Genomic DNA, 269,674 nt, shown 5'->3' with positions numbered 1-269,674 from the left:
TTTAAATGTAACTAGTATAATCAAGATTCTATTACCGCACTATACCGCAATAAAAAGAAATTACAAAAATGTGTGTGAAATGAAGAAGAACGCTTTTGTGCAAATGAAGGAGTTGGACATTTTAAAAGAGGCGGAGCAGAATAAGTGCTATAAAATTCTCAAGTTGAGCAAAAGTTTTTACAATACAAACAATATAATGATGGATGAATGGGAGTGCAATTTTGAAAAAATTTTCAACGAGAAAAAATTGAGTGAAAATGAATCTTTAAATCTGAAAGAGATGATAGTAGATTACAGAAATGATATAAATTTTTCACCTATTATGGAAGAAGAAGTTTTGTTAGCATTAAAGAAAATGAAAAACGGGAAATCCCCTGGACCTGACAAAGTGAAGAATGAAAATATTAAACTACTTGTTGAATCCTTACTCCCCGAAATAACGCAATTTTTCACCAAATGCTTGGAGCTAGGAACATGTCCAGAGGAATGGAGGCAGTCAAATCTAAAACTCTTGTATAAGGGAAAAGGGGACGCGGAAAATACAAATTCATATAGAGGAATATGTATTAGTTCGGCTTTTTACAATCTGTTAGATCGTGTACTGCATGCACGTATCTACTCATCTTTGATTCACGAGATTCCAGGCAATCAATATGGTTTTGTGAAAGGAAAATCCACTTTACAGGCAATTAAGTCCTTAGTTAATAACATTCAAGAGACAGTTTATAAGAAGAAATCACCCTTATATGCCTTATTTTTGGATGTAAGTAAAGCTTTTGACTCAATAGATAGGGCGTTTATTTTTAAGAAGTTAATAGAAAGCAAGAAGCTAACGTTCACGGAGTTAAATTATTTAGCTCACAACTTAGACTTAAATTTCTTGAGAATAGTAGATGGAGTAACAGTATCAAAACTTATTACACAATCAAATGGGGTAAGACAGGGGGGATGCACGTCCCCATTTCTGTTCAATTACTCTTTAGCTGATATAAATAATATTCTACGAGATTTGCCAAACGTGAAAGCCATTTATTATGCAGATGATATTGTTTTAACCTCAGAAAAATTAAGTGACTTGAAAATTGCTTTAGCCAGAATGAAAGAATTTTTGTTAAAACGCAGTTTGAAACTTAACTTGGAAAAGTGCAAATTCATGAAATTTAGAAATAAGGGTCTAGGAAAATATGCATTAAGTGACCGCCTAGATTTAGGTGGAATTGAAATAGAGAGAGTTGCTGAGTTTACATATTTAGGAGTTACTTTTCAACCATCAGGAATCTCTTTTGGAAAGCACATTGAAAAAAGAACAAGAGCTGCATTGCTGGCCACTTATAATATACGAGAACTAAAACAATTATCCATTGAAACAGCACACAAGCTATTTGATCTAAAAATTTCCCCAATTGCGTCCTACGGCATTGAAGAAATATGGCCTTTCCTAACAAAGACTGATTTTGAAAATCTTGAAAAAGTCAAAACAAGATATTTAAAAAGAGTTTTAGGACTGTCCAAGTATATTAGATCTAGATTTGTGTATGAATTAGTTGACACTGATCTCTTTGTATCGGACTTACAGGTAAAATATTCTCTAACTGAAACTGAAGCATTCCAGAAATTTTGTGTGTCTAAATATTTAAACAAACTTGAGATATGTGATGAGTTCTACGAGACAGAAACTATGAAGAATAAAAATTGGCAATGTGCAATGTTCAGTGATCGCCAAGTGTTTACGAGATTTGCCTGTCACGGGTACCACTATTTATTTTGTAAGAATAAAAATTTTCATTCTCAAGCGACAATAGATTGTGAATGCAAGCACTGCGGTAAGAAATGTTCACAATATCATATTCTTGAATGTAATGAACGAAAACTAAGCCTAAGAGAGGCTGCAAAAATCAAAATTAACTAATTTTGTACTTTGTAATAATTATCGAAACAAGCTTAATTGTAAAATTAATTTTAGGAAGACAAATTAGCTTTAGACACCCGTTGTACACCTAGTTGTGTTCAATAAATACTCTATCTATCTCTATTTCATCTTAATTTACAAATAAAACCAACAAAATCCAAAATATAAAAAGTGCCTTTTTACTTTGTTTAGTTAGTGAACCCTGCGACCGCCACTCCGATCCATGACGGGTTGGATAGGCATTAGGCAGTATAGGCACTGTTATTTTCGCCTCTCCCATCTCCCATTATGTGGAGCAATGCGGTTCCCCACTACTTTTAGTGTAACTCAAATTGCCTATGTTGCATTACACCTAATAATTTTAGTCAATCAATATATGTGCTCGGTCCATTAAATTATTAGGTCCACTCACGTACCCCTGCACTCACAGAATTTGTCTAACTCTGTGCCTAGTGCCTGCCAAGGATCTTTTAGAAAAGATCTTGGCCTGCATCATGGACCTAATAATTTAAATACTGGTAAATCAATGGCCTGCACTCAAGCGCGAAAGGCAAAAAGGGGGCGTTTCACTCGCAGACGACTCTTCACCCTGCCACTCCCCTTTTTTCGAACGCCGATTGCCGAACGGCGGCTGATTTTTCGACATTTGAATCGTGCCAAAAATTCTAAAATTAATTAATTTATCTGATTAAGTAGTAAAATCTGACTTAATTCTACAAAAAAAAAAAAACGACTCTATTGGGCCCTCCAAATGTCCAAATTCACTCCCCCTTTTCCTTTCCATTCACCCAAGACGGCCAAGACTCAGGACCGCAGCCGTATATCCTCCGTTCCCACGTCGTATTAAATCGGTCATCATCAGACAACCAGACCCTGAGGTAAGACTCTTTTCCCCAATAAAAGCCAATTAGACAATTTTCCGTACCCACCGAGCCATGTCGTTGCCCCCCAAGTGCTATACAATCGACAAGTCGAAAAATTAAATTCTGTACAAAAAGATTTGGAGTCCTCCACCATTGTGGAAGATTTCTGATAGCACAAATTCTCATTTTCTGAATTATTCCACAATCGATGTGTTTATTTCAATTTTCAATAACTGCTCAACTACCTGATTCCACATGAATTTTAAAAAATCCGACTAATTTTCCGCTCAAAATAGCAATGCCATTCAGGCCATTGTTTGGGCCAGTACTATGTTAATTTTTATTTAATTTGTAAATTCAGCCTCATTGCCCTCATTCACAAGTCAATAAAAAGAGTAATAATAATTCATATTCTGATTAAATCAATAACCGACAACAATTGAATAAAAAAACCGATAATTTATTTCAATTTGTAATAAAATACTTATTTTATTTATTTTTACAGCTCTCGTGTGTACATCGCAGCAGCAAGTGTTTCACTACACCGGACGCTACTAACATCATCATGCCTGGAGGTGCTAGAAGATATAGTCATATTTCATCTAAAATTGTTAGTATTCAAAATTTAACGCAACAGCACATTATCTCATACATAACTGCTTCAATTTTTAAATTTTCAGAATACAGGCCTGAAAAAACCGAAGGTCAACTTAAAGGTGGTAATCAGAGAAGACCCAGTGGCCACACCAGAGGGTCCAAAGACTACGGAGGCAAACGACATGAAGTTGGTTTCCGAGGTAAACATTCAACATGAAATTTTGTAAAGAAATTCATTTCAATTTTTTTTATGGTTCTGCTCTGTAGACGGAGATCGTTGATGCCCAGCCTAAGAATGAATTAGCAGTTCTCATCCAGCAGATTGAGCACAAGCTGAAAGCTCAACCAGGTGATCTGCCTCATCTGCCAGTGGCAACACAAGAGGGTCCACAGTCTCTGAAGGCAAACGACATGAAGTTGGTTTCCGAGGTAAACATTCAACATGAAATTTTGTAAAGAAATTCATTTCAATTTTTTTTATGGTTCTGCTCTGTAGACGGAGATCGTTGATGCCCAGCCTAAGAATGAATTAGCAGTTCTCATCCAGCAGATTGAGCACAAGCTGAAAGCTCAACCAGGTGATCTGCCTCATCTGCCAGTGGCAACACAAGAGGGTCCACAGTCTCTGAAGGCAAACGACATGAAGTTGGTTTCCGAGGTAAACATTCAACATTAAATTTTGTAAAGAAATTCATTTCAATTTTTTTTATGGTTCTGCTCTGTAGACGACGGAGATCGTTGATGCCCAGCCTAAAAATGGAGTGATTCTGATGAAGCAGATGACACAGATTAAACAGTTCTTACTTAGGACCATGCTTCATCAGCGATGGACTCGCCTGTTCATTTGGCCTATCTCGTCGTTCTTTGAGCACCTGCTGGCCCTGACAGACAAAAAACTTAACAACACAGCCATTAAAGAGGTCACAGCTACGGAGGAAGGTTCAGGTGTCGAAGAAAATACGGCAGCCCTGACGAAGATCAACCAGGATGGCCAGGAAAGTCGACAAGAAGAGAAAATTGTGAAAGGGACTGATTCGGTAAAAATAAAATAAAATTTTCCTTATTCATGGTATTATTCATGAGTTTGCTTTTTAGCGCATCTATTGCATATTCTGTGAATACAAGACCTCAAGCAAACACAATTTAATCAGGCACCACAGAAGCAATCACAAAGATAAGGCTGAGCCATTTGTCTGTGGCCTCTCCATGTATTGCCATCTATCGTTCAGAACTGAGTGAGTAACCAAAAATATTGTTTTTTGTGCATATGCCATATTGACAAACTTTTAATTTTCTAGAAAAGAACGATTTGAACACATGGAATCCACTGACCATGCTGACCTGACAGACGATTTCAAGGAATTCACCAAAACCAAATGTACAGACTGCAGAAGTAAGCCTTATCACAAATTTTACAGGGAGCATATCATGAATAACCATGCAATGTAATAGTTACCCACTCGCTTTCTGAACATGTTGGGACATTTTGTAAGGGTTTTTAGCGCTCTCCAGACTGATATTATGTTAAGGTTAATTTTTTTATTTCTGTGATGCACTGTGATGGAGAACGAAGTAATTTAAAATAGTTTATAATCTATCAGAGCTGTGCTAAAGAATTTATCAAATGTATGTCAAATCTATTTTAATATTTGGATAAAAAGAAATAAATAATAATAATTTTACTCAAAAATAAAAAGTTTTATTTTGTTACATTAAAAAAATTAAATTCCTTAATAATATAAACGCGGAAAATTATCAAAATTATGACACAGCTGAGAGGATAATCTTTATTAATATATATATAAAAGACAAGAACATAATTTTGTCTCCAGCTCAATCCAGACTGCGTTTTTACAAAACTTGAGGTACACCACAAATACCAGTGTTCAAATAAAAAGTTTTGACAATTAAATTAAAATGAATTATTATTTATTTCATTGCTAAGTCTCGCCACTGATAATGTTTATCCGGGCTTGGCAGGGCTGCATCGCCGATCTCGCGCCACTCGCGTGTTTGTCAACAACCAAAAACAAGTGAGAGTGCAAGTGCGAAACGCATTCCCATTTGGCTGCTGCTGGCTGGCTGGTTCTCGTCTGCCCTTGTCTCCGTGCAGAATTTGCTCTTGCTCGGCAAAGAAAATCAAGAATCGCCCGATTAATTTTCAATGAATCATCGCGCCAATGACTGAGTTGCAGGTGAGCAGCCGTCGGACGCCGCCTTAGCTCGGGACACGCGTGCGAATCTTCGCCGCAAGCGCCGAATTCGCGAACCGACCTGAAACCCTCGTCGAGTCGAACATTGCTTTTCCAGACCGCCATTTCATTTCACGTGACGGAACTTTGATCCGGTTCTTCCCCGAAACTGGGAATTTTCCCCCGAGATTCTCATCTTTTGCCAGTTAATTACGCAAAGTTGTCCGATTTGGCGTCACCGGCCTGTCCGGCAAATGTCCGTTTCTGTCATCAATCAGTCGCAAACTTTGACCCTACGTTCGTGTCTGCGTCTCGGTTTTTGTTGTTGTTTACTTTTTCCTTAAATACATCTGCGGATTTATAACTTTTATGAAACTAAATATTTTTGAGGCAAATTCGTGGCTTTTTATGAAGACAAAGAAATTTTGGTGTTCAGAATCCGTCCCGTCGGTTTTGTGATGGGCGAGAACAGAGAGGCGTTTGTTGTCGGTCGCGGCGTCCGGCACTGAGACTTTTGTCTTCTGCGCCTTCGCCAGCAGCTCCTGATCTATTTTTGTTGCCAATCTCAAGCGTACAGCGCCGTTCCGACGTCATTTTGTAAAAATTTCAGCTCAAATTATTTGTCACTGATGAAAAAGGCCAGAACAGACCACAGCTATGTGACGATTTTCCCACCTAATATGGATTGTTTTTTTCTAACTCGTGATTTTTTTTTTCCTTTTGGATTCCAGGAAGTGCAGCAGTTGGAATTGCTGTGTAAACAGCTTTACGAATCGGGCAACTCGGCTGTGCGCGCCGAAGCCGAGAAGGCACTGGTCAACTTCCAAAATGCGCCGGACACCCTGGCCAAGTGCCAGCTGCTCCTCGACAGGGGCGACTCAAGCTACGCTCAGCTGCTCGCGGCCACCACCCTCACCAAGCTAGTGTCTCGCTCGGCGCAGGGACTGTCCCTCCAGCAGCGAATTGACATTCGTAGGATGGCACCAATTTTGACGTCGCGCCCAATAATTGAGCTTTGATTTCAGGGAATTATGTGCTGAACTACTTGGCCACCAGGCCAAAGTTGGCCAACTTTGTGGTGCAGGCTTTGGTCACGTTGTTTGCCAGGATCACCAAGCTTGGCTGGTTCGACGTCGACAAGGACGAGAACGTCTTTCGCAATGTCATTGCGGACATAACCAAGTTTTTGCAGGTGAATTTAAAACAAGTTTGGAAACAATAAAAATAAAATTTGACTTTTTTAGTACACAAAAACAGAGTATGTAAATTTTAAAAAGGACAAAAAAAAGTTTCAGTCATTATTAACAATCATGGGAATGAATGAAGAGATCGAGCTTTTCCTTGTTGCAGAAATTGTTTTTTATTCAAAATTAAATTTAATATTTTAAAAACAATTTCTGCAACGAGAAAAAGCCCAATCTTTTCATTCCCATGATCATCTCATCAAGTGTCAATTTCTTCAAACAAATCCAAAATCATGTTTCTTATTATTAACGCATTGAATCGATTATTTTAAATTTCATTATTTTTTTCTGCAGGGCTCTGTTGAACACTGCATGGTAGGAGTTCAGTTGCTTTCGCAGCTGACATGCGAGATGAACCAAATATCGGAAGCCGACGCCAGCCGCTCGCTCACAAAGCATCGCAAAATCGCATCGTCTTTCAGGGATACTCAGTTGTTTGAGATTTTCAGACTCTCGTGCACTCTTCTGGGCCAGGCGCGCGAGAACTGCAAAAGCCTGAACTTCAGCGATGAAAGTCAAGTATGCAGCCGTTGCGTTCTTTTGAACTGGGCTAAAGTTTTTTTTCTTTCCAGCATGGACTGATGACGCAGCTTCTGAAGCTTGCCCACAACTGTTTGACATTTGACTTCATCGGCACTTCGACGGACGAGAGTTCAGATGATCTGTGCACAGTACAGATCCCGACCAGCTGGCGGCCGGCTTTCCTCGACTTCACCACCCTGAAGCTCTTCTTCGACCTCTACCATTCACTACCCACCTCGCTGTCCTCTCTAGTAATCCAAACATAAAATTATCTCCAAGTAGATAGAAATTAAATTTGATTAATTATTTCAGGCTTTGTCGTGCTTAGTTCAAATTGCGTCTGTCCGTCGGTCTCTCTTCAGCAACACTGAGCGTGCCAAGTTCCTCACCCATCTGGTCAACGGAGTCAAGCACATTCTGCAAAATCCGCAGGGCTTAAGCGACCCAGCCAATTACCATGAATTCTGTCGATTGCTCGCAAGGCTTAAATCAAACTATCAGTTGGGGGAGTTGGTCATGGTTGAAAACTACCCAGAATCCATCCAGCTGATTGCCAAATTCACTGTTGAGAGCTTGCAGGTAATTTTCAAATTTTCCGTGGTTCTTATTTTAATCAACAATAATTTGACTTTTAATCACAACCACGTCAAAATCAAGTATGGTAGTAAATTTATCCTTGACTTTGCAGATGTGGCAGTTTGCTCCTAACAGTGTGCATTACCTGCTTAGCCTGTGGCAGCGAATGGTTGCCTCTGTGCCATATGTGAAAGCGACTGAGCCGCACTTGCTTGAGACGTACACACCTGAGGTCACAACTGCTTACATCACCTCAAGACTCGAGTCGGTTGCGGTGGTTGTGAGGGAGGCTCTGGAGGACCCATTGGACGACCTTGGCATGGTGCGACAGCAACTTGAGCAGCTCTCAGTGATTGGCCGTTGTGAATACCAGAAGACTTGCTCCCTTTTAGTACAACTGTTTGACCAGTCTGCCCGTTCGTACCAAGAGTTGGCAGGAAACATGTCACAGACTATGAATATTACAATCCAAGAAGGTGAGACCATTTTCAATAAGAATATTTTCTTTAGAGAAGAAGGAAATATGAGATTATGTGTCATTTCTTTTTCAGGCCGACTTACTTGGTTAGTCTACATAATTGGTGCTGCTATAGGCGGTCGTGTGTCATTCAACAACAATGATGATCATGACGCCATGGACGGAGAGTTGGTGTGCAGAGTTTTGCAGCTAATGAACCTGACCGACTCGAGACTTGGCCAGTCAGGCTGCGAGAAATTGGAACTGGCCATGCTGAGCTTCTTCGAGCAGTTCCGCAAAATCTATGTTGGTGATCAGGTCCAGAAGAATTCCAAAGTGTACCGGAGGCTTTCTGAGGTGCTCGGTCTGAATGAGGAATCAATGGTGTTGAGTGTTTTTATTAGGAAAATGTAAGCAAAGAACTTGAGTCATCGAGAAAACAACTGAAATTATTCTTTTGTAGCATTACTAACCTGAAATATTGGGGAAGAAGCGAGCAGATTATTTCCAAAACTCTGCAGTTGTTGAATGATCTCTCTGTTGGCTACAGCTGTGTTCGAAAGCTTGTTAAACTCGAAGAAGTCCAATTCATACTCAATCACCACACAGTAATTATAATTTTCAATTCTTCTGATTGTGTGAATTAATCCACCTTTTTTTTTTTTAATTTCACCTAGAGTGAACATTTTCCATTTTTGGGAAATACTGCTGCCATCTGTGAAATGCGGTGCCGATCTATGTTCTACACGTCTCTTGGTAGACTACTTATGGTCGATCTAGGTGAAGACGAAGATAGGTTTGACAATTTCATGATGCCTCTGACAGGTATTTGGAAATAATAAGTGCAATAGAGACAGTTGAGTAGCAATTCATAAATTTCAGCATCATTCGAATCAATTGGACAGATGTTGGCAAATTCGAAGAGCAACATGTTTCCTGCCGAGGAAGCAAAAAAATCCCTCATTGGCCTAGCCAGGGACCTGAGAGGCTTGGCCTATGCATTTAACACTAAAACCTCCTACATGATGCTGTTTGACTGGATGTAAATATTAAGATTGTGGACAAAAATTTTATAGTAATGGTGTTGTTTTTCTTGATCAACTATTTAGCTACCCCACCTACACACCAATAATGCTGCATGCCATTGAGTTATGGTTCCATGACCCACAAGTGACGACACCTGTGCTGAAGCTTTTTGCCGAGCTTGTCCAAAATAGGTCCCAGCGCCTGCAGTTTGACGTGTCATCTCCAAATGGCATTCTTCTCTTCCGTGAGGCCAGCAAAATTATTTGCACATATGGTGAGCATTAACAGTAAAATTTTTATCTGCTTTATTTGACACTTAACCACTCTTAGGTGAAAGAATCTTGAGTGTGGATATTCCCAAAGACCAGATTTATCCAATGAAACTCAAGGGAATTGCAATATGCTTTGGAATGCTGAAGGCAGCTCTCTGTGGCAGTTATGTGAATTTTGGAGTGTTCCGATTGTACAATGACGAAGCCCTGGACAATGCTCTAAAGACCTTCGTAAACATGCTCCTCGCCATACCACAATCAGATTTACTTGTGAATTAATGTTTGAATTAAGTGGATGGGTTTTTTAATCTTTTTTTTATAGGACTATCCAAAAGTTTCTCAGACCTACTACGTGCTGCTAGAGTGTTTGGCGCAAGACCACATGAGCTTCCTTGCCACTCTGGAACCCAACGTATTCCTGTACATTCTCTCCTCGATATCCGAGGGATTGACTGCATTAGGTGGGAATCTCAACATGTTCACAGGTATCACAAACCTTCGAGCAGGCACTTCTAAAGACAAAGGAGATCAAATCAAACCCAAATCGGTCACTTCTTTAATTAACATTTGCCTGCAATCCTCGCATGGCTTTATTTTAATTAATTAGTTACATTTTCCCTGAAACATCCAATTCTTTATTATTTCCTAGTTTCCCATATTTATAATTTCTGTAATGTTTCAATGTTAGTTAAGTTTTATTGATGTGACAGACAAATTTGTATATGTTTTATTCCGTGTGTATTGCAAAATTTGTACCATGAAAACCAAAGTTTCCTATTAATTATTGACGTTACATGTTCAGCACTGCTATTAGATGCCAACCATACCTCTCTCGTGTTCTTTTTAAGCCCATCATTGCAGTAAGCACCTTCTGCAACCTGGACCCGGATGCATCGGACTTTTTATGTTTAGTGTTTTTTTCGTAATCCTGTCGTTGTGCTTTTTATTGCCTGCTCAGAGGTTTGTGATTATACCTTTGCCTCTCCATGACGAATTCTGAAAATTTGCAAAGTTGGCAAGGTCTAATCGTTATTTCAACTGCACACAAACATTTTTGCTTGCAGCTCCCAATTTTAATTTTCATTACAAACTGAAATTTTTTTCTTTTCAAATATTGCTTATGTGCATGCTTGAATCAAATTAAAATCATTATTTGTTTTGTTATTATTATTTCCCAGATCACTAAATATTAAAAAAAAAACAATCCGAAATATTCGAATAAGCAAAATTGTTATAAATAATCTGTGACCCAAAAATAAATGACCAATTCCAGACACCATGGTGTGCACCGGTTGTTGCACCACCTTGGACCACATAGTCTCCTTCCTTTTCAAGCAACTCACTCAAAAAGGTACGACTTCTGTACTTCAACTTGGGAGGAAAATAATTTGAATTGATCAACAGGCAAGAAGAGCAGGCGTGCCAGTATAAACAGCAGAGAAGGCGAAGTATTTCTTCAGGTGCTTGAGCAGCATCCAGAAATTCTCCAGCAGATCCTGTCTACTGTGTTGAACATAATCATGTTTGAAGACTGCAGGAATCAGTGGTCCATGTCCAGACCTCTGCTCGGCCTCATTCTATTGAACGAAGAGGTAAATTAATATTGAATAACCATCCGCGTATGATATCAATTAATTTTGTTTTCTTAGTACTTCAATCAGTTACGAGAGAATATCATCCGAGCGCAACTTCCTGATAAACAACCTGCAATGGCCCAATGGTTTGAGAATCTTATGGACGGCATTGAGAGGAATTTGTTGACCAAAAATAGAGACAGGTACTATTTTGTCATCTACCTAAAATTATTTTATCTTATGAATTGATCTGTTTGTAGATTTACTCAGAACTTGTCAATGTTCCGTCGAGACATAAACGACTCGCTCAAAGGTCCCAACATGGCGGCTGTTGCATCTGGGAGCGACATGATGACATCCTAGTCGGGAATGAGAGGACTGAGTGTTGTCACGTTGTGCGGGTAAATGTGTTAAGATTTGTGATCCTTGATTGGATAATTAATTGAAAGCGTTCAGAGTAATCCACATTAATCGTTGTTGTCAACCCCCACGCAAGCAAGTTTCATTGCAGCAGTCGTACCTCTAAATTTTTACCGTAAATTGAAAGCTCCATGCTTTTTTACCGGACAGAAAAAATATTAAAATAGAAAACTTTGATCATCTTCTACTCACACATTCAACGTATGTCCGTTCGATTTTTATCTTAATTTATTATTCGGAGGCACAAACAAACAAGTTTATCGACATCTAGTAGTGCGAATTGTCTTACAGAGCACCTCTGTGATGCTATATAATTACCTCAGAAGCAATATTTTGGGAGTCGAAAAGTACGGTTGTGCTGCCTGTCTTATTAGTTCTTGGTCAAAGACACATTCCTATTATTAAATATTATATTATCGGTCGTAAGCCACCTCTATTAAAATTACTTCAATCAGAACCTTTTGATTATATCATTAATGTACGAGAGTTGTGTCCTGATGTGAAATGGAGAATAAAAATGAAAATTTTTCATAAGCTTCAAATGTTGACTGTTCTTGCTAATTTAGAAATAATGAACAGCTTTTTTCAAGCTCATCGGCTTATTTGTGTCACTTTATCTTGTCAAAACAACTCTTCTACTTTGTTTTGCTCGCGTGGTCTTTAGACGATTCCTCGTTTTTTCACGCATTTTAAGTCCCAATTACCGACCGCGAGCGCTCTTACGTCACGCAAGGTCGAGAGATCTCCCAAGCTTGGGATCCTGTTTTGCAGTGTCGCTTTGGCCCTGGAGTTGCAAACACCAAGAAAGACGCCATGGGCCAACAAAATTTTTTGATTTTATCGTTGGCTTGTTTTTTGTTCAAGCTAATAATTGCAGCTCCGAATGGTGAGTTTTTTTTTTAATTACTCAACTACCCCTTTCTTTTATCAGCCGTCTTCCCATTATCTCTTGATCAGCTTCATCTTGACCTTTAAGGAAATGTTTTATTAATTTTCAATAAGCTCCAACTGGCTCCAACTATTCAAGCAATATATAATCAGATTTTATTTTTTAATATAATAACCCCCTGCGTGACCTTAAAAAACTTATCACTTGCACTGAAAATCCAGTCCAGTCTCTTATAATAAAATTTTCTATGGTGCATTCAGTAAATATTAAACTTCTCATATTATTTTAAATCTTTCCCGTTCAAGATTAGTGAATAACTATTAAAAGACTTAAAATTTGATTAAAAAATTGAATGATTGCAAAAACCCAGCAGCAAAGCATTAGGCAACATTTTGCTGTTAGCAACAGGTTTTTAAGATGCGGTCGAGCAGTCTTTTCAGGTTGTTGAACCTTTTTATGCTAAGGGCAAGGTCATTATTTTGCGGCTGCTTTTAGTCTAACCAACTTCTTTCTACGAAGTTTTTAGCAATCCAGCTCAGCTTCCAGCCAATTTTATTCCAGTTCCTTCAGAGGGAAGCAGCCTCACCAGATACACCAGTCAATTCCCTCAACTCAGGGAAAAAAGATATGCACCCGGCTCTGGATGTGAAAAGTGGGAAATTTAAATATAAAACATGTTCACTATATTTTGAATTACTTGCTTCTTTTCCCAGTGCAAGTGAATTCACTTGCTTTTCTGGGGAGTGCGTGCCATTGGCTTCAACGTGCGATGGTATTCAAGACTGCAGCGATTGGAGCGACGAGACTTACTCCCTTTGCAGAATTTCTCAGTAAGACAAACATTTCAAATTATTTGCTTCTCCAGTTGGTATAATAATTTTTTCTGTAAGGTGTCCAAATTATGCATTCCGATGCAGCTACGGCGGTTGCATAGAAAGGGAACGTGCTTGCGATGGGAACATGGACTGCTGGGACAATTCAGATGAACTTCTTCCAAGACGTCAGTGCGTTTCAACGCCTCAACCTCAGGACCTGGCATTTAAGCAGCAATGTGAAAGGTGAGGAAATAATTGAAAGAACATTTGTTCAAGTCTATTTAAGTTTTCAAATAATAAACCCTCGTTTTTACTTAATTTTTATTTAAACAAATGTTTTTATAATACAAGCTTGGCTGCAAAACTGTTTTTCTCGTCAGATAAATTTTGATTTATAATAATAAAATTAAGGCTTTTTTTAGTGATGGATATCATTTTGGATGTCTTGACACTACAAAAACTTGCATCGAGAAGGAAAGGATTTGCGACGGCACCCTTGATTGCCCTGACGGATCGGATGAAACTGTGACCCAGTGCAGAGGATTTAGGTAGAAATTTTTATCTCTTCTCATTTATGAAATACATTTTAAATTGTTGTTTGGGAATAGATGTCCTGCTGGATCATTTCGCTGTCAATACGGTGGTTGCATTAGCAAAGATCTGAGGTGTAATGGTAACCAAGACTGTGCCGATAATTCTGACGAGGATGACTTCATTTGCGGCTGCAGGGTGCCCAAATTTCCTGAAAAGGCTTATTACAATGTTCTTGGGTGTCCAGGAAACAAATTGGGGGAGTTAAATACCAACGATCCCAATATTTCTGATATTTGCAAGGTAAGAATTTGTTTTACAAAAATGGTTTAACCAAAGTAAATATTTAAAGGGTCGCCCAGGAGTGTCTCTGGCGCCACCTTACACTGGCATTCGCATGTTCTGTGAACAACCCTACGAGCTTCCTGCTGCCAGGACTAAAGGGAAGGATGCGTCTGCCGTGTCCTATTGCATCAATGGACATTGGAGGCCGATTCTGCCTCTTTGCCGAGCGCCACCCCCCAGGCCTCAAGTTGGCACCCCGAGACCGGGAGGCACCAGACCTGGGCCTGCCACCTCCAGACCTGTGCATTCTTCTGGAGGCCAGCCATTGGCGCCGCAGCCTATTGCCTCAACAGCTGCTCCAGGTACATAATTCATTTTCTTTTTAAATATCAAAGAAAGGAATTTTGGAGTGATAAATTAAGCCAGCCCCGTTTTTTCATCTCATGAACTTGCTGTGTTCATAATTTTTTTTCGGGGGCAATAATGAATTAATGATTTTTTTTTTAATCCTGTAGTTGCAGCTGGACCTAAGAAGTGCCCGGCTCTAATTTTGGAAACTGTAGAGCCCGAATGTATGTTGCAAGGTCGGAGAGTCACCTGCCTTGACCCTGTTGCCATTGGCACTGAGGCCAAGCTCAGTTGCAAAGCGTTCCATTCCGCAGAGCCCGATTTCACCAAAATCACGTGCAAAGAAAATGGCCAATGGAACAGGGAACCCTTCAAATGCAAACCTGGTTAGTATTTTAATATTTTTATTATTTTTTACTTCACATATTTTATTTTATGTTATAATTTTAATTTGAGTGAAAAATATGTGCTATTGCTATCAAAAAAAGTGAAAGTGTTGCTTTCGTCTTGGCAGTCGTAGCCACTCTGGTCGCTCAAGACCTTTTTCTAGTGTTCCCTGTGATAGAGAGTTGCAATTGTGCCCCACCCTGGGCAGAATATTGACCCAGATTTGTCGGTTTAAACAAATATCAAATTTTATAATATATTATCAGGGGGCGTAGCTCAGATGGTAGAGCGCTCGCTTAGCATGCGAGAGGTACCGGGATCGATACCCGGCGCCTCCAAGTTTTGCCTTTTTGCTACCTCTGAAGGTAGCAATTTTAATTTTCCTTTCCTCATCGTAAAAACTCCCTGCAAAGTATGATTTTGACTAGAATAAGAGAACAATTAAAGCGCTTAACCCAGCGTTGAACTCGCCAAAGCTCAGATTTTAATACCTAATTTCTGGTGAATTATTCAATATTTATTTTTTAATGCTTTAAAATTAAATAGAATTGCAAATTCTCTGATAGCGTTTGTAAAAACATTTTTGTGTCCCTTTCTCAAAGAGCCTATGTTATGGAAAAATAATACTTTTTAATTACCACTTTATTATTTATTATTATTATTGATATTAATTTCCTATTACTGCTCATGTCTGTTTTTTTTTATAAATCAAAAGTATCGGTTTGGAGTTTAGAATTTTTTTTGTAAATGTCACCCATACCTCAAAATTTCATTGGGCATCAAGCAAAACTATTGTTTAGAACTTTTCATCCACTATTTCTGATTAAAAAAGGTAATTTTGGAGGCGCCGGGTATCGATCCCGGTACCTCTCGCATGCTAAGCGAGCGCTCTACCATCTGAGCTACGCCCCCAGTTATTTCTGTATTAAATATGATTTGGATTTGTTTGCAAATATTGAGGTCAATTTGCCCTGAAAGAGGCACAACCAGTTATTTCCTTATGTGCCCATTGGGTGGGGCAATGACCACTCTCTCCGGCGAGCACCAGTTTCCCCCTCCTTTTCTCAAAGTTTAACAATGTTCGTTATTTTTACTGAATTATAAAAATCAAATTTCCCAGAATGTGGAGAGCGCGTGCCAAAGGGCCAACTCTTTGTTGTGCAGGGTCGGGAGGCTGAGGTTGGTCAGTTCCCTTGGCACGCCGGCGTCTACTTCATCAAGGACCTGAAATTGCCCGATCCGCCAAAGTTTTGGTGCGGAGGCTCTTTAATTAACCGGCACTTGGTCTTGTCTGGTAATTTCTAATTTAATTTCAACCTGAGATGTTCTAATCAAAATTTAAAAAAATATTCAGCCGCCCACTGCTTCTGGGACGAGGTGCAGGGAAAAGCGCGCTCCGCAGAAAACTTCAAAATCGGTCTTGGAAAATTCTTCCGCGATTGGGTGGTTAAAACAGACTACACGCAGCTGAGAGATGTAATTTAAATTTATAATTGAACATTTTATGTGCAGTAAAAAAATTATAAATTCAAGGTGCGGCGCATTGACGTACACCCAGATTACAGAGGCTTTTCTCGGTCCTACGTTGCTGATATTGCGATTGTCTGGATCAAAGACTATGCAGTTTTCACACCTTTTGTTCGGCCGGTCTGCGTTGACTGGCAAAACAGCTTTGAACGGGAGCAGCTTATTCAAGGAAATGTTGGACAGGTCAGTGTTTTTGTTGTGCATTTTTATGCTTAAGATGAAAATTACGACCAAAATTAAATATATCATATATCAAAAGGTTGCTGGCTGGGGCAAAGACGGGAATGGAAGTTTGACAAATACTCTGCAGTTCCTGGAGGTTCCGTTTGTTGAGTACTCTCAGTGCGAGAAAATAGTGCCTGCTGAGTTCAAACCACTTATCACAACAGACAAGATTTGCGCTGGCTTTACAAATGGTGAGAGAAAATATCATTTTTTCCATAATTATTCTGCACTTTGATCTTAAAATCTTTAAGGATTCTAAACATTTTAATTTTAAAAATGTACGATATTTTCAATCAATTTCATCTTACCAGAGATTTTATCATAAAATAATTTTTTTTTTTCATTATTATTATTATTATTTTTTTAATCTTGTTCTTAAACAAAAAGTTTTTTAAAGCTTAAAATATGAAATTTACTAATTTTATTAAATTTTATTTTCATTAAGGGTCAAGTGTATGCAATGGTGATAGTGGCGGTGGCCTCACCTTTGAAAAGAATGGCCGCTGGTTTGTGCGTGCCATTGTCAGCGTGGGACCTGTGAAGCAGGGAGCCGGCACCTGCAACCCCAACCAGGTAACTGCTTACACCAGACTGTCCGTCTACCGAGACTGGGTTGAGGATATGCGAGACAGCGAGGCTACGCCATCGTGATCATCTATATTGCTGCTAAAATGGTTTAATACTCGCTATGCATATTTTTTCTCTTTTTACTTTTTAATAAAATAAAAAATCATTATTAATTATAGAGCCATACAATAATTATTTATTATTATTTTTCAGTTGTAAAAAAAGCAAATTTATTTAAAAAAAATCACCTATAAAAAGTTTATTAACGAGATTAATTTTTAATGTCTAAATATTTTGATTCACTTGAATCTAGAATTCATTTTCTGAAGAAGTCTGAAAATGAGAAGTTATGCAATCCGCTTGTCGCTAGCACCCTGCACACCTCTCTCTCCCCTGCACAAAAAGATTCTCATGGCGTGCAGCTGCAAGACGGCGCAGTTTGTCGAAATATACGAAATGCTTCAGCAGTTTAATAACACAGGGGGCGTAGCTCAGATGGTAGAGCGCTCGCTTAGCATGCGAGAGGTACCGGGATCGATACCCGGCGCCTCCACAGTTTTATTAGATTTATAAATTTTAAATCATAAGATTTTCCTTATATGTTGATATATTGTCTGCACTAAGCTTAAACGATTAATTCGATTAATTATAATTTATTGAAGCTGCAGAAGTCATTTAAATTTTCTTTTCCCTTTTCATTTATGAGTTTATTTTTAAGAAAAGTTTATTTTCTTGACACAAAAAATAAGATTTACCTATCACAAAGAATTAGTGCAAAAATTAGAAAAAATGGGCCGAAAATTTGGACGAGGATTAAATTTTTTTAAATAATTGGTGGAACAGAACAGAAATTACTTTAGAAGCTCACGATCCTTGTCCTGCCATTCAAAAGATGAACTCAAGCTCGACTAATGAGATGAGAAATGTCAGGTGTGTTCGCGTTACCGCTTGGAATGCTTGTTGCCTGTTACTTTTATACCTGCTGCTCAAACATGCGCGCCTGGTGTTGGAGGAGTTGGAATTGGGAAAACCTCTGCGACAGGTGCACACTCACACCGGCACAAAAAACCCTTCCCTGCAATGCCTCAACATAAAAGCAGCGACTTTTGTGAGGGGACTGAATTTTCTGAATTAACTCGTCATTTTCATCATTTCTGCAAATTAGCATAGACTTTATTTCCTTCTCTATTTCTTAGACCTAAAATCTTCCTGTTCGATTGCATCGTTAACAATTTAACCGATTTTTCCGAGAATAATTTTTAACCGATCTCATCATTTGGCCGCGATCAAGGTTTTTAAATTAATAATCGTTTTGGCTGGCGAGGCCGAGTAAATAGAAATCAATTAAGTTTGTTCATTGTAATGTGACTGAAAATAAGGAAGAAGAATTCGCTGGATTTTTTGGGCTCGGATGGGAGGATGAACGGAAGAAAGATGAAATTATGACACGTGAAAGAATGCGTTACCTCCTGGTAAACGATGCGCTCCTCGTCCGACCGCGATGTTTGCGGAATAGCTCGCGAGCCTCAGATTCCCGCCGCGAGTTGCCAAGTCGCACGCACAACAATCTCTCAAATTCCTCTTTTTTATTTTTAAATGAAATAATAAATAATTTGCGACAAAATCATCTAAAATAAAGGGGAAAATATTTAATTTTATTTTCATCCCCGTTCCTGGTGTAATAAAAAATGTTCTCACTACAATTATTAAAAAAAAAGGTTATTTAATTAAAATTTCAATTTAAGAAGAAAATTCAGGTAAAATGAAATATAAATGTTGATGAGAAAATAATCAATTGGCACTATTGGCAGTTACTTCAAGATTTTAACGGATTTGATCATGTTTTGTGTTTTTCTTTTTAGGAAGTGTGAATCAATTAAAATCCTACATCCATTATTTTGCCAGCATCATCATGTTATGAAAATGGATGAAAACTAAAATTAATTAAATCATTATTTATTCTTCTCTGCTAACCCAAAAACTATTTAAAATTGGAAAAAAGAAGAATTGATTCGCAACTAGCAGGTGTCTGCTAAAACGCTACTATTCAATGTTAAAAAATCTGAAAATAAAATTCTCCCATTCATTATTGTAAGATTATAAATTTCAGAATTTAGGCTAAAAAGTAAATTTTATTTTATTTGCGGTTGAAGGCAGGTTGGTTGCCTACCATCCAGGCGCTGTTTCGCTCTCGCTCCGCTCCATTGTGCCTTGGGTGCTCATTCGATTGGCGCTCGATGCCCGCGTGGAGAGCGTGCGTGCCCTCGAGAAGTCGTCGAAAGTAGACTTTGCTGGTGCTCAAGTGCCAGGAGCGAATGGATCGAGAGGAGGTGCCGCGCGCCGTAATTACATGCACACACACAGATATGACGGAATGCCACGGCAGATCGAGTTGTGCGGGCGGCGTTATCGACCCAGCGGCGAGCGCGTGTGAAATCTGCCTTAAAACTAAATTAAAATATGGGCGGCAGATGACAGATGATGTTTTTCACTTTTTCATTGAAAAAAGTTGTTTTCAAACTTTGGACTGCGATCAAATTTTTATTGATATTATCACAATTATATTTATTATTTGTTGTGCAGCGGAAAGAGAGAAGAAAACGTAGAACAATCATGATTTGAAAATATATATAAATTCTATTATATAATTGGACAAAAAATATAGATGATGAAAAATGAAAATTTTTGTGGGCATGAAAAAAACAACTACCACACGTTCTTCGCGCTAAGCTTGTTTTAAAATCTTGTTCATGCGCATAACGCTTCAGAGGGGGAAACCAAACAAAACAGAAAACAGTTGAATATCGTGCTCGCTGCTTGTGAAAGCAATTCAATTCTCCCAAGGATCTTTTGATAAACAACTTTGTATTTTTTTAATTTGATTGTTTCGCTGCATCTGAATCCTTTTCCCGGATCACTTGATAAAATCTGTAAGGTGAGGAACAGATTCGGCACCGATTGAGCCAAAAGGAACCAGGGTAAGTGAGTTGAGAAATTCACAAACAACGCGTCGTTTTGCACTCGCCACATTTTTTGTGTTTAATAATCAGTGAATAACAATGTTTGTCTTGTATATATTTAGCAGATAATTAAATTTTAAATCATTTAACCTCGTTCGAGATAAAAAATTTGATTTTTAAGTTTTATTTATATACTTTAAATATATGAACTGAACATAAAAAATCATTCCATGTATGTAAATAAAAATTTCAGACGGTCAAGATGGGCACGTCGACAAGATCCGAGTCACCGTCCGAGAGGCAGCGCTCAGGCAAAGTGGAAAAATCTGCCAGCAGGAGGTCGGAGACGCATGGAGACAAGGACGAAGGACGTTCGGAGCGTCGCAGACGGCATTCTCGAAGTCCAGACCGCGCGCGGAAACACAGAATGTCAAGGTCTCCAAGACGCAGGTCAAGATCAAGGGACAGAAGGAACAGACGGAGAAGTCATTCAGAAGACAAGGAGAATCAAAAAGGTAAAATCATGTGTAGAATCATCTCTTTTATTATTATATATATGTATTTATTAGTTTTGCTCTTTACCAATTTGAAAATGATTTTTGCCTAAAATTTTTAACTTGACTCTAATTTGTCTTAGATAAGAAAACAGAGACACCTGTTGACCCCAAGGCAGCTGCAGAGGCGGCAAACAAAAAAGCTATGAAGGACCTGCTGACGTCCAGGACAGGTGGTGCTTACATCCCTCCTGCGAAGCTCCGGATGATGCAGGAGCAAATCACAGACAAGAGCAGCATTGCTTATCAGCGTCTGGCCTGGGAAGCACTCAAGAAGTCCATCACTGGTCTCGTCAACAAGGTCAATCTTGGCAACCTGGGGATAATTGTGCGAGAGCTTTTCAAGGAGAATGTTGTCCGAGGAAGGGGCTTGCTAACAAGGTGCATCATCCAGGCGCAAGTCTCGTCGCCAACTTTCACCCACATTTATGGTGCTCTTGTAGCTGTCATCAATAGCAAGGTTATTTTCTTGAAAATTAAAATCTTTAATGACTACAAATTGACTTTGCAACACAATTCTTAATTTCAATTTATGGGATATTTAAGATCTTTCAAGTTTTCAAATTAATATTTAAGATTATACTCTAATTTTAAAATTTTTTTGTACTTTCAGTTTCCCAAAATTGGAGAGCTTTTGCTGAAGCGACTTGTGATCCAATTTCGAAGGGGTTTTAGACGAAATGACAAAACCCTTTGCATCTCATCAGTAAAATTCATCGCCCATTTGGTCAACCAGTGTGTTGTAAGTAGACCTGTTAAAACTTTGTATATTTTTTTGTTGCAACATTTTTTCTTCATAGGCACATGAAATTTTGGCCCTGGAGATTTTGACGCTTCTAGTGGAAAATCCAACTGATGACTCTGTAGAAGTTGCCATCGCTTTTCTGAAGGAGTGTGGTGACAAACTCACTGAGGTTTCCTCCAAAGCACTGCACTCCATTTTCGAAATGCTTCGAAACATTCTGCACGAAGGAAAATTGGATAAAAGGGTCAATAATTTTAAAAAAGAAAAACCATCGAAGGAAAATAATTTCATTTCATTAAAAATAGGTGCAATACATGATTGAGGTCATGTTTCAAGTACGTAAAGACGGCTTCAAGGACAATAAAGCAGTAGAGGAAGGTTTAGATGTGGTCGAGGAGGAGGATCAGTTTACACATCTTATTACCCTCGATGAAGCGACTGATCCGCAGGATACTTTGAGTAAAATTTTAATTAGATTTTTTAATTTTAAATTTTTTTTTTTTTTTTAAATTTTAGATGTTTTCAAGTTTGACGCCGAGTACGAAGCCAATGAGGAAAAGTACGCCCAGCTGCGTAAAGAACTTCTTGACGAGTCTTCCGATGAAAGCGGAGCCAGTGGGGATGAAAGCGGTTCGGGAAGTGAGGATTCTGAAGGTAACTTTTCATCCTTGCATATACAATTTTATTTGAAATAAATTACATCATTTAAGGGGAGCAAACTCAAGAAGCACAGCAGACTATCATAGACAACACTGAGACTAATTTGGTTGCCCTTCGAAGGACCATCTATCTGACCATTACCTCCAGTCTTGATTTTGAGGAGTGTGCCCACAAGCTCATGAAGATGACGCTGAAACCTGGTCAGGAAAAAGAACTCTGTCACATGTTCCTCGACTGTTGTGCGCAACAAAGAACCTATGAAAAGTTTTATGGTCTTTTGGCGCAGGTCAGAAAATACTTTATTATGTTTACTAATTACATTTCTCACAAATAATTATTACTTCTTAGCGTTTCTGTCAAATCAACAAGATCTACATTGATCCCTTCCAGCAAATTTTCATGGACACTTACAGCACCGTTCATCGACTGGAGACAAAAATGTTACGAAACGTGGCCAAATTCTTTGCTCACCTTCTGTTTACGGATGCAATATCCTGGGAAGTGCTCAGTTGTGTTCGATTGACTGAAGAAGATACAAACAGCTCATCACGGATTTTCATCAAGATCCTCTTCCAAGAACTTTCGGAGTATATGGGCCTCAAGAAGTTAAACGAGCGCATCAAAGAACCGTGAGAGCCTGTTAATGATAGAAATTATTAATGCATATCAAAACATTTAAACTGTTTCAGACTTCTCCAACCTGCTTTTGAAGGACTTTTCCCGAGGGACGATCCACGAAATTCTCGATTTTCAATCAATTTCTTCACATCAATTGGTCTTGGTGGCCTAACGTAAGCCAAGTTTACATTTTATTTTGCTTTGAATAAACTTATAAATTATTCAGGGATGAACTTCGTGAGCATTTGAAAGCCATTCCGAAACCTGCGCCTGCACCGATAGAAGTAACATCGAGCAGTTCAAGCTCCAGCTCGTCAAGCAGCGATTCTTCAGATTCCTCTTCGTCAGGTAGTGTTTACTTGCAAATTGTGTTGTTTAGCATTTTTTGACATGATTAATTTTTTATGTTCTAGAAGATTCTGACTACACAGCTAGTCGGAAAAGTAAGGACAAGAAGAAAAAGTCTGAAAAGAGCCGCAAAGACAAAGATTTGACAGAAGATTCGAAGGGACGTCCTGAAGTGAGAGATGAAAAAAGAAGCAAAAAAGAAAGTAGAGGGCGCGAACGCAAAAACTCTGGTGAGGATGAGAGGAATGACAGGCGTCATTCTGGATTGAGAATGGACAGAGAGGATTTGAGGGTAAAGGACAGTCGTAGGAATGACGACAAAAGGAGGAGAGACAGAGACGACTTGAAGCAAAGGGAAAAGGACCAAGACCTCCCTAAGGACAAGAAGGAAAGGTCTCGAGATGAAATGTCCAAGCAGAAGCATCAGAAGAGCGTTGAGAGCAGTTCTGAGGAAGGTGAAATGAGAGATTTTCAACATAGCAAGCGCAGTCTGAAGAAGAGAAAAAGCAACTCAAAATCTAGTGATGAAGACCAAAAATCCCCAGATGTTAGAGGAAAGAAAAGGCGCGAAGAAAAGCCAAAAGAAAAGCAGCATCACAAGGAGACAAAAGAAGACAAGAAAAGGGGGAAAGAGAAGAGAAAACGAGAGAGTTTGAGTGAAGGGGAAGTCGAACAAAAGAGGCCAAGAGAGAACAGTGGAGATCAGCATAGACCTCATGCTCATGATCAACACAGAGAGGAGGAAAGAAACAAAAAGTCTGCTAGAGACAACAGCAAGTCCCGCAGAAATGAAGAGCATCTTAGCGAGGAACGTAGAAGCAGGAAAAACGTTGAGGAAGAAAGACCTAGGCCTGACACGGAACGTCGCAGGAGAGACGAGCCACAAGAAAGACAGCAAAGGTCTAGAGATGACAATGGGCGCAAACAAGACCGCCCGGATCCCAGGGAAAGTAGAAATGATCGAGACAACGACAGACGCAAACAGGACCACCAAGAATACAAGAGAAAAGAGAGAGTCGATGACAGACATCCGTATGGCCATCGTAGAGACTTGGAGGACCATTTGGATGACAAGGAACATGATAATAGACGGCCAAAGAGAGACGCTGCGCCTGTGGAAAAGCCTCGTCGTTATTATGGCGAGTCTCCCGAGCCAGAATTGAAAGGCAGGCGAGTTGCTGAAGAGTCCAAAAAGCGCAGGGACAATTCTTCCAGTGATGAGGAAGATGAAGATGAGCGCAGGCAGAAGCTCTTGAAAATGGTGGAGGAGTTGAAAAGGAAGGTGGACGAAAATAAAAGAAAGAACGCAGAGGACTCTTCGTCGTCGTCTTCATCTTCGTCATCATCTTCTTCGTCCTCGTCGTCCTCCTCGGACGAAGAAGAGAAGAAAAAGAAAAGCAAAAAGACTGCGCCCAAAAAGAAAAGCAAAAAGTCTTCATCCTCTTCTTCCTCCTCGAGCAGTGAGGACGAGAAGGTATCCAAGCCAAAGGAGAGAAAAGATGTTCCGAGAAAAGAAAGGGAGGAAAGGTTGGCTCAGCACCTGAAGGATGACAAAAATCGGCCCCGAGAAGGCAGGGACCGCCGAGATGATAGAGATGATCGTAGACGCCGTCGATAATTTTTAGGAATGAAAACTTAGCCTCTAACTTTTATGATTTTCTTGTGTACACTGAATAAAACTCGTCTCATAATGAAATTTTTGACAAATAATAATTTTTATAATTAAATCAACTTTTAATAATATATTAATATTCACTGAAACTTATAACCAGGATAATAATGATGTAAAACACTATGAACAAGTATCTCTCTTTATTCATTGCCACTTTTATGTGGAAGAAAAGCGGAGACGGGGAGGATAGAAAAAATATCAAGTTATGTTTCTGAAATTTTAATCCGAAATAAATGCGGAATGTTTTGATGAAATTGGAATAAAACCAAGTTTTTCCTGCTGCATCGCATTTCACCGCCGCACAGCAGGGGTCACATTTCGCGCTGCCCGCGATTGAGGTTTCCATCTTGGAGCTGCGAGAAAACAATCGGCGAGCGAAAAGCGCTGCTCCCCCCTCCCCCCACCCTATTATCAACCACCCGTCAGCCCAGCAGCAGCAGCAGTGCAACTCTGAAATTGCGGCCTTGGTATTTCGCCGATTGATGCGCATTTGGCTGCCTTCGTCGGGCCGAATCGTGGGACTGAAGACCGTCGGCTGCGGAGGGAATCAGAGCCTGTGGCCGGGCGGGACTTTTCGAGGCGTCGCTCGTCCGATTGTGTGATGTGTTGGCTGTCACGGTGAGGGGCGGTGCACTCACTCACTCTCTCGCAGCAAACTCTGCTTCACTTGTTCATCGAATTTGCGTAATCACACCCCGTCTAGGTGCGTATGTATGTATTTATTTATCCACCCGCACATAATAATTGATTGCGCCAGTGCTCTCGAGTTCATCGTCCCGCTTCCGTCCGAATCGCGTTGCCCTGACCGGACGCGCGCGGGCACCAATTAAAGCCCCACGGTCATAAGCCAGTGACTCATTACAATTTTTTTCCAATTCTTCAGCCAATTCTTCCCCTCGCCTTGTCCGTGATTGTTTACGTAACTCGGCAAGGTGCTCGAAACGCAGGTGTGCACTAATTGGATTGTGCGTTTCATAATATTATGTATCAAATTGATTTTTTTTTTAATTTTTACAGATTCGTTGGTTGTGCAGTGCACTCTGTAGATGTTTTCGAGTGATTACATTTACAACCATTTTCCTTCCAGGAAAAACTCACAAAAAGTTTTTTCCTCAAAACTTGTTAACAAACTCAAGAGGGTGAAAAGGGTTGCAGCATTATCATTAAAAAAGCTTGATTTAGAAAGTTTAAAAAATGCCTTGGCCAAATATTAGCTGACAAAGGCTTCCTTGCTGGTTTGTCTAAAAAAGTCTGACGTGCAATCCTCTTCTAATCTCCTCCATTTTATTTTTGTTGATCAAAATAGATGATATGTCTTGAATTTAAGAAAGAAAAAATCAATAAAATTTTCAAGAAAATCCTTCAGAGAAACATTGAAATGTTCTTACATGCATGTCTACAAACAGTGTTTAAAAAAACATTTAGTATGTAAATTAAAGGTATTGACGGTTTATATAAGTATTTTTTTACAAGGAAAAGTTAAGTGGCACTTTATATCAATACAACGTGAATAATTTAATTTTAAAAATATTTTACTAATGATTGCCAAAAAAGTGCTGAAATAATACTGATTTTAAAATACTTTGGAAGTTTGTTTAGAAAAATTTGATTTGTTATCCACAAACCTACACATCATGCATTAGAAACTGCAAGAAACTGCAAAAACAAAACAAATTTGTTAATTTCTTCGCCGCTTTTACTTTTTTATCTTTGGCCTTTTCTCATCGCTTCACCGGTCGTTGCTTGTCCGTCCGTCAAGTGAAACTCCTCTTTACTTTTATATTTATTTCCAGTAGTACTAAAAGTTAAGGCCAACATTCACTTACCTCCTCGCAGTTAGCTGCCTTTTTTTGTCACCAGTTTAAAAAATTTGGTGGAATTATTTCCACTTGGCTTGTACCGGTTCTTTGCTTTAGTCACGTGCGACAATTGTGATTTTAGTTTATTTTGCAGCTGACAATTTATTTATTTTTCGAGGGCACTGCAATGAGAATGACGACTCTTGCCGTCTTATCAGCAGAGAAGCGTCATTTTTTCGAGCATGACGGTTTCAACTAAATTTTCTGCTCGTCAGTTCAAGGCCAATTTTAATTATATAATATACATTTTATGCTTTCATTATTATCAATTATTATTGTGCAAAAAAGTGCAAAAGAAACATAATTTTATGATGGAAGAATTAGTATTATTTTCAAATTTGTTTCTTCAAAACAATATTTTTATCATTTCAACTTTGTAAATTATTTCAATTTTTCCAAAAACTAAACAACAATTTTGTGGGAAAAAATTGATAAAAAATCCACATTTCATTGATGTGTCACTTGCATCGTCTGTGCGCTTTTCGCACTAATTAACTCGCGGCAGATGGCGAACGACTCTCGAGCACTCGCGCGATTCGGATTTTGCATGACATGTTAGAACAACAAGGAGCGAATATTAATGTGCGCTGTGGTTGCAGGAAGTGATGGCTTCACGCAGCTCGGCGCAGAGGCCCAACGGAGCCACCCAGGGCAAAATCTGCCAGTTCAAATTGGTGCTGCTCGGCGAGTCGGCCGTTGGCAAGTCGAGTTTGGTGCTGCGGTTCGTCAAAGGACAGTTCCACGAATACCAAGAGAGTACAATAGGAGGTAAATTTTACAATCAACAACTCATGTCATTCCTCATTTTTAAATTTAAAAATTTTTGTCAGATTTTTTGCATTCCAATTTTAATGAAAAATTATGTTTTTACTGTTCCCTGTACGATTATTAGAAAAATCTATCAGTTTTATGGCGTTTTAATTTCGGCTTTTACTCTGTGGGTTTTTCTGAGTCTGGCAATAGACGATTAAAAAAAACATGAAGGGAAAAGCCTAATTTAAATGAAAGCACCATCGACCCTGGAATTTCTCTACAATTTTTTTATGCTTCATTTTGTTCTCACTTTTTGCCAGAAGAAATTTTGAAGTTGTTTTTAGAATTACGCCCATTCAAAATTAGCAAGTTTAAAAAACATGTTGAATTGTTCAAATTCTTTATTTTTCTTTAGTATTAATTTATTATTTTCCTTTTTTTATTGCTACCAACCCTGATAATATCCTTCATCGTAAGATCCTACAGAGATTAGTATCCCACTGGAGTGAGTTTCACAATCTTCAGCGTTGCACCAGAAAAGAACAATGTTGAGATATTGTGTTTTTCTGTTGTAATGCTTGTCATGTCGGACAAAGTGGAAATGGTGCATTGTTTATTTCCAAATTGGTTCTTCTTATCAGATTTGTATTTTAAATTTCTTATTTGTTGCTTTTTCCTTAAATTCACCTGATAATATTTTTTTAATCTAACCAAAAAGGAAATCCCTAACCTCCCCAAGCCCAGTCAAATCATTATGAAAGTCAACTTAAAAAATTATCTTATCAAACTAATCATACACACAAAATTTAAGATTGCCTACAGTATCAAAACCAATTAAAAGTTTCAACGACGATTTTGATGGTTTTTATAATAATATTAATAATCGAAATGTCAATAATTATTTACTTACCATTAAAATTATTAAATCATTATTGAGATACTTAACATGAAAGAAAATAATCATTAAGAATTTCTCAATGATTTTTTGTAGTAGAATTTCACAATCGAGGGTTGATTCATGATGATTTGAATTTACAGTCAGCTTTTCCCTGAATGGTTTTGTGAGTTGTTAATTTTTAAGTAAACCAATATCCTGCTCTACATTTTTTAGCTGCCGCCCGCAGCCGAATCATGTAGAGCAAGACATTGTTTTCCTTAAACAATTAACAACTCACAAAACCCATCGAGGAAAAGCCGATTTTAAATTCAAAACCATCATCATTCTCTGCTAGATTCATCAACTATTTTAAAATTATTTTTCCTATCATTGCCTAATAATGAATTGAAATGAATTTGTTTCAGCCGCTTTTTTAACGCAAACTGTATGCCTTGACGACACGACGGTCAAGTTTGAAATCTGGGACACGGCCGGCCAGGAAAGGTACCACAGCCTGGCGCCGATGTACTACCGTGGCGCGCAGGCGGCCATCGTTGTCTACGACATAACCAACCAGGACACCTTTGGCCGCGCCAAGAACTGGGTCAAGGAGCTGCAGAAGCAGGCGTCGCCCTCAATTGTGATCGCTCTAGCCGGAAACAAGGCTGACTTAGCCAGTAAGAGAATGGTGGACCTCGAGGAGGCGCAGGCGTACGCCGACGAGCACGGCCTCCTCTTCATGGAAACCTCGGCCAAGACGGCCATGAATGTCAACGATATCTTCTTAGCAATTGGTATTTATTTCACTTGATTGGAATTGTTTGTGATTCAAATACTTTCTTTCTACTGAAAACAGCCCAGAAACTTCCCAAGACCGACCAAGCAGCGAGTGGATCTGATGCAGCAAAAGGACGTAGGCTTGTTGAGGGTGCGGATTCTGCGCAAAGAGGGCCCAGCAGCTGTTGCAAATGATGTGGATCTCTGTCGTGGTCCAATCTTGCCTGCCTCCTCTCATGTAAGCTAAAGAAAGTGCATTTCGAGTTTTATATTTTATCAAAATACTTGCAAAATGTTTATTGATTCCTATATTTTTTCATTAAACAGTTGTATTATTGGAGTCGTAGCCGAGGAGGAGGAGAGGCACGCGTCACTGTCACAGTCATCTTCCAATCACTGTAGCACTTTTTCTCTCATCAACACTGCTTGAGGAAAAACTGGGCTCAACACTTGAAGGGCATTCGATTAGCCTTGCGTTAACATTCCTTCTGCTGACACTTGTTGTCTTGTTTGTTCAATTAATTTTGTCACGTTACATTTGGACCCAAAAAATTGCATTGAAGGGCAGCTGCTACATGTGTTAGACAAAATTCCTGCAGTTAGACCAGAGCCCAAATTCTCCTAGTCTTTTTTTTTAATTTTGTTCTAATTACTGATCATTCGTTAATGTTTTGTACTTGCTAAATTTTAAAAGAATTAAAAGAAAACATCATCTGGCTGCCGTCACTCCACCTCTCCTTTTCCCGTGCTCACTTTTCTAAGCTGTATAAAGGCAAGATTCTCTAGCACTGTAATCCCCCTGGATATCCATCATCATAATTATATTGTTTGTGTTATGGAAAAATATATTACTCTGAAAATTTTTGATTGTCAGTGTGCATCGTCTCGAATTCAACTGCTTGGACACTAATAACATTTCTTATTGTCACTTCAGTACATGGATATTATTTTGTACATTTAATGTTGAGGTTCAAATGTAAAGTTTTAAAAGAGATCACATTGAATAAATGATCGCAGGGATTTTCAGCAAAATCCTTGATTCTTAGCAAATATCTGAAGTGCAATACAGCTCCATATAAGCTTTGTAACATTCTCGGCTAGATACAAAACATTCTGGATAATTATTATACTGCTGCATTCACTCAAGCTTTTCCCTAATTTTGCAGGGAAACAGTAGCTGTATTGTTCCAAGGAAAAATGTTGGTCTTATTTATATTTTCAAAGGAAATCCTAGTTATTTTGAATTATGCCCAAAAATTATCAAGAGTTTAAAATGAAATATTAAATTTCTATTATGTTTTCATGCTTATTTATGTACTTTTAAGGTATTTTAAGCACACTGGCTATCAGCAGATTAAAAAATAAAAGAAGTATGTGAAATTGATTGATAATTGAATGCCTGTTTCTGTTGTACAGGAAAAAATAAAATTATACTTATAAAATTTTGCAGTTTGAGTTGAAAATTCCTTTTAAATTGAAATCAGCATTCTAGTGGAAAAATTGTTCAATAAATAAATAAAAAGGAAAAAGAAATAAATATGTTGCCGCCAAAAAGGGCAAAACTTTTGAAGGCGCGCCTCGCTGGAAACTTGGCAACACTGCATATCGCGGTGGAATTTTAATGACCTTGAAATCGACAAAGATTTTCCCAAATTATTTATTTCAATAATAACATGGGATCATGAAATGAAATCGAGTGTGTCTGAATAAAAATAACGCGTTGATCGAGGGGTCTGGGACGCAGGGTTGTCCAAGAACGATTGAAGACCGTCGTCGGTGGCAGGCTGGCAGCAGCAAGGTGCGCAGCCAGTCAGGGAAGAGGGGAGTGGCTGCCATCTTGGACAACTGCTGCTCTGTGTTTATGCCGTTTTACGCTTATTTTTCGGCCAGCACTCGCAGACAGAGCCCCAACCAATGTCTCAATGGACCCGTCGTCCATCATTACTCAAGTGTCGCGCGATGACGACCAGTCCAACACCATTCTAGCCGACGAAAAAGGTACGTGGACAGGTGTTTTGCTGCGAACCCGCCTAGCTGCATCAAAATTGTGCAAGCCACCTTCTGTGGGCTCGGTCGCGACCTTCTTCCCTTTGACAACCCATCCCTTGCGCCCTCCGACCACAATTGCCAGTTTCGGCCGGAAATTGCGTCGCGAGCCGATTGTTCGGGCCTAATTTGAACTCCACCCTCGGTCGATTGCATATTTTCCATATCGTTCGCTATGCAAGCAGCTTTTTATGTAAGTGGAAAGAAAATGTTAATTTCAATGATAAATTTTGCTCGGATGAGTAGAATTTGGAAAACAAAGACATTTTTTATCAGACGCGCGTGCTACTTGTGTAAAATTGAATTCTTGAACCGATCTGCAGCACTAGCGAATGTTTGTTTATGTGAGAGGGCAATGAGTGTGTCCGACACCGTCTCTCCTGTACGTACGAGCCATATAAAATCTTACGCGTACATATTTGCTTATTTTTATCTTTGTCACTTGACATTCTTCATTGTGGTGAGCAAATTACTTATGCAGGCTAATTTTTTGTCTTCTTCGTTTTCAGTTCAGCTTCCAGTGGTTGACGGGGACGGCTCAAGTCAAGGTAAATATAATTATTTTATTTTTGGAGCGATTTACTCGGTTAAAGAGCAGGACAGAGATCCGCAGATTTAATTATACTTCTGAGGTTTCAGCAAGCAGCTGCTGCAGTTTCAAAGTTTTTGTATTTTTTTATATAAATTAACTTAAATTTTCCTGATTTACGGTTTAAAGGAAAACAATTTTTTGTTTATTATTATTCTCTTAAAAAACGCACTTTTCTTTGTCACAGGTTCCAGTGTAAAACAGAGAAAAAAGCCTCGCCGAGGCCTCCTCCGGTCTCTCTTCTGCTGTGTCCGCAGACAAGATAGGAGCGATGCGTCTCCAAAGGGTTCCTCGCCCCAGGCAGGGGGCAACGGTGGTCTGGGCAACGCCGACGGCCGCTGCTCGCCATCGCTCTCGCCCAACTCCAACTCCGGGGGCCAGATGTACCTGCTGCCACCCGTCCGGCACCAGGACATGCACAGAAAGTGTATGGTCATTGACCTTGACGAAACGCTTGTCCATAGTTCTTTTAAGGTACAATTAAATTGTAAAATACTTTTTTTATATAATAGTTTTGTTATTGGAACAATTTTTTCTGCTTAAAAATCGATTGATAATTTTTTTTTTCAAAATAAATTATTCTTCTTTTTTCCTGATGGCGCAAAGAATTTGTCATTACATTAAATTACGGGTTTTTAAATCTAAAAATGACTCTGATCGTGCATGACTCAATTTTGCGGTGGAAATACAGGAAGGCCTAATATTAATCATTACTTCCCTTCCATGTGATATAATTTTTGACATTTTGCCATTTTCTCGTTGCAGCCTATAAGCAATGCTGACTTCATTGTTCCTGTGGAAATAGATGGGACAGTGCACCAAGTCTACGTGCTGAAGAGGCCTCACGTTGATGAATTCCTTCAGCGCATGGGAGAGCTCTACGAGTGTGTCTTATTCACCGCAAGCCTTGCAAAAGTAGCATTTCCAGAAAAATGATGAAACCGAATAATTTTGTAATTCTGCATTGCAGTATGCTGATCCGGTAGCCGATTTGCTGGACCGGTGGGGCGTCTTTAGGGCTAGACTCTTCCGAGAGTCCTGCGTGTTTCACCGAGGCAACTACGTCAAAGACCTCAACAAGCTTGGCAGGGACCTTCATTCTGTGATTATTGTGGATAATTCGCCAGCCTCTTATATATTCCACCCAGACAATGCTGTAAGTTTTTATTATAAATCAAAGCAAAAATTTTAAAATATATCTAAAATTTATCCAATTAAATACCAATCTAAATTTAAACTAACTCAAATACTCAACTTAAGATAAGACAACTGGAATAAAAATCATCACCTTCATTTAAGTTTTTAAATTATCCATTGGAAAAAGAAATGAGCCTGGTTTGATGGTTTCTATTTAATAAGAATTTTTACATTTTTTTGCAGGTACCTGTGGCATCATGGTTTGATGATATGACCGATTCAGAGCTTATGGACTTGATTCCATTCTTTGAAAAACTGAGCAAGGTCGATAGTGTGTACAATGTGCTGTGCAACTCAAACCACCCATACCACCACCCGGGCGGGTTGGCGGCGTCTTCACAGGCCTCCTCCACCACAGGCAGTTCCCCAACTACGAGCGCAGCGCCGCTGTGCGGCTCAGTGCTTGTGGCCTCGTCTTCAGTGCCCCAAGCTCAAGCGGCCGCCTCATAGCAGCTTCTACTCCACAGGGGCCCTTGCTGAGGAACCTCCCGGCAAGCAAGCGAGCCAAAACCTCCAGCAAAAGCTTTTATTTCCCCGTAGAAGCCCGTGGCTGAATTCAAGAGGTGCCGCCTCACATTTTACTAGCTGACGACAAAATACCCAATTGGCTCACATTTTTACCGAAAAACCATATATATTTTAAACAACACAATTGTGGATTTTATCCTATTTTAATCATTGACCTTGGTGACCGTCCCTCTCGTTTTGCGACTTGGACAATTAAAATTTACTCAAGCACAAAATTTAGATTGGCCGCGGCAGGCCCCTTGTTCCAGCTTGTGAGCTGCTCTTAAAGTAGTGGGGTTGAGACATCCAGGGTAACCTAATTTACTGTGACTGTTGAGTTGCATCAATATTTTTCTGGGAGTGTAACTCTGGGAAAAACACATTGATCTACATCCTCTGTTTTGAGGACGAGCATCACATTGATGATTATTCTCCCAACAGTTAAAAAAAATTCATGTAACAACCTATAAATTATGTATGTTATATTCGACTGTAGTGCCTGTCAACTGTTGAACATTACTCTGATCAAGCGTCTAGCTGGCCAAGGGCAATGTTTCTTACTTTGTTACATGCAATTAGTTTCCAAGTAGTTATTTACTGCTTTTTAAAGCAATCTGATTTTACATCAACAACGACGGCTGCTTTGTTAGCAACTAAATTTGTTCAAAAATCTCCGGTGGGCATTTTCTAAATTTATGTCACGTATTTGATTTTAACACTTTGATTTGTCTTGAAACATGAACCTTTTTGCAGTGCCAACTTTTTTGAATAATGCATTTTTTCCAATCATGAGCAGCACCACAATTATTGTTACTTATGTGTTAATGAATTGATTAACTGCCAGGCTCTGTAATGGTGTAGTTTGGCCGATCTGTGTTTGGAATGTTTCGAAGCTGATGTGAATTAGTAGGTTCATGTCTATTGAAATGTGCCTGAACGACTCTTGCGTAGTAACTAATTAAAGAGCAAACAACACCACCCAGTGTGGTTTACTTAGCTCTCATGTGCCAATTGTATTACGTTGTAGACAGAATTTGACGCAGTTCAATTCACCTGCCTTCCAAATCAGATCGCGGAGTGTCCATTGACGGGACGAAAATCATGACTTATTTCCCATATTATTGTTTGTTTTAGGTTTCCAAGCGTTTTGAACTGACATGAAAAAAAATTTTTGCCGCAGCAATTTTAACCAAAGCAGTCTTACCTCATTTTAAAATTGAGACCGGCATCAGGCTCAAAATTACAAAACTTCAGAACTGTTGTTGGGTTTGCCTCTATATAGAATTTAAGGAAGAATTGTCATTTTCCGCAGGCAGTAGTGAACTGAATTTAACATTTTGATATGTTTTAATCATACCCAGAAATTTTTAAAAATGATATGAAAATTGGCTCAATTGCTCTGCTTGTGCAATTTTTTTTTAGCAAACCCACGCAAAGTTTTGGCTTTAGCAAATTGATATTATTGAGTGACTGATGTGGGAAACTGACTTGTGTGTGAAAGTTAGTTTAGAATAACTCGTTGAACATTTCCTATATTCCTCTCATAATTCCCTAGTTGATAAAGCATACCTAAAGTCTATGGATATATTTAATGGATGATTAAAGAAGTAAAAATATAATCAATCGAATCAAGTACCATGAGGGGCCTTAAAGTAATTATACACAATATTATTAGTTTATATTTTTACGGAAGAAAAGAAGGCGCGGATACCATTTAACATTTTTGATAACCAGTTGAAATGCTTTAATACAAGTAAATGTGTATATTACTATTAAAAAATGACTTACATTTGAGCTACTTTTTGGTACTGCTGCGAATGCTTGGTTTTTTTACTTCTCCTTGTCGCCGCCCCCTATATTGTATTTTGCGTTTAGAAGAGTCGCTGTTCCTTGCAATTAGGATTTCGATCTGTGCCCTTTATTACAATTAACGTGTAGATTGATTATTTCAAATATACTTTATAACTATTATTAAACTGTACTTTGTGTTATTCATAATTTGTAAAATATTTATTTTAAGGCGCTCCGACGAGAGTATGGCATGTCAAAGTTGTTTAATATGTCCATGGTGATTACAATACTTTTATTTTGAATGGAGAAGTTTAAAAGGAAACGCGCGCGATTAATATTATGTTATTTTGCAGAAAGTTTCAAATCTAATATAATTATTTTTCATTGTACAACAATGTGAAATTGTTTTTATTTCCTTTTTTCTCTCTCTATCGCTTTTGTTTACTTAGCAAATGAATCAATGGTAAGCTAACTAATTATTTTGTCTAATTGCGTTTTTGTAGTCTGCAAGAATATAATTATTGCCATTTCTCCATTTTTGTTACAAATTGTTTGTTGGTCTATCTCTCATATTGTGCAGATTTTTGTACCAACTCTTGGCTGATGTAAAAAATTGTATTTACCGTAGACTATATATAACGTCCAATTAATTACCTATATATATCACTTCATAATTGTTTGTCATTTTTCAACTGTCATTATTATTATTCTTTCTAAATAGAGTCCTGATTTCTGAAATTATATATATGCTTTTTGTTTAGTTTGTCTATCGATCACGAGTACAAATTTAGCTTTTATGTAGTTTGTTTTGCCATCAGTAAGGTTTGATTTCTCTCTAAATCTTAAATTTCCTAAGATGATTTTTGACAAGACTATTAGGATAACTCAAAGAACATTTTTCAGCAACACAAACCAAAATGTGCCATTAAAATCAAATCAATTTGGCTCGAGTTAAAATCTTTTTACCAATTTCCTCCCATTAATAAAAATTTTCATTTTATTCTTAAAACATAATCAACTGCAATCAAATAATTAGACGCGCACACCTGACGTACGTAGTTAATGAGATTTTGTCACCGCAAGTTGATTACGACTGTTGTTGCAAAAGGGATTATGTTTTATTATATTCGGATAGCGCGGATCAGCTTTAAGCAAGTTGAACAATAATTAATTTGGAAAGAAACCTACTTAGACTATTTATTACTGTTGGACGGGTGCAGAGAAGCCCTCTCGGATGCACTGGAGATGTCAATTCATAATGAATTTTTATTTTTTAACTTGACACAGTAAAATAACCGTATATACCGCCAGTAGAGACGATGAGCATGGTCCAAGCATCAACGCATTTACGATTATAAAAAACTAAAAAAATCTTAAACCAATAATCATCATTAATGTCCTTTTAGCGAACAGAATTCCTTTATTGAAAGAAAAGCGTCTTTGTTTTCTACTGCTTGGTGGTTAAATGTGCATTGTAAAGGCCGAGTATGTTCTACGTGCTGTTATTCATGAATGGGTCAAATCAAACTACACGAAATGCTCACAAGAATCAGCCGTTTGGAGAGAAAAAATCATTCATATCTTACTGTATAATATGAGTTGATAAAAATAAAAATATTCCTATATAAAAGTCCTCTATTAGTTTTATTTTTACATAAATCCGGGAGAGAATCAATAAAACGCACCATTATAATTTACGAAAAATTGTAATAACACAAATGACAACTTAAAAAATTAATGACTTGGCAATGGAAAATTAAATAATCTTTCAGTCAGCTTTCTCATTGGCTTCGGACTGCTTTTCCTCTTCAACTGCTTTCTTCCTAAACTTGTCCTTGAGCTTCTCTAGAAATCCTTTATTGTCTTCAACATCTTTTAACAACAGCCTGGAACATATAAAAAGATAACAATAATATTCTACGTCAAATTCAAAAAATATTACCTTTTTGTGGTGATATTATGAAGGGGGCCAAATGCAAGAGCCACAACAGTGCACGCCAGGCAAATCACATTGTAGGGCATGCTGAAGTCTGGCGTCGGTAGTGAGACGAGAATTATTTCAGTTCGAATATGCACAGGGTAACCAGTTGAACGAGATGCGTTTATACTGCAAGATAAAACACAAAATTTAATTAAAAATTGATTTCAGTCTGAGATTTGTTTATTTCTTACCTCGACATCAAAGTGCTGCTGTCGTAAGGCACCCCAGTGTAATTCCGTGCCACTGGCAGTGCAGAAGTGATAACAGCTGCGCCAACATAAAATCCATGGTTTGCATCTGGGGGGTACTCTTGCCACTTGAGGAAAATGTAGTCAAACGAAATGCTCAAGGTGGTGGTGCTTCGGGCCGGAATCCTCAAAGCAACTTCCAACTGGTAAGGTCGCTCTCGTTCTCTGCCTGGAACGTAGTTAATGGAATAAGGGGTCAGTTGGCGACCATTGACCTCTGCACGCAAGGTGTGCAGGTAAACTGGCAGGAACCAAGGAATGTTTTCCATATAAATGATGTCCAGCGGCTGCCAGTGATTGTTCACAACTTTGGTGACGATGCCGCCGTTTTCTTGTCCGTATCCTGAAATTTCATTTCAAAATATGTAATAAAAATTTGTCAAAAGTTCGTATTATAAAATGAATAATTTCAATTTGACCTCACAAAAGTTTATACCTATGATGTATCTGTTAGCGTACAAAACTGGTGCAATGTTGACATGCTCTAGTTTTTCTCCGGAATATGCAGCAGCCACATTCATGAGTGAAAAAAAGTGCATTTGCTTGATATCATAAAGGGCTAACTTGCTGGTCGAGCCTCCACGAATGCTTGTGAGAATCTCTGATGGCTCGGGACGCAGTTGGAAGTCAAATATTGACTAAAATTCAAGTTTAAATTAAAATACCATTGAGAGTGAATGGGCCAAACATACCCTGTTTTGCGTGACATCAACAAAAACTCTGCTGCCAGTGGCGAGAGGACAAGGGCCGCTTAGACCTTGACCAAAGAGCTTTCTAAAGGACCAGTCTCTGCCCTGAGAACCAACTTGAAGCATGTCGTACACAAGAGATACCGTTTGCTTAAGTTCTACAGAAGTTGTTTCACAAGCAACGTCCTGCATTTTAAAATATATAAATCATTAAGTATTTTTTGGTGTTAGTTTCGGTTTTTCTTTAATTTTCATCTTACCCTACAAATAGGCCGAACATGGATTCCCAAAGAATGGTAGTTGGTGTTGTAAATATGGCCAGCATTCAATAGAGTTGCAAGTCCTCTCTATATATTTCAACCATTTAAAAAAGGAAAAATAAAATTTAAAAAATTTACTTTAGAGTCGCAAGGTAGCAGTTTCTTCCATGGTGTGAGATTTTCAGTGCAGACAACTTCTCTCGGCAGAGTAGAGTACCGAAGCAGTGACGAGTTTGAAGACAGGTTAGAAGAAACAGCTCCAGTTGGAGCAAAGCTTAGGTTAGGGCTCAAGGTATTCAGAGGCTCGACAAAATTTAGTGAAGCACAAAATAAGCCGGACAGAGCGCTGGTCAACATTTTCCAAGATTTGTTCACACTATAAAAAAAAAGATTTAGTCAGAAGTTAATCATGATTGATTTGATTAATTTATTACTCTTTAGTTCCCTCTTTGAACCAAGCCCAAATCTCTGTTCCAGCCGGGGCGTCCAGCACTGGGTAACCATACTTTTCATGTCTCCAGAGCCCTTGCGTCAAACTGAGATGCAGCTCTTGGACGTTGTACTGCCCCAAAACTTCACCCAAGACTCGGGGAAAGAGGTGACAATTTTGAACTGGAAAATGAGGAATGTAAGAAAAATTGTTTGCATGAATTTAGTCACACTTAAACATACAAGATTGGGCTTCAAATGGTACATTCCAAGTGGTTGTGAATTGAAAATAAGCGTAAACAAAATCGTTGTTCAGTGGTTTTATAAGAAGTTCTTCTTCAAATTTATCGTCCAAGTTAAACCCGCTTGCATTTCGTGCATATAGACTCAAAATCAGTGCAGAAATTAAGCCGAAATATCGGAAAAACCCTTGAAAAACCGGCGACTTCATCGGCAAGGCCTTTGTTTTTGCCGCCATTATTGTTTACAAAAGGTTGGAAGGATGGAAATGATGGAAATGGAAAGAGAAGCTGTTAAGCCAACATGATAAAGTTTATTACATAAAACAACTGTGCATCAAATTATAAGGAGGACACTCAAAGAACTATAATTTTAGTTTTTTTTAAGTTTAAATGAGTATTTTTATGTTACGTAATACGTAAACTTTGCAAAATGGATATGATTGAGTGAAATTAAATTTTCAGCTGTTGGTACTGATGCTGATTTGAAAACGACGAAAATGTAAACAGGCAACATGGCCCAAAGTAGCCGGTACGTTTGCGACTGGCAGAATTTCTTAAATTTTAAACTCTTTAATCTGCTTTCAGCTCAACTAGGGGTTTTTTCAAAATTTTGATCCTTTTTTCAGTTGAATTACAATTCACATGATTCTACAACACTCGGAAGCGGATTAGAGAGCGGAAAATTCGCGCCCATGCACTGTTGGCCTTCTGTTCAAAGGCTGTCCGATTTGAAACTTTGTTTTGATCATGATGGAATCTTACGAGTAAGTTTGAAGTCCAATAATTATTGCTTGTTGAGATTGCTTAATTTCAAACTAAATTTTTTAGGAACTGCAAAGAGTTGTGGGCTGATTTGTCGGCTACCGGAATTGTCCTAAAAGAAGAGCGTGTAAAGCATGCGCTTGAATCCCACAAAAATCAACTGTTGAATGGAGTTTTGTGTTTTAAAAAATCTAAGAGTGGTACCGGAAAAAAATCGTCAACCTCGAGCCTGGGAAAATCAAAAAATGTCAAAGCCCTTGTTGACCTTATCTCGGACACAATTGTAATTAATTCAAAAGTTTTGTTTATGAATTAGATACTTACTCTTTGTTTAAATATTTTCAGTGTGTAGATCAAGATGTTGCTCATAAAATGCTGGAGCAATATCTCATGTATCAATTTCGAGGTGAAGGTCGAACAATCGAACGCTACTTGACCGACACTGTGCTCAAAACAGGCCTCCTGGCTGACATATGGACGTGCATTCTGCGCGAAGGAGTCTATCTATTGCACTGTTTGAAACTTGTCCTCTCCCGACCTCAGAACCACCCTTACTACACAATTTTGGACGATTTTGTTAAAACTTTGGATGCGACTGTCGTTGTGGAGAAACTGATGGAGCAGATGGTGTCCCTGAAAGAAGAATCGACACCTTCCATCAGCAGCTTGGATGACGAATGGACAGCATCTGTTTTGGCTCGCAGGGTCATTTTGTGCCATGCATTTCTGTTTCTTGAGAGACCTGTGCCAGTGAAAACCGTTTTGGCCTTGATCAACTTGTTCAGGGTACTTAAAAAAAATCTGCTATATTCTGCAGAAGTTTTAAATTGTCATTTCAGGAGAGAAAATTCACAGAACAGATGTCCAGTGAGAGACACAAGAACCTTGTTTCAATTTTGAAATGCAGCCAAACAAGCCTCATAGTCCACCTTATTTTGCAGCTGCCAAAAATTGAAAATAGGTACATTTCTGAACATTTGTCGAAAATATAATCAACGTCTATCTTCATTCAGTGAGTTGGTCCGAGAGAAGAGTGCAATAAACCAACTAAAAGACCTAATCTTTGGAATGGACAGCAAGTCTGGAGGGCTCATGAAGTTAGCATACAATGCATCTTTCTATACTGGTGCCGAAGAAGAGGCTATGGCTCTCGTTATGTCTGCATTCGAGGAAAACCAGTTCGAAGCTATCCATACAATTCTCATGACTATCAACGATTCTGTATTTATCTTTCAAATTGCTTGTAAAAATTACTGAAGTTTTGTTTACACAGGGAGACACTGAGGTCATTTCAAAAACAACAAAGATCTTTTTCGAGCTTTTGGACATAATGGTAGAGCGATATTACGTCACCGGATTCAGCACTTTTCCTATGTTCTTCAGAGCATGTGGCCTAGTTTTGAGTCACCCAGACACTGCAGGTGCCTTTTGGGAACAGCAAGAATGCTCCTTGCGAGCGCTGCTCAAGCTTAGCCTTGACTATTTTCCTCACCTCTCTCCACCTATAATGCATCTCTTGAGAGCGTCTGCGAAAGCAGAAAAATTGGACCAAGTATTTTTAATTTTTTGGTTCATAACTGAATTTGTTGTAACAATCAATTTCGTATAGATGCTGCAGATAATATCAGAAATGGATATGTTTACCGAAGAGAAGAGCTTGATTAATCTGAGTGTCCAACTTGGTCAGGATAATGATATCAGTCTGATGGAGGACATGTCAGTGATGGATAAACTGTTGGTCATTCCTGCAGGGACGCAGGGAGTTGTTTCCCATCAGAATTCTTCACATCCTCTGGTTCACTGGAATATACGATTCAACTTTTGGGATGCCCTCTATAATCAGCTTGTCAAAATTAACTCTGAGGTTTGGCCTTGATTGTTTTATAAAGTTTTTGAAGATATAATCTAATTTCAGTTGAGACGAAGTCAAAACTGTGACTTGGAAAAAGCAGTTTTGATCCTCAAATGCATCCACACTGTTTTAAAAGAAGGTCACTTGGATGATAATAATATGACTAATGTCATCCACGAATCCTTCCTTCTCATAGAAATGTAATTATCATTTACTGATATTTTTCTTTACTTATTTAAATGATTTAACTAGTGCGTGTCATATGAGTGTGCCCCCTGCTGAAGTTTTGGCTGAAGGACTGCAGATTTTACGAGCTTTACTAAACACTCATCGTAGTAGAGTTTGCGAGATGGCCGCTCAAACAAGACTGGTGCCCTGCTGGTTAGGCCCTGGGCCACCATCTCTTCAAGGCCAAGTGGAATATGGCGTTTGGCAGCATCTTCTTCTTGGAATGCACATTGCACCTGCCATGAGTGCCTTACTTAGAGCCTACCTTCGGTTTTTGATTCAGCTCACAAAAGTAGAGAAAAATACAAGAGTAATGAAAATATCTCATCAACGTTCTTTCCACAGGAGGAAACAAAGGAATCTTCATGTGTGAGTGTCTTAGCTGCTGGGATGTTGGTAGTCAGCCAGAATATTTTCCCTGGACACTCGGAATGGTTGTATCCAAGACCGAGAGATGAAGAAACAATTGGAGTTCTGTGTTTGCAGTTCCTTCAGGCTCTTCTTAACAAGGGAGATGGGTGAGTTTATTTAATTAATAAGTTTTAAAAGGGATTTCTAACAAAATGTTATTAAAAAGCTGGGAGAAATTGATAGTTGAGTGTTTGCTTAAAACTAAGGCAAGCACAAGTCTGATGCAGCTCGCTGCCTCAGGCGAAGATCACATTGAGAACATTATGGTCAGAGAACCTTCGTTTCTGGCCTCAAGAACAACCAGGCTGCTTCTGAAGATCAGACTCAGTCTTTCACTACTCAACCAAGTCCTTCGAAGAAGACACATAGTTTTGGTGACTCTTTCAAAGTTTTTTTATAAAACCATGCATCATATATTCATCAACATTAGGGTGTTGGCAGCAGAGACTGCATCCTTCTTCAGCAGCTCAGCAGCAGCCACCAGGTCGAGACAGACAACTTCTACTTCCGCCTCAGCCTTTACCTTCAGTCTCGCTTACATCCTTACCTACCAACGCTGGCCGTAAAGGTTTTGCAGCAGGTGTTTGAAGTTCTGCCAGTTTCGCTCAGGTTCTACTTGAGAATGGAGGACAGGTTGATACGAAACACCCTTGAGATGCATTTGCTGGCGCATGATTCATATCCACCTCTACGGGCAGCGCTACTTGACCTGCTCACCAATTGTGTAAAGACACAAACGCAGTCGGCTCTTCTTGTCCTCATGTTCACACAGCAAAGTAAAGAGAAGGTCGGTATTTTTATATTTAAATAAAATGTGCACTGATCAATTGAAAGCCAAAAATTAAATCAAAGCCATTTCAGTTTCTTAATTTTTTTATGTTGATATCATAGATCTTTAAGTTGGCTCTAAATAGACTGCTACTTTTTAATTTTTAAAAAATCCTTATTCATCAGGAGGTGCAAGCACTCCCGGCTGAGGGAGCCAAATCTGACACCTTGGACTTCGTTTTGAGCACCTTGAATGAGGCAGCTGAGGATCCTGACTTGGTTCACTGCCCTGTCTATAAGGCGGCAGTTGATTTCTGCCAGGCTTGCTGGGGGGCGCCAGTTCTTTACATCCTTAAGAGTGTTGTCAATAGTAAGGATTTCTGGAAGATATTCACCACTCCTTTAATAAATCACGGAATGTAATTGAAACCTCTAATCTTTTTTTACTTTTTACTAAAGATTTCATTTGCAGAACCAATGACGAGCAAAATCTCCAGCTACTGAGAGTAATCTACATTGAATTAGTTCGTCCAAAGTTTCCTCCTGAAGAACTAGACAAAATTCTTAAGACTTTTGCACAGGACAGACTTCTCAAATGGAATAAAGTTAGTTTTGATTAATATTTTGAATCATATATCAATTTTTACATAATATGTGTTTTGTTTTTAGTTTGTCGTGGAGCAGTTGAAAGAAAACGTTGACAAAGAAACGCCCGACGTTGATGCATTGGCAAGAGTTTGGAGTAATTTTCTAGTTGCACTTCTGAAGAAACGAAGAACTTTGTTGGACGAACACTGCATCTCTGAATTAATTGATGAATATCTTGACTTGATGCAGCTGAGCATGGCAGAATCCGGCAAAAGTTCTCACACATCCCTCACTGCTCAAGTTCTACTGCACTTACTAACCACCTCATTGAGGTATAAATTAGTCTAGATAATTCAAGTTTCGATTGTTGATATTTTTTTCTTGCTTCAGCTGCAAAGATTTGGGTGAAAAATTTGTTGAAAAGGTAGTTAAAGTAGCAGAACTATCAAGCAGAAGATACTCGTACTTGACGACAGCGACCAGAACAACGCTCTTGTCAATCTTGGCTAAAAGTCTTTCTTCCGATGCATTCAACGCGCAGCAAGGTATTGCGACATTTTATTTTCATTTTTAATTTAACACATGTTAATTTACAGCAAACAGACTGGGTTTTGACTCCTACGTTGGTGAAATGCTCTGCAAGGAAAGTCTGGAAGGTCGACGATTGGGTCTTCACAAGGGCGGTGAAACCATGACCTACGTCCTGGCTCTTCGTCTACTACAACTTGCTGGCGACAAGCTTTTCAACTTTGGTTCAGAACTTATGTTCTCCTGCTTGACTAAAGATGCAATTGCAATGATAAAGGTAAAAATTCAAATCTATCTATTGAGGCTCATGCATATATTATTTTCACATGTTTAGGAAAAGAAAAGCCCTTTATGTCCGGAGATAATTTTGAAAATATTGGCTGCAGTCGCCTCAAATCCAGTCCTGGCGCCTCTGCTTGGCTTACAAAATTTAAAGCTGATTTGGATGGCTTTGCTTGACCTAAAGCTTGACATGGTAAGGATATTTTTCTGTTTTGAAATAATAATACAATAATTTGAGAACAATTTTATTAGGCTGGCAGCAAAGAAAGTAAAGCCTGGGACAAAGTTTATGAGCAAGGCGTGCACTTGGCCAGTGCTTTGGTAAAAACAAATCAGCAGCTCTTCCAAACAGAGTTGGCCACATTTTTAGTAGAGCACAGGGCGCATTTGATTTCAATGATGATTGCCTTGAGAGCCATGCAAGACAGGAAAACATTGTTGATTGCCTCCGAAACCATCTACTTGTTAGCTGCACTCTCGGGACAGCTTTGGCGAAACCAATCGGCTCTCCAAGACTACACAGTCGGTTTTCTTCGTTGCGACATTTTTCCGCGTTAAATTAAAGTTACATTTTGCCCATAGACTGGAGTAATTGCCTGCTTGGATCTCAGCATGATATTCATCTTGAGACCAAAACTGGTCCTGGACAAATTCGCAAATGCGCCTTCAGAACCACCAGAACCCTTCCAATACGTCAACGAAAAAAGCAATCTGTAATATAAAATTTGTTCCTTGATGGATAAATGATTAATTATTTTTCTAGACTCATGTCGTTGACTGATGGGTGCTTGCAATGTCTCCTTAGTGTTTGTCAGCCGTCTGGCCAGCTGTCTCGACGGACCCTCTTTTCCGACTGGAGGCAGAGTAGACTTGTCATCCTTGACAGCTTCTCCTTGCACCACTGTTACGACCACCAACTAAGCCCATCAATTGCGTTCGGCAATCTTCTGCTTTTTGCCTTCAACTGCCCACTTTTCATACATCACAGAGAAGTATGGTTTTGCAGTTACCGAAATGAGATTTAAGTGGAAAATTTTCATTTCATTTTTAGACTTATTCTCGGAGTATGTGGCTCAGCGAACCTGAGATTGCTCTAGCAGACGAAGCACTTACCCTACAAGCCTTGAAAAGGTGCATCGACCTGTTGCTCCAGCAGGCTCGAGTTCAAGTTTTGCTCAACCCGGACTGCGCAAACTTTCGGAACTCTTTCAAGACTGAGATGGTACAGTAAAATATTGCTATAAAAACTGACAAATGCTAATTAATTTTCTCACAGGATGCTCTTTTCGAAGCAATCAAAGTGAAGATTTTCCACAAGCACGAGGACAGACACATGCATCTTGAGCGGAAATTGAAAGAGGTAGAATTCTCACTCAGTTCGATGACCGACAAATCTACCTTACCAGAGAGAACCCTTCTCACACCAATCTCAACAGATTCGCCGCGTGTCGTGGCCAGATAATAACATAGCATAGAGATTGCTTGCCAAATTAAAATTCGATTTCAACTTTATTTTTATAATGTTTGAAGATTCAAGTGCTAAAATGTTTCAATGAAATAGGAATAAATTATTCAGAAAAATTAATGTTAAAATTTTATTATTGCTTCCTATACTCCTCTTTGATTTATTACAATGTGTTACTTGAAACGCAATAACATATATTTGGAAAACTTCAAATTAAAACCATAAACATAAATGGTAGAAATCAATAAAATTAATTTAAAATACAATTGAAATAATTCGCACAGACATAACAATAATGGAACTATTATAATCATTATTTAAAAAAAGACGATTTGTGATGTTGGTACCACTGATTACAGTAATTTGAGTTTTGTTATTATTTGTAGTGGACGAATTTCAGCATCTTGAACAGTTAATATTTTCCTTCACATTGAACTAAAATGCCGTTTATGAAAGGAATAGCTCCTATTAGGAGAACTGTTAATTACTTACAGTCGGGTAAATTAGTATTGAAGGATAGAGTTCAAGTTTTTTCGGTGCATTACAATCGACTCGGTGATCACCACAAAGGAGCAAGGTTTGATCTTATACATTTGCCGCATTTTGTGCTGTCTTTATTAAACATTTCCAACGTATCTTTTACAGGGAATTTGTTTTCTGGAATCTCCCTCAAGTGCAGTATAAAAATCCTCACGTTCAAGTCGTAACCTTCAAAAATATGACCCCGTCGCCTTTCATCCGATGTTATTTAGGCATGTATTTTAAAAATTGTGCTCAACAGTTTCCCATGATTGATAATTTCTTTTTTCTTTACCTCCTTTATGAGAGAGATTTAAAATTCAATATTCCTCAATTTTTACAGAAGACGGAGCGGACGTTGTAATAGATATTGATGGCAAAACCAAAGAAGAAATTCAGGACCACCTCCAGAGAGTTATTTGCAAATCGAGGTTGGACTTACAAAAGCAATTTTATTTCTGATCTTACAATGATTGAAACTATTCTATAGTGAACTTCTTGCTAAAGAAGCAATCGCCCAAGAGAAGAAGGACAACGAGGCTAACTTTGGGTACGGCTGTCAGCGACACTGCATCTGTGAAATGCCTGGTCAAGTTCCGTGTCCAGCCGTTTGTCCTCTGCCAAACCACATGCGGGGGAAATTCAAATATGCTGTTGAATAGGTAATTTTTGTGGTTGAAGACTGTGAGCTCATTTATTTAGAATGATAGAGAATAAACAAGCCATAAATATAAATTACGAATGTTGGTAAATCGCAAGCACCTCTTACATTTTTACTGAAGGAATTAATGGAGCGAATGCCAAAGTTTTCAAATATTTCTTAAAACGTTTTTATTTATCAATAAGATTAATTAAAATAAGCATAACTCAATCTCCCTGTCTGGCTGAATTCACACACTCACAGTTGGCACAATAGAAAAATAGCACAAAATTTTTGTTCACGTTCTCGGCGGCAGGTCCAGGCAAACGTCCAAAAAGTTCTCCAGCGTGTGGTACAAATGCGGTGACACGCCGTTCAAGCCATGTGCTTCGTCAGGATAGCTCTGCAGAAAAATTATTTCGATTTCTTTTTATTCTGACTACGTGGGACAAAAATACAATCTTACTTGTTGTTGGAACAAAATGTCCTTCAACTCCAGAGTCCTGGACAATATCATGGACTGCTGGTAGTGGACGTTGTCATCGGCTGTTCCGTGGATGAGCAAGTACCTGTTCTCGTTCCGGCCGAGATTGTCCACAATTCTGTTCAAATTGGCCAATTGATAGCCAAGCAAGTTGTCGTCTGTTGTTGGTAGTCTCATGTAACGCTCCGTGTAAATCGAATCTGTTAAAAAATTTGATATCATTAATTTTTTGCTTTTGAAAATGCAACATTTACCGTAATAAATCCAGTCGGTGACTGGGGCAACCGACATTCCGCATCTGAACACACCAGATGTGTCTTTGGCCAGGGCCATTCCTGTGCTGTAGCCACCGTAGCTCCAACCCCAAATTGCGGTTCGAGTTGAGTCGATGAATGGGAATTGGCTTTGCAAATACCTGATTTCAAAATTTCGTGATTGAGCGTTATGGATTTTTTTTTTTAAAAATCTTACTTGGTCACATTGATCTGGTCCTCGATCTCAACTGATCCGAGCCGTTTGTAACCGGAGAAAAGTATCTTGTTTCCTTTGAGTCCAGACCCGCGTCCATCGATTGCTGCATAAATTATGCTCCTGTTTGTCGTCAAGTAGGTGCCCCAGTCGCCAACGAATCGGTCCGAGACTTGCGATGAATCAGGCCCTCCATACCTGAACAGAGCGTTTAAACATGATTTATTTTTCCTAAAAAATGGCTCGCAAAAAACAAGCATTTTGAAAATTCGAATTTACATTTTACATCTGTTTTAAATTTAATTAAATATTTGTCAAAATTTTTTACATCCGGCTTTGATACAGTTTAATTCAATAAGGACACAAATATGTAGAAATGTTTTTAGCCGACTCGTTTTTTAAACAAGTTTTTCCCTTTTGGTCAGAAAAATATGAAGTAATTTAAACACACTTACACATTGACCAGCATGGGGTACTTGGTGTTGCCAGAAGTGTCCATGTCAGGGGGCAGCAGCATCTGGGCGTAGGCCTCCAAGCCTCCTGGGACGGGCACTCGGAGGCGCCTTTTCGTCGGCCCCGAGTGCTGGCCCATGAAGTCGGCCAGTTTCTTGTTGTCCTCCCACGTGGTCACCAGTTCCCCATTCTGTCAAAAGCGATTAGTTTCCAGCCTATTTTTTTTTTTTTACTATCTTTTTATTAAACCTTCTTGAAAATGAGGGTGCCGGGCACATCAGGGCCATTGCAGTTCAGGTTGTAGTACGACTTGTCCGAGCTGAACGAGGCGGACACGTAGGTGCAGGCCTGCCTGGTCTCGGTCACCTTGACCCCGCAGGAAACACACGTAGGAGGCTCTGGCAGGGCCAAGTTGTCGGTCACAGTATACAAACCCAGTTGGGCAGGGTCGGTGGGATTTGTTGCTTGGAAAAATCTGCAATTTAGTAATAAAAATAAAGAATCAAAAGCTTGAGTTAAAATATTTTTGACCATAAACTTTATATTAATTACAAAAATATGTGGAAAATTTGAGCTCAGTTGAAAAAATGGTTACTTAAAAAAAAATAATAGATTAAATTTTTTACACTTTATTGTTGGCTTCATCCCAGGCAACGATGCTTGTGACGACAAACTCTCCTTGCGTAAGGGCTATCGTGGCCTTGGTGCCCTTAATAGGGTCCCTCGTGACTAGGGTCAAGTGTCTGAAGTCTCCAGCTGTGCCTTGGTTGTGCGGGTGGATGACGAGGATGCGATTGCCGTCGCTCGAAACCGTCGGAGGAACAAACAAGTCGACCCAACCATCTGGCTGCGTGTGATCCATGATCTTTTAAAAAGATTTTTTTTTAATTTTTTAAATGCGGACACGTATTGAGATTTACAGTCAGGGGAGATCCGTTTGCAAATTCGTGTGCGGTGATCATGAATCTGTTTTGAATTCTATTCATCCACACGGCCACCAACTCGTTCACTTTGGACCAGGTAACAGTTGCAAGCACTGGCTCACTAATTAAATCAACATTAAATTTATTATAATTAAAAAAACATACTCAAATTTGATGTATATTTTTTTTTTAAAAATTAAAAATCAATTGCAAAAATATTTAAATTTAATTTTTTGCAGCATTTTATTTCATCAAGTTTTCAAAGTTTTAATTTTTAATATTAGCTCTAATTTATTTAAATTTTCTGCTTTCGAAAATTTTGCTATTTTACAAAATAAATAATTTTTTGGATTTTAAATTAAGTATTCGTAGCTCACCTTCCAACTTCTGGTGGAGGTGCCATGACCACTGGAGTTGTGTTTCCTTCCACTGTGAGGTCAACTGCGTTTAGGGACACGGTCGGATTGGGAGAGCCAGGCTGAAGTTTATTAATTATTATTTCATTTTTTTTTTATAATTAACTTAACAATATGAATAATAGATAAATTACCTTGGGATAATGGATGTTCACGTTGATGGAGTACTGAAATTCGAGGTTGTCCGGCTGTCCGAAGTATGGGAACGTCATCACCTTGACATTAGTGTCGTCAAAGGTCATGTACGCCAATTTGTTGCCATCTGGCGAGAACCACATTGCGTCGTTGCTGCCGAGCACTTCCTCTGTTTATTCATTAAATTTTAATAACATAATAAATTATCTGCATTTATACCTTCGTAAACCCAGTCAGGCACTCCGTTGTAAACTATGTTGGGCAATCCAGTGCTCGTCAGTTGAATCATTTCAGTGTTTGCTGCCGTTTTCATGTAGTAGATGTTGTTGGTCCTGACGAGGGCCAACGCATTTCCCACCGTCGACCATTTGACTAACTGAAGTCGTTTCGAGCCATCGGGGGCGATTAAATCGGTGGACACTCTGAAAGATTTTAGTGGTAAAATTGAAAATTTGAGCAAAAAGGCAACAGAAGGAAATTAATAATTACTTTGTGCTCAAGTTGATCACAGTGTAATTGGCGTAAAATGAGTGACGGAAAAGCTGAAATTTAGAGAAAAATTTTGTTTTAAGCGCTTTCAAGTTTATGAGAATATTAAATAAGAAATTTTAGCCAATTTAATTAAGTAAAATGAATACAGAAGTTTTAAATAATTTTAATGATTTTAAGTTTAAATTATTTAACAATAAAATTTATAAAAAAAGAATATAATAATTATTAATTTAAATTTTTGGCCCCTTTTACTGTTTAAAAATATTTCTAATTATCAAATTACATAAAAATTTCTTGATTGATAATAATAAAATGCACGTTATCAAACTCTAATAAAATTTACAAAAAAGAGCTTCTCAATATACCTTCTGGTAATCGTATGCGATCAAAAGGAACTGCTGGTCGGCAGACAACTGCTGCAGGAAACTGATACTGAGCTTCGGCTCATCTTGGGGTGTGAGAAGCGTCTCGGTTGTGTTCGTCAACAGGTCATGCAGCAGCAGTTCGCCCTCCGCGTTGCTGAACATGAGCCGCGTGTCTGCAGGCGAGGGAAGAAAAACACGTTAGGTGCAAAAAAGCAAAAAACGCAATCATCTCATCCTCAGCCGCGGGCGCGGAAGGAATAAAATTTGATCTTTTTTTTCTGCTCACCCGACACCCAGGTTGCGTTGAAGCGCACCGCCGAGAAGCGCCCGCTCAGATAATCATCGAGGGTGAATGCCGGCCGCGGGTCTTTGCTTTCCTCGGAGTTGCCGCCGCCGTCGATACCGCCGAGGGTCACAATGAGAACGACTACGATGATGATGACGCCGGCCGTCAACCCTCCGGTCAAAAGCAGCGCCTTCCGCGAACATCCCACCGGTCGCTTGTCGTCGAGCAAGTCCTGAAATTGACAAGGAAAAAAATCATGTCTAATTAAATCAGGGAAATAAAGAAAATTATTCAATAAAAATTTTGCGCAAAAATTTCCACAATTGGCAACACGCACAAGTTACAATAACTGCAGTTAAGTGTTTTATCGTAATTTATATAAAATCATTTTTCTTGTTAAGAAGTTGTGAGATTCTCACTATTTTATTTGGTCATGATAAATAAGTTAGATTCAATTATACGTAGGATTAAAAATTAAAATTGATTCCAATAATTATTTGACTAATTTATTAATGTTACTTTACAAAAGATTTATTATGCTGGTGATTATTTAATTGGAATAAAAGCAACCGTAAAACTCTGAAGGAGAATAATTTATATATTCCTTGCAGTTCAGAGCTTGCTCTATATTATTTTTTTTTTTTTTTATCTTAATGTTAGGTGGAAAATATCAAAAATTTATAATTATCTTTTGAAACTATCATTAAAGTAATCTTCAAAAACTGCGATCAATTAAGGGTCCACGGCGGAGGAAGGCTTAATCATTAGTCAAAGTGTGATTAAAGAATTGCAATATCTTTAATGATTGATCCTTTAATTTGCTTAAATTTTACTCTCTACCAGACAAGGGCCAATTTTGATAAAATACTGGTGCTTGCAGGTGAAAAAAGGTACGAGGCTAATCAGCTCTCACTCAGATAATTATATGCAAACAAACGTGCTGCGATAGATAAAACTCTCATTGTTCTGCCCGCCGAGAGCGAATATCACTCTCGCGGTGGGATTTTTATTTTAATTCCATATCAAATGTGACAAGCCCGATGAAAATTCTCTCGGCGCGCGATACGACGTGGGATTTTTGTAAATTAAAAACACGTGTACTCTGCACCTGACAACATGTTTTGAATATTTTTCTCGAGACGCGAGGAAAAATAATATTTTTGTTCACTCTCGTGCATTCCTCGCACGAAACGAGCGCGAGCAAAAATCCTGTCGGTGATTTTTCTCGGGGTTAAGGACTCTAATCCGAAGACCCCCAGGACATGAAATTTGATACGTGCAGCTCTCGTGTGCACCCAACACACACGAACAGCCAGCAGGATATTGGCTTCGTCGTCGCGCACAGGAATCATGCTTAATTACTTGTGCCAAAAGTGTGGGAATTTACGCCGATAACCTCTACGATGACGAAAAAGTGAACTCTGGCTATGGAAAGCTCTTTTTTATTTTAAATTACGAATTAATCACTTAATTATTTGAAAGTAATTTGTGTAAAAATGAAAACGAGCCTTCTTGAAATGGCAAAATGCAAGTTAAATTTTATTTTTAGAGTTAAATTGTCCAAAATCCAAAACACACATGAACAATTTGAAAATGAATTGCTATAAATTTTAAAGTGCGGGAAGGAGGATGGAGACGATTTTTAAATAATATCAAAAGAAAACACAACTTCAGAATTTTTATTCGACTGCTGACGTCAGAGCAGAGGTGTTAGAAAATTAAAACTCTTGATCTTGAAATTAGACCCTTGCACTTGTTATGATCAAATTGATAGAACTCCACGAGACTAAAAAATTTACCGTAGAGATTAACCAAGTGATTAATTTTTCAAGAAGATAAGGTGGTATGGTAAATTATTAAGCACATTTTGAAGGACTTTCCACAACACAAAAATAAATGTAATTATGCTTATAAAAATTTCAATCAATATATTTTTAACTATAATGCATTTTTTTAAATTAGTAATACTGAAAAAAATTAGAAGTAATTTTAGTTACTTAATCCCTTTCTTCAAAATAATTCTTTTTGTCCGAACCTCACATCAAGGGAAAATACATTCCAATTAATATGCTAAACATTTCAATGGAACAATCTTAGAATTATATAATATTTTTATTCTTGACAGAATAAACGAAATTAATTAATTGAGAATATTGAGATAAACATAGTAAAGAAGCAAAAGAATATTTGTATGCTTTAAAAAATAAAAAATAAATTATTTTAACAATAAAAATGCGTATAATTATATTATATAAAAAAAAATTATGCTAAGGAAAAATTTAAGTTTTTAGTTTAATGTATACTTTGAATAATAAAAAAAAAAATTATAATTATTAATACTATTAAATAAATCCAAAAAGCTAAAATTGTCTCTTGTTGTCTTTGCTTTACGATAACAACAAAAAGCATAAAATAAAAATTATTTTTAGCGCATACAGAAGCCTTCAGAAGCAGGAAAGTGTAAAAACCTCTTATTTTACTTGTTTATCAGTGTTGTATGAGTGTCGGTGCGCAGGATCTTTTACCTCGTGGCTGGCAGTGCCCATTTCCAGGCTGACCCTGGGCGTGTGCTGGGCCGAGCCGGCGTCGGACGCCCTCGCGCTCATGTTGCTCTGGTGAGGCGACGTGCAAGACTGGCTGCCGCGATATCAGCGAGTGTCGCAGGTGGGGTGCGCACCTCCACTTGCCGTTTCTTCTTCTTCAAAATAATATACACCTGCAGCAGCAAGTGCTCGAAAAAGTCGCTGCTGGCGAATTCAAAGCGCGCCTCTGCACTAGTAACCTACATTTATAGGCACCGCGCGCGTCGCTTCCTGCTTTCCGCCTGCCAAATGCAACACGCCGATTTTGTGTCAAACCGTCCGCGCTTTGTGCACTTTTCTGACAAAAAAAAAGAGAAAAAATATATGAAAAATCACGTGGCGCCGACGAGCAATTTAATATCCCGTTTTCTCAAGTGGAAAAACTCCACGAACCGGAATTTAGAATTGCTCTGGAAATCAAACTTCTAAATTTTATTCATTCAAGGCCGGTATAATTCAAAATCGGAGCAGCCGCTTTCGCGTGAAACGGGAAATTTGTGATATAAGGGCGTAAGTTTTCTTCTCTCTAATGCGGCACACAAATTTAAATAAAATATTGCACATTTTTATCAATTTTATTAGAATTTCTAATTTTGGCGGAAAACGCTGTTGTTTCATTATTTAAATATTACCAAAATTTATATCTGGGTTTCAGTTGCAAAAATTTGAATTCATTTAATAATGGGAGCAAATTGAAAATCTTCCAGCAATCTGGGGCGAGAGAGTTAATGGCCTGACAATGAGATTGCAAATTTTAGATGGCCAGTGTGTCATCTGAATGGATTTCATATTTTCTTAGGCAACACAGCACTCTTATAAAAAGCGATCCTTTTAATAATAAACAAAACTAGCAAAAAACCTGCAAGGAATGTTAATTTCAATCCATAAATAACTTAAGATGTAGACCAGAGTTTGTCATGCTTTGTGTAAACATTTGCCCATGTCTCATTGCGTCAGTAATATATATCAATGTTGCAATTCAAATATATAGCGTACGTGAAAGAGACGCAGATTGACTTAAAATATTTGATTTCTGGCCCAGATTGAAAGTAAATTTCATATCTTTGTTGTTATTTTGAAATCTATTCATCTATTGTTTTTTATTTGGGTTTTTTTCCGTGCTCAAAGTACAAAAATGCTTGTGCACTTCCATGTTTGTGTTTATTTAAGTGTTCTTGTTTATTGAGAGCGAACGAGATTACTTGCGCGGAGAGGGAAGCCTGCGTAAGCAAACATTTTTATAGTAATTGCCACTTGCGCGTGGATTTTTCACGGTTGTTTGCACTTGGTCTGATACAAAGTCTTTGAAACTGCTGCAGATAATAACGTTGATAGATATGTGACGTGCACTGAACCGTTTAAATGGATCCAGAAAATTAATTTTCATGCAAGAGTTAAAAATTCCAAAAATGATTTACGAATATTATAAAAGTGTAGAAACAGGGTTAATTAAAAGGGTTGATTTTTTTAATTACAGTAACAAACGACTCTACCTGTTTTGATCACGATCTGCATCTGCAACCCTATTTCATGAGCAAGAAAATCAGCAATATTGAAAAACTATTTTGTAACAAAAATATTGAAAATCTTAAAACAAACCAAATTCATGTGCAAAATTTCACGAGCAAACGCGCTGCTCGCTGACTTATACAAGATGTATTATTAAAAAAATGGTTGGTTAATTTTGCTGACTTTTTTGTGTATTTTTTTTTAATTCTTTTTCATGACCGTGACAAAAACTGGTATGTAGAACAGTTAAGTTTTTAAATAAAAAATTTCCCCGAGGACAAGCCCGTTTTCTTCACTTTCAAGATCGTCTGCTTGGGTACAAATGAGTGCAAATTTCTTCAATTAAATTAATATTACAATTCTTATTTTTTTTTACTGATTTCAACTTTGTATAGGGGACTAAAAACTGAAAACAAAACTATTCAATTACAAGCATTATTTTTTCGATACGTCTGCCAAAATATTTTGAAAACTTCAAAATATGTTCACTTGTGCCTATTTTTTTTTTATTAGAATATTTGTTTCTCATTAAATTAGAAACGCATTGGCAACTTTTGAAATCGCGTCATTCGAACATAATAATTATAATAATTTTGACCCAAAATTACAGAACGTTCGTCCTTTTGAGAAAGGCAAGTTCCTTATAATTTCCCTGTCATGAAAGAGTGACAAGAGTCGTGACTTTGATTACAGAATGACGAATGAGGTAAAATTTCTCGTTCGCTATCACTTCAGCATCCGCGCTCTTCGCGGAGATGACTGCGCGCTCTGACATATAAAAACAAGAACATAAAATTGAAAGCTTTTGTGCAGAGCAAGCAAGAAGGTAGTTGACCTTTGGTAAAAATAGTGAGAAGACCGGTCAATACGTAGAATTGAACGTGCATCCGAGCGTTCCAGTCAAGATACATGTATGTATCAAAAAATTTAATGTAATTATAAAAAAAAAATCTCTCTGGCGGTGAACTCGAGTGACCTCACGTCAGCAATCAAACCTTTACGTGATTCTGGCAGAACCGGTTGGCTGGACCAGAGTCGGTGCCAATTTCCATCAAAAGCACAGGATATAAAGAGAATGTCCCCTTTTTACGGGATATTTTCTGTACTGCTCTCGTCGACAACATCCCTTAATCGATGCCGGTGGCAAAGGGGAGCTTATTGTGTGAGTAAATGCGTTTTGTGTCTCGCCGGCCGCCGCGTGACGTTATTTTTAGCACGAGACGCGGAATAAACGAATGTAAATATAAACGAGCCAATTATTTGTGTCACTTGATCCGTTGTCTGACAAAAGCTCTCCTGCGGAAAGCGTCAAACAAGCAGGCACATCGGAAGCCTCCATACCAGCAGCAGAGAGCCAATAAAACTTGATATATATGGACATGAGACATGAGACGAGGCGGCCGGTTATATAGCTTAGCCGGCAGCATCACATAAATAGACGATAAATAGACAAATTGAGCAGAAATTGGACGATTAAATAATGAAAAAACAGCATTGTTGTGAAATAATTACAATACAGATAAAAACCGCAATATTTTTTATAGAGATCAGAAAATATGCTACCCAGTTTTTGAAATTTTAACTTTCTTGAATGCCGGTTAGGTTTAGAGAAATCCGGAGAAATCACTAAGTAATTGCAAGATTTTTTTAAATAATAATTTGTAATAATTATTAATTAAAATTTTAATGAAAACGTTTAAAAGGTAAAAATTCAGTGATTTTTATTCTTTAAATTGATATAAAACACAATAATTAATATTAAAATTTTTATCATAACTTTATAAAACTCAAATTTACGTTTTTGTTTGCGAATTATTGATAAATTTATCCATTTTTGATCGATTATTTTCTAGTTTATCAGATAAAATAATAAATTTTAATTCAAAAAGTCTCTCGTTATGAGACTGACAAGGAAAATGCAATTTATTAACAATTTGGTATTGCAAATAAATGGTACAAATAATTTAAATAAGACTTACAAAGTTTAGGCAACAAAAACAAAAATGACTTAAAATTACAATCGCCCTTATTTAATATTGAGATTAAAATATTCAGATAACATCCTCTTCGGAATAAGAACTTAAATAATGCATGTTTACTTCAGTTTACTTTTTAAATTTTCTGAGCTTAAAAAATCTCAATCCACGCGCGGATGGCAGGCATTTAAATGTCGGTGGACCAGAAAAATACCAGATTATATTTTTTTTGAGGAATATTTACACAGTGGCGGCCGCGGCGAGGTGCGATTTGACGCGCGGACTGTCAAAAAGAGAATCTCGTGTCGGTCGGCTCGGGCGAATGAACCAAAAGCGGCTCCACTACTAATTCGGATGACGGCGCGAGGGGCCTGCTGAACTCACTCGCGGGCCGTAAAACCAAAACACGTACGAAAATGTTTGACACAGACACACTCACAGAATCACACAGACACAGCATCCATCCAACGTCGCCAGGCCGACTGATCGCATCGGTCGGGAGGCGAGAGAGAGGCGCACAGCGCACCGCCGGCTCAAAAGCCTTTGCCCCTCTCCGAACGGGTTTTTGCATATTAAATATATATTCTTCCACATCATTCTTTCTCTTCCATGCGTTCTGTTCCTTTATCCTTTCCGTCCAAACAAAAGACGGGTGCTTGAGCTTAATTTGTCGTTATTTTATTAGAAATTTTCACTCGTAATAAACGCAATTTCACGAAATCTTACATGTTTTATTCTATTCTCCACAGGCTATGTTCTTGCGAAAATACGAAGGGCTTCTTTGAAAGAAAAGTGAATTTTTATTGATTTGCATATTAAACCCCTGCGAGTTGAGTCAAAATCAATTATCACGCGTAGGCATGACGTAGGACATTGAATCCTTCAAAGTGCAGTTTATAGTATGCTTTTGGGTGGTTTTTAAATGCCAATTCTCCTCTATATATTTTATTTCTATTGCAAATGCGGGTTTATTATGTCCGAGTACTTTTTTAATGTAATATTATCATGCCATAAATCAATACAAAAATTGCAGTAATAATAATAAACATTTGTTTTGAAATTTATTTTAAAAAAAGGTTGATATTCTATTCACAATAACTATAATAATAAAAATATAATTCGAAAGTGATAATTAAAAATAAAAATAAAAACTAATATAAAACTATTTTGATACTCATACATTTAAAAATTTATGTGTTATTGTGTATTATCAACAATAATAAACAATTGCAATTAAATTCTATAGCTTCAAGAAGCAAATAATCAAATTTCAGTGACAAATTTTATTTTAGTTCAATTAATTTTCTAAAATCCATCTTTACTTTTTTTATTCACGTGCTTTGCTATGTACATTTTGTTACATAAATATTTTTTTTCTAATTTAGAGAGAGATCCGCGTGTATAGCTATTAGGGCGCGTCGCTTGATGGATTGGCCGTGTTGTTCAAAGGAGGCCACACTACACTCGACTCGGCCCCTGTCACTGAATTTAACTTTGATACACACAAAGTGTTATTGTGTCGAGAATCAGAGCCGCGGCGCGTCGCGAGAGGATTGATCAAGTGCTACACACACGCTGTGTATTTTTTATTTTTTAATTTTTATTTTCCCTCTCACCGCGCGAGCCGATTGAAGAGTGCTTGGCTTAACTGTACTTTTACCAACGTTGAGCTCCTCCGGCTGGACTCCTGCCACAAGTGCCACAACATCTTAAAAATTAACACAATACCGCAATCAGCATGCAATGCACACCGGATTCACCGGAACTGATGGGGCAAAGACCTGCCATTGACATAAAGGACAAATTTGGTGATTTGCATGCAAGTTCATGACTTACAAAAGTTGTGATAAGTGAGGAGATAATTACTTCGAATTAATTAAAAATAAATTATGCTATTTTTTTTTTGCTTTCATTTCTATTTTAGTTTTATTAACATTACAATGCGTGATAAATGAATTGGAATATCAAATGCTAGACACAATCACACGCAACTGTTTTCAATAGATAATGAAAATTTACGATTAATGTGAATAATTTATACCAATACCAATAATAAAATAATTTTTGCTGCATCAAGTTTGTAACATGGATGAAGCAACAGCAATATATTTTAGTGCAGCATCTACATATATTCTGAAAAATAATGTTATAATTAATTTAAATTGAATACATTTCTTATTATATTATTATATTATGATTAATGTCGCCTCTTAAGTCAATAAAATGTCAATTATTGAAATAAATCTTGACTAAAATAACACTAAAAATGCATTTTTTTAATTAATTGTAATATATAATTTAACTTTAACACGTTGAATATTAAATAAATTCATTTAATAAAACTTTTTAACTTCTTTGAGCTGGTTCTCCTTGAAAAAAAAATTATTAAATGCCTTAGTGGCAATGGATGAAGATCAGTGAAGAGAAAATATTTTTATCCATTGCGTGCATTAAAAACAGCGCATTAATCAGCAAGCGGTCGTTTCTTCAACGGCTTTCGCGAATTAATCCAAGTGGAAAAACATCAAATCACGTGAAATCCTCTATACATCGCAGCATGTTAGAAAGTCGCGGCGGGCACTTTAGCATTTATAGGTAAATTTAACGCAGTGTACAGGGAAGACGTGGAGTGAGGTTCAATTCTGTGCCAGCAGGAAAATGTCACGTTGTTAAGGCCACTGCACTTTTTTGTCAAACAGCAAAACAACTTTTATGCGTCAGTGAACAACAACTTATAATCAACTTTTAGAATTAAAATACAATTTAATTGAACTAGCCAAACCCCAGTGTTTAATAAATTTCGGACTTGCTTCAAGAAAATAAATGAAATTGAAATATTAATAATTTTCAAGCAAATCATAAAATTATTGACGCTTAGTGCTAACTTTATATTTCTCACTATCACGAGCGTGCATAATCTTGCCATAAAAGGCTTTATCATAATGTCAACGCATTTTTTTTTCATTTGCAGTTTTCCGCTCTTTGTCAAGTGATAAAACAAAAGTTTTACGAAATTTTAAACTTCAAACACAGCAAAATTGCACCTAATTTTAAGCAATTTTAAGAAACACCAGCACCCTTTCAATGTGCTGCACGTTTTATGAGGGTTATTAAATTTAAGCATTCTTGTAATTAAGGTATTATTAAAAATTGTGTTTAAAAATTTTAAAAAATGAGAGCATTTGATTTCATTGTCAGAGCGATCCAATTACACGTGACACGATAGAATATAAATAATTATCAATTCATTCTTTCACGTGGCGTCTACACGCACATTCATGAATGCGTTTACTGCATGCCGGTGATAATTAAAAAGTCACCTTCATCACGGTGAAAACCTTGGAGGCATGAAAGTAGGTTCTTGCACTTACAATTAGAGTTCACTTGCTTGAAAAGGAAATAAAACTGAACACCTGTATGCAAAAGCATTTTGAGAAGGATCTGCTTCATTGGAATCTTGGATATTTTATAATATCAGGCAGGAAAGTGTTCATTTCTGGCTTTTGAAATTTTATAATGAGAGCCTACAGTTTGTTAAACCAAAAGTTGCATGGAAATTATAAGTTTTTATGCCTCATTTATTTATTTGAGGAAGAACACAAATAATTGAATCTTATTTATAAAACACAATAAAACAGAAAATTAATGAGATAATTAAATCTATAGGTTTATAGAAAAATTAAATTGAAATTTATTTTTACCTCTAAATTTAAACCATCTTCTTCTTCGAGGAACGCTGGCTTGCGTTTGCCGTTTTGTCCATTGATTGATCCCAACGGCTGGTAGGATGTGTGTGGAAAATTCCGAATCATTTTTGTTCCCTCTCGATCACAGCATGCTTTATCACAACCACGTAACGTCAAATCTTATATGCTAATGCGTAGGAATGTTAATTTTGTTTTAAAGCAACAAACATTTTTTTAAATTAAAAGGTTAAAAGGTAAAGCACAAAACGGAGAAGGGAAACGCCGCACTTTAGAAATCCAGCAGCGCCGTGGCCACACAACTGACTGACTTTTGTGCTCGTCCATGAGAAAAATCTTTTATTTCAAGCGAGGCGGCGGCGGCGGGGATTTCACTTTCACTCGCCTAATTATTAGTGTTTGCTGCATAACAAAAACTTCCTAAATGTGAGCAGAGTTAAATTTTTATTAGTTTTTATTTCAGTTTATTATGATCAATAATCAGGAATGCATGAATACATGAACCGTTTGAATTTAATATTTAAATATAATTAAAATTTGGTGATATGACTGATATGTTTATTCGCGGATCACTGAAAAATTTCATTGAAAGTTGCTCAAAACCCCATTTTTAATTTCTAGTTAAAATTTAAATTGGGATTTCTATTTTGAAGGACGTATTTTGTTATTTATGATGAAGATATTTGTTTCAATTTTATCGCTGTAATCTTCCAATCAATTGGAACAAGCCCTCAAATTAATAATTTTATTACTATTCTCGCTGCATTCGCGCGTTTCCATCGAGTGAGCTTATATTACTCTGAAAAAGCCGCCAGAGGTCTCAGAAAATCATTCCATTCGCCGGCACTGAACACGATCATATGGATGGTTGTTGACGTTTGCTTTGCGTTGTTGTAACTTTTCTTTTTGCGGACACTTGGACTGTCCAATGTCCAATAATCTCATTTCCTATTCAAATTCTAGGTTCCAATTATAATGGTAAGCCACTTAAGTCTTAAATAAATTGAATAATAAACAATTTTTAATAGAATAAATTTATATTTATTTATATATTATTTTAAAATTATATTAAAAATCAATTTTAACAAAAATAGTGTTATATTATTTATTTTAAATTCGGCGTTTTATTGAAATTTAATTAATTCAATAAAAATATCCTAATACATTATTAAATATCGCATATATACGGCAAAGACCTATTGTAATCTGAGTTAATTTAATTATAAATAACATGGTAGGTGCATTGATTGATCAATGTGCAAAAAGCTACGTAATTACTTAACGCCATTCTGGCCCTTCACTAGATCGGTTTAAAAATATGTGTAAAAAATACTATAAAATATTTTCAATGTTTTCAGACATATTGAAATTTGAGTATTCGTACGAAATAATTTTATTATAAAAATATACATATATTTTTATAAAAACATGCAAACGCTTTTAGTTTTAACTGTTCAGTGTTTAGTGAATAAGATTTACAATTATTTGTTAAGGATTGGACTATTTTAATTAAAATTAATTGTTCTTAAAATTTCAGGTGAAGGTTATATTTTTGCACCCTGACCTGGGAATCGGTGGCGCTGAGCGTCTGGTTGTGGACGCCGGTCTTGCCCTGAAGCTGAAGGGTCACCAGGTGCACTTTGTCACTTCGCACCACGACCCGAGTCACTGCTTTTCCGAGACGCGCGATGGCACCCTGGACGTCACAGTGGCTGGCGATTGGCTGCCGAGGAGCGTCTTCGGCTTCCTTTTCGCCCTTTGCGCCTACCTGCGGATGATCTTTGCCGCCCTTTACCTCGTTTTCTTCAGCAACCTTGAGCCTGATGTCGTTTTCTGCGACCAGGTGTCCGTCTGCGTGCCGGTTCTGAAGACCTTCAGCAAGGCAAAAGTCCTCTTTTACTGCCACTTCCCAGGTGCGAGCAAGATTCTTGTTCAAATCAAGAATTAACTTCTAAAAAAAATTAAGGAGATTTAATATTTTTAAGTTTGGTTTTTATTTATCCATTTTTGAAAAACTGGAAAACTTTTGAACCAAAATGTTGATTAATTTAAAATATACTTTACAATTTAAGTATTTAAATTTTCACATAATAGTAATTTTTCTTATATATTATCTTAGACCAGCTTTTGAGCAAACCAGGCGGCCACCTGAAGCAAATGTACCGAGCCCCTCTGAACTGGCTTGAGGAGACAACGACTGGACAGGCGGACGTGGTGCTCGTCAACAGCAAGTTCACCTCGGACGTCTTCGCCCGCACTTTTCCTCGTTTGGCCGGCATCACTCCAAAAGTGCTCTACCCGTCGCTCAACACCAAATTCTTTGACACAGAGGTCGCTTTGATTTTGGAGGAGGTCACCGGGGTCACCCTGCCTGACGACGCCGTGGTTTTCTTGTCCATCAACCGGTACGAGAGAAAGAAGAATCTAGGTTTGGCCATTTTGGCTCTGGCCCACTTGAGGAAGGTCCTGGACGAGGACACATTTGCCAAGGTGCATTTGGTCATGGCCGGAGGCTACGACGTCCGGGTCGAGGAAAATCTGCAGCACTTTGAGGAACTGCAGCAACTGGTGGAGGAAAATGACCTTCAGGAAAAAGTAAGCCCCACAAGGAAAAAATTACTTAATGTAACAATATTAACTAGTTTTTTCTTCAACTAGGTTACAATGCTTCGTTCTCCCTCAGACGAAGCAAAATTGGTGCTGCTGAGGAGCTGCAAAGCCCTGATCTACACCCCCGAAAACGAGCACTTTGGTATTGTTCCCCTCGAGGCCATGTATCTGGGCCGTCCAGTTGTGGCCGTCAATAGTGGTGGCCCCACAGAGACAGTGCTGGACGGCCAGACTGGATTCTTGTGTCCGCCAGAAGCGCAAAGTTTTGCTTCAGCCATGGCTAAAATAGCTCGGGGAAAGGCTGACAACCTGAGTCGCAATTGCCGAGAAAGGGTGAAGAAGCACTTTTCATTTGAAGCGTTTGCAGATCAACTGGACGCTTGCATTAGTGGACTGAATGAAAATTAACTTAAAAATTTATAGCCAACTTGTGATCAAAATAAAGCATTCCGTTAAATTAAATAATTAAATGTTATTAATTTTTATAAACGGAAATTATTTTCATTCAGGTCACCCAGTTGAGAGTTTGGTAAGTGACAGTTTCTTCTTCCTCGCTGTTGCCATCATCAGTGTCAAATGTGGCGAGAATCACAGCCTTTTTTACAGAAGTCCCAACTCTGCAAAGGGCAATGAGTTCTAAAGCAGGAATGCTCTCCTCGGGAAGTCGACACGTAACAATGTACTGCGCGTGGAATTTCAAAGGATCGCCTGTTGATAAAAAATTAGTTGAATTCTATACAAATTTGAAATTTATTACCAGGATAGACTAGAAAGTCGCCTCCGAATTTTTGGCCAGCGGTAATGAAGTAGCCTCTTTTCCAAAGATCGGCAAATGTCTTCGTCTTGAGCCATTCAATTCGTCGGCTCGGTAGTGGATACGGGATTTCAGTTGGTGTCATTGTGTCCAGCCAAGGACACTCTGAAACGTTTTATTTCAAACTCAACGTTTCGTAATAAATTTCTGCTTCTACCTGTTGGGATTGTGGCCAAGGCAGAGTCTTCGGGGATCGGCACAATTTTGCTCAGCTCCTCTTTGATGATGGAATCTCGGTCCGGAAGCTCAAATTCCTCAGCATATGAGGAACTTGCCTTTAAATTAAAATAATATGAACCTAATTTAAAAATTAAAAAATAAATTCATACCTCCGCAGAACTTGAGTTATCAAGTTTTCGTCGTTTCGCTTTTTTTGTCGACAGCCCCATTAATTTTCTCCTTTTGCCCTCCACAATGATGTCGACCATTTCCGTGACTTTCTTTTTCCGCTCCTCTTCATGGGATTTGACCTGAAATATTTCATTTTAATAATTACATTGTGAGAATAAAATCACGACACACTTGTTCTTGGTAGCAATGCTTCTGGTACTCCTCGAACTTGGCTTTCAGATCTCCTGAGGGTTTTTGCCTTAGCGCCTCGTAGTCGACGAGTCTGGCAATTTTCTCCTGCAGCAAAAGTCGCGTTTCCTCTGGAAGAAGTGCCAATGGAAGGCCGTTGTGCTTTGTCTGGTGAGACACGCCGGCCAGGATTCCAGTCAGTTGGCCACAGATACGGTGATCTCTGCGGAGGGTCAACCAATCTGTAAATTAAAATTTAATTAATTGTCGTTAAAAAATAACACAGAAGAAGATAAAGTAAAATTCAAAATGAAAAAAAAAATTCTACGATTTATTCTTTGATGTGATGCATAAAATTCAAAATTATAATTAAGTAAAAAATTTAGTTTTCAGTGATGTAAAAATTAAATCCAGAAATGGAATGAAAAAAACACGAAATGTAATTTAGTGTTAAATTAAAAAAGCTTGATTCTCTTTCGGAGGCCATGAATAATTTAAATCCCTTTGTCATCCTAAGCATCCCCGGCACAATGTGAACGATGTCCCGGTTTTAATGACACATTCTCGCCCGATTTGTGCTGCAGGCTCTCGTTTTATAATAATTTTCTTTTCCTTTTCATCTTGCTTGCATGTATAAAAATTAATGACAAAACCGGAGGGAGCAGATTAATTAAATCGGCTGCCACTGCACGGGGATCAAATTAATCCGAGCGCGACCTCGGGCGCACCAGCGGCGCCAGGGAAAGAAAGGAAAGGGGTGCGGAAAATCCATAAGGGCGCGAGCGTGCGGTGGAATCGGAGCACGTCCCTCGTCGTCTCTTGCGCCGTAAAAATCAATACAACACAACAAAACACAATATTCGTGTACCGTCCGCACTCCAGACGTGTGCCTCGCCGTCCAGGGCGACCAGCGAGATCATGTCGACGCGCGGGTCGGCGGCCGAATCGCACTGAAGTCGGACGCCGGTCGGTAATTTGTTTACGGAGCCGCCGCAGGTAGGTAAACAACAACAAAAGCATGCGGCGGATTGACCGAGCCCAGCCGCGGCCACGCCCCCTTTTCCTTCACAATCCTTCTTCTTTTTATATATTTTCGATCTCAAATTGCATGGCGCTGTTGTTGTTTGTGCCTGGCACAAACAAGCCGAAACCTTCTCGCCGACCCTGCCGACTCACCTGCCGATTGATTTCAGAAATCGTCGCCGCCGAATCCGCTGCCAACAACGCAACAGGTAATGCCGAAGAACTTGCCGAATTCCTTCGCAGTCGCCTCTCAATCTCTGCCGACTTTTGGGTTTTCCTTTCACTCTTTGCGGGTTCAACCCTGAGTGTGTTGAACTTTTCGGCAAGAAGGGGTTTGGGGGGAGACCGACCTACTGAGACGGGGCTGCCGACACTTTTCCAGGCTGCTCGGCGTGTGGTTGATGCCCGTAGGTGTAGTTTTGCCACTTACGGCTGCCAACGCAGCTGCAGTGGCAAATAGAGGTGCAATTGCAATCAGGTACTTGGTAGAAAGAAAGAGTCAAAATTTTCAGTTGGAATTTAGCAAAGTTTGTGGAGAACATTAGTCTGAATTCTGAAATAATTTATATTAAAATTAAAGATTATTTAGAAAGAAAAATAACTAGCCTTAAAAAATGGAAATAAATCTAATTTTGGTAATTAATTTATGTATGTAATTTGGTACTTCCCAGGTACATTAATTACCTTTATTTAATAATTTATGATAAATTGGATCCCCAGAGTTACAAAAGTGTATTATTTTTTGTTTAAGTTTCCAGAAAAAAACAGTAAAATTATTAATACAAAAAAAGACTCTTAAGATAAATTTTATAATTTATAATTTCTCTAATTTTTTTCAGGTTCGAAAGACCAGATTGCACCTCTGCAGCTGCGCCCATGGAATACTACCAGCAACAGCAACTCCAGCAGCCACCCCAGCCAGTTCCCGCCCCGAACTACCCCGCAACCCCTGCCCAGAATGCATATGACCCGTACAGCGCCAACACCTCCACAGACAACTACATCCAGTACCCGACGGCGCACATGTTCCAGCAACACACGTGACATCATAATTTGTTAAAAAAGTTCAATGGTCTGACAAAATTTTTATAGAACAACCGAGGTGACCACCACCGCCACCCTCGGCTACTCGTCTGATCCCGTCACAAAAGCAGTGATGGACAACATTTTCGGCAAACTTCCTACCAAGAAAAACCAGGCAAGCATATCAGCAGAGACAGTATTGTTAATTAATGCTGAAGTTTTGTATTGGAAAGAAAAATTATATTTTAACAATTTTAAGTGAGAAATTATCCTAATTTAATTGTCCTGTAATGAATTTTTTCTTTCTATCCTCAAATCTTCACAAGCTGGTCAAGGCCGGCTCTTGTTCTCAACAATTTTTCACTTGTCCAGTTTTTTATAGATTCATTAAACAAATAATTAGGACCGGATTGGGACAAAAACTACGTTTACATTTGCATTTTTTTTTTTATAATTTCAAAGGATCGACTTGACCACACATTTCTAATAAATTGTAAAACAATTTGCAGCTGCTTTATCGATGTGACACATGCAATATGGACTTCTCGGGACAGAGTGTACTGGACATGCATTTAACGGGCGCCAAACATGCCAAAAAGGTCAAATCTCTGCAAATTCTCAACGATCTCTCCGCGTCCGGTCAGTTGACCGCCAAGGGCAGCACCACCTTGAGATGTGACGCGTGCGGAATCGAAGCCAACTCTTCGCAACAACTGCAAACCCACCTTTCTGGTAGAAACAAAAATAAATTCATTACAAATTAAATTAATATTTACTTTTCCAGGCAACAAACACAAACAGAGAATGGCAAAGTTGGTCAACAGCCAGAACCTGCCAATGCCTGTCCCGGCGCCAGTCCAACCTCTCATGACGTCTAGCCAGATAGATTCTGCCCTGATGCCACCCCCGCCACCTCCACCCCAATTACCCTACCCTGGAGAACCGGTTGTTCCTGGCGAGGAATCGCCAGCCAGCTTGAGAAATTATTTCTGTGACGTATGTGAATTGAATCTGAACTCGGCGCAGCAACTCTCACAGGTACAGTTTTTTTGTATTATTTAAAAAAAAAATTAACCAATATGTTTTTTTAAATTAAATTACAAATCTTTGATTGGTCAGAATTGATTTTTAAAGAAATTTTAAATTATTCAACTTTTGTAATTGCTATGCAAATGTTTTGAAAGTGCTCACGATAAAAATTGTTTGCATGTGCAGCATCAGGAGTCTCGGAAACACAAAGAGAAAGCAACTGGTCGGTTGCGGCACAGCCCTTACGGAAGCAGCTCGAACCGCTTCAAACAAAATTCCAAGCGCAAGAAGAAGAAAAAGAGCAACCCGCTGGCTTACTTGACACCGTTGAGCTCTAGCTTTGTGCGCGGCGACATGCTCTGAATTGGCAGGGAGGAAAAATAGAAAAAAAGACTTGTCGTTTGAATCATCTGAAACTATACTTTTGTTGCATTTTTTGTACCTTGCGTTTCCTGCGGAGAAGCCACGCGCTCACGGAAGATCGGCTGTTCAATAGTATTTTAAAAGCGATTTGAAAGAAATCACGCCAAATTTACTCTGTTTTAAGTGGCTTGTAAAGCACCGTTGCTAAATGAAGAGAGTTAATAATGTAGGTCACTTGAAATGAAAAATAAAGCATCAAACAGGAGAATGAATACAAAATCATTTATATTTCTGTATTATTCCTTCAAAAGAATTAAGATTTTTTCTCACTTTTGGCCCTGATAGAAGAAGAAACTTCATAAGATCATAAAACACTTTCTTTCTGCATTACAAAGGACTCGTCTAAGTTGTCACGTTATTTAAACAAATGCCGCGCCCCGAATTCACCAGACTTCTGTATCAACAATGGATTTTGTTTGAGCAATCGCTGGTGTGTACGGGAAAAAGGGCGACACTAAAAAAAGTGAATCGAAAATTCGTCCCGACACGCCCTGCGTTCTCGTTGAATAAGAAAAGCAGTCAGAAGCTGCGGTGACGCGCCACGCGGCCGGGTGTGTTGCGTGTATGTTAAGCACTTGTTGAAAGTAAGTAACAACAGTGGGTACTTACTTACATTCGTATGCAAATTAAATTGCACCTCTCGCCAGCGCCTACGCGCCGAATTAAATCTCCCCAAACTTGAAATGGCACGGCTGCAAATTAAATGTACCAGCAAAAAACTGAGACTGCTAATAGGATTATTTGCAATATGCCTTTTCTTTTCACCAATACTTCTGAATCATTATAAAATAATAATAATAAATTAAATGCATTTATGAGCGTAATAAGTTTTTTTTAAATTATTATTGTAAATGAAGCTAGATTTTTACAAATCAGATAGTCATATTTAAATAAACTTTTTTTGTAAAAATAGTTTTCCTGGAAATAATTTTAAATTCATATTAATAAATTAATTTTTTTGTTGAAAATGAAATGTAATTTTATTAATTTTAAAATAAATCTTTAAAATTTTAATATATTTTTTTAATATTTAAAAGAAAAAATTAAAACAAATTTTATACATTATTTAATTATTTTTAAAATTTTAACACACTTAAAATATTATTAATTAATTGTTTAATTTTGAGTTCTGGCTTAATGTATAATTTATTCTTACCCAATCAATTGTTAATTTAAAAAGTAACCTGCAGCCCCTATGCAATTACCTGCGCGACAAAAACGGCCTCGATTTGCAAATGAAAACCCTTTCAGCGGCTGATAATTATGCAAATACTCGACGTTGAGAGTTTGGCGGCGGCGAATCTCAATTGCAAATGCGCGAGAGGTGCTGCCGCTCTCATTAATCCGAAAAGGGCGCCTCCCTAAAATGTGTACGGGCCGAATTATGAGAGCCGATGTGCCCACATGCGCGCCAGCAGACGACGATTTGCATAATTTTCTCCGGCAGGAGCACTTCGGTAAAAAAAATGTTCACAAAAATAAGCGAGCGGAGCTTGTTAGGCGCGCTGTGTCTCCAATAGCAATTTATCCGCCGCGTTTATAATCCGAATTAATATTCCGAATGAGAATCTCAAGCCCCGTCATCATGCCGTCGGAGGCCAATCCCTTTTTTACTCTTCTCTCGTGTTATTTTTTTCTTTCCTTCGGAATATTAAATACTCTCGGCGAGTGAGAGCCGAGATTAAAATTAAATAAGTAAAGCGAGTGGTCGTTCTGTCCGTCCAAGGCTCTCATTAGGGCTCCTCTATTGATATTCACGCTCGATCGTCAAGCGAATAAATTATTTTTTATTCGACTGCTGCTAATGATAGGTCCAGATTTTCCAAGTCTTGGAATTAAAATCTGTGACTGGAGAGCCTATAGTATTAATTTTTAACGAGTATTATTGATAATTTTATAAGTCCTTAAATTTTTTTTATTAACTTTTTAATTCCTCAATGTATTTTTAAAATAAATACCTAGATTTCACAAAGACTGTTTTTGTCTAACATTTTTATGATTTATTTTAATTTTTGCTGTACTTTATTATTTTTAATATCAAATAATATCAAACTGGTTGAATTTCACTTGTCTGATGTTTTCTAAAGTAGAGATAAAATAGAAAGATAAGAAAACTTTCGCAGATCCAACGCAGTGATTAATTTTTCTTGCAAAAACGATGATTTATGCGAGGACTAATTATCAATCCGGTTACACTTCTTGTACTAACAAATTATCCTGAGACCACCCAGGCGGACTTCCAGCAGCGAGGAACAGCAAGTGTCCCCGTAAAAACTGGAATCCCGAGACTCTTTTTATTCCGCACTTAAGTGAGATTACTGCGCGGGCATTCATTGACCCTTCATTATGCAAATAAACTCGCATTTCCATGAACCATTTGTCAACCAGTTTAGTAAAAATTAAAATATGCCTCAATATAAAAAGAATAATTTTGCAACTATGCGCAGAACTTCAGAAATGCGCTTTCTACAGTAAACGGCCCATAAATCAATTAAGAAATAGCAAATCGATTTTCAAGACGGAATTGTTTTGTTTGTGTGCGGTCGCAAATATCTGCGCGGAAAAAAAACACTCCCCTATCACATAAATCTGCGATTGATGTGGACGTCACGATTTTTTCGCGTCTCACAGTTAAAATTCCTGGCCAAATATAAAGCAAAAAAAACCCCGGCGCTTTCCGACTCACTGTCCGTCAGTCAAGCAGTAAAAAAGAGCTCAGCCAGGGAAACGATATGAAAAGTCAAAATTTATGACGGCGCTCAGACAATGGGGTATTATAGGACCGCCGGTCGGTTTGAAATGAGTTTAGAATTTTGATCGGCTCATTATATATCAAACGCGATGCTTTGCCTCATCATGGGAATTTTTCTCTTCAGAAGAAAAAGACAAGCGTTTGCTTTTTTTTTTTATATATTTTTTATTAGTGTGACTGCCGAGCCTCAATTGTGGATTTTTGTTCAACTGTTATTACTGCACCGTAATTGCCCGCTATTAAATATTCTGGAAATGAAGAGATCGGGCTTGTCCTTGTTGCAGAAAAATTGTTTTTATTCAAAAAACACATTTTTGTTTAAATAAAAACGAGGAAAAGCCCGATCTCTTCATTTCCATGATCATCTCCTCGGAAGTCAACTTCTTCAAACAAATATTAAATATTGAATGTTTTAAGTAATTCCGCTTTTATCTTTATTTTAACATATTTTTAAAGCGTAACTATAAAAAAAAAATATTAATAGTTTATTTTGTTTAGTTACATATGATTTAAATTTTTATAATTGTTAACTTTAACTAATATTTTAATTTGTTTTTTTTAAATATATTTTATTTTAGCATTTTCTAAGTTTTATTATTGTACATAATCTATCAATTTTTTTTTTAATATTTTATATTAAATTATTTATTTATATAAATATTGGCTTATTAACGTCTTTTAAGTTATAACTGAAAAGCTTGTAAATTAAATTTCTTAAACGCAGTGATCTTCACTTTTATTTTTTTTATTTCAAAAATTAAAATTAAGCTTTGGAATGAAAAAGAAATTAATTAATGCAGGCTAATAAATATGTTTATATCAAATCTGGGTTTACCGCGGCGGCTGAGTCTCTGTTGGTGTCGGGCGTTTTAGCACACCTGATGTGCAATAAATATTTTTTGTAAGTTAAAATATTTTTGTATCCACTGAGAAGAAAAAATAATAAAATAAATCAAGCAATTTCGTTACAAATTTATGTTTAATTTTTTAATTCATAAAACCAAGTCAATCTTAAAATGATTCCAATGTATTATTTTTGGTTTTATTTTTTTTTTATCAACTACCATTTGTTCTGAAATATTATTCTTAATTTTGTTCATCTAAATTCAATACATTTTCAGTGGCGGCTGAAATCTATTTTGCAAATTTGTATGTAAACAATGTGATGAAACAATTTGGACAAATAAACAACAAAAATCAAAAGCCGATCAAAATTCTAAACTCATTTCAAACCGACCGGCGGTCCTATAATACCCCATTGTCTGAGCGCCGTCATAAATTTTGACTTTTCATATCGTTTCCCTGGCTGAGCTCTTTTTTACTGCTTGACTGACGGACAGTGAGTCGGAAAGCGCCGGGGTTTTTTTTGCTTTATATTTGGCCAGGAATTTTAACTGTGAGACGCGAAAAAATCGTGACGTCCACATCAATCGCAGATTTATGTGATAGGGGAGTGTTTCCCTTGCAAATACAGATTTTACTTTCAAAAAATGATATGAAGAGGTTGTTTGGAGTTACTTTGGATTTCTTTTCAATCCGGTTAATAAATTTTAATACAAATTATTCTTGTGACTAAAAGCGTATTAATTAAATAATTGAATTTGAATTATAATTGTTTACAAAAAGATTTCAGCATGATGCTAATATGTTTGCCCTTTTTTTCAAGTAATTTTTGTTATCTTAAAACCCTTGGCTAGAGAAAATCAGGCCCATTCATTACACATTCAGAGTGATCACCAGGGATCTGCCTCTAATTAATTTCCAATCACAAAACAACATAGCCATTAAAATAATAAAACTTCGAAGGTGGCCACGAGCAGAACAACGATTCAATTTCGGAGCCGCCCAGGCATCTCCGGAACAATTAATTCAGCGCATTTGACACCACCGAAAAATGCCCGTTGGCGACAAAATGAATTCCTCCTTAATTGATAAATGGAATTCGGAGACTCATCAGCATGCAATAAAAATTACGAGCGCCGAAATTTAGGTGTGTGCAGAGCAGAGACGCTGCCAGTTCTTATCTGGCCCGGGTAATAAATAAAAATTTTCATATCTTACCCGGCGTATCACGTGTAGTACGTATACAGGGTCTTTTATACCTTTATATTCACGTAGGTGCGCGCTGATGGAAATTCAAAAGGCAGCCCCGGGTCGGGAATGTGAAATATATTTTTTAAAGCCCGGCCCGTCGGTTTTTTTTATTTTCAAACTCGTCCGCGGCATTCCAGAGCGAAGTCTCCGCTTTTAATGTATGCAAAACAAAAACGTGCAATTATCCGAGTCTGCCGCCGCCGCCGAATTACAAGAATTGTGGACAGTCATTCTGATATTTCATGCAATTAGCGCGAATGAAACATCAAATTGTGCGAGTGGCCAGAAGAAGCATTTCTTCTGCGCGCAATTTGGCCAGAAGCTTTTTGTTACTCTGCGTCTATAATAATTTGCAATGCTTTAATAAATTCAAGCAGTTGTTAACTTAATGTTTATTTAAAAGTTCTAGGAAAAATATGTTAAAAATTGGAACTGGACCAATTTTTTTCATTTCTTTTATTGGTAAAAATATTTTAATTCAGAAATTTTTGTTTCAATTAATTTCAAAAGTATTTTCAGGTAGTAATTTTATCTTTTTTGTGTTTGAAATTAATAACACAGAATTAAATTAAAATATGCGAATTATAAATTTATAGCTTAAAATGAAATATATCACTAAAAAAATATATCAATTTCCAAGATTTACTTTTTTAAATAATTTTTATTTATAGTTGAAACAATATAATCAATAGTTTAAATGAGAAATCAATTATGTTGCGGCTGTGGAAAGCAAATATGCCTGGTAAATTGCAAAATAATCAATTGAGGACTCAAAATGTATGCTTAATTTGCAAAATATGTGGCGATTTTCAATTTTTCAAATTATTGTATAAAAATTAATGCAAAAAGAAATAAGTAGATATTACTTAAACAATTTTCTTTCAGAATAAACGAATTCAATCAATTAAAAATGATGATTAAATGTTCAAGACAATTAAAAAAAGACCGCACACGCTTCATTCTGGCCACACAAGAGTGCTGAGATGCAGAAAAGTGCTTTTGCAAAGTGCACATCAAGAGCGCCTGGTATTATTATTATTTTTTTTTCACTCGTCTCGACTGCAAAGATTGGTTGCATTTTTCGGCGTGTCCGAGCGGTGGGCAGGTCGGTCTTGCTCGCCAGACCGGTGAGTCGCGAAGAAGAGCGACGATGATGAAAGGAGACCGCGCGCGTCGAGCAGATGCAATAATAACACACAATGATGATGAGAATGCAGTAATTATTGAGCACCATCATCGTCTTATATGTAGATAAATAGCCCATTAGGTGACGCGGCACTTTCCGGCGTGGCGCTGACAAAAACTCCCGCTGCCCGCCAGACTTGACGCTTTTTATCGCGAAATTATTTGAGACGCACCTCGAAAGACACTCTCTCGGTCCGAGAGTGCTCTTATTTTAGATAGTCCAAGTCTGGTTCCATGAATCATATTTCCTGACGGCAAAGTAAAAAATAAAAACTTTTAAAAGGTTTGATCACGATTTTTTACCCGAAAAAGGGAAAAATTATCAATTGCCGAAATTGTTCACTATTCAGTTTATTTTTATTTTTATCGTGGTTGGTTTGTTAAATTTTTACAACCGCACTGTTAAAAATTAATTTATTAAGAAAAAATTAAATACTGATATTAAATAATAATTAACCGATTGATGTAAAATTTTTTCCTTAATTAATCAAATGTAATTGTGTCGATTTTTGTACCTCATTGAGAGTTGCAAATAATTTTAGGTTGTAATTTTTTATAAGGCTTGAATCTTCAACTAATTGTATTTTTAATTTCGCAAGAGCAAATTTTAATCTTGATTTTATAAGGTTGATGATAAAAGTAAGACTTAAAGGAGGCTTTTTGATTGGAGCTCAAACCTCAAGAAAGCCACCTGCAAACCTGCATTACCATTCGTCTGTCTTTTTGCTTGGCTGCCAAAAATTTATAGGTTTAATTATACGTGGTGCCAGTTTTCATAAATTTATGGACACTTAAGCACTCTTAAATTTTTGCCTGCGATTTTTTATGCAGCATAAGAAGGAATTAAAACCAGATCCCGCATGAAAATCTGCTGAGATGGTTCTTGGATTGGGAATGTACATTACTTTTGCAACGCATATATTAATTAAAATAAACTATAAAATTTATATTTGACTATTATATTACCTTTTTTAATTTATTTTATAATATAACATTTTACCATTTGCAAATGTTATTATTTTATTTTATAATTTACAACAGCTTATTAATTTATTAAGTTGTAATTTAAGATGTTTATGAAATGTTAATTATTTTAATAATATTAAAATGAAAATTTTGAATAACATATAAAACCATTCATCAAGCTGTAACTGATAGTTGTAGAATATAGAAATGTTTTTCTCTCAAATGCCTTCCTTTATTAATTCCCATTTATTGTTGAATTTATTATTTAATATGAATAATAACTAAATTTCAAATAATATTTTTATAAATTTGAAATAATACCTTTCAAGTAAACAAAATCATGCATTCACAGTTTATCATTTTCGTGAACTTATTTTTCGTAGTTCTGCCTAAAGATTATGATTTTGAAAATAATAATTTTAGCCCGAGAGCAGTTGCTAAACATTCCCTGCAGACCTCGTTATATAAATATTCATCTCTGATCCTCATTTGTATGTATCCCACCTTTTGCGTACGTGTATATATAAAAGTAAAATGAAATATTTTCGTCGGAGCAAGATTTTCTGCTTGAGTGTAAATTCCGGCGGGATTTGCAAAACTAATGAAGACAGCGACCTCGCATCCATAATATTTTGCAATCGCGCGGCCGAATATAAAGTGCCTCCTCTGGCCGGGTGTATTTATAAAAAGGCCTGCCTGCTATTATCAGCGTTCTGCGTATTAAGAAAAGCAAAACGTACTTCACGAGAGAGGAGAAAAGATGAGGCAGAAAAGAGTCTATAGCGATAAAAACCTCTTGCGCGCGTCGTCTCCGTTTAAGTTGGCCGGTAATAATTCTTTTTTTCATATATAATGCCAAATCCAGCTAGACGCAAAAACTATTTATATGCTCATGTATGCGAATATTTTTTGTCGCGACCGAGAGATAATGTGTAGCACGGCATATTTATGCGTGCCACCAGATTTTAATCTGACGTACGAGAGTTTTGTGAATTATAAAGCATTTTTCCTTTTGCAAATCGCTTGTTTATGAGCAGATTTCTCTAAGATATAGAAATTGTGGGTTTGCTTTGAAAAATCTACAGGATATATTTTTTGAACATCAAAAAATAGTGCATTAAATTTTAAACCTCACAAATCTGTTAGAAGTTCTCTTCATTATTATCAGCAGCTATAATTACTTTTACCACAAACCTCAAAACGATACATGACATTTTCTGCTACCTTTAATAAATATTTTTTTTCTTAAGCACAGTTAGAAATAAAATTATTTTTGTTTGGACAAATTGACACTCGAGGAGATTATAATGGACGTGAAAAACTCAGGCTTTGTTTTCATTTAAAAAAATTTTGTTTATTGAAAAATAAGACGGCTCCACCGGTTTCGGTCATGATCTGCGACCCTATTTCACGAGCAAGAAAAATAAATAAAAAAATCAGCAAATTGAAAAAAAAATTGAAACATTTTGTTAAAAAGTGGTTTTTCAACTTGCTGATTTTTGTACATTTCTTGCTCATGAAATCCATTTGTTTTTTAATAAAAACAATTTTTACAACTAATATAAATTTTGTTGCTTTTTTATTCTTTTATAAATTACCGCAAAAAAGTTCTTAATTTTCAATTTACTTTACTTTTTTAATTTAAATTTCTTTTAATATGTCGAATTTTAATCCCTAAATAAAATATTCTGCGCAGAGTCGTGAGTTCCGATTTGAATTTGGGTGGAGCAGCTCCACTTTTATGCCTTTTGCATTCTGGGATCGGCGCGGGCACACAGCCAGCGGCCATTGGTCACACTTAATTAGTGCAAATTCAGCGCGAATTCAATTTCGCATTGTGAAAATCCGCTCTCGTCCATCCATCATTCTTACGTCTGCTTTAAAAAGTTCAAGCGCACCTCAAATCCGCCGGCAGCGCCCGAAACAAAAGGCGCCGCGAAATCTCTCTCGTGATTTCCGTTTGGAATGAAATTTAATTGAAAAATAATCGAGAAGAGTATAAAGATCAGCGATCAATTATCCTCTTTTTGAAACCTTCGCCGGCTGATGATATGGAGAGCAAACCTTGCGTTCAAATTTCCCACTTTTGTGGTTATCGCAGCGATATATGAGTGTTCAGCGGAAATTATCAATGATGACAATCAATTCTTTTGCCTGCTAAAGTTAAAAAAGTGAAATTGATAAAAATTTACAGTACTTACAATATTAAATAAATAACGAATAAATAATAAACAATGACAAAATAAGAATTGTAAACGAAATTGAGGAAAAAGTTCATACTTTTCTTTTTGCACTTAATTTAAACTCAAATATTAAAATTTAACATAACGTGACATCAACTTGACTGAATTTCCATAAATATATCAACAGTTCCATTGTTACGTTTGCTCTAGGGCTGACGTTGCAAAATTTATGAAAACAATCAAAGGAATGATTTTAAAACTATTTTTAATCCGGCTTTTTTTCATTGTTATATAATTTAATAAACAATTAACACAATTATTATTAATTGTTGTTTATTTGTCCAAATTTTTGCATTTCATTCTTTGGAAACAATTATTAGAAAAGAGAGGAATTGTTGGAAAAAACTGCACCACCAATAGTAAAATTTTTTTCACATTTTTCCAAACCCATTATCCAGGAAAATGATTTTATTTTCTTCTACCGAAAATAATTTCTTTTTCCATCTTGCAACAACCAAATTTTCTTAAGCGTTTTCGCACACGATTCAAAAGGCACTATTTTAAACCGATTTAAAAAAGGCTCTTTTTCATCTCATCTCTCGCAAGTGTACCGACAGCATTTATTTTTGAACTACATAATATAAATAATATTTTTAGAGAGAGACGAACGTGTATAGTAAGTGAGGCAAACCTGCGGCGTGCATATGAATAAAATATCGCCCAAGATCAGGTTTTCGTTCTGCCGGTCGGGGAGCGCTCGGAGAAGAGGAGGAGGAGGCGGAGGAGGCGGCCCTTTCTCGGAGGGGCCTGTGGAATGCGCGGCGCTTCAGATGCTGAGCAGACGCCGAGCGAGAGGTACCGCTCGCCAAGTGATTCAGTGATTTTGAGGTGCGCCTTTGGATTTTGTGGATTATTTTCACAAGAGGATTCTCGCCGAACCGAACTCCCGACTGAGCGGAAACTTGCCTTCGACTTCAATGGTGAGTACCGAATTTTGAAATTTTTTTAAAAAATGTTGGTTTTGTATTTTTGAAACACGATTTCCCTTCAATTTTTTTTCATCCTAAAAGTATTTAAAAATATTTTTTGATTAAAAATAATTAAAATAATAATACATTTCAGAACTTATTTGCAAAATTTTTAAAGGAGTTTTGATTCCTAAATTAAATGCATAAAAAAATCATTATTCATTAAGAAAATACAAAAATAGTATTCTTTCCCAATTAAAAGTGAAGTATTTTTTTTTTATTTTAAATTTTCATGTACTTATGACGTATTAAATTGTTCAAATTAATTGACAAACGGAGGGGAAATTAAGACAGAATTGTTTTCAATTTAAATTCTGGTCCAGCGGAACCCGCCTGAGCCTCCTCCCTCCACACCTGAACGCACGTTTCTCTTTTTCTCGATATAATATTATGATAATATTCTAACTAGCTCTATTCAGTATTCAAATTCTGTCCGCACTCGCTATAGCTGATTGAGCCGAAATTACGACTTTCAGGCACAAAAGCTCGGCCGAGGAAAAATTACGTGATATTGTTTCGCCTCCTATAACTCACGCTGCGCCTCTTTTTTTTCTCTCTCTCGCACACACAATGTATTATATTCGTACGTAGGTACGATTTTGAGAAACACAAAAAGCGGCCGAATGCATAATAAATCACGCTGCTGAATAGCGGCAACGATTGCCGCCGCCACAGCAAAGAATTAATTCACGCCGTTTTTTTTATTATTATTCTGATTTTTGTTCCGGAGAGCTGCGCGGTAACTTGATATAGTGGTGAAATATAAATCTCGGCCATTACAAACACACACACAATATGAGTCAGCTCCAGAAATCCTGAAACGGAGATGAAAAACATTTGAATCGCCGCTGGAGAGGAGAATATAAAAATGAGATGAAAGAGTTCGGAAATGAAATTTTTATATATATTGTTCGGGACGAAAAGAAAAGAGTTAGAGACTAAAAAAAAACTCTCAGCTCGCAGCAAGGGGTCAGAAAATCTGCTAACAGCAGGGGTCAAAACCCTGAACGGTGCGAAAAAAAACAGCCACAAAAGTCCCGACGTTGGTCTTTGCGGTTTGAAAATGAGGCCAGAAAGGCAGGAGATTAAAGGGCTTTAAAAGTCTATTTTAATAAATAGCAAAATAATTGATTAAAATGTAAATAATAAAATAAATAAAAATTTAGATCCGTCAAAGGTAGAACAAAAACAACTTTTGATTTTTTTAAATGAATTTTTTCTTGTAATTAGATTTTATAGCGAAATTTATTTCCTTTTTTTCACTGATGGATTTCTTCTATTTCTTCTTTTCTACACACTGCAGTTTTGCAGGGTTTGTTTGTGAGTTTGTGTGTGCATATATAATAAAAGTGTTGGGTGCTGGAGATAAGGCTTTGCTTTGCTTGAAAACGCTGCGGAGCGTATTAAGTTACGTGGAGAGCGAGCGTTTATGGAGTTGCGGTGAAACTGCCGCACTGCACTATGGATGCAATAAAACGAGCAGAAAAAAAGCACGGGCAGATATATAAACACCGCGTATAGGAAATCAGTGAGCGTGTTGTTTTTTTGCTTTGGAAAAAGTGAAACGCAAACTGCCCTCGGTGGACACGTTCGGAAAATATAATATTATAAATTCTCAAGTCGAGCGTGCAACGTGGTTGTTCTCCGTCGGACGCCATGTTGGAGGCGGTGCGCGGGTGGGGAAGAATTTGTGTGTTCGGACGCGGTGCTCCTGCGGCTGCTGCAGGTGCCACTTTTCTTTCTTCCTTCACCTCCGAGCTGCACGGCCTTTCTAGAAGGAAATAAACCAAAATGCTGCTGCTGCTTGTTTAATCATTTATCGTGAGAGCATCTCCGAACTCGTTTTTATAAACATTTTTCCGTCGGGAGTTCGTGTCCGCTCCGAGGAAGCAGAAGTCGCGAGAATCTTTCGAAATTACGCCCTAAATGGCTCACATTTGGGAATACATATAAAATTTGGTCTGTTTTGATGATGATGATGATTTGATGTGTTCGCTGCTGGCCAGCAACAGCTGGAATCTTAGAAAGAAGTGCCGTTTTAGGAGGCATTTTTTTTTTATGAATAGTTATTTTGTTGATTCGCCCTTCCGGCTGTTGTTGTGGCAAATTTTGGAAATTTATGGGCCAGTTCATCATTTTAAAAATGAGTGCCTTCAACAAATTTGATCAAAGAAAAATATATAAAATATTAAACTACATCGTTTCTACTTCTTCTAGCTTTCTAAAGAAATTAATTTGATATACATAATATATTATAATTTGTAATTTTTGGAACTTTTAACTGTAGCAGCATAAGATTGAATGGCAGCATAAATATCCAATTATATAAATGAAAATTGTTAACATTTATTAAACAGAAGTGCTAAATCCACCCTCATGCTTATAATTATTAAAAAAATATGAGCAGTTTTTGTTATTCTTGCACATCCTTTATTTTTTTTTTTTTTAAATTAAAAATATTCTGTAATTTTATTTTATTTATTTCCGTTTTATTCAAATGAAATTGAAAATAAAAAAGAATTGAAGGAAAAAAATGACCAATTGAGTTAAAGGGCATTTTATCAATATATTCTTTATTGAAAATACCTCATCTAATTCTTCAATATTTAAAATGATACAATTAAAAATTACAATTATATAATAAAATTTTTAAATTTTAAAAACTTTGGATAAATATTTTTATCAATGACTTTTAAATTTTGCTAGTTAAATAATCTTGTTTACTGCAACAGAAATATTTAATGAAACTCATGATTTCAATACAAATAATTGTTGAAACACTGTGTCGGTGAACCCTAAGGTTATAAGATTAATTAAATTAATTCCTGATTCAGCCAGCTCCCTCTCTCAAAAAAAGTTTGTGTTGCTCGCAGCGCATTTTTGCTCCTCTGTTGGATCACGTCCGTATTAATAGTTTCCGAGGGAGTTTCCGTGTTCGAGATCTTATCCACGGATAATTTATTCATTATAACCTCGGCCGAGCAGAGTAAAGCACGGCGTCTCTTTCTTTCTTTCTTTTTATTATTATTTGGACGAGAGGACAGGTCACAATGGTAGCCGGCACTTCGTGTGCGGCACGACTGCTCATTTGCATGCTCCCATATGCATGCATATACCACTCCCAAAAGGATGTTGAGCTGCCGCGTGTGTTATTTCGGAGGAAAAGAAGGTGTGTGCGACACGGACGCCTAGATAATAACAACCCGCGTTTTTATTTTTATACATTTTTTCTACTCGCGCAGAGAGATATGTCGAAAGAAACACTCTTTTATTTTAATGCCGATAGGAAATGAATGGAGAGACTGACCTCTCGGCCAGAAAGGCTCGTCAGGGCCGCATTAATGTGTTTGATCGGACCGAGGAGTGCCTGGAATATTTGGTTTTTTTACCCGCCGCGGCCAATTAGCGAGGACCAATCAATTTGCCAGTCGGAGGTGATGCGCGTAATTATCACTGCCGAATTTGCATATATTTGCCTTTCGAGAGGACTTGAGTGCGCCATGACTTGGCTTTCGAGCCGGAAAAGGGCATAAATTTCACGCACGCCGGTGCATTAGCATAATCTTAATCGAGTGTCGAAGAGATGATTTTGAATCGATGCCAGATAATGGATATTAAATCCTCCTACTTTTTTTTATAAACCTCTCAGTTTAAATATATAAATATTTAATCTTTTATCCCGCACTTAATTCCAAACACAAACTTAAATCGGCTATTTAATGGGACAAATCTTTATTAACGATTGAAAGACTTCTCAATGATCAGTAAGTTAGAATATTTATGCTTTGAAAAATAATAATTGATTTTTGTCAGTTATTTATTTCTTAGAAGTGACAAATTACAATAGTTTTTATTAGTTTTAGACTGCAAAAAGAAGGAATATTACAAGTATGAAATATTTGCAATTATAAACGATTAAAAATTGAGATATGCCTCAATTTAGAAGGGGTAAGGGTAGGCTTATTGCGTGGTAAACGTGTCCTGCCGGTTGCATAACTTGATTTCGCTCCACTCCGAAGGCGGAAGAGACTCTTTCACAATCTCCAATTTGCATGTCGCATGTTAAATGGATCATCACAATACAATGAAATTCAAATTGGGGCGTTGGATTCGTTTCTCGTGCTGCTTCTTTTTTCGAAAGAGCAGTTGTTGTTGTTATGCCCGTCGAGAGAGCAGCTTGGCTACTTCTTGCGGTACAATTTCAATTTTACAACGCCATTTACGGCCGCGAGACCGTCTGCAATGATTAAAAAACAAATTCCCCTATTTATATTCAGCGGCAGAGGCCGTAAAGCAACCAACATTCGTATAAAAGAAAACAACAAATAATGCTGGCTGGCATAAATAACAGAGACGAACTGCATCCCATGCAAATGAGCGAGGTGGAAACAATGAAATAAAGGCAGGTGAGGCTTTGATGGAAGCAGACAATAAACTTGTCTTTTCCTCCGCTTGTGACTTATTATACGGCGGCGGTGCAACCCACGGCCGAGCTGCCGACTTTTCATTTTGAGCTGCTGTTGCGGTGGCGGCGGCGCAGCTGCCCAAGAAAATAGAAACCGAATCATCACTTCTCGCGGGGCTGATAAATAAATTAAAGGCGATAGATTAATAGCAGAGTGATATTTTTTACAACAAGCGTCAGACGGTAGTAAAGTAAAGTGGTGTGGGATGATGTACGAATTAGAAAGAAGATCCGTATGGCAGCTGGAAAAAAAGGGATAATGATATTAAAAAAAAAGCTGAAGCAGCTGCGCCCACGCCACTGCAGTAGCTGCCAGAGGCGAACCAAGGCGGAAAAGCGCATCCTTTGCCTCGATTCGGTCAGATTTAATTATACACGTGCCTATTCTCTATTCCACCCACCGAAAGGGATTGTGTTTTTGGCGCAGGTGATGCCTAAAAAAGCCGATCGGGCACCCACACTTATTGTTATTATGTTGGTAGCCGCAGCTGGAAATGACGATTAATTTTTCATTTCTGTCGAGAGATTTGGTAGATTGGCTTCCCGTTGGAGTTTAATTTTCTCGTCGGTTGCTAAATTGCGCTGTTATTGAGGCAGATCAGCCTGTCCGATTGTTGCAGGAATGCAAAGGGGTGCAGCCTGGAGCGCAGAGTCTCGTCGCTCTCAACTTGCCCTGCAACCTCGATTTTATTGCGCCCATTCGTCTTCCGACAAAATGCTTTCTCTGCCTCTCAGCAGACGGCGGAGATTGTTTCTTAATGTGGAACCCAATAATTATTTCATTAAATGGACAACTCCCAGTTCCCTTCACATTTTCGGTCTGACAAGCCGCGGTCTCGAGATGGCTTGAGGTGCATGCGCGCCGTTAATTTAATACGCGCCGCCGTAAATCAGGATTTGGGTGCGCTAAGGACTCTTTCAAGGCTCGAAAGCATGAATATATAAGAGCGATTTTCGTTTTTGTCATAATTGAATTTCTTCCTCTGAAAGAAAATTATAAAAACTAAGTTGAAAGGCGAGAAATTTTTAAGATTGATATTTTTCTGTGCGTGAGAATCAGGAGAAAATTTCGTGCATGAAATTTATATTAGAATAAAAATAAGGGTTAGAATTTTTTTTCATTTCCCTATTTTATTGTTTCTCTTAAAGAACAAATGCTTTAATTTATTAATAACATGCTTAACTGTTTTTGAATTGATTCTTTAAACAACAATTTAAATTTACAATTTAAAATATTAAAAGAAAAAATGAATAATCTCATTAAACGCATTCTTTTGTCACCCACTTCATAAATCGGCTTATAAAACCTGTCACTTTTCACTTAATTGGCCCTCAACCTCCGTCTACAAATCCACGCCCAAGCCGTAAATGCCATTCCAACCCCCCGAGAAAGCCGAACAGATTTTTGTGTCACCAGTTTTCCCACCTGAGATTTTTTAACGATTTCCGTTCTGAAGGTGCCAAATCTCTCGTCTCTCGATCAAAGATTAAAACGTCAAAATATATGGGACTTGTAAAAAGAGAGAAAATCCCTTTGCGCCCTAAGTGCTTCTAGAGGAACAACAACCTTTAACCTGCGAGATTGTTGTTGGTCGAACTAATGGGGGGTGAAGAGATGGAAGCGTAATATATCGTTACGCCCGACTACCTGCCCGTTGCTACCTCAGGGTGGCTACCGCTCTTACAACTCTCAAGAGGGGAAGATTTCGAACGCGGCAGCAGGTAGATATAGTAGCGGGTCCCTTTTGTCGGAATGATATACCTGCCGCCGCACAATATAAAGACGATTAACTGTGCAGGTGCCTCTGAAAAGAAATAATAATAAATGCAGCAGCTTTTCATTATTTTGAGATTTTTCACACAAAAAAAGGGACGGTCCCGCCACAACAATAACAAACCACTGACGCCGAGAGACAGACAGAAGCAGTCGTAAGTCATTTTTATTTTTTCTTTCGTACCACGAGGAAAAAATATCCTTGAGAGGGAAAACCCGCCAGTCTAAAAATTTAATTTCGCGCTCCGTGCGTTTAAGTAGTTTTTTTTATCAAGACGACTGTAATTAGCAATTAAACCGGCAAAGTTATAATTAAAATGATCCTTGATGTGCAAACTGCGAATTCGACATCGGAGGCAAAAAAAAAAAATTGGGTTATCTCCGAGCTCACTAATTACCCTGGCTGCTGGGACGAGATAAAAAGAGGAGAATAAACAAAACGTTCTCGAACGTAAGGAGGAAGGAATTCTCCTCCACGATAAAGATTGTGTGTGTGTTTGTTGGGTGAAACAAAAACGCACCGAGATCCGAAAGAGAGACCTGGCGTGTTCTTCAGGGTACGTTGGTGAGCGAGCGGCTCCAAGGCCAAGATGTCTGCTGCCTTTTCTGCTCCCCTCCTCTCTCTTTCTCGCGGCAGCTTCCACCTTGAAGCAGCCACCTATGATATCAACTATGATGAGCTCTCAGGTTCATGGACCACAAGCAAGCGAGCGATGCACATTCTTTTCCCCACTCTTTTCTCTCTTCCTACTTTTGTCCCGCGCGACAGAGATAAAAAGCAGCAGCCTACTCAGCACTCCTTTTCTATATTAATGATATTATAGACGAACAAAAAAAAAACTACGATCGACCTGAATCTCGGCCCGATTCGCACACAAAAGAGAAGAAGTTGCCCGCTCTTCACAGTCTGGTGCTCCGCTTTCCCAAGCGTGTGTTTGCAAAAAACAATTTCGGCTAGAAAATGCGAAACCAAGGCCGTCAGGGCTGGTCCATGTCAATTTGTGAAAAATGATGCGCCACGTGCGAGACGATGTGAATATATTGAGCAATATTAATTATTTGTTCAAAGATTCTCACAGATACTCACCGTAAAGGTTGTCAATTGAGTAAATTTTATTCATTTAATTAAATGTGTAGAAATGGAATAAATAAAAAAAGAAAAGAGAATTGCGGAGACCAAGTCCTAAACAAATGATTGTCATTATTTGGTGCTCTTAAAGAAAATGCGTCAAAGAACTTGATAAAGATTAAAATCAAGCATGCAAAAGGTGGTCTCCAGTTATACCTTATCCTAATTCCTTTCCTTCAAAACTCACTTTATTCTCATTGTTAAATATGCAATTGATGTAATATTTTTTTATTGATGTTATAATTTTCCTCTCTTTATTATGTAAATTGATAATTTTTCTTTGAATGTATTATGATGTACCTGGGCAGTAATTGCCTTCTGATACAATCAATAAAGACACTTTGCAATTAGAAAATATTGTAATGCTGGTTAGAAAAACTAAAAATATTTTGAATAGAGCTCATGGTATCTGCAATTTACTCCTAATTGGTTAAAATATATAATAGTGTCACATATAGTAATAAACGATTTCTTATTTATTATGACAATTTATGCTAGTTTAATTCTATTTGATATTTCAATTCAGTTAACCAATAAATAAACTTTGAATAGATAGGTTACTCTAAAGAACTGCATCGCAATTAATAATGATCTGTACTCTTTAAATATAAATAAAATTAACGTAAGTTGCATTTTAGTTATGGATTTTAGAGAAAATTTATTTTACATAATGAAATAATTTTTTTATGTATGGTTTAATATTGTTTAAATAATTAAAATAATTTATTTTAATAATAATTTGGTTATTATACAAAAATTTATACAAGCAAAAGTATATAAAATTATTTCGAGCTATATTAGTGTTGTATTTATTTCAACATTTTTAATTAAATGCAAATTAACAATCATTCCTCATCAATTACATAGGTGGAGCACGTTTATTAACACCTAATTACACGGGGAGCAACACACACACGCACGCACTTTTGCATGAACAAAGAAAGACTTCTGAAACTTTCCCATGCAGCTGCAATTTTCTCCATCTCTCTCACATCCGACAGCTCGACCATTGTTTTTTCCGTGTTCCGCTTTAGAGCTGTCTGGAGGAAAAATAATAATGACTGGAATCAAAAGAAGCACTACTGTGTGTGTGTGTACAAGTTATTTTTTTTCGGTGTTTCTGCTCCCGCACACAATCTGCTGCTGTCGAAATAACGAGCCGCCACCTTCTTTTTTTTCTCTCGCCTTCTTTTTCTTAACAGCAAAAGAAACACAATAAAAATGTTTTATATTATTGTGTAATGCACCGGCTGTGCTTATGTGTGCGGGGCCTTTCTTTTTCAACTGCACACAATATGTCAGACACAACTTCCTCCACGTGCATTGTTACGCGCTACCATTTTGACCTCTTGACCCGCCGCCTGTAAATTACCTCGAAAAGTCGAAAAATTCGCTCTTGGGAAACGGCGCAGTCTCATCATCAGACACGGAGCGTGTGAAATGAAATCGAAATCTGCTTGGAAAGAAACTCATTTACGTGAGAGACGAGCGAAAATCTCCAGGTTTCGGCCAGTTGTGAAAAAAATGCAAATAAAAGTCGTGACCGATAAACTTGTATATGATATAATATTTTTTATTATTGTAAAGTAAGCGTGAGTTTTGGATAATCGTGGACTTGAAAAATTTGATGGTTGGCGAATTAAAAAATCATCTAAAGATCTGCATATTTATTGATTTTAAAATTAAGTTATTTTACTTATTATTTTCTTTAATTTTGTGGTAGAAGTTCACGATCGACGGTTGATTCATGGTGATTTGAATTTAAAATCGGCTTTTCCTCGATGGGTTTTTGTGAGTTGTTTATTGTTTCAGAAAAAACAATATCCTGCTCTACATGTTTCAGCTGCGGGCTGCAGCCATAATTCATGAGCTGCGAAAACATTTTGAAAAAAATTAGTACATGTAAAAATAAATCATTTTTCAAAAATTATTTTTCCTTCCAATCGACAATTATTTGTGAAAAATTATTTAAACTAACATTTCATCACAAAATAATGTCAAATTTTGTGTTAAAAATTATTTGTGATGTAAATAATTTTTCACGAAATTGTTAATTGGAAGGAAAAATAATTTTTGAAAAATGAAAATGATTTATATTTGTACAAATTTTTATCAAAATGTTTTCGCAGCTCATGAATTATGGCTGCAGCCTGCAGCGGAAACATGTAGAGCAGGATATTGTTTTCCTGAAACAATAAACAACTCACAAAAACCCATCGAGGAAAAGCCGATTTTAAATTCAAAGCACCATATTTTCTTTAAATTTAAAAATTTTGTGACAGGTAAATTTTCAATGGAATCATTTAAATAAATGGTTTATTTAATTGGAAAATAACAATATTCTGCAACAGTGAGTAAATATTTTTTGAAAAATATAATTTATTTTATACCTGTAAATTCTAGATTAATTTAATCAAAGTGGAGATATGAAAATGATGCATTATTATTTAATTAAAACAAATTTTAAATTAATTTAACGTTCAACTAATTTAATTAATAATCAATTTGCCTCTCTTGATAATTTTTACAGCTAATTAAATGATTTGCATTTAATTATATATCCACTTGATGGAGGAAGTGAAACAAATGAAACAATCGTCCTTACCTTTCTATTTATTCCGTATTTCATCCTTCAATTAAGTAAATAGATTCATTGCAAAACCTTCGATCTTTAGCCTCGACGAAGCACATGATTTTTGCAATTCAACGATGGCTCAAATTGCAATCACTTAGTTACGCACCGACGCGTCTGGCGTTTCTGTATATAAAGGATCACGCCTGTGTGCAGCTCGTTATAGAAAAACGATGGCAGCTTCCGATACAGTAAAAATGAGCGCATGACTCTCTCAGACCTCTGACCTCCGTGTTCTCTCTCGCAGCGTTATCGATACGAGTCCATCGTCAGTGCCATTGAAAGTGGAGAACCTGCTGCGTTTATACCTTATGAAAAGAATACAATGTGCATCTCTCTCATTCATTTTTCAGTGACGGACGAAATTTATATTAAAATTTATTTTTCAAAAGCAGCCCGATATATATTTATTGCGCTCGGCGGAATAAATTTTCTATGCAAAAGGAGACACGTGGGCGGACGGTGCGTATGTGTATAATAAACTGACACCGCCACTTCATAATTCTTATCTATTAGCGATCTCACGGCAACGTTATTTTTGCCTCATTCCGAGAGAGGTAGGACTCGATTTACAAAACGAAATATGTGTAGCTACATTTTTGCGCTTGTTCTGTCTGCCTGCTGCATACATATTTCGTTGTCGAGTGACGACGCTTATCTGATCGAGAATCGAGTTCTGCCTTAATAAACAATGATTAGGGACAGTGATTGCGAATTTAAAGCGGCGCTCTCGTATATAATAATGTAAAATAACCGCGCGTAATAAGAACATACACACCTGCTGCCGCAGACACTGCACGCCGAGAACAAAAATGCTGGGCCAATTAAGATGCTGCAGCAAAGGCCTTCTCGATCACGAATCCCGCCGGAATGTTTCTAATTAAAATCGGGCTTATTTATGGTGTTCGGCTCTCTGCGGTGGAGTTTTATATACAAGTGTGGGGATTTTTCTGCGGTTTTGCACTCGCCAGCGAATTGCTGCTGCCCAAGGAAGTTATTTACAATGCTTGAAAAATTGTTTCTCATGAGAAAAAGAACGAATTATATGTTCTCGGTTTGCCAATCACGCTCACCCTTGGAGCAAACAAAAACAGTTTTCATTGGACTTTCTATTTTTTAGGCGTCTGGCTTAAGAAAAACTTATTTTTTGTACCTTTACAGTGATTCAGTGGCTGTAAATAACTACAAATACAACTTTTTATGAAAATATATAGTGATCTTCGATATAACAAATAAGTGCTGAATAAACGGGAATTTTTTAATTGTTTTTCAAATGCTTTGGGAAAATTTTAGAAATTTTAACAGTACGAGCAGTGAAAAGTGCAAACATATTTTTTTGGTCTTATCAATTTTCTTCATTTTCTGAAGCACAATCGAGCTTTCCAGGAATAGTAAGAACTGCATAAAAACAGGCTTAAAAGAATTGTAATGTTTATTTTTTTTAACTAAATTAAAAGTAAGTTAAAAAGTCATCAAAATTTAACGGATTTTCCGAGAAAAGTTCTTCTCTCTACTTGCATAAGTACGCCATATAATTTTAGTTTTTGTATAAAGTCAATTCATACCTTTTTGACAAGGCTCTTTAAACCTTTTTTTATTGTACATTAAATTTTTATTCTCAATTATGACCGCTAAAATAGGTATTTTTAAGAATAAACTAAATATCTTTATTTATTTAACAATATTATAGTTCATAGTGCGTCAAGAATTTTAAGGGATTTTTATTACTAAATCTCTATTCATTGTTGTTATTATTTTAAAGAAAGCGGCCTACAAATTATTATTATTACAAAATTGCGGGTACTGCGCAGATTAAATTATTGAATCGTAAATAACGCTCGTAAAGTAATCTCGGGTCGTAAATAAAACTACTAAATTTCATATTCAAAAGCGCAGTTTCAATTTTAAGCGCTGTAACTGCGGGTCAAAATCATAAAAGCTGCGGTGCTGCTGGTGTCGTAAAATGTTTAATAACAAATATATACGTTTACGAATAAAGCTGAATGTAATTCGCATAATGGCGCGGTGTCAAATTTCGCGAGCGGTCAGCAAAATTTGCAATTTATTTCACGCAGCCGAGCTCGAACTCATTTTGTCCCAACTCACAAGTTGGTTTCGGATTTCGTCGACAAGAGTTTGCGGACCCAACCTTTATTAGTCCGCGCGGTGGTCCCACTTCAACATTTAACTTCAAAGAAAGAGTCAATCGCGGGTATGCAAACTCGAGCTTTCTCCAACTGACAACGTGGAATGGCAGCAGGCGAGCGTGATTTAAAAAAAAAAAATAGGAATTGAAACGCCACAGCCACCTGAGAACGAGAAGTTGTGCACAAAAAATAATAAAACGAGTCGGCTTAGCCGGTGGCGAAAACGTCAGGTTGGAAAAAGCATTCAGGAATAAAACGGCGGTGCGTTATTATTATTTATATATTACCTCACTCTCGCGGCGTGTGCATGTTTTGTGGGTTTCGATCCATCCTGCACCGCGCATGAAAGTTCCCTCGGCAGAATATGACACAAAAGCCCATTCCGTGACTGTCTAGGCCTATAATTATGTCTATTTCCATATAAAATCTCGCATAGGAACGACGACGATTGCATGCAAAAATGCAGATTCACGCACTTGCCTCTCACCGAATTATGAAAACACGTCGCTTTCGGATGTAAAAGTTTTTTGTTTGGTTTATGGTAATGGCGAATTATTCAGGGTTTTTACCCTGTGCAATTATTTAGTCCTAGAAATATGGATTGTAATTGCTGTGGGCGGTTGATTTGTATATTATGGGATCTACTTTCCTGGTGTAATTTGGTTGCTGGCAAAAAAAAAAAAAAAAAAAAAAAAACTAGGGCCACCGGGAATGAGAGTGTAATTTATCAACACGCAAATTTCTTTGAGCACCTGTTCCAGTTCCAATAATGGTCTTTAATAGTATCTTTATATTTATTCGTAAGACTAAATGAGGAATTTTTAACAAAAAACTAGGTTAAAATCCATCTATGTACATACTTTTTAGTTTTTTTCTTACTAAAGTGAAATGATGTAACAATTTAAATTAATTAATTAAATTATTTTTGCAATCTCTGCCTACAACGAGATACATCATCCAAATATTCAAAAATTATAAATGAAAAATTGAGTGGGAAGAAAATACATTTAATTGAAAAGCTTTTCCGAAAAAAATAATTCCATATAAAATTCACATTTTTTTTTTTTTAAAATAATTGATTCATAATTGAATTAAGTATAATATTTTATTCTTCATATTTATCATGATTTCTTAGCTGCAATGCTTGGTAGTAGAATATTCTAGGATTTTTGTTAAATTAAAATGCAAAATGAGCCCAAACTAATTATTATGCAATTTCTGTTTCAGATAACCCATTGGATGAGTTGAGAACGCCAGGAGAATGCCGATCAACGACGAAGGTGGCCCCTCGGGGGGCCTGTCCGTGATCAAAGACGCCAACTCGGACGGTCGGCAGCGCCGCGATTCGGCCGCTGTGGCGAACGCGATCGCCGCCTTCCACCACGCCGCCTCCAGCATGATGGGCCGCGGCAGGTCGGACGCGCCCCACCTGGGCAGGGGCGAGAGTTCGGCCTTTGTGCCCGTCATCCCTTCCAGGTCTCTGCACGACCTCTCGCCCGGACGGTCCTCGTCCAGGGACAAAAGTCCCGGTCCGAGCACCTCCAGCGGCTACGGCCGCAAGAGTTTCGACCTGATGGCCCTGATGGCCGACAAGAGGAAAGAACTGGCCCTGAGGGAGGAGGCCATGTTGGCGGCCATGCTGCCCAGGCCGCCCCCAGGCCTCCTGGAGAACCTGGCCAGTCCGTACCTGCACATGTCGGCCATGCGGAACGCGCAGCCCCCGCCCGCCCCCAACGCCAGCGGCCTCATGCACCAGGCCCCCGCCCCCAGCACCAGTGGCGCGCCGCCTCCAGCGGGGGCTGCTTTTCCGGGCGTCTTCCCGCACCTCGACCGAAGGTTGCTCAGGGCGCCAGGACGCGCCTCCAGGCCCAAGAAGCAGTTCATCTGCAAGTTCTGCAACCGGCAGTTCACCAAAAGCTACAACCTGTTGATCCACGAGCGGACGCACACGGACGAGAGGCCCTACTCGTGTGACATCTGCGGAAAGGCCTTCCGCAGGCAGGACCACCTCAGGGACCACAGGTACGGAATGATTTTTCTATCAATACTTCAAATTTCATAATTTTAATAGAAATTATGCAAAGGTGATTCTTCTACGGGGTTTTGGCCAAAACTAGAAATGCTGCAATGGATTTCAAATGATTCTGATTATAAGATTTGAACTATTGTGTGTTAATGTTTTAAGTATAAAAATGATTTATTTTCGCCCCATCGCTTCTTTACAGGGGGCCATATTAATGTCCGAAGTTCGAAAACGGGTAAAAATCCACGTTTTTCTACCTTTTTATGCTCGTAACTTTCCATTTTGCAAAGTGAACTATATTTTTCTATATAGCTTTCGATTTGCAAGAAGATACAGTATCCAAAAAAAGGAAAAAAATTATACCTCTTCTGTCATTTTATCACCCCCTGAGAAATCAAATTTTTTTAATTTTAACGGGCCATTTATAAATGTTATTTCTCTGCGGGTGATAAAATGACAGAAGAGTTATATTTTTTTTGCTATTTTTGGATACTTTAACTTCTTGCGAATCGAAAGCTATCTAGAAAATTATAGTTTACTTTGCAAAATGGAAAGTTACGAGCATAAAAAGGTAGAAAAACGTGGATTTTTACCCGTTTTCAACCTTCGGACATTACTTCGGCCCCTTGTAAAGAAGCGATGGGGCGAAAATAAATCATTTTTATACTTGAAACATTATCACACAATAGTTCAAATCTTAATCTGAATCATTTGGAAACCATTGCAGCATTTCTAGTTTTGGCCAAAACCCCGTAGAAGAATCACCTTAAATGAAGAAGAAGTTGGCACTTTTTTAATTAGTTTGAAAAACTCAAAACGGGAAGAACCATTATTTGTTATTTTAATAAGAATTTTTAAATTAAGACAAAACCCATTTTCTACACTCTTAATTATTACATTTTTTACAATTAGTTTATTTTTAATTATCTAACTTCATTAAATTCTTAATTAATTTAATTTTTCAATATTTTGTCACTATTCATTAAAAAATTAGTTGATTTTACTTAAACTAAAAGTGAAATATGTAATATTTATTATAAAGAAAATCTAACTAGCAACATTCTGGATTTCTTCACTTCTAGCTGATTTTTTTTCTTCTTCACGCCAACTCGAGTGTAGAAAATGAAAAGCGCATGTAGCATGGCGTGTGTACGTAAGAGTTAATTAGTTCGCTCAAGTGCACTCGTCTGCGAACAAATCGCCGAGCAGACGAGCGCATCTTCTTAATTCTTTCCTCTCCGCCACATAAATTACTATCTCGGCGGACCGATCGCGCGCGCGGCGCATTACATATACGTGTGCGTGTATTTCTAATTACACGCCGATGCTGCTGCACTTTTACGACTGCCATAAATACGCTCGTGTAATAAAATAAAATGGACCATCGCTCGCTCCTCGCGACCCGAGAGATGTAAATGGGGTGTCTTATTTCACCTGCGCTGCAACTCGATGAGCGCGGCTGTCGATGGTGCTGAATTAAACGAGGGGAAAAATCGCCTCTGCTCGCTTCACTTGACCTGCTCGGCACGAATATCATTTTTTCTTCATTTTTCCGTCGTTTCGCTCGATCTAGGAGGAAATCTAACACAATCAGGGACGCCCGAGTCACGCAATCTCCCGGCTCACTTTGCATCTCGCAGCGCAGATATTGTGTGTGTGTGCCCTTGGGCTAATTAGGGTTGCGTTTCCCCGCAGAGTGATATTGTGGGTAACTTAAATATAAAAGGGCCCCTTCAGAGAGTGGATTTTCACTTTTATGTGGTGCGGCAGCTATATCGATCAAATCACAAAGGAGAGTTAAAAATGCAGAATTTATGACACGTTCGGTCGTAAAACTTGACTCACCAAGCTACTAAAACCAAAAGTTAGAAATGTTGACACAGTTTTTGTTTTTTAATCCTCGAATTTACAATCATTTTACTTTAACTGTTAAAAAATTATTAAAATAAGTTTCAAAATTGTTAATTCAGATAATAATGTTTAATTAACTCTTTTATATTAAAGCAGCATTAACTGTTTTGCTTGTTTTTTAAGTAAATTTTATTTCTTTAAATTTATTTTCAAAGTTTTAAGTAAAAATTATTAGATTGTTTTTAATATTAATTAGTATAATTAAACACAAAACAAATAATATAAATAATAATTGATTTTACAGTTGTCATTAAAATATTTAAAATAACATTTACCAATTAATTAAATACTTTTTTTAATTTTTAAAATTTATTTTTATCAATTTATTAAAAATAGTTAAATCTATTATATAATTAATATTTAATTTATTAAATTTTGCAAAATAATTTATTTATTTCATTTTAGAAACATTAAAAATTGTCCATAATACTGTGTATCAAGTAATAATAATTTTTAATTTTTAAATTATTTTTATACAAATAATTAGACTTTTTCCAATTAAATGAACATATTCAGCAATAGTGTTTTTGTTGAATATTTATTACCTGCTCTTCTAATATAAAATTTTGAGAAAAATAAAATTCGACCTCGCGGTTCTTTGTGCTAATTAAATTATCAGCACACTTCGCCTCTTCTTCCCAGAAGTAAAACCCATTCGGGCGTCGCACGCTCCATCAATATTTGCGAGTGTTTTCTCGCGAACTCCGAATCCGATCCACCTCTTTCTATTTCTCTTCTTTATTTTCGGCGCCACATCTGCATTCCAAACGCTTTGTACACCGCTTCGGACGTAGCAATGTGCGCCACGCCGGACAATGCTCTTGCTTTATATAACGCGCAGACGGCCGGTCATTTATTATTTTACTCCTTTTGATACATCGAGCTCACTCACTTTTCTAAATCCACTCTCGGCGGCTCTGAATTATATACTCATGTATTTCTTCTAAAGCCCGGCGTGAAGCAGGAGGGCTGACGTCACCTTTTCTAAGGCTATACAGCATCAGGGTCCGGACCGGCCGAGAGCACGCAATCGTTTCCTAAACACGCGATATCTTTCTCTCTCGCTGCGGCTCGCTCGGCCATGGATTAATTTGATGCTCGTAGATGGATGAAAACGCAGCTTGATGGTCCAAAACGCGCTCACTTGGACACTAACACACTAAAAATACGATATTATGAAGTTGTTAGGCTGAATTTTATTCTTAAAAAGCATAAATTTAGAAAAAAGTTAGTGTGCTGGTAAAAATTAGCAATCTTCAATTTAATCCATGCATTTTAATAAAAATAAAAATAATATCATGTAAAATATTTTGTTTAAAATCTATCTTAATTTTTTTTTATATTTTATAATAATAATTTTATGCTGTTTGTTTTAATTTGGTCAACAATAGGTCACGTTTGGGCTCTTGCTTGCCACAGAAATAACAACCAATTCGTTGCCAATCAATTTACAACTTGCAAACCTTTACGAGCAACACCACGGCCATAGATGGTGCTAATTAAGATCGACCTTCTCGCTTGTTAGTTGACACTCGAAATTTGCCTCAACAACTTTTGTATAAACACTCAACGTTCTCCCAAGCATATCCTTTCTTTGGAAGCCACATGCTGCAAATTAAGCTTTTCGCATATTATAATATAATAGAAAAATCTCAGGTTGCAAAACTCGTCTCCCATTCCTCCGCAAAATAAAACACTCGGCACCTTCGACCGCGCGCGCGCGTGTGATATCATCGCATTAGAGGAGTTAGAAAGAAAAAAAATCATAAAATAAGGAGCGGCCTCACTTTATTAGCAGGCGGATAATAAAATTGCACACTTATAATTTTAATTGCATTCGAGAACTTTCACTTGATTGGTCGGTTTGCTTTGTGTTCGCAGGTACATCCACTCGAAGGAGAAGCCGTTCAAGTGCACCGAGTGCGGCAAGGGTTTCTGCCAGTCGCGCACCCTGGCCGTGCACAAGATCCTGCACATGGAGGAGAGTCCGCACAAGTGTCCGGTGTGCGCGCGCTCGTTCAACCAGCGCTCGAACCTGAAGACGCACCTGCTCACGCACACCGACCACAAGCCCTACGAGTGCACCAGCTGCGGCAAAGTGTTCCGCCGCAACTGCGACCTCCGGCGCCACGCCCTCACGCACACCGTCGGCGACGTCCCCGCCTCCGAGTCGCCGCCGTCCGGCGGCCCGGACAAGGGTCCGGCCGGCCCTGCGGACCGTCCCGGCACCAGCGCCGAGATGTTCCGCCAGCAGCAGCTCCTGCAGCGCAAGGCCGCCTGCTGGGGCGCCCCTCCGCCCCCGGCCGCCTACCTGAGGCCCAGCTACCCCCCGGCAGGGCCCAGCTTCCTCGACCGGCCGTCCGGACACCGCATTTTCGGCCCCAAACCGGCCACCGTCACCAGCGAGTCCGCCCTGGACGAGACGACGCCGGCCCCGCAGACGAGCCCGCAGAACCTGACCGTCGAGGCCAAACACCCTTGCGACCCTGAGGAAGGGCCCTCCTGTTCGTCCCACGTCCCGCCTCCGGTCGAGTCGCCGCCGTCCAAAGTAGTCCAGAGTACAAAACCGCCGACGCCGCCACCGTTGCCGGCGCAGATCAACAACATCCCCAACATTCCGCAACAGAGGATCCCGCCGCCCAGATTGCAGGGCTTCACCATCGAGGACATCATGCGGAAATGACGGAGAACTTTTGTTTAAAGTTAACGGACGGTCGAAGGTGCTGATTGTGTATCATAGCAACGTTTTGCTCAAGGTTAAAAGAAATTGATACAAATTCCATAAATTTATAAAGAAATCGGCTTGGGCGCTGCCGTTGCAATTTTTGAACATTTTATCGAACCGTTGAGCGAAATTTTCTAATTGAGCCGACTAAATATATTTTGTAAATATTTTAGCACGAGTACATTTTATATTTATGTAGTTACGCCAGTTCTGTGTAAATATCAAGGCCTTGCAGGCGGAATCCATCCATTATCAACTCTTAGACAAAAAATTCGCCGCGGAGGCCTTTCATTAACTCACTTTTTTCTCTGCTCTGAACCTTTTCTTACATAATATTCTCAAGAATTAGCGTGTAATAACAATTTCCTTTGATTCAGTTTCTCGGAGAGCGGCAAACAAAAAAGTGCGTTGTGACTTAAAAGTGAATTTTTTTCGTCACTTAATTGTATTATAAGAAAAAATTGAAAAAAGATGCGCGGCTGCAGGTTTTGCTGTAAAAATGCTGGTGTGCGCGTTTGTGTGGACGTGTTTTTTGCTGCTGTGTCAATAGAGCACTAATGCGCATTTCAAAGAAGTCCTCTAATATATTTACTTGTTTGCTTAAATACGGAAAGCATAATATTTATCGAGTTAGAAAAGGAGAGATGTTTTAAGCCCCAACGGACGCCGCTGATAGAAAAGCCGCGTGCTTTTCCGAGAAATGTAATTTTGAGCGAGGATATGAGCGTCGTCGTAGGACTTTTAAACAGTGAGTGGCCGTTTTTTGCTGCACAGAGCGACGTGAACACCGATCTCTTCAAACTCATCATCCCAACACAAAATGATTTTTACAAGTGCAAGGAAACTGACTATTTTTATATAAAATACTCTCTGTTATAGTTCGTCCAGAGTTTAAGTAAGAGGAATTTTAAAAAATGTGGTTCTAAGGTTTACTGATGCGCGGAGATTGAATTTTTGATACGGTAAATAAATGCATTCAATAAATTGCCTTTTACAAAATGTACAAAAGAACGAAAATTTTATATTATGTGTACTTGTAAAGAAATAAAAATTCCGCTTTTTGATTAAAAACCGAGCGTTTCATTTGCATATTGATTGCCCTGTTTATTTTGCATATAAATGCTTGATTAATAAATATATAGACCACCGAGGATCGATTTACATATTAATTGGAGTCTCGTAACTTGGCTTGAATACAAATTATTTTTCAAAATTCGTGAGAAACCGAATCAAGTTTCGGGCAAATATGTTCTTCTTTGGGCAGGGCTCGGTTTCGAGCGGAATAAATTTTACACACATCAGTGGGAAAGTATTTAGCTCCGGTTTCTTTTGATTTGCCACCAGGGCTTGCGCAAGATAATATCAAATCTGCCAAATCCACCTGCGGCCATGTTATTAAAGTGCTGCACAGCTCGCTGCTTGATTCTCTCCTCTGATGTGATTCAATTTTTTATCTCCTTGCTCTGCTCTCCGCACAGCGTAGATTTTGTTTCTTATTTCTTGCTGAATAAATTACTCTCTGCTGTTGGCAGTCGGTCGGTGGTTTCAGAGAAGATGTCTCGCAAAAACCCGTACATGAATTACGTACGGCAATTCTGCCTGACTAGCAATTATGTGGAATTAATTTTTTTTATATAATACATACGCAGCACAAGACAGAGGAATTTTTTTGCCAAATTCTACAAGCGAGTTTGTTCAATTCGAAGCAGCTGCCATGGATATAATTTGAAAGTCAAATTCGTTCGATGCTTTTTGTTAATTAAAAATTATGTGGCTGCGTGTTTAATTACACGACACTAATGATATTGGTTCTTCTCACTATATCACACCAAGCAATCTTCGGCATTAGTTTCCAATTCCTAGACTATTCATTAAGTTAATAATCTCGACTGGATATTTTTTTTACTCTTCAAATTAACCGGCTATGCAATCCAATTTCGCCGACGAGCCGGAGAAAAATTCAATTTCACACATCACAATGCGAGCACCGGTTGAATCATGTGGTTTTGTGCTACATACGGACCAAACTTTGATTACCCGCGTCACGTTAGTTTGTATATTTTTTTTTCTACACCGTGTCGGCAAGATTGCCTTTCATCACATACCGAACTTTTTTCTCTCTCCGAGAGAGTGTAAATAATAATGAGGAAATTTTTAATTCCATTACCAGCAACGGTAAAAAAAAAATAAATTTGCTCGCGACAAAGAGCAATTTCTGCATCAAATTATTTATTATTCAGCTTCTTTCTTTCTTATAAGTTTGCAGGCGAGACGCCAGCTTGATTAAAATCTAATTGCGGCTCTCCGTGTATCATTGGCTGGAATAGAATTTCTGCGCAGAGTCGTGTCTTGCTCCAGTCCATCAAGTGGCGACTCCGGAGCCGCAGGTCGGCGCCTTCCTCTTGGGCTGCGGGTGACGTCATCCGGTTGCTCGGCACCGCCGGCTTCGGACGCGAGGAACAGGTTTCTGGTGCCTCGGGTGCTTTAATCTACTTGTGTCATGTTCGCCAGTTGCGCTGCTGGACCAATAGCCAGCCGAGCGGCCCACCTCGCTCTCCGGCCAGACTTCTCTATATGTATATTCAAGTGACGTAGACCCCGTACACCAAAGTATTATAGTATGACTGTGCGAATGTGGATTGGGAACAACGTACGGACTAACGACTAACGACTAACTAACCAACCGACTCAGGCTACACACCCTGTGATTCAAATCGCCGTCGTCGTTAAAAATAGCCGCATAAAAGTCGGAGACTTCAACGATCGAGTTTGACAAAAAAGTATTTTAAATTGTAATAAAACAGAAATTTAAAAAAATTTCGGAAAAGTCATTATAATATCAACACATCAGAAACATTTTATTCATTGGATTCCAAATGAAATCTAATTAAAAGAATTCAGGGAATTAATTTGAGGATTTTTTTACAACTAATTAACTAATGCGTTAGATAATTGATTTAAAATTGTCAGGATTGTAAATTTATCTTTTTGAATTTATTTAAAACTTAAACGTGCTAATACGTTGCAAATTCTTACATTTTCCACTTTGCACAATCGGGTGTGTGTCAAAGAAAATTTCCTTAAATTTGCTTGGAAGTGCAGCATTATTTTTTTGATCTCCAAATAATAACAATAATCCGCGTCCAAGGTTGGAACGGCGAAGAGAAGAAGATCGCAGCAGCAATGTTAGGAGCTGGAATGCGGACCAGCGGCCGATTCCCGTTCCCCCTCGGCGTCCTCAGAAGTTGCCGTATTTTTCAACTCTTTCTGCCCTGGCGATGTGTGTACCTTATATAAACCCCGGAGTACATGATTGAGGGAACGCCACTATTAGATAAAAATTTTGTGTTGAGGACAAATTTCTACTTCAGACACCAAAATAAAAAAATAAAATAAATAATAAACACAGTTGTACTAATTTTAGGCATAATTTAACATTTAAAACTTGTAGCACATGGATACTGAAAATAATTGGCAGTTTATCTTCAGCACAATAATTTAGATGGTTTTTTTTTTGTAATTTAAAAACTTTGTTCAAACATCGTGATATATATTTCTCTCAAAATGTAATTTTAAGCTTGCATTTTAAAATTCAAAGGCATTATTTTTAATAACGTTATTTTATTTACTTAATTTCATTGTTCTTTGTTAAAAATAATTAAAGCACCAATATGTCTGATCAAGTTATCATAGATTTGGAACAGCATGGAAAACTAGTTGGAATTGCAAGATATAAATGAAATTTAAACAAGAAATTTTTAAGGGAACAAGCAAAACCCGTATCATATTGAAAGTAATTTTCCGGAAAAAATGATTTGGAGCAGCCGTGGATTTCCCTGGACCGGCTGTATATAAAATAAAGGCAGCACATATAATATCCCTACTACTCTTGGCGCGGCGGCTGCTTCTTCTTCTTATTCTTTACAGCCGCAGCAACTTCTCTTGCTGCCAATGATCTCAGAGCTCTCTAGCGCAGCGCAGAGGTTTATTATTTTTAATCCGTTCCTCCAACACGTGATATCAAGGCCTGCCAGCTAAAAAAAGTTAATTAAACCAGTCTTTTTTATGTGTCTTGATTTATCGATCGAGTCTGCTGGATTCTTTTCATGCACGGCAAAAAGAGCACTTCTTGCTCTCATTACGTAAAGTCCAAGTCGCTGCTCTGCCCGGCCCAGACACTCGGAAAAAATAACGCGCCTCTTCTTTCTTTCTCTGGTACATTTTATTTTTCCTCTCCGCCAAATTGCCTCACTTGGGCTGCTTTTTAATCACAAGATAATAGCAGACGGCAGCTCTCTCAGCTCTTTGTGGAATTACAAAAGACAAGCCTGTTTTCTTGGCTTGAATTCAAATAACTTTCCCACACACTGTAATTTTAATCGCCGCTTTATTTTTTAATCCTCTTCTCACTCGCGCCTCACTTCGTAATTAGTGCTTTTTATTTTTTGCTGAATTTCCAGCAGTCCTTCTCTCGCTGGTCGCGCCGGTGCTCAAACAGTCACAAGTGCCACTCAGCAGAGAGGAAAACATACAGTTGTTGGTTATTTTGGCGGACGAGCGAAAAGAGACGCCGCTGCCTTTGGCCAAGTCGTAAATTGATGAGAGATCCGGTTGGCTTTTTTATTTGAATCCAATTTCTCACACACACACACACACACTCACCGCACCAGTGCATTCAACTTTTTCGCAGCAGCCCCGGCACGCAGACAAATCGCAAAGAAGACATTTTTTAACTCTTTTAGGGCAGTAAAATTTTCGTTATTTTTCACAGAGCTTTGATGAGCATTTTGGTACAATTTAAGCAATTCATAGATTCAATGGGGGGGAAAAATAGATATTTAAAACCCAACCAACATCAAACAATACTCAAATTTAATTTAATTAATTACCCTAGTGTCCTTTATTCATCTGTTTTTCAAAATTATTCATTTTTACAGATTTTTTTGTTCATTTTTTGAAAACAAGAAAAATTGGGCGAGTAAGACAAATTCTGGCGCCATTCATTTCATATCATTCAATGAAATTAAAGTCTCAATTTTGAGTTATCATTTGAAGTTCCCTTTTCATAATTATTTACCTACTTTTGGAAGTTGTTTGACCTCTGTTTTAGTCGTTCCTCATTCTCTCTTAGCTAAAACGTTGTTAATTATTGCGAACCTTGTGTGTCTAGTACAGGAGATGTATGAGCCATGTAAAAATAAACGGTCCGCCCTCAATGCTTGTTCTGACAGATTAATCGTCCGCAGCAACAAGCAAAGGGCTGCACTTTCGAGCGAAAAATCGGAATCGCTAATTAAACCCCCATCGGAAAGAACCAGGACGCTATTTTTTGTATTTTTTTCTGCGCCGATGAGTTATGGTTGTTTTCCCTTCTCAGAACAGAAACCGAAATCGCCTGTCTATACTATATACGTGCGCCGTGTGTAAGGCAGTTTTTAACTCCGGTACTACACACACGATAGTTATTAAAAGCTGAAAACATAAAAAGCACTCAGGCCAACACAAACACTGGTTTTAGATGCAATTTATCTTTGGTGCCGCGCGATCGAGGACTTTCCCACATTGCATCACTTTGTACTGCTGCGGCGAGGGTCCCTTTCCTGCCTTGCCTCTCGATATATATATATATTGAAATAATAATCATAAATAATAACGCTCGCGGCAATTTGGAGGAGTAAGCTACGCGCGCCGCGCATTCCTGCTGCAAGCAATATAATTTGAGGTTTCCTCTCCTATAGTAAATTTATATATCTCGCGAAGGAATAAGATGAGGTGCATCTTGCGACCGCTATTTTGCCTTCAATTACCGGTCTCTCTTCTTGCAACTCTCTCAAAGTTGTATGAAAAATGGCACCTTCCCTGGAGGGGCTTGGGAGAGTTTCTCCATATATTGTATTTTTTTTTACCTTCTAGTTATAAATAATGACATGCGTAAATTAAAAAATAAAATACGTATACAGGTAAATTCAATATTAAAATTGAAACAAATACATAAAAAAAACTTTTAATTGATTTAAAAAAACATTTTAAATTAAATTGTTTAGTTTAATGGCTTAATTTTTTAGTGTTTCAATAAAATAAATTTCTTTATTTTGTTTTAATATTATTTAAATTACGGTTATTCAATAAGAAAAAAAACTTTTTCAACTGAGAGCCCCAAGATGGCAAGGTAATACTTTCCTGATGATATCATTTGATGACGGTAGAAATCAAAATTAAAAGTCGCTCACACCTGCCTGAATAGCTGCGTGTGACCAACAAATTACGCTCCTCCAGGTCCACACGATTATTCTCTTAACTTTCCTGGTGCTCAGATTGCGCGAGCGTTAATTTTATACCGCACATATCTTGGGAATCATTTTTTCCAGCTGTCGATTGACTTGGTCGTGAACGTGCAGGTATGGAGGAGCGTCAATCAATCCTTTGTGTCGGAAGCTCTACTTTATTCCAGCGCAGACAATGTGTGTTTTTTGTGTTGACCCTTGATGCATTTTATTTTTCTCAAAGAATATAGATACCTGTGCCTGTTCGAGATTTGATGATTTTTTGCCCGGAATATGATGGTTGCACGGCAGGAAGGTTGCCTTTTTGTGCCACACATCTGAAGGAAGATGAGGAGTAGAAAAAAAGAGCTGGACCGACCGACTCACGGCAGCAGGGTAATATTAAAATGCATCTCGCCTCCAGACAGAGGGGCACTTCAATTAAGTGCATTCCATTCTACCTTACGAATTGAAATCAATTAAATATTTCTCATGCCACTACTTCTCTTTTCTCTCCTCTCTCTCGTCGTTATTATGCATGCCCACGAACAACACAGCAGACCACTTCTTTTTTAAATCCCACTGACCACACCGTCCCTCTTATGTTGCTAGATGAATGTAATTATTTGTATTGGCTCTTTAATAAATTGTGTTGATACTGAGACTGGTAAGCACTTAATTTTTAGTTCAGAGGATATTGATATAATTTTTTTAGCAATAAAAAAAAATAATAAAATAATGATCGTAGATTCTAATTCTTTCCTCACTTAGCGAGCTTTAACAATTGAATAAACAATTTTTGAGGTTTTTAATTTATAATGAACAAGATTTTCTTTAAATGCTTTCCATAAATTCTAAAAAATTAATTGCAGAAAAATTGAAGCATAAATAAAATTTAATTTATTGAATTTTATTCAAAAAGATAAAAATCGGACAATGATTATTGATTGCTTCTAAAAACAAAAACAAAAAAATAGAAAAAGAGATAAACCTCTCTTCTCCAAAATCGATAAAAGTTTCATGAACTGAATAATCTGCGTGTACAAATTTTTAAATGCATCACTCGCTTATATTTTTTAAATAATTTTTTCCCGGACGACTTTCCGAACTTACCGCCTGCCGATTTCATGAGTATGCAACCGGCACGAATATAACTTGCTGCAGGTTGCATAATTATATTTGCGTGCGAGTGTAAAATAATAGGTTTTCCCGAAATTTTGGGAACCAGATATATTTTCACTGTTATTCATATCTTATTTACATTTCTTTTTTTCTTATCATGTAACTCTTAAGTGACAGGATTTTGAATTTATTGGCGAGGGTAAAATTTATATTTTGGCGCCAATTTTCCTCAAAAGCAGCCACGGCGCTGCGTCTTCATTTGTTCGCAATTTCAGATTTCATCTTTCATCAAATCAAGGACAACTGCAAAAGAAAAGCAAACTTGCCAGCAAATTGCCTTTCTCACGCTTTTCATTTGCTCGACCGACTTTTCCTCATCAGTGATATTAACACTTTTTTGTCCGCGATGGCCAATAAATTCGACGCGTAAGTTTTACTCTCTCTTCTTCGAACCAAAAAAATGTTCTTCATCTTTGTTTACATTTTTCCTCCACATGGTTCAGTTGCGTTAATGTTTGCTTTTCTGCGATTTATTCTCAAAGTCTTTTTGTGTTTTGCAGTCTCAAAACCTCCGACGATTCAGGCGAGGAAGAAAATGTGCCTAAAAAATCTGAGGTAGCCCACAAAGAAGAACGCTTGGTAAGCTCAACTGCATTATGTAGTTTGCATCCTGAATTTCATCCATCTGGATCCAATTTAATATTAAAATTACTCTAAAATTTAATTTCAACAATATCAAATTTGTTAATTTTAAAATTAATCTTCCCTGAAAGGAAATTTTAACAAAAAATAATCTTTACAACTTCTTTTATTTTAAATTTTCATTGTTTTGTATTATTTTTTCAACTTCAAGACATATTCTATTTCTATGTTCTTTTTTTAATATTCTTCTTGAATTTGCAGCCTGACATCGAAATTCCTCCTGGAGAACACAGACTGCAGTGCGCCTACGCTTTCTGGTTCAGCCGAAGAACCCCTGGCAAGCAGCAGGCAGTTCACAACTACGACCAGAACCTCAAGCTGGTCGGTCGATTTGCAACTGTCGAGCAGTTCTGGAATCTATACAGTCACCTTTTAAGACCTTCAGAGTTGCAAGGACACTCTGACTATCACGTGTTTAAGGACGGCATCAAACCAATGTGGGAGGTTTGATTGATAACTTATAATAACAAAATAGATTCTCAATTTATTTTAATCATAGGATGAAGCAAATCAAAGAGGCGGGAAGTGGATTGTGAGACTAAGAAAAGGGGTTGTGTCGAGATGTTGGGAAAACTTGTTGCTGGCGATGCTTGGCGAGCAGTTCATGGTCGGACAGGAAATCTGCGGGGTTGTTGTGTCTGTGAGATTTCAGGTAAAATCTTCCAAAAACAAACTTTTAAATACCAACACTCTGTATTATATTATTTGCAGGAAGACTTCATTTCGGTTTGGAACAGAACTTCATCGGATCAGTCAACGACAGCACGCATTAGAGACACGCTAAAAAGAGTGCTCAACTTTCCTCCAAACACAATTCTTGAATACAAAACACACAATGAAAGTCTCAAGTAAGTTGAAAAGCAATTTGTAACGATACTTCTGTTCATTTTTACCTTAACTTTTGAACCTAGGAAAGAAATGATGAGCATCTCAGGTGAAAATTTTGCTCTTCAAATAAAAGCTAGAATGTATTGTTAGAGTAATTTTAAATGATTAAAAATTTCACTAGATAGATAAATTTTAATCTATAAACAATTTTCAGCTTAATTTTTAGAAGACATTAATTAATTTAATTGTTTTTACAGAACCTGGAAAGGAGGCCCCCCTCCAAGACCTGCATAACTGAGTGAGAGAAAGACCCAATGTACCAGATCTATTTAGTTGAGAAGCCTCAATGTGACGTCCTAACCCTGTGGCGAACAATTAACTTATCAGTTGTTTGGCGATTGGCCTGAAAGTTTAATCGAGTCCAATAGATTCATTTTTTTTTTAATTAAGCAACAAATCTAATGCTTCAAGATCAAATCAACTTTGCTGTTGTAATTTTGGCTTTACAGAATTTCCTACCTTCTCTGAACTGGATATATATGGTTACAATAATTACGAATAAACAAATGGATTTAAAACAAAATGAATGAACTTTAATCCAATGCTTTAAAATCACACAAATTTTATTTTATAGAATCACATTTTACTTGGAACTTGACTTAATAATCTAGCCATAAATAATAAGAGATGGTATTATTTTATCTTCACACCACAGACGGAAACATATGAAAGGATTCAAATTCAAGTGAATTTTACAGAAGTCCAAGGTGAACAAAAATTCCAGTTGAAAGGCAAAATTAAAGAGGAGCATATAAAAAAGGCACTGTTTTCAAAGTTTAAATCCTAACTCGGCCCTGTGAGAATAGAGAGCACAGTGAAGCAAAAATGCGACAGTCACACTGAACATCGAGACAGTACCTTGCGACATGGGACCAAAATACACTTAATTATTTGGCAATTTGTTAAAATAACGCACCAGGAAAAGTTTTTGTGAATCAAAATTTGTTGGTTCGCTGGTAGAGAAGGAGACGAGGCTTTTCAGATTTCAAAATGATTTTTCATGACGGTCGGAGGATCACCATGGTGACTAATCCCAGAACGTAGGCAAAAACAAGTTTCATGTGCACCGACAAGTGGAGGTAGAGCGGCAGTTTGGATTGCTTGTCACCTTCGGTGGGCATCATCAGGGCCAAAATGCAAGCAATAGCTGCTGCCACAGCTATGTAATTAGTACCGCCTGGAAGTTGCTGTCGAACTGAAAAAAAAATCACATTCGTCAATCAAAATAATTATATCAAAATTAGCAAAATTATATTTAAAAAATAATAATTCTGTTACTCTGTTCAAAAAATATATTCATTAGTATAAATGAGAAATTAAATTAAATAATATACAATTAGGAATAACTTGGTCGAACCTGGTTTGAACATGATAAACAACTATTTATAACAAATCTGGTAGTCTAACCTGGCCTAGCTATGAGCTGGCTTCCCTGAATTGGAAGATTTCCTGTAAGCTGCTCAAATTGCTCTGCATCTTGTTTGCCATCATCAAGGTCAGGCTTGCCAGGAAATAGACATGCAGGGACGTCCCTTTTCCCAATAACCTGAATAAAACGGAATGACGGAAAAAAATTTACTAATATAAAAAAAATATTTAATTGTTTACCTGCTTATTTCCCACTTCCTGGACCTGGATCCTCAGCTTGTCCTGAAGGTGGCAGTTTGTGATCGTAGGTTGTTTATGCCTGACAACCAAATCTACGCAGCACTTGGGAGCAACGCTTCCGCTTGTGTCCACCACCGAGTACTTTTTCGGTGCGGTACACAAAACTGAAATATATTTATTATTATTATGACTAGCTTTCAGTGAAGGGTCGCTTACCATGGAATTTGATAGCAAACTCATAGGGGTTGTAAAGGGTGAGCACTTGCTTGTGAGTACGCTGGTCTTCTAAGTAAAATGAAATCGAATTCGGGAAAACAAACACTGGAATCTTGCCGTCCAATCCGACATTGGGCTGCATCTCTGGAAATGTAAAATTAACTTTTCAACATAAAAAATACAGAAATGTGGAAACGAGGAATGGCGTATTAGATATCGAAATAAGAACAAGACAAGAGTGAGAGCGTCAGACTTGTTTCGAGTAAATCTGCTCATTCTATGTACGGTTTGCTTATGCAATTTTTAAAAGCATTATACTTACATGATTCAAATTACCCCGATTGACGTCCAAATGTTTAAATCAGTGCCAAAGTAGCACGCATCGGGGAAGTTTAATTTCAAGAATCCTTATTTCTATCTTGTTGTCAAGAAACTGTCCACGATAACATGCGCAGCTGTTTTCTCCCGTTCGGAGGGGAGAGCACGAAGGAGAAAGGAGATCCTTAACAAAAAATTGTACCAATAATTAGCTTGCAAACCCAGTCACCGATTCTCCAGTGAAAAATTGCAAAGTTTCAATCTCATCATTTCATTTAATTAAAATAATGAAAAATTTACTTTGGAATCCTAACAATCTCTCATTTATTTTTGTCAATAATTTAACTCCCATTGAAAACACAGTCATGAGTTATTCCGAAATCCAAACTGATCCAAACCATTTCACAAACACAAACATACATCCAAATTATCTGAAATCTAAACTCAAACATAAAAAGAACAGGTAATAGGTACAAATATATACATTAGGTCAATTTGGTAAAATTAAATGAACTTATTTTTAGTTTTAATTAATTTATAATTTATTTGGAAATGAAGCTGTACATACTTCCATTAAAATGAAAAGCTTGTGAGGTATGGCACAAGCACATTTTTTTTTTATGAAATCTAACTATACAATTTTAATTTTCCAATGGTTTTACATTTCAAGTGATCTGCCTGAATTTTAAAGGCAAAATAAATCATATGTATTGCGTTGTTGCGTGGCAAAAAATACTACACAATGTTGTACTTTTCAATATTGAATTGCATCCGTAAGAGTACTGTCATTTTAAAAATATGCATTTTTCCTTTGATACAAGCCTTTGCAGAACATAGGAGTTTTCGGGATGGTAATTCATGGCCGTCCACAATTACAAATTAATTTATAGCAACAAGAAATAAATTAAAAAATCTCTGAACAAGGAATCTTAAGTATAATTGGCCTTTCAGCTGGAGCATAGGATTAAAATTTACCATGAAAATTGGTAAAAATAGTATTGACGTCGAAAGGCTCTTATTTTGCTTTTAAAAGTTACTATTAGACTGCCTTCAAAAATTATTTTTACAACCTTGGGAGACTTCAAAAAATAAAATTTCAAGTTCACGTCGTCGAGGAAGCAGGCGTCGAAACAGAATTTCCCGTGTTGTTTTGGTTCTGTGTTTGTCTGAAAACCGAAAGCACTTCAAAGTGCGTCATTAATGACGCAGGTTGATTCTCAAAGTGCAAAATTCTAGTCACTGGAGCACCTAATCTTCGCAATAACTCGGTAAACATCTTTTCCTCCTTGCGAATCCAGGGCCTCCGCTCGTCTTGTACTTGGTACGGTGTGACATGGACATGCACACCAATGTTGAGTCTAGTCAGAGTCTCTAGCAACGACCGCGAAGTGATCCACGTATTTTTTCCACCTGCATGACCACCATCCAGCCTAAAAATGGAATTAAAATTTTAAACATTATCATAAATAATTTCATTTATGTCATAAATCTCTACAAAATTCAATGTAATAATTCACTTACCAGTACATATCATGAATTCGACTGACAAGTTTCATCATGGTGTCGTCGTCCGGAGTTAACGTTTTTAGGTAATGGAACTCGTACAATAGTTGATTCAGCACTACACAGCCTTTGCTGAACCCAACTAAAGTCAAGTCTGCCTTGTCCAGGTTTATGTCCTCCTGCCACCAACGGGTTGCTGGAATATTTTACAAATAAGAAAAACCTCAAATTTGGAAAGATGAATCTTCTTACGTTTACTTGGGCCGGGCTCTGGATTTTCTCCATTTTCCTGTTCTGTCTTTTCTGGAGGTGTCGCTGAATGAGGTGTCGGCGAGGGACTTCTGCCAACGCCCAGCTGCTGAACAGTCAGGGTGCGTACCCTTTGTGATGTGGCTTGCAGGAGGCGCTCTAGATGCTGAAGGGCGTAGTGGGTGGGCGTGTGCTCGGGAGCGCCGCAGTTGTTGCCTGGCACGAAGTTGTCGTAGCAGCTAAACGTCTTGAATTCCATTCTGAAATTGGGCAATGCGAGCGCCGTGAGACAAGCAGGCGCCACACAAATTTAGTTGTTGCTTGCTGATCCAATAATTGTATTGCGATTTATTGAAACTGACCTGCTATGTTCCATATCGGACGAGACTAGTTCCATGAAACTTGCAAGCTTGGGTGTTGTTGACCTAAATAACAATTCAATTTGGATCAACAAACAATGAAAATAAGACACTTTGGGGGGCTTGCATGCTAATGGAGAAACCTATTGCTTCAAGCCAATACCGATTATCTAAGGATTGAACTTAACGATTTTACACTCACCTAGCTGGTCTCACTACGATGATGTGCATCTCGGGAAAGTACGTGTGTAAAATTAACGAAGTATTTACTAAGTTCCATTTGGCATAGTTTTTGTTCTCTCTGTGTGCCTCCATAGTTTCAGGAAGATCCTAGATCAGACGAATTATAAGAAATATTTTTTTTTTTAATTTATTATATGAATGAAGGAAAATACCTGGACGTCTCCTCCAAAATAGATGACTGCTTTGTTATGGTCTGAGCGAACGGAGGGTGGGCAGTATACAATGTCGTTGACGCGCCCATCGTAGCCAGCTACAGAGGACAGGCGGATGGGAGTGGGTGGCGGTTCTTGGGGCTCAGGCACAGCTGCAGGCGTTTCGGGCTCAGTGGTTTTGACATCAGACTCTTGCTTGGCAGGAGGAGATGGTGCGGAGGTGACAGGAGCAGGCGCCTCCGCAGACGCAGGCTCTTCTGCAGGCGCTGGTGAGGGATTGCTTTCTTCAGAGGTCGATGGGCTACCCTTCACCAGGGTCCCCATGTTTGCGTGCGAGTTGTCTGGAAAAGAAAATATCACGCTAAATTAACATAGGCAGTTTTTCAACTAAAAAATATCCATCAACTATGAATCCTCATAATAGTCTGAAAATTTATGCTTGCCAAATTTTAACTAAAAAATTATAACGAAATGTAAAAATGGAAAAAAAGTCACAAGTACATAAATTATAATTAACACCAAATTTTCCACTAACCCGTCAATGATAAAAGTTCTTGAAGTTCGAACGGAATAATTCAGTTTTAAATAATAAAATAATCTTGTCAAACATGTTAAACCTTATTTCTAATCCATTAATTACATACAATTATACAAATGCAAAAAACACTGTAATTTTTAAGTTAAATTCAGTGATATCTCTTGGACTTCTTTTTCCCGTAGCAGGACTGTATCCGAAGGCCATCGAGCCACTTGCGCATGTCCCTCTTCAACTCCTGCATCTTGACCTTGACCTCCTCCCTCATAAGATTATAGCACATTGCAATCAGGCCCATGCCGAGCAGCAGGTACACAAAGTTGATGACCAACTTGGTTTGGTTGCCGGAGCGCGACTCGAGGATGTTCGCACCAGGAACGAAATCACCAATACCAATTTTGCACAGGGATGTGACACAGAAGTATGCCGAGTCCAGGTACTCCCAGCCTTCCCATTCAGCAAACATTATTGTGCCACCTAAACGAATTATTAATTAGTTGATTGGTATACAACAAAACAGAAAATATCGTAAGCACATCAGATAAATAATCATTTTGTGCTCAGAACATTTCCCATTTTTTCCTCAGTCAAATGATCTACCTAAGACGTATCCAGAGATGACCCAGAGGCAAGCAGTGGTCGGGACAATGACCCTCGGGTGCGCCACTGTGTCGCCATTCTCCAGCTCGATCACTTTGATGCTCGGCTTTTTAGTGGTGCACTCGTAAATGGTCCGGTAGATCCACCTAAAGCAGTTGGCAAAAACTTTTCCCATGTTCATGAAGTAAAGAATGTAGACAGGGATCCCAAATACGGCATACAAGATGGTGGCGACTTTGCCCCATGTTGTCCTGGGCACCATGTTTCCATATCCGATCATCGTAAAGATGCTGAGGCAAAACATGAGCGCTGCTGGGAAGGACCAGGCGTCCAGCGGCTTTCGACCGTCGTAGCCTTTCTTCACCGACTCCACAATTCCATCCTGAAAGGATGGGCGCCGTTTTTATAATTAAATAAAAAAGTTGACTGGAATATAAATTAAATATTGAAGAAGGCCATTGTGGAAAAAGGAAAATAATAATAATAATAAAAATGCAATAGCACACAAAATTAAGAGAGTGAAAAAAATTAAAAATTAAAAGTGGAAAGTTTACATTGTAATTGAGACTCTGCCTTGATCGTTTAACAAAAAAATTAGCAGACAAAAATAACTTCTTGGTTTGTATTTGCTTGGGACATGTGCCGAGCAGATTGGAAATGCAAGAAATAGATTTGTGTAGCCTAAAAAAGCATGAGACTTGTCTAAATTTTTTATTTCGTTTAGTTATTATCTAAATAATTAATATGAGAAAAAAAATAACTGAAAAGAATTGTATTGGTGGGCTTAAAAAAAGGTCTAAATTTTGATTTAATTATGAACCTGGAAGTCGTGCAAAATCATGTCCGTGGTGGCCTTCCAAGTGGTGGCGTTGAACACATTTTCCGAACTAGTGAAGTCCCAAAGACGAGCGGCCGTCAGGGTGGTGAGCCTCTCGACTGCCGCCAGTTGGATCCACGCGCCCTTCAGGTTGTTGTCCGGCGTGGTGAGGGCCTTGGCCCAGTCAACCTCAAATTTTGGGTCCACCGCCGTCTCGATGTGGATGAAGCCGAACGCGCCGACGATGGCGTAGCAGACGACCAGGCCGCCCACTCCGACCTGCGTGAACATGAACTCGACCAACTTGCGGCAACATGCCTTCACCTTCTCCCTGGGGTCGATTTCCGAGCTACTGCCTCCAGAGGATCGGCTCCTGACCGACGACCGGGTCACGGGCACCGAAGCTCCGCTGTGAGTCATCTTCTCGCACTGATCCTTGTGCTTCTCACAAAGCCTTCCATCGACTAACAACTCGCGCTATTTTCGGACGATGCAGGCCAGTTTATTTTTAGACCCTCGCGACGAGGCAGACTTTTTTCTTGGACCGGCGTCAGAAGGCTCTCGTCACTCTCTTGTTATTTATGTCTGCGTCTCCCTCGTGAGTGATAAGGCTTGCCGGTGTGTCCCAGTTTGAGACATCGAGTTTCGTACTACCTGTCAAAGACCCTAGCACAACAGCAGGCGACGCCCACTTTGACTTTTGCAAAATTCCTCCTGCGGAAGACCAAATTGCGAACACCAAAATCGCGAACAACACTTCGTTGGTTAGCAAAATAATAAGAGTGGTTTTAAAAACCAACTTAAAAGCGTAGATTCATAATAATTTAATTTTTAATTCACTTTTACGATTATGTCGGCAACTCTATCCTGGCAAGTAGAGACATATTAAATAAATTTTTTCCAATTAAAGGATTCATTTTTGAAGGAAATTTTTTGTTAATAAAACCATTAGTTAGCTCACCTGTCTCTAAAAATTCAACCCGGTCTAAAGGTCACCGCCGAGGGTCGAAAGCTTCTCTGCAAATTTACCCGGAGCGGTTTCCTGTTGTTTTGATCAACGCCATTTTTGAAACGCTCGCTGCCGGAGAGGGCGCTTTTGGATAGATACCCTGCCGGCGCTGCAGTTGCGCAGAACAAGAAAATGATGGTCTGCGCAGCTCTCACAAGGTCGATTCGCTTTTTTAAGCGAACACACCCTATCGGCGAGCCACGGCGAAAAGATGGTAAAGTTATTTTCTTCATTTTTTTCATCTGCTGATATTTCGGTCATCAGCCAGAGAAATTTGCAAAATCTTGAACAAATCAATTTAAACTTTGTGCTGCTGTACGTCGGCATAAGTAAATTTTTGAAAAAAGTTCATTTGCAGACTATTTTAACTTTCAAAACATCACCCTGTCCACATGACCGATCGGCTTTTGAACATCACTTATTACATCTGTTGCTGTTGTCACTATGATAATTAACCAATCTTCTTGTTCCTCTGCAGACGAAGGGTACTTCGAGCTTTGGTAAGCGGCGCAATAAGACTCACACCCTGTGCAGGAGGTGTGGAAGGTCGGCGTATCACATTCAGAAGAAGACCTGTGCACAGTGTGGATACCCCAGCAGACGCCTTAGGCACTGTAAGTCGTGGTGTTACATATTTTAATATATTTTTACGTATTTGCAGACTCCTGATATTTAATTTTCTCTTACATTATGGCTTGATATTAATCAATGACTGTTAAGTGTGTGCGAAAAATCAGACAAAGCCAGCACAGAACATTATTTTTGTCTGATAATGCTTGATTACTTGGATAATATAAAGTTAAATTCTTTGTATGGATCCATTAATTTAAATATTGATAACAATGAAGTGTGTCAGTTGTCCTCATTCTGAACAAATGGCCGTAAAGTGTTCCAAAGGATAGACTAAAATTCAATCTATTTTAGTATTTTTTTATTTTTCCAGCTGAAGGAGAATTAATTTATAATTAAATGTTCTAATTATAAATTTTTGGCATTAGACGTTTGATTGCAATTTTTGTTTTCATTGTTTCTCTTGCTTGGTTAAAGTAATTGACCTATAAATTGTAGGCATAACTAAATTTTTTGTCTCATAAAATTTCTTATTTTATTTCAATGTGCTTGATTAGCCTTATGAAGTTTAAAAAAACAACTTCAAAATGCATAAAAATACATAATTTCATCTTTTTTACATTTTTTTGTGTAAAGTTTAGTCAGTGATAATTTTTTATTCCGATCTTTTTACTTCTATTCACTTTTATTCTAAACAATGAAATCTTTAGATTTAAAAAACTTCTATGCATAAATAAATTGAAAGCATTTTTTTGCATACAAATTTCATTTCTTCTTGAAATTAAATGGATATAAGTGTGATTTTGTGGTCTTTTTTATGATGTGCTTGCACTCAACTCGCATAAATCATAAACCACAAGGGTGTTTTTTTTTTTTTTTTTTAAATTCAGAATCTGATTAAATTTTGTTATCCTTATATTATTTTGTCTGTTGCTCTTTAATTTATGTTGATAGCTAATATATGTGAATTAAAAATTCCTCTTGTTTTTTAGTCAACTGGAGTATTAAGGCTCAGCGCAGGAAAACTACCGGCACTGGTCGTATGCGTTTCTTGAAGATTGTACGCAGGCGTTTCAGGTAATTTTTTTTATTATAGTCACGTTTTTCCAAGAACTAAGCTTTTTTTAATTAAATTGGGTGATTCTTTTTAACTTCATTATTGTTATAGGAGTGTGTAAAGAAAATTAAAACACACGTGTCTTTCACCTTAATGAATAAAAAAATTAATTTAATGCACCCAATTTTTGGAAAAAGAAATAGTAAATGGTGATTTTTAAATAATTGATAAACTTTTTTCAGGAATGGATTCCGTGAGGGAGGAAAGCCCACACCCCGCAAGGCTGTTGCTTCATCATAAACGCCACGTTACTTTCTTAAGTCTCAACTAAAAATTGTAAAAGTGTGTACGACTGCTGTCTTGGATAAAATAAGCCATCTTACACAAAGTTCTTTGTTGTATTGTTTGAATTGTTTCGCTCCTTTACATGCCTTTGGTCACGTGACCAAAATATTTTCTTTCCTGCTTGTCATCCCCTCCCTCCAACCTTGGACCAGCCCACATCCGAACTCCCCTTTTCTGAAATGGACTCGACCAGTCGTGAATACATAAAATGAATTTTGCTAATTTTATTCCGAATGCGAATGGATGAGATCCATATATAGATCGATAGAGCACAATTTTTAATGAAATTTGGTACTTTGATCTCTTAAATCGGGTCAGAATTCGCAACGAAATATAATTTTTTATTTGGAGTTTCATTTGCCGCCATTACGCGAGAACATTTTCGGTTTTGAGAGGGAAGGCCAAACGGCCATTAAATATGATTCGGTGAAATTCTCTGTATTTGAGCGCCCTAAGTCTACTTTTAGATTTTTAAGCATGAAAACCAATTTTGCTCTTAATTTTAAAGTGCTTAAGGAACTTTGACATGGGGAAATTGTATTTTTATCGGCAACTTTATTGATAATTTTTGGCTCCAAATATAAAATTCTCCGCCATGTGCCTTGCAAGCGCCATCCAGCGTTCGAGCCTCTCACGATCGGAGCGCCAATGAAATCGCCTCCCTCTTGGCACGTGACCGCGATCCACCAATCACAGCTCTATTGCTATTCATTTTTGATCCTTTCAATGTCGTCTCGTCTTGAGCAGGAACATTGAATGTTAACCGATAGGAATTAAGACTTTTTATCAAAAATACTGGATTTATTAAGAAGATAAGCCTTTATTTTCCCATCCAGTACTATAAGGTAAGCACTTTTACATTTTTTAATAATATTTCGCAGGCGGTTTATGTTATATTTCTCTGGAAATTCCGCTAATTTCTGAGCACACTTTGAACTGTCGGTTTTCTAGAATCACAAATTTTCTTGTCGCAATGAAACGGCTCTAGTAATCCATCCGCAGGGCCATCGATTGTGTCTAGGTATTTTTTGCCCTATTTTTAGTGTGAAAGTCATATTTTTTCGACTCGAAATAGTATATTTTCTAAAAAATCGGCAAATATCACTGTCGGTCTCGCGGTAAATTTAATGTTCAGGCGGGAAAATGGCTGAAGCTGTTGCCATGGTAACGTCTTTTTTACTATCAATCAAAATAGCAACAAATAACTCAAGAAACTGTTTTTGAACAATTTCATTGTTAAAATGGAAACTAGTGAATATTACGAAGAGACCTTATTTTTTCTTTCAACCCGCATTTCGATTATAAATAGACTTAATTTTGATCGGTCCGTTATGAGGTGATTTAAATGCCTCTAAGGCACAGGTGAAAAACAAACTGGATAATGACCCTCTTCCTCTGTATGTTTGATACTTTTTTGGTTTTCTCAACGAATATCCGTGCAAATTATTATTCTTTTGCGCCTTTCATTATTATCATTGTTATTATTTTTTTTTTTTTTTTTTTACTTAGAAGTAACTTTTCTTGGAAATTTCAGGCTCGTGCAAAATGGACAGTCTGTACTTGACAGCTCTCCAGGACGACCACTTGTCGTTGCAACAAATGATGGACGACGATTTAAAGAGAGAGATGGACATAGACGAATGCTTCAGTTTTGGCGGGGATTTGCCATCCTTAGCACTGGAGGACTCTCTAGATTGTAAGTGGGAGTTTGTGGATAACGCAACATCAGGTACAGTTTTATCCACTGAATTGGCATTGACTCTTATTACAATATAATTATTTTCAGTGAGCAACTTGTTGAGTCGCCACACTCCGTTGCATTCTCCGAGCTTTGACTCAAACCTTTGGTACACCCCTGGAGGCAGCAGCAACTCCAACTTTACACCTGTGTTGGACAATGATCCTGCAAATAGGATGGTCAATCCAAACTCCGTGATACCTCTCAACTCATTGTCGCCGACACCGATGGTGATTGAGCCCAAAGTTGAGCCCGTTGAGGATGTTCTCAACTCTGAACCTGTTAACATGAAGGCTGAGACAGATGCTGAGCCGATTGTTCCACAGCAAATAACCTTCACCACTGCGACGCAGTTGCCTGCCAGAGCAAAGATCTCGTAAGCCAGATACAAAATAATTTATTGAGCAGCGCCTGTAACATTTCTATCTATTTTTAGAAACAAGGGTATCAGTCTTGTGTGTAGTAACACCAATACTCCATTCACCTTCGTGAAGACTAACACATTTAACATCTCCAACAACACACTTTCCATCAATGAAGGAATGGTGAGTCAAAATCTGGTCAACTCTGAGTATCAGTCTAATGATCATTTTTTTCATAGGCAACTATTCGGTGCCCTCCAAGGCCAAACAAGTCCGTGCAGCCTAATCCTGATGAAAAAGTCTATCCAAAGCCAGCTTATTCCTACTCATGCCTCATTGCACTAGCGCTCAAAAACTCTGCCAGCGGCAGCTTGCCCGTGTCCGAAATTTACAATTTCATGTGGTAAGAAGAAAATTTGAAAAAGATTCTTTCATATAATTAATACCCATCAATTCTGTCAACAGTGAACACTTCCCGTACTTCAAAACTGCTCCTAACGGCTGGAAGAATTCTGTCCGCCACAACCTTAGTCTGAACAAGTGTTTTGAGAAAATCGAGAAGCCGTCCGGCAACGGCAGCCAAAGGAAGGGGTGTTTATGGGCCATGAATCCATCCAAACTGTCTAAAATGGACGAGGAGGTGCAGAAGTGGTCACGAAAAGACCCTCAGGCCATTCGCAGAGCAATGGTTATTCCAGGTAATTTAGAATCAAATTAATTAAAGGCAAATTTTAAACTTGAGAAAAATAGAAAATTTGGAGATGCTCGAACGTGGTGAGATGAAGCGTGATGTTCCTAGCGGCGATGACACTGAGGAGGACGAAGACGAGGAACTGCCATGCTCTATCTCTCCTCCTAACGAGAGACAATTCACTCCTCCTGCAGTGGATGAAAATGAGGACAATGACCCCATTGAAACCAGCATCAAAACTGAAAATGAGTTTGTAGACATAAGCTATTTGGATGAGCTGGATGAGAATGACATTCCCGAGTTTGACCTTGATGTATGTAAATTATAAGAGTTATAAGTTTCAAAACTGACGTTATCATATTTTACCAGGTAAATGACGGGTTGTACGAAGAAATGGAAGAGGAGGAGGAGAAGCCCTGTATAACCAAAGTTGAGGCTCCCATCATCACGAATCAAACGACCAAAATCCAGGGAAACTACATTTACAAAACGACTCCCATCACCAGGCCGATAGCCACTGCTCCAATCAGTAGCTACATTTGTAAGCCGACCGCTAATGGCACAGCTGTGCGCATTAGGAAAGTGCAGCCGGCCATCCTGCTATCAAGCGTCAAACGCCATTAGCCTTCCTTTGAAGCTGAACTTCTGATTCGATTTGGTTGTTAACAACTATAGGGAATAACCTTTTATAACGTTAGTCATAAGCCACAGGAGCCACTTTTCTAAACACTACTGCTGTATTTTTTAAATTCTTTCTGTATATAGTGGTAGCCGCGACATCATCTCTCTTTGTTTGGTAAATTTTCTCCCAACTTATGTACTTGTGCTCACAGTTTTTCACAATTCAAAATTATCGTGATTGAGTGAAGGAAAGTGCAGGTGGTAAAATTCTCTGTCAGATTTGTGGTTGTTGATCGTAGATACAAGGTTTTCATTCTTTTGTAAATTCACTAGATCGTTCAGTACAAACACAGTCAGGGCAAACTTGCTAACACCACCGCATTGATGTACATTTTTTTAACCATATATACATTACTATTATTGTTCGTTGGTTTATTGGTGGAATACTTGATTGGAATGGTTGTTGTGCAGTAATGATGGGCATATCTGACTTTTGAATGCTGCCGATTAGCACAACTTAAAGCGGCAGTAGCTAGTCGTGATCATTTCTCAATATTTTTTGTGCAACTCAGTCATGCTGTCATGAAGGAAACAACTTCCGAGGGCTGTTTGGACTTTTAATAAGGCTGCTTAAAGTGCACAATTTTTTCCAATTGGCAATCCCATAGAATTGTGAAAGGAAAAGGCTTTGAGAAACGCGGTGAGACTGGATTTTTATAAAGACGTTTGCATACCCCCACCCCCCTCAAGTCCAAGCCCTCTTCTATGCATTTATTTAATACTTGTTCATGAAAATTGAGTCTCCCTGTACTTGGGTAGCAATAACCCTTTTCAACCACACAAACACATTTGTTGCAGCTTTCATGATGGTATGCGCAGCAAAGTGTGCTAGCTAAAGTAATCGGTATAGAGAGTCAAATGCTCTTGTAAATAAAGTACAGGGCAGAAAAAAATGTAGTTGTAAGCTTGAATTAGATACTCAGTCATGTCCAGAGATTGTCGGTATACATAAATTATTCCGAATCACTTGTTTTAACATTTTGATTTTCTGCAGAATTTAAAAACTTGCTACCAGAGAAAATCTGTGCAATTCACCTATACCAGGGTCAATAACATGTGTAAATAGATTAATTCCGCCGGAGTAGTGCAGGTGCCGACCCATATGTGAAATTATGAACTATTTGTTGCAAAAAAGTTCCACTTGGAACAGCCCAAGTTTCTTTTAATTTTTAGTTCCATGCGCTTTTGTATAAAATGCATAGTTTAGTAATAGAAACTGTAAATTTCTAAATAAAATATTTTTAAAATGTCAATCTTGCAAAGCTATTTTCACTTACAGAAAAAAAAACCAAAAATATTTCGTACTTCAGACTTTATTGATTAAAACATGACATGACTATGGACCTCATTTCATCATGTTTTAAACTGATCCTGTGAATCTTTTGTTTTTGGCAAAATCATCTCTGACAAAGAGGGATAAACAATTAAAATACATATATAATAATAGTATTCATTCATATCTGTGGTAATTTTTCCTCTGATGAAGCTTTTTAGAATCTCAATTAAAATTAACATCAGCGTAGAACGAGCAGAGTATGAAATTAATTGGAAGATTTGCATTCTAACATTTCGAACCTGTTTTTAATAATACCTTTTTAATATAATTATTAATTATCGATAATTATGCAAATTTTCTGGCCATGAATAGCATTATTTGCGCCATTCTCGCTCAAAAAGTTGACCTTGAACATTTTCGTCCAATCATTTATCGTGCCGGTTGTTGCCGCGCATCGGTATTGGCTACCCAAGCCAACCAAATCCATCGCACTGAATCAAAACATAAACACGGGCAAACTTGAGCAAACGACACGACCTGACAGAGACTGCGGGAAAAGTAATTTAGTCCTTGCTGTCCTTGGTACAAGGCTGTCCAGGATTGCAGTCCCTGATCTCATGAAGTGGACGGTATTTGACTTTAACTGCTAACTTCATTTTTTACATCAACAACTTCACCAAGTTCGCAAAATAGCGTAAAGAGGAGATGAAAGTGCAAGGACCATAGAGTTAATCTGGAAGAAAAATTAGCAAGCTGACTTTTTGCTGTTCGATCGCTTTGAAAAAAATACAGCATGTTTGCGGGTACGTTATTTACATTTTACTTGCATTTTTATTAGTTATTATATGGTTATTATTACCAATTACTAAATACATAAATTACGCATGCGAATTGCGAAAATTCTAAGAGAAGACCTTATTATACATAATGTCTGATATAAAATCTTAATGAAGTACTAATTGGGCTTCTTTTTAATTAGGTGCAAACATGGACGAAACTCCTCAAAATGCAAGCTCTCAAATGCAGCTAGAAGACCTCAGCCTAGGTGAACTGCAAGCGTTTTTGGAAAAAAACAGGCAGCTACAAACAGAGATCAGGAGTACCATAAATCACTTGTCGGCTAAGATGAGCAGCTTGATTGAAAGTAGGGTATGTATTATTAAATTAATTATCAACGTTGCCATTTTTTAGTTTTTCATTTTGACATTTTCTTGCTGTATTTAAACGTTAAACTTTGAACAAAGCAAGATGCATATTTCAAATGATAGTAAATGGTAATTTTATCAAAATATGTTGATTTTTCATAATAAGGACCAACTTGAGAGCAGCTTAAAAGAAGTGATGGAAAAAACTGGCCTTAGATCTTTCAATCCGTGTGACCAATTTTCTCAAATTCTCGATGTCACATCATGGAAAGCCAGCTACCCGTACTTTTTAGACAAAACTGATTTCCCGCCGCCAACAAACAGAGATGACTACAGGATGACGAAAAACAATTACATCAACATTTCATCCCTGCGTAAAAGTAATCGATGTAAGTTTCTATTTTTTACTATGTCAGAAAGTAAATAAAAAAATATCCGTAGGGAATCAAAACCAAATGAAAGCACTGGACAAGGCAATAAAGAAACTTGCCTTAGAGAAATTGCAGACTGGACTGAAGCAGAAGAAAATTAAATTAGAGAAGCAGCTGGAGGAAAAACTTGCCTGCCAACAATTGCTGCAGGAATTTGAAATGCTGGAGGACGAATTTGTAGATGAGCTGAATGAAAAGATAAATTCCGGACGGACTATCGACGAGCTCAAAGAAGCAATCAAGGAAACGGAAGAGGAAATAGAAGTACAAGCTCAAATTCATCTGAAGGAGGTTTTAAAAGACCCAAACCATGAGCATGACTGGGACAAAATTTCTGAAGTTGAAGTAATTTGTTTGAAAACTCTAAATCACAATTTTCTGATTATTTTCGTCTTTAGTTTAATGGTTTGAGGACAGGAACTGAAATCAAGGCTATGTGGAAACTGTGCCTGCACACAAATTTATCTAGAAAGCCGTGGAGTGAGAAGGAAACCAAAATTATTTCAGTAAATTAACGCACATTTGTACTATCCTTTTTTAATTTAAAATTAAATTATTTAGGAATTGGCTGCGGAAGGCAAAACCTGGCAGGAAATTGCTAAGGCATTGAAAGGAAGATCTGCCTATCAAGCATTTATCCATCACCAAAGTGCAGCAAATCGAGCCAGGAGTTTTTGGAGCGAAACTGAAGACAAGGCAGTTTTGACAGCTGTTAAAAAGCTTCGTATGGGCAACTACATTCCATTCAGTGCTGTTGCTGCTGGTATACCAGGTAGGAACGCTCAGCAAGTAGGCCAGCGGTGGCGGTGCCACTTGGACCCAAATATCTACAGAGGTTACTCAACTCCTCAAGAAGATGTCATGCTGATTATTTGTCGGTTTCTAAAGAAAATGAGCTACAGAGAAATTAGTGAGAGATACATCATTCGTACTGTAGAGCAGCTGAGGAAAAGATTCCACCATCTGAAGAAATCTAAATCTTTTGGGGAAATGTATGTTGGCAAATTTTTATTTAGAAAAATAACTAATTCTACAAATTTTTAGGCTGAAAAAGAATGAAATATACATTGATTTTGACAAGAAAAACAAAAACAAGACACTTACAGGCAAGAATTTTCAAAAGGAGCTCAACAAAGTCGAGATTCGCTCATCAAACTTTAGAGCTGAAATTCCTGTAAGTTTTAACTTGAATTTACAATACTTTTTGACAATAATTTTTAATGTTGAAGGAGGAACATCAAATCGGATTTGATTTATCTGAGATTAGCAAGCAAACTATCTCAAAAAACGTCAAATTGGTATTAAAATTTCAGCTCAATCTAAAGTACTCTTAAATACATTATTTTGATTTTTTTTTTTTTTTTTAAGTATCTGAAGCACGAGGAGCAAGATGATGGCAAGAAGATTTTGAAACTTCAAAGAAAGTATATTGGAGGGAGAGTTCAAAAAGTGGTGAAAAAAGAAGAAGAAGATTTAGAAATGTTCTACTTCACCAGCTATAGTAGTAAACGAGGAAAAGGATGCAGTAAGTGCAAAATTTCTTAAAAAGTGTAAAAAGTTACTTTTATTTCTTTAGAAATCAGAGAGGCAATTGCAGAGAAAGTTGCACGAAACTTGAGGATTTATCTCAATTCCTTAAATGCCAAGCTGGAGTTTAAAGAAGAAATGATTTTGGAAGACGAGCAGATCAATTTGCTCACTGATGAATTGAAAAATATGACTTTCAATGACGAACCCATCAAGTCGATTTTCCCTCCCCAGCTCAGCACTCTCATTGGCTACAGGTCCCTTTTATTGGAAATGGCAAGACTACACAACCATAAACTCACTTCAAGAGAAGTTGTTCAGAACTTTGTTGCCCAGTGTGAAAAGTCTGCAGTTTTCATGAACTCGCAGAGTGGTCCAAATTCTTTCAAGTCCACTGGAAAGTGTCAGAACGTGCACCTAGTGCCGTCGGACAGAGTTCGACCTTTAGCTACCGTTCACTTGCACAGCGGAATCTGTGACGGAAAATCTTGTCCCGAAAGAAAACGCAAGAGCGAGGCCATCAAAGCTCCACTGGCCATCTGCGGCAATATTCAAGAATTTTACTTTATTCTTGACAGTGAGACAAAGCCTGCCTTTAGACTCCGTTTAAAGAAAAATTCATCAGAAGAGAGGAAAGGTGGCCAAGAAATTCAGCTTTCACAATCAGACAAGGAAGTGGTCTTGCCTGCTATCGCATTAGGTCCAGGGCCGTCACAAGATGATGATCACCTCTCTCCACAGCAGGCTATGGATCTGTGGAAAGATCGATTTGCAGCACTATTTTCCTTTCCAGCCATTTTGGAGGCATACGAGTAAAAATTTATTTGTAAAGTTGCTGTAAATTCTTAAAGAATTGTATATCTTACAGAGCACCTTCAATGAAAGACTTGACTGTAGAACCACCACCAGAAAGAGAGGAAGAGCCAAAGAAGAAAACATACTACAAGTATGTTATAATATTATTATTTTTTTTAAATAAAGGTATAATAATTTGGAATAATTTAAAAGGAAGAAAAGGGCCAAAGGAGCAAGGCACTGGAAACGAATTGAAATGATTCAAAGAGAAGAAAATTCCGAGGGTGCAGATGCAGAGTCAGCGGAGCAAAATGAAGAGCCAGAGAAACCACGCAGAAAAAGGAAAACTGCGAAAGAGATGCTTCAAGTCTACAGTGAAATGAAATGTGAAGCTCCTGTACGTCCACGTAGGCAGCAGCCTGCTACCAATGTTGCCTCAACCAGTGGTACAAGTATCTAAACTGTTTAAGGCTATTAATAACCAATTTTTTGATATTAGAAAATCTCTTTAATAAGAATTTTTTTTATAAATCAGAAAATTTGAAATGCAAATAATAGCAGTAAAATTTTATTTCACACATCTGCTAACAAATAGAGAATTCAGGCACAATTTTTAAAATTTTTGATCTGTTAAGTCTTTTAATCTCTTCCAAGAGTAAGCAGTGGTACATCTTTGAGAAGAAATTCAAATTTCTTTGTCATTCATTTTTCTCGTGTTGTTCTGTGGCATTTCCATCAGATGGAATTGTGTTTTGCCTCATCATTTGTCTCATTTGGGCCACTTTCAATTGTGTTAAGAGTTCCGATGATTGCCATAACCAATTTGCCACCATGATCATGCAGTTGAAGAGCATTGGGATCGAGAAAATTATAGAGATGAACATCCCTTTGCTGTCAAAGTACTGCTGCCGAGAAAATGACCTACACAAATTTTAAAATCAAATTTATCTTACAAAGTATATTTATGATCAAATTAATATTATCGGATTCAATGAAGATAATTATTTTGCAAATTAATCATCTCCCAAAAAACGTTCTATATCTATAATAATAAAATCAATTCCGCTTACCTCCATCTTTCCGCAGCGTAGATGTTGATGTTTTCCGAAAAATATACAGAGAACACTGGAAACATAAAATTTAAATATTGGCTTTCTTCTAAACTCATTCATCAACTAAAATCAAGAAAGTAAAGAAAAAAGATTGCTTACACATCACAGTGAAAAGAAGTGCCTGCACATTTGCCATGTTCCTGGTCAACAGGACTGTCATTGTCAAAATCAGATGAACGGAAATTAGCAACATCAGCCATGGATCAGTCCAGTCAATCTGCAATAATTTCCACAAATTATTGATCAGCATAAAATAAATTTTTTATTACAAGCAAACTAATCAAACTAATAATAAAAAAATGTAAACATTACTGTTTTCAAAAAGCTTATTATGCCATCGATATGCTCTGGTTGACTAGACATCGTTACGTAAAATCACGTAAAATGTATTATTTTTTCTCTGTGCAATTGCCACGGTGCTAATCAAATTCGGCCAGTTTATTTTACGCACAATCAAATTATCTTCTGCTGTTTTGTTTACGTTTCATGTTTTTCTTGTCAACTTTTACTTTTCCCCGCCCCCGTTCCCCGTCGATAGCTTTTTTGTGTCTGGCCGCTGCGTGGCGCTACTGGCGCTCTATTCACTTTCAGACACAAAAATCAACATCAAAACAAAAAGAAAAAAAGATTTGCTAGAAAAGTTTGGTTGTTTTCCAAATTGCCACAAAGTTAGTGAAATCTGGAATATCAGTTTAGAAAAAAACTAGTTATTCAGGAAATGGGGAAATATTCGAGCGAATCTGATTCGTCCGATTCTGGGCGCGGAGGACGAAAATCAAAAACCGTAAAAAGTAGCAGCAGCCGGTCTCATCGAACCAAAGGCAGGCAAGTAAAAAGTGAACTTTGCAATTATTTAATGTATGTATTATATAACAAAGAACAGCGAAATTTATTGGAGAAATCTCTTACAGGTCTCCATCTACGTCTCCTGGAAACCCAAGCAGACACAAAAGCGAGTCGTACTCTTCGCGGCACAAAAAGAAGTGCAAAAGTCGCAGGTCCAGAAGCAGAGATCGGTACGGTAGCAGCAGCAGTAAAAGCCGGTATGATAATATCACTATTCAAAGAACAAATATAGGAGACTGAATTTGATTTCCAACAGACGAGGAGGAAAATACAGTCGCAGGTCATCAAGCTCCAGTTCAACCGATTCTAGGACTAAAAGCAGCAAAAGGTTCTTCCAACGACAGTAAAAGTAAAAGTTTATCATCAAATTATAATTTCTTCTCAGATCTCCGTCCGTCTCGTCATCTTCAACAACAAATTCTAACGCAGCACCTTCGGTTCGAGACCTGGCAGGAGTTATTAGTGCAGGGAGCAACGACCTCTTGAGCTCGGCGGAACAATTACGTTTGAAAGTGCAAAAAGCCATCCAGGCGGCAAGTGACTTGAAGCAGCGAAAGGCTGAAGGTTTGCGACAAATTAAATACTTATTTTGAATGACAATTTTTTTGTTTTTTCACCCAACAGAGCAAATGTTGTTAGCACCCCCAGTGATTTCTCAATCGTCCATTGATGAAATCAACGCGGATGGATTTGCCCCGAAGTCGTTCTTGTCAGCTCCAAGAAATATTCCGGACATTCCCCTGCCCACTGTGGTTGATCTCACCGCAGAACCAAAGAAGGAAGACAGCGGCATTGTCAGTTCCGTGGTAAAGTGTGCTTTATTTTATTATCTAACAATGAGCAGGAAAATTATGCTGATTTATTCACCAGCTAGATAAAAATTTAATCTAAATTATCCTTTTTTTACTATTAATAATAATTATGCCTTTTTGTTAGTCAAACCCTTAATTTATTTTTGATTGTTCATGGAATAAAAAGAATAAGAATTGGGTGAAGAAACGTAGATGCACAGGAAAAACAGTAACAAAAAATCAAAAAGATAGTCGTGGGAAAAATATTTAAAACTTCAATAATAATAAATAATTGATTTCTTCAAATGATTAATTTCCGTTCCCTTCAATCAATGTCCCTGCAAACCTATTGTCGCAATCAGATTATCCCAATTTTCGTATTCATTCACCTGATCGTCAGTTTTTCCAGAATTATTTACATAGTTGAGCCACTTTGTTTTAGAGCCGAATCTGAACACTCTCTTTTCTTGCACTTGGTGGAGACATCCGGTCTTGTAATGATATCTGAGATTCCAAAAATAAAATATAGGAAAACCACGCCATTATTTTATCTCAAATAAAATTTAAAAATACCTCAACGCTCTGTAGAAATTATCCACCGCAGTCTTGCTGCACAAACGGTTGAAATCTTTTCCTCGCCTAGCTTTCCACTCGCGTGCGACAACCAGCCCATCTACAATCTTGAAGGTTCCTCGATTTTCATCCTCCCACTTGATTGAACTTGGATTAAATTTAGCATTGTTGAGTAGATCGAGCAAAAACTTCCAGATTACCACTTGCAATATAAAATGCATATAAACTAATTAAAATTCTGATTATGATAAATAATTTCTAAATAATTGCTTACCTTTGTTATTTTCTAATTGTAATTCAGAGCAACTAATCAAATTTTCAAGATCAACGTCCATTGATAAATTCGTCATTTAGATCATTAAAAATCTGCTTTTTTATAAGAAAGAAAAGTTGTATTCTAAGGATGGGCGAGAATTTAAAATTTTTCCTTACAATCTCTTGCGTCTGCATCTGACAGAAGTTTAATGTTGAGCTACTACTTCTAGTTGTAAAAAGTAATATCAGCTGTGGTTTTTCTTCCAAACGATTTTTTTTATCGTACTCATTTCCTTTTATGTGTTGATTTTATCTTTTTAAATGATTAATTGCAATTAAATTTTGCCTCCTTTATATAATATGTTTTCCTTGATGATTTTAGCTTCTGGATGACGAGCCAGCCCGAGAGGAGCGCTGGGCACGCAAGCTGCTTGCCATTCGTCAGCAAACCAGATTGGGCAGTTCAGGAAAGAACTTGGGAGTGCAGGCGTGATATGAAAAATTTAGGTATTAATTTTAAATTGTGAATATTCTTGGCGAGTAATTAAATAATTTTAAGTATTGATTCAAGCAAATTTGCATCTTATTCAATATTTATTAGTAACGACCAGTTTTATTTGCTCTTTATGGAAATGTGAAAGTAATACAAAAATTTTTTATATTATCAACCCCAAGCTGGGGTGAGAGAATAATGAAAAACTAAATTTCCGTCTGAGCCAAAACACTCGTACAAATTTGCAATCACTTGGTCCGGGCAAGGGGCGAAAGATTGATTTAAGTACAGAAACTGCAAAAATAATCAATTAGGCAAAGTAGCTTTTATAAAATTTTATAACAAACCAGATTATCGCCTGCTTCCAACTTTAAATATCGACGAATGAAATCCATTATCCAGCCAATTGTCTTATCCTGGCCAACAGCCCATTTCTTTTTCTTCATTATCGGCGCATTTCCGGCTGCTTTCAAAAGAATTTCAACTGAAAATTTAATTTTCTTAATTTAATTAATGATGTTCGAGTGTTGCGTTGTAAATTCTTTTACCCTTAGATTTGTCAGTTCCCGCAGCTTCTGCCGATGCGTTCTCAGTTTTGTCGACTAGACTTTGTTGCTCCTCGGTAGGAGAGCTGTCAGATTTTTCCTCGCTCATTTTCTGCAATTTTTTTTCTTTTAAACCGAGACTTTTGTGTGAAAATATATGAATTATAAATTAAAACTTAAAAATTTAAAAAATTATGATGATCACCATGTTAAAAAGTACATAAAAGTAAAAAGTTTTTGTATTACACTATTGGTTGATCTAAATTTTATCAAATTATCGTTATTTACTTAGCATGGCATATAATCCAATTAAATTTACAAACCTCTGCTTGCTTATGATTTGGTTACATCTCCTCAATTTTGATTCAAAGCCTTGATTTTTCAAAGTTTTCAAAAATTCAAAGTTACAGCTTGAGGACTAAACCAGACACCAGACTAAAATTCAATAACAAAACTGAACGCTATCTGGTGTGCCATTCGGGAAGTAGAGAGGATAGGACGTCTCACGTCAATTTTCAGTCCTTACTTTGGCGTTTGCTTTATAATTTTGAAATATGGATTCAGCGGATTCAAATTCAAACTATTAACAATAAATTTTTAAAGAATTAAAGCTGTTAATCTATTGCAGCAAAAATTAATTAAATAAAAAATAAAGTGTTTTTTCCAACATTTGAATTTTTCATAAGTTTGGAAAGAAAAGAAATCAGATAAAGTCATATTTACATTATTTGTATTTATATTTTCATCCAATATTTTATTTTTTTACTAAAAATTTTTTCTTTGTAAATACAAGCAATCTTGTTGTAGAGTTTCACGATTGAGGGTTTCGATTCCTGGGTGATTTTAATTGAAATTCGGCTTTTCCTCGATGGGTTTTGTGAGTTTTTTTAACGAGAATTAGTATAAAAGTCAATTTTATAAAAATATTTCCCTTTCTAGTTAAAAAATTTGTAGTGAAAAATTATTTACACAAAACAAATTTCAACAAAAAAATTTGAGAGTTGAATTCAAAATTTTTAACAAATTAATTTACAAAATAATCTTGGTCGTGTGTTTTGAGCGTACCTTTCGCGGCGCTCGTCAAGAGAAGACTTAATTATTTTTCGTTTGGTTTTTCAGGTAAACAAGATATTTTTAAGAAAAATGCAATTTATTCATTTGTCGCCACTAATATCGAATAACGTGATCTTAAGAAACTAAATTAAAAAGCGCCATTAATTTTTTCTGTAAATTTTTGCTTTGGTTGAAAATTGCTAAATTAGTTTTTATTCTGGACGGTTTGTTAATTATTCGTTTACTTGCTGCTTTCATCGCCAAAATGAAATATATTATTTTCGGCGCGTGCGATGCTGTTGTGAATTTCTTGGACGCGGCGCCACTCGGTTTTTGCTCCAAATCGATAAACTTTTTTCTCGCTTACTCGGTGCAGACATCCTGTTTGATAGTGATATCTGAAAGCATTAATTTCAGCTGCCTTGTTTCATTTAAGTTGAAATTCTGCTGCACCTCATCGACCTGCAAAAGTTGTCAGCGGCCTTTTTCGTGTCCTCCGTCTCTGCTCCTTTCCCTCTCGCCAATTTCCATTCTTGCGCCATGCCTACTCCGTCCACAATTTTAAAAGTGCCCACCTCGAAATTGACCCAATGAATTGCGCTTGGGTTCAACCGCGGTTGGCGCAGAGCGTCGAGCAAAAATTCCCAAATAATGACTGAAAATCAATTTTATTTAATGGCAGGTTGAAAGTTTTGGATTTAATTGATTATATTATACGTCTTGTGTGAGGTTTATGTGGACCACAATTATCAGAATTATCATTTGACTGATTCGACAGATTTTGCAAGTTAAGTCCCACCACTGGAAAAATTGCAAGTAATTTATTAATTTTTTGATGTTTTTCTTTTTGAGAACAATAAATTTCTTACTTACGGTGTGGCGAAATTTCCTTAATACTAGCTGTGGTTATCAGCATCTTTATGATTGATGGGCTTCCTTTACCAAGAACCGCCAAAAACTATTAATCGCTATCACTAGCGAAAATTCAACTGCTCCACTTATCGTAATATATTTTGTTTGACCCTAAATGAAGCACACTTCCCCCATTTCCTCCTAGAGTGGTGTAAAAAATTTAAAGATAAGAAAGAGAGAAAAACCTTCTTAGTTAGTGTGCTATAATTTTTGACAGTTGATTTCTCCGGCTAACCAAGTAACAATATATTAATGACTGAAGAATTTGCGTGCAACAAGCACGGAAGTCGGAACTTGCACGGAGCGTAAAATTAGGAAGTAGGGAGAACTGTGGTTTTTTTTATTTATAATGAGATAAGGTTCTAATTACAAAATATTTATTTTGAATTTTTTTATTGGGCTCCTATATACGAAAATTTTTTTGTTGAGTAGTTTTTAATTAAAATTTTAATTATTATTTTATTAAAAAAAATTATATTTAACATGTTTATTCAAAGCCACAAAACTCACAAAGTCATTTGGATGCGTGCCTTTTTATATCAATAAAATTTGTATATTATATCAATGGAAATGTATGTAAATCCATGATACGTATTTGCAGGAAATTATTGCAAGTTAAATTTGGGTTATGGATTTTTTTTTAAATAAATTAAAGGGTTTAAATTCATTCAAATGTTGTATAGCACTTCCTCTTCTTGTGGCACTATTTTCCATTCCTGGTTGCAACTTATGCCAAACCTGTACACGCCTTTTCCGTGACTTTTCCTCAAATTTTCGATATGACCAGACTTATAGTATCCTCTGCAATCAAAGCAAATTTTACTGTAAAGAGTTTTTCCAAAATTATTTTTACTTTATATACCTCGTCCCTCTTAAGAAATACTCGCAATTAGCTGTTTTTGTGGTTTTTGTTTTACTGTCTTTTATTTCTGATTGTGCGGCGTTTTTCCATTCTTCGGCCAGGAGTTGCAAATCGATTATTTTGAAAATTCCGTCATTATAGCTCACCCACGTGATCACACGTGGGTTAAAATTTGGATCACGCAATAATTCGATGAAGAAACGCCAAAGAATTTCTGAAAATTGAATGAAAATTTGAATTATTTTTAAATATTTCTCAATTATTATTATTATTATGGTGTAATTTATATAATTAATTATTTACAACTAAATCTCGTCATAAAATCCACACAAAAAGGAGTGCAAAATGTATCCTAATGCACTTGTTATAAAATTTAATTTGATTTAACTCTTAATTAAATATGAAACAAATATCAGAACCAGGATAATTATAACCTTTTTACAGCGATTAATAAGGGCGCATTATTGGCGTGGGCATTTCATTAATAATATTACACGTACCTCTCTTTCTTTTTCCTGGAGCACCTACAGAGCGTTTCAAAGAAGGGAAATAATCTTCGAAAACTGAAATATTTTGTTAAAATTTTAGATAATGAACAATTTTTAACTCCACAAAAGGAAATAATTTTCTCACAGTCCCTTGAAATAACTTTGGTGCTTGCACTTGACTTCAACATGTTGCAACGTCTGTATAAAGAAGGAAACTAATTCGGAATCCGCCTATCACTGTAAACTGGAATATAATGTAAAATGTAGCTTTATAAAGCCTGTGATAACCTATCACCCTCACTCAGCGCATTTTGCTAATTTTTCCTCTCACCCACATCTTCTGCTAATGCTGTCGTCTCAACCAAGAAATATCTACTGAATAAATAAGATTTTTTATTACAATATCCACACAAGTTGGGATAAATAAATGTGTATTTAGAATTATGCAGTTGTTGCCTGGAATAAATTAATAATAATAAAAAAAACTAGTATTTCGAAAATTATAACAATAAGACAACTTTTAATTTCTGTCCTTCAAAATTCAAATTATTATTTTTTAAATTTATCTAATATTCCTGGGCATTTTTGACTTCCCTGAGCCAATGCAGAATCAACTTATTTCAATGTTCAGTGCCTCTCGCGCTGTTCACTTTAGCGCGAAAATAATTTAAATTGTCCTCGGCCCACAAATTAAAAGAGATTTTCTGCAAGTTCAACCAATCGACGAGCTCAATTTACTTCCGACCAATCAGCAAACCGCGGTGCAGAATTTCAGCCAATGAGAGCGCTCGGTGCCCTGCACTACGAGTTGCATACCCCACAAGGAGCTCGATCGTTGGTTTTTCTCGTTTTTCGTTTCGATTGGAGTGTAAACAATTAATTGCGGCGGTCGTGCGTGCCTTTCAAAAGAAATCGGCTTATCTCAAGATCTGCCTGGCAAGCAACTTAATTAACCCGCAGGTGTCTCGATGGCGGAGCAGACGTGCGACAACGGAGCCACGGCCACCGAAACCGTGCTTGAAACAGAAACAGACGGGCAGCCGCCCAGGGTAAGGCACTTCTTTTGAGAGCCTCGATCGCGATTCCCTTTCGTTTTCCGTCATTTGCATTAAACCCTCTTATCAGCCAGCGATAATAGCACTTGACAAGTCTGTCCACATCAAGCGTCTCTTGCATAAAAAACCGAGAAAATGTTAAAAGGCACGAAACTCATCTCCTGCTTCCGCAGACAATTCTGCAGCTCTTCTGCGCAGTTGGCCGCGCCCTTGGAGGGAGTTCGAATCATGGACCTGACGAGAATCGTGGCCGGACCCTTTTGCACCATGATCCTGGCCGATCTGGGCGCCGAGGTGATCAAGGTCGAGCACCCCAAGGGCGGCGACGAGTGCAGAAATTGGGGTCCGCCCTTCCTCGGCGGCGAGAGTTGCTACTTTTTTCCAGTCAACCGAAACAAAAAGAGCATCTGCATCAACTTGAAGTCTCCGGAGGGCCTTCAAGTGGCCAAAGACCTGGCTTGTCAAAGTGACATCCTGATGGAGAACTACGTCCCTGGAAAGTTGGCCAGTCTCGGCTTGGGATACAAAGACCTGGCGGCCCTGAATCCAGGTCTGATTTACACCTCCCTGACTGGATACGGCCCCACTGGCCCGTACGCCACTCGACCGGGCTACGACGTTATTGCAGCCTCAGAAGGTGGCCTCCTGGGCATCACTGGGCCTAGAGACGGTGACCCTTGCAAGGTCGGTGTGGCCATGACTGACATAGCCACTGGTCTGTATGCCCACGGCGCCATCCTGGCTGCCCTTTTGCAGAAGAAGGTGACAGGTCGAGGGCAGAAGATTGACGTTAACCTTTTGTCCACTCAGGTGGCCTGCCTGATCAACCTGGGGTCGAACTACCTGAACGCCGGTGTTGAGGCCAAGAGACTCGGCACCGCCCACGCCAGTCTGGTTCCGTACGAGAGTCTGCAGACCAAGGAAGGCGCCTTCATCACCATCTGCTGCGGCAGCAACCAGCAGTTTGAAGACTTCTGCAAGCGAATCGATCTTCCGGAATTGAGTGTGAATCCAAAATTCCGGAATAACGAGCAACGAGTCATCAACAGAGAGGAGCTTTTGGAAGAAATCCGTGCTCGTTTCAAGGAACACGATTCTGACTTTTGGCTTCGGAAGTTGAAGGGCGGCGCCAGTCCCTACGGAAGAGTCAACAGCCTGAAGCAAGTCTTTGAAGACCCACACGTGAAGGATGTTGGCCTAGTTGAGGAGCTGGAACATCCGACAGCTGGTAGAATTAAAGTGGTTGGGCCGCCGGTCAAATACAGTGAGGCCAAGAATGATGTTCGTCTGCCGCCACCAGTCCTTGGACAACACACAGACCAAGTGCTGAGGGACACTTTAGGGTACTCTGAGGACAAAGTGTCCGAACTGAGGAAGTGCAGTGCTGTGGCCTAAATTTAAAGATAGCCTTATTTTTAAACTAAAAAGTGTCCTTATAATCTCCCCTTTTTGGTACTTGAAAAATGATGCTATTGACGCGGATTGTTAATATTTTAATTCATTTGTTCCAGGATGCACCAACTTTGAGGCTGAAGCTTAAAAAACCCAAGACGGGAAGGAAAGTTCAATTTGATGAGAGCACTGTGGACAACGAGAATTTGGGACGGAAAAAATCTAAATGTAAGTTTCCTTTAGTATCGAAATCTAACTTTGAAAATTATTAAAATGCGTTAATTTTATTTAAAATATAAATAATTAATGTTGCCAATTTTGGTTTAGGTTGCTGTATCTACACAAAGCCAGTTGAATTTGGTGAGAGCTCTGATGAGTCTGACGATGAGTGTGAAAATTGCTACGGCCACGTTGACCACAAACACAAAGATAGCCCATCAGAGCCGGGACCTTCAAGTGGAAATAATTCGGACCCAAATCCTGTCCCCACCTGAGACTGATTTCTAGACTTATGAATTGAATAATTTTAAATCAAATTGAAATTTGTTACTCTGTTGAAGCACATTAAATGGGGAGCCAACTTTGAACTATTTAACTTTACGTGGACGGAAATTGAGTTGCAATCGCCTTTAACTATAAATTAAAATTACCATACTCTTTCAAGGCTTTCAAGTTCATCTGTTTAACAGTTTTGAAAAATGTGGTTGCTCCGATGTTAGTTTTTAAAAGTATCTAACTGGCAACTTGTCCGTGTCACTTTGTCTCTAAATGTTGGAACTCCTAATATACCTGAACTGAAAACAATTTTAAAAGGACCTTAATGTGGGATGATTAAATTATTTGATTGTTGAAATAATAAAAAAAGAGGTGAACAGCAATACATATATTGTATATTTATTTTCATCATTTCTATCAACCACAATTAAATCTCTTGCAAGTGCAGAGCTATTCAACAATCAGTGCCTTTTGTTCAATAGAAGATTATGTATAACAAAGATTTGAAATTTGTGCTTGATGACATGGTAAAAAAATTGACAAGAATACAAAGATAAACCAAAGTACAAAAAGTTCAAGACTATCACATGAGGCTGCTGAACAGATTCAAATTTCGCGAGGTGGTTCGCTTTCTTTGGTAATGCTTGGCACCCTTGCGCAACTCAACAGCCTGTGGAATATCACCATGCAGATTTTCATCCCCTGTGAGACCATCGCGCTCCTTAAATTCCATGACTCGCCTCCGTGACCTCCAAACTTTGATGGAGTAGTCGTCTGACACTGTGACCAGCATTTCGGGGTCTTTTGGGTTGAAAGCTACAGAGTTGACGACATCATCATGAGGGTACTTGACCAGACAAGTTCCATAGTGTCTGTCCCACAAGTGGCCAAATTTGTCTTCAGCTCCACTGAAATTATTTATTTCTTTTTATTTAAATTTTGTAAAAATGCGTCAAAATTTACCTTGCCACATACTCGTAGCAGACATCTAGGAAAATAAAAAAGCACTCGTTATTGGGTGTGTAGGCCTTGTGCGCCCTCAGCATTGTCCCGACTTCTTTCAGGGTGACTAAGTCGATGACGTGAATGTCTATTTCTTGTGCTATATGTGGTGGCTCCAGAGGATTTGTGATGTCGTAGTCTTGAGGCCAAGGCCGACTATTAACGTACAAGAATCTGCAAACATGTTTTTGTATCACAAAAGAGAAACAAGTTATTATTTTTACATCTAAGGATTAAAATCGGCTTAGCCTTGAATGGTATAAAATGTTATTGAAGAAATGCAAAGTTTTGTCTTCAAACATAAATATTTAAAATATATTTTGCACAAACCTATGATCAGGTGAAAGCCCCATGCCAATGATGTGTCCGTGCAAATCTATCAAGTGATCAATTCTGTCAAAACGCTCTGCAACAGAATCATAATCCAGCCAGTTGGGCTCTGGTGGCCTCGGAGGTGCACCTGGCTCCAGTTGCTGCCTCTCAATTTCAGCTCGTCTTCGTTGCTCTGCAAGCCGCTCCTGCAGGCTCGGCCCAGGGTCTAGTCTGTGACGGAACTGGACAGGCTTTATGCGCTTAAAACCTATAAATGAAAATTAAATTTCAAAATTTAATTTATCTTGTTAAATGTCTGGTTATAAATTACCAATCTGGTGGGGGGTAAATGTCTTGGATCCAGTGGTAAATATAAGGAACTTGTCTCTGCTTTCGAGGAGGCTTTCCTCTTGGAAATCTTCATCTTCGTCCTCAGACGAGTCTTCCAAAATGCTGCCTCCTTCTTCTACACTAACTTCGCCGCTTTCACTTAAGGCCTCTTCCGATTTAGCTATTGGAATGGATTAAATTAAATTGAGAGCAGAAGTCGCAAGTTTCGAGTCTACCATCGTCTTGACAATTTTCGGCCTCCGCCAAACGATACTCTTTTTTGTACTGGATGGGACTTGGAAAATCACAGGTGCTATCACAACGAACTTTGCTACTATCCATACTAAAACAGACAAGAAATCTAAATTTATGAATGCAAAACATAAAAGACATTAATTGTCAGCTTTTATTAATATAAAAATATTCTGACAAACATGTTCATCCATTTCTTTAAAAAAAATTTGCTTTTACAAAATGATCTATTTACAGCGAAAAAGATGTGAACAAATTTAAATACTATAAAAAAACTGTACTTCTCTTTCGACGTTCCCGGTTCCGCAGAAGGCATGTTGGTCATGGGAGAAGTTTGTGCGTGGTGTGAGGGTGGGTTGCCGCTGCGCTCCTCTTCGTGTTTGGTCGGCTGCTTTGATTCTTTTTGCTTCTCAACCGTCTCGGGCGCGAGGCAGTCGGCCACCATGATGGCCCGGACGGAGCTGGCGTTGCGGTTGTAGAAGCGAAAGAGTTGCTCCATGATGGCCACATGCTCGGAACGCGACTCCTGCGACGCTTTGTTGAGCCACAGGATGGACGTGCTCACAAGGTGCGCCAGCCAGTAAAGGTCGCCGGACAGCAGATACCGGTCGTTGTACCACGTGCCAAAAATGTCGTACGGCTTGTTGGCCATTCGGCACTGAAGCTCAAATTTGCCTATAACATTAATAAATTGACTTTTTTCAGATAAATGTTGAGAAGAATTTAAATTATAATAATTAGCAAATTCTTTGAATAAATTTGAAAAAAAAAACTAGAAGAGTTATTTAAAGATATAATTTTTCCCCTCAATGAGTACATGATTTTGAAGTCTCCATATTTCACAGATGACATTCGAATTAATTACCTTGAAGGCTGAAAACGGCGATTTCGCCAGAGGTGCTGTGCGGAGTGCCAAAGTGGACGCCGGAGACGAGAAGCAGCGTGTCGGTGCTGTTGAACTGCGAGTACTGAGTATATTTCCAGGAGAATTGCTTCATGTCGTGTTGGTGCTTTACTTTAGCCGGATAGCCAGAGTCCCAAAGCTGCAGCAGGGAACATTTCATTTGACTTTTTATAATATCTTACAAGTATTATTTAATTCTTTGATATGGTGCCAAAAGTTGAGAAAACACGACGAGCATAATTTTAGAGGAAAGAAAAAATAATTAGTTTTGGCTGAAAATTATTGCACGCTATTTTTACTCACCAAGATCCAGCCATCCTTGGAGCAGGTGACAAACATTTTGCCATTGTGTGAAAAACTGACATGCAGCACTTGGTGAGCGTGTTCGCGCAAGACCTCCGTCTCCAGCATGGGCACGCAGGCCGTCAGCCGGTAATACTCCTCCATCCACGATGTGCGCCCTTCGAACATAATGAGCAGCCTGTGTAGTGGGTATCAAATGTCAATCAAAATATCAGAGCGCTGACAAGCTGGGTCGGCGTAACAGGCGCTTAAGCAGCTCGTTCAGCCTCTTTAATTCAAAAAGGTCAACGTGAGGATTTTGGATTGACAGGTCACAACAATCGAGGCTGTAATTTTTAATAATTAAAATCAAGCACAGAAAAATTATAAATTTCTTGCCCCTGATTATATTGAAAATAGTTTTTTGTTTATAAACAATTATGATATGATAGAAATATTTAAATAAATTCAATTATGTGATTTTCCATTAAAAAGTCCATTTTTATGAAGATAATTAATTTGAGGTGTTATTAAGATTTAACAAGTACTTTTTGACATCTGAACTGTAATTAAAGCTTCTCAACCTTTTCCCATAAGATCAACGTAAATTTTTTATGTCAACTGACCTATTGATTTTATTTTTCCATATTAATTGAGGTGATTTAAACGTGATTTGATAAATTTTTTTATCAATTTTGATCAGGCAAATTTGGAGAAAATTATTTTAGAAAATTCCCATAAGAAACAATGTTAAATTTAAAAAATGAATAAAAAAATAAATTAAATTTTTCTTACTATGTCTCCTTGGAACTGAGATCTACAAACAAATGCTAATGTAGAGAAAAATTAAAATCAAAATTAATCAGGCCGCTTTTTTTTGCAGGCGTTTTCTCACAAAAAAAAAATAATAATAATAATTAAAATAATATTAGAAAAAAAACATTTGCATTTTTTATTTTAAATTTTAATTCGATACTTCTCTTGTAATAAAATGGTAAATTTTGCTTGCAACTTACCAGGCGGGAGTCCGATGGACTTGTCCACCTTGTAATCAGTGTGCAGGAGATCCCTCCAGAGGAACTCGTCGCAGCCGACACGATGCCATCGTTGACACACCTGTCGGACCCTCAGCAGCTCGGGTCCAGTGAGGAACTGGTAGATGTGCAGGAGCACCTGGTCGGGCAGCAACAGCCACAGGTCCTCCGGCGGCAGGACGTCATCTTCCATGCTGCTGCCGCTCTACAACTGAAACAAGTGAAAAGAAAAAAAATGAGATGTGCATGAAACGATCATTGTAATTAAGCCTTACTTGGCCGTTGTCATAAGAGGATGAGTCGTGCATGAGGGATCGAATTATAGCAGCAGCTGCTCCGCCGTCAGAAGAGGCTGTGTTATTTTTTCTGGTTCACCTTGGCCGTCCCGTTCGTTCGCTGCACTTTTCAATTCCTGAATAAACACGGACAAATGCAATTTTATACCTTTAATAGCTTGAAAATAAATACAAAACACGTAAATACAATTATCACTCAGTTCAGTGCTCTTTTCTATGGATGATAAAATAGGGCATACATTTCTTTTGGACTCGGAGCAAAGCCGTGCGAATTCTTTTCCTCTCTTCTCTTTGTACGTGCGACGATTCGAGTTCTCCGGTGACTTTTCCGGTCGATCGGTTTTCCTAATTGGGGCTCGTGTGATCAGCTAAGCTAAACTAGCCGAACTAACTGCCTATTAAGCTACAAAAGAGCTGCTGCCGCTGGATGACAAAACCGACAGAGGGACAGGTGCGCAGCAGCAGCTGATCCCGAAAAAAAAAACAAAGTGAACCCCCTACGCCTCCTCTTCCCCCTCCAATCGCCGCGGCGAGACGTCGTGCTTTGCGGGTTGCCATTGACGGAACGGCAGGCGCTCTTTTCTATATTAAATTGTGCCAAATAAATTCCTCCTCGCCGCTTGGTACCGGAAGACGCGATTTATTACGCCAATATCTGGGAAAACGCCATATGTGATTCACAATCGGGCGCGCATGCAGACACAAATATTGATCTGCTCAAATTGTAATCATAATTTAGTATTATATACGTCCTTCGGCATTTTCTTTTTTACAACCAGTCAGGTTAAATATAATGTAAAAATATAATTGGCGATAAAATGATAATATATAGAACTACTTTTATTTATATCTTTATAATAACTAGTATATTTTTTACAAAGGCTCACTGCGGCGGATCAGGCGGATGGGGTCTTTTTGATCTCGGAAGTTTAAGCAAAATTTTTGCTATTGGTGATGCATTTTTGTCCAACAATCTCTTTTTCTTAAATAATTGTTTTTCAAAAATTGAATGTAAACAATGTACTTTTGTAACAATGTGGGCAAATAAACAACAATAATAATAATAATAAAAAGATTAAAAAGTATCAAAAGCTCAGAAAGCCGCAAGAGTAAAATAGGTAAAGATCACTCTTTGCGAGAACCATACAAAACAATAGTGCAACACAAATTATTATAATCAATAAATTTATTTGTTTGAAGAAGATGAGACTCTCCAAGTTTCAGATAGAATATACGGCTACTAATTTAGATCTTCATTTATAATATAATATGATATATAATCATTAATCTCTATTATTTTCCATAAAAACATGGATATTTTATTGCATGCATTTAGAAACAACAAATTTTTTAATAGATACAAAAAATACACCTGTAGCGGAGCAATAATTTCCCTGCGCTTTTTATCCATCACTTAGGAGATTATAAAGTCTCTAATAAATTAACTAATATTTCTTTTCAGGGTAAAATATTTTCTCCAAAATTTTCTAATATTTTTCCATTGATATTCTTACACGCAATAAATAAAGCTGAAGTTCACCTGGCTAGTCATTTTTAAATAATTTTCCTAAAAATTATTGCTTTTAAATTCGTGTTAGTTCATTGAAATAATAAAATTGATTAAAATTTGGACGATTTTAAAATTCTCTGTTTTTAAATAAAAAAGCGCTTAAATATTATTTTTAAATTACAATATGATTGTGATTTGATTTAATATATATTTAGTAGTTGGAAAACTAGTACACGTACTTGTAAGAAAATTAATAAGTCAAAAATTTGTAATATACAATTTAAAATTTTACGAACCTCCTTTTGATTTCCTTGTCCTTATTTCCAAAGCCAGGCCTGCACCCGTCCTCCAGCAGCTCCTCGTCTTGAATGTGGTGCTCATTCAAGGTGACGTCGGTTGAGGATCTGCGCGCTTTTGAGCCGTTTTGAAGGGGTGGTTAGTTGCTATCTGAAGAAGTCGCTTTATATTCAAAAGGGCAAATGACGCACTCAAAAGAACCCTCAGAATTGCGATTCAAGATTAATCCGAGTGCGTAGTTCCGAAAATGCGTGCGGATAAATTCAGCTGCTGCTGGGTGGGGTACGTGCGAGCGGGCCGCAGTGCTTGCGTGTTATGCGGCACAGCATAAAGGATGAGGAAACGAGGGCAGGCAGGGGTAGAGTCGGGCCGAGGGTTGGACCAATAAGCGCCCTCGAGGCCGTGTAACTATGAGCACAGCCGCTCCAACAACACATATACAAACTGAACTGAATGAAAGAGCAGCTTGTTTTTGCTAATGCTCCTTCTTGCTGCTACTGGAGTGACGATTTTCGCCACGTCTCGATGGATGAAAGACGAAGAAGATCACAACTGAAGATAAAATACCTTCTGCCGAGATGCAGACACTCTTTTAATATTCATGGAATTTTTAATAAAAAGCGTCTGAGCATCAAGTAGTTGCTAAGAATAAGTAGGGCACTCCATACGGAGTTAATTATTTTTTTAATAATAAAAATGCATTTGTTGGAAAGAGGCAAAACATGAAATAATAAATTTACTATGTCTGTTCAATCCGGTCAAATCCGTTTAATTAAACTCATTTTCAGCCTTTCTAATCTTGATTCATAAACATTTACACTAATTGGGAAAACCAAAACATTTTTTCTTCAGATTTTTGTAATGATTATCAATTTATCAGTGAATAAATTTGGTTTTTCCATAGGCGGGAAATTAATTGTTTTTGGTCACTAGCATCTTGGAAGATAAATCTCCTGCCTTTCAAATAAAGATGATGATGAGGGTCGATGTGTTTCCCACTTGGTGAAGGATATGACGAAATTAAAAATTGATAATGAAAAATAAGCAAAGATGTCCAGTCAAAACGAGAGTTGATAAGATTTTTTATGAACTCTAAAGATTACTATATTTAAATTTAAACGTGCAATAATATTTTGGTCAAACTGGTGCCGAAATCTGGAAAACGATGAGGCCCATTTTTTTGGTTCTTTTATACTGCTTCACGCAGGTTGTAATTTTATTGTTGCAAATCTGCTTAAATAACCTTTTTGAAAACAAAATATTCCCCCACTTTTTGACAGTTTTGGGACACGGCGAAAAAATCAATGGCGTCTTGATTCAACCCTTGCCTCAGAAACCAGGCGCGGCCACCCAGAAAATTAGGGTTTCTGCTTCTCTGCCTCCAAAGGCCGCAATTGAGCCGTTTTTTGAAGGGAGCTTTCTAATTGACACGGTGAACTTAGATTTTTTGCTTTTGAATTTTTGATTCTTTATTTCCATTAAACGATTTGGAATTTTTTGAAATACTTCAAAAGTAATTAATTTTAATTTAATAATAAAATATTTTTTCAGGACATTTCCGGAGAAAGTTGCGTTTTACGGAATAAAACCACGGAAGTATTTGGAATTGGACAAATTATTCATCTGCAATTTCCCAGAGATCAAATCCCCCAGAAATCCAAAAATGAATGGCGAACTTCTGCGGCGAGGAAACGTTTTTTACAACAAGAAGTCTAAAGTAACAGGAAATTTATATTTTTTTTTCGTATACATAAATGAGCAAATCTGATTAATTTCATCGTCGAATCCAGTTTTTAGAAGCGACTGAATATTGCGCAGATAGAAATGCAGTTTGACAAATTGAACAGTCAGCTTGTTTTTCGCCCTGCGTTTGGGTCAACACGCAATGCTACCTCCCGTCACTGCAAGAGTATGGGTCACCGATTTATTATTATTTTTATCTTTAAATTGTAATTATTAATATAGTTGTTTATTTATCCAAATTGCTACACATCCTATTGTTAACATTAAAATGTTGAAAGCGATTGATTTGAAAATAAAGGAATTGTTGGTAAAAACGGCGCCACCACTAGCAAGAATTTTGCTAAAACTTATTTACAAGTTATAAAATTTACATTACATTCTATGGCGTTGAATTTATAATTTAGATTGAAGATAACGTATTCAAATAAAACTTATAAATTTCAGATTTATATGATCTTAACGTGGCGCGTTATGAAGTGCCGATTACGCTGAACTTGATTCCGAAGCCACTGGCCAATCTCAGTACAAAGTGACGGTGCCCTCGCAGAACGGCGACTCTTTTTATGTGCAGGTCTCCCGTCGATCCACTGCGGAAGCGTTTTGTGAGTCCCCAGAGACTTTAATAAAATGAGACTCATCTCGGTTGAAACGCCAATGCAGGTTCGACACCTCCCTCGCGGGCATCACTTTTGAGGACGAACCGTCGCCGTTCAAGTGCCAAGCAGAAATCTATATAAGGACTTGGCGAAAATCAGCACACCTCCTTCAGGCGTCTTTGATGACACTTAGCCTGTTTTCTCGCGGGACGAGTTTCCAAATTCCGACGTGAGCCAATTGATTTAACAAAAAGTGTACAATTTTTTTTCTAGATTTTACTTAAAACATTAAAAAAATTTTTCAAGCCGGATAATAATTTAAGGACTTCTTATTGATATAGTCAAATCAAGTCCTTACAACAAAATAATAAGATTTTTGCGATTGTTCGAAATTTTAATCACCATTGTTGTAAAGACTTGATTTGACTATGTCAATAAGGAGTCCTTAAACATTCTTGTTGCGAGCATCAATCTTTGGATCCCCACGACAAACAATTGTCAACAATGTGAACCAACATGTGAACAAAGAAAATTTGTGCCGTCACCCCGTCACCATGACAACGTTTAACGTTTATTATTGAAGGAAAAACTGTTTTTCCGGTATCGCGCAATAGTCAGATTTTTTTGAATTCTCATTTAAGAATTTTTTAAGCCCAAAATCTCAACGAACTCATTTCACCACCACCATGGCTGTCAACGCTTGACGTCGAAGAATGCGGCTGCCTGTCGATTTCCTTTCGAGGAATGCTATCGGCCATCTAATGAAATCTCGCCTCCATTCAGCTTCTGCCTCTGAGGACGAGGCGCGCGAGACAGTTGAGCTCTCCTGACGCTGATCGAGAACGCAACTAATCCAGATAGTGTTGATTACACACTACGTAAGATTCAATTTGATCTCTTTAAAATTGAATTTAGAACATTTAAACTTGAAATTATATTCAACAGGCGGCCCGAAAATGATCGACGAAGTGATCAAGCTGTGGCTTTGATCTGATCCAGTATGCTGACAAGGTGGGCCCGGTCATCGTCGACTTTCTCAACTTTGGCTACCAACACCTCGTCGTCCACGGCACTACAGAGCTTCCCAGTCCCCACTTGCGTCAGCTTTGTGCTCCTCGCTAAGAACGGCAAAGTAACTTCGGCAAGCTGCTCCACTTGGGGTAAACCAAAATTAAATCTAAGCAAACTTAATTATTCTTATTTATTTTTTAGGTTGACGTGATCGACCTGGAATCCAAGTTAATGGCTCTGTTCTCACAGGGCCTGCCATTGATGGAGCACAACAAACTGACTCAGCAGTTGCAGCAAAAGTCATGGGAACTCAGCCAAACCATTGTGGAAGTGCACGAGGAAAAGCGCATTCTGAAACGAAGGAGCAAACACTTGGACCTTGGACGTGTTATATGATCCGTGAAGACGAGCTGAATAGAGAAAAGGAGACGTTTGAGTATGAAGTGGCCAGTAAGAGACAGATAATTCTTTATTATATTATGTTAAAAAAATTAATAATAAAACAGTTTTAAAACGTTACACCTTTAAAATTCTGATTTCTTTGACATTTATTTACCTGATAGTTTTAGAAATTGAAAAGTTTAAGAAAATAGTTGGGAGAGAAAATTCTAGTTAGTCGGATGATTTCAAAAGTGTAACAAGTGTTTTTAAAATTTTCAATTAACTCCGGCCAGTACTATTATGGAATAATCCGGCTCCAAGATGTAAAAATTTTAAATTTTTGTCTGATTTTTTTTTCATTACTTCTGTCAGAGCACGATGACTATCAAGAGGTGACAGCCACAAAAACCATTGACACGCTCAACTTTTTGGGAATCGCGGGCCGAGTGCCGATCGCCATCGTAGGCGACATCAATCCTGACGCGACCTTTTTGTATATTCAGGAGAACGACAAGATTGTTGTTAACGATGCAGCCATTCCTCTGAACAAGAACTTCTCCTTCACATTCCTTTACAAATAGTTGAACGCTTTTATAAAAATATTTTATAAATTCATAAAAATAATTTAGTATTTTCAACAATATCAAAGTAGTTTAAACTGTTATGTTCCGGTTAGTTATTTGTGGTTTTTAAAAACTAAGATGGTAAATATTTTGTCAAACGAAAACGCAAGCTTTAAATTACCAGACCTGGAAAAGTTTAATATCGTAAAGAACAGTTTATAAAAATGAGCTCTTTAAAGTTGCATCGATGGCATATTCTTATTCTCACGTCCAGAAGAGCAAACTCGCTGCCATGACCAGACAACAAAAGCCAACGTACGGACTCTTTCTTTCGCCGATTCGAGCACATTTCCAAAATATGCCCAAAAATCTGTAATCAAAATTTTAAACACTTTTAAAATTTGATCCACATTATTTGTTGTGCTTTGGTCTGGCTTATTATTAGAAAATATTTTGGTTAATTTTAAAGTTCCCAAAAGTAGCCCTAGAAATTCCTTGATCCCAATGCTTTTAAAGGGTGCAAATTTCATACAAAAACGTGGTTTTGTACTCACCCAACTTTGTTTCTGTCCACTAATGAAGGGGCCATGGATCTGATGTAGGCACAGGTGCAAATCAAAAGCAGCACGACCGTGAGAAGACTTTGGAAGTTAAAAAGGGCCGACTGCAAAAGAACGATAAACATTATATTTACAAAAATTTTTCCACAAAATTTATTTTGTGGAATCAAAAGGAAAGACAATTTTACCATTTTTATGTGTCGATTTTCAGATTTTAGAAAGACTAAAGCTGGACAGCAATCAAATGAGGTAAACCAAAGATCATTTAACGCGTTGCAATGCCAAAAGCTGGCGCATTATCCGCTCAACATGTCTGAAAATCTATAATCAAATTCAGTTTCTCGCAATCTGACAGAAAACTGCAAAACAAAAGCCACCGCCCCCTTTTCGCCGGACCGCGTGGAAGTAAACAGAGCCACGCCCACCTCATCGAGCACGTTGCCGAGAGCACTCTGCTGTACCCGCGCGGTCTTGATTTTAGGAGTTTCTCAGGTTGTTGATCGTTAATTAAATTGATAAATGTTCAAATTTAATTAGAAATTGGTTTTTTAAATTATCAAATTTAAGTAAAGAAATTTAAAACCGTTCTTTATTTGTAACAAGTATGTAATTTGTTTTTGTTGACAAAGCATATTTCAATTTTGCATTATTTCTATACATATTTTTTTTCATTTTAAACTTTGTTTACTAAAGCAAAATCATGCAAATAACGTGGGAAATGTTTATGATGGATATCTCAGTTCTGAAAGAAAAATCTGACAGCCTAAACGACGGCTGGGAGATCAAAGGAGATCCTTCGCAAGTCGGCCTGGCTTATCTTTTCAAAACTTTAAAGAAACCTTTAAAGCCCTCGATGCCTCTATCGTGTTGCCAAGAACTTGAAGATGCCAGTTTAGAGTTAAAGCAACTAGATTTTGCCTCAAAATCTGCATCAAACTCTTCAGAAATGGTTGTTTTTGAGTATCACATTTTGTACAGCCTTAGTTACGGAGTTCCCGTTTTATATTTCAATGCGTGGAAATCCGACGGGAGTTTGCTTGAGATCGAAAAGGTCTGGGATTTAGCCTCTAGTCCTTACAAAGATGCAGTCAAGGAGTCCAAATGGGGGGCTGTCTCACAGCAAGACCACCCTATTATTGGCAAACCGTACTTCTTTTTCCATCCCTGCAACACTGCGAGGCTTTTGGAAGATGTTTGCAGTGGAGATCCCAAATCGAACAGAGTCTTGGCTTGGCTTAGCTTGGTCGCACCACTAGTTGGATTGTCCATCCCTTATAAATTTGCCAAATAAACTGCGCATCAGAGCATAATAATTAAATAATAAATTAATCTCAAAATTTTAAAATTCTTTCACTTTAATTAGTATCTAACAAAGGGTGCTGTGCAAGAGGCATGGAGGTTGTCGATGAGAGTGGGTTTCAAGTTATCTGTTTTCCTGGTAGAAAGGTGAGACCATTTATATTTGTCTTGTTATTGTCTTAAACAGGTCTTAAATAAAGAAAAATTTGTCTAATTTAGGGGAAGGGACTTGTTGCCACAAAAGACTTTGCTGAAGGCAGTGTCGTGTTTGAAGAAGACCCTCTTGTGTGCAGCCAATTTCCTTGGAATGCAACCTGCAAGTACAGGGCTTGTGATTATTGCATGAGGTAAGAATGAGACCATTTTTATACAAGCCAAGTAATTTGCAATTCTTTAACTAGGGCATTAGAAACGGCTGAAGAGAATGTAAGAAGGTTGCTAAATAATCCAGACATCATACTTCCCAATCATGATTGCTGCACTACCGACCGGAGTACTCACACTCAGTGTGACCTTTGCGGGGTATTGTTTTTCAAATATTTCTAAAATTCTATTTTCTCATCTTTTTATAAAAAATTCAGACTGAATACTGTAGTCAGGAATGTCTGCAAAGAGCAACAGCAGAATACCACCAAGTTTTATGCTTGCGGACCAAGGCCAGAGACGGCACCCACCCTATTGAGAGGATCAATGAAATCTGGAAGTAGGGATAATCTTTAATTAAAAATTTATTTTAATTTTGATTTATTCTTAATGTGCAGGAACTTCTATTTCCCTCCTGAATCAGGGAGCATAATGATCTTTGCAAAAATATTTGCTCTTATTAACCAGGCTCCTGAAAAATCTAAGATTTTGCATAAATTTAGCCAGGTAATTATAAGCCTAAATATTTATGTACAAATGATATAACTAAATTTAAAAATTTTAGTTCTGCCAATTTACCTCTAACGAAGATGAAGAAATTACCCACAAGCTGCTTGGTGACAATTTTCGGAACCAGATCGATGTGATTCGAGAGATGTTTGTCTCCACTTTTGGCATTCCGGAGTGTCAGCATGTGAGATTAGAAAATAAATTCTTAATCTATAGTACTGACACGTAAAATTATAGTGGATGACCCCTGAAGGATTTTTGTCTCTGATAGCAATGGTTGGAACAAATGGGCAAGGTGTCGGTTCCAGTGCGTTAGCCGAGTGGGCTAAAAGAGCTGGAGAGCTCAACCTACCTCGTACTGAAAAAGAGCAGCTCGAAGAGTTTATCGACAACTTGTACAACAACCTTGATGATGGTAATCAATCAAAATTGATTTAATTGGTCATTGCATATCAATAATTTATTTTAGAGTCTGGTGGTTTTCTGAATTGCGAGGGTTCCGCTCTTTATGAGCTTCAGAGCAAAATCAATCACAGTTGCGATCCAAATTCAGAAGTCTGTTTCCTCCACGGCAACTCCAGGGTCACTCTACGGTCTTTGAAAGAAATTCACCCTGGGGATGAAATAACCATAAGTTATCTGTCAGCGTGTGATCTAGAGAGGAGCAGGCACAGTCGGCAGAAAGAGTTGAGGTAGAAGAAAATACAACTTACCTAATAAGAAATCATATTTAAAAAATTTATTTTCACAGAGCCAACTACTTGTTCCAGTGCCAATGCCCAAAGTGCACGACACAAGCTGAAGACCCTGATGTCACTAGTGATGAGGAGTTTTCCAGTGGCGACGAAGATAATTAAGTTAATGGAAATAAAATAAATTCACTCTTATGATGTATACAAATTTTTCAAAAATTTATTCATGATAAATAATATTTGATACAAAACAGAAAACAATTAAAGATTATAATATTCCATCAACCAGACGCAGCATTGACAGGAGTGAGATTGATTAAGTTGTTGCTTGCGGAAGACAGTTCCACAATAGAAACTCTGCCTCTCTGTCTTATAAACTTAGCAACAGCCTCCAATTCTTTTCTTGAAAGAAAAATGAATTTGCCTCTGTCATCGAAAACTCCCGTCAGTATTTCATCTTCTTGCAACTTTTCTATCCTGTTGATGGCAGCGTGAATTTTCAGCTTAAATCTGGAGGCCAGGTCTTCCAAAATGACCACTTTAGTGTCCTAGAATAATATTTATTAATTTTTTTGGCCCTGATTTTTATTAATCTTTTCTTACTTGGATATACTGCACAAAAGCACGCAAAGAATTTGCTTCATCTTCTCCTCCCGTCTCGTCGAAACCCTCAGATTCGATGCTGAAGGCCTCTTTTAGTTTCATGTACTCTTCGTGTTCCCTGCGCTCTTTTTCTTCTTGTGCCTTTCGCTCAGCTTCCCTTTCTTTTTCTTCGTCTGCCTCCTTGGCCTCAATTTCTTTTTGCCTCTCGGCCTCCTTTTTGGCCTCACGCTTTTTCTTTTCTTCCCGATCTTTTTGCTCAGCCTTAATAAAAAGTATAAATTTGACATTCAATTAAATAACACGATGACAAAACCAACCTCTCTCATTGCTTTCTTTTCAGCCTTTGCTTCCATCTTTGCTCTCTTCTTTGCACCCAATTTTGAGTCAAACATTTCATCGGCAACAGCTTCAGCATCATCATCGTCATCATCATGGGCTTGCTCACCCTCCGAGTCTTCTTGCTGAACTGCACCTGTGTAAAAAAATTATGAATTATCCAGGAAATTTTTTGTTATCTTCAAAATTTACCTCTCAACCTGTTCCTCACATTTCCTCGAGCTGCAACAGCTCTGCGAGGTCCTCCTGCTCTCCTGACACCTTGTCTTTGGCCCTCGGCAGGCGCTTGTTCCTCGGCTGCTGAAAATTAAAGTGAATTGCTGATAGATTTTTTTAATGAGCGCATTTAAATAGCGCCAAGTCAATTTTAAAGATTACAATTAAAAAGGCAGAAAAAAATATGAAATTGTATAAAATGTAAACAAATTTACCTGCACCACCTCTTTGTTTTAGCAGAAGCAATATAATGATCAAAATGACCAGAACGGACGCAACTAGCATAAGAATTGTCACGTCCATTATTATTTAATATTTTTACAGAGTTTTGTAGCAATTAACGACAGTAAAAGCTAAAAGTTCACGCAAAAACACTACATATGGAGCGCTTTGTGACCAAAACAGAGCTCATTTTGCAAAATTTGAATTTGGCGCTTAAGATCACTAGCAAAATAATCCACTTTCCACGTAAGTGAAATTGATTTTCTTTCGGTTTCAAAACTCAAATTTCCACAAATGATATTTAAAAAATACAAAAACATTTTTTCTGATTAATTTAATTTAAATTAAATTCATGAAACTCATCAAAAAATTTCAAATGTGGTGAAAACCTTTGCACGACTTTCGTAGTGGTTCCCTGTTGACAACTGAGCAACATCTGAGTAGAAAAATAAATTTGGAAAGGCTCGGCCTAAAAATGAACACATTAGCAAAAATTTTAGGTCTTTTTCTAGTTATTTGCGTACAATTTGCGACGCCTTTGTACTTCCACATTGGAGAAACAGAAAGAAAATGTTTCATTGAAGAAATTCCAGACGAAACACAAGTTATAGGTTCGTACTTTTGCAAGCCGGGAGACACTTCCCTGTCAGATGGGTGCCACATATTGCACTACATATAAATATATTAACTTATCCTCAGTGAAAATTTTAGAATTATTGCTAAACTGTGATAATTTTGCCTTTAGGAAATTACAAAGTTCAGCTCTATGATCCTAGAACTGGAGGATTCATGCCCTCAAGCCCTGGAATAGGGATGCACGTTGAAGTGAAAGACCCTGAGGACAAGACCATCCTCTCGAGGGTTAGTTTACCATTATTGTGATTTTTGCTAATTAAAAGAAAAAAAATTTGTCCAGGTCTACAGCTCGGAAGGACGGTTTACCTTCACATCCCACACTCCTGGAGAGCACGTAATCTGCCTTTACTCAAATAGCACTAAATGGTTCAGTGGAACTCAGTTGGTATGTATTTAAAAAAAAAAATTGTCAACTGAAATTATGTTTTGTCCTTAAAATAGAGAGTACATTTGGACATCCAAGTTGGTGAGCATGCTATCGACTATGCTAACATTGCTCAGAAGGAGAAATTATCTGAGCTGCAGTTGAGAGTGAGGCAACTCTTGGACCAAGTTGAGCAAATCACAAAAGAGCAGAATTACCAGAGAGTATGATGGACAATTTGATGAATTTTCAGTTTTTAAATAAATACATTTTATTTTTTTAAAGTACCGAGAAGAACGATTCAGACAGACGAGCGAAAGCACAAACCAGAGAGTCCTGTGGTGGTCATTGGCGCAAACTTGTGTACTCCTGGTGATGGGCGCTTGGCAGATGAGACATCTGAAGAGTTTCTTCGAGGCCAAGAAGCTTGTGTGAAATTTTTTGTACCAAGTGCAAGCGCAAATTGTTTCCTTTGCTGAACTCTCTCCAAATTACACAATAATTATTCAGCTTTGTGTTTTGCTGTTTCAAACAGGAATCTTAGATTACTTTCAAGTGTATTCCCTTTCTAATTTGGCTCATCATTTCAATATACATGGTCTGATTACACTTCTTGTATGTTAAGTATTATTTAAAGATTTAAAGTAACATGTAAATTGGTTGTTGTTTTAATAAATTTGATAAAAGAAGCTGCATCCAATGTTTTAAATAATTTATGATGCTATTTTCTAGAGGGAATATTGAATAATGGTCTCTTTCAATTTGTAGTTTCATACATTTTATTTCCTCGGAGCTATGCAGGTTGCTCATTAAACACTAGAGTAATAATATTAAGGTATGGAACTCAACAATATGACAGATAGATATCATAATCAAATACATAAGTAAACAACAAACCACCTACTCTTTATACACAATTGCAAAAAAATGTTGCCCAGCAGTGTTTCTTTTCTCAAAACGTTTGGTTAAATGTAAAATGGTGAAGAGCGTGTTTATAGTCAGGCAATAAAATTTTCTAGATGCAGCGACCAACTGATTACAAGAAAGAAAACATTCTATTATCTGACTGCGCAAAAAATACACGTCAAAATGCAGAGTTGAAAAAATAATAATAATATGCAGTAAACAAGCCCGATTCATACTTTTGTTCTCATCAGCCTTTTCAAAAATATTCTCGAATGCAGATCAAATTGGAGCAAAGAGAGTTTTTGCATGTCTTTCAACAATTACATTGAAGTCGGGGACCAGAAATTCAACTCTCGCAGTTCTGATGGTTTCGGTTTGTAGGCCTGGATTTTCTTGGCCTCTGCCACAAGAGGTGTCATCTTGACCCTTTCTCCGTCTTTTTCGTCTTCGTCGTTCAAGGCGATGGCTGATTTGGTTTTCCGCAAACCCTGCTGCTGAACAGCCAGTTGTTGGCCAGAGGCCTGCGGGGGAGGTGGCGGAAAAGCTGCACCTGCTGCGGGACTTTCGCTGATTGGGGGCAGCTGCAGTTCCGGGAGCTGCTCTCGAGGTCCCAGGAGACTTGACAGGATCCACCCTGAGTAACCTGGCGTGTTGGGTTCTGGAGTTGAAAAGGCGGCTGTGAAATAGCGATTTTGAAGTGATTTCCTAGAGCTTTTTGGGCTGCTGAGAGGAGAGGCCGGTAAAGATTTGCTTCCGCGTCTGGGTGCCAAGTTTGGGGGCGGCTGGTCAGGGTCGAATTCGATGTCCAGTGTGGGGTTCATGTGTGCAGGCATTTGTGAGGCGATCGACTTAGGGAATCCAGATGTGGATGCTGTGGAAAGAAAAACAAAAGTCAAGTGTTTTGCTTCTTCTGCAAGCCGATCAAAACTAAAATCTAGAAAGAGAAAGAGATCCCACTACTTTTCTTTGTGTGATGCAAAATGAAACGAGGGTCTGTACAGAACGCGCCAATTGAATGAAAGGATCTTATCTAAGAGACGACTGTTGACCTCATCTAACCCCTTATCATGTCCCATTAGGTAATGTTGACACGAGAGATTTTAATTAAATGCAGAATTGATCATAAGCATGCCATCAGTTGATCACACCACTTGTCTGATAAACACAGCATTTATTTTTGCTATTGTTATTATTATTTAGACCTTTAGATAGAATAGCAATTCAGACATTTGGATTTGAATGATAATAAAAATATGATTATCTTCTTTTAGAAGAAAACGTACTGAAGTAGTATAAAAATAAAGTATAATCAGATCATATCATCACTAAAGTGGTAATTAATTTACTTAAGATCGAAAAGTAAATTTTCCATACCAGCAGGATTTTGAGGGACATTGGTTGACATGGCAGCAGTGCTGCCCACGGTTTGCCCCTGCTGTTGGGATTCAAGATATTGGTTGATTTTGTGATAGTTGGTCTGAGAAGGAGGTCTGCTCGTGGTCTTTGGATAGCGGATATAAAAGAATGATTCGTCTTGCGATGGAGGCGAGAAGGCCGTGGAATCGTCTAGGTCATAACTGAAAACACAAATTACACATTTTAAAATTGAATTTTTTCACAAAATGACGAAGACAAAAACGTCCGCTCTCTTTAGTCCTTACCGATCACCAATTTTCTGTTTCATCCAGTTGGGAATCGAGATGCCAGAAGCACCGATCGAATTGTCAGGATCCATTTTTATAAGTGTCGGTCAAGGTTAGAGTTTTTCGTAAGAATAAAGAGGCTGCCGTCCGGAAAATGTGAACTGGGCAGAGGCTGCAGGAGGCTGCGGTGAAGTTTGTGAGGTTTTCTAGCTCTATTGCAACTGTTGCTGGGCAGATTTTTTATATTGCAAGCCTACCTCTAGGAGTATGCGAAGGAAAAATTAAGAATCTGCAAGAAAAAAACAACAAATCGGACGATCAGGTCATTGACAAACTCAAACGCCAGGGCAGGATGTTTTCGCGACAGCCACAATTCGTGTCTGTCACTTTAAATGCGAATTAGCGGAGTGCAAAATGCAAACAAGAGTGCAATGAAATGGAAATGTTTTGAAAATTTTTCGTGCCAAATCTTTCAACTTTACTGCAAACTGGGGCACTCAAACTGGCCAAAAACGACTGCACTTCAAATGAGGGTCATTAAAATAACGAAAGTTTGATCTCAAGTTGTGTTGGTACCCACCATTTTTTCGAAAAACATCTTCGAAATTTGGAAATTGCGAAGATGGCGATCACACAACCGTACGTTCGTGTGAAATCACTGAAAATCACACTTGCGCGCAGTGGTGCCAACGTAACGTGAGCTTGAACTGGTGAAATTCGCTGCTAGGCGGATTTGGACTGGATTTTACCGGAAATCACTCAACGTATTGCAGAAACAACTGCGTGGGGAAAAACGCCTTAATTGCTGAAATAAAAAGAAACTAAGTAACTTACGATTACAATTATTTAGTATTATTTTAACCACTGTTGAAGGTTGGCAGTGATAAAAGTAAGGCGAGAGAGCGCATGAGAGCTTTCGCGAACAACGAGAAGAATTATTTTTAAGAAGTTGGGTTAATTTTATCTTTGTAGTTGCGATAATGAATACGTGAATGTTGTACCAAGACACTTATAGAATATCGCAAGATATGTGCTTAAGAAGAAAATTGTGCAAATTTTTATTTAAAAATTATCAATTAAAAATTAAAAAGTATTCTCTGTTAATAATAATTATATTTACTATTTCAGGGATAATTATTTTGATGAAATTTCCGGAAAATCATTTAATATATTTATATTTAAATGTTCTTTAACTAGTTTATGTTCAAAAATACAAATTATTTATGTATTTAAAAAGTATAAAGATTTTTAATAAGGAAAATATTAAATTTGAATAACTAACGGTCATGATTTTTAACTATTGTTTTGATTGTTTCCATAATCAAAAAATCGGCCATAAAAGAAAAATCTTGTTAACTGTCCCTTTTGATATTTAGCATACGCTATTAGCCTGAATTTCGCTATCGCTTGTACTATTTTCGAAAAGGGATAAAAGACAATTGAAAATAAATATGAGTAATAGTTAAGGCAAAATTATATTTAAGTATTTAAAAAAAAGGGAGCTAAAAAGATATTTACTGAACATTTAATTTAATTGTGCAGTGCTAAAGAATTGTCTAAAAATTGCATCCACTCACTGTGCTATATTTTGACAACATAATTCCAAAAAAATAAAAAGCAACAGCCGACTGTTCGGTTTGCATAATTATATTAATTATTCATTTTCTACAATTTAGAAAAAAAAAAAAATTCAAAATAAAAAGTTCCGCAAGTTTTAAACGCAGCTCAAACTGCTGAAGCTCAAGTTGAATGTGTTGACTATGTTAACTAACCTCGATTTGCCTGATGATGCGCACCTCTTGTCCGTTCTCCAGCAGAGCACCCTGACGACACAACAAAGGTGCGCGCGAGTTGTTGGAGAACAAACTTGGTGCCTCTGCCGGCCGCGTGCGCCGCCAAGTCTCTCGCGGCCGTTCGAGGGAAGGCGCGGATTATTCTCAGTCAGTATCAATCTGACGGGCTCTCGAGCAGGTCGAGCCAATCTATTCCCCTCCCGAAAGCATCGTTTGTTATTCAGTGCTATGCGGTGTCGCGAATATAATTGACAAGAGACGGTACCGCTCACTCTCGAAAGCTATTTTCGGACGGCGCGCGTATTATATAAATACATAAAACTCGTTTGTTCGCCAACACTTGCCTCAATTCGCTTTGCATCGCACCAGAGGAGTTTCATTGAGCTTCGACGAGATGCTCAAGAAAAGCAATGAGTACAAGATGCACCTGAGCAAGATCAATGGTGAGTGTTGTAATAGATTTTTGATTGAAATTTTCTCTCATTTTTTTTTTAATTGTATAATTATATAATAGACAATTCAAGCTTGTGATTTTTTTGTAATTTATAAACATAATCCAAAAAATTAAAAGACTTTGATACGTCCTTTACGAAACCTATTGTTCTAATTTTGAGAGGGTTACTTAAAAAGTTTGGAACGTAGGCAAGCTGATGCAAGATACAAATTCTAGCCAATTCTCTTTAGCTTGCAAAATTTTCAAGTGGCGCTCACAGCGTAAACACACCTGTGGCTCAATTGTTCGAACTTGAAACGCGCTTTTATAAATAGTCCTTGGACTAATTTCAAATTTCCCTTTATCTAATCTATGACAGTTTCAAATTGAAAGAAATGTGAGGATAAATTATAAAAAAATTGTCCAGTACAGTAAAAACATTACATTTCATTACTATTAAAGCTACATAAAATAATGAGTAATTTGACATTTGATTTTTTTTCAATTAAGCCTAACTTAAATTATTTGAAGCATAAAATAGAAAACTCATTCTTTTGCTAAATAAATTGGTTTTAATTTGCATTAAATCCTTATTATTTTCATAACGCTGAAGTTGATTTCTTTTAAATTGAAATAAATAACATAAATAAATTACAAAATGCCTTTTAAAATTGCGAAAGCAAGCAATTTGGCTGCTAATTAAGAGCGAAATTGCAGAATGAAGCGAATCGCCGCTTGCTAATTTATTACACAGCGAAGACGAACGATAGAGTGATGGTGTCATAAAAGCGACGTGCGAAACAAAGGCGTTGAGCGCGTAGGGGGCCTGCCTGGCCGAGAGTGTCCGAGTTATGCAAAACTTATATATTTATCGCTGCTCTGCGCCTGCTGGAAATTTATTTTATTGCCGTTTATTACTCGCTGCTTTTGTGAGCTGCAGAGAGAAAGATGCAGCCGCCGTCGCGCTTACATAAAAACTCTCCTATACACGATGCGAGCACCTAGCAAACAATCAGCAACCTTGAAGCGAATAAAATCGCGCGGTCTTATTTGCTTGATCCGCGCCCGCCGCGTCCAGGCAGCGATAGGATAAAAATTCACTCGAGATTATTCATTCTTCGTTTCCGAGAGCTGCCCAAAATGCACACACGTGAATCTCAAGATATTTACGCAATTGTTTTTTTCATTAAATTGTCTTTCGACACCTCGAGTCTTTGTGCAAATTGTTTTGTGAAGAGGAAAGCAATAGAATCAGTTCACTCTTTGCGCGAATTTGATCCTTAACCATGAACAACCTGGGAAATTGATCACAATCATAGAGCAGTTGCTTCTTATAAACAGTATAAATGGTCGAATAATTAAAAAAAAATATAGTACATGAAAAAAAAAATGAAATGATGGTGCAAGAAATCTTTAGTTAAATTTTATTTATTTTAATAAAAAATGCAAAACTTTAACCCTAACAATAATAATTATAATCGTTTTAAAATATGAAGTATAAATTTTAGATAAATAATATAAATAATGCATTAATATATTAAATTAAGTTTTACAGTATTAATTGGAAGAATTTTTAAAATTATAAATGTGGATATTTTGGATTTCGATTCTCGTAGATTAATAAACAAATCGCAATACCCATCAAGGAATAGCTAATCACCATGAATCAGCCCTCGATCGTGAAATTCTACAACAAAATTTTAGAGTCGCCGAAAATAAAACCCTCTAATTTCACAATAATTTACTAAATTAATAGATCTATTTAAGTAAAAAGCTTTCATTTTGACCTAATTTCTTTTTATTTCGAGATTTTTCACCTTTTTAATTTTTTTTATTTCACCTAAAATTATATATTTTTAAAGAAATATAACAATTTTAACCACAAACTTGTGCTGCGAACAATATTCACCTCTATTTGGCATCAAAATTTTACCAAAAGAGTAACGAAAAACCTCTCACAATTTCAGCAATATTTTATAATTTTTATTTAAAACGCAGCCTTTGAATTGTTTGTTGCGGTGAGTGTAATTTTAGAGTTTTGACAAAAGGCAAAACCTCACTGTATGATGGTCCGATACAAAACCGGCGGCGATACAAAATTTTCTCTCCAAAAAAAGTGCTGCCCACACGTTTTTGGTCATACGGTACAAAAAGGCATTGTCCGTTTGAGCTGAAAATTGCTTTTCGCGCGGAGCCGATGGTATCGGCACGCGGAGAACAACTCGCGAGAGAGAGCAAAAAGCATCTCTCACGCTCACCTGCGAGAGCGCAGATGTGACAGAGAAGGCCGCGGACAAAAAGCCAAAGTGACCAGCAGCAGCGGCACCGTATCATTTTCTGGCATCGAGTAATTGCAGAAAAAGCATGCCTGGGAATGCGCACACGAGTTGTCGGCGGCCGATCAGGAAGAAGATCTCTGCAATTTTTCTCTCGTTTTTTTTAATAAATATTCTTCGTCACGTTTTTTTTTTCGCTTCTTTTCCACACGACGGACAATAAACGTGAGCAAGTCGTTGAATTATGAATGGCCGAGCCGAATTATTCGCACGGCCAAACTGAATAGACGTCCTAATGAGAGGCGGAATTCGCTTCTCTTTCTCTCTGCGCGCAGCGCGATTTCGATTCGCTGTTTTATTTGTTCGGGCCGATTTAGTTGTCAGTAAATAAATAAATTAGACAAGCAGCTCGCCGGTAAATGAAGTGGTAATAATTGGCCTCTCTCTGGCTGCAGTAATAAAGTATTAATTGACGTGATTAATGCGCTGCGTTTATTTCGAGGCGCCACAGATTCATCCGAGGGCACGGTTTGTTATCGGTTAGGGCGTATTTATTATTTCGTTATTAATTCAGATAAATAATATCCAACGGTGAAAGTCGGCTGTATCTGAAGAGGCGTAAAAAATCGACGTCAATGTCGGCGGCAGATAGTGCGCTGTGTTGAAAAAGCAAAGTCAATAATGGTCGAAAGGGAACTCACGAGGGATCAACGTGCCATCTGTTTCGGAGCCTTCACCTGTCAACTGATAGCGTTTTTAGTGGAAATGTGGAAAATTCACTCTTTGATTGCTACGTCGCTGTCATTTTATTCAAAAAAGACCCAATCAATCAAAATATTCAAATTCATTTAATTTTTCGTTTCTTTATTTTTAATGCTCGTTTCTTGTTTAATGAAGGGAAAAAGTTGACCTTAATGTCGAACCTATTTAAAATCCTTTTCAACCCAAGATTGCGTAAATTTGAAAAAAAAGTTATCTTTAAATAATGCGGTGTTTAATGAAAGAATTAACCAATTTAATATTTTCCAGAATTTTCCTTACTGAATAATTACTAAGGCTGATTTTTAAATCTGTTATATCCACAAGTAATACAATGTATTATTATTATTCATAATATTTTATCTAATCGATCGACAGATTAAATGCAAAATCAAATAACCTTTCATAACTATTCAATAAATTTTATTAAATTAAAAGTACGCAAATTAGAAGATAGAGAGAAATTTTACATTGACCAGCCAACATTCAAAAATGCAAATTAATCCTCAATTAAACAGACATGACTCCGCACTTACGAGGCAGAGAAAAGTTCAATCGCAAAGGAAGTTGAAAAAGTGCAACCGTTAGGTCGGCAATCGGTCGGTCAATGAATGCAATTCACCGTCCATCCGTTTGTCCATTCGGCGGCGAGCGTCTTTTCCTGTATTTGGATTTGTTGAAAAACCTAAAGTTTGTTTAGCTCGGCTTGATTGTGTGTGCAATGTTGCTCTTCCCTATCACATTTTCTTCAATATACACCAGCATTTATTTATCGACAGCCGCAAACGGGTTTGATCTGTGTTGCGCGCCGATCGACACGGAGCTGAAAATTAAAATAAGTAAGCAGTTTGAATTCTCTCGCGCTCGTGAAACAAATACGGTATTGTGTGTGCTGTGCTCTCAATGTGCTCGCTGATTTTCCGGTTGATTATATTGATAGACTTGTATTTAATTCCTTCTGCATTATCCATACGATCGTCCATCTCTCAATCGGGGCCACTTTGGAATATATTATAATGAACAAATGTGCTCTTGACGCATTGTATTTAGTTAAATGAGACGTACACATGCATGCAGCGAGAGGTTTTTTATTCAAGAAGACAAGAAGTGCCCTCGCAGAGAGCGCAGGCGAGAGTATCAAAGAGATTGGAAGAGATCTTGATTTGATTTATTCCACCTGCATTTGTCTGCGCCAATTTATCTGGGGCGCACTTCCGGGATTTGCATTTTGATATTAAGATAGATACAACCAACTGTAATTAAATAATTTTAAATGCCCAAAAAAAATTAATAAATAAAAAAAAAATGTTCAAAAATATTCCCCCCAAAAATAAGAGTTTGCCTTCTGTAGACTCAAGAAGGGCACAGGCGGATAAGAGGATAAGACAAAAATAAATAAATTTAGTTAATGAATAGAGTTTATTGTGGCATATATCAACGGGCAATATCTTTCTAAATAAATTATTTAAAGATAGTCAAAAGAAATCAAATTAATTTACAAACGAGAATGGAAAATCAGAATATAAAATTTTAAATTGGAAGAAAGTTTTTTTTTAATTAAAATATTTACGTTCATATCAATCTAATTTAATGTGAAATAATTTACAATGTTGGTTAAACAATATATTATCTCAATATGATTGATTCATAAGATTTACCTTTTAAATAAATCAGTGGCTTAATTAATAAATCAATATTACAATTTTACAAACCCAAAAAGTGTTAGATTTGGCACTGCAGTGTAATTGTAATTTAATTATTAATGTAAACCCATTTTTTATAATATTAGAAGAATATTTTTGTAATCAGGCCAATTGCAGTGACCTGAAATTGGCCATTTTTAAACAGGTCAAATGTCTGCATTTGAAATTCAAAATTGACAGTCGCCACTTGATTCAAATTCCTAATCCACATCTGCAAAACAAATCGGTCCTAGTTAGCCATAATTACATAAGCGGCGAAAATAAGCAAAGCTGATTGCTGGCTCGAGTCAGATGGTTACACTTCTTTACGGCGAGAGAGGCTTGGCCAAAAAAGAAGTAGGATGCGCGATTACCTGACGAGCCTCTAATGCATCCAAGTGTGAGAGCTGGCGCGGCCCGAGGGCACAATGTGATGCATCATACGCCAAGTAGTATTAAATTTGTAGCGACCAGATCGACTACTCTGGCTATAGGTTTTAGAGAAAGAGCACCATCCGCAAATTAACGGGAGTTTAAACTGCACCACACACAGCACACAATCATGAGCGCGCTTTTATTTTTGTCAAAAGACATACCTATAGCCGAGAGATCGAGAGGAGTCGGTCTCGGCGCGCCGGGTAATTTTATATTCATCTCTCTTTCTTGTTTCTCCGCGCCACATATACTGTAAATTCAACTGTTTAGCTAAGTTGTTTGACACCTGCGAAGCCAAGCAAACTTGGACTTGTTTTATTCAGACAGCATTAAATTTTGGACAAGTATTAATCTACTTGGTAATATAATTAGTACATAACACAATCTATAGGTTATTGTAATTAATAAATTTAAATTATATAAAATAAATTATTTTTAACAGTATTAATTGGGAATTTAAACCATTTAAATTAATATGATTTAAAACAATTATTTTTTAATATAATTTTTTAACTGTAAAAAAATAATTTTTATAATTTATTAGAATTTATTTTATTTTATGTACTAACATGAGAGTTTGCCATAGATTTTGCTTCTAATTTTTTTTTTTAATAAATAAGTTTATGCGATTTTGACCAGAAATATAAGGTTTGAACGTTTCAACTATTAATGAATGACAAGATAAGAATGAGTTTTCAGGTCAAGTAAATAATTGAATTATTAAATAAATCACAAAATTATAATTCAAATTATGAATCTGCACTAATTTATTGAAGTATTTGTAACTTCTAAAAATAAAAATTAATGAGGAAGCATATTGAAAATTATTTTAGATTGGATGGATAGGATAATTATAATGCGGTCTTGCGGATAGGCTGAAAAATCCAAGAATTTTTGTGATCTCTGCATTCAGAAATTATAAAAGAAATTTACATATTTCCTTATTTGTTCATTTGCTGCAATCACACTGTTAAATATATTTATATTTTACTAGGAAAAAACCGGAAAAAACATATACAATTGTTGGTAAAAATAAAAATTAATGATTCCTGGAAAATGATGAAAATGTGATTAATTATTAACTGCACCACATGTGTATAAGAAACAAAACTAGAATGAAGGTTTTGCTTAAAAAATTGAATGGTAAACGTGCAGGAAATTTTAAATTTTGAAATAAGGAAAAAGTTCTACAATAGCTTAATTTGACCTGCCTTTATCTTTATTGACTCAAGAGGGAAAAGTCACTGGATAAAATGTCAAGTGCGAATTGGGATTGCAAAAGAAAGGCGTCTGGGTCGGCACGCAGGTGAGGGCGGTGCCGCGCGCGGAGGCAAGCAAGTGATCACCGGCACAGAGAAGAGAGCAAAGTGGCAAAGTTGCCAGGTGAAGCTGCGGAGGGTGCGCCCGCGCTTTAGCCCGTGCCTCTTTTTCGTTCCCACGGTCCCTGCAGTCACGACTCGGCTGACCGCACGGAAGAACCGGACCTCGCTCTGCGCTCCGCCGGCGCGTATTATGACTGACGTTTAAATAAAACAAAGGGCCTCATTAGTCCTCTCCTTTCTTATCACACCGGCTACCGTTGTCTTGTCACCGCAGCTCTTTTTATGCAAATAATCGCTCCGTGCTTGGGCCTGCCTGCGCCGCCGCGACCGCAATCAATCTTGGCCCATTTCCAGAGAGACACTTCTTTTCGCAGCGACCAGAAGCGTTTTCCATTTTCGGGTTTGCTTCTGTTGGCGAAAAAATAAAAATAAATCTCAAGTCGAAAAAGTCATTCGAGAACAATGAGCTTGCCTTTGTATTTAGGTGTCAAATGTCGTGAGAAAAAGTAGAACCAACTTGATACTTTGACCTGGTTGAGATTTATAGCCTAAACTTGTTTTGCATTACTTTATTTTACTCTCAAACACATAAATTCAAGATAGAAATCACACAATTAAAATGTTTAAAAGCGACGCAAATCTCTTGTCCAAATTAGTGGGGAAGTATGTAATGAAGGTTGAGAGGGCTATGTATTTTATGCTGATTGTGGCCTAAATAATTTAGCGACTTATTTTTTTTTGCCAACATTTAGCATTAGCATTAAATCTTGCAATTTAATTTTTTTCATTTTTATTAATTTATATAATTTTGATGAAAAAGCCGGGAACAAATTTGATTAATTCGCAAATTAAGACATGAATTTAGATGTGACATACATGAGATTTTTAATACAAATTTTAATAAACATTTTATAATAATATATATTAAATATAAAATGTAAAAATATCATTATTCATCAAAATGCGTTTTAGTTTTAAATTTTTTAATATTTAAAAATTTATTATTTTTTTTAATTAAAGAATAATTATTATTGTTTGTAAAAATAACAATTTATAATGTTTAAAAAAAATTACAATATTATGGAATCTTTTCAACACATCTTTTTCATCTCATTGCGTTATAAACACTCGCGGTCGCACCTGAACCTCAAAACCTCGCCGCGGCAAAATAAATTTCGCGCTTGGCGGCAGTCGCGAATTCTAAAAAGTGAGTCCGACGCGAGACCCACCCTTGCGTACGCTTTGTTATTTTTTTGTTGAAGGGCCGCCGACACTCGCAGCCTGCTCACTCACCGTTAAGTTAACTACTGCTTCCTTTTGCAAATAAATCAGAGAATCCCACATTCGAAGAAAACCCGGCTGCGCTTTTTTAACGACTTTCAATGTGGGTGTGTGAAGTGAGAAAGAGGAGGAAGTAGTTTTTAGTGCTTACTCGCGCAGGGCACCGACTCTGTGTCGTCTCGCTTGCAAATATTTCACTTGAATTCGAGGCCGATTTTGTTTGCTTGCACTCTTCTCTTTCTCGGTCACTCAGGTCAACCTGAAATTTGCATATTTTTTAAGTTTTTAAATTGAACGCTACATTTTATCATTTTTCTTAGCTATTATTTTGAATTAAGATACGTAATTATTAATTTTAATTGTGCTGATTTTTTTTTTAAACTTCATTAGAATAATATGCATGAATTAATGAAAAAAGACAAAATTCCTTAGTTTTATATATTTTGAAAAAAAATGTACACTTTGAATTTTTCAAAGTTTCATAACTTATAATATTAAACGTGAGTGTTTTTTTTTTCAAAACTTTATTGCCAATTTTTGGTTTCATTGTAATTAATTTGCTATTTTCTCTGGTAATCAAAACAAATAATTTAAACATTTTTCATCATTTATTTTCTGCTAAACAACAAAAAGAAACAATAAATTCAATAAAAAAAGTAGCATCAATTTTAAGTTTTCCTGATGAATTATTGAAAAATTATTCAAAGCAAAGCAGAAATCTACACATTTTTTCTCTTTCTCGTCTTTATAAAAACTGATTTTACATCTTCACGTACATTATTTCAAGCACCTGACCGCGTGGCAACGACTACATCGTTCTCTCGCGCACGCATTAAAACCAACATATTAATTTCCCGGCCTGACTTTTGAGCCGCGTGATATTTATGTGTTTGACGATTACAAAAAAGGGAGGTCCGTGCGCTCACTCGACTTTATTTTCTCAGGTTTTCCCATGGATGTTTCACTAACTCTTTTGGGTCCGCACCAACATTCTACTGTTTTCCAGCATCCCATAAAGTAGAAAGATTATGTAGCAGAGGTACAGGTGCACGGGACCGCACGGGACGTGACTGCTCGAGAGGCGACCTTTGACCCGCGGGCGCTGACGTCACGCCCCTTCCGCCTTCTTTGTGACGATACAAAGTACACAGAACAATATAGGTGTGGCGGCCCTTTTATTTTGATGCGCACCAAGTGAAATGAAAAAGACGTGTTGCCAATGGAAGTCCAAATTTACTGTTTATAACCATTTTGCCATTTGCGTTGATTGGAATAAAAAAGAAAATCAACTTCATACTTTAAATTGTGACGATATTAACATTTACTCAAAATTTAATTAAATATTCATGAATTTTAGAAAAAATGAAATAATTTATCTTGTAAGTTGCCGTTTACTTTAAATTCTTTTTTTACTTCTTTTTATCATAAAACAAATTAAGAACGTTAAATTAGCCTGATTTTTGTTTTAATTTAGTATTAAATCAAAACAAATTTAATGCTGAATGCAATTTAGAAACAAACCTTCCATTTACCCATCTCTGCACTCGAAAATGCGCGGTTCCATGTGGGAGTCGAAACATGCCCACTAATGACAACCATAAATTTAGTCATTTGAATACATCAACCTTTGATTGTCATGTTTTCATGTTTTTACATTCATATCTCATCCGCGCAAGCAGTGCGTCTTGCAAGCACCATGTAATTTCGATTATTAAATGCTAATTATCAAGCAACAAGCGTAGGTGTCCGAGCTCTTTCTCATTCCAAGTACAGAGAGCGCGTTCTTTATATGTATATTTCATACATTATAATTACGAACGAGCATGCGAAAGTGAGAAATAATCTCCACCCACACAACCTAAATAAATAGAATCCAACACGGCTGCTTATAGATTTCGTTGTGCGATTGTGCAGACCAAGTTAATTTATGAATCGGTTGAATGAGAAAGTGCATCGGCCCCGTTTTAGTCATTATGGGTTTTTAATTAAACGGTGCCACCAGGTGCCATATCCACTCGATTGAGCAATTCGCACGACTGTTGCACAACCACGTGCTCATGCACCTTTGGCAACCGGCGCCGTTTTCTTTCTTCTTCTTCTCAAATAACAAATCGTGCCGACGGATGAAACAATGCGAGCCGCCTAATTGTGTGAAACGTCACGACTCGGCATCCCTCGCAGGATTTATGTGACGGCGAAATAATAATTTTGTATTAAATAATGTGGAATCGTCGTGAGTGGTGTTTTTTTCTTCTTCTTCGGCAAGCGCTGCATGTTTGCTCAATAATTTAATTTCTCTGCTGGTGCTCTCGTTTAATTCCCTCTGCAAAAACATCTCGCGCCAGTTTCACGTCGTGCCGGCTGCTGTGTTAATTTCGCAGACGTGAATAAAATAATCGTCTCTGTCCCGCCGACGTTTTTCTCCTCGGCCTTTCGTGTATCGGTCAGTTGGCAGTGCAAATGCATTCAGGGCCCTTCAGATATTAAATACAATAGTCACGATGCAGTTGGAATTAAACAATCTGTTAAAAAAGAGGTTTGCAAAGTATGGAATTTAATTAGTATCTGAATTTAATAATAAAAAATAAGCTAGTATTTATTTGTCTCAACTTCCTTATTGCCAAAAGTATTGTCCCAGAGAAAGCATGAAATTAAAATTATTTATTTATTTATTCTCTGTTCTGTTACATTTAAAAGTATAGAATAAACACAACATCAAATCAATACACATCAAAATTAAACTAACAAAAAAATCTAAAATCCTTCTTTCAATTTCATTGATGCAATTAAACAATGGGGAAAAATTTATAACTTAAAATGCATCAAAAATACTTGATAGAAACCAAATAAATGCAAAATGTTAGTTAATTTACCATGAAAACATGAAACAACATTAAAATTAAACTGCTCAAATTAAGAAAAGCTTTCACACAAATAGCCCTAATCATTTTCTGAGGGCCTGCACAATTAAAGCAGCACGAGCCATAATCATTTGGGCCCTACACACGTTAATGAAGCAGACGCGCAAAACGGCAATAAAAATCGCAATTAAGAAAAGAACGAGGGCCGCACAGCATCAGTCAAAAGTCCACGACGGCCTAGAATATTCTTCTCTTGTGGCATCGAAAGAATAATAAGAAGAAGAGAGGCTGGGCGATGATATCCCGGCCGGGTCAAGTCACGACGTAGCCGCGAGCTTTTGACTTCATTTTCGGACGCTGCATTACTTTATGTGCCAGGCATCAGCGCATTTTATCAGCAAGGTGTATTATTCGCTCTCTCGAGACAAAAGAGACTATGAAAGAGCAAGCGGCAATAAAATGAACGTGGCCCACTTGATCTTTCTCTCTCTGCAGCAAACAACAAATGCCCCCTTTTCGCCGACAATATAAAATACGCGCGCGCGCGCGCGAGTACAAGACACGATTCACATTAAAAACTGTAAGAAAATCGACTATTCATGCACGTAATAACGCGCCGAGGGAATTTGCATGTCAGTCACTGTTACGGTACATTCCCCATTCACGTACAACGTCTCGTCGTTGTTGTTGTTGTTTCTTTCCATCTCGCGTTGTGTACAATGGCCGCAGATTCAAAAGTGACATTTCATTACCGACAGTTTCGATTCCCAGAAGGCTACGCGGAGAGTTTATTGCCCAGCTCCGTCGTCAAATTACCGAAATATTCTCAAAAAGGAAAGAGACTTTGTGATCCCCGCGAGGTCCATCTTCTCACCATATGCACCGCGGGACGAGATGCACTCTTATTTCTTTTTTCTCTTTTTTTTTATACAACTGGGCCGAGAATGGGAATGGACTATTAGCACCAAATTGCTAGAAGTCATGGAGCTTAATGAAAAGAGCGAGGGAATCTCAACGCACGACTCTTCCTGGATGGGGGATAAAAGCCGCGATGCATATGAAAAGGTGTGAGTGAGAAAGACGTGTGAAAAAAACGGGCCATTTGACGTTTTGACGTGAAAAATCGCTGGAACCATTTCACAAATTAGTGACTTTAGGAGGAATATGAGAAAATAATCTTGTGAAATTTCGTGATTCATAAATAATACACGTTTTTAAAGGCAAAAAGTTTATGTCATGTGTCCAAATAATATATTAATTAAAAACATAATTAATATCCAGCCACGGTTGGGGCCAGACGATTAAATTAAGGACGTGTGTTTGCCTCTTTTAATGGTGGTTATGTATTGCCTGTTTCGCTGATTAGCATTTAACAACACCGGAATCCAGCTGGACTTCTCTCTTATATTCGTTGAGAGAGAGAGAAAAAAAAAACACGCATAAGTCAGTGACACGGCCGTGGCAGGGACGTAAACAAAAACTATAGCCGAGGAGCAAATGTAGAAACGAACGAGATAATTAATTTTGATTGGACCGATTAGATCTCGTCGGTGTTGCGTCCATAAATCACCGGATAGAGCAACAAAGCGCGCGACCGTAAGTACATGGAGACAATCGTTAAGAGCATCTCTCAGCTGACTGACCGAGACATGCACACGCACTTAATATGCAAATTTAATGGCTGCTTTTATTCGCAGCGTCTGATTGATTCCGGCGCTGCGGTGAAAAGTACATGACCGAGTAATTGTGCGATTGCCGAGCCTGTGAGTAATGAGATGGAAATGCAAGTTTTTATATGAGCTGCGGAATGATTACAATGACAAGGACATGAAAAGACTTTGTTCTAGTTAGATGATTAATAGCAAAAAAATGGTAGAACTGTAAATTTTGCTGATTTTTTTTTTAAATAATATTTCACTGCATTTATTATTTGACACTTTTGACACTTAATTTATTCCATTCTAGAAGATCCTTGAATTTGAGTATTTTTTTTTAAATTGAAATCAAATCTTTTTTGGTTCAAAAATAGTAAAAAGTAATTTGATAGCTTTAACTTAATTTAATTCTTTATTTGCATCCAAATATCTTTGATTGTAATGTATAATTATAGTTGCGCTGTATTCATGACAAGAATTAGTTATTTCATTTATCATTACAGAAAATAAATATACTTGATCAGTATATCAAACTCACTTCTCTGGTTACATAACAGCTTTGTGGTTTATACTTTCATGTATCAACTATTTTAAAAATTATTGCTAACTTTTGCATTGTGATTTGATTATTCACTGTTCATATCACACGTTGATGACTTAAATTCTCCTCTTCACCCGCTACCCTCGGGTCACTCTTTTTCTTTTGAAGAGGCAAAAAAATGCCGCATACTGCAAACCGAGATGGGAAATAAATAATCCGCTTTGGTCGGCCGGCGGTCAAGATAATTTTTTGGCATCGACGCACACACACACCCTACAGTTAAACGTGTCTGTGCGTCATTATTATTATTATGATTATTCAGATCAATCGAGTGCGCGGCGTGCGGTGGTTGATCCACCAGCAAAAGCCGCGCTCGAAAATTTATGATAATTATAGAGTAACTGTGACACAAACTCGTATCAAGTGGGGCTGCCAACGGTGCCTGTTGTAAATTAATAGCACGCAGCGCATAATCAAATTTTCAGATTGGGGAGTAAATCAATGAGAGGAGCAGCTGCGCGCTGACCCGCATTGCCTTTTTTGGTTTGAATTTTTCAGCGTTTTCCTTGTTTGCGACGTAGGACTTGCTGCCTATTAAAAAGTATTTATAGTTATCGTTTAAAATTGTAATCAGCCACCACGGTGACAAAATTAAATTAATGCACCGTAAAAATATAAAATATAATAGGGAACATGTTCAAATAGCTTATTATAAATAAAAAGTGAAGTTACATTTTTATTTTAGTTTTGTTTTTCATTGTTTCTACTCCTTAATGTGATAATTTTAAATAATTTTTAATTTTGCTTCAAAAGGCCGTTCTTTTTTCAATTTTGTGATCGATTCTTGAAATGGATTTAGCGGTCGAGTATATTTGACACACATTGCATTAGGGGAGTGTTTCTTGTTCCTTATCTGCGGCTCGCCTTTTTCCGCTTTGATCTTTTCTGAATCGCCACTGAAGCAAAAACTCAATTTTCGTCAATCGCCTTCTTGTTCGTCGGTGTGCGTTCAGGGCCCAGCGGCGACCCGCCTATATCAGGTTTGGATTTCCTTTCTATTGACTGTCAACAAAACGCTTAGACCCGGCAGATAACGATCCGAGCAACATCTTCTTCTCGTTTTACTAATTTTCTGCATAATTTGCTATGCTAAATTTATTCGTGGCTTTTTTTGCTGAATAATATTTCCCCTGCTGACCGAAGGAAGGGTTCTTTCTATCTCTGGCCATCTGTATATGTAGAGGGAACCGGTGTAACCAGTGGCAACGCACATAAAAAATGCGCCGAGCCGGGACCACCCTTTCGGCCCGGCAGCACCGGCAGCTCGTCCCTCGCTTTGCAACGGAATGATGCGTACATATAAAATATATATTAAATATTTTTAATGCCCGGCTTGTACTCTTATATACGTGTGAGTGCGGGATTCAATTTCACCAACGGGTATAGTTATCGCTCACCGAGTGCGAGGTGAGTGGCTCTGATTTCATACAAACGCACACACACACACTTGCTCCTTCTCCTGCGCAGCTCGCAAGATATATAAAATTCCGACTCGGACGGCCGATTTTGCGACAGGCGTGACACGCACACGTGGCCTTTGGGGGTCACCGCACCTGCAAAAACCTGTGAACAAAAATCACCTCTTGCAATTGAATTAAAATTAAAATTGAATTAAATTTTTTTGTATTTTATTTTGACTTGTTATGTAGAGAATAAAACAAATTGAAATTGAAATTGAAATTGAAATTGAAATTAATTTTTTTACTAGTTCCTTTCAATTGAACGTTTTTGAGACAATAGCATTTTCTAAACAAAATTTTTTTTTGCAAAAAGTGTTAACAATGAAATTGAAAAAATTCTCTAGCAAAATATTGCATGTTTTTTAAGGCCATGTTAATTTAATCTAATTTATTTTCATGCTGCGGAAAGGCTGATTGGGGAAATTTAAAATACCAATTGAAAATCGACATTAATTATTATTATTTTTTGTATTTAATTTGCAAATTATGTCACCAATGCTGCAATAAGTATTAAATTTGCTTGTTTTCTTATTGGCTAGCAAATGGCTTCCTTTTCACAAATATTTCCTGAGCATAAATTTAATGATTGAACTGTTACAAGTCATTCAGTATTCGCTGCGCCCGCAATTCACGCAATCAGAATTATTCATTTAACAAAATACAGATGCCAGGGATGAAAAGAGGATTAATGATTTATCACCTTTATACATATAACTGGTGCGAAATAAAAAACGTTCTTATCAGTGTGATTATCCGGCGTTATTATCAACCGCTGATTATAAAGTTTAGCAGACTTCTTGCGTCAAGGAATACAAAATTCAAACAAATCGTTTGAAATTCATGAAATAGCGAAGTGGAAATAGAGTCATTCAAATGCTAATACGTAAAAAGTTAAAGTTAAAGCGCAAAATGAGGTCTAAATAGATCTTATGTTGCACAACCCTATGGCACTTTTTTTTAAATATTTAAATGAGAGAGTTATTTTATAATATTTAAATTTTCATTGAAAATCGTTTTTTATACAGTAAATAAAAACAAATAGCAGTGGTAAAAATGTTTGTTGTTAAAACCAGACAGATATTATTTTTTATCAAATTTAATGAGGTTAAATGAGTGAAAGATATAAATATATAAATTGCTTGGCAAAGAATTTTAACCTCATTTATATTGCTTAATATAATCTGCTATTTAAATTAAACGCATGCAGCACTGCTTAATTTATTTCTCCTCTACCCAAAAAGTAATGAACCGGCCCGGCGATAACACTTCGATATCCAACTACTATTTTTTCTTTCAGGTAATTACTGATAATGATAATAAATCAAGTGATTGCGCTGATAAAACGTTTACGACACTTCGTGGATTTACAAGATTTTACTCACAGCTGAGCGCTGAGAGAGGCAGTTTGCTTGCCGAGCAAGTGAAAAAATGGGAAAAAACTTCAGGATTTTGATGCTGCTCTGCACAATAGCGGTTGTGTTCTACATTTCGTTTTTTCTAAAAGGTTCCGGCGATAACAGCATCAACATCGAAGCCGTCCAGGTCTACTTGCTGGACGAAGACGCAGAAGATGATCTACCGGAAGGCGAGGAGGAAAATTTGCAGTTTTTGGTTGACTTGACGCCGATGCTGGATAAACCAGTCGATTTCCAGCAAAATTACGGTGAAGACGTTATATTTTTCACCGAGACGTCCAGCACGGGACGCGTGCACGTCAGGGCAGTTTGCACCTTGGAGGCGGCATCTTCCTTGAATCCGAAAACGCAGATTTTTCTCGTCTTCTCCCAACAAGTGCAGGTCATCAGTCTCACTCGCAACCCTGCCCTGGCCGAGCTGCTGAAACGAGCGCAAAACGTGCACATGGTCACCGTCAATAATCATCAGGTAATTCCAATAACGTTTCAAATAATTTTATTTACTGGTATATTTACCGACTTTCGGAATTTTTCAAAGAGAATCTCTGGATCATATTAAATTTTTTAGGCTCACTTTTTACCAGAATTTTAAAGTTGCTTCTTTTTAGGGTCAGGCCAAGACAACGTGTCTTATCAGCCTATACCCTTATTTGACCTTGCGGAAGGCATTAAACTCAAATTTTATAAGTCTTTGGTATTTGTTTTTATTTATTTATTTTATCTTTATTATCTTCAATTAATCCATCACTATTTTATGACAATAGTTCCTTCAAATTTTAGTAGAAGCTTCAAGATAGTGAATTTTTTTACTTTTTTCCTAAGAATAAAAACCTCTCTTTGAAAATCCACTGTAATATAATTATTTAAAAAAATTTAAGTTATTGCAAATAAAAATTTTTTAATTTTAATATTATTTTTCCTACTGTTGTATTATTAAAAATTTTTAGTTGAATTCTTTTACTTAAAAACTAGCAAAATGTGACTTTTGCAATCAATCTTTTTTTTTAATTATTATAATTTTAAAAAGATTTATCAATCTTATTATAATTAAGAGCTGAAAGATACTGATATTTATTTAAGTTCAGGCTTTTAATTTATTTTTAGTCACATTTGAAAACACAAATTATTTTGCAGGTCATAAAAGACACGCCGTTGGAAGGAGTTTTCACAACTGAGCTTGCAAAGTCCCCAACCCCAAATGAGCACCTGAGCGACTTCTTGCGCCTCGGCCTCCTGTGGAAGCTGGGTGGGACCTACATGGACCTCGACCTGCTCACTTTCAAGAGCCTCCTACCGATCGTGCGTCTGAAGAATTTCCTCACCGCCGACACCGAGGACAAAATCAACACGTCCATGCTGGGTTTCCAGAGAAACCACCCTTTTTTAATGTTCATCATGGAAACGAGCCGCGAACAGTACAACCCTTTCGCGTATTCTATCGTGCCCTATTCATTCAACGTTGCGACTCGGGAATACTTCAACATGTCGGTCGGGGAAGTTTTGACGAGAGGGCAAATCTCGGACGTTTCCTTTCTGAACAAATCGGTGATAAGTCCGGTGGTTTATGACGAATCGCTGGACTTGTACAGTGGAAACAGAAAAGTTGGACTGGTGGACAAGTTGCTGGAGAATAGTTTTGGTGTTCACATGTGGGGCAGCAAGAGTTCAAAATTGAAAATGAAACTGCAATCAAAAGCGCCTTACGTTGTTTTGGCGAAGAAATTTTGTCCCCATGCCTTAAAGCATACTCCTCGATATTTTTAGCTTATAAAATACTTTTAAAAGAAAATTTCGTTAAAATATATATAAAAAAAATGAAAAAAATAATTGTTAACATGTATGAAAAATACATTTTTTAAATTGTCTACTCATTCGCTAAACAGATCGATTACCAATCAATGATTTTCATTTTGGTCTCAGTTTTATTAAACTTTTTAAATAACCAAATTTTAAAATAATTTTGTTATTTGAGACGATCCATATATCAGACTTTGGCGTTGGGTAGAGGTGTGGTGATGCTGGTGACCTCAAACGGTGGCCTAAACGACCAGGTGTGCTCAAGCAGGTTGAGAAGCGACTCTAACATCTAAATGAATTACACCTCCATTGATGGGAACGAGAAATTCGCACTCTTATCGCTTCTTAATCGTGCCTCATCATTTTTTGCTGCCACCGGTCGCTGCGTCTTCGATTCAACTTTCTGCGGAGGAATGGCCTGCTGAAGGAAATCAGATATTGATTAAGGGTCGAGGTCACCGTCTTGATTTAGGTGATCCGGGTCTGGTGATTTTTTTATGGCCCTCCTAAAAAAAGACTTAAATATTTGTTGTTAATTTTGGTACATTTTATATTGATAGAGAAATTTTGTGTATTTATTTTAAATCCATGATCCTCATTTAATTTGATATTCCATCTGAATCCTTCCAAAATATTCCGAAGAACAATCGAAAATTAATGTCAGTCTGCCGATATTTATTGCCCATTTTAATCAACAATCTCAAACCCGTAGGACTTCTCTTCTTCGACTTCCCATTCAACTTTCGGCAACGCCGCCGGTCTGCCCGGGCGATGTTATTTATTTTTAAGGACACAATGTGAATTTTACATGTAAGGCGTGTTCCCGCAAAGTCTTAAAAATCAAATTACACACACATAAAAGCAAAAATATAAACGCGCTGCTCTCGGTCCAGCAGGACGTGGCGGCGGCAGAGCTGAAAATTTATTGCCCGGCGATTTTATCAATAAAACTGCAGCAGCGTGTGTCTGCGAATTTAATACGCGCAAAACAAAAGGTCAAATTCAAATCAGGTACACACACACACACACACCATTACAACAAAGAATCGTGAAAAGCGGCTAGGCTTGACTTGAAAAAAAAAATATATATAAAACGTGGCGAGCGCGGCGTCTCATCATTATCATCATCAGAGCGCTGCAGCAACAGGTTTCTTTTTACAACTTCAATGAACAATAGGAAATAACATAACGTGGTGCCCAGTTAAGAATGGATATGTGCTGCACCGCAGAACAATGAAAGGGCTCTGTGTTCGCCCGCGTACTCACGCAAAGGAGCGATCGCCCAACTTGGAGAGATGCTCGGTTTCGAGACGAGCAGAAATGCAGCTGCGGTGCAGCGAGGGCGTGATGCAATGTAATGCGCTGCACGCTGGCTGATTCGTGCCAATTTCACTTGCTATAGAGCAATTATTGCCTTCAAACAAATAAAAAGTCAATTTGAAAGCATACCGCACTGGAATGATTGAAAAGATCAAACGAAAATTGCAGCAATATTTACAGAAAATATTGAAATTTTGAGAAAATGATAAAAAAAAAAAATGTCAAATTAACTTTTTAAGTAAAAAAAATTACAGTAATCCAATTTAGACTGGAGGATTGATAGTCTACGGATGTATAGTATACAAATGTTTATTAAAGTGTTTGATTTAAAAAAAAACTAAAAAAAAAACCAAAAATAAATATTTTAATTTAGCTTTGCTCCAATCTAATGGACAAATGTGAATAATTCCTAGCAGAGGAAATTCTGAAGCAATCTAACTCCTTTTTCCGATTGTTGAACGACTTAATTGCACAAACATACAGCTAAAAAGTTACATTAAATTGTTCACATTTTATTTTTGTTTTTTTAAAGAAATTGACACTCGAGGAGATGATCATGGAAGTGAAGCGCTTTTCCTCGTTGTAAAAATTGCTTTTATTCAAAAACAAAACGGCTCTACCAGTTTCGGTCACGGTCTGCGATCCTATTTCATGAGCAAGAAGAATAAAAAAAATCAGCAAAATTGAAAAATGTTAAAGTTTTTTTTTTTCAATTTTGCTGATTTTATTTTATTTTAATTGTACTTGCTCAGATCGTGACTGAAACTGGTAGATCCGTCTTGTTTTTCACTATAAGTAATTTTTACAACAAGGAAAAGCCCGATTTTTTCCCTTCCATATGCATTTTTTAAAATATACTATCATATTATTCTGCACTGCAGATCTTAATTGAGGAAATTGAATTGCTAATGAATTTTCCTCAAACCAAACTAGACTTGATAATTTCTAATTTTTCGCAAGTATAATCACGGCAGACGAAAATATATTACATGATTGTGTGTCAAGGTTAGAGGGTCGTGGGCCGGCTAACACGGATTTCGAATGTAGATTGTCAATTAATTTCCGCGATAATGATCTCCAATTATCTACGAAGACACTCTGGGCAACAAAAGCGGCGGCTCTTTCTTTATATGATAAATAATTGTTCCCGAAGCGAAACAGTTAGATCTCCGAGGGCGTCCCGCGCACCGCCGTAAAACAATTTTATGCACCACTTTATAACCGCAGGCGCCCTTGCAGCTGTACTTTTTCCCACGATTTATTTCGCAATATGCGCATCGCTCACAATAAAAACGCGTCTAATTATCACCGTCGTCGCTAACAAACGCATTCAGGCACACGCATATTAAGTCTTTTTATTTGTGCAGCTAGGATGTATCGGCGAATGAAAATTTATACGTTATTGTGTTCATAAGCAGAATCAACACCAACGGCCGAGCCAGCGCGCATATTACGGCGAGAGAAAGAAAGAAAAAGAAAGAGGCATACGCGCGTAATAATAAGAGAGACCTCTCGCTTATCCCTCTGAAGATACCGCCACTTTGCCTCAAAGCTATTAAAACAACATATTGATGTGATAGTACTGTTGTACTTATAGAGTCAATACGAAATTTATAGGTCCTCTTTTGCAAACAGGTGAATAAACTCTCTTCTCCCGCGCGCCCGAATCGAACGCATCTCTCTCTTTCGCATATGAGAAAAGAATTGTAATTTTTTTTCTTTCTTTCGGGGTCATCCGCTGAAAGGAATAGGGCGCAATTTCCCCAGGCGGAAAAAGTGACGTAATTGCCCGCTGATCTCACGCGCGTTTGAAAATAATAACAACAAAAACCGGCAGCGCGGCTTTTAAAGCGACCGTTTGTCCGTATTTAAATTTCCATTTGCACGTCGGCGAGAGTGTATTTGAAAAGAAGGAGGAGCACTCGAAACGCCGACGTCAGCTCCTCTCAAAAAATTATTTCGTCTCTTCAAAAAAGCAAACGGACGACGAATTTCTTTCTTTTTATCCCGCAACTACTTTAATTGCGCCAGCAGTGTTATTGGCTTGGGCAGATCCAGATGAAAATGAAACATTAAAAGCAGAGATCTCGACGTTCAAAAGGCACCGCGGCCTGTTTCCAACTACTCGGCAAGTGTCACTCAAAACGGCTTTAAAACAAATATCTGTCCCATTTATTGCACTCTTGGGATTTAAAATCACTTAAAAAGCCAGTGAGCTGAGAACATTAAGTATTATTAAAAGTGGCACTCAGTAATTAACGCGACAAAGATTCTCGAATTAAGGAAAATGATTCTATAATCTTAATAAAATTGATAAATCGTGAAGTTCTTGGATTGCAAATATAAAATTAAAAAAAATAATAGTTTAAATGTAAATTGTTTTTCAAACATGAATGTAATGATTTATATTAAGTTAATATTAACTAAATTAATTAAAAATAAATTAAAAATAAACAAATACATTTTTAAAATAATTAACAAATTTACATTAAACTGTGGCAAATAAAATTGTTTAAATTTTTAAATTTTCTTTAACAATGGAGGTAAGCAATGTGTGATCTAAAAATCTGGACAAATGAACAACAATGATATATGAGTATTATTTAATTAATACGATTAATACATCAGACTAGTTATTTCAAATTTAAAATCATTATTTTGCGAATTGGCCAAAATTTGAGTTCTTTACTCGTATATTTTTACATAAATGTACATGTTCATAAAAGTACTCTCAGAAACGAACAGATTTCTTTAAAAATCCTGTTCCACTGTTGACAGATGGTTGATTTTATTCAGTCAATGTCAGTTGTCAGTTTATTGAAAGATAAATAATTTTCCCTCTTCTTTATAAAATCCAAGAAAAGCCTGCTAATGAGAAAATCCAAATAAGGCGCGAGGCGAACAATCAACTGCTGCTCTCATAGGTGTATCATTACTGTTATTTACCTTCTTTCCAAGACCCACATAAATAAATTTCGTGCTGCATCTGTTATTTTTGGTTATTATTATTCTCCCTCAGCTCTCAAATGGCAGACGAATTCAATTTATTTGCAGTTGTGCGGAAAATTTCACATCGCTCCTAATGAACTGCGCACATGCATCTCCCATTCATTATATTGTCTTCTTTTTCCAAACCACATACATAAATATCCGAAAGCACGTCATGTGCTCGCGCGGCGCAGCCAAGCGTTTAGTATTTTGAAAGAAAATAATAATTAAACGACGTGATTGTGCCGTACTAAATGGGATCTCCGATCGGACACGAGAGAGCACAACGTGCGCTTTTCGCATCTCGCCCGCTTCATCTCTCTCTTTGTGTCGAGTCACGATTCTGCGGAAAAATGATTTCTGCGATATTTTTTTTTCTTTAGACGCTCGTCCGAGGAAGTGAAGTATGAAAATTTAATTTTGCGCTCTCGATCCTGATTTAACAAATTTGCTCAAATCAACGATTCTCGGAAGTTCTCCTAGGAGCAAATTAAATTTTTTAGGGTCTTCACCGGCACACCGGTGTGATGAATGCTCGTTTAATTACCGCGCGAAACGAGGCGGTGCCTTTGCTCTGCTTGCACGTCTATCAAATCCAAAATGGGATAGAAACTCAAGCGTTTCACCTGCGGACGGATTCACAAAACTCTCATTTGCATAGCGAAATTCAAATGCAGTCAAAATATTTACAATAACCACTGAAATTTTGGCATATACGTGATGTTTTGCATATATAATTTATGCTTAGTAATTATTAATTTTTTTTAAACTCGATAATTAAATATATTTTTAAATTAAGGGGCAGTAACAAAATCTTAAATGAATTACTTGTACGGTTAAAAGTAACTCATTAATGATAATTTAAATTCTTTCCAATCAATTCAAAAATTTTAAAATTACAACCTTCTTTTAAACTGCACAAATGACTTGTGTCTTGAAAAATTCTTAAATGTATCTGATGTAAAGGCATTTTTCATAGTGTTTTTTACGTTCAAAAAGTTAAAATAATATGATTGAGGTGACAACACAGTCCCTATACAAAATAATGCCCAACCTGTTTTCTCAGGTCCGACGCTGAAAAATATGTAAACAACATTTATGTCAACTGCTTGAACAGTAAACGAAAAAGATAAGTCGGCAGAAAAAAGCTGGAAACGCGAGTGAAATGCATTGGAAGCAAAAAAGAGTTAATCACACGGCGCCTCCCTTGGCTCAATGACCTGCGCCGCAAAAAGGCGCCGCTCTGTCGAAAGTGCATTGGCCTTGGAAAGTGCCGAAAAAACGCTCCGAGGCGACGAGCCTTATTATGGATCACTAACGAGAGAAGAATGTAATTATATCAACTAACTACTGAAGTGATTTGCTTCCTGATGATTTTGACTAGGAGCAAAGAAAGGAATGCGAATAGATTTTAAAGTTTCTGATTTATTGAGAGGTTAAAAAGTGGAAATCTCTGCATAATATAATATTAAAGAAAAGCTTAAATTTATTTTTTTGTAATGGAAAAAAGCTGATTTAAATTTGCCAGATAAAATTGAGTCAATTGAGTAATTTTAAGTTTTGACAAAGCGTAAAATTCATGAAAGAGCAAAAATAAATGTTTTTGCTTCAGAAAACCACCGTAAAGTTTTCCTATTAGAAAGAATATATTTATCAAATAAATTTAATATTAATGAAGGATATTGTCTGCATAATGGATTTTATTAAGATTTCAACTTTTTATATTTTTCTGTGCAAATAATCTGTATTTTAATCCTTTTTATTGAACTACAAAGGTGCAAATAATTGAAAGAAATGCACTAACAGTTTCGAGCAAAACGAGAGTGGCTTGTATAACGTGCAGCTTGAAGGTGACGTCATGAGGTCGCATTGGTTCACCAACAATGATCTTGCGAAGCGTAACTTTCAGATCATTTCAGATGCTGCGGGCGCTGCAGCAGATATTATTGTGTGGGAGTGAAATCGAAGCTCTCTGAAAAGCCTTGTTTTTCTTTCCTTTTGATTCAGCGATCCCAAAGTTGCGTCACGCGTTTGATGGCACGAATCGCCGAGCCGAATCAAAATTATAAAGCTACACGCCAGATAAAAGAAATGAAAATGGAGTTTGCGGGTCAGGGTAATTATTATATCAAAAGCCTCGGTCCGCCACGCGATTTTTATTTATAACGCAATCTTTGTTGGACGCACGCTGAGCATTAATGACCTGATTTCGGTGCCTCTTCTCCCTGTTGAATGCTGCTTATCAGTGAAACTAATTGAACAAATCCTAATTTTGCACTTGAAAAAATATCCAAATCTATGCAGTGAGTTTAACAAGTTAATATCTTAAAATTTGAATAAATGGTAGTTGAGCATAACATAATATAAAAATTTATTTCATTATTCTCCTTAACAATACCTAAAAATAATATTCAAACATCTTACATCAAATTAATTAATTTAAGTTATTATAATGTAAATATTTAAAAAAAGTTAAAAGTTTTTAATAAATAAACAAATAATAAAAACTCTTTATTATTTATATGGAAAATAAAGCTTACATTTTATATTAATTTTAAATTTTATTTTAATTTGTTTTAAAAAGTGGACACTTGAGAAAATAATAATGAAAATGATGAGATCGGGCTTTTTCCTCGTTACAAAACAATTTATGTTAATATTTTAAAGTCAATATTGCTATTTTTGTAATTTTTGTCTGGAGTAGTGTCGTGTTTACGTTATTTGTAAATAACTAATAATTAATTAACCCAGCTTTTTCTTTTGAACAAGCTGTTTTAACTTTTCGTTGCGCCGTGGCTAAATTTTCTTTTAAAGAGGCAGTGTTGTTATTGTTTTTACTTGCTGAGCACAAAGTGGAAAATGCATGTCTTCAAGTTCTTTGCGATTAGGGAAATTCACTCACTCTGCAGCGCAGATGTTCCGTTCAGGCTCGTTGCACCAGAGGAGCAGCGTCTCTCCTCGTTTTTTTTATACATTTTATTTTTTTACATGTCGCGACGGTCGCGGTGTGCATGTTGCTTTAAAAGTTATTTCGGTTCTCGTCGCTGCTGCTCGTGCAAGGTGGACACACACAATTAATGCTGGCGTGAGCACGTATAGGACTTCTTTCGGTCGACACTTACACACATGCACAAGCCCAGCAGCGGGAAACGAGCAAAGCCGGGTGCTACAAGATTTTAATTTGAAAGTTAAATGCGCTGTCAATTAATAGGGGGACAAAACCGTGTCGCCAGAGAGTGCGATAGCAATCGGGCCAGCAGATAATTGGACATCATTAAACGGCACTTCTTCTTGTTTGCTTCTGCTCGCGCCCCCAAAGCACGCAGCTCACAGACTGACCGTGAAAAGCTCATGAAAATTATTTTCTTTACTTAAAATGCAGCCCAAAAAAACCTGTAATAAATATAAATAAATATCAATTTATTGCCCATTTCATTATATTCAAGAAGCTATAAAGGATTTGTCGAACGTATCCCAATAATAAATTTAAAGCTATTTTAAGGCGGTTATCTTATTGTTGAAAGTGATAAACAGTTGAAACAATAACTTTTTTATGACCATTGATTACCCAAATATTCAGTACTTAATACCGATAAATCTAGACAAATATTAATCAGGAACACATAAATCAATTAAAAAAATTACTTACTTCAAAAGTGTAAAATTGCTAGATTTTTTATAATTTTTTTAATAATTAAATAAATAAAATTGTTTTTAAAAACTCTAAACAAAGAATTTGTTTACTTCTAATAATTTTAAGAAAATGATTGAGTTGTATTTGTTTATTATAAGTAATTTCCATATATATTTTTTTTAATTTCTTTTGCATTGAAATTTGGTTAGTTCAATTATAATTGTTATCGTAATGCAAAATTCATGAAAAAAGCATCTCAGAGTTCATTTTATTCACGGCCGTATCACATTTCCATTGGCTTATTGTTGCAGGTCATCCGATCAACGGGGAGTCGGGCATGATGATCAAGTCGATGGTCGATCACCACGAGCACCACCTCAACCTGCAGCCGCAGCACCACCAGCAGGTGAGTCTTTAACCTTTCCGCTCCATTCATCCGTTTCTTCCTCTCTTTCTTTATATTCCCATCGTCATCTCTCTCTCGTGATCGCATAATGGCCAAGAGAGGTTCCTCCAAGGTTTTCTTTCTCTCTCGTTCATATAATGTATATAAAATATATCGACGCTGCAGCACACGCTAGTCGTATACTATGCTATTATTATTATGTTCGTCCGTACGGAGCGACGCAGATGGAAATTTGTTCGCTGCTATTTTTCATTCCGAAGCGGTGCTCGACCCTTTTTGCACTCGACGCGCGCCGAACATCCGTGAATGACTGAACTGCGCCGTAAAAGGATTTTTTAATATTAACTGCGAGGAGGATCAGTTTTTCAAACAGTAAGATGCAAAAATATGAATATCAAAATGTTTTTGTATTTTCTTCTTCTCAAATTTGAGAAAAGGTTTTATTGAACTCAAATCAAGATCTGTATTGCTGTTTAAGTGTTTTATTTTAAGACGTTAAAGAAAAATAAATAGTTTCATCATTCATGATTTGAAAATATTATTGTTCTCAATTACTTAATGATTATAATTGGAGAAAGTAAACTTAATGAAAAATTGAAATTGTTTTGAACAGCATGATCGAAAGCAGCAGAATATATCAAAGGTAACAATAAGCAAGGATTATTATATTTAATGATTGCTCAAGGAAACTTGTAGGATTCATAAATAAGTGAAAGGGTTATCATCGGTGCGGCTCGCAGCACAATTTTCGCCAAAATTAAATCATACCACCGGAGCAGAGAAGCAGTCGATTGTTTTCATAAAAAAATTGAGCTTTTATGCCTTGTGGCTGCTTAATAAGTGTTAATAATTGCTTTTCACTGTCTTGGCTAATTTAGACTTGAAAGAGAGAATTTTGAAAGTGCGAAATAAGCCAGTGCACACGAAATAAATGACGCCAATATATATAAAAAATAAAAACAAAGGGCCGCGTTGAAATCGGGGCACCTTAGGTATGCCTCATAAAGCAGAAAAAAGAGAAATTGATTGCGCTGCACACAATTTTATTTTGCCACACTTTTGTTCCGAGCAATTCCGGCAGCTTAATTGCCGTTCTGCTCTTCACCGATAAGGTAGGTCTCTCTTCAAATTATTTAGTATCCACACTAAAAATTTGTTATCGGTATTATTCACCATACAATTGCTGTTTTCACTTTTTAAAGTTTCAATTTAAATTTATCAATCATTCAATTGTGGTGTCTTTTACTTCATGATCGCATATTTGATTTAGAACTTTCTCTATTTGAGAAAAAATCTTGATCAAAAGGTTCATGATAATCATGATTTATGTTTTAAACACTGAATTTATATTTTGCTTGTGGTGATCTCATGAAAAGATTTATGTAAAACTCTCAGAATTTATTCTGTGGATTTTTATATTTTATTTGTTCTTAAATCGTTAAAAAACACTTACATAAAAATGAAAAATTTGCTTATAAAAAATATACTTCAATATTTCTTGAAAATTCTTGCTCGGAATTAAACAGGAAAAAGTTTTATATATTTTAACAAGCCTAGCAAATCATCCATTCAATTGCAAAAATAGCATGTAAAGAACTTCCCGGGGCCTGTTGATGTGAAATTTTATGTCTCATTCAGACTTCAGATTTGAAATTTACAGCCGTGCAATAAACCCATTTCTTCTCGGTGTGGCGCATCATTTCGAAATCGCAGCCGTGCTTGAAAAAGCAAGACGCGTGTGTATAAAATAAAACAAACGGAGCATCAAAAAGTTTCACTCAATAACCGAAAATTTATTTCTCGCGGCCCCAGAAAAACGACGGCTCGAATTGTGTAAATTCCATTCACAAGCGCGCCTCCCTCTTTTTTTTTACATTCGCTAATAAAATGCCAGGAATAATTGTCTCCCTCGCATGTTACGGCGGCGTCTAATGTTACGAATGTACTCCGAGATCGTAATGCTCGCCCGCCTCTTTTTCTGAAAGGGATCCACAGCCGAGAGCACGCCACGCAATTACTTAGAACAAAAATCCGCTCTCAATAAAAACGTAAACTTCCACCGCGGGGCACATTTTTATGCGAGAATAGATTTGGTTGGGCGTATTTTTTCCTTTTAAAGAAAGGGTTGCGGTGCGTGATATCGAATGGAAACTCATGAGAGCGTAATAAATGTAAATTTTATAAATTCGTTAAATTGTTGTTTCGTTTGAATTCGGTGTGTGCGTTTAATTATTTAACAATGGGAATAATAAATTCTATCACGATAACCGACGCATAGTTTCACTTCTGGCGATCTTGTTTTTTTTTTCTTCAGAAAATTGTATACAAACGCGATGGATAAGTTTGCGCGCTTCCTTTGTTTACATGTTCAAACTCTAATCAAGATCCATCTCCTCAGGGAATTGGAAATTAAAATTATAAAGAAAAAAAGAGGCGAAAGCTGAAAATCTGGTTTGATTAGGAGCTCCAGAAATAAATTATTGAGAGTGATTTTACAAACATTCTCATAAATGAGATAATAATATGAATTTATAACATGAATAAATTAAGGTTTGAGAAAAATAGGCGCCTATATAATTGATTATTAATTTTTTTCAGCGCAAATATGTGGTAAATAGATGATTTTATAGATTTATTAGTGGATATTTTACATAATAACTATATGCATTGTGATTTGTTCTTACCCAACTTTTTTTTAAAAAAGTGATTTAAGTCAATTTCAAACATAAGAAAGGCCGAAAATGATGGTGAAAGTCCACAATGGACACAATAAACTGTGGTTTATATAAATTTTAAGTATTATAAATTTAATTTATTTATTTTTAATTATATGTTAATTGGTGAACATTCATTCCTAATGTACATTTAAATAATTTAAATTTAAATCCGAAGTGCTAACATTTTATCAACTCCTGATAATGCATTTTTTAAGCTGAGTCTTGGGAGCGATTTAGTTTTTATTTGAGAATTTATCTTGTGCGAGTATCTCGGCATTGTTGATAGGTTTATGGTCAGCCCATTATATTAATAAACGCGCGCTTTGGCGCGAGAGCGAAATTAAGATCGGTGGCCGCTGATGAAGCCTCGGCGTGTATCCTTTTCTCTTACCTAATCCTCGGTCTGAAAAATTACACAGACAACTTTTCGGGTCCGGTCAGCGGCGAATTAGCCGCGCGATTATCAGGCCGAACTAAACGCCGTGCAGCCGTGCTGGTGAGATGGAGAGATTGTTGCGTCACTTTTGCGCGCGGCCGTTTATCAAAAGTGCTCGATCTGGCATTAGGAAAATAAATTGGAATGGTTGAAAATTGACGCGCTTTCGTCCAGCGTTTGTCTTATTCAAACGAGGGAAATTTCGCCCGATAAAAATCAGTGTGAGGCGCACAACTTTCAAAAAAGGAGAAAAGAGCCAAAGGAGATTCACAACACGAAAAAAAAAACGAGGTCCGCCCGCTTTCCTCATGTTTATTCCATCGGGACACGATTTGAATTCCTGCTGCCTTCATTACCGCTAATGATATGATATAAGGTTGCATATAAATTCGGTTTGATCGCTGATTAAAATTCCTGTTGCTTTGATGGCCGCGTGTTTATTGACATTTATTGCCAAGTTCTTCTGCCGCGAATGCTGAGAATCTCTGCGTGGTCCAGATGCATCTCTCGGCACAACAGTTACACATTGTATTTGAAATTGTTGCAAATATATATTTAATGTTTAATTTTTTATAGTAAGATCTTTTTAAACTTATTATTATTTTTATTTAATCTAAAATTTTATCTTTATTTTGTTATTTTGTTAAATATAAATAAATGTTTTTTGAATTATTACAATTATAGACACTTCTAAACTATATTTGCTTATTTTAAATTAAAAGTTTGTAAAAATTTTGGTTTATAAATATTGTCGGCAATGCAAATCTTCAGTGCAGTACTCAATTAAAATTAAATGCTATGGTTTGTTTCTGGGAGTTAGAAGAAAACGATTGGTTTTTATATTTAAATGTTGTTGCGCATAATTAAACACCATAAATCATGCATAAATGTGGGACTTTTCAGTTTAAATTAAATTCCTAGAGGAAAACATGTTAATGATTTTACCACAATCAATTATAGCGATGCTTTAATAAAATCATTATTAATTATTCATAGAAATAAACCAATTGTTAAAGAAATGTCATCCTCTGCATTTGATTGGGCGTTTATATTTATTTTAAAACAAATTCAATTGAAAATAAGCTGGAAAATCCTCAATAAGCTTTAAGTGAAGAAATCAAATCAAGTTTATTATATTTTAGCTGGATCCCTTCTTCTTTAAATTTCTCTATAAATTTTTTGCCTGGTAATGATTGTGATGGATCTGTATAGAGTTTCCACCCAGCGCTCAAACGCAAACGAAACTTTGATGTTGGTTTAATTGCAAGTTTCTCATCTGAACAATCAAACGGCAGGCGAACTCCGTCAAGTGCGTCTCCTGTGTTTGTTCGCCTCATCTCGTTCTGCCGCGTGCGCGGGCGGACGGAATAATTTCACGTGTAACCCGATGTGCATGAGTCAGAATAACGAGATCAGGTGCGCTGCAGCCTTCAGGTGAGTCGCTGGTCCATGTCCGCCCCAAAGGTAGGCGCGAGTGGATTTTTATTATTTATAAACACATTTTATAATGAGTGCCAGGGCCGATAATAATCCAATCAGAACGGGCGTCACACGATGTGCATTTAAAGAAGTCTGCGTCGTCGTCGTCGCTTTTATTATTTATTTTATCGCGCTCCTTATTTTGCAAAAACTATTCTTGAATAGCATCGCAAACACGCCTCTGCGATTCACCTTGAGAATCGTAGTTCTTTTATACATGGCGAATTAATTGGTTTTGCAATTAAATCAGGTGGGCGATAGAGCGCGACTGATTCTCTATTGAAATGACTGCTTCGGAACACTTCGGAAGAGTGGCCAGAATTAAAAAAAAAATGAATATATACGTAAATAAAAAGCAGGATAATTTTTTTTTAAATTCACGTGAATCGTTGAATTTCTATAAAATGTTATGGGCAAGAATTTATCAACTTTATTTCAAGCAAAAGAACTTTTCCCAATTAAGACTTTAATAGTTTTTTTTAATACATACTTACATGTATTCATTTTCAAAAATTGCCAAATAAAAATTGTATTTACTCTAGGCAATATAAATACGACCTCCTTTCAATAATTAAATTTGCAAACTGTATTAATTATAAAATCTCAAGTTTTAATTATTTCCGGTGAATAATTTGAAACAATTTAAAATTAAAATTTGTCTTGATATAGAAACCAAAATGTAAGATTTGTCCACATTTTTAAAGCACATTGTTTACATTCAATTGTTGAAAGCAAATTATTTGAAAAGAAAAGACTTCGTTGGACAAAATTGCACTAAGAAATAATTATTTTGTGTAAAAATTTAAAATTTTGCCTTACAAAAAATATTGCTACTTTAAAATTTCATGTGAGTTTCAAGTTTTTTTAATTACTTACGAAATGAATTGAGATTTTATATGTTAAACAATGATATAAGCATAAAAATAATTATATAACTTAGTTTTATCCCCAAACAAAAGTAATTCAGTCATGATTTCGTTTCCTCTATAAACCCCCAATTTGTTCTGCATAAAAATATAGAAATGTGCAAAACGTTCACCAGCAATTTCACGTGCATTTGGTAGCAACACTTTTCAAATTTTGAAATTTCACGCAGAGCTGGAATGGCGCGGCGCAATTACATTTTATTACCGCACACATACACTTCATCCTGCAGTAATAAAATGCAGGGAATAATAATAAAAGCGCGCGAGAATGAGACAAGGAAATGCCGAGCACGAAAGTTTTGAAATACTTTTGTCTCTCTGCGAAAAATAAATAAAGGAGGAGAGCAGAATTATGCTAAAAATTAATGCTCAGGTGCCGTAGAAGGAAGTGACTCACATTGAGCCGAGCATAAAAAACACACGCCCTTCATCCTTGGCCGGCGCGAATAATCCCGGCCAACTAGTAGTGGAGAAAAAATAAATATAAATAAAAACAGCCGGTTTCACTTTCAGCGCCGCGTCGCATGCTAATCTCATTTTTCACTCCGGCCGCGGCTTCTGCTGCAGATCTAATGCGGTTTACCGAGCAACGCGCGCGCACAGGCGACGAATTATTATCTCATTTCCATTATTATTATTATTGCATTTGATCCAGCAGGAAAAAGCCGGTGAGAAAATGACACAATAAAAATGCACAGTCTGATTGCCGCCGTGTGAATCACTGCTCGGGCGGTTCTCGCTTTTATTGACCTGCTCACGAGAAAATATGAAAAATTACAATTATTCTAAGTGGCCAAATGACACACTCGGCGACGGATGAGTCACTTTATATAAAAAGCAAGCAGAGGTGCAAGATCGACGAGGAAAGTAAAATGCACTGGGATGATTTGGGTGGAGTGACAGGCGAAGCGAAATTCGTGATGCAGAGGAGAAATTGTTTCCATTAGATGACTTTTCCCGCTTGTCCTCTAAACGACACGCCTGATTTTGTTGAATGATCGGATGGAATTTTACGTGACTTGCAAATTCGATTGACTTCATTTTCACCTAACCATAGATCTGTGAGACTTGATAGGCGCGCTTTGTATTTTTATTTGTTAAAAAAGTTTTTAATTTTATTAATTATTTAATTATTTGCAATGAATATTACAATTATAATTATTAATTATTTAAATTTTTCCTTTTTTACCAAACAATTTGGTTTCCTATGTTTGTTAATATTTGCTTTTTAATTATAAATAAAAATTTATTCACCTATGCGTGTAAATTTATGACATAATTGTATTAATTTACAATACATCGCTTGGCAATTCGTTCCCTTTGTTGAAGTTTTATTTTATTAAATCGTTCAAATTTTAAAAAAGCTTGATATTTCTGTCAATGATAATCCTTGTAATCAAAATACAACTCAGATGATGTCCTTGTCTTATTCTTTTGAACCACTTGTTGGAATTTATGTTTCCTCTCTGGACCGTGAAAGCATCTTTTGTTTTTTGACATAAAAAAAATATGAGACTAAGCCAAATAAATTGAGGATGCACTTGTTTTTTTTTTTTTTGGTGAACAAAATTAATTTAATGGACTTGCTCAGTCTCACCATGCAATCCAATTACAACAACTTTTTTCAACCAGGCATAACAATGAAAACAAAACGTTTTGCTTCTACTTGCAAAAGTAAATCATGAGATACGAAAGTTGTAAAAGAGGCAGATGTGATGTACAAAAAATTAATTGAGCGGCGTCAGTTTTTGTCGAATTAAAGTAATTTTAGCGATAAAGGTGCAATTTCCTGCTCTCCCTATATATTCTTATAAATCGGCTGAAAGATTATTTTAATCAAAATGAGAAACTCTCCACGCTATTGTCAAATCAAAACCACAAAATGCATTCAGACAGAGAAAATAATTATTGTTATGGCCATTAGTGAAATAAAATGAATTTAAATTAAATTTCTTATAAAGAAAATAGTTTTCATAGAGATTTTTAAGTTTTATTATTTATTTTTATTATTTTATTTTATTTCAAGTTCTATTATTTTATTATTAAGAGATGTTTGTGAAGAATGAAAATTACAAAATAATAAAAAGTAGTTGCCAGCACGTCTCATGATTGATAAACAATACGCAAGATTCGAATTATTCCCTCAAATCCAAGCACTGTTCACTGATTTTCCAAGAGATTATCTTTCTTCGTTTTCTTACGTAAGATATAAAATTGAAGAGATTTTAAAACAAGTTAAACGGCAGTTTCGCAGCACGTGCGTTGTATGCTTGTGTGTGTGTCACACTCGCTATTAAGTGTGTCAGTCACCGAAGAATAATGGCTAATGAGCGGCGTAATTGCTCGCAGCACGCAATGCAGATTTGTGTTTTCGCGCAGCAGAAGGATGCGCTCGGCTCGGCCGTAAGTTGCAGAGAAAAGTAACGAGCTGTCCAGTCGTTGTCAATGCAATCTCGCGGCCCATTAATTATTTTGTCCTCTTCTCCGGGACCTTAATGGATTAATTAATTGCCGGCGAGGTGTTAATCGACCCTTTGCCAAGCAATTACGACGCGTTTCAACTGTTTTTACCACATAAACGTTGTCAGAACTTTTTATATTTACTAATCAAAATTGCTCGAATGTGTTGCTGAGAGGGTTTTTACAAAAGAAATTTAATTGTTTAATTAAGTCAGTTTATTTTTTAACTGTTGAATTTAATAATTTTTCAATGCAAAACACATGGCTTGCTTATATTTTAATTTATTTCAAATTTTAATATTTCAATTGATGTGATTTATGAAAATTAGAAATACAGTCTAGGATAATTTGGCATTGGAATACTTCACAGTTAAGTCAATTTGCAACAATTTTTTTTTAACCTGGCTGGGAAAAAAATTTCTCTTTGTTTTGCCAAATCCAACCTCATTATAGAAACGTCCTGAAAAATTTGCAGCACACCCAAGTTAATCATGCCAAGTTTGACGACTCAATTGGCGTAATTGGGGAAAATCCCATCAGTCACTTGAAAAGGAGGTGTTCTTCTGTTTTTGCGTTCCGATCACTGCTTTATTCACCGTCTCGTCAACTTTTTGCATTGCGCTGCACAAAACTCTGCTCTCAAGTAATTGTGGCAAAAAAGGCGCTATTTTATAACAAGTTGGAAGAAGCGTTTTTTTGCATCATTAACTTGACTAACCAATTTATAAGTATAAAAATGGAACTTTAGCAAATTAGCAAACGAAGATAATATTATAGACAGTCGTGATCTCGTGAGTGGGGAATGAAAATTAGCGCGGATAAAATCAGAATCTGCACCTCTCCAAAGTGAGGGACGGACGAGTCGTGCCATAAATGCATCTCTCGTCGTGTGTTTGTTTGCAATAAACTGCGGTGGTTATGGTTAATAAAATTTAATCAAGCATTCATAATTGCGGCCGTATATAATATTGCTCGGCGTCTATTCCAGGTACAAATACGTACTCTTGAGAGCTGAGTGCATTTCACGAAAGAGATGCAGTTCCGAGATTGCGGCGCAGGGCCACAAAGGTTTTTTATTCTCAGAGCTCAAGACACAGCAGCAAAAGGCACCGTTTGTTTTTTAGTCGTCTTTAAAATTTGTATATTCCTGCATCATTGCAAATAATTGCTCCGTACTTTCGTTCCAAGTTGATGAACAGTTAGAAGACATTTGAATTATTTGCCCTCAATCCATACCTAAAAAAGAGTTAGTTTATATTATGCTAATCAGTGAACCTCCAAGTTATTTGCAATTTACAAATAGAAATGCGGATCACAATCAACATGATAAAATTGAAGCTTATCAAATTAATTTCTTTATAATTGTTTCCTTTAAAGATAATTTTTCTTTCAGTTGATTTAATAATGAAACTTTTTCTGAAAATGTAAACTGCAATTAAATAATTTATTTAATTATTCACGCCTTTTTAATAAGACTAATAAATGATTGCCCTAATTAAACAATGGCTTTTTTCTCTAAATTTTTATTTTATACCTGACATGTTCTAAAGATAACTGTTAATATTCTTGATAAATCATAATAAAATTTAAATGAATCGAATCGACTTGAATTGATAATGTTGGCTGAGCAACATGACTGATTAAAAATGAAGATAATTAAGTTTAAACTGCGAAAAAATTAAAATTCGATTTTTTTCAAACACATATTATGTCTTGCTGTTTTTACACGAGTTATTACATTTTTAATTGATCATCAAGCTAAACTCCAATAATTTGATATTCCTCTCTTATTTCCAGATTTAAATTTTACTATAAATTCAAATCCGTGCGTGATTTTGAATTTACAGTTACGTCGTGCTGAGAGTTCAGCGATGATTTGGTTTTTGCCTTTTTCTCTTTTTCTCTCTGTTCGTTGCTGTGTGCAATTGGGACAAGCCGCGCTCTCCGGGATTTGTTTTATTTGTGTGACCCCAGCACTTAAATATATTCCGCCGGCACGACTTGCAGAGATTCGCTTGCTGGCTCTGCATAGCGTGTTTGTTGTTGTGTTTTCGGACGCATCATCACGACCAGCGCGGTGAAAAATTGCCTGGCCGCGCGCTTCGTGACCCAACTGACACCACACGTCTCTCGACTTTTCCCAAACGCGAATTTTAATCGCAACGCACACGGCCAATTCTGAAATGAAAAAGGCACAAGCAAAGGTGAAAATTGCAGAGTGTGCGTTCGAAATTGACTTTTAAGTGCGATAAACTCAGCAATATCCAGCGTAGGGTCACTTTTTGTTAATGCCGAGTTAATTATTTCGTAACTTTGTGTTTCAAAGTTTGTATCTTTAAAATATGATGCAATTATCATGGCCAAAAATATTTCAAATGTTGGTAAAAAAAAAATTTGAATTGTTTTTCTAAACAAATAAATTAAATGAATAAACCTGAATTAGATTAAAATAATTTATCACACAAAACCAAATGATTATTATTATTAATATGTTTACTACGTAATTTAAATTCTCCGAATGATTTAATCCAGCATTCGTAAATTAAGATATTTTTAGTTTTTTTTATTTTAACACCATCAACTCTTAATCATGAAATTGCACTACAAAAAGAAGCAAATTTCGCTTTTTCTAAATTAAGTCATTGACCCCGGTGACATGTGACCTTTTTTGATCTGGTCATTATGTGTGATACATGATCGGAAAGAACAAGTCAAGAGGAACAATTTTTGTCGTTACACGTTTTGTCCTATCTCTAACAGGAGAAACGTTATGGCCGTTTAAAGTTTTTTTTTTGCATTAAACAGGCTTGGAAAACCACGTTTTTTACCCTTTAACCCTGAAAATCTTGAAAACGAAAAAAATAAGTCCCGCCATTTTTTGATATGTTGTTGATAACTTAATTAGGCAACTTTTGGCTATTTTGAAATCAAAATATTTTACTTCCGTCGTACTTTTATATCGACTTAAAAACCCGAGGTCAGAAAAAGTGACCTTGAACTTTGACCTATGACCTTGGTTACCACGGCAGAGTTGTAGGACGTCTAATTTCCTACAATTTTGATAATAGAAACATTTGCGCTATCTCAAACAGGAACTGAGATATTTTCGATTTTTGAAAATTCCTTTCTTCAAAATCGTCAACTTTGAGCCCCTGTAAAATAGGCAATTTTGAGAATTTTTCAAAATCCTTCTAAACTATTTGTCTGGACCATGAAACGTAATGATGGGCCAAATTTCATTCAATTTAGTTGAAACTTGCCAAGAGTGTGTCAAATTAAAATAAATAATTCAATTGAATTAAATAGACTGCATTAGGAAAATTGTTGCATAAGAAAAACAAGAAGTCAAGGCTGTATTTTGTTCTTTTTAACCGCGTCAAGATTGATTGTTCGGAACAGTTACATTATTTTAACTTTCACACTCGCTGCACGCAAGATCTGCATAAACGCCGTTTGAAGGGTGCGATAAGAGTTCGCAAGCAATGCTCGTCACGAGAACGCGGCAAATTCGCTTTCGTCAATTAGGCCGAGATATTAATTCCCTCGGCAGGCCAAAGCTTCCTCTCTCTGAGGTCACCGCGGTGACTGCGTAATCGAGATTATTTTCCGCAACATTATCTCGGCGAATCGTGCACAATGGACCTTATTACCGGCTTGCGCAATTGATGCCGCTCTTTTACTTTCCATTGTGTGCGAGGGCGTTGTTGTGTGTTGTGGGCTCTGCTTCTTATTTTCAACCTCGCGGTTTTTGCGTCTCCGATGCAATTCTGCAGGGAAGCCAAAAACCACGTACCCATGAAGAAAGGAGACCTATTAGGGAATTTTTCTAGCTCGGCCGATTGAACCGAAAAATTTCTGGTGCTCTTGTTTGCTGCCATTTCGTCCTACACGCTTTTTGCTGCTCACCAGTGCGTTTGATTGTTCTCACCGTGGCGAAGCAAAAATAGAATCGCACGTACAAACCGTGGATTTTCTTATGCGTGTTTCTCCCCAGCTGAAAAATTGCCTTTTGAGTTGCGATCAAACTCGTGAGACGCTATATTTTGTTCTAATTAAGAAAATTTTGATTTGGGAGTATTTTTTTTTTAAATTAAATATTTGATATTCGCATTTTTCAGATTTACATCGATTTTTTTTTATTGAATTATCAAATATTTATATCTAGTCATCATGAGATTAAAAAAAGGTTTTTTCCACTTACATGCATTCGGTGTCAAATAAGTTTAATATATTTTTTCTTTTGATATATTCATTGATATATGATTATTGTTCTATAATAATTTAAAGTGAATCTCGAATGATTAGAATAATTAAACCCCCATCTAACCAAGCCAGTACATAATGGGTTGCAATGTAAATAAGTTACTGCAATCACATTTCGATTTATAATTTATTTATATTTTACATCCTTATCTTAATTTATGAAAAAAAATAATAGTAATAATAAATGAGATTTGTAAAATAACATATATAATATTCTAGAAAAATAAATTAAAAAATAAAACAATTGTTATATTGACGAAAAATAACAAAACTTTATAATTATTATTCAATAAATTAATAAATTTTAAAATAATGTTTAAGAAACTACAAATCTCTTGTTTTAACATAAAATTGTGCTGTAAAAATAATGTCTTATACTCACTGGTCTAGAATTATTAATTGAAAAATGTTGCAAGCATTGAGTGAACCTATATGGAGAGCTTGGACTATAAAAACGGCTGCATCTCGTCGTAAAAAAATAGAAAATCTCTGAGAAAAGCAAGAGCATGACGATCTGGGTAAATTTACAATGCGGCGCGCGTGTTTGCTTTGATTGTCAGATACTTATCATTTTGTAACAAACAAAGACTAATGAACGGTGTAATAACGCTCTGGCTGCAATTAGACGCCGGGCGACGCGGGTTTTTCTCTCTCTCTCTCTGGCGGCGCGCATTCATCCTCGGAGGAACATCAATAATCTCGTCACTGCTGCAACTCGTTAAAAAAGCAGTACTGTGTGTGTTGAAATCTCTCAATCCGTCGTGCGGCGCGTTAAATAAATATAAAAGCAAAACCGCCGCCTCCACTTTCTCTCTTTGAACTGACGCCGAGAAAGAAAGAAAAACTTATCGTCGGCAATCCATCTCTTTCGCAGTCGTAACGGCTCCATTGTTGTGCGTGTGCTTGCGGGTCAAACACCCGAGCTAATCAATCATTATCCGCGTCACTTAATTGCAGGATTAATTACGGCCGCTCTATGCATTGGCGTGAAAGAGAAGCGGGCAAAGTGATTGTAACCCAATAAAAGAAGCCAAATTAGTGCGTCGTCGCGAGAAAGGGTTAAAAATTTTCGGCATGAATTATTCATGAGAATTGCGCAATTGCTCAAGAATGGAAACTGCAAAAGTCTTCTTCGCCCGAGGTGCCGCTTCAAGAATAAAAAAATTCCGGTAGCACCGAAAAAATATCAAATTTTTGCACATTTGCTGCTTCGCTCCTCGGCAGTCGTAAAAATATAATATTTTCGCACGTTCTCGCCCTTGTTAAGCGATGGGCCAAAAAGCAAAAATTATTGCCTTTTCCAAAATTTATCCCGGCTTAGTAATGATTGATAAATGTTTTAATTAAACAGCCATACTTTTGAGGATTTATTGATTTTTTTCCTTCTTTTTGTGGCAGCTCGTCTGCTGCTATTTTCGTACAATATGTGATAGCGCACGATGATGCATAAATCTAATTGCATTTGAAAATAAAAATGCATACATTTCTCGTATTTTTATCTGCTGATAATTATTGTATACAATGTGATTTATTCCATTGAAACATGGTCTTTGCTTTTATTTTAAGCCAAATATAACCTATTTATAAATAAAATATGAATTTAATGAAAAGGCGAATTTCAAAACCTTCCTGCATGCAATGTCAACTATGTTAATATTGATGCAGATCTGTGAGACACATTAATATTGCTGAATAGCAATAAAATGTAATAGTAAAATAATCAATGATAACAAATTGTAAACAGTTATTTTCCACTGAAAATAAAATAAATATATGAAATATATAAAAATAAATATAATAATATAATTAAAAATTGTTTTCTTATTAATTTGTAATGTTCAGGAAAATAAAAATAATTAAAATTTTGGACAAAGTTTTGCAATAAATCTTATAATTCTTATAATTAACTTTACTAAGGACAATGCAAAACGATAAATAATATAAAAACACTGTGATGAGGCTGCACTAACTCATAATTTTTTCCACTAGCTATTGCGCTGATTCAGTTCATGCACCTGCATTTGTGTGCAATCGCAACCTCGGCGCATCGGGATTGGCGTGTCCTCCGCGGGCGGATTCACGCACACTTGCTAATTGCCTTGTTCTCGCGAAAGGAGTAAAATTGGAGGCCGCCAAAGGCACTGCACTCGCGAAACGGGCGACATTCGCAGCCCGCATGTTGGGCTGAACGCATTATTATTTTTTTTTTGTGTGTGAATCGCAGAGGAGCTGCAGAAAGCAGAGTCATAAGTCAGAGTCGGTCGCAGCCCGAGGAGGAGCAGAGGTAATTTACAAAATAAGCATCATTACGGCGATTTATAAAGCAATGATAGGCGATAATTGCGAGAAAGAGCGTTTTCCGATCGCATGTCGATTGTGGTTCCGGGCAAACGCGTCTTTTGGGCTTCGAGAGAGCGATAATCATGATGCTTAACGCCTAAGTGGCCGCGTCAATGTACGTGTTTTTCACTCTTTCTAACATCAAAACGCCATTCAAAATAATTTCAACGTCTTCCGTAATTGGTAAAAGAATTTTGTTTTCTATACAGTTTGTTTAATTATATTTGTCTGTCAATTTTTTTAAACTTGCCATCAGCCTCGGCTAGATTTCTTATTTCTATGCCTGATTCTTAAATTTCTAGAAGAAAAATACTAAATAAATTGTTGCAAGTGACAGAAATTAAGAGAAATTTTGCAATTAAATTATGGATAATTTAATATTACAAACATGGATAATTTAAAAGAACTTTTTAATGAATTATTTTTGGCTTTTTGCTTCATTGCATAGTTTTGTTACAAACTTGTAAGGATTCACCGTTCCAAGCGACCGACTTCTGATGCTGTCGTTTTGAGCGCACCCTATATTTTATTTGATCGACAAAAGTGCACGGTGATTCACGATTCATCGGTAATTCCCATAGCAATTTCCTCCTCTCTTTCTATACATATCAATTCTCGTTCCTTTTGTCAGACTTTGCGATGCAAATAACGCGATCGGCGCTTTTTCTCTCTCAAACAGCTGAGCAGGCACCGTTAATGTGCGCCGCGCGAGAAATGCAACCGACGATATAATGGATGAATCAAAGGGAAAGAAAAAGACAAACGACCGTGCGCTGCTGACGCGCCTGATTGCAGCGGAACAAGCAAAACTGCTGACTTTTATTATTTTTCTTGCAGCGCGTATAAAAACTCGACTTTTTCATAATGTTTTCATGCAATCAAGCGTTCGTTCTTATTGTCAGCCGGAACAGAATAAAAATACAAAAAAAAAACTCGGATTTCTCTCTTAAGTCATCGCGCGCGTACACATTTTATGGGCAAAACCAAATCGGACCCGTTTTTGCCGAATGCTGACGCAATTTATTTTTTGCCCACAAACTCTTTTATTTTGGAGTTTAATTTTTATGTTTTTTAGATTGCACAGTTTTAACGCAAGATTTGCTCCTGATGAAATTATGGGAGAAAAGATCATAAGATCTCAATTCATTATTATTTTTTTTTTCCAAATACCGCGAAAAAATTGGTTGGATCATTGATTTGTTTAGAGATGGAGAAAATAAGTGATCACCTTCCTTTTACTTATCTGCTTGAAATGAATTAAAACTAATAAATTCCAAACATAAATTTTTAAGTAAAATTGAAGTTTTAACCAATCTGAAAAAAAAACACACCATATTTTATCTATTTTTATCTTTTTTAAGCAAATATCTATTGCACCTAAATCTCACCTATATTTTTAAAATTTTCACCTTTATCTAATCACCCATTTTTACTGTCAAAACTTCACATTTATTCAACAAATATAGCCTCTGCATAAATTATTTTGTCTAAAAAAATACAATAGTTTTGAAATTAAAGAATGCAAGCAAAAGTATATCATTCTAAAAAATTGAGCTTGAGCCGCTTGAGCTCTGCTCTATAAAATTTAAGTCGTTTCAACCTGCTCGAGTCGTTCTTGCTAATCGGCGACAAGAGAGACCACGCAATTGCAAATATCTTGCGTGTCGCGCCGTTTTCATTTTATTCGCGACGACAAAGCCAAGAGACGTCTCGCTGAGAAACAATATCGCTCGCCCGTGTACGAGAGCATTACCCATTCTCTCTCTACAATGTATAACAATGAAATAGGCGTCAGGTTATTTATGCAAAATAGCCTCTCGCCGCGAACACTGAAAATAAATTCCTCCGACTGTATATATAAGAGAAAGAGAGAAAACAAAACCTCTCTTGATATGCCTGGCGGAGAGGAAAACAGCATTTTCCTCCTCCTCTCATTTATTCTGCAAGTTGCAGTCACGATTCGCCCGCAAATTAAAAAAAAAAAAAAAACTCGGGTGCACGACGAGCTGCTGAATAAATAAATTGCATCGCCGCTAAGACTGCTTTTTCACGCTCGTCTCTCTACGGCAAATATTTGCGCAAATAAATTATGCATTTGATTCCCCTTTGCTTCTCTCGTAATGTAATTCACTCGGCGTTTTTACCGCGCCCGTCGCGCCGCCCACTGCCCCGTCGCGCCCGAACTAGAACTCGAAATTAACTGCCCTATTCACGTGATCCATATTATTATTATTATTCGCGAAATAATAGCGCACGTTTCGCCCCAAGGCCGCGAGCTCGTTTAATAATCTACCTGCTTTCTCGTGGAGGGAAAAAAACGAAAAGGAGTTTAAATAAGGCGAGCGATGTATTGTTTGCCGAGAAGAAGCAAAACATGCGCCTGTGTGAATACCTGGTAGCTATTAATTCCGAGAAATTGTTGTTTTGATAAAGGTTGCGCTTCTTCAGCCACACACGTGCATCTGGCCAACATCGACTTGCGTGCTTTAGTGGCGAGAGACGATAGACTTGGAATTTTTCCTATTGTTTAGATCAGAGAACAAATATTTCCCTTCTGCTGAAGTGAAGTGTATAGAAAGATTTTTTAATGAAACGACAAAGAAGAGTATTTTTATAAGCAATTAGTGTCGGTCTTTTACCCATTGAATGAATTTTAGATATTTATTTGAAGCCTTGGAAAGCTCGCTTGAATGAAGGCAAGCAAAAATTTAGCCAAATCCCTTTTCATTCTCACGATCAATCAGCCTTATTATTCAAAGCCATGCTAGTTGCATAAGTTTTTTGTTTCATAATTTCCCCGTTTAAAATTTTTCAATGTTTAGTACCTCTTAATTTCTATTCAGACGGTTTATAATTTAAAAACTGAATCGTAGATTACACTGATACGTGTAAATATTACATTTTTTTAAATGCTTTATAATATTCAAGAGATTTTTGCATAATTTACTGAAACTATGCGAGAAAAACTTGGCTTTAAAGAATACATATCAAGATTTTGACCATTAATTAAGAAATCAATTTCAAATGATACAAAAATTTTAATATTTTGTGTCCCAAAATAAAATAAAAAACTTAATTAAACCCGGAAAAAATAAGGGCAAGGCAAACAGAGCAAAATAACAAGCCTGGATCGCAATTATGGTCCAATTTAATTTCTCATCAGCAGACCTGACAGTTTCATTAAAATCACTTAAAAATTTAACCCTAAAACTGCTTGAAACTTTACAAAACAAACAAAAACACTTTTCTTGGACAGAAAAAAACACGCACACTAACAACTATTTGAAGAATAGTTTACAATATAGTTTCACTGAAAAATTAATTTTAAATTTAAAATGAATAATTTTCCGATATTCTTTGATTCGAAGACGCAGCTGTCAAATAAAAATGAAAGTTGAAAAATGTCTCTCGTGTCAGTTGGGAAGGCGACCGCAAAACCGCGTCCGACATTCAATCAAGCTTTACAATTTCTATCTGGCGGCGCCGCACGAGCCAAAATCACCAAAGGCGCAATTTATTTCACTTCCCAGTCGGCGCTGTCAATTCGGCGGCGTCGCATAAATCACAACTGATGAGAGCCCCGAGTGCAGGAATCCGTTCTACAGCTTTCGAAAACAATTTGGGCCGGCTGATTTGACACCGGAGCCATAAATCGGCGTGATATATGAATATGGAGTGCATTTGTGTCTCCTCGGCTGGAAAGCGTGTGTGTGTCTCTCTCTACCTGTGGGCAAAATAATAATAAAATAAAAAGCGGCGGCGTTATAGTGCTGGCGCCAAAGCTACAAAGCAGGGCGTCCTCTTGGTACGCTCGGACCCCCCAGCTCGTCCGCGTGACGTAACAATCGCCGCGAATAACAATGCACCGCCTGCATCCGTGGGCGCTCGCTTACTCGCAGGTGCATTAATCAATCTTCCCATCCCATTCGGCTCCGCCACACCACGGAAACCAAATTAAGCGAAGCACACAAAAAAATAATCATAATCACAGCAGTGCTGCAGGCTGCAGATGATTTTCCTCCGTTTCTCGAGACGCAAACCGTAAATAATCAATGACCGTTTGTTCGCTCCTCAACCTGTGTTGGTGTTATTAGAATGTTACGGAGAGGAATTTTCGGGCAAAAGTATAAATCGAGTGAGCTGCATTTTAATTCTGTTGAATTATTGAGAGGTGATCCGATTTCATTCTAAATACAAAGTTTCAAATTCAGATGATTCAGATGACCATCAATAGCTTTGATTTGAGTTCAGATTCAAATGTATGTAATTAATTGACATAATTTTGATAGAAACTGTAAACAAGCTGATTAGATATGGAAAAATTGGTTAATTATTTTGGTTAAAATATCATGTATAATGCAAATGATTTATATATATTTATCAAAAATGCCAAAGAAGTGAGTATTTTATGCTATAGTATTCACCAATTAAAATGCAAAACACTTTTGCAACAAATTTTATTTAATATACGCGGTTTTAAGAAAAAAATTAAATAAGTCAATTTAAAATGAAAAATATTTATTAAAATTGGTGATTTTAAATGGTTTTATAAAACATGGTTAAAAAGACTATTTTAATTTTTATTTATTATTTTTTTTTTGCTTCATTTCTAATAAATTAAATGTGTTAAGAACCTTATTAACTATTTGCCCATACCTAAAAATGATATTTAGTTTCACGAGCATTTTAAAATTGTAATTTAAAAATGTTCAACAATTTGTATGTAAACAATGTGATGTAACAATTTGGACAAACAATTTAAACAACAATAATAAAATTGAATTTTCTAAGTGCTCGTCACGTGCAAAACGTTTGCTGGTGCACGTCATGTCATATATTATTCATGTGTCACTCAAGTCGTTGGCATTTCATATGAGTAGTGGAATCAATTAAACGTCGTTAATTCCCACACTTGTCAATCTGCAATGGCACTTAAGCTCTCATCGAAATGCATAATTATGTTCATGTCGTGCTGCCCGAGCAATATCATAATTCAAATTTAATGTTTCATGCGAGAGCAGAGGGGACGTTGAACGCGTTGTGTTATAATAAATTTCGCTGTCGATGATAAGTAAGTGCCCGATCTCAAAGCAATGTACGTACACGAAGTGCACTTTCATTTCACGCGTTATAAATCGCCGCACTTTTACTTTAGCTCGACCTGGAACGGATAATATAGCTCTTTCTCTCTCTCTCTCTCACTCGAAAACACACACCCACTATATATACGACCGATGCAATAAAAGCTCTTTTCGTACACACCGATAATTATCCGTGGCCTCAAAATTAGAGAAGGGTTAGGTCGTCGCCGCGTGAGAAATGTATAAGGCACCTTCACTTTTTAGGGGAGTGACTCGGGAAAATTACACACACAGGGTTGCATTCCTTTCGGATGAATCGAGAGCCGTGCAGTGCGGACTGGGGCAGGCTCAAGACGATTAATTTTCATTGGAATGGCGGCGCAGGAAATTCTATACCGAAACTAGGAATTAAGTCCCTACCAAAACAGATAGGAGGGCCAAAAGCCAATTTGCTGCACGAGCCTTACAATGACTATCAAGTTACATCAATTTTAATTTGTGGTGTGGACGAGTTCCTCGACTATATAGACTTTAGATTCAAAGGAAATAAAAAGCAGGTTGCATCAATATTTGGAATTAAAATATATTTAGAAAAATTTATACTTTAAGCCTCTGTTGATGAACTTTTTGTATCAGAGGAAAATTATGATGAGGTGAAATTTGACAGGTATTGATGATAAGTTTATAAACGGACTTCAATTTAATTATTTATAAGTTTATTAATTATTGTTTCCCAAGGAAATAAAGTAAAAAGGATGGATTGTGTTGGGGGAACTTACATTTTTTAAACCAAGCTTTAGTCAAAGAATTGTGTAGTAATAATATATTAGCGCCCGGCAACTAAAAAATAGTGCCCTAGAACTTAAAATTAGCGCCCCTGGAACTTAAAATTAGCGCCCTACAACTAAAAACATAAAAGCGCCCTAAAATTAATAATTAGCGCCCTAGAACTTAAAATTAGCGACCTGGAACTTAAAATTAGCGCCCTACAACTAAATAAATATTAGCGCCCTAGAACTTAAAATTAGCGCCCCGGGAACTTAAAATTAGCGCCCTGGAACTTAAAATTAGCGCCCTACAACTAAAAATATATTAGCGCCCTAGAACTTAAAATTAGCAACCTGGAACTTAAAATTAGCGCCCTACAACTAAATAAATATTAGCGCCCTAGAACTTAAAATTAGCGCCACGGGAACTTAAAATTAGCGCCCTGGAACTTAAAATTAGCGCCCTACAACTAAATAAATATTAGCGCCCTAGAACTTAAAATTAGCGCCCCGGGAACTTCAAATTAGCGCCCTGGGAACTTAAAATTAGCGCCCCGGGAACTTCAAATTAGCGCCCTACAACTAAAAACATAAAAGCGCCCTAAAATTAATAATTAGCGCCCTAGAACTTAAAATTAGCGACCTGGAACTTAAAATTAGCGCCCTACAACTAAATAAATATTAGCGCCCTAGAACTTAAAATTAGCGCCCTGGAACTTAAAATTAGCGCCCTACAACTAAAAATATATTAGCGCCCTAGAACTTAAAATTAGCAACCTGGAACTTAAAATTAGCGCCCTACAACTAAATAAATATTAGCGCCCTAGAACTTAAAATTAGCGCCACGGGAACTTAAAATTAGCGCCCTGGAACTTAAAATTAGCGCCCTACAACTAAATATATATTAGCGCCCTAGAACTTAAAATTAGCGCCCCGGGAACTTAAAATTAGCGCCCTGGAACTTAAAATTAGCGCCCTACAACTAAATAAATATTAGCGCCCTAGAAATTAAAATTAGCGCCCCGGGAACTTAAAATTAGCGCCCCGGGAACTTACAATTAGCGCCCTACAACTAAATATATATTAGCGCCCTAGAACTTAAAATTAGCGCCCCGGGAACTTAAAATTAGCGCCCTGGAACTTAAAATTAGCGCCCTACAACTAAATAAATATTAGCGCCCTAGAACTTAAAATTAGCGCCCCGGGAACTTAAAATTAGCGCCCTGGAACTTAAAATTAGCGCCCTACAACTAAATATATATTAGCGCCCTAGAACTTAAAATTAGCGCCCCGGGAACTTAAAATTAGCGCCCTGGAACTTAAAATTAGCGCCCTACAACTAAATAAATATTAGCGCCCTAGAAATTAAAATTAGCGCCCCGGGAACTTAAAATTAGCGCCCCGGGAACTTACAATTAGCGCCCTACAACACGATAAATATTAGCGCCCTAGAACTTAAAATTAGCGCCCCGGGAACTTAAAATTAGAGCCCCGGGAACTTAAAATTAGCGCCCTACAACTAAATAAATATTAGCGCCCCGGGAACTTAAAATTAGCGCCCTGGAACTTAAAATTAGCGCCCTACAACTAAATAAATATTAGCGCCCTAGAACTTAAAATTAGCGCCCTGGAACTTAAAATTAGCGCCCTACAACTAAATAAATATTAGCGCCCCGGGAACTTAAAATTAGCGCCCTGGAACTTAAAATTAGCGCCCTACAACTAAATATATATTAGCGCCCTAGAACTTAAAATTAGCGCCCCGGGAACTTAAAATTAGCGCCCTGGAACTTAAAATTAGCGCCCTACAACTAAATAAATATTAGCGCCCTAGAAATTAAAATTAGCGCCCCGGGAACTTAAAATTAGCGCCCCGGGAACTTACAATTAGCGCCCTACAACACGATAAATATTAGCGCCCTAGAACTTAAAATTAGCGCCCCGGGAACTTAAAATTAGAGCCCCGGGAACTTAAAATTAGCACCCTGGAACTTAAAATTAGCGCCCTACAACTAAATTAATATTAGCGACCTAGAACTTAAAATGAGCGCCCTAGAACTTAAAATTAGCGCCCTGGAACTTAAAATTAGCGCCCTACAACTAAATAAATATTAGCGCCCTAGAACTTAAAATTAGCGCCCCGGGAACTTAAAAATAGCGCCCTGGAACTTAAAATTAGCGCCCTACAACTAAATAAATATTAGCGCCCTAGAACTTAAAATTAGCGCCCTGGAACTTAAAATTAGCGCCCTACAACTAAATAAATATTAGCGCCCCGGGAACTTAAAATTAGCGCCCTGGAACTTAAAATTAGCGCCCTACAACTAAATATATATTAGCGCCCTAGAACTTAAAATTAGCGCCCCGGGAACTTAAAATTAGCGCCCTGGAACTTAAAATTAGCGCCCTACAACTAAATAAATATTAGCGCCCTAGAAATTAAAATTAGCGCCCCGGGAACTTAAAATTAGCGCCCCGGGAACTTACAATTAGCGCCCTACAACACGATAAATATTAGCGCCCTAGAACTTAAAATTAGCGCCCCGGGAACTTAAAATTAGAGCCCCGGGAACTTAAAATTAGCACCCTGGAACTTAAAATTAGCGCCCTACAACTAAATTAATATTAGCGACCTAGAACTTAAAATGAGCGCCCTAGAACTTAAAATTAGCGCCCTGGAACTTAAAATTAGCGCCCTACAACTAAATAAATATTAGCGCCCTAGAACTTAAAATTAGCGCCCCGGGAACTTAAAAATAGCGCCCTGGAACTTAAAATTAGCGCCCTACAACTAAATAAATATTAGCGCCCCGGGAACTTAAAATTAGCGCCCTGGAACTTAAAATTAGCGCCCTACAACTAAATATATATTAGCGCCCTAGAACATAAAATTAGCGCCCCGGGAACTTCAAATTAGCGCCCTAGAACTTAAAATTAGCGCCCCGGGAACTTAAAATTAGCGCCCTACAACTAAATAAATATTAGCGCCCTAGAACTGAAAATTAGCGCCCCGGGAACTTAAAATTAGCGCCCTGGAACTTAAAATTAGCGCCCTACAACTAAATAAATATTAGCGCCCTAGAACTTAAAATTAGCGCCCTGGAACTTAAAATTAGCGCCCTGGAACTTAAAATTAGCGCCCTACAACTAAATATATATTAGCGCCCTAGAACTTAAAATTAGCGCCCTGGGAACTTAAAATTAGCGCCCCGAGAACTTAAAATTAGCGCCCTGGAACTTAAAATTAGCGCCCTACAACTAAATAAATATTAGCGCCCTAGAACTGAAAATTAGCGCCCCGGGAACTTAAAATTAGCGCCCTGGAACTTAAAATTAGCGCCCTACAACTAAATAAATATTAGCGCCCTAGAACTTAAAATTAGCGCCCCGGGAACTTCAAATTAGCGCCCTGGGAACTTAAAATTAGCGCCCCGGGAACTTCAAATTAGCGCCCTACAACTAAAAACATAAAAGCGCCCTAAAATTAATAATTAGCGCCCTAGAACTTAAAATTAGCGACCTGGAACTTAAAATTAGCGCCCTACAACTAAATAAATATTAGCGCCCTAGAACTTAAAATTAGCGCCCTGGAACTTAAAATTAGCGCCCTACAACTAAAAATATATTAGCGCCCTAGAACTTAAAATTAGCAACCTGGAACTTAAAATTAGCGCCCTACAACTAAATAAATATTAGCGCCCTAGAACTTAAAATTAGCGCCACGGGAACTTAAAATTAGCGCCCTGGAACTTAAAATTAGCGCCCTACAACTAAATAAATATTAGCGCCCTAGAACTTAAAATTAGCGCCCCGGGAACTTAAAATTAGCGCCCTGGAACTTAAAATTAGCGCCCTACAACTAAATATATATTAGCGCCCTAGAACTTAAAATTAGCGCCCTGGGAACTTAAAATTAGCGCCCCGAGAACTTAAAATTAGCGCCCTGGAACTTAAAATTAGCGCCCTACAACTAAATAAATATTAGCGCCCTAGAACTGAAAATTAGCGCCCCGGGAACTTAAAATTAGCGCCCTGGAACTTAAAATTAGCGCCCTACAACTAAATAAATATTAGCGCCCTAGAACTTAAAATTAGCGCCCCGGGAACTTAAAGTTAGCGCCCCGGGAACTTAAAATTAGCGCCCTACAACTGTTCCGTGATTTATGTGTTAGCAAATTAAATAACTGAAAAGTAATAATAATTTACTAAAACACGCACAGCCTGAATGTCATTTGGAAAAAAATCATTTCTTTTTATTTATGGCAACAATTAATAATTTAGTCAATCATAATATTAAACGGACTTTCTGGAAGTCGCATTTATTTTATTTTTAGAAAAGAGGTTGAGCTTAATCCTGCGAGTGCGATAATAATTTAAAAAGAAGTTAATCCCATGCAAAAGTGACGTCAGCTCGGAGACGGAAACAAATGTGTTGCGGCGCAATTAAATTGGCCGCACACACCGCGAGTGCAGAAAGAAGCAGGGCATCGCTCGGTCGCACCGTCATCTCTCGTAATCTCGTATATTTATCGCGGCCGGCCGGCTGGTGGGCAAGAACCGAGAGCTGTGACAGGTATGCCGACCCCGTGACCCCGAGCACAACTACCATGGTTCACACGTAAGCTGCCGGCCAGCACGTATTTTATAATTTATTTCTTTTCTCGCGGCGCACATGTAAGTGTCCTTTACCTTCGCGACTCGGCCGGCGCATATAATAACGACGCGACCAACCTGCGAGCACTGCCATCACGGACACTCACAAACACAGACAGAAAGATCGGCTCGCCGCGGCTTTCTCGACGGACCGGCCATTCCTTTTATTGCGACATCTTAATACGCGGGTGGCCTATTACGTTTGAACGCGCGCGCGCGAGTGAGAGAGAAAGAAACACACCGAGAAATTTTAATGCTCCACGGCAGATACTATTGCGCCTGATGGGTGCACGTACCGGAGGCGCGGAAATCACAAATTTTACAACAAATAAGAGATTGACAAATGTTTAGTGCTAAGAAATGGTCTGATCAAATTTTGCTCAAAATTTGATAGTCGCGGCATAAAAATTCAGGGAGAATTATGGCGAAGAGAAATAAGGGGCTTTCTTGACCCTTTTTTGACCAATTCAAACCATGGAAAGTACCAGATTTGACTCCAATCGGCAATAATCAAACGAAACACTGATTTGACTATATCATTTTTTTTGCAAAACGTACTTTATAATGGATTCTCTAGAAATGTGTTCTAGAAGTTCCTAGTTGCAAAGCGTGTTTATTGAAGTATCTTATTATTTACTTTACAAAAACATTTTAAACAGTTAAAAAATGAAAAAAATAATGTTTTATTTTTTGAAGATATTTAAAAATTTAATGCGTCTAAATATTTTGAATTTAACATCGACTTGAAGGCTCATGCAAATAATAAACATCCCACATTGCACACTTTATAATTATAATTTTGGTTTCCTTTGTTATTTGAGCACATTTATCTGCTGTTAAAATCTAATTAAAATCATCATTTAAAAGAAATTGTATTTTTGATCTTCTCCAAATTTTAATTCATGCAAGATTAATTATTTTATATTACCTGTTTTTACGGTAAATATTTATAATCCCGCGTCTTTCTTGAAGGAGGTATTCGGCGCGCGGCATTAAAGAAGTCGTCATATTATAAAAACGCGCTTTATGTTAATTCACAACAACCAAAAGCAGGAGTAATGCGTTTTGATGACAAAGCGATGATTGCGCAACTTTCGGCGGTCAAAGTGCGATTATGCGCGGGTCAAAGCCGCGCCGCCGCCACCGCCGCGTCCAGCGTAAAGGTGCTGATACCTTTTAGGCGCCGCCGACATTCCATTGGCGAATTAAGAATTAAAAGAAACGGAGTGTGTTTTGCAACAAATAATCGCGGCTAAATAAGAGGTGCGCGCTCTCGACTAAAAGCAGCCTCCGAAAAGCATCCTGTTCTTTATGATTTTTCCGTCACAGCCTCTTTCCAGATCGTGCGCTGCTTTTAGTCACGGTTGACAAAGAGGAAAATCCTTTTAGAGCTGGCGACTATTAAACCCTCTGATTTATTGTTCCCTCTGATTATGTGTCGCTTGTACGTTTTTTGCTTTAATTGCATATCAAGTTTAGCAATTCGAAGTAAACTATAGAGTGCGTTTCTGTTTGGATATCAGATAAAATTTATTATTGACTAATTTAATACCAAAAATTTAAATTTTACTAAAAAAAATTAAAATTTTAAGAAACCTAGTTTAAATGACAATCTTAGTTAAATAACATTTATACTAATATTTACCTAATTAATAATTAAAATTTTTAATATTTTCAAACTTTATTTTATTTAATTTAACTCCGTTTGTTTTATATTATGTATATAAAAAAAAGATGGAAGTAAAGTTATTTAGTAATATTACATATTTTTAAACTTAAATTTATTTCCATTGCTTGCAAACTAATTTGATAAATTATGTGTCATTATAATTTATCAAATATTTTATTATTTATTAAAAAAATTGGTATTAGTACAATTTTTTAATTTTGAGATGAGAAACTTTCAATTTTTTTAATTGTTGCAATAACATAATTTACTTAATTTTCCTCTTATAGTGCGTATTTCCAAAATTTCAATAATTATCTGCGCCAGGCCACATGTAAACCAATAAAATCCTTTTGATCTTCGGTCAATTTTATGTAAATTATTTTGTGTTAATCCTGTTGATATTACACACATGGAATTTAAATTTAGAGCAATTAAGAAATTAACTGTAAATTTAAAAAAAATATAAATACTTTTTCATTGTGTCTAAAGACAGATTTTGTATTATTAATATTAATTTAAATTGTAGAGTATACAAAGTGTTTCAAAAAAATTTCACGTTGCCTTTTTCTGTTGTTCTTGTACCCAAAATACACCCATGGTAGACTTGATTTTTGTCACGTAATCCAAATTTCTAGCCCGCGTTTCATTCATATTTTGCTTATATGCATTTTGATTGTTGGCACGTTTCACAAATTAACTCGCCGTTTGAAGTCGGACGCGGCTAATTATTGCGGCTGATCTGCAGACCGCTCATTAATCCATTTATGGACGAGGAAACTTTGCTATTATATTATTTCTTTTATGCAAATCGTCTCTAATGCCAAAGCGAGCGACCGTCTGGTCAAGTGGTCAGTGACCGGCCACAAACGAGGCCACTCTGCTGCGGCTAATTGCGCGCACCGAATTTGAGTAGCGTGCCTTTATTTCCTATCAGGGCTCCATTAGTGTTAAAATTCCGATCCTGAAATACATGCAATAAACACAACTCGGCTATACTTGCATGTTTATTAGAAATAAAGTGCTAAGCAAACCAGTTTTCCCACAAATTCTAGTCTAATACACAAAATTCGAGTAATTTACTCAAACCGACATTTATATAGCTCGAGGCGGAAATTCGGGCGAGAGAAACGCCCCCTATATATCCTAGGAAATCCACAAGAATTTAAAATATAATAAATTTCATTTCGTAAATGCACACTTGGCCTTGCGAGTCGCGACTCCTCCCGCGCACATATAATGAACGGCTGCGATTTAAATTCACTAATGAGCTTTTGTTGGTTTCCACAGAACGGCGGCCGGTGCGCGAGTTCCCACAACCCGCCGCGGCAGCAAGACAGCGGCCTCGGCAGTACCCTGTACCCTGAGGAGGAAGACACTTCCTCCGACTGCAGCCCGGCGGCTTCCGAGAGCCCCAGCCCCGCGCCCCAGGGCCTCCAGGTCTCCGCCAGCGCCCCACCCTTGCCGGCCAACCCACCCCCGAACATCTCTGCCAATCTCGCCAAGGTAAGTGATCAAATTTAATTAAGTTGGTGATGTGCGAAAATTTTCAAGGTCGGTACTATTTTATGTTCGGGGAATTCAATTTTGTGCACAAGATCATCAGCAATGGTCACGATTTGCAGATTTTTAAGTGCTTTCGCCAAATTTGATTTCAGCAATACGCGAGGAAGTTTAGTGACTTAATTGCATAAATTAAAGCATCGGAAATAATTATTTTCGAACCGCTTTTAACAGTTTGATTGCCTGGGAAATGGAAAAGTATTTTCAAAGCAATTTTTTTCTTATTATTAGATTTTTCTATTCTGATGTAATGAGTTGAGCTGGCTTTATTCAACAAAAAGTATACTTTTTCTCACGCATTGACTGCTTTGAAATCATTTAGCACAGTAAATTTTTAAGATAATAAATTAAAAGATTTATTTAGCACATCAAGAAGCACCCACACGGCCTCCTTTTAAGGAAAATGAGCATAATTTAATAACAAAACAATGCTCAACTCTCAAGAATGAGCAACGTCCTGTCCTCCGTACCTTTCAAATGAAGCTATAAATAAAAAGCAGTCCTAATGATAATGACCTATTAGTGCGCACAAAGAGCAATAAAAACGCCCAAATTACGCGCTCATCCCGCCAAAAACACGGACCAATCCATTTGAGGCGAAAAAAAACTACGCGAGTCCATAAAAAGCTGCAAAATTGAATAATCGCAGTCATTATAGAGAGTGCAGCCGTTTTTAATTAGCTCGGCGTGCAGCCGGCGGCTGTAGGCTAAACGCGGCAAAGACTGTGCGTGCATCCCAGGAATAATATGCAAATTCGATTGTGGCTCGCTCGGCACGGCGGCGGTGCGCCCGCGACCGACCGACCGACCAACCGACACCGAACGAGCCGTGAGAACCGAGACAAGGTCGGCATGCTGCTCTCTTTCATCCTCTTTGCTTTGCGCGTTACATAAAAGCTGCACAGGCCTCATCGTGCTTCTCGGCCACGACGGAAGTTCCTTTGCTAAGCACCATCATTCATTATTAAAACATTTGCCCAGAAACAAGATCAATTACGAGTTTTGATTTTTTTTTTTTGGTCTATTCTGACGGTTTCAATATTTTCTTTTAATTAATATTTATAATTTTGCATGGATTTATTGACTTTCAATTCCTAAATGTAGTTTTCAATAGATATGATACTAGCGTGGATCAGGAATGGATCATTATGTTTATTAATTTCATTTAAAAGTAAAAATATATTATCCACTTTTGCAGGGATTCAAAATTCAACAATCGGTTCAAAAACTATTTTTTTTTACTTACATTGGTCATTTCATCGTGATATCTGTAATTTTACAGGAATTTTATTGTTTGAAAAAATATTCAAGGTTCATTTTTTTTTTTACCTATATTTACTTTAAAAATCGCCCTTAAATGATCTTTTCAATTAATTTAGGGACTGACAATTTAAAACCCAAAGAAATCACTCGTAACGGGAAATAATTAAATTAGCACTGAGACAAATCGCCCTGACGTGGAATTACGTTTCAAGACGACGAGATATTTGAGACAAAGCTGGTGTAAAAAAAGTTAGAAAATTCCTGTTGTGATAATAAATAATTTTAATTGAGGGCGAAAACTTTAAATTCTTTAAAACCACACCAATCTGTCCGTTTATGTTTTATCTCGTCGTCTCGGAACGTAATTCCACTTCAAGGCAATTAGTCACAGTACTAATTTAATAATTTAGGGACATCAACTACAAGACGATTTTGTTTTATGCATATTTCTATCAGAAAGTTAGTGTGTCTAACTCCTTTCTGACAAAAAATTTGATTTTGTTGCAAAGTTTGTTAATTTATATATTGTATTAAAATTATATTAATAAAATTTTGAAAACAATATAATGAAAAGAATATAATTATAATTAATTATAATAGTTTTATAATTTTTATTTTTACTTTATTTCATTTAACAATATTTTATTATAATTAATAAAAATTTTTTGTTGTAAAAAATAATTATACTTTTTATTATTTAACAAGATTCATCAAATATTGTTAAATTTTTAGTATAAAAATTGAGGTTAAACATTAAATTTAAAATTTAATGATATATTCGTTGTTGATGCGTCTTATTGGGAATTGCAATTTATCAATTAATCTTTTTGTATTCTATCTTTGTCAAAATTCAATCGCTAATAATTATTAATCATTTATATTTTCTCTCCATTTGATGCATAGCCATGAACACACAGTAAAATAACTACACAAAAAATCAAAATAACAATATTTATTCACGATGCAAAACATGAAAAGAACAAACACTGTTGAGGAATTTTTCACCGAAAGGATGAGAAAGGATATTAATAATAATAAAAAGATAATTTTTACAATGGCTTGTTTATTTTTGTAGTAGAAGGCTTGTTTATTATAATTTTATTATTTTGTCTTTAAAACGTCATGTACTGCTGGTTGAAATTTATATTGTACTTAAATTCAAATATATTAATAATTTGAGTTTGGTCCGGTTTTGTTTTTATCCAGTTTAGCAGATTCGGTCAGATAATTGACTCTTTTTGAACAATTAAGGAGGTGATACTAGGAAATCTCATTTCCATCAAAAAGTTTTCACACAATTTGCTCTCGCAGTGATGAAAGACTTGTTCTTACAAATGCAATGGTGAAAATCGTGCTTCACAAACCCGGGTTTGAACGTGTCTTTTATATTTATTTTGATTCACATCATAGAATAATTTACACTAATGATAATGTGGATTCTCATGTCTCCAAAAACCCACTAATTTGAAGCATTTATATTCGCAGAGAACAATTTTACGATCGCCGAAGCAGAAAAATCTGACTGCGTTTATAATTGCGTGCGTTGAAGTCTCCGCGGCATCGATGCTTTCCCAGGACTTTGTCGCGCCGATATATTTTAAATATAGTTTTCCGCATCAACATTTCATGGCTAATTCCGTCGAAAAACAAGCTCCACGGCAGCCGGGCAGTAAATCGATGAAAAGAGAAGCAGCGAAATCGCCCCGAGCACCGGTCGGTTCAGTCGCATCCCGCGTGGCGCGAGAATGAAAAAGCTCCTCCGTAATATCGGTTAACGACATAAACGCGTCTCATGCGTGTAGATGTGTCTTTAGGCCCGACGGGCGCGTTTTTTATTGTTTTAATTTAATTTATAGCGATAAATAATACAGAGGACGTTTGATGTTCGTGCCTCCACGGCTCGCGAGCATAAAAAAGTCACAGCTTTTTCGTAATAAAATTAACACTTTACTGGGCAAAATAAAACCGCGCGCGTGTATTTGTTCTTTTTGCGTGTGATTGCCGGTCAGATTACACGCGCGGGCAATTTTTATTGAGCTCGATCGTGCCTCTTCGCTGGTGGTACTCGCGCTTATTTGCAAAATTCGCAACCTCGGCTCCGATTACATTCCGTGAGTGGAAAAATAAGTCGGACTTGACTTAACCTACTTTGGGACGCTGGTCGGAAATGCCTGATTTTTCCACGGCTTTCAACTAATTGTGAGCCTCAAGGTTGGTGCTGCTGCTCCACTTATTGTTAAATCGAGACACAATTGACGGTAATAAAGAATAAAGAGCGGCGCCGGTGCTCACGATGCACCTGCTGCGCTGTTTCGTTGCAAATCGCAGGCGCACGTGCTGCTCCGAGGGATGCCAGGCGTGATCAGGATGATTTAAATACGAGATTACTTAATTCATATCGTGGAAAAGAATTCAACTTGGCAAATGATTGATTAAAATTCAATGCGTTTTTGTCTGCAGTTTGATAATATAACAGAAATTTCTTCTAATTCTATATATGACATGTCTTCATACTATTTATCAAATTAAAATTTATTTGTCAAAAGGTATATTCAGACAATTACTGCCCAAATATATTATTCATACATTAAAAAATCATTCGTTTGAAGAAATTGACACTCGAGGAGATAATCATGGAAATGACGAGATCGGGCTTTTCGTCGTTGCAGTAAAATTCTTGCATTAGGCAGCAAGCAGCGCGTTTGCTCATGAAATAGGGTCGCAGACCGTGGCCGAAACTGGTAGAGCCATTTGTGTTTTTTGAATAAAAACAATTTTTCTGCAACGAGGAAAAGCCTGATCTCTTCATTTCCACTAAGAAATTATCAAATAAATAAAAATATGGCTCCAAGTTACACCTGTGCAGACATAATTATTGTTTTATATTCTTTTTGTGAAATTAAAACTTAATATTTTGGCAAAATCTATTGTGAAATAACTCATTAAATGATAATATTTAATAATTATCAACTACTGTTTAGGAAAGAATTACTCTCACTTACAATCAATTGGTAAAATTCAAGCCAAATTAGTTTAAATTTACAAATATCGCTGTAAAATTATTCAATTTTATTTTATTATTAATTTTTATTTTCAATTAAACTTTTAGCAATTTTTGCCTTTTCAGCATTATAATTATACTTTTATAACATTTTATTTCTGTTTATTAAAAAAAATATATTATTATAAATTAAATGCAACTGCTATAGTTATTAAATGAAAGATTTTGTAAACAACAAACAAAATTATAAATTATAGGATTTACACTTCTTGAAACAATTGACTGTACATTATTATTAGTAAACTCACAACAAATTCAGAATTGATTATATACTGTTTCGTAATTTTAATTCATATTACTTTAAATATAATTATATCACAATGCTAAATGTAACACTTAGTTTCAAAATGACTTAATATTGAACCATAAAAATTTAGATTTTCTTCTTTCTCCCTGATTAAATAAAAATACAAATTATACCACATATAAAATATCTTAAAAATAACGAAGTTAACAATGCACGCATGCAATCTCGTTATGCGAGCGCGTATTATTTATAATACATTTTTTGTGTGCGTACTGTGTCGAATAATTTATTTTGACATAGTGCCAGTACGCTGGAGGGTGAATAGCGGTAACTCGGATCTCCCAGCACAGAGATGAAAGCTGGCTCTGCTCGCTCGCTCGCTGCCTGGCTCGGCAGATACACTTGTTAGATTGGTTAAAACCCATTCCTTCTTGGCACTTGCTGCCGCAAAGAAGTAGAACTCTCCTCTCTCATCTCCGAGAGTAGTAACACTTCTTCTTCTTCTTCCTCTCAAACGCTGGCCAGCCTCCGCACCGACAGGACCAATTTTCTTTGCTCTCCGCTTCTTGGGCAGGCGATCGACCGAATCCTTCGCTCCCTAGATCTAGTCAGCATGCCGGAAAATATCGTGTCGACCATCGAGGAGGCGCTCAGACACGAACTGGACCCGGTGAGCACCGCGCACTTTTGCATATATTTGCTTGATCTTTCGCGGTTTCCCGAAGGTTTGGATTTTGTTATTGTGGCTTAGCCGCAGACTCGTCTCGGAAAGTAGGGCACAAAGCAGAAGGTGTCCGCGCGACTTCCGTATTCAGATTTGGACCGTTTGGCGCACACATTTGCATATTTAATTGAGCTCCAGACACGTTTACTATGCTGTACATGAAATCCAAGAAATTACCACAAGTTACAAAATTTCAGAAGATATTGAAATAATTCATTTTAATTATTTCCTTTTTTATTGTTTACTTATTTTGTTGCAAATAATATTTATTGACAGAGGCAATCACTGACCATAAAGATTACAAACTGTCTCTGATTAAAAGAAGATTACAAGAGTTAATTAAACAATGAAAATAGAGAAATTACAAAATTTAAACAATATTAAATTTTCACCACCTTAAAAAAAGTTTGTAAATTTATATAGACAGACTGAAACTTACAAATTCCACTTTTAATTTTTTACTCTTATCGTGGCAAAAAAAAAACTGTCTTGTTATTTTTATCATCAGACTTAATTTTCGGTTTTTTTCTTTTAGCCTTGGCTCTTCAGCCTTTTTTAGTTCTTTTCATCAGTTCAATTATGCATTCAATTTTCATTCTATAGCCCTAATTTTTTTAAGATTCAGTAAAAAGTCAAACATTTAAAATACCTTGGGTCTTGCATTTTTTATGAGTTTTAATTTTAAAAAATACTCACAATTATTGCATTATTAGAATACAGCTTGTTTTACCTTCAATTAATCCATAGGCGGCTCTTTGGCCGTAAATCACCGACAATTTGCATAACAAACGCGACTCTTCGACGAACGTCCCTCATTAATCAAACCTTCTTTGATTGCACAAATGCCTGGATAAAGTGAATTTAAATGGAAAGAAAATTATCAATGTACGCACTCGTGGATCATTTATTGTGAAAATCGATTTCGCGGCTACGCACTTGGGCGCAATTATCACAATCGACGCATGTCGAGCCGCTGAATTGCTGTATTTGCGTTAATTGCGCGCGCCCCGGTATAATGTAACGTGTCATTATTGCCGATTATAAATAATCGCGCGTCCATAAATCATAAACGAGAGAGCGCCTGCCCGATTAGACACGGACTGAAAAGAGGAATTTTTATCTCTCTTGAGAGAGAAATCCGCACACGCATCTTTCTTTGTGTACGATTTGTCGGGCTGCACTCGTTTTGAATTAATATGCACCGCGCGACGAATGCGCACATGGCTGAGCAAAACACGACCAGGGACACACGAATCACAATCAGCTGCTGCTGAAGCGGACAATAATTTTAAGGAGATCCAGTCAACGCCCTAAGATTGAGAATGTCTAAACGAAATTGAGAAAATAAATTATTCGTAAAAAAAAATAGCAGTTGGCCTTGCTATTAGACAAAAATGTAACTTTTCTAATGTATATTTTGATGCAAATAAAATTGAATGAAATTTCAATTCTTTATTCCCTCACAACAAATTCAACAAAATATGAAAGTGAATAATATATTTTTTGCAATCAGCTCTAAAATCATTTCAAATTAAATTTTCAATTCTACCCTTCAAAAAAAATAAGTAAGAATAATTTTTTTTCTCAAAATGTTACCATAAACGGGAAATATATTGTATATATTGTACAGTCGAAGCTCCTCACGCAATTTTAAATTGAGGAACCGAAAACTTTTAAAAGCAGATTGGCAAGAAAATTCCTCTGACTGGAGATTCGCAATGATTTTAAGGAAGTAGGTGTTGTTAGTCTTCTAGACCAACAATTATGACAAATCAAAATGATAAAAATTGAGGTTTTGCAAATCGTTTATATTACATCATAATACTTAAAATGGTAGCATTGAAAATTATTGCAAAAAATATATTTGAAAAAAATTATTATAAATGCAATGTGTCAAATTGTTGCATTCAATTTTTTGAAAACAAAACGGCACCACCACTAGCAAGAATTTTTCTCAATTTGAATTAAATTATAATTTTGAATGTAAAAGTATTCTCCATTTCTCTTGAACTATTTTTTCATTACTGTATAGCGATGAGCTTTTGATATTTAAAAAAAATTGAGGAAGTGAAACAATCAAAGCCGTCAGGTGTGACGATGTATGTAATTTTTGATTCGCGGCCAAAAAGGAGCGCTCGCTTTCTATAAATGGAGAAAATAAGCTGCAGAGAAAGAAAGGTGGCACAGGAAGAGTTCAGCGAGCGCAGTGCCCTCAGCAGTATAATAAAGATGAGCTTCCCAATTTGACCTGCGACCTGGCCTCGTAACCTGCATTAACAAAGGACTGTGAGCCGAATCGCAGATTGTTCGTTCGCTCACGTGAAAAGCCACATTATGCTGCACGCAAACATGCGTCCGCCAGCAAATAACATACAATGTGTGACGTGTTCGCTTGTAATTAATTCCACGGAGCACACTTTGCCATAAATTATTCCCGAACAGCCACTAAATAGGAAGTTTCAGATGCGCCATAATGAGAGATTTAGCATGCAGAGTGCTTTGGATATTTGTACGGCTACTTTATTTGAGCAGAGTGCAAAAAAAATTCACTTTCGAAAGCAAAGATTAGTGATAAAATTGCTTCAATTTGCAATTAATTTTCCATAAAATGTCAGCACAACCTTACTTTTTCATCATAATTTTATGAAAGTTTACTTGCTCAGCTTATGTGATTTAAATTTATAACGTAACTGAATTTGGTCATTGCAATAAAATAAAATACTGCAATTATCCATAATAAAGATTCCAGATAAACGGCCAAATCATGAAAATGATTTCACTTTAATAGATAATAATGAATAATAATGCAATAATTTTCATTTTAATAATTAATAATTATTGCACATTTTATTTAGAGATATTTTAACATTGCATTGTGACGTTTTTTATTCTAATCAGAGTCTTATATTTAGGATCACTTAACAAAATTATCAAACAAAAACATTTTTTTACATAAATTCATTCAAGTAAATTTTAGTTGGTGTTTATGATTCTCTTCCTCGCTCTTTCCCAAAACATTTTTTTTTTCATTCTTCATTGAATTGAGCAAACTGAATATTTAGTTTTGTATTAATTAAGCAACAAAACAGAAAATCGCTAATTTTTGTCCTTAATCCAGGTGGGTCTCTCTTCTGAACTGTGGTTTCCCTCGTATAGCAGGTTGAATTCGGCCCACTTGGCGCACCAGCCGGCTGGCTGAAAGCAAGAATGAAAAGAAACAAGAAAGAAAGAAAGGTCGATAGTCAAGTGAATAACCGTTGGTCCGAAAACGTCTGCGGGCCATTCGCCGGCGCGGAGAGTCCCATATGAGCCGCCGGATTTGCATAAAAAGCAGCCTGGTGTAGGAGACCAAACTGCAAATAAATTACCGTGCAAAAAGTCCGGCAAGGTCACGGGCGAATCCACGCCAAATATCATTTCTTATACACGCACACAAGGTCATTTTGTACACTTTTTCTATTCTCTTTCGGAACAGGATTTCTGCTTCTTTTCATTGCCGAGAGCAAACGCCCTCATTGCCCCCGCTGCCGTCGACCTAAGAAAAAAAAAACCCGGCAACTTGAGACCTAACTTTTCTCTCTCGGCAGCTCGCTCGCGTGTGCTCATACCTGTGTCTGTGTGTTTATTGAAATAAATTAATGACCATAGCCGTACATCTTTAAGCTCCATTAAACAAATTAAATAAATTTCACGTGTAACCGTTGAATTGTCAGCAGCACGTGCATCGGTGTTATTATTTTCTTAATGAATGATGAATACGATCAAGGAGTTAGTAGGTCTCTTATATTCTCCTTCCTATCCCCAAAGCGACGAAGATTCGCCGTTAGTACTCTCGAGCTTGTAAATATGTTTGTGTCTCTCTTTCTTTTTATAAAAGTGTATTCATGCGCAGCCTCCCACTGACTGGTCCATACAGGTGTGTGTGTGGTGAGGAGTCGGTTGGTCGACCGACGCTCAATGCGTGTCCTTCCTTTGACTCTTGCAACTTGCCCTACTTTGCATCTATTTCAGCGAAAATTTCGAGATATAAATTAAAATCGCAATTAACTTTTTGCATTAAAATTAGTTTCAAATAAATAAATAAATTGGTTCTGAGTGATAAATCAAATAATTGTCATATATTTTGCATCATAATGGTCGATAATTAGTAAATTTGTGCAAAATGAAATTATAATATGCCAAATATTGTGGAGGTGATATTATTCAGCGTGTCTAAAATTCAATGGAAATGAATGACCATAATAATTAATTAATTATGTAATTAATTAATTTAACGAAACATTTTTGGGCCAGTATTTTAAACATAAATATACTCAATTATCACCACTCTTATTATATTATTTTGCTAAAAATCTAAACTTTCAACTTGAGAAGCAATGAATTCATTTGCTAATTTTTATTATTATTTTTGAAAGCAACTTTCAATATTTGTTTTGAAAATTAAAAACGCCGTTGATTAATTCCATTTACTGTGTTTATAATTTATAAATTTGAATGATTCCATTCAAGTCCTCTCCCCATTAAATCACAAAAAGCACCTAACTGTAAACTAATTGCAAAACCCAGAGGAGGATGTGTCCGTAAAAATCCACTTTCGCAGGCTCGTTCGCTTTTTTTTTTTTTAATTAAAGGCATCGCGCGATTATGTTAATCTGCAGCATAATTATAATTGTGCGCCGCCGCTTCAGTCGGTATAAATAAAAAGAAAAAAAACTCGTGTTGCTGTTTCTCTCACGAAAACACGCGGAACTGTCGGCGACTGGGCATTCATTAACAAGCCCGTAAATGAGAGAGACTTTGTGCCGAGAGAGTCAAATGGCACGTTGTTTCTGATCATTAAAATTTCCCGCACGTCGTGTAATGATAAGGGAGTGAAAGATTAACTAAGCGGCCGTTTTTTCGCTCTCCGTCCATCCAACCGTCGCCGCCGATTTCATTGATGAGAGCGGCCTGAGAGGGAGAGAGGAAAAAAAATACAAAACACGACACGGTGTCCTTGAGTGACATGTTCCTGGGCGAAACGAGCCTTATGAGCCGCAAAAAGTGTCCACCGGCCGGTCCATCGGCAAATTCGGCACACCAACGTGAAAATCGCGTTTGCCGCGCTTTTTACCTAGATGATGCGTCAAGTGGAAAAATTTCTCCAATCGAACTTAAAATTATTCCAAAATTTAACTCGTTTTAATTCTCGTTTATGTAAATCAAATAAGTTTTGCAAATTTCAGCCACTTGTGAATTATTGCCTTTCAATCAATACACCTGGGTTTTAATTAACATTTAAATTTTTATTTTATAAATTTCAAGAGTTAAATAAAAAAGCTAGTTTGAGTTAAGAATTCGGCACTTGAGGAGACGTATTTAGCAGTGATGAAGAAAAATAAAATTCAAGGAGGAAAAAGCTTGTTTTTCATATAAAATGCTAAAATTAAAATTCCATACTAGTTCGAGCAAATACAATTATTCAACTAAATGCTCAATCAGAATTAGGAGAATTGTTCATAAATGAAATTTAAAAGAGAAAAAAACAGTATAACTTAAAATAACTTTATAACAATTCCGAACAATTCAATCAACGTTTAATCAGATAGAAAACTGAATTTTATATAAAGTGACGGAAATTATTGTTGGGTTGCAAACTAGAGATAGTCTAATCTGATTATAATTAAAATTCATGATTGGAAAAAAGATCGATATAAAATTTATTAAATACATTAATTAGTTAAAATAAAATTAGAAAGTTGAATGACCTTTGCAACTAAGGTTTTTTATATTTCTAATTGATGCAACCATCTGGTTGTGATATTTTTACAAAAATATTTCATTTTTATCATTTCACAGAAAATTAATATAATATACTCTTACTTTTTGCCTCTTTCGCCCATTTCTTGGAAACCCAACAAACATGTCTTTGATCTAATTTTCCGTTTTCCTGCTGTGAAACCAGTAGGATTATTTCTGATTGTTCGCATGCTTGAAATGAAATTCCGCCTTTCGCGGTGCGGCTTTTTAATAAACGGAGAGAAAAAGCGGCCGAACGCGTCCTTTGCCAAAACGAGCCGGGCTTTCATTGACTGCCGGTCGAGAAGCGTGCAGAATACATGGCTGAAATATTTATTAAACTCGGCGTGCACGGCGAAACAAATAAATACACGCGCGTCATTTTTTAATTCCTGCCGATGCGAATTAGTGATTCGGCACACATCGCAACTCTCCATTTCGTCTCGACTTTTTCTTCCTCGTTTGTTTTTTTTTTTACTCCCTCGGGCTGTCATGACTTTTATCCGTGCAAGTTTTTCTTCTTGTGCCCGTCAAAAGATGAGATTTTCAATAACTGATGTTTCGTGCACGTGTGTTTGTTTCAGGGAAAAGTGATCATCAGACCGGTGGCCTGCAGACCAACCCCCAGCCCTGGCGCCAGGTTGCTCGGCGGCAGGATAGGTGAGCGCTATGGCTCCACTCCAAGTCTAGTGCATAGACCTGGATCCAGACTTGCATTGTATGGAAGTAAGTGCAGTAATTTAAATATTATTTTTATAAAGATATAACAAATAAAGAATAAAAAATATTTTGTAAAAAAAAATTTATGCTAAAATTATTTTTTTAAGATTATGTATGTAAGTTATTTATTGTTAGTTATAAAGTTTTTTAAATTATTACAAATTAACAAGTATTAAATTTTAACTTTAATTATTTTATTATTTAAAAATTTTAAATTTTAAATTTATAACTTATTACTTAATTTATAAACTTTCAACATCAATTAAATCCTAATTGATTTTTCAACTCATAATAAGGCAAATTTTGTTTTTATCGATTACTTAAAATAGTCATTTTGCAGATAAAATTTAAGTAATAATTAATAATTGATGTACTTATGCATTATTGCATTACAAACAGTCCAAAGTGCCTTCAACTGACCACTTTAATTGGAAACTAATCGCATTTTAATATGACTCACTAGGCAGCAATGACCTACGGCCCTACAGCGGAAGCACAGTGACCAACTACAACTCGCTCGACCGCAAACTGACTTCGGCCAGCTCAGGTCGTTTCGACGTCATGAGTCCGCCGTCACGCCGCGTCGGCCTCTACCTTTGCGACCCCTCGTCAAATACCTGCACCTCTCTGCCACCCGTGCCGCCGCCACCGATTCCCCATGACAGCGGTAACTAATTTTTTTCATCCCCCTATAATTAACGAGGAGCTTAGGGTGAACCGTTCCCCATATGATCGATGTAAATTTTAGATGTTCATTTTATTTTTAGTCAACTTGATTGGGGTGATTGATATGAAATTAGTTTGTTTACATTTTTATCTGTTTTGATCTGAAAAGTTTGGAGAAAAAAATTATTGTATTAAATTCCATCTTATTTTTCCAAATAATTCAGGTCTCCCAGTAAATTCATCTTTCCTTTTAGAATCGACATCTAAAAACCGACGCTTTTATAGTTTCTGTGAATACAAGAGAAATTGTTCTTAAGTTTTTTCGCCTCTGATTTTCTCAGGAAGCAGCAGTAGGGGCAGTTTACCACCCTCGCCGGAGGGTTCGGACACTGGAGAACTGGAGCTCGCGTTGCGGGAGCGAGACGCCGAAATCGGACAGCTGAGGGACACCCTGGAGCGCAACGAAGCGGCCATTTTCACTGTTTACGAGGAGAAGGAACGCGCCTGGGAAAGGGAGCTCAGGAAATTGCGGGCGCTGTACGAAACGCGCCTCAGGGCGAGCCAGCAGAAGTCCCTGAGGGTTGAGCAGACCCTCGCCTCGCACACCTACCAGGTAATTCTTTTTTTTCTTTGCAAAGTGTAATTAAAAAAAAAAAAAAACATTCTAATTTCACAAAAGTATTTTAGACTTTTGGAATTAAATTAAAAAAGTGTTTGATAAAATTTTTCTTCTAAAAGGAAATTTTGAATTTATAACATTTCTTGCTGAAATTGGTATGCGAAAGTCTGTGTATTTTAATTACTTTTATTATATATTTTATTTTAAAAATACTTTTTACGTGTACTTTTTTATATTTATATATTATTTATATTTTTTATTCATAAATGAAACTCAATTTGTCCATATTAAGTTACAACAAGAAATTCGGCGGTTGAAACAAGACCTCAATGCGGCGAATGTTGAAAATCAGAACAATTCTTCACTCGTGAGCGAGCTGCGCCAAGAACTTGCCGTCCTCAGGACCAGACTTGACGACACTGAATGGGGTTTGTGCCACAAGTCGGGCGAACTGGCCCTCATCAAGGCCCAACTCAAAGACTCTCAGGTCAGTTACCGACATAAGTCGGCAGGTGTTTAAAATTAATCATGAAGGAAAAGAGCGCCTGCTATACTCTGAGTATGCAACCTGCACAAACTCAGAGACGTGCAGGTTGCAGAAGTAACAAAAAGCTTCTTCAATTTAAATTTTTTGGTATTACAAATTTAGTTTATTGCAAACCAAAATAAAAATAAGTTGCAAGTAAGGGGTTTGCATATTATTATACTGACTGATTATTTAATTGTTTAATAAATTCTATTTTATTTATATTATTAATGGGTAATTGTTCAATAATATCTATTGTTTAAATTAATACTATTGCTAATTGTTTAATAATTATATTGGTTGGGGTATTCTGTTAAAACAAATTGGGTCAGCTTACAAACGGGCTTTATTTAACACAACAATTCTGGCAGAATGGTAAATTTCACTGACTCGAAATTGTTAGTTTAATGTCTCTTGGAAAATAAACAAATGGGAGCGGTGTTCCCTGGGTAGGCCGGCTGGCTGCCCAGGAAACGTCCTTGCTGGACACCCGGCGGCTCCCTGCAGGTCGGCGGCGGCTCTCGGCGCGGCCGGGGCCCACGGCGTGCTGGTCTCTGGCGGCGGACGTTCGTACGCCTTCGTCCGAACGCTCGCTGGCGGTGTGCCACGTCGGCGCCCGAATCCTCGGACAGGAAGGAGCTGGGGACAAAAACAATGGGTCACTCGGCTGTACTTCCGTCCCACGTAGTGGTTTGACCTTTCGGCCAAAAGAAGGCCTCAGGGAGAGACTAATTGGAATCTCTCTTACCTGGCAAAGCTGCTCCGTATGGCTTCGGACGGCTCAGCCGCATCCGGGACAGTACGAGGGACACTGATGGTGTGTCTCTCGAGGGGCTCGGGACGCGGTCGGCCTTCCGGCTGTTCTCGGACGAGACAGCGCCGGGACAGGACAGCGGTCGGCGCCGTGGGACAGCTCGGACGGGTGCGAAGGGATCGGACGGGCGTCCGAAACTGCACTGGGTGTCCAGGTGTCCTGCGAACAGAGAGCAAAGGGTTAATGCTCTCCGTCAGCTGGCTCGAGTGTCGAAGCTTTACCTCTGATTTCTCTGAGGTCTGTCAGCCTTCTGCATCGAGCCAGCGGACGGAGCGCCTTTTATAGCGCGGGTAGCAGCCCTGGGAGGGTCGTGCAAAACCCACCCACCCATTTGATTTACATTGAGAACTTTCTAGATGCATCTAGAAAGTTCTGTGAATCTGCAGTTGAATTCTAAAATGCCTTTATAAATTCCCTTGAAGTGAATTGGAATCCCATGAATTGTACAAGCTAATTCCAATTGAATTTATAATAATTATTTGTAAATTTAAAGCTACTTTAAATTTAAAATAAATACAAGATTTATTTGTAAGAATTCAACTTAAAACAATTGCCAGAAATTAAAAAAGAATAATTAAAAAGAAAGCCCTTAAAAAATGAATTTAATTGTAAGCCGAAAATTAATTGAATAATAATAAAAAAAACAATGAAGTTCTCCGATGACACAGCCACAGTCAAAACAAACAAATTAAGAGAGGACTAAAATAATTATTCCACACCATTTTTAAATGTACAACAGAAATAATATTGATTGATTTAATACAAATATGGAACCACTGCCCTTTTTTACGTACTTCACGGCGTTTGACTATATTTTTATGTAAAGATTATTGAAATTTGTATTAAATTTTAGGGTGAACAAGCTAATAGAAGTCATGATCTGATCAATCTCCGGGCCGAGTTAAGAGACACAAACGCCAAACTGGAAGCCAGTGAGAAAAAAGCCGAGCAACGTCTTGCTCAGGAACGAGCCGCTTTTCAGGAAGAACGCCTCACATGGCTTAGGGAAAAAGAGCAGGTAAATAATATAATTTTTCATAACACCTAATTTTTTTTTTGGCAAAAAAAGCGTCTTAAATTGATTTGGAAATGAAAGAAGGCACCAATTATAATGCCTTACCCTTTGCTCAGGTTCTCCACTACCAGCGAAGGTTGCAGCTCAACTATGTTCACATGTACCGCCGCACTCGCACCCTGGAAAACCAGCTCGAAGGTCTCAACATCAAAAGCCCAATCAGCAACTCGGTGCTCGACGACGAGAACCCAAAGGCTGTGCTTTTGAAGCCTGTTGCGAGAAAAACTTTGACCCCTACCAATTCAACTACTCTCGTACCTGCCCTCGATAATCACACTATTGAGCTGTAGTGAAAAATAATTTCAGTATTTTTCTTGATTCTTTTACTGATGCTGTTAATATTTGTGCCTATTTTTAAAATGTAAATATCCATTTAAAATATTAATTCTATATCCTGACTTAACAAAAACAACTTTTGTGAATATAATTATTAATTGTATAAATATTTTTATAATTTGATCCACCACTGACGAAGAAGAGCTTGTTCTTGCAATTAGTATGTAGCACAAACGCAGCCAACTCCTTTTAATTCTTTGTAGCTACCAAGTAGCAGACGCTTTGTCAAGGAACTGCAAAAATTAATCTCTTAATCTTTTTAATTGCGATCATTTATGTTCACCCTTTTGTAATTTATTTGATTCTTTATTCCTTTATAACTTTAGAAAAAAGTGTATCATGTACTGTTGAGAACAAAAAAAAGTCATAAAAATTTTACCTAAAAACTTATTTTGACGTGGTTTCTTCTTGCTAGGCTTAAATAAATTTACGCAAATACAAATTTTTACTTTTGTTTTGCTTAATTTATTCACATTTTTTAAATTACCAATTGCAATGAATGAAATATACATATTGAACAAAATTATGTATGAAAACCTTCTAATAATTGTTTTATGATAAATAAAATCCTCTATCGAAAAAAAAACGCTCCAAAGTTTATCACCCAAAAATTACTCCTAAGAGTTGCCCAAATAAATAAAAAAGTATTTGATTACTTCCTCTTTCATTTAACAGAAATCTTAAATATAGAAAAAGAGAAGTACATAATATTATATTATAAAAATAAAATTTATAAAAGAAAATAAAATTAAAAAAATTATGGAAGTTTTGTTTGTTAATATTTTAAGAATGGCAGAATGAGGCTCTATAGATAATCGGATATTTATTATAAATTGTAAGGTCCATAATAATCAATAATAGTTATGCACTGATTATAATATTATGCGCTAATAAGGTCTGTAGTTTTTGTCAAGTTGGTAGAATTAAGATATTTTATGTATTTTATCCTATTTTTTGTTTAGGTTGGCTGCACTGCTATGTTTTTGGAGGCAAACAAACGCAAAGCAGCTGGGAGACGCCAAAAGTTCAAAAGTAGGGTTTTTAAATGATAATTCTTCGCTTTTAATTTTGCCCAGAAGTGAAATGTACAACATACTTTCTTGACTTGTAATTTATGACTTAGTTATTTCATTTCCCTTATATAGCAGCTCACGAATCATTTCCACCTCGGAAGGGGTTTTTCACCATCAAAAAGTTGTCGGAAAAGAAAGGAAGCCGACATGGAACGAGAAAAGACAGGTTTGATACTATTTGATATCATAATAATCACATAATTGCTGGTTTATCCAATTAAATTAATCTCTTTCCATTTAAAAATCTACTGTCTGACTTTTTTGCAAATTGACACGTTCGTATTGGCCATAAACACATTCATAATATTCTATCTTAAATTAATTTACTTGTATATTTATATAATTTATGTTGATTTTCTCTGAATCTGAAATTTATTTCAGAATACTTGAAGAGGCTGCGAGTGATTTTTCAAAGGTTCAGCGTGAATGAGTTGGAGACGATCATCTTTGAGCGCTACATTAAAGACTTCAAGTGGGAGGACTTTTTGTCGGCAGCTGCCGAAGATGAAGAAAGGGTCACCATCAAAGCAGCTGCTAATTTTCTGTGCAGCAAGCTCGCTAGATGGTCTCCCCAAGCAGTGGCTGACCTGGCTGAAAGAACGTGGATCACAGGTCTGTGATTGATTTGTTATTACTTTTTTCATTTTTAATTTGACATTTTTTCCAGATGTTTGCTTGCACTCAAAACGCCATCAGTGGACCACATTTGACCTTGCTAATGGCAAAGGGATGGAGGCGGTTCCTCGTTCAGGTGTATTCTTCAAAATTGTGGAAAGGAAGCTGATGAACAGAAACATCGAAGCGGTTCTGGACTTAGTTGGATTATGAGTTTAACTTGATTAATAATTTTCTATTTAGATGGTGCGCGCCCTCAGATCAAGGAACCGCTTCTGGCTGTCTGTCCGCTTGCCAAAGAAGTGTACAAAGAGGCAGCCTACGGTGTTTGAAAAATACCATGTGCCCATCTTCTTTTCCATTCCGTTAGATAAGCCTTTTATGTTCATCATGACCAACAAAGAGAAGGTGGAAGAAGCTGTCTTGAAGGTCAGAATTGTAAAATGATAAATTGTAATTCACTCAATAATAATTTTTCAGGCTGTTGCCTCCGCAGTTGGATACAGAAGTGCCTCCATTCGCCAGTTGAGGGGCAAGCAAATCAGTCAGCTGACTAAGGCCTTAGAATTGCACGAAAACTTTGACCATTTGGCTTTGAACATTGAGGAACCGGAGTGTAAGTTTCTGCTTTTTAAACACAGAATTGCTATTTTTTTAAATGTATGAAAGCGAATAATTAAATAATATGTTTGACTTGGAGAAATTTTAAAAGTGATTTTGATCATATGCAGTCGAGGTAGAAGAATTGTCGAAGGGTGGACTGGACATGACCAACCACGCTGCCAAGAGCAAGTACTTTGATGTACTCCTGACCGAAGATCCTCCTGTGCTGGAATCGCTCAAGTTTGTGGTAAATCAATTAAGTCATTAGTGCTGCAAATCAAATTAATGGCCAAAAATATTTTCAAAGTCGAAGGAGCCATTTCGTCTGGCGAATACTCAAGATGATGGCATTGACTGGAGCAAGATCAAATTTTCTTGCGACGTCACAATCAAGTCCAAGAATGCTTGGGAGACTGTGAGGAAAATGGCCGTGGAGGACGACGTGTGGGATTTCCCACCTCCGAAGTACCTCATCAAGGCCTTCCACTCTGGCAAAGATGTGAACGACTTCGAAGATTCCGATGATGAAGACGATTAATTTAAAACCACTTTAACACTCCAATGAGCAGCAACCTGCTGTGATCTCAAATCTAAGTCTGACAGTCTTAGCATTTAATTTTAAAAAATGATTTGGTAATTTGGGATTATTTTCCAGTGTAAAGACATTTTTTCTGGCCAGGGAAACACGGACATTAACCAAATCCACAATCTGAATAAAAATCTCTTAAAATTGTCACTTTCAAAAGAAGAATTTAAAACTTGACTATTTATAATAAATAAGTCTTACAAATCTTCTCTAAAATCCAATTATGTACATTGTTGTAATAAGTGCCATTGTAAATTTTGTTTGAAGAAAGAGATGATCGTGGAAATGGATGAATCGGGCTTTTTCCTCATTGCAGAAATTTGTTTTTTAATTCAAAAAACAAGTGGCTCTACCAGTTTCCGTCACGGTCTGTGACCCTATTTCATGAGCAAGAAAAATAAAAAAACTAGCAAAATTGAATACATCACATTTTAATATTAAAATTAAAAAAAAAACCAACAAACTTGTTAGTTTTATTTTTAATTTTCATGTTTCTATGTAGTGTTTTTAAATTTAACTGATTTTTTGTATTTTTCTTGCTCATGAAATAGGGTCGCAGACCGTGACCGAAACTGCTAAAGCCACTAATTGTTTTTTGAATAATAAAAAAATTTCTGCAACGAGGAAAAAGCCCGATTGATTCATTTCCATTGTAAATTTTGTAATGATTAAACAGAATAAAAACTATAGGAAAAACAAGAAACCTTCTCATACAAAAAAATATCTCTGGAATTTAAGTAATAAAAAAAGGATAAAGAATGAAAAGTGTTATAATTTCCAAAATTATTGCGACCTCATTGATAAACGACGATGCAAACGCAAACAATTTTTTTTCTTATCCTTTTTCTTGGTCTTTGTCATTGTCTCCTTAAACACTTATTTTAAACTTGATCGTAAAATTGCTGTTGTCAGTCACAATCGTTGATTTTTGAAGAGATGAAAAACTCGGAAAAACTTTTGAATGCGCAGCGCCGCGTTGGCGCCGCAGCACGTGCGCGCGCGATTTAAAGAGCAGGCGCCGATTGCGAAGCCACTCCCCCTTATTTATTTACCATGCGTCACTTGCTGCCTATTTATAAGGGGGCGGCCGCAGTGGCCGCATTTCAGTCAGTTTCTCGCTATGGATGGAAGACTCTACGTCTCAATTGTATGGTGTTTGTCTTGTTTTGTGGTGAGCACGATCAGGTCGTCACCGGTGCACGACTCGAGACCACTCCGTAGGCCGCTCTCAACAAATTACGACGATGAATATCGGACTAATTACGCCGATTACGAGCAAAGTGAGCAGTGGTCGCGACCTCGTCGGCCCAGCACCACTTCGGCGGCCCTCAAGTGAGTACCGAAAATCGCGGGTCCACCTGCCGAGGCCACCTGGGACGGGGGCGGCCCTCGGCACTCCTGCGGTCGCCGCGGCTCGTTGAACTGCGGCGGTTCCATTTAGAAATTCTGGACGAGGGCCAGCCAAACTTTTATTAAAACGCGCGCATGGCACTTTCTGGAAGCGAGTCCTTAATTTTACGTGTCGACACGCACGTGTTGGCGCCATAGCAGAGGCTTAATATTTTCTCCTGTATTTGACAAAAATTATTAATTTAATTCGCCAATCAAAACATGAACACTTCACTTAAAAGTTAAAAATACATCTTTAGGGACAAAGTTCAAAGTTATTATGATTAATTTTTTTTAATATTGTACCTATTGTACTTGAAATCAGCATTTTAAATTTTATTCTGGAGCAGAGTATTTGTACGTAGAAATATTTACTTTTGGATCTTGCACTTTGTTTTTATAATTTTAAATAAATTATTCTTTGATTTTTATTATTATTATTATTGTTTACGTTGTTGAGAATTTTAATTTTTTTATTCAGTTTATCCTAATAATTGCTATTTCCATTACAAGCGTGAGATAAACAGTTAATTACCACACGAAACATAAGAAAAGCACAAATAATTAATATAGGCTCGTGCATTTTAGTTCATCACCTTTTTTTCTACGTCGCTCGGAACGTCATGAAAATGAATTGATTGATTTTATTAAAATTGGCAGCGATTTAAATTGACTACCTCTTCAATTTCCGACTTAAGCGACTAAAAAAGACCAAAATGACAGACTTTTTCAACTTTTTAAGAAATTAATTATATGTTTTTCCAGACTTTCAAACAAAATTTCCGCAAAATTTTGTTATTTTGAAAAGTAAAAAATTCTATTAATTTATTGCAAAAAATATTTTCATACGGATTTCATTTAAAGCAACTGAAAGTAGCACTAATTAAAGCTATTTTTTCATCTTTTCTTTTATAACAAAAAAAGAATATTGGAGGGATGAAAAATTTATATGAAATTGTGTTCAAATCGAAAATTATTATTATGGCTAAATTTTAATTTTCAATTGATTTTACTTTAAAACTGCAACTGTATAAAATTTCAGTTGTGGAAGGATTATTCACGATTAAGGGGTTGCTTCACGTTATATTAATTGAAAATCTGCAGTTCTTGTTTATTCCTATTGAAAACAATTAAAAAGAAATCGCAAAACCCGTCGTTGAACTGCCATTTCGGAATGATTAATTTGCTAATTTTTTGTTGTCGGTGAAAAATGGTTACTTTAGGATCAGTAAACATTTCTGGAGAAACTTAACACGATTATTCAAATCTTTTAATTCCCTGTCTTCAAATACATAATATAATCACCAAATTTAACCCTTTTTCGTACATACAAAGTAATGCTTTAAAATTAAAAACGCAACAATTTTTTGATTTCTTTGCTGCTCGAAGATTATTATTTTTGTGCGATTATCCTCCGCGATTTATAGGCTGCAAATTCTGCATATTTGTGCGCAAATTATTGCAAACACATTTTTTGCGTGCCTCAATAATCGATTGTGCGCCAGCAGCACACTCTGTAGAAAAGCCAATGCCAACGAAACGGAAGCCTTATCAATTCCCTCGTGTGTGGATGTTGGTTGTGGAGAAAAAAATGGTCATGGCTACGACAGCTTTTACTCGGACGTCGCGTCTCGCTCGGTCGCACCGGCTTTTCATTAGTATTATTTTTTATTATCATTATTTATTTGTTTTCACGGTCAGGCTGAGATTTGAGTATCTTGACTTGAGACAATATTCGATAGTGATTAACGTCGTTAAATTTGTTGACTTTGGAAATCACACATCGGAGTCTAAAAACAAAAATCGTCACTCAAAATTATTTTATTATTGTTGCTGTTTATTGGTCCAAAATTTCACATCACAACATTCAAGTGTTGAAAAACAATTATTTAAGGAAATGGAAAATTAGAAGTAAAAACTCTCTAATTAATGGCTTCAGGTTCAAACTTTTGGTTGGGCCACACGCATTTTGTTTCCTCCTAAAAAAGAATTCAAAGAAAAAATTATAGTCGAAATGTGGGGTCATAATAATCCTGATTTCAAAGTGAAATAAGTATTTTTTTCCTCTGTAAGTCACATTTGACCCCCAAAAAAATGCGTGCCAGGTCGGAATCTGAAATAAATTAGTAATTTTAGTTCAAATTTAACAATAAACAATTATATTAATTTAAATGTGGCAAATTTTAAATAAATAATACTTTTCTATCAAGTGAATCATTTTGTTCCGCATCGACTTCAATCCACTCGTCGGTTAATTAGAGTTCAAGGTTTCCTGCCGACATATATGCGCCTTTGTTTTCCAAAGTATCGATTTGCTTGAAACCGGCGCGGCTGAGTTTCTTCCATGCCGATGCATCCAAATCCATCAGTGGCCAGAAATAGCCGTTTAATGACGCGTCGTGCAAGTAAATGAGAAAGATTTCACGAAAAGTCGAGTTTAAAAATAATAACTCAATGTAATTTGCCCACACTGACGTCAACGAGTTTCGATAATGGAAATTTTATTGAAAAGATTACTCACTGGATAAATTTTATTTTACAAGGAAACGAGAATAGACATCAGTAGAAGTGGAAGGGAAAGTTGTTTGTGGAAAAAAACTGTTGTGAAATGGCGGAAAACTATGATTTGTATATGAAGGCTGAAAAGAAATTTATCCTGATCTCAAATAGAGGCAGAAACTGCTTCATTTACATTAGTAGATTCTGAAATTTATATATAAATAAAGAAAAAGAGAAAATTTTGCAATAAATTTTAGTTCTAGATCAGTTCAGTAAATTTAAGATCATGCAATTTTTTCTTGGATTTTTAATTAATTTAATTCGAAAAGTTTAATTGCAAATACGGAGCGAAGGCAAAACGTTTTATAATTTTCTAATTATCATTTGAGGCTTCATTCAAGTTATAAGAAGTGTTTATTCGCCGGTTACATTTTTTACACACGCAATTTTCCTTGAGCGTTCGCGTGATGATTTTTATTTCGGCGCAGCACCAAGTGAAACTTGTAACATGAATATCAAGAAAAAACGTGTTGATTTTCAAATCAAACAGTTTTACAATTTTGTCTGGTCGTTGCCAGAGTGGTCAAAAATTTGAAGCCAATTTCAGCTATTTTAGATTAACTGGTTATTAAAAATATATATATATATATATATATATATATATATATATATATATATATATATATATATATATATATATATATATATATATATATATATATATATATATATATATATATATATATATATATATATATATATATATATATATAAATCAAGGAATGTTTTGATTGAAAAAATTAGCATTGAAGGAAAATGGCCATTCCCTGATTTAGAAAATTTCCATTTATTCAAAAATCAAACTTGTCGTAAAACTCCTCAACAAACTTAATGAAAAAAGATAATATTTTTGATGATTTTTTATTATTTATTATATTTTTTATATAAAGTATTTTTATTTAAATGAAGCCAATTTACAATTTTCAATGGAGGGATTATTTGGTTCATTTTTTTTTTAATCTAAATTAATCTTAAATCGCGTCTCAGGTGAGACAACAGCTGTGCGTCAGTCAATAAATGGAGCTGAAAATAGTGGCTTTGGCCAATTAGTTGCAATCGGCGGATCAAGAGGAATCGCGTGGGGTGCGTCAATCACGACTCGGTCGACGCAGCTTTCGGGCCAGGACTTCCGAAACCGGTCTTGGCAAATAAAAACCGGACGAGAAAATAAATAAATTCCGTAACGCGATTTCGCCTTTTACGAGCGTCGTGGCGCCGCCGGTGTGAGGCGCCGCGCCCCGCGCTAAGCAAGAGATCGATCACGGGGGTTGAATTAGGTCAGCCACTCTCGTTTCGCGCTGCGAGCCGACAGGTTCATAAAAAAATAATAATAAAGTAAGAGAGATCGTCGACCTGGAGGAGAAATGGAGCGCTTTTTGCCAAGCACAATCCGATAGAACGAAGGGCCAATTTTGTTTGCGCTTCCGCTTTCAAGTGGGATGCTTTTGATTGTGAATGAGTTGCAAGTTCCTTTTCCATCCTTATACTGGAAAACCGAAAGTCTCAAAAAGGGACCTCATTCTTTCGATTTGGTTCTCACGAAATTTAAAAAAAAAATGGATAGTTGATTAAAAACAAAATAAATAAATAAAATTTGATTTAATTAGAAATTGAATGTAAAAAAATAATTAATTACATGAAATTGAAGAGATCGGGCTTTTCCTCGTTGAAAAAAGCCCGGTCTCTTTCATTTCCAAGATCATCTCCTTGTGTCAACTTCTTAAAACTAAATAATTAAATGAATGAAATTGTAAGTTCCACTCTTTTACTTTTTTTAAGCCAAATTTAAAAATTCATCGTAATCGGTGAGTTGTAAAAATATGACAAATCAACAACAATAATTATTTTAATTATTTAAATCTTCATCCTGATTAAACTAAATGTGTGTTAATTTATCTGTTATTATTTAGATTTTCAACTGTTTTTTTTTAACTTTAAATAACCGCAATTTCGCTTTTCAGTCCAACTTTTGTTCGGAGCAAATCCACAATTTCGTTACGCGTTACTTATGAGATTTTTAGTGAAGCACTGCGTAGATTGGGTCGCTGCTTGATATGGTTGTTCGCTTCGGCTCGAATTGACCCCTGTGCCCCGTTGTAACCACAACAATTAATTAGGCGCGCGCGCGTTTCTCTTGAGCGAGCAAAAGCACACTCATAAATTAAGTCGGCCGGTGGATGATGGAATAAAAAACACACACACGAGGGTCTTTCTATCTCTCTCGCAATTATTGTGATCGACAGAACAAATTCAGAGCGTGCGTTTGTGCAACGACTGCTGATGCGGCGATCGCGCTTATAACAATCTAAACTCGATGCAAAGTACGTCGATGCGGTTATGTAACTCATGATATATATTCCTTCTCTGTTAATATTTATATTCTTACCGCATCAAGTTATAAAATTAGAAGAGAAAATGTTAGTCTATGATGATTTTTTCAAAAAAATTTAAAGCGGACTCAGAAAATGAGCGAGAAAACCAATGCTCGGAAAATGTCTAAATTGTAAATTTTAATTCTTTTCAAAACAGATTCGGATTTCTGTTTCCAAAAAGGTCCAATTAATTAACACTAAAAAATTATGAGAAGCAAATGGGAAACTCGGACAGAAATCTGTTTTGAAAAGAATTTAAATATCCAATTAAAAGTTGAAATTTGGACAGTTTTATTCTTTTTCCGAGCATTGCTCAGTTTCTGAATTCACGTTATTTCTTTTGAAACATTAAAACTTAACTGGAATGCTCATAACAACGAAAACCCGACACAATTCTACACTAAAAATTAGAAATTGACTGAAATTTAAATCCAAAATAATTTAAAATTCAAATTGTGTACAATTATTTGGTTTGTTTAAAAAAAAAATGTTTTTTCTTCATTTTGTGCAATTTTACTTTTTACCTTATTACCAATCAAGTGAAATTTCCAAGCAATGAGTCAACTTGAGGAAACTCGCCCAACAAAAATAAAAATTGACTTACTTTCACTAATCTGTCGCACTCTTATTTGTATTCTTTGCTGTCAAATTTGTGCCGTAATCGTGGATTAAAAATACTTAAAAATACACAAAATGTGCTGCAGTGGTGATGTAACTACGCGAAAAACCGCAATTAAATAGTGCCTTATCGCGCTTTGCAGATTGCTCAGCTGCACTTCCACTTGATAGCATCTATCGCCAGCAGGGTTATGTGAACGCGCAAATAATAATTAATTTTTATCGCCATTTGCGCTCAACGGATTTCTTTCAACTGGCTTTTGCAAAAACGCTGCGTTACAATATTTAACAGGTTGATTAAATTTTAAGAAAACGGCATTTGAGGATGAAATTATTCTAATTTGATGTCGTAGAAAAATGGAAGTCTGAAGAAAACAAAAAAAGAACGGAAATGGGTCAAGTGCAGTGGAAGTGGTTGACCGTCCGACGCATTTTTATTTCATAAAAAATGATAAATTTCCTTTACTCATATTTACACTGGAAGATAATATCAAAAAGTTAATCGTTTGTATCATTAAATTTTATATTCACGTTCTTTTTTCTTATAGAACATATTTGCAAATTTTTTTGGAATTAGTTTAAATTTATTGTTATTTAATATTGTTGTTTTTTGTTGTTTATTGTTACAATACATTGTTCACATTCCATTGATGAAAACAATTTATTTGAAAAGCAATAAATTTTTTGGACAAAATGGCACAACCGCTAGCAAGAATTTTGCTAAAATTTCCGAGATTAAAATCACCCTATCCGCCGCAGTGAGCCTTGAGTTGACTTGGTTTTGTTAAGATTTATTGGCAATGGTTGAAATTTATTTTTCTTTATTTTATATATGATTTTCAAACATTTTGTTTTGTTATTGTTTTTCTATACTATTTGAAAAATAATATTTACATAATTTGCTGATATTTGTTTTTAAAACTGAAGAACTTCAACTCTGGCTTTGAGATTAAAATTTTAGCAAATAATTAGATTGTAAAATATTGAATTTTTTATGTTTCTTATACTGGCGGTTACCTACATTAACAAATTTTCAAAAGTTGCGCATTAACGTGATTAATTGAGTCTGGTCGATGCAGAGGAATTGCGGCGAAAATTTGAGCCGCGAGCGCACCAAATGACCGACTGGGCAAAGCTGCGAAAGAACTTGCGCTTTTATCTGCTGGAAAACAAAAATGTTTTGCCGAGTAATGAGAAAATTGTCACGCGAATTTGCCAGTCCGTGCAGCCACAATGCCCGCCTCGAGCGCTCCGAGTCAAGCCTCATGGCGAGCGTGAGTTTGTGGCATGCCTTGTCCCTGCCCTTCCATGACCACCTTGGCGGTCACCACCATCCTCGTCTTTGTTTCGCAGTGAGTCCGTTTTAATTTTAGAGTCGTTCACCCTGTACCAATCTGGAATGAAATTAGCATTTTGCAATTCAGATTCGTGGAAACTGCAATAAATTAAAATTGTTATTTCTATAAAAATTTAGTAAAAAAACGATTTTTCATCTCTGTTCCTACTTGACAAAAATTGAGATCGGGGAAAACATAATTTTCTCTATTTTATATTTCTGTATCAAAACTTGCAATGATTTTGAGAAAATTGCGTTTTATTTCTATAATTCTCAATGAAACAAATTTTTTAATTATAGAATTGATTAATTAAATTCATCCATGAATTTCCAGAAGACAAAACTGTTGAAATTTAGTATGATCTGTGTATAATTCAGTGGCCATTTTATCACGCCTCGTTGTGGTGCAAAAGATTTCGCAAATTCAACTTGGCCGGCCTTTGTTGTCCGCAGTGTCACAAATCTTGAGCAAATGTCAGCACCAATTATATTCTCGGTATATTTTCTCGCTTGAAGCGTATTATTTTGCGTTCAAAACAAACACTGCAAATTCCTATTTTCCGCTATTTGCATACCATCTAGGCTGGTCTGAATTGCTTGGAATTTCGAAAATTTGGCTTTAAACCGAGCCAAAATAAATGTGCGAAATGCTGTGTTTAATTTTGGCCTGCAAGAAAATCTGTACCAAATATAACCTTAAATGATAAAAAGCTACAGAAATAATATTTTATAAAATTGTAGCTTGATTATATAATTTAATTTTAATTTAATTTGACCAAGGACGAAGGGCATTCCTTTAATCTCTGTATGAGAAAAACCCACTGTCACCAAAATTTGATGAATTAGTATTCATACCTTTTGGATGTACATGTAATAATGACATTTTAATGAGACCTCGCTTGCCCGCCACGCCGTGCTTTATCTTATCAGAGGAAAGAGTTATACTCGGCGCGCGACGTGATTATCGCCTCTCGCTGCAGGATGAGCCAAGCCGCAGCAGCAAAAGCAAAAGGAAAACTTTTATTCGGCCGTGCAGAACACGATGCTTTTTTAACAAAAGCTAAATTTGGATTTTTGAGCTGGACTTTGTCACATTTAAAGTTGAAATTTATCGACTGGTTCTCAATGCCTCCGAGAATTTGCAAAAACTGGTGCAGTGAATGTTGCTTTTAACCGATCGATGGCCACCAAAAGGTCGCCACCAAAAATAATTGTCCTCTTAAATTCTTATTTATAAATTTTTTGAGACATTGAGTAATTTTTTGCATTAACTTATAAATTATTTTTAAAATGATTCGAGTTAAAACAGTTTCTTTATGGTGTTTTTCTACACTCCTCTTCCGTCCTCGCTTTTTCCTCAATTTATTTGACTTGGGCTTCTAACACGTTCTCGCAACGCTCAAAGTTTGCTTTCGTCTCAGTCCTCTCGCGTATATAAAGCTTTGAACAAGCATGACTGCAGAGTCTTGATGAAAGCCTCGTTGTTGCCAGCGTGCTGATTACAACTAATTAGCGAAGTGCTCTGCTAGTCTTTTAGTGTGTAAAATTCCTTATTCTTATGGAGAAGGTGAGGAAAGAGGAAGAAATGAAACTAGGCATTAACAACGAATTTAAACAAAATTTTTAGCCGCATTTGGACAAAATAATTATACGCTTCTTCTTATTTTTCCTCCAGCTGACTTAGTAATTTTTATCTGAAATTTACTCTCCACTTTTGATTTCGGCCTCAGAAAAAAACAATTATGGTTTAAAATTGGAAATTGCAAGAGAAGATTTTCAAAAGAAACGCCATATTTTCAGGCTCGGATGTTGAATGTGATCTGAAAAGGGAAATTGGGCGGTTCATTAGGGTAGCTGTGCACCCTCGGGTGTGAGTACCGAGAGCGATTGCAATCGATGACGGTTCTCCGCAATGTGAGAACAAGGTTACTCGGTTGTTGTGGGCCGAGCGAGCAGGCAGGGCCAACTTATCGATCGGGCCGCCGCGTTTTCAAGTGAGTGGGGCGGGCGCCCGTCCGCCTGCTCACCCGCTTGGCTGGACCTGGCTGGCTTCGGCACCCCTGCCGGAGCGCCCCGTTCCCCGCTCCCCCCGGAACGCACGTCGTGCCGAAATTCCAGGTGTTTCCCGGGATTACACGCAAACTTTTCATATCAAAATTTCGGCTCATATTTTATTTTTATTGTTGCAACAGAAATTTTTTCAAAATATACTTTTCGTTTGAACTTCTAAAGCTTGGGGAAAAAATTGAGCCAGCCAGTTATTTTAAAGTGACGCGGGCACAAATCATCACGTCAAGTTCAATCTGTCATATCTAAACATAAAAAAAAAATAGAAATATATTTAAAAATGAGCTCACTAGACCATGCTGTGTCAGCGAGATGGTTAAAATCCGTTGATAAATGCTCTGGCGATGCGCAAAATCTTGGCACATTTGCTGTTTTTTGCCCTGTCAACTCAAACCCGCAGCCCATTTATTTCATCCAGAATGCTTAAATTACTCCAATTAATTCGTAATGAAAACTAGATTTATGAATTTTACGGCTCAATTAGGGAATTGAAATTTTTGTAATCTCGTTAATTCTTGAAATCTTGTAATTAATCCGTGTTTTTTTGTTTGTTTTCAGGCTGACCCGAGGTGCTCGCAGCGCCGACCACCCTGACCTGCAGGTGACGGGAATCAGGGTGGAGGTTGCTGAGCGCGACCCAACCTATGATGAGAATGGAGTGCCCGTTCTGTTGGTGGGCATGACGGCCACAATCAGACTGTTTGGTCAAGGCTTCACAAATGAGACCTCCGTGGCGGTCACGTCGGTGCCGGGCCTGCGAGGCGAGAACTGCCAGCATCCATCGAATAAAGTCTTTCTCGTGAGTTTGATTTTTATCTATTATATTCTTTAATAAAAAAAATTCGCGTTTATAGAATTGTAATTTTATTATTAATATTTTTTTTTACATAAAATTATTTCAATTGGCGCAGTTTCTTAGTTAAAATTAATATTGAAATCAATAAAACTTCAAGTAATTGTGATCAATTTTCCAGCAAGTAATAAAAATGACTTAAATGGGTGGAAACTTTGTTGCGATGGGAAACAAAGTGGGTGCAATACCATTAGCGATGTTTCTTATGGTTTATTTTTGCTCTTCTCACAACACGACCATTCATCATTTTGAACGCAACCTCCGCAAAACACCAACAATGCACTCGCTGGAAAACTGGTCTATTTCAGTGCGATGACAAAATGCTGCGCCAGTAACGTTAAAACGCCGCACGCTTCATTTGTTCATTTGCAGCAATTTCCAATTGCACACAATAGCGTTGCGCTTTAAGTGGAGGCAAACAATTTTCATGATGAAAATCGCATGTGCAAGGCAGCAAAATGTGGGTGATTTAACTAGGTCAGTTTTTTTTAAACGCCACCCGTTTTCAATCATGTTAATCAAATTAACTTTTAAGATCGTTACAGCGACGCTGACACTGATTTTACTTAAATCAAATTGAGATATTAAAAAAAAGCTATGGACTCTTGGAAATAAGTGGTATTGGATTTATTAATAAATAAATAAAAAATTACAACCAAATAATAAACGCTTATTTTTTTATTTCTTATTAATATTATTTATGATTTTATTTACTTAGAAATAAATTATTTTATAAATTTAATGTTTATTTTAAGAATTACTTTTTTCGACATTTAAAGCAGCATATTAAGTAATAAGTTCAAAGTATATTCATTTTCCTAAAATGTATTAATATTTTCAACACATTCACAAGTTTGCACCAAAATTGTAATAATAAACTCGTCACTTTTTCTCCGTCGTATGTAATTAAAAGTTAATAATAAATAAATGATAAACTATTTTTCAGTAAAAACTTCGATAGCTTTCATTAAAAAAATTCATAAATCTTTTTCATTTACAAAACGCATCTTATTTAAGAAATTTCTTTCTAAGTTGATGCAGAACGCCAATTTTGCCACTTCTCAAAATCGAAAAATAATTATTCAAATTTCAGGTTGACGCGAAGAGCATCATGAAAACGTCCGCCCAGGCAATGGTGCAATTGCCGGACACCGCGCTCGACGGCACCACGTTCTACATCTGCACCAAGAAGAGCAACAGCAGCAATTGGGAATATGCTGGAGACGAAACAGAGACCTGGCTTCAAATCAAGGTACTGAAAGTTTTTAAAAATAAAAAAGGTTCATCTAATCCATTTCCGCCAGGCCTTTCAAAAGATGCTGCCCCTGTGGCTGGGCATCGTCATCATCGTTGTCCTGCTGGTGCTCTCAGGACTCTTCTCAGGCCTCAACCTGGGCCTGATGGCGTTGGACAAAACCGAACTGAAAATCGTCGTCAACACCGGCACCGAGACTGAAAGAAAACACGCACGGGCCATCGAGCCGGTGCGGGCGCACGGCAACTACTTGCTCTGCTCGTTACTTTTAGGTGGGTTCAAGCCAAAGCCCGTTTTTGCGCTTTTGCCGTAATTGCCGTGCGGTTCCATCTTTAAAAATCTTTTATTCAAATTTGAATTTATCAAACCATTCAACTGTTTCGTATTCGGAACTTGATGGAACCGCACCTTGTCCTTTTTCCTTTGTTTAATTCCGGAGGGAGCCTTGCTTGCTTGCGGCTGCCAAAGGGCGTGCAAAAATGGTGTGTCTAGAGCAAGTGTGACAGTGCAGGTAACGTGCTGGTGAACTCGACGCTGACCATTCTGATGGACGACCTGACCTCTGGACCGGTGGCCGTCATCGGATCGACCATCGCGATCGTCATTTTCGGTGAGATCATGCCGCAGGCCATCTGCTCCAGACACGGCCTGGCCGTCGGCGCCCAGACGGTGTACATTACTAAAGCGTTCATGATCATCACCGCGCCCCTTTCTTATCCAATCTCGCTGCTGTTGGATAAAATTTTGGGCAAGGAGATCGGAAACGTGTACAATAGAGAGCGACTTAAAGAACTCATCAAGGTATTTATCCTCTTCTGACATCTCTCTATATATATATTTGATTAAAATTTTAATTTAAATTAAAAAATCAACTGTGTATAAACATTCGAGTGTATTTTGCAATCTGCTCATCAAATATACTCGCACTGACTGTAAATATTCATCATTCGTTAGTCCATTAGCAATTTTAAAGTAGTTTGGGCTTTTACAAAAATGATTTAGTTTTCAATGCTTGTTAACTGTATTATTAAAGAATACTCTTTTCTGGCTAGTTCATAATTATGCAAGAAATTAAATGTCAATAATTTTGCTGGCAAAATAAAATAAGAAATGATAATACATCTTTATCTGCAGTCAACTTAAAAATTTCCATAAACAACAATTCAAAATAACTTCAGTATCAAAATAAACCTTTTAAAATAAATTATGCTTGATTGTAATAAATAAATAAAATAATGAAGTTACACAATAAAAATTATGATAAAATTGAGTGGCGCCTTCTTCGCCACTAAAAAAGGACCCAGGCCGACAAGACTTTGTCTTGGCCTGACCCTAAGAAAAATTATTTAAAATACCAAAAATTCACTTTCATTTCCGTTTGTGGATTCTAATTTTGAACGGTTCGAGATGCTTTTTGAGTGCTCGATAGTCACGGAATTGCCTCAGCGCCACTTAAAAAGTGAAAAGCGCGTTGCGCTCCTGAAGTGCTTAATTGCATTCTGCGAAGAGGCCATTCATCTGATAACCGCTCTCGGCGGCCGAACGGGTGAGGCGGCGCGTCTAAAAATAATGTCGGTCGCGCCGAGAGATGCAGCCAGAGTGTCTCGTCATGCGTATTTATTTAAAATTATGTATGTGCAAACACACACACCACAAATATTCTGGCGATAAAAATAGGCTGCGACGGCGGCACATGGCAAGAGGCTGGATTTTTATTCCTGCCACACAAATATAAAGCAAGTGTCGTGCAAACACTGAGGAAAGTAATTTATCAATTGCGTTTGCTAATATTTTTCTTTCAAGGCAGGCTGGTAATTTGTTTTTCACTTATCGCAATCAGTTTGTCAGACAGTAAATTCGTTTGACGTAAAATTTTCAATCCTTGAAAAAATACTTTCAATGACAGGACCCAATGCAAATAAATTATAAATTTTTATTTAAACTTTTAACTGTCATGAATATTTGAACAAAAAATTATTTATTGAAATTAAATTTAATGCTTAATTAAATATAAAAAAAGTATATTTTTCTATCAACACAGTCGCGGAAATTTTTCCGTTAAAGATAATTTTGTCCATCAAATTATGATTCGAATTAATAAGAAGCATGACTATTAAATTAATTGAATTTAATTAAATTCGCACCCAGTTTGGAATCGTCACACTCGTCGATTTTGTCAACTGGCCACCGCCATCGCACATCCTCTCGTGTTGGTCCTGTTTCGCGACGTCTCTCTCGCGTTTCAAAATAATATGAAGCGCGCCGCAAAAATTGCGAGCTTTGTTTTCTTAAACGAAAGTGACAGGAAGTTTCGCGTTGCCCGGCCAGATTTGTCTTACACGCTGCAACTCGCGTTACGGAATTTCCTCTGAGCTGCGAGATCGAGTTGTCAGTTTGGCATCCTTTGAAAGGTGAACCGAAAGCGCGCATTGCAAATTAACACTATTTACTAAAATATTTAATTACTCTAAAGTGTCAACTTCATCTGTGTACAATCCAGTGACAGAAAAGGCAATGAAATATAGTAAATTTAAAAAAGGTTCCTATTAATTTATAAAATCTTTTCCTGTTCTTCCTGGAAATAATATTACCCGCTTTCAAAATGTAAAAATTTCTCTGTATTTTCAATGAACACGTCAATTTTTTTTTATTATGATTTTTTTTTAATTTTTTCCATTTAAAATTCTTTCTAATTGTAAGATTAATATGAAATTTTTACTCAAACTGAAATTTCCGTGCTTTGAAAGTCAAATTCTGGCGTGTCTGGCACATTTCAATCGCCTCTTCTTTTTAATGAATCCACCGCCGCGGTTTATTTTCACAGCAACGTTTATACTAGGGACGGTCGAGCTTTTTTTTAGTATGGGGCAGCTTTGCTGAAACATTTAAATTAACGTATCAGCACCGGTGGGGGCACCAAAAGCCATTATTACTTCTATTATCAGCGAGCGGATTGTTGTAGTTGGCAGCCACCTCCGGCGAATTTGAGCAGCATTTGAGCGACTTCCTTTGTGCAGCTTCTAATCCCTGAAAGCTTTATTTTCACGTAGCTTAGACTTTAAAACGTAGACAAATAAACGACCTCTCTGTGCTGAGACGATCTATCGCAAGTAAATCGCTAATTAGGCTTAAAAAATTTCAAACCCGAGATTTTATTTACACGCTCGCCGAGGAAATCTTGAATTCGCCAAAGCCGAGCTCTTTGCCAAAAGAGAAGGAGAAAAATTTTAATAGCATAAGGCCGTTTTTTCTATTTCTGGCTTTTGACGGTTTGCTCTGCGCGTCACACAAACTGACACACACTGGTCTTATTAACGAGATCTAATTGGGCAATTAATAGTGGATTGGGAAAGGTCGGCTAGATTCCAAGGACACATTGATCAAATAAATATTTTGTTTTCCTGTTTATTTGCACGACTGAGATGCGCGCCTCGGTCGATCCCGCGCTGATGCGATCATCTTGCTCTGTTGCAGGTCACCAACGAGTACAACGATTTGGAAAAGGAGGAGGTCAACATCATTTCTGGTGCGCTCGAACTCAAGGAAAAAATCGTCAAGGACGTGATGACGAGCATCGAGGACGCATTCATGCTGCCTGAAGACGCGGTGCTCGACTTTGAAACTCTCAATGAGATTAGAGAAAAGGGTAGGTTTTATTTTTGTAATTCAAATTATTCCTAGTACTAAAACAAAGTTAATTTTGTGGTGTCAAGGATTGATTCGTGGTGATTTGAATTTTAAATCGGTTTTTCCTTGATGGGTTTTGTGAGTTGTTTATTGTTAAAGAAGAAAAAACAATATCCTGCTTTACATGTTTTGTCTGCGGGCTGGAGCCATCGAGCTGTGAAATTATTTTGACAAGATTAAGTACAAAAATTAAAATATTTTACTTTCAAATTAACAATTTTTTTGTGTGAACAATTATTCAAAGTTACAAAACAATTTTTAACACAGATTTGATACTTGAATTCAAAAAGATATTTTTAATGTCAAAATTATTTCACAGCTCATGAATTATGGCTGTAGCTGAAACATGTAGAGCAGGATATTGTTTTCTTAAATAATTAACAGCTCACAAAACCCATCGAGGAAAAGCCGATTTAAAATTCTAATCATTATTAAAAATTAAAATTTAATTTTTATTGTTTCAAACACGAAGTTCTAAGCTGGATTTTTCCAAATGTGACCAGACCATTTTAATTATTTTTCCATCAAAAAACTAAAAATTTTATTGATATTTCTAATCGAACATTTTCCAGGATATTCCCGTATTCCGGTCCACGAAAAGGGCAACAGGTACCACATCGTTAACATCCTGTACGCCAAAGATCTCGCGTTTGTCGACTCGCGCCTCAACATGCCTGTCAGCGTGTTTTGCAAGTTCCACCCTCGCAACTTTGAATTTGTGTTTGAAGACGTCACGCTGGACCACATGCTGAAATTGCTGCGGGAAGGTATAAATTTCCGCTCGCTTAGTTGCACAAACAAGTCATATTTTGCTCTTTGCAGGCTCCAAAGGGCATATGGCGTTCGTCCTCAAAGTCGTAACTCAAGACGAGAAGGACCCCTATTACGAGTTGGTCGGCCTGGTTACTTTGGAAGACATTATCGAGGAGATGATCAAGGCGGAAATTGTCGACGAGACGGACATGTGGTGTAAGTATAAGCACGCCACACTTCTTGCAATTTCGTTTGACTTTGCCGTTTTCTCTTGATCGCAGCGGACAACCGGACAAAACGACAGTTGGACAGGAACACGTACAATGTGTCTCTTTTCCTCGGCAAGCGCGAGAAACAAAAGCACGTCCTTTCGCCCCAGTTGACTTTGGCCGCCTTCCAATTCCTCTGCACTTGTATAATCAAATTGATTCAATCTGCAATTAGTCAACTGATTATTAATTGTTGTTGCAGCGGTTTCTCCATTCAAACCGGACGTCATTTCACTTACGGCGCTGAGGAAACTGCTGGAGGAGGACGTCAACCGGCAGATTAAACTGAAAAGAAAAGGAATCATGCAAGATCCCCAGAGCCTAATTATTTACGAAAAAGTAGAAATATGAAACATACATAAAAGGAAATTTAATTTGAAATCAATTTTCAGAACAAACCTGCTAATTTCTTTGTCCTGGTTTTGGAAGGACTGGCCGAGGTGTCGATCGGAAATGAAAATCTGGTCTTTGTGGCCAGACCCTTTACTTCTTTTGGAACAGAGTTTTTCATGTCAGTTAGTAAGTGATCAGCTTCGTTTCTCCTTGAATGAGATTTTAATTCCAAAGTAAATCTAGCCGAGTCTGCTTTGGTTGTGACTCCGCCAAGTCTACCCGAATACCAGCCAGCAGAGTTTCTGCCTGACTACACGGTCAGGGCACACACAGACATCACATTCATCAAGATTCCGGTGTCTCTGTACATAGCAGCCGTCCGGGCAACAAAACTCGACAAGATGCGCGAGGATGGAGGGGCCCTGGAGGACCTCGACCTTTCAATGGTGATTTTCGCTTTTGCTTCTCGATTAATCAAAATGCACAAAATTCAATTTCGAAATTACACATAATATGTGCCTTGCATGCTTTGTTTAAAACGACTTTCTCTAATCTCTTTGTCGACCATGTCGAGTGACTGTGAATTTACAATCTTGTCTCTGTTTGTGCCGCTGCTTTTCCTGCAGTATATGCTCCAGCAAGATAAGGCACGCAACGATCTCGGTGCCTCTCCAGCTTCAGAAGCACAGGTGAATTAAATGTACTCGGCTGTCTGGTTCAAAAGACTGCTGATTTTATTTGTGTTACAATTCGCAAAAATATTCAATGAAAATTTTTGTCGACATTTGTACATAATGTAAAATTTTTGCATGATTTTTTGTTAACAAGAAATTCGTAACCAAAAGCCATTGTTCGTTTAAAAATTAAATGTTTTTTTTAAACTATTTCAATTTTCCACAGGAAGCTCCACATTTTGCCAACGCCAGCAGTCCCAGCACTGCAGGCAACGGACCCCTGGTCATTAAAGAGCGGGACCGCTTCATGAGTTCCGGTCAAATCTCGCCGCTGCCGCCAAGCCCGAGTGAAAGTCAAGGTCTTTTGCCACAAGAAAATACACAATTTTAGCAGCAGCCCCCGCGGGGTAACTCCATGTTTCCCCGCAGGTCACGGTGATGCAGGTTGGACCACTGGTGGTCAAGCACACTTGCACGCAGTGTCCCTTATTCATGTTGATAGAAATAAAAAGAGAAGAGCATTCCTTCGAGTAATTGTTAGAGACTCACTCTCTCGCCCTGTTACAGTAATAATTATTTTACGAGGTCAGTTACCGCTGCATGTGATTAGCAAAAAATAAATAAATCAGCCTGAATTTATTGGTGTACGACCAGTGTTAGGAAGATTTTGGACCAGTTTAGGCAGTGCTCATAGTAGATTGTAGCTTTCCTTGGCCGATTTTTGCTCTGCGATGTTGGTGCCATATATATATTTCTCGTAATATCATAACTAAATGCTTTCAGCCCATTATGAAAAGAATTTCATGTCAAATTTAGTCATTTGCAAGTTCCATGCCAATTGCTTGTACAAATTGTACATAATTATTTGTCAGTTTTATTTGCACCAACTCAATCTGTTTTATTTGTCGGAAACTTTTTGGAGCTGCCTGCTGTAAGAAAATTGCTCACAAATGTAATGTCAAAATTTTTCAGTATAGAAATGCAGCATTCGACTTGGGAAATTTTATAGAAAAGAAATATTATTCGATGTGAATTAATGAAATAAGATGGTAGTTGAAAACCGAGAACGCAGGTACAGGCTGTGTTGAAATGCTAGATCAGCCAAATCATTACATTATTGAATCCTGTACCTGAATAAATCTTGTAAGAGAAATTGTATTTGACGACGTGGAAATTATTGTATTTGTTAATAAAATGTATATTATCATCACCCTGAATATTATCATGCAATTTGGAGTAAAAAGCCAATACATAATTATTTTTTATTTCGTGCGAAAAAAAGTACTGTTCTAATTTTTGACACCGTTATAGCCAAAAAGTTTTGCAATGCCATTTCCAATGATGATAAAAAATAATAATTAGCAAAATATTTCAATCTTGCTTGTGAGAATAAATCCTTAAAAAGTTTCAAAAAAGACACGAAATTTTCAGCTCTTGATTGAGATTCAATGACTCCCTATAAAACTAACCCAAAATGCTCTCATGTTTAGCAAATTCCGGAGCTATTAACGTATTTTGTTATTCACTAAATAATCTGTATGCTCTGCAAAATTTAAATAAATGTGCTTTAAAGCCACAATAATGCCATCTAACAATAACATTTTGTCAAAAGACAAGCAACGAAGTACATCAAAATAATTAACTATTTGAAAAATTCTACGAAATCAAACTAATTTTCTTAATCCATAAAAGTTTAACAATTGTATTGGAACCAATGATCATCCCTTATTGCAAAGACAAAGAGAAAATTGTGTAAGAAATATGCGTACCTGTATCTATAGAAAAACATTTAATTGTGTCCTCAATGTCGTAAAAATAGGAAAATATATTGCTTTTAGTTTTTGGAGCATTAAACTTGGATAAAATTATTTTACATGCAAGCAGTGTGGCTATGTCACAGGCCGTCGCGTCAGATATAATTGATAATAATTATTATTATCTGATGAAGACGAGTATGGATGATTTAATTTAATTTCGTTAGCTACATAAAAATGTTAGCAGTTTCGTTATAAGAAATAAACATAAAAATGAGCCTGATGCAAGATTATTAAAATAAAATTATTTTATTGACATTCAATGAAATCTCTGCTATTTTAATTTCTCGTTATGGTCATTCATATCATCATATTTTCTTTCATTTTTGATTGGAGTTGAATTGAAAGTTGTGAATGTAAATTATTGAATATTTTCACATTTTTCGCGCGGTTTTTTGAGTGGGCGGATGCACCGCATTTTCATTCTTCTGATTGGTCGCCGAGCCGAGCCTCTTCCCGCGTTTTGTTATTCAACAGGACCGAAAAGCAGCTGAAACAGATTTTTTTATCAAAGATTAAAAAGACGCGCCGATTTTCCAACAAAATTCTCCACAAAACGATGTAGGCGCATCAAATCGGGATTTAAAATTTTTCTAGTTATTTTCTCCGGCGAAATTTAAGCGAATCGGCTGCCTAACCTCATTTCACGGTCCTTCCAAAGAAAATCTACAAAGCAGGTGCGCCATTTTCCACCACGTTTGCCGGACTGAAGAATTTATCGTTTGTGTATTTTACAGGCCAAGATGCCGAACAACACGAGGGACAGTCCTGCTTCGGCCGGTGAAAAGTGCGAAAAGAGCTGGGCCGACCTTGTGGAGGAGGACGAGCGTGGCATGGACAAGACCCCGTCAAAGGAAGATCCTTGCCCGAACCTGGACGACTCGAGGTCGAAGGCTTTGAAGAAAATCGACTTTGGCTGCGAGGAGAGTCCCATGAAGACCGAGTCGCCGCTCAAGGACGTGTGCAACTCGCCCGAACTGATGCACTGCAGTCCGGTCAAGGACGAGGCGCAGAGTCCCAGCAAGAGAAACTCGGACGTGACCAGGAGACTTTGGGCCAGTCCGCGGCGCCGGGAACGAGACTCGAATCAGCCAAAGCTCGGACTCGCCGTCTCCCCTCGAAGACCACTTTGCCCACCAGACAGTCCTGCCATTAGTCCGCAGCAGAAGGACAACCTGAAGAGGAAAAGACCCCAGGACCTTTTCAAATGCAGCAGTCCTGGCAATTCTCTCTGCTCCTCCCCAGGGTAAGATTGTTTTAATACAACTTCAATAGATATTTTCCGTCTAAATTTTTTTTGCCGATTTATTTTAAATTGTTTTCTTTTTCAATTTCTTCTAGGGACAGAGGAATCTTCAGTCCGAGGCCCAAGAAGAAAACCATGGAGCCGGAAACCGATGTCGGTGTCTTGAGCAGGAGAGCCAAGCAAATTGAGTACGGAAAGAACACGGAAGGCTACCGCAGATACCTTGAAATGGTTCCCAAGTAAGAGAGTCGACTTTGAACCTGATGTTTGTGAATTTCAACTTTGCTTATTCTTCAGGAACAAGAGATTGCCTGACCACCCACAGACTCCCCCTAGGGAAATCCAGTACAGCCGAAGGGCCTGGGACGGCTGCATCAGAAAATGGAGGCAGCAGCTGCACACCTACGACCCACCTGAGGGTGATGAAGGAGACTTGGACAAGTAAGTTTATTTTAAAAAATTGACTCTGCGGAAGATTTGAGTTTACGAGAAAAATAAAATAAATAGTCTATCAGATTTTTCTGATTTTGATGAAAATGAATGATTATAACAAATAATTATTAGATCTTTTCTCAGATTTTCCACTTGCTTTAACTTAAAAATTTAACTAATTTTTCTATTTTACAGTTTGGACAATTTGGACACCATGTCTGAAGCCTCCGTCGGAAACAGCAGTGCAATCAGTGACAACCACTCTGAGATCTCATACCCTGGGAGTGGCACCAAAAAGGGAGCTCAGCGCCCTCCCAGCACCATTTCCTTGGACGAATACCCTCCCCTGAAGTAGAAGATTGGGATGAGTAAATTGTGTTTTCTAACTCTGACTTTAGCACAATCACATGAGCCTCCTCTTGGAAATAACTTCACCGACTCGTAAAAATATGATGCCACATCATATGTCTCATTTTAAAGGGGGCCTTAAAATCTGTAAATTACTCTCCTCGATCAAAATTTTCTTGATTTGTAAAATTATTATCGTACTTGTTTCGTATAAAATTATTTGATTTTAGTTTGTGACTCTGCTTGACGTCAAGTCATATTCTCACTGCAGTTGCTTTCATTAGTCTAAGTGACAACTTACGATCAGTTTATGATCTTTGAAATTATCCTCTATCTGTGAGGAAAGATTCGAGTTGCTTTTGTCTTTTTCTCGACATTTTAAGAATATGAATGTGTGGATTTTTTACTTGTGCAAACATAAACCAATTACTGTAAAAATTGCAATGAATGATGTTTCTCAAGTTTAATTGATAAATTTTGAGTAGGAAATGGCATGAAAAGATGATTCATTTCATCAATAATACAAACAAATACAGAGTGGATTGATACCTATTTTTGTATGGTAAAATTTGAATAAAAACTACAACTTAATCATAATAACTGATAACTTGTATTTAATTATGCACAGATATTTCACGATTGTTCTAAAGAAATTTTCATTTACAACGGTGAAATCCTGGTTAAATATTTACAAGCTGCAATAATCACTTTTTTTGTGCCCAAAATTTAAAGAATTATGAAAACTCATTTAGGTGCGTCACATTGATTTATATTAAATAAAAAGCACGTAAAATGACTTTATTTTGCAAATGCGTATTTATTAAAAAATAAAAAAGTTTGCATTATTTTGCAACGCAGAAGTCGTCACCTAAACAAACAAGAAAAATTGAAATAAGAATTAAAATCATTTTTTTTTTCTGTGCAAGAAATTAAAATACCAGTCACTTGCTGAATCCAATCCAAGTATTTTGAGACTCTGGTGTTGACCCCAGGAGCGTGAGTGGCGCATCTGAACCCATAACTGATGATTCCAACGAGATGCAACCTTCTGGTTTCAGGATCCGTCCACAAGACAGGTCCGCCCGAGTCGGCTTGGCAAGCGTCTGAGCCATTTTTGAACGTGCAAATTTGGGTGTTGTCGATGTTGTTGCCCGATGGGTAGGCGCTTCTGCACATCTCGTCACTCACCACCCCCAGCTCTACCTTTTTAAGCCTCGACGATGGCTCACCATTATAAGCAGTGTTGCCCCAACCTAAATTTAAAAAAAAAATAAATTAGAACAATTTAACTTCGCAATAAAATCAATTCAGATTTTTCTTTTCGTGCGGTTTTTATAAGAAAAATCTAAGAGATATTGTAAAATTTAAAATTATAAACCTAAAACTATGACATCTTCATTCACAAATTCCTCTTCTTCAAATCTAAATGGCAAACACGCGGGACTCACAGCAACGTTGAACCTGAAGTGTTCAATTTGACAGTGAAATCTTCAAAATAAAAAAAATTAATTTATTTTACGGCATGTCTCTGATGGTTTCGATGATTGCAATGTCGTTTTTCTGCGTGACCGTGTTGTACTGGGGAAACGCTATGAATCTCTGGATCCTGAACACGGCGGCCTTATTTGTGTCCGTCCCTGTGCTGGTTGATTAAAAATTAAATTAAATTTTGTAAATTTTCCCTTCATGAGTAATAATTTTTTTGGGTCAGGCCAAGACAAATTCTTGTCAGTCTGTGCCTTTTATTAGTAGTGGACCCCATTTAATTTTTTTTTATCTATTTTTTTTCCACTTAATTAAAAATCATCATTTTTTTTCAAACCTCAGATCGTGGTCGCCAACGAGCAGGACGGCAGAACTTGGTGCTCGCTGGACCAAGCAATGTGCTGCCGTAATAGCTCTTCTAGCAGAAATTATCGTCGCGCCGCAAATCACTTTGGCCGAGTCCAAATCTACCAGACCTGCCATCATTGGGAACTCATTGATTCCCGTTTCACTTCCGCCGACGATCCGATTCTGCAAATTTTAATAAATAAAAATTGGTCTTATCTCGGAATAAAAAATGCTTTATCACAATACTTGGTCAAAATCATGCAGGTCCTAAAAATGTTAACTTTTATTCGGAGCAAAATCTTTATATATATATTAATTAAATTACCACGAATCGCCGTCCGCACAAACATGATGGCTGTGGCCTGCTGGTGACCACAGGAGGGGCAACAGTGCTCACAGAATCTGCAGGACGAATTCGGAGCTCGCAAAAAAATCGGCTGCCAGGATTGTAGCGGGCGCCTGCTTGGAATACGATGTTGAGCAAATTTGAGTTGCTTAAAGTGAGGAAACTGCCAACACCGCAGTAGCTGGAACAATAAGTTTTATTAGATTTTATTAATTGCTAAATGAATTATAAATAATTAAAGTACAATCCGAGGAAAAATATGTTTCTAACCCGTGAGCGTCTCTGAGCCTAGAGTCGCCTGATAGGGATACCCAAAGGACGTCTCCTCCTTCACACGATTCGTCTCCGAATTCGCCATCGTCTAATTGAATTTCTCGGCACTCTAATTCTAACCTCCATCCAACTGGTGCCACAGCATACCTTTAAATACAGGTATCTATTTTAATAATAATAATAAAAAAACATTTGGAAAAACAAGAAATTTGTCAAATAATAAAAAATAAATTGAATGGTGGTGGATTTCATGAAAAATTGAAACCAGGCAAAGAAAAAATGAAAAATAGAGGAAAACTTCCCACTTTATTTTTTCTTTGCAACAATATTCGCCTGGTTTCAATTTTCAATAAAAGATAAATTTATCAAAATTCCAAATTTATTTAGAATTTTGACGTTTTAAATTTCAATGTTAAATATATTAAAATTTGTATAAATTTAAATCTTGAGTATTTTTCTTGTTAAATGTGATCATTCAAAACAGCGTTAGTTAAATTATTATTTTATTGACAAAAATTATTGATAATATTCAAAGTTAATACTCAAAATTGGCGTATATATTAAAGAGTTTCTACTGCTCAATTTTAATTTAATGTGTTAATTTACCATCTACAGGTGAGGTGTGGACCAAACGTGTCTGGATAATTCGGCGAGTAAATGTAGAATTTGTCTCCAGGCTCGACGTTCTGGTAAAAATCACAGCCGGGCGTGATTCTGTTGCTGACCTGTGCCCTGTCGTCCTCCGTGCTGGCCGTCGAGTTGCTCTTGATGCCCAGCAGCATCAGGAGGCTGGTCACGATGCGGCCGGTGTCGTTCTTGAAGGGCTCCAGACGCATGTGTGCTCGAGGGAAGTCGCCGGACAAGGCGGCACCTGCACGGAACAAAATATAGGAAAAGTGACCAAAATGCACTCCGAGTCGCGACTTTATATTCTAATGAAGAAGTTGGTGGTTTGGTTTTTCCGGGCGAATTTCATAGAAAAATGTATAATTACTGAAATCAAAGGCAAAACCAAGACGAGTCTCGACCCCACATTGAATTAGTGTGTCAAGTTCACGAACACTGAACTAGTTTTGATTCTGTGTAGTTGCATCGTGTGTGCATGTGGTGTGGTTTTTCTTATCAGTGACAATTATAAATCCATCAGAGGAAACTCGATGGACTGACTTGTTTTCCTTTCCTATGCTCATCTCGGAAAAAGACCGCTGTTTATTTCAGGTTCGGATTATTTAATTTACCGTTTGCTTTTTGCAATTAAAAATCGTATTAGCATATATTGAAGATAAATTTAAGTGCACACATTTCAAAATATATATCAATTGGATCTGAATATAAAAGATGAGTCGACCAGTCGAGTTTTTTTTTCACTGCTAATATTGATTGCACGAGACTGTGCTGAACGTAGCAGTAAATATTAGGTATAGGAAGATTGCCTTGTCTTCGTGTCTCGTAAATCGTTCACGCGGTCGCTGATTATTTTTCTCATCTACGTATACGGGTTTGATGACTGTTATTAAGCGTCCAGTGCGAGGTGTATTAATGTAGAGTATTCTAACGAATACTTACTATAGTCACGATGTACTATCTTTGGTATGGGTGTAATTAATTATTTATTATTTGATTTGCAAAATTACGTTTTGTGAAGCAATTTATTTATGGAAATTGGTTAAAATCGTGTAAATCGATATGTTTAGAAAACTCTCTGCAATTGAATTACTTTTTTGATTCATTTTTTGTTATCTGATGTGATGAAAAGGTAAATTAAATTTTCATTATGCCTATTTATTCAAATATTTTGAGAAATGACATCATATTTTGAAAATTATTAATGTAATATTTTAATCAAATAATCATAGGATTAAAACTAAAAAAGGGAAGCAAGCATAATAGAGTATGCTGATAGAATCATTATATGCTCATTCCAGGGAGCTACAAACTTTTTTTATGCTTCTTCTTTGCTTTTGAAGTAACTGAAATAATAATAATATCTCAAATAATTAATTTTGTTTAAATTGAAAAACGCTAGGAAAAAATATGTGATTTTTTATGGGCAAAATATAGGCGCCTATTTAGTGAATTTTTATCTGCTTGGAAATAAAAAGTTGAAAAAAAAGCCAAATTTAATATTTTATTATTATCGACGTCAAAATTGTGTGTTTAATTATATTTCTGCACGATTTTCTTTAGAAACTGGCCATTTTCTGAAATTAAGTGGTTTTCAGGGAAATTTAACTGGTGAAAAATGTCAATAAATGTATAAAAAAGTTATACTTTTTTTATCTTTTATAGTAAGATTAAGTTCATTTCCACCCACCAAAATGTGTTAAAAAGATATGATTAGCAATTCCATTCCATCCCTATAAATTTAGATTTGAAATACGTTTTTTTTACATATTAATTAGTAATAGCTTAATCTCATTTCCTGATTTTGATAGACTCAAAAATCATTTTAAAATTTAATAAAAAAAAAAGTTTAAAAATTTACCTAAAATCACGGCTGGCGCGCTAAAAAGAAAAACTGTCACCAAATTAATCATCTCGTGAATTGTGAGCTGAGGCGCCGCTGAAATTCGCCGTTTGTGCAAATATTGATGCGATGATGCTGGTCGTCCCTGCTGTTGGCTCTTCTTCTCCTCGGCCACTTCTGCGGCCGCAACTCGGTTCTTGAACACGATTCGCAAACTCTCCTCCTCAACTCTCAAACAATATAAATTATTGCCAGACGGTGCTCATTTCATTTGCACTGCTGCTCAATCTCACGTTCGTCGCGGCAGGTAAGACTGACCTCGCCGCCGTTAAACGTGCGCAGGCCGTTATTTGCCGATTGACGTGGGATGACCGCGCGCGCGACCTCAGCTTTGATCTTTCGGCCGCCTGCCCAAAATGCGACACAATGCAATTCAAGAGTCATTCACACCTCACTGAGAGCGTCTCGGTCCAAAAGCAAAGGCCGAAAAGTAAAATAAATCAGTGTCATTTGAATTGCTCGAGTGTCGCGATCGACGCCAGCATCAAATTGAATTCAGCTCGCTCTGCTTTAAGTTGCCAACTCAAATTCAATTGCAATTCGCTGGAAATCTTATTTTCCTTGAAGCAGAACCAGGAGCCAAATTTTAAATATAATTCTGCATCAACTGGTGTCAAAAGGACAGTAAATTTTGCGAAAACACGATGATGCCGTTTCTTCACAATTTTTATTTTTATTTATTTTTCTGATTTTCAACGGGAATTAAATCTATAAAATACTGATTTCCAAACGATTCCAAATTATATAAAGATGAAAATTTGCATTATAGCAAATAATTTTAAAAATAAACTTTTATAGAATTTGCGGATATTATTATAATTATGGTGATAAGTATTTAATTTTGTGAGAAATTTAAACATTTCATCGAATTATTTCTATGTTATATAAATCCTGGATAAAAGTAGTAGATGATGAGAGTTATGAAAGAAGAATTTCATTTTTTCTAATTTAATGCCGCGCTGAACGTTAGCGCCGCTAGCGGAGATTTAGCAAAGAAGAATCTGCGAACGCTCAATATCTAAAAATTGGCTCCAAGTATGCATGGAATAAAAATATTTTATAATAACATCCTTTAAATTATTATAAATATTGCCATGATGTTCAGTTAACTTAGAAATCTTATTTTTAATATGTAATTTGTGTTTTATATATTTAAATTTTGTTGTTTTCATTTTTCGGAGCATAAATTTACTTTAAGTACATCTAACAAAACAATGAAACTGGTGAGTAACATTATTTTATATTGTGTGCGTGAATTATCTGATGATTATACAAACATGGATTACATTCACATTCAATAATAATTTCTTTACGGATTTATTTAAGAAGACAATTATTAATTTAAAAATCAATCTAATTCACAAGAAAACAATCATTTAAGTTCAAATTTCATATTAAAAGTAAGCACCTGATCTGGCACCATTTTTAATATGTATTGCGGGACATTTCTTTTAAGAAGTCCAATAGAATTTGTATTTCAATTGCTACAAAATTGAAACTATGTGAATTTTTATGGTTTTATGCTGCGGTGCATGGAACCTTTTTGATCTCGGAAGTTTTTGCAAAATTCTTGCTAGTATCCGGTGGTTCCGTTTTGTCAAACAAAATAATTCCTTTTCTTTCCAAATAAAATGTTTTTAAACAATGTGATGCTATAATTTGGACAAATAAACAAGTGCGTACTTCATTTTACTAAAAAAAAAAAAAAACATTTAAAGTTAATATGGCATTTAAGAGAATTATTTATAATTTTTTTTTAGACAAATAAATCAAACTAAGAAGCCAACTTATATTTATTTGTTTTTCGGTACAGTCAAAAATAATAAGGTTTATAGTCAGCCTTGAGCCATTTATTTATTTATTTTTGTATTCTGCGGTGGCAATTATCTTGAATTAAAATATTCAATTCAATTTATTACGTGTATTTGTAAAACTTAAAATTTTAAGCTACTTAAAAATCCTTTGAAGCAGTTAATCTCGAATTAATTTATTGCTCATCAAATTTGTAACGTTGCCTGTGAAAGAAGGAGATAGGGAGAGGCGCAGGTGCATGAGTCACTGCAGATTTCCAAGCGTCCACCCACTCATTAGTAAAATATTTTGGTGGCGTGAGCGGCGTCGACGGGGTCTCCCTGTGCTCCTGCACATGAATCACTCTTGTTTGTTGTTTGCGTTGCGCGAAGAAAGGACCGCGCTCAGCTTTGCTTTTCTCCAAAAACTGGACAAAAAAGAGAACAGAACCGCGTTGTTTTCTTAGCCTCTCTTTTTGCGTTTATTTCTTGACTCGCTGCCGCCACCTGCGAGAAGGTTTTTCGCGCACCTGACATTACAAACCGCAAAACGCTTTCGCCCATTGTGCAATTATAAAACGAATTTCTTCAGAGTAATTCCATACGTAGCCTTCTGTAATTATTGTTGGTTCATTGAAATCCTTGGCATTTTTACGACTTGCTTTTTGCTTCAAAATCGGAAAAATGGTCACGGCGTGACCAATATCCAGCTATTAATGGTTACGGCGTCACTATTATTCAGATTAATGGTCACAACTCACCATTATTCAGATTAATGGTCACGGCTCACCATTATTCCGGTTAATGGTCACGGCGTCACCATTATTCAGATTAATGGTCACGGCTCACCATTATTCAGATTAATGGTCACGTCTAACCATTATTCCGATTAATGGTCACGGCGTCACCATTATTCCAATTAATGGTCACGGCTCACTATTATTCAGATTAATGGTCACGGCGGCACTATTATTCAGATTAATGGTCACGGCTCACCATTATTCCGATTAATGGTCACAGCTCACCATTATTCAGATTAATGGTCACGGCTCACCATAATTCAGATTAATGGTCGCGGCGTCACCATTATTCCGATTAATGGTCACGGCTCACCATTATTCAGATTAATGGTCACGGCGTCACCATTATTCAGATTAATGGTCACGGCGTCACCATTATTCAGATTAATGGTCACGGCGTCACCATTATTCCGATTAATGGTCACGGCGTCACCATTATTCAGATTAATGGTCACGGCGTCACCATTATTCCGATTAATGGTCACGGCGTCACCATTATTCAGATTAATGGTCACGGCGTCACCATTATTCCGATTAATGGTCACGGCGTCACCATTATTCCGATTAATGGTCACGGCGTCACCATTATTCCGATTAATGGTCACGGCTCACCATTATTCAGATAAATGGTCACGGCTCACCATTATTCCGATTAATGGTGACGGCTCACCATTATTCCGATTAATGGTCACGGCTCACCATTATTCAGATAAATGGTCACGGCTCACCATTATTCAGATTAATGGTCACGGCGTCACCATTATTCCGATTAATGGTCACGGCCTCACCATTATTCCGATTAATGGTCACGGCTCACCATTATTCAGATTAATGGTCACGGCTCACCATTATTCAGATTAATGGTCACGTCTAACCATTATTCCGATTAATGGTCACGGCGTCACCATTATTCAGATTAATGGTCACGGCTCACCATTATTCAGATTAATGGTCACGTCTAACCATTATTCCGATTAATGGTCACGGCGTCACCATTATTCCAATTAATGGTCACGGCTCACTATTATTCAGATTAATGGTCACGGCGGCACTATTATTCAGATTAATGGTCACGGCTCACCATTATTCCGATTAATGGTCACAGCTCACCATTATTCAGATTAATGGTCACGGCTCACCATAATTCAGATTAATGGTCGCGGCGTCACCATTATTCCGATTAATGGTCACGGCTCACCATTATTCAGATTAATGGTCACGGCGTCACCATTATTCAGATTAATGGTCACGGCGTCACCATTATTCCGATTAATGGTCACGGCGTCACCATTATTCCGATTAATGGTCACGGCGTCACCATTATTCAGATTAATGGTCACGGCGTCACCATTATTCTGATTAATGGTCACGGCGTCACCATTATTCAGATTAATGGTCACGGCGTCACCATTATTCCGATTAATGGTCACGGCGTCACCATTATTCCGATTAATGGTCACGGCGTCACCATTATTCCGATTAATGGTCATGGCTCACCATTATTCAGATAAATGGTCACGGCTCACCATTATTCCGATTAATGGTGACGGCTCACCATTATTCCGATTAATGGTCACAGCTCACCATTATTCAGATTAATGGTCACGGCTCACCATAATTCAGATTAATGGTCGCGGCGTCACCATTATTCCGATTAATGGTCACGGCTCACCATTATTCAGATTAATGGTCACGGCGTCACCATTATTCAGATTAATGGTCACGGCGTCACCATTATTCCGATTAATGGTCACGGCGTCACCATTATTCCGATTAATGGTCACGGCGTCACCATTATTCAGATTAATGGTCACGGCGTCACCATTATTCCGATTAATGGTCACGGCGTCACCATTATTCAGATTAATGGTCACGGCGTCACCATTATTCCGATTAATGGTCACGGCGTCACCATTATTCCGATTAATGGTCACGGCGTCACCATTATTCCGATTAATGGTCATGGCTCACCATTATTCAGATAAATGGTCACGGCTCACCATTATTCCGATTAATGGTGACGGCTCACCATTATTCCGATTAATGGTCACGGCTCACCATTATTCAGATAAATGGTCACGGCTCACCATTATTCAGATTAATGGTCACGGCGTCACCATTATTCCGATTAATGGTCACGGCCTCACCATTATTCCGATTAATGGTCACGGCTCACCATTATTCAGATAAATGGTCACGGCTCACCATTATTCAGATTAATGGTCACGGCGTCACCATTATTCCGATTAATGGTCACGGCCTCACCATTATTCCGATTAATGGTCACGGCTCACCATTATTCAGATTAATGGTCACGGCTCACCATTATTCAGATTAATGGTCACGTCTAACCATTATTCCGATTAATGGTCACGGCGTCACCATTATTCAGATTAATGGTCACGGCTCACCATTATTCCGGTTAATGGTCACGGCGTCACCATTATTCAGATTAATGGTCACGGCTCACCATTATTCAGATTAATGGTCACGTCTCACCATTATTCCGATTAATGGTCACGGCGTCACCATTATTCCAATTAATGGTCACGGCTCACTATTATTCAGATTAATGGTCACGGCGGCACTATTATTCAGATTAATGGTCACGGCTCACCATTATTCCGATTAATGGTCACAGCTCACCATTATTCAGATTAATGGTCACGGCTCACCATAATTCAGATTAATGGTCGCGGCGTCACCATTATTCCGATTAATGGTCACGGCTCACCATTATTCAGATTAATGGTCACGGCGTCACCATTATTCAGATTAATGGTCACGGCGTCACCATTATTCCGATTAATGGTCACGGCGTCACCATTATTCCGATTAATGGTCACGGCGTCACCATTATTCAGATTAATGGTCACGGCGTCACCATTATTCCGATTAATGGTCACGGCGTCACCATTATTCAGATTAATGGTCACGGCGTCACCATTATTCCGATTAATGGTCACGGCGTCACCATTATTCCGATTAATGGTCACGGCCTCACCATTATTCCGATTAATGGTCACGGCTCACCATTATTCAGATAAATGGTCACGGCTCACCATTATTCCGATTAATGGTGACGGCTCACCATTATTCCGATTAATGGTCACGGCTCACCATTATTCAGATAAATGGTCACGGCTCACCATTATTCAGATTAATGGTCACGGCGTCACCATTATTCCGATTAATGGTCACGGCCTCACCATTATTCCGATTAATGGTCACGGCTCACCATTATTCAGATTAATGGTCACGGCGTCACCATTATTCCGATTAATGGTGACGGCTCACCATTATTCCGATTAATGGTCACGGCTCACCATTATTCAGATTAATGTTCACGGCGTCACCTTTATTCCGATTAATGGTCACGGCGTCACCATTATTCAGATTAATGGTCACGGCTCACCATCATTCAGATTAATGTTCACGGCGTCACCTTTATTCCGATTAATGGTCACGGCGTCACCATTATTCAGATTAATGGTCACGGCTCACCATTATTCCGATTAATGGTCACGGCTCACCATTATTCAGATTAATGGTCACGGCGTCACCATTATTCCGATTAATGGTCACGGCGTCACCATTATTCCGATTAATGGTCACGGCGTCACCATTATTCAGATTAATGGTCACGGCTCACCATTATTCAGATTAATGTTCACGGCGTCACCTTTATTCCGATTAATGGTCACGGCGTCACCATTATTCAGATTAATGGTCACGGCTCACCATCATTCAGATTAATGTTCACGGCGTCACCTTTATTCCGATTAATGGTCACGGCGTCACCATTATTCAGATTAATGGTCACGGCGTGACCAATATCCAGCTATTAATGGTTACGGCGTCACTATTATTCAGATTAATGGTCACAGCTCACCATTATTCAGATTAATGGTCATGGCGTCACCATTATTCCGATTAATGGTCACGGCGTCACCATTATTCAGATTAATGGTCACGGCTCACCATTATTCAGATTAATGTTCACGGCGTCACCTTTATTCCGATTAATGGTCACGGCGTCACCATTATTCAGATTAATGGTCACGGCGTTGGCGTCACCATTATTCCGATTAAGAGGCGCTCATACGTTGTCCGATGTCGTTTGTGGCCAAATCCGAGATTTTGGATGCGATATGTGGCGTTTTTGAATATTTTGGATGCTATTTGGACCAAACAAAAATCCCTTTTTTTAAAATATTACGCATTCAATGGGCAGTTGCAGATTCCCCCTGATTTTATTGTAAAAAAAAAATCTTAAAACTCGAAACCCTTTCATTAATAATTATGAAAATATCTTATTGACCGCTTCAATGTACTAATAATGAAAATTAATTACAATAAGAAGTTTCGTAACTCCTGGAGTGGGATTTTATAATTAAAATTAAAATTCTCATATTGTAAGATTTATGCATACTTTGGTTATGCAACATGCGTAGCACCAATGAAGTGGTGTTGCCTAACTGCCAGTAACTTTAAATAAATCCGCCTGTATAAAAATTATTTAAACTCTATATATTTGCCTATTTTGGGGGTTTTTTTTTTTTTTTGAAAATATTCCATATCTCGTGAAATTTTATGAGACTTTGAGGAACTCTATGCAATTAATGCAAATAACGTGGTGAGGTGCGACGGCAGCATTAAGTCGATTGGCTCTGCAGGTGCGTCGACGACGGGTGAAAAGCGCACAACATCCTGCACGCGGCGGCGACTTTAATTTATTCTCGGCTCTTTTTCCTGGTGCGGTGCTCCGGCGGCTGCTCGGATGATTAATGAGCGAACGGAGCCGCGCACAAAACGCTGGAGCACGGTCAAAGGTAACACCGCGTGCCAGGCACCATTCATCCATCCATCCACCCCAGCAGCAGCACAAAGCGGACCAACCGCGCATTCATCCCCATCCTGTTTACCCTATCAGCTCTCGGAAACAGCTTTTCTTTTTCTACGCTGTCTGCTCCAAATTAAATTTATTGCCTGGCGATGAGATCAATGCACGCAGCCGGATCGTGACGCCGACACGTTTGATTTTTCAAAGGAGAATTTTGTCGCAAAACTTAAGTTTGCAGGATTGATTTGAAAAGCAAGCTATAATTTAAGATAATAGCGTCTCTAAATAACCTGCGTTTTTGCAAAGAAATTTTGAAAATCATTGTAAATAATCGTTAATTGTCTACCAACAAAAGTATTTAGATTTAATTAATTTTACAAAACTTCTTGCAATCATGAAACAAGAATGATATATTTGGATCCATTTGAAAGCACTTAAAACATTATTTTTTTTTGTGCTGCTTAGACAAAATGCCAATTGAAAATACAATAATTTATTATTTCTAGATTGCAATTAAAATGCAGTAAAAATTCTTTCCTACAAGTATAAATTGAAATCTAATCTAAATTCTAAACCGAGACTCTGTGCGGCGAATGGGGTCTTTTTGATCACAGAATTTGCAGCGAAATTATTTCTTCTGGTGGTGCCGTTTGGCCAACAATTCAATATTTCTCTCCCATTAATCAATGCTTATAGAAAGTTTTTGTAATTGGAAGAGTTCAAATTTTTAATAATTATTTAAATTAATTTTTTATGAATAACCATCACAAATATTTTAATTATATGAAGATGGTAATTGTGAAGAATCATGCCTGGTAAAAATAATTTATTTAACATAATAAAGAGTGCAAATTCTAGAGAGGGTAACAATTTATAAAATTAAAATTTTTATATTAATTTTTATAATAATTGTTTGCATTTATACAAATAACATAAAATGAAATAATATATCATCTTAATTAAATAATTTGTTAATAAAAATAATTTTATTTTATTTATTTATACTAAATAAAAAAAACATTTTTTTAATAAAATATTACACGACAAAATAAATATCAAACAAAAAATTAATTAAATTTTAATAATTTTAAACACTATTATTATGACACATCTTTGAAATGAATTTAACCCAATTTAGCTCTTTTTTAAATATGCTAATTAATAATTATAAATTTCGCTCAAAAAATATATAATGGTTGTTAAAAAAGTTACGCATCTGTGCGTCGGTTGAATTTCGCTTCTGCTCTGTCCTCTGTGGCGTCCAGAAGAGCAGAAGGTTACAACACAATAAGGTTTCCAGAGGAATTTCCGAGAACGGTGGCCGTCGCGCGCAGGAGAAAGAGATAATACAAGAAGCCTCACACTTGCGAGATGCATCCCCATAAACACATTATCTGGCCGCCGAGTCGATCCCCATGGCAGAAAAAAGCAGCGAGTCTGCGTCCCCATTTCGTCCCCGTCGTCGACCGAGAACTATTACTCAAGAAGTTTACATTGAATAACCGAGAAGAAGCTGCGAGTTTTCAAGGGGAGAAAGTGAACGTTGAAGAATGAAAGAAAACCAAAAGTGTGAACATGCGGGGGTGGTTTTGTCTCCAGATTGCCCGAGGCGCTGCACCTTTGCGGTCATCCCTGCTCACCCTGAATACACATCCCAAAATAAACAAGCCAGGCGCGTGCATGTTACCTTGAGTTTGACAGAATTAATTTATGGCCCGTGGAGCTGATCATGAATTTTTATTATTCCGTCTAGACTAAAAATAAACAGAGCGTTTTCTCAAAGCTCATTTTAACTTGCAATAAAAATATAAAATCTTCCAATGCGTATATCATTATGAAAAAAATTTAAAAAAATTATTATTTTATAAAATATGATTTTTAACCCCTTTGGAAAGTTCAAGAAAAAAATAATTGATTAATCAAAATGCTCTTCAGCCAATTGAGATATTTAATATATTTAAATATAAATTTTTCCTCTAGCAATGTTTGCCCTCCTTGGACCGACAAAATTATTTTACTCTGAATCATTTTACCTTTTCCAAATCTGCCGTACAAGCGTGACGGTCATCTCGTTTCCACATCTTCCACGAAATTCCCACACTGCGGACACAAAAGGGCAAAAGTGCAACGTCCGAATCGTGAAATCCGCCTCTTCAACCCTTCGCCACGCCGAATCAAAGCGCGAGACCCATTCTTTTTCTTCTCTGTGCCCGACGCGAAGAGGCGAATTCCTGCCTGTGATGTACGAGGATGAAAAGGGTTGCAACGTTCGCTGCAAAAAGCGACGACAAAAGCCTCGTAATAAATGCTCTGTTTGGACACGCCGCGGAAAATCTTTTATTTCCACTTTGTGCGTTCCAGGGCAGCGCGTGCTTCTTGTGCCTTTTTTCACCCTCAAAAGGCAGGCGGACAAAAAAAAGTCAATGCGCGGTGGTCGCGCGAGGCATCACTTTCTCTTTCGGCAGAACAGGGATTCTGGGCAACTGAGATGTATAAAGAGGAGCCTTGAATTTGACACCCTCTTATTTCTTCCAGGAAAAATAAGCAACTATGTAGGACAGAGAATGAACAAATCTTTGTATAAAAAAGGGGGAATTTTAGGTGTTGCCAAAGGAATCTGCCGAGTTGACGTATCTGAATAAAGATAATTAAATTATTTTACCTAATTAGTAAATAAATTATTTTCATTTAATCAACGTCTTAAAAGCTTTCAAGAGGGGTGTGAATAGAAAATAAATGAAAATTTATTTGGTTGTTTTGAAAAAATAACTGATTTTTAATCTTTTGCTTCTAGATGCGTCTAGGGATGAATCGATTTTAAAATTTAAATAATCGATTATTTATGCGACTTTTTATCCCAAAATAATTGACAAATAATCACTTTTAATCTATTTTAATCGCTAGTGAAAATTAAATAAATATTAATTGTGAGGAGTTTAAAAAAAACTTGTCAAAAAATGTAGCTCAAAATGATCAGAATGATCCATCCGAGATTTTTTGATGGTCACCAGAAACACTTTTTTCAGGTCAGGACTCGGGTCAGGACTTCCGTCTCAAGGGTGGGCCAGGGTTCTAGGGGGCGAGGGTGCAAAAAAAAAAACGACAAAAAAGGTAGCTCAAAATGTTCAAAATGATACATCCGAAATTTTTAGATGGTCGCCAGAATCCATTGTTTTTTTCTTTCGGGACCAGATGTTAAATCTAGGGTGGGCATCGGTTTCAGGGGTGAGGTTTTGAAAAAAAATGTGTCAAAAAAGGTATCTCAAAATGATGCGTCTTAAATTTCTTATAATTTATTCCCATTATAACAAAGTATGTAAATTTTCCAAAATGTTATTTAACAAGATTTTATAAGCCATTCATTTTTCCGTGGAACGTAATTTGTAAAGAGCCAGAAATCCTTTGTTAAATTTACTTTGAATTTTTTTTTATTAAAATCCATGAACCATAGTGCAGTTTCAAGAAAGATTTTTGCTTTAAAAATGTAAATATTGATACAAGTGTGGCCAAAGCGGTGTCATGAGTCAGTGACGTTTAACTGTGCTGGTCATAGCTCTGCCCAAGGCGGGCTGACCCGCGTGCGAATCTGTGACACATGCTCGCGTTCGAGAGAGCAGAAAACAGTAGCTCTATCCGAAAGCGGTGCGTGATCAATGATGTGCGTAAGAATCAGCTAACGGTTCCCGAGATGAATGCGTCGGAATGTCTAATCAGAATCACCACAACCTCTTCTTTGTTCTTGTTCCATTCTTTATATAAATATCTGCCTGCGCGCGCTATAAAAGTGGAGCTTTTGGCAAACGGACAAAAAGTAGGAAACAGCACAAAATTTCCTGTATCTTGAATGCACTGACTGGGTTAAATTAATACTTTGTTTTCATATTAAACCAATAGTTAAGTAAATTAAAATTAGAATTATAATATTTAAAAGACAAGAAATTATATTTTTTATTTTAAAATACTTTTTATTTAAATTTAACTACATAAAATTAATTAAAAAAATTCATTCCGTAAATAAAAGATTCGAGAAACTAAATAGTGAGGTCAACCTTGCAATATTTAACAAACTTAGAATTAAAATTAAATATATTTTCTTTAACAAAAACAAATAAAACTATTTACAAATGAAAACTTCATTCCGATTATGGTTTGATAATCTAAGGGTTTAGATAAATTTAAAAGCTAAAATTATAAGACCACAACCATTTAAGTATTTAATTTCAAGGAGTGGTCAATTTTGGCAAGACCAAATTGAGAGTCTCACATTCTCCAGTGCATTAAACTCTGCGTTTTAATTTCCATTGAAAGGACCCAACCTTAATATCAGTAAAATTCTCCAAATTGAGACTTAATGAAATCTTTCGCAATAATCATATTGTTCAAAAGAGCAGCTTTGTTCGCTCTCACGCACAAGCAAAGGAACGGACGAAAAAGCACAGCAATTCCTTTTGAGGTTGCGAGTCAGTGTCCTTTGCTCGCGCACGCGGGGACACAAAAACAATCATCATCATCTCCTCTCCTGGCCAGGCGCGCTCATTACGATTCCGTTTGTCACATGATCATCCGAAATTGTGTGTCCTCTTTGTTTTGTCCTCGGGTCGCTGACCTGTCCATCCTCCGCCGAAATAATATTCACAAATGGTGGCGAGACGTGCGTGGGAGAACATTGATCTGTATTCCTGCAGCGAGTCGCCAGCAAAAGCAAAACGAGCGCGGCGCATCCATCTCCATTTTTAGCTTTGTTCGCGAAAGCCACATTTATTTATTATATCTCTTGATGTCACCTTTTTGCTCCATGAGCTTACCATTCCATTTCAAGTAAAATAACGTAAAGAAATAATATAATAAAGTAGAAAATAATTTAAAAAATAAAAAATGAAATAAAATTAACAATTCAAAATGTGAAATTTGGACATTTTAATTCGTTTTCCGAGCATTGGTTTTCTCGCTCAGTTTCTGAATCCACGTTAAAATTCTTTTGAAAGTGTTATAAATATAAAACAATTACTAAAAAAAGAATGCAGTACAATACAAAAAGTTATTATAATCTGAAACTCTCCCAACCCCAACATCCATAATTTAAAATTTTCTTAAAAATTCCAATGTCTCAGTTTTCTGCTTTGCTCGTTTTATCATCGCGTTTATCATCAATTTAGAAAATTCCAGCATAAACTTACCACTTATGTTGATCATTTAAAAGTAAAAAAAATGGGTAATATAGTGTATTTGTATTGGCCTGATTAAAAAAAAAACTTTTTGTTGCTCATTGGAAATCTTCTGTTGTTTTCTAAAAATATTTTCGCATTAATTCACCATTTGAGAGATCAAATAACATTGGTTCTTAGAATGATTTTGAATCATTTCAATCCTAAGATATGTTGTACTAAATGCAAAATAAAAAATATTTGGGTTGGAAAAATCAAAATTGGTTCAGCGTGGGGCTGTAGTCAGGCGACCAAAGGGGTTGTAAAAGCTCAAAAAATTGGCTTTGGTTGCCTACTTTACAAATATTTGATTGCCTGACTACAGCCCCACGCTGAATCAATTTGATTTTTCCAAAGCCAATATTTTTATTTTGCATCTGATCTAGTAAAACATAATCTTATTGTTTGGATTGAAAAGATTCAATCATTCTAAGATAAGGCTGCCATAAGAACCAATGTTATTCGATTTCTCAAATGGTGAATTGGATGAATGAAAAAGATTTTGTATAGACGAAAAGGCACTTTTGTGAAACATGACCTAAAATGTTTCAAAGGTTTTTCCTTTTCTCTAACAGATTGTTAAATTGACATTAATTTTCCTTCAAATGACCTCCTCTCTCTG

The 269,674-nt window shown here is 37.0% G+C and overlaps 40 protein-coding genes, 2 long non-coding RNA genes and 3 other non-coding genes across 75 annotated transcripts; 29 read left to right on the top strand and 16 right to left on the bottom strand.

The window, feature by feature from the left end:
• Positions 1 to 2,621: 2,621 nt before the first annotated feature.
• On the top strand, positions 2,622 to 5,075 carry LOC132195194 (uncharacterized). The gene is made up of 8 exons (XM_059617020.1): positions 2,622 to 2,787; positions 3,278 to 3,382; positions 3,453 to 3,569; positions 3,637 to 3,798; positions 3,866 to 4,027; positions 4,095 to 4,406; positions 4,465 to 4,604; positions 4,668 to 5,075. The coding sequence occupies exons 2-8, from the start codon at positions 3,338 to 3,340 to the stop codon at positions 4,816 to 4,818; spliced, it is 1,089 nt and encodes a 362-aa protein (XP_059473003.1). The 5' UTR covers positions 2,622 to 2,787; positions 3,278 to 3,337; the 3' UTR covers positions 4,819 to 5,075.
• Positions 5,076 to 5,403: 328 nt separating this feature from the next.
• On the top strand, positions 5,404 to 12,213 carry LOC132195154 (exportin-7). 3 transcript variants are annotated; one of them, XM_059616958.1, is made up of 18 exons: positions 5,404 to 5,564; positions 6,293 to 6,533; positions 6,587 to 6,753; positions 7,100 to 7,324; positions 7,378 to 7,578; positions 7,640 to 7,906; positions 8,016 to 8,379; positions 8,455 to 8,770; positions 8,824 to 8,968; positions 9,038 to 9,185; positions 9,243 to 9,402; positions 9,470 to 9,660; positions 9,717 to 9,928; positions 9,981 to 10,143; positions 10,932 to 11,009; positions 11,063 to 11,250; positions 11,308 to 11,435; positions 11,493 to 12,213. In XM_059616958.1, exons 1-18 carry the CDS (start codon positions 5,550 to 5,552, stop codon positions 11,593 to 11,595), a joined length of 3,312 nt encoding a protein of 1,103 aa, XP_059472941.1. In that variant the 5' UTR covers positions 5,404 to 5,549; the 3' UTR covers positions 11,596 to 12,213. The 3 variants fall into 3 exon arrangements, with proteins under 3 accessions (XP_059472941.1, XP_059472940.1, XP_059472942.1); XM_059616957.1 differs by lacking the exon at positions 5,404 to 5,564 and adding an exon at positions 6,107 to 6,220; XM_059616959.1 differs by lacking the exon at positions 5,404 to 5,564 and adding an exon at positions 6,107 to 6,220 and having other exon boundaries at positions 9,981 to 10,119; positions 11,493 to 12,212.
• Positions 12,214 to 12,378: 165 nt separating this feature from the next.
• On the top strand, positions 12,379 to 17,406 carry LOC132195155 (suppressor of tumorigenicity 14 protein homolog). 4 transcript variants are annotated; one of them, XM_059616964.1, is made up of 13 exons: positions 12,379 to 12,538; positions 13,103 to 13,193; positions 13,255 to 13,371; positions 13,432 to 13,599; positions 13,779 to 13,904; positions 13,965 to 14,190; positions 14,240 to 14,534; positions 14,688 to 14,906; positions 16,028 to 16,201; positions 16,262 to 16,383; positions 16,441 to 16,617; positions 16,694 to 16,850; positions 17,105 to 17,406. In XM_059616964.1, the coding sequence occupies exons 1-13, from the start codon at positions 12,466 to 12,468 to the stop codon at positions 17,308 to 17,310; spliced, it is 2,151 nt and encodes a 716-aa protein (XP_059472947.1). In that variant the 5' UTR covers positions 12,379 to 12,465; the 3' UTR covers positions 17,311 to 17,406. The 4 variants fall into 4 exon arrangements, with proteins under 4 accessions (XP_059472947.1, XP_059472944.1, XP_059472943.1 ...); XM_059616961.1 differs by having other exon boundaries at positions 12,380 to 12,538; positions 13,061 to 13,193; positions 14,694 to 14,906; XM_059616960.1 differs by having other exon boundaries at positions 12,380 to 12,538; positions 13,061 to 13,193.
• Trnaa-agc (transfer RNA alanine (anticodon AGC)) lies at positions 15,173 to 15,245 on the top strand. Its single transcript has one exon. It is a non-coding gene; the product is annotated as a tRNA-Ala (tRNA).
• Trnaa-agc (transfer RNA alanine (anticodon AGC)) lies at positions 15,747 to 15,819 on the bottom strand. Its single transcript has one exon. It is a non-coding gene; the product is annotated as a tRNA-Ala (tRNA).
• Positions 17,407 to 17,706: 300 nt separating the features above from the next.
• Positions 17,707 to 17,779, top strand: Trnaa-agc (transfer RNA alanine (anticodon AGC)). The gene has a single exon. It is a non-coding gene; the product is annotated as a tRNA-Ala (tRNA).
• A 2,241-nt stretch (positions 17,780 to 20,020) lies between these two features.
• LOC132195294 (pre-mRNA-splicing factor CWC22 homolog) lies at positions 20,021 to 24,828 on the top strand. 4 transcript variants are annotated; one of them, XM_059617199.1, is made up of 12 exons: positions 20,021 to 20,161; positions 20,440 to 20,701; positions 20,824 to 21,200; positions 21,354 to 21,482; positions 21,541 to 21,729; positions 21,791 to 21,944; positions 22,002 to 22,139; positions 22,196 to 22,431; positions 22,494 to 22,774; positions 22,835 to 22,936; positions 22,990 to 23,111; positions 23,177 to 24,828. In XM_059617199.1, the coding sequence occupies exons 2-12, from the start codon at positions 20,449 to 20,451 to the stop codon at positions 24,727 to 24,729; spliced, it is 3,534 nt and encodes a 1,177-aa protein (XP_059473182.1). In that variant the 5' UTR covers positions 20,021 to 20,161; positions 20,440 to 20,448; the 3' UTR covers positions 24,730 to 24,828. The 4 variants fall into 4 exon arrangements, with proteins under 4 accessions (XP_059473182.1, XP_059473184.1, XP_059473183.1 ...); XM_059617201.1 differs by having other exon boundaries at positions 20,028 to 20,204; positions 23,180 to 24,828; XM_059617200.1 differs by having other exon boundaries at positions 20,028 to 20,208.
• Positions 24,829 to 25,182: 354 nt separating this feature from the next.
• Positions 25,183 to 30,298, top strand: LOC132195364 (ras-related protein Rab-5B). 2 transcript variants are annotated; one of them, XM_059617306.1, is made up of 5 exons: positions 25,183 to 25,486; positions 27,242 to 27,410; positions 28,698 to 29,066; positions 29,129 to 29,287; positions 29,377 to 30,298. In XM_059617306.1, the coding sequence occupies exons 2-4, from the start codon at positions 27,248 to 27,250 to the stop codon at positions 29,242 to 29,244; spliced, it is 648 nt and encodes a 215-aa protein (XP_059473289.1). In that variant the 5' UTR covers positions 25,183 to 25,486; positions 27,242 to 27,247; the 3' UTR covers positions 29,245 to 29,287; positions 29,377 to 30,298. The 2 variants fall into 2 exon arrangements, with proteins under 2 accessions (XP_059473289.1, XP_059473291.1); XM_059617308.1 differs by having other exon boundaries at positions 25,183 to 25,494.
• A 489-nt stretch (positions 30,299 to 30,787) lies between these two features.
• LOC132195196 (carboxy-terminal domain RNA polymerase II polypeptide A small phosphatase 1-like) lies at positions 30,788 to 36,812 on the top strand. The gene is made up of 6 exons (XM_059617023.1): positions 30,788 to 31,047; positions 31,605 to 31,643; positions 31,872 to 32,158; positions 32,450 to 32,599; positions 32,655 to 32,840; positions 33,065 to 36,812. Exons 1-6 carry the CDS (start codon positions 30,972 to 30,974, stop codon positions 33,329 to 33,331), a joined length of 1,005 nt encoding a protein of 334 aa, XP_059473006.1. The 5' UTR covers positions 30,788 to 30,971; the 3' UTR covers positions 33,332 to 36,812.
• Positions 36,813 to 36,816: 4 nt separating this feature from the next.
• Positions 36,817 to 39,268, bottom strand: LOC132195195 (GPI transamidase component PIG-T). The gene is made up of 9 exons (XM_059617022.1): positions 39,030 to 39,268; positions 38,792 to 38,969; positions 38,496 to 38,733; positions 38,358 to 38,444; positions 38,101 to 38,283; positions 37,845 to 38,046; positions 37,352 to 37,751; positions 37,122 to 37,286; positions 36,817 to 37,065 (listed from the first exon to the last, which is right to left on the bottom strand). The coding sequence occupies exons 1-9, from the start codon at positions 39,262 to 39,264 to the stop codon at positions 36,948 to 36,950; spliced, it is 1,806 nt and encodes a 601-aa protein (XP_059473005.1). The 5' UTR covers positions 39,265 to 39,268; the 3' UTR covers positions 36,817 to 36,947.
• A 141-nt stretch (positions 39,269 to 39,409) lies between these two features.
• LOC132195387 (uncharacterized) lies at positions 39,410 to 46,026 on the top strand. Its single transcript, XM_059617339.1, has 24 exons — positions 39,410 to 39,557; positions 39,655 to 39,792; positions 39,857 to 40,073; positions 40,136 to 40,576; positions 40,630 to 40,751; positions 40,804 to 41,011; positions 41,064 to 41,342; positions 41,400 to 41,654; positions 41,706 to 41,842; positions 41,895 to 42,162; positions 42,216 to 42,388; positions 42,448 to 42,655; positions 42,712 to 43,068; positions 43,236 to 43,468; positions 43,522 to 43,654; positions 43,719 to 43,969; positions 44,028 to 44,182; positions 44,234 to 44,442; positions 44,500 to 44,640; positions 44,700 to 44,969; positions 45,030 to 45,160; positions 45,211 to 45,439; positions 45,499 to 45,669; positions 45,724 to 46,026. The coding sequence occupies exons 2-24, from the start codon at positions 39,776 to 39,778 to the stop codon at positions 45,907 to 45,909; spliced, it is 4,791 nt and encodes a 1,596-aa protein (XP_059473322.1). The 5' UTR covers positions 39,410 to 39,557; positions 39,655 to 39,775; the 3' UTR covers positions 45,910 to 46,026.
• A 243-nt stretch (positions 46,027 to 46,269) lies between these two features.
• LOC132195205 (small ribosomal subunit protein mS25) lies at positions 46,270 to 47,166 on the top strand. Its single transcript, XM_059617039.1, has 4 exons — positions 46,270 to 46,489; positions 46,558 to 46,664; positions 46,775 to 46,862; positions 46,922 to 47,166. Exons 1-4 carry the CDS (start codon positions 46,353 to 46,355, stop codon positions 47,091 to 47,093), a joined length of 504 nt encoding a protein of 167 aa, XP_059473022.1. The 5' UTR covers positions 46,270 to 46,352; the 3' UTR covers positions 47,094 to 47,166.
• Positions 47,167 to 47,243: 77 nt separating this feature from the next.
• Positions 47,244 to 61,146, bottom strand: LOC132195204 (venom dipeptidyl peptidase 4). Of its 4 annotated transcripts, none has more exons than XM_059617035.1 (16): positions 57,405 to 57,648; positions 53,574 to 53,973; positions 51,094 to 51,325; positions 50,808 to 50,980; positions 50,440 to 50,492; positions 50,170 to 50,372; positions 49,950 to 50,119; positions 49,777 to 49,877; positions 49,397 to 49,520; positions 49,103 to 49,341; positions 48,726 to 48,951; positions 48,479 to 48,666; positions 48,027 to 48,221; positions 47,810 to 47,970; positions 47,538 to 47,755; positions 47,244 to 47,474 (listed from the first exon to the last, which is right to left on the bottom strand). In XM_059617035.1, the coding sequence occupies exons 2-16, from the start codon at positions 53,697 to 53,699 to the stop codon at positions 47,370 to 47,372; spliced, it is 2,514 nt and encodes an 837-aa protein (XP_059473018.1). In that variant the 5' UTR covers positions 53,700 to 53,973; positions 57,405 to 57,648; the 3' UTR covers positions 47,244 to 47,369. The 4 variants fall into 4 exon arrangements, with proteins under 4 accessions (XP_059473018.1, XP_059473019.1, XP_059473020.1 ...); XM_059617036.1 differs by having other exon boundaries at positions 57,600 to 57,618; XM_059617038.1 differs by having other exon boundaries at positions 47,245 to 47,474; positions 53,619 to 53,973.
• A 557-nt stretch (positions 61,147 to 61,703) lies between these two features.
• LOC132195356 (alpha-1,3/1,6-mannosyltransferase ALG2) lies at positions 61,704 to 63,936 on the top strand. The gene is made up of 4 exons (XM_059617298.1): positions 61,704 to 61,842; positions 62,402 to 62,777; positions 62,984 to 63,459; positions 63,523 to 63,936. Exons 1-4 carry the CDS (start codon positions 61,840 to 61,842, stop codon positions 63,880 to 63,882), a joined length of 1,215 nt encoding a protein of 404 aa, XP_059473281.1. The 5' UTR covers positions 61,704 to 61,839; the 3' UTR covers positions 63,883 to 63,936.
• On the bottom strand, positions 63,574 to 65,855 carry LOC132195358 (tRNA-splicing endonuclease subunit Sen34). The gene is made up of 6 exons (XM_059617300.1): positions 65,676 to 65,855; positions 64,811 to 65,049; positions 64,618 to 64,758; positions 64,446 to 64,563; positions 64,232 to 64,393; positions 63,574 to 64,182 (listed from the first exon to the last, which is right to left on the bottom strand). The coding sequence occupies exons 1-6, from the start codon at positions 65,725 to 65,727 to the stop codon at positions 63,980 to 63,982; spliced, it is 915 nt and encodes a 304-aa protein (XP_059473283.1). The 5' UTR covers positions 65,728 to 65,855; the 3' UTR covers positions 63,574 to 63,979.
• LOC132195357 (zinc finger protein 385B-like) lies at positions 65,657 to 68,535 on the top strand. The gene is made up of 7 exons (XM_059617299.1): positions 65,657 to 65,803; positions 66,001 to 66,308; positions 66,670 to 66,870; positions 66,923 to 67,028; positions 67,363 to 67,585; positions 67,638 to 67,891; positions 68,069 to 68,535. The coding sequence occupies exons 2-7, from the start codon at positions 66,232 to 66,234 to the stop codon at positions 68,243 to 68,245; spliced, it is 1,038 nt and encodes a 345-aa protein (XP_059473282.1). The 5' UTR covers positions 65,657 to 65,803; positions 66,001 to 66,231; the 3' UTR covers positions 68,246 to 68,535.
• A 9,768-nt stretch (positions 68,536 to 78,303) lies between these two features.
• LOC132195363 (protein bowel-like) lies at positions 78,304 to 98,384 on the top strand. The gene is made up of 3 exons (XM_059617305.1): positions 78,304 to 78,465; positions 91,888 to 92,682; positions 96,476 to 98,384. The coding sequence occupies exons 2-3, from the start codon at positions 91,922 to 91,924 to the stop codon at positions 97,275 to 97,277; spliced, it is 1,563 nt and encodes a 520-aa protein (XP_059473288.1). The 5' UTR covers positions 78,304 to 78,465; positions 91,888 to 91,921; the 3' UTR covers positions 97,278 to 98,384.
• Positions 98,385 to 104,968: 6,584 nt separating this feature from the next.
• On the top strand, positions 104,969 to 106,680 carry LOC132195095 (eukaryotic translation initiation factor 4E type 2). Its single transcript, XM_059616838.1, has 6 exons — positions 104,969 to 105,130; positions 105,265 to 105,343; positions 105,608 to 105,850; positions 105,906 to 106,058; positions 106,118 to 106,254; positions 106,492 to 106,680. Exons 1-6 carry the CDS (start codon positions 105,111 to 105,113, stop codon positions 106,526 to 106,528), a joined length of 669 nt encoding a protein of 222 aa, XP_059472821.1. The 5' UTR covers positions 104,969 to 105,110; the 3' UTR covers positions 106,529 to 106,680.
• A 142-nt stretch (positions 106,681 to 106,822) lies between these two features.
• LOC132195096 (motile sperm domain-containing protein 1-like) lies at positions 106,823 to 108,583 on the bottom strand. Of its 2 annotated transcripts, none has more exons than XM_059616840.1 (5): positions 108,455 to 108,583; positions 108,119 to 108,262; positions 107,903 to 108,066; positions 107,702 to 107,840; positions 106,823 to 107,489 (listed from the first exon to the last, which is right to left on the bottom strand). In XM_059616840.1, exons 2-5 carry the CDS (start codon positions 108,258 to 108,260, stop codon positions 107,293 to 107,295), a joined length of 642 nt encoding a protein of 213 aa, XP_059472823.1. In that variant the 5' UTR covers positions 108,261 to 108,262; positions 108,455 to 108,583; the 3' UTR covers positions 106,823 to 107,292. The 2 variants fall into 2 exon arrangements, with proteins under 2 accessions (XP_059472823.1, XP_059472822.1); XM_059616839.1 differs by having other exon boundaries at positions 106,824 to 107,489; positions 108,441 to 108,580.
• A 376-nt stretch (positions 108,584 to 108,959) lies between these two features.
• On the bottom strand, positions 108,960 to 114,011 carry LOC132195099 (mitochondrial protein C2orf69 homolog). 3 transcript variants are annotated; one of them, XM_059616846.1, is made up of 7 exons: positions 113,856 to 114,011; positions 110,943 to 111,283; positions 110,750 to 110,877; positions 110,551 to 110,613; positions 110,192 to 110,448; positions 109,958 to 110,135; positions 108,960 to 109,866 (listed from the first exon to the last, which is right to left on the bottom strand). In XM_059616846.1, exons 2-7 carry the CDS (start codon positions 111,264 to 111,266, stop codon positions 109,539 to 109,541), a joined length of 1,278 nt encoding a protein of 425 aa, XP_059472829.1. In that variant the 5' UTR covers positions 111,267 to 111,283; positions 113,856 to 114,011; the 3' UTR covers positions 108,960 to 109,538. The 3 variants fall into 3 exon arrangements, with proteins under 3 accessions (XP_059472829.1, XP_059472830.1, XP_059472831.1); XM_059616847.1 differs by lacking the exon at positions 113,856 to 114,011 and adding an exon at positions 111,478 to 111,620; XM_059616848.1 differs by lacking the exon at positions 110,551 to 110,613.
• On the bottom strand, positions 111,621 to 113,765 carry LOC132195100 (TWiK family of potassium channels protein 18-like). Its single transcript, XM_059616849.1, has 3 exons — positions 112,898 to 113,765; positions 112,078 to 112,459; positions 111,621 to 111,954 (listed from the first exon to the last, which is right to left on the bottom strand). Exons 1-3 carry the CDS (start codon positions 113,312 to 113,314, stop codon positions 111,629 to 111,631), a joined length of 1,125 nt encoding a protein of 374 aa, XP_059472832.1. The 5' UTR covers positions 113,315 to 113,765; the 3' UTR covers positions 111,621 to 111,628.
• LOC132195102 (large ribosomal subunit protein eL37) lies at positions 113,960 to 115,918 on the top strand. Its single transcript, XM_059616850.1, has 4 exons — positions 113,960 to 114,117; positions 114,382 to 114,517; positions 115,466 to 115,550; positions 115,773 to 115,918. The coding sequence occupies exons 1-4, from the start codon at positions 114,115 to 114,117 to the stop codon at positions 115,828 to 115,830; spliced, it is 282 nt and encodes a 93-aa protein (XP_059472833.1). The 5' UTR covers positions 113,960 to 114,114; the 3' UTR covers positions 115,831 to 115,918.
• A 649-nt stretch (positions 115,919 to 116,567) lies between these two features.
• Positions 116,568 to 120,600, top strand: LOC132195098 (forkhead box protein A2-B). 2 transcript variants are annotated; one of them, XM_059616845.1, is made up of 8 exons: positions 116,568 to 116,720; positions 117,410 to 117,571; positions 117,662 to 117,989; positions 118,050 to 118,158; positions 118,215 to 118,378; positions 118,441 to 118,673; positions 118,726 to 118,979; positions 119,036 to 120,600. In XM_059616845.1, the coding sequence occupies exons 2-8, from the start codon at positions 117,421 to 117,423 to the stop codon at positions 119,288 to 119,290; spliced, it is 1,494 nt and encodes a 497-aa protein (XP_059472828.1). In that variant the 5' UTR covers positions 116,568 to 116,720; positions 117,410 to 117,420; the 3' UTR covers positions 119,291 to 120,600. The 2 variants fall into 2 exon arrangements, with proteins under 2 accessions (XP_059472828.1, XP_059472827.1); XM_059616844.1 differs by having other exon boundaries at positions 117,410 to 117,604.
• Positions 120,601 to 121,119: 519 nt separating this feature from the next.
• LOC132195536 (uncharacterized) lies at positions 121,120 to 125,134 on the top strand. 2 transcript variants are annotated; one of them, XM_059617605.1, is made up of 13 exons: positions 121,131 to 121,252; positions 121,305 to 121,426; positions 121,603 to 121,772; positions 121,935 to 122,157; positions 122,210 to 122,544; positions 122,598 to 122,705; positions 122,761 to 123,191; positions 123,244 to 123,373; positions 123,429 to 123,497; positions 123,568 to 123,724; positions 123,776 to 124,538; positions 124,595 to 124,672; positions 124,735 to 125,134. In XM_059617605.1, the coding sequence occupies exons 2-13, from the start codon at positions 121,417 to 121,419 to the stop codon at positions 124,979 to 124,981; spliced, it is 2,721 nt and encodes a 906-aa protein (XP_059473588.1). In that variant the 5' UTR covers positions 121,131 to 121,252; positions 121,305 to 121,416; the 3' UTR covers positions 124,982 to 125,134. The 2 variants fall into 2 exon arrangements, with proteins under 2 accessions (XP_059473587.1, XP_059473588.1); XM_059617604.1 differs by having other exon boundaries at positions 121,120 to 121,426.
• LOC132195542 (transmembrane protein 18) lies at positions 125,068 to 126,155 on the bottom strand. 2 transcript variants are annotated; one of them, XM_059617613.1, is made up of 4 exons: positions 126,085 to 126,155; positions 125,733 to 125,850; positions 125,592 to 125,646; positions 125,068 to 125,442 (listed from the first exon to the last, which is right to left on the bottom strand). In XM_059617613.1, exons 2-4 carry the CDS (start codon positions 125,824 to 125,826, stop codon positions 125,220 to 125,222), a joined length of 372 nt encoding a protein of 123 aa, XP_059473596.1. In that variant the 5' UTR covers positions 125,827 to 125,850; positions 126,085 to 126,155; the 3' UTR covers positions 125,068 to 125,219. The 2 variants fall into 2 exon arrangements, with proteins under 2 accessions (XP_059473596.1, XP_059473595.1); XM_059617612.1 differs by having other exon boundaries at positions 125,946 to 126,150.
• Positions 126,156 to 126,214: 59 nt separating this feature from the next.
• On the top strand, positions 126,215 to 132,958 carry LOC132195539 (uncharacterized protein DDB_G0271670-like). Its single transcript, XM_059617609.1, has 6 exons — positions 126,215 to 126,458; positions 126,545 to 126,676; positions 126,736 to 126,807; positions 126,865 to 127,043; positions 127,104 to 127,285; positions 128,481 to 132,958. Exons 1-6 carry the CDS (start codon positions 126,352 to 126,354, stop codon positions 128,589 to 128,591), a joined length of 783 nt encoding a protein of 260 aa, XP_059473592.1. The 5' UTR covers positions 126,215 to 126,351; the 3' UTR covers positions 128,592 to 132,958.
• LOC132195541 (ETS-related transcription factor Elf-5-like) lies at positions 127,430 to 128,269 on the bottom strand. The gene is made up of 3 exons (XM_059617611.1): positions 128,118 to 128,269; positions 127,844 to 128,045; positions 127,430 to 127,774 (listed from the first exon to the last, which is right to left on the bottom strand). Exons 1-3 carry the CDS (start codon positions 128,191 to 128,193, stop codon positions 127,600 to 127,602), a joined length of 453 nt encoding a protein of 150 aa, XP_059473594.1. The 5' UTR covers positions 128,194 to 128,269; the 3' UTR covers positions 127,430 to 127,599.
• On the bottom strand, positions 128,660 to 129,588 carry LOC132195543 (autophagy protein 12-like). Its single transcript, XM_059617614.1, has 4 exons — positions 129,460 to 129,588; positions 129,140 to 129,248; positions 128,939 to 129,075; positions 128,660 to 128,885 (listed from the first exon to the last, which is right to left on the bottom strand). Exons 2-4 carry the CDS (start codon positions 129,243 to 129,245, stop codon positions 128,763 to 128,765), a joined length of 366 nt encoding a protein of 121 aa, XP_059473597.1. The 5' UTR covers positions 129,246 to 129,248; positions 129,460 to 129,588; the 3' UTR covers positions 128,660 to 128,762.
• LOC132195540 (ETS-related transcription factor Elf-5-like) lies at positions 129,889 to 133,744 on the bottom strand. 3 transcript variants are annotated; one of them, XR_009441650.1, is made up of 8 exons: positions 132,753 to 133,688; positions 132,597 to 132,695; positions 132,464 to 132,526; positions 131,964 to 132,177; positions 131,059 to 131,902; positions 130,907 to 130,990; positions 130,643 to 130,844; positions 129,889 to 130,587 (listed from the first exon to the last, which is right to left on the bottom strand). XR_009441650.1 is itself a non-coding variant. In XM_059617610.1 (4 exons), the coding sequence occupies exons 1-4, from the start codon at positions 131,103 to 131,105 to the stop codon at positions 130,431 to 130,433; spliced, it is 486 nt and encodes a 161-aa protein (XP_059473593.1). In that variant the 5' UTR covers positions 131,106 to 131,393; the 3' UTR covers positions 129,892 to 130,430. The 3 variants fall into 3 exon arrangements, 1 of the variants encoding a protein (XP_059473593.1); XR_009441651.1 differs by having other exon boundaries at positions 130,643 to 130,990; positions 131,063 to 131,902; positions 132,753 to 133,744; XM_059617610.1 differs by lacking the exons at positions 131,964 to 132,177; positions 132,464 to 132,526; positions 132,597 to 132,695; positions 132,753 to 133,688 and having other exon boundaries at positions 129,892 to 130,587; positions 131,063 to 131,393.
• Positions 133,507 to 135,257, top strand: LOC132195538 (succinate--hydroxymethylglutarate CoA-transferase). Its single transcript, XM_059617608.1, has 3 exons — positions 133,507 to 134,958; positions 135,018 to 135,126; positions 135,226 to 135,257. The coding sequence occupies exon 1, from the start codon at positions 133,642 to 133,644 to the stop codon at positions 134,899 to 134,901; it is 1,260 nt and encodes a 419-aa protein (XP_059473591.1). The 5' UTR covers positions 133,507 to 133,641; the 3' UTR covers positions 134,902 to 134,958; positions 135,018 to 135,126; positions 135,226 to 135,257.
• Positions 135,258 to 135,766: 509 nt separating this feature from the next.
• Positions 135,767 to 140,271, bottom strand: LOC132195537 (F-box/WD repeat-containing protein 5). The gene is made up of 11 exons (XM_059617606.1): positions 140,045 to 140,271; positions 139,785 to 139,921; positions 139,492 to 139,720; positions 138,497 to 138,654; positions 138,155 to 138,332; positions 137,571 to 137,964; positions 137,274 to 137,380; positions 137,039 to 137,218; positions 136,726 to 136,975; positions 136,357 to 136,569; positions 135,767 to 136,301 (listed from the first exon to the last, which is right to left on the bottom strand). Exons 3-11 carry the CDS (start codon positions 139,700 to 139,702, stop codon positions 135,977 to 135,979), a joined length of 2,016 nt encoding a protein of 671 aa, XP_059473589.1. The 5' UTR covers positions 139,703 to 139,720; positions 139,785 to 139,921; positions 140,045 to 140,271; the 3' UTR covers positions 135,767 to 135,976.
• Positions 140,272 to 143,177: 2,906 nt separating this feature from the next.
• On the top strand, positions 143,178 to 144,334 carry LOC132195351 (uncharacterized). The gene is made up of 4 exons (XR_009441635.1): positions 143,178 to 143,329; positions 143,403 to 143,521; positions 143,800 to 143,957; positions 144,016 to 144,334. It is a non-coding gene; the product is annotated as an uncharacterized LOC132195351 (long non-coding RNA).
• Positions 144,335 to 144,423: 89 nt separating this feature from the next.
• On the top strand, positions 144,424 to 145,483 carry LOC132195349 (uncharacterized). Its single transcript, XR_009441634.1, has 4 exons — positions 144,424 to 144,551; positions 144,604 to 144,829; positions 144,897 to 145,111; positions 145,164 to 145,483. It is a non-coding gene; the product is annotated as an uncharacterized LOC132195349 (long non-coding RNA).
• Positions 145,484 to 146,061: 578 nt separating this feature from the next.
• Positions 146,062 to 146,845, bottom strand: LOC132195348 (protein kish-A). The gene is made up of 3 exons (XM_059617292.1): positions 146,655 to 146,845; positions 146,461 to 146,570; positions 146,062 to 146,276 (listed from the first exon to the last, which is right to left on the bottom strand). The coding sequence occupies exons 1-3, from the start codon at positions 146,655 to 146,657 to the stop codon at positions 146,171 to 146,173; spliced, it is 219 nt and encodes a 72-aa protein (XP_059473275.1). The 5' UTR covers positions 146,658 to 146,845; the 3' UTR covers positions 146,062 to 146,170.
• Positions 146,787 to 149,548, top strand: LOC132195345 (histone-lysine N-trimethyltransferase SMYD5). 2 transcript variants are annotated; one of them, XM_059617288.1, is made up of 10 exons: positions 146,787 to 146,958; positions 147,830 to 147,912; positions 147,985 to 148,112; positions 148,167 to 148,287; positions 148,347 to 148,468; positions 148,527 to 148,635; positions 148,694 to 148,822; positions 148,876 to 149,053; positions 149,108 to 149,330; positions 149,390 to 149,548. In XM_059617288.1, the coding sequence occupies exons 2-10, from the start codon at positions 147,859 to 147,861 to the stop codon at positions 149,493 to 149,495; spliced, it is 1,170 nt and encodes a 389-aa protein (XP_059473271.1). In that variant the 5' UTR covers positions 146,787 to 146,958; positions 147,830 to 147,858; the 3' UTR covers positions 149,496 to 149,548. The 2 variants fall into 2 exon arrangements, with proteins under 2 accessions (XP_059473271.1, XP_059473270.1); XM_059617287.1 differs by having other exon boundaries at positions 146,903 to 146,958; positions 147,842 to 147,912.
• Positions 146,965 to 147,823, top strand: LOC132195347 (ubiquitin-like-conjugating enzyme ATG10). The gene has a single exon (XM_059617291.1). The coding sequence runs from the start codon at positions 147,167 to 147,169 to the stop codon at positions 147,755 to 147,757; it is 591 nt and encodes a 196-aa protein (XP_059473274.1). The 5' UTR covers positions 146,965 to 147,166; the 3' UTR covers positions 147,758 to 147,823.
• Positions 149,527 to 150,894, bottom strand: LOC132195346 (DDRGK domain-containing protein 1). Of its 2 annotated transcripts, none has more exons than XM_059617289.1 (5): positions 150,701 to 150,894; positions 150,462 to 150,569; positions 150,251 to 150,405; positions 149,934 to 150,194; positions 149,527 to 149,878 (listed from the first exon to the last, which is right to left on the bottom strand). In XM_059617289.1, the coding sequence occupies exons 1-5, from the start codon at positions 150,786 to 150,788 to the stop codon at positions 149,612 to 149,614; spliced, it is 879 nt and encodes a 292-aa protein (XP_059473272.1). In that variant the 5' UTR covers positions 150,789 to 150,894; the 3' UTR covers positions 149,527 to 149,611. The 2 variants fall into 2 exon arrangements, with proteins under 2 accessions (XP_059473272.1, XP_059473273.1); XM_059617290.1 differs by having other exon boundaries at positions 150,462 to 150,566.
• Positions 150,895 to 151,117: 223 nt separating this feature from the next.
• LOC132195153 (transmembrane emp24 domain-containing protein eca) lies at positions 151,118 to 152,402 on the top strand. The gene is made up of 5 exons (XM_059616956.1): positions 151,118 to 151,318; positions 151,453 to 151,568; positions 151,624 to 151,728; positions 151,785 to 151,931; positions 151,993 to 152,402. The coding sequence occupies exons 1-5, from the start codon at positions 151,183 to 151,185 to the stop codon at positions 152,140 to 152,142; spliced, it is 654 nt and encodes a 217-aa protein (XP_059472939.1). The 5' UTR covers positions 151,118 to 151,182; the 3' UTR covers positions 152,143 to 152,402.
• Positions 152,403 to 152,468: 66 nt separating this feature from the next.
• On the bottom strand, positions 152,469 to 156,155 carry LOC132195152 (uncharacterized). Of its 2 annotated transcripts, XM_059616953.1 has the most exons (5): positions 156,029 to 156,155; positions 154,837 to 155,061; positions 154,275 to 154,545; positions 153,988 to 154,190; positions 152,469 to 153,484 (listed from the first exon to the last, which is right to left on the bottom strand). In XM_059616953.1, the coding sequence occupies exons 3-5, from the start codon at positions 154,346 to 154,348 to the stop codon at positions 152,934 to 152,936; spliced, it is 828 nt and encodes a 275-aa protein (XP_059472936.1). In that variant the 5' UTR covers positions 154,349 to 154,545; positions 154,837 to 155,061; positions 156,029 to 156,155; the 3' UTR covers positions 152,469 to 152,933. The 2 variants fall into 2 exon arrangements, with proteins under 2 accessions (XP_059472936.1, XP_059472938.1); XM_059616955.1 differs by lacking the exon at positions 154,837 to 155,061 and having other exon boundaries at positions 156,029 to 156,134.
• A 39-nt stretch (positions 156,156 to 156,194) lies between these two features.
• LOC132195151 (leucine zipper putative tumor suppressor 2) lies at positions 156,195 to 227,069 on the top strand. Of its 2 annotated transcripts, XM_059616951.1 has the most exons (9): positions 156,195 to 156,492; positions 182,280 to 182,374; positions 210,453 to 210,668; positions 222,383 to 222,524; positions 222,982 to 223,185; positions 223,526 to 223,797; positions 224,096 to 224,290; positions 225,997 to 226,161; positions 226,275 to 227,069. In XM_059616951.1, exons 1-9 carry the CDS (start codon positions 156,444 to 156,446, stop codon positions 226,506 to 226,508), a joined length of 1,572 nt encoding a protein of 523 aa, XP_059472934.1. In that variant the 5' UTR covers positions 156,195 to 156,443; the 3' UTR covers positions 226,509 to 227,069. The 2 variants fall into 2 exon arrangements, with proteins under 2 accessions (XP_059472934.1, XP_059472935.1); XM_059616952.1 differs by lacking the exons at positions 156,195 to 156,492; positions 182,280 to 182,374; positions 210,453 to 210,668 and adding an exon at positions 215,795 to 215,966 and having other exon boundaries at positions 226,275 to 227,059.
• On the top strand, positions 172,175 to 174,168 carry LOC132195264 (lactosylceramide 4-alpha-galactosyltransferase-like). Its single transcript, XM_059617143.1, has 2 exons — positions 172,175 to 172,698; positions 173,364 to 174,168. Exons 1-2 carry the CDS (start codon positions 172,243 to 172,245, stop codon positions 173,991 to 173,993), a joined length of 1,086 nt encoding a protein of 361 aa, XP_059473126.1. The 5' UTR covers positions 172,175 to 172,242; the 3' UTR covers positions 173,994 to 174,168.
• Positions 227,070 to 227,512: 443 nt separating the features above from the next.
• Positions 227,513 to 230,167, top strand: LOC132195206 (uncharacterized). Of its 5 annotated transcripts, XR_009441619.1 has the most exons (9): positions 227,529 to 227,586; positions 227,700 to 227,793; positions 228,009 to 228,239; positions 228,295 to 228,431; positions 228,486 to 228,671; positions 228,723 to 228,858; positions 228,974 to 229,092; positions 229,153 to 229,439; positions 229,501 to 230,167. XR_009441619.1 is itself a non-coding variant. In XM_059617041.1 (8 exons), exons 2-8 carry the CDS (start codon positions 227,775 to 227,777, stop codon positions 229,381 to 229,383), a joined length of 1,059 nt encoding a protein of 352 aa, XP_059473024.1. In that variant the 5' UTR covers positions 227,513 to 227,639; positions 227,700 to 227,774; the 3' UTR covers positions 229,384 to 230,166. The 5 variants fall into 5 exon arrangements, 4 of the variants coding, with proteins under 4 accessions (XP_059473024.1, XP_059473023.1, XP_059473027.1 ...); XM_059617041.1 differs by having other exon boundaries at positions 227,513 to 227,639; positions 229,153 to 230,166; XM_059617040.1 differs by having other exon boundaries at positions 229,153 to 230,166.
• A 342-nt stretch (positions 230,168 to 230,509) lies between these two features.
• Positions 230,510 to 249,672, top strand: LOC132195302 (unextended protein). 3 transcript variants are annotated; one of them, XM_059617215.1, is made up of 14 exons: positions 230,510 to 230,763; positions 240,331 to 240,571; positions 241,719 to 241,877; positions 241,930 to 242,152; positions 242,392 to 242,681; positions 245,355 to 245,526; positions 246,140 to 246,334; positions 246,390 to 246,536; positions 246,602 to 246,733; positions 246,792 to 246,928; positions 246,982 to 247,108; positions 247,166 to 247,368; positions 247,549 to 247,611; positions 247,823 to 249,672. In XM_059617215.1, the coding sequence occupies exons 1-14, from the start codon at positions 230,552 to 230,554 to the stop codon at positions 247,985 to 247,987; spliced, it is 2,466 nt and encodes an 821-aa protein (XP_059473198.1). In that variant the 5' UTR covers positions 230,510 to 230,551; the 3' UTR covers positions 247,988 to 249,672. The 3 variants fall into 3 exon arrangements, with proteins under 3 accessions (XP_059473198.1, XP_059473199.1, XP_059473200.1); XM_059617217.1 differs by lacking the exon at positions 230,510 to 230,763 and adding an exon at positions 237,597 to 237,721; XM_059617216.1 differs by lacking the exon at positions 247,549 to 247,611.
• A 196-nt stretch (positions 249,673 to 249,868) lies between these two features.
• On the top strand, positions 249,869 to 252,040 carry LOC132195404 (histone RNA hairpin-binding protein). Its single transcript, XM_059617367.1, has 5 exons — positions 249,869 to 250,087; positions 250,148 to 250,656; positions 250,752 to 250,895; positions 250,954 to 251,097; positions 251,284 to 252,040. The coding sequence occupies exons 2-5, from the start codon at positions 250,154 to 250,156 to the stop codon at positions 251,441 to 251,443; spliced, it is 951 nt and encodes a 316-aa protein (XP_059473350.1). The 5' UTR covers positions 249,869 to 250,087; positions 250,148 to 250,153; the 3' UTR covers positions 251,444 to 252,040.
• Positions 252,028 to 256,668, bottom strand: LOC132195403 (venom serine protease-like). The gene is made up of 9 exons (XM_059617366.1): positions 256,374 to 256,668; positions 254,495 to 254,759; positions 253,886 to 254,035; positions 253,595 to 253,796; positions 253,259 to 253,452; positions 252,956 to 253,078; positions 252,815 to 252,897; positions 252,375 to 252,689; positions 252,028 to 252,304 (listed from the first exon to the last, which is right to left on the bottom strand). Exons 1-9 carry the CDS (start codon positions 256,423 to 256,425, stop codon positions 252,279 to 252,281), a joined length of 1,410 nt encoding a protein of 469 aa, XP_059473349.1. The 5' UTR covers positions 256,426 to 256,668; the 3' UTR covers positions 252,028 to 252,278.
• Positions 256,669 to 269,674: the final 13,006 nt, after the last annotated feature.

Source organism: Neocloeon triangulifer, unplaced genomic scaffold, assembly GCF_031216515.1.
Source record: "Neocloeon triangulifer isolate White Clay Creek 2 clone unplaced genomic scaffold, ASM3121651v1 ptg000009l, whole genome shotgun sequence".
Taxonomy (NCBI): domain Eukaryota; kingdom Metazoa; phylum Arthropoda; class Insecta; order Ephemeroptera; family Baetidae; genus Neocloeon; species Neocloeon triangulifer.
Note: the sequence above shows the minus strand (reverse complement) of the source record. Positions and strands in the feature narration are given on the sequence as shown.

Excerpts from the sequence above, each read along its gene's own strand:
- LOC132195194 (XM_059617020.1), top strand. The coding sequence starts at position 3,338 with ATGCCTGGAGGTGCTAGAAGATATAGTCATATTTCATCTAAAATT. Across the intron at positions 3,383-3,452 it reads GTCATATTTCATCTAAAATT|AATACAGGCCTGAAAAAACC; the intron begins GTTAGTATTCAA and ends TTAAATTTTCAG. Across the intron at positions 3,799-3,865 it reads ACATGAAGTTGGTTTCCGAG|ACGGAGATCGTTGATGCCCA; the intron begins GTAAACATTCAA and ends TCTGCTCTGTAG.
- LOC132195154 (XM_059616957.1), top strand. The coding sequence starts at position 6,191 with ATGAAAAAGGCCAGAACAGACCACAGCTAT. Across the intron at positions 7,907-8,015 it reads TCACTGTTGAGAGCTTGCAG|ATGTGGCAGTTTGCTCCTAA; the intron begins GTAATTTTCAAA and ends TTGACTTTGCAG. Across the intron at positions 9,929-9,980 it reads TACCACAATCAGATTTACTT|GACTATCCAAAAGTTTCTCA; the intron begins GTGAATTAATGT and ends TTTTTTTTATAG.
- LOC132195155 (XM_059616960.1), top strand. The coding sequence starts at position 12,466 with ATGGGCCAACAAAATTTTTTGATTTTATCGTTGGCTTGTTTTTTGTTC. Across the intron at positions 13,372-13,431 it reads TCCCTTTGCAGAATTTCTCA|GTGTCCAAATTATGCATTCC; the intron begins GTAAGACAAACA and ends TTTTTCTGTAAG. Across the intron at positions 14,535-14,687 it reads TGCCTCAACAGCTGCTCCAG|TTGCAGCTGGACCTAAGAAG; the intron begins GTACATAATTCA and ends TTAATCCTGTAG.
- LOC132195294 (XM_059617199.1), top strand. The coding sequence starts at position 20,449 with ATGGGCACGTCGACAAGATCCGAGTCACCGTCCGAGAGGCAGCGCTCA. Across the intron at positions 22,937-22,989 it reads ATTGGTCTTGGTGGCCTAAC|GGATGAACTTCGTGAGCATT; the intron begins GTAAGCCAAGTT and ends TAAATTATTCAG. Across the intron at positions 23,112-23,176 it reads TTCAGATTCCTCTTCGTCAG|AAGATTCTGACTACACAGCT; the intron begins GTAGTGTTTACT and ends TTTATGTTCTAG.
- LOC132195364 (XM_059617306.1), top strand. The coding sequence starts at position 27,248 with ATGGCTTCACGCAGCTCGGCGCAGAGGCCCAACGGAGCCACCCAGGGC. Across the intron at positions 27,411-28,697 it reads CCAAGAGAGTACAATAGGAG|CCGCTTTTTTAACGCAAACT; the intron begins GTAAATTTTACA and ends AATTTGTTTCAG. Across the intron at positions 29,067-29,128 it reads CGATATCTTCTTAGCAATTG|CCCAGAAACTTCCCAAGACC; the intron begins GTATTTATTTCA and ends TACTGAAAACAG.
- LOC132195196 (XM_059617023.1), top strand. The coding sequence starts at position 30,972 with ATGGACCCGTCGTCCATCATTACTCAAGTGTCGCGCGATGACGACCAG. Across the intron at positions 31,644-31,871 it reads CGGGGACGGCTCAAGTCAAG|GTTCCAGTGTAAAACAGAGA; the intron begins GTAAATATAATT and ends TCTTTGTCACAG. Across the intron at positions 32,841-33,064 it reads TATTCCACCCAGACAATGCT|GTACCTGTGGCATCATGGTT; the intron begins GTAAGTTTTTAT and ends ATTTTTTTGCAG.
- LOC132195195 (XM_059617022.1), bottom strand. The coding sequence starts at position 39,264 with ATGGCGGCAAAAACAAAGGCCTTGCCGATGAAGTCGCCGGTTTTTCAA. Across the intron at positions 38,970-39,029 it reads ACCATTTGAAGCCCAATCTT|TTCAAAATTGTCACCTCTTT; the intron begins GTATGTTTAAGT and ends CTCATTTTCCAG. Across the intron at positions 38,284-38,357 it reads ATGTTCGGCCTATTTGTAGG|GACGTTGCTTGTGAAACAAC; the intron begins GTAAGATGAAAA and ends TTTAAAATGCAG.
- LOC132195387 (XM_059617339.1), top strand. Across the intron at positions 41,343-41,399 it reads AAGCAGAAAAATTGGACCAA|ATGCTGCAGATAATATCAGA; the intron begins GTATTTTTAATT and ends AATTTCGTATAG. Across the intron at positions 42,389-42,447 it reads CTTCTTAACAAGGGAGATGG|CTGGGAGAAATTGATAGTTG; the intron begins GTGAGTTTATTT and ends GTTATTAAAAAG.
- LOC132195205 (XM_059617039.1), top strand. The coding sequence starts at position 46,353 with ATGCCGTTTATGAAAGGAATAGCTCCTATTAGGAGAACTGTTAATTAC. Across the intron at positions 46,490-46,557 it reads GATCACCACAAAGGAGCAAG|GGAATTTGTTTTCTGGAATC; the intron begins GTTTGATCTTAT and ends TATCTTTTACAG. Across the intron at positions 46,665-46,774 it reads TTTCATCCGATGTTATTTAG|AAGACGGAGCGGACGTTGTA; the intron begins GCATGTATTTTA and ends CAATTTTTACAG.
- LOC132195204 (XM_059617035.1), bottom strand. The coding sequence starts at position 53,699 with ATGAGCGCGAGGGCGTCCGACGCCGGCTCGGCCCAGCACACGCCCAGG. Across the intron at positions 51,326-53,573 it reads CATACAACACTGATAAACAA|GACTTGCTCGACGACAAGCG; the intron begins GTAAAATAAGAG and ends TGTCAATTTCAG. Across the intron at positions 49,521-49,776 it reads CCTCCACCAGAAGTTGGAAG|TGAGCCAGTGCTTGCAACTG; the intron begins GTGAGCTACGAA and ends TGATTTAATTAG.
- LOC132195356 (XM_059617298.1), top strand. Across the intron at positions 62,778-62,983 it reads CTTTTACTGCCACTTCCCAG|ACCAGCTTTTGAGCAAACCA; the intron begins GTGCGAGCAAGA and ends ATATTATCTTAG. Across the intron at positions 63,460-63,522 it reads AAAATGACCTTCAGGAAAAA|GTTACAATGCTTCGTTCTCC; the intron begins GTAAGCCCCACA and ends TTCTTCAACTAG.
- LOC132195358 (XM_059617300.1), bottom strand. The coding sequence starts at position 65,727 with ATGATCTCGCTGGTCGCCCTGGACGGCGAGGCACACGTCTGGAGTGCG. Across the intron at positions 64,759-64,810 it reads AGCATTGCTACCAAGAACAA|GTCAAATCCCATGAAGAGGA; the intron begins GTGTGTCGTGAT and ends GAAATATTTCAG. Across the intron at positions 64,394-64,445 it reads CTTGGCCACAATCCCAACAG|AGTGTCCTTGGCTGGACACA; the intron begins GTAGAAGCAGAA and ends AAAACGTTTCAG.
- LOC132195357 (XM_059617299.1), top strand. The coding sequence starts at position 66,232 with ATGCCCGTAGGTGTAGTTTTGCCACTTACGGCTGCCAACGCAGCTGCA. Across the intron at positions 66,309-66,669 it reads AGAGGTGCAATTGCAATCAG|GTTCGAAAGACCAGATTGCA; the intron begins GTACTTGGTAGA and ends AATTTTTTTCAG. Across the intron at positions 66,871-66,922 it reads CACATGTTCCAGCAACACAC|AACAACCGAGGTGACCACCA; the intron begins GTGACATCATAA and ends AAATTTTTATAG.
- LOC132195363 (XM_059617305.1), top strand. The coding sequence starts at position 91,922 with ATGCCGATCAACGACGAAGGTGGCCCCTCGGGGGGCCTGTCCGTGATC. Across the intron at positions 92,683-96,475 it reads GACCACCTCAGGGACCACAG|GTACATCCACTCGAAGGAGA; the intron begins GTACGGAATGAT and ends TTGTGTTCGCAG.
- LOC132195095 (XM_059616838.1), top strand. The coding sequence starts at position 105,111 with ATGGCCAATAAATTCGACGC. Across the intron at positions 105,131-105,264 it reads ATGGCCAATAAATTCGACGC|TCTCAAAACCTCCGACGATT; the intron begins GTAAGTTTTACT and ends TGTGTTTTGCAG. Across the intron at positions 105,851-105,905 it reads GCATCAAACCAATGTGGGAG|GATGAAGCAAATCAAAGAGG; the intron begins GTTTGATTGATA and ends TTTTAATCATAG.
- LOC132195096 (XM_059616840.1), bottom strand. The coding sequence starts at position 108,260 with ATGCAGCCCAATGTCGGATTGGACGGCAAGATTCCAGTGTTTGTTTTC. Across the intron at positions 108,067-108,118 it reads GTTTGCTATCAAATTCCATG|TTTTGTGTACCGCACCGAAA; the intron begins GTAAGCGACCCT and ends AATATATTTCAG. Across the intron at positions 107,490-107,701 it reads CCAGCTCATAGCTAGGCCAG|TTCGACAGCAACTTCCAGGC; the intron begins GTTAGACTACCA and ends TTTTTTTTTCAG.
- LOC132195099 (XM_059616846.1), bottom strand. The coding sequence starts at position 111,266 with ATGGGGACCCTGGTGAAGGGTAGCCCATCGACCTCTGAAGAAAGCAAT. Across the intron at positions 110,614-110,749 it reads ATCGTAGTGAGACCAGCTAG|GTCAACAACACCCAAGCTTG; the intron begins GTGAGTGTAAAA and ends ATTGTTATTTAG. Across the intron at positions 109,867-109,957 it reads CGAATTCATGATATGTACTG|GCTGGATGGTGGTCATGCAG; the intron begins GTAAGTGAATTA and ends TTCCATTTTTAG.
- LOC132195100 (XM_059616849.1), bottom strand. The coding sequence starts at position 113,314 with ATGACTCACAGCGGAGCTTCGGTGCCCGTGACCCGGTCGTCGGTCAGG. Across the intron at positions 112,460-112,897 it reads TGATTTTGCACGACTTCCAG|GATGGAATTGTGGAGTCGGT; the intron begins GTTCATAATTAA and ends CCATCCTTTCAG. Across the intron at positions 111,955-112,077 it reads CATCTCTGGATACGTCTTAG|GTGGCACAATAATGTTTGCT; the intron begins GTAGATCATTTG and ends TAATTCGTTTAG.
- LOC132195102 (XM_059616850.1), top strand. Across the intron at positions 114,518-115,465 it reads CAGCAGACGCCTTAGGCACT|TCAACTGGAGTATTAAGGCT; the intron begins GTAAGTCGTGGT and ends CTTGTTTTTTAG. Across the intron at positions 115,551-115,772 it reads ATTGTACGCAGGCGTTTCAG|GAATGGATTCCGTGAGGGAG; the intron begins GTAATTTTTTTT and ends AACTTTTTTCAG.
- LOC132195098 (XM_059616844.1), top strand. The coding sequence starts at position 117,421 with ATGGACAGTCTGTACTTGACAGCTCTCCAGGACGACCACTTGTCGTTG. Across the intron at positions 117,990-118,049 it reads CCTGCCAGAGCAAAGATCTC|AAACAAGGGTATCAGTCTTG; the intron begins GTAAGCCAGATA and ends ATCTATTTTTAG. Across the intron at positions 118,674-118,725 it reads CAGAGCAATGGTTATTCCAG|AAAATTTGGAGATGCTCGAA; the intron begins GTAATTTAGAAT and ends TGAGAAAAATAG.
- LOC132195536 (XM_059617604.1), top strand. Across the intron at positions 121,773-121,934 it reads GCAGCTTGATTGAAAGTAGG|GACCAACTTGAGAGCAGCTT; the intron begins GTATGTATTATT and ends TTTCATAATAAG. Across the intron at positions 122,158-122,209 it reads CCTGCGTAAAAGTAATCGAT|GGAATCAAAACCAAATGAAA; the intron begins GTAAGTTTCTAT and ends AAATATCCGTAG.
- LOC132195542 (XM_059617612.1), bottom strand. The coding sequence starts at position 125,996 with ATGTCTAGTCAACCAGAGCATATCGATGGCATAATAAGCTTTTTGAAA. Across the intron at positions 125,647-125,732 it reads ACTTCTTTTCACTGTGATGT|TGTTCTCTGTATATTTTTCG; the intron begins GTAAGCAATCTT and ends TTATGTTTCCAG. Across the intron at positions 125,443-125,591 it reads TACGCTGCGGAAAGATGGAG|GTCATTTTCTCGGCAGCAGT; the intron begins GTAAGCGGAATT and ends AAATTTGTGTAG.
- LOC132195539 (XM_059617609.1), top strand. The coding sequence starts at position 126,352 with ATGGGGAAATATTCGAGCGAATCTGATTCGTCCGATTCTGGGCGCGGA. Across the intron at positions 126,677-126,735 it reads AGCAGCAGCAGTAAAAGCCG|ACGAGGAGGAAAATACAGTC; the intron begins GTATGATAATAT and ends GATTTCCAACAG. Across the intron at positions 126,808-126,864 it reads AGGACTAAAAGCAGCAAAAG|ATCTCCGTCCGTCTCGTCAT; the intron begins GTTCTTCCAACG and ends ATTTCTTCTCAG.
- LOC132195541 (XM_059617611.1), bottom strand. The coding sequence starts at position 128,193 with ATGACGAATTTATCAATGGACGTTGATCTTGAAAATTTGATTAGTTGC. Across the intron at positions 128,046-128,117 it reads ACAATTAGAAAATAACAAAG|TGGTAATCTGGAAGTTTTTG; the intron begins GTAAGCAATTAT and ends TTATATTGCAAG. Across the intron at positions 127,775-127,843 it reads AATTTCTACAGAGCGTTGAG|ATATCATTACAAGACCGGAT; the intron begins GTATTTTTAAAT and ends TTGGAATCTCAG.
- LOC132195543 (XM_059617614.1), bottom strand. The coding sequence starts at position 129,245 with ATGAGCGAGGAAAAATCTGACAGCTCTCCTACCGAGGAGCAACAAAGT. Across the intron at positions 129,076-129,139 it reads GGGAACTGACAAATCTAAGG|TTGAAATTCTTTTGAAAGCA; the intron begins GTAAAAGAATTT and ends TTAAATTTTCAG. Across the intron at positions 128,886-128,938 it reads TGGAAGCAGGCGATAATCTG|TTTCTGTACTTAAATCAATC; the intron begins GTTTGTTATAAA and ends TTATTTTTGCAG.
- LOC132195540 (XM_059617610.1), bottom strand. The coding sequence starts at position 131,105 with ATGCTGATAACCACAGCTAGTATTAAGGAAATTTCGCCACACC. Across the intron at positions 130,991-131,062 it reads TAAGGAAATTTCGCCACACC|TGGTGGGACTTAACTTGCAA; the intron begins GTAAGTAAGAAA and ends CAATTTTTCCAG. Across the intron at positions 130,845-130,906 it reads ACATAAACCTCACACAAGAC|TCATTATTTGGGAATTTTTG; the intron begins GTATAATATAAT and ends ATTGATTTTCAG.
- LOC132195538 (XM_059617608.1), top strand. The coding sequence starts at position 133,642 with ATGTTAAAAGGCACGAAACTCATCTCCTGCTTCCGCAGACAATTCTGC.
- LOC132195537 (XM_059617606.1), bottom strand. The coding sequence starts at position 139,702 with ATGGAAGATGACGTCCTGCCGCCGGAGGACCTGTGGCTGTTGCTGCCC. Across the intron at positions 138,655-139,491 it reads GTCCATCGGACTCCCGCCTG|GGCGCACATCGTGGATGGAG; the intron begins GTAAGTTGCAAG and ends TTATGTTCGAAG. Across the intron at positions 137,965-138,154 it reads CGCCGTTTTCAGCCTTCAAG|GCAAATTTGAGCTTCAGTGC; the intron begins GTAATTAATTCG and ends TTAATGTTATAG.
- LOC132195348 (XM_059617292.1), bottom strand. Across the intron at positions 146,277-146,460 it reads GTGGACAGAAACAAAGTTGG|ATTTTTGGGCATATTTTGGA; the intron begins GTGAGTACAAAA and ends TTTTGATTACAG.
- LOC132195347 (XM_059617291.1), top strand. The coding sequence starts at position 147,167 with ATGCAAATAACGTGGGAAATGTTTATGATGGATATCTCAGTTCTGAAA.
- LOC132195345 (XM_059617288.1), top strand. The coding sequence starts at position 147,859 with ATGGAGGTTGTCGATGAGAGTGGGTTTCAAGTTATCTGTTTTCCTGGT. Across the intron at positions 148,288-148,346 it reads CTCAGTGTGACCTTTGCGGG|ACTGAATACTGTAGTCAGGA; the intron begins GTATTGTTTTTC and ends TAAAAAATTCAG. Across the intron at positions 149,331-149,389 it reads AGTCGGCAGAAAGAGTTGAG|AGCCAACTACTTGTTCCAGT; the intron begins GTAGAAGAAAAT and ends TTATTTTCACAG.
- LOC132195346 (XM_059617289.1), bottom strand. The coding sequence starts at position 150,788 with ATGGACGTGACAATTCTTATGCTAGTTGCGTCCGTTCTGGTCATTTTG. Across the intron at positions 150,570-150,700 it reads AAAACAAAGAGGTGGTGCAG|CAGCCGAGGAACAAGCGCCT; the intron begins GTAAATTTGTTT and ends TTTAATTTTCAG. Across the intron at positions 150,195-150,250 it reads AAAAGAAAGCAATGAGAGAG|GCTGAGCAAAAAGATCGGGA; the intron begins GTTGGTTTTGTC and ends CTTTTTATTAAG.
- LOC132195153 (XM_059616956.1), top strand. The coding sequence starts at position 151,183 with ATGAACACATTAGCAAAAATTTTAGGTCTTTTTCTAGTTATTTGCGTA. Across the intron at positions 151,319-151,452 it reads AGACGAAACACAAGTTATAG|GAAATTACAAAGTTCAGCTC; the intron begins GTTCGTACTTTT and ends TTTTGCCTTTAG. Across the intron at positions 151,729-151,784 it reads GGTTCAGTGGAACTCAGTTG|AGAGTACATTTGGACATCCA; the intron begins GTATGTATTTAA and ends TCCTTAAAATAG.
- LOC132195152 (XM_059616953.1), bottom strand. The coding sequence starts at position 154,348 with ATGGATCCTGACAATTCGATCGGTGCTTCTGGCATCTCGATTCCCAAC. Across the intron at positions 154,191-154,274 it reads AAACAGAAAATTGGTGATCG|TTATGACCTAGACGATTCCA; the intron begins GTAAGGACTAAA and ends TTGTGTTTTCAG. Across the intron at positions 153,485-153,987 it reads TGTCCCTCAAAATCCTGCTG|CATCCACATCTGGATTCCCT; the intron begins GTATGGAAAATT and ends TTCTTTCCACAG.
- LOC132195151 (XM_059616951.1), top strand. The coding sequence starts at position 156,444 with ATGCTCAAGAAAAGCAATGAGTACAAGATGCACCTGAGCAAGATCAAT. Across the intron at positions 182,375-210,452 it reads AGCCGCAGCACCACCAGCAG|AACGGCGGCCGGTGCGCGAG; the intron begins GTGAGTCTTTAA and ends TGGTTTCCACAG. Across the intron at positions 226,162-226,274 it reads GGCTTAGGGAAAAAGAGCAG|GTTCTCCACTACCAGCGAAG; the intron begins GTAAATAATATA and ends CCCTTTGCTCAG.
- LOC132195264 (XM_059617143.1), top strand. The coding sequence starts at position 172,243 with ATGGGAAAAAACTTCAGGATTTTGATGCTGCTCTGCACAATAGCGGTT. Across the intron at positions 172,699-173,363 it reads TCACCGTCAATAATCATCAG|GTCATAAAAGACACGCCGTT; the intron begins GTAATTCCAATA and ends ATTATTTTGCAG.
- LOC132195206 (XM_059617041.1), top strand. Across the intron at positions 228,432-228,485 it reads TGAACAGAAACATCGAAGCG|ATGGTGCGCGCCCTCAGATC; the intron begins GTTCTGGACTTA and ends TTTTCTATTTAG. Across the intron at positions 228,672-228,722 it reads TGGAAGAAGCTGTCTTGAAG|GCTGTTGCCTCCGCAGTTGG; the intron begins GTCAGAATTGTA and ends ATAATTTTTCAG.
- LOC132195302 (XM_059617215.1), top strand. The coding sequence starts at position 230,552 with ATGGATGGAAGACTCTACGTCTCAATTGTATGGTGTTTGTCTTGTTTT. Across the intron at positions 230,764-240,330 it reads ACCACTTCGGCGGCCCTCAA|GCTGACCCGAGGTGCTCGCA; the intron begins GTGAGTACCGAA and ends GTTTGTTTTCAG. Across the intron at positions 246,335-246,389 it reads GCTGAAATTGCTGCGGGAAG|GCTCCAAAGGGCATATGGCG; the intron begins GTATAAATTTCC and ends TGCTCTTTGCAG.
- LOC132195404 (XM_059617367.1), top strand. The coding sequence starts at position 250,154 with ATGCCGAACAACACGAGGGACAGTCCTGCTTCGGCCGGTGAAAAGTGC. Across the intron at positions 250,896-250,953 it reads TACCTTGAAATGGTTCCCAA|GAACAAGAGATTGCCTGACC; the intron begins GTAAGAGAGTCG and ends CTTATTCTTCAG. Across the intron at positions 251,098-251,283 it reads GATGAAGGAGACTTGGACAA|TTTGGACAATTTGGACACCA; the intron begins GTAAGTTTATTT and ends TCTATTTTACAG.
- LOC132195403 (XM_059617366.1), bottom strand. The coding sequence starts at position 256,425 with ATGATTAATTTGGTGACAGTTTTTCTTTTTAGCGCGCCAGCCGTGATT. Across the intron at positions 253,453-253,594 it reads TGTGCGGACGGCGATTCGTG|AATCGGATCGTCGGCGGAAG; the intron begins GTAATTTAATTA and ends TAAAATTTGCAG. Across the intron at positions 252,690-252,814 it reads TGAAGATGTCATAGTTTTAG|GTTGGGGCAACACTGCTTAT; the intron begins GTTTATAATTTT and ends TTTTAAATTTAG.